At 34.5% G+C, this 288358-nt stretch overlaps 1 protein-coding gene and 3 non-coding genes across 5 annotated transcripts; 1 reads left to right on the top strand and 3 right to left on the bottom strand.

The window, feature by feature from the left end:
- Window positions 1-9589: 9589 nt before the first annotated feature.
- On the bottom strand, window positions 9590-9715 carry LOC125998490 (small nucleolar RNA SNORA51). The gene has a single exon (XR_007492049.1). It is a non-coding gene; the product is annotated as a small nucleolar RNA SNORA51 (small nucleolar RNA).
- A 49154-nt stretch (window positions 9716-58869) lies between these two features.
- On the bottom strand, window positions 58870-59003 carry LOC125998486 (small nucleolar RNA SNORA51). Its single transcript, XR_007492047.1, has one exon. It is a non-coding gene; the product is annotated as a small nucleolar RNA SNORA51 (small nucleolar RNA).
- A 23841-nt stretch (window positions 59004-82844) lies between these two features.
- On the bottom strand, window positions 82845-83000 carry LOC125998516 (U1 spliceosomal RNA). Its single transcript, XR_007492065.1, has one exon. It is a non-coding gene; the product is annotated as a U1 spliceosomal RNA (small nuclear RNA).
- A 7636-nt stretch (window positions 83001-90636) lies between these two features.
- On the top strand, window positions 90637-254711 carry ARPP21 (cAMP regulated phosphoprotein 21). 2 transcript variants are annotated; one of them, XM_049766394.1, is made up of 21 exons: window positions 90637-90734; window positions 144002-144175; window positions 145802-145968; window positions 147008-147049; window positions 147951-148040; window positions 151816-151954; window positions 153520-153598; window positions 154336-154395; window positions 155107-155247; window positions 169067-169175; window positions 171058-171159; window positions 177691-177728; window positions 179704-179763; window positions 183474-183703; window positions 190984-191217; window positions 199222-199400; window positions 200028-200132; window positions 201284-201544; window positions 205881-206007; window positions 252046-252194; window positions 253950-254711. In XM_049766394.1, the coding sequence occupies exons 3-21, from the start codon at window positions 145840-145842 to the stop codon at window positions 254205-254207; spliced, it is 2532 nt and encodes an 843-aa protein (XP_049622351.1). In that variant the 5' UTR covers window positions 90637-90734; window positions 144002-144175; window positions 145802-145839; the 3' UTR covers window positions 254208-254711. The 2 variants fall into 2 exon arrangements, with proteins under 2 accessions (XP_049622351.1, XP_049622350.1); XM_049766393.1 differs by lacking the exon at window positions 90637-90734 and adding an exon at window positions 93979-94086.
- Window positions 254712-288358: the final 33647 nt, after the last annotated feature.

Here is a 288358-nt window from a genome sequence, read left to right as displayed (position 1 = left end):
TCTATGGCCTTTAAAAATCCTGATTCTGGTTAGAAGAGGACCTAAAATCACTTACTGATTTAGCAACAGAAATCAAGGAGGCACTAGCTGATGCTATTAAGTAATCAATAGATGAACCATTCAACCAACTCAAAGAATAACTCTTTTAAAAAGAGAGATACAGGGGCCAGAGCAATGGAGCAGTGGTAGGGCATTTTCCTCACTCATGGCTGACCCAGGACAGACTTGGGTTAGATCTCTGTCATCTCATATGTTTCCCCAAACCATGAGCAATTTCTGAGTGCATAGCCAGGAGTAATCCCTGAGCATCACTGGGTGTAGCCAAACAAACAAACAAAATAGATGCAAATGAAATTAAAAGAACTAGAGAACATTTTAGCAAGCCATAGTAGCGAAATCACACAGAGGAAGAACATATAGGAGAACTTGAAGACAAATTACAAAGCAGCATTAATAAAGAGCCAGAAAAGAAAAGAGAAAGTGATAGAACAAAATGTAAGGGTCCAAAGCGATAGCACTACTATAGGGCATTTGCCTTGCATGTGGCCAATCTAGGACATACCTGTGCTCAATCCCCAGCATCCCATATGGTTCCCCAAGCCTGCAAGGAGCAATTTCTGAGCACAGAGTAAGGAGTAACCCCTGAGCGCCACCAGGTATTTCCTAAAACACAAAACAACAACAAAAAAGAATAAAATGTAAGGTTCTTAATGAACAAACTTTAAAGCTCTTAAGTTTTTTTTTCTTATAAGATTTTTTTCTTTTAAGGCTTATTGGGTGTGGCCAAAACAAAAACAACAAAAATACAAGGTTCTAAATAAAAAATAAATACTATTTGGGAATAGTGGTAACTAGCTGAGAGATAATAATAGAACCTCTGGAAAGAAGCCACTGCATAAATCCAAGAGGCCAAGAGAGTACCAAACAAAATTGACTCATACAAAATGACACCAAGACTTATTAGTAATCAAAATGGTAAGACTAAAGAGAGAGATAGAGATGTATTTCTTAAAGCAATAAGGGAGAACATCCAAAAACCCAAAGGAAAGATTTTAAGAATCATCCCTCATCTCTCATATGCAAGAAAAGAGTGGAATGACCTATTCAAACTATTGAATAAAAGAAATTTTCAACTTGCTTCGGCTACCCAGGAAACTCTCATTTATATGGGAGGGAGGAAAAAAATATTCTCAGACCAAAATAAAATGCAAAATTCTCCATAACTAAATGACTGTAAATGATGTACTGAATGATCATTTACATGAACCAAATAATAATTATATAATTATAATAGCAACAACCCTATAAAGGCACAACAGCCCTTTCTGTCAATAGTGTCGATGAATGTCATAGACTAAACTCTCCCATAAAAAAGCAATAGATCAGAGAAAGCATTTAACAAGATCAACAACACCTATTTATGCTTAAAATTCTACACAAAAAATGTAAAAGATGTGAATGGAACATTCATCAAGATTGTAACAGCTATCTAAATCCCATAGCTAATATTATTTTAATGATGAAAAACTGTAAGAGTGCCCACTGAGGTCAGGCACAGGGTAAGGATGTCCATTGTCTCGACTCTTCTTCAACATTACAGTAGAAGTCCTAGCAATAGCAATTAGGCAAGAGAAGGAAATAAAAGGGATCCCAATTAGAAAACAATAGTCAATCATTTATTTGCAGATGACATAATGATATATATATGAAATACCCTAAAGAGCCCACAAAAAAGCTCCTAGAAACAGTGAACCAATTCATCAAGGTGGCTGGCTGCAAAGTGGCCAGCTACATAGTCAGTACAATAAACTTGCTTGCACTCCTTTAGTAAAAATAAATAAATAAATAAATAAATAAATAAATAAATAAATAAATAATAAATCAGAAGAAAATAGATCAAAATGTTTATTCTATTTAAAATAGTGTCAAAAGCCATCAAGTACCTGGGAATCAACTTAAGAAAAGAGATGAGACACTTAAGAAATAATTGCTCATGTGTGGGAAAAATCAATCTTACCAAAATGACCATCTTATTTAAACTACTATATAAATACAATGAAAACCCTATTCAAATTGAGACAATGTTCTTAAGAACTTAGAACAGTCAATTATAAAGTTTGTGTAGAACCATAAAAGACCCAGGGTAGCTAAAATCATACTCGAGAGTCAACAACAATGAAATAATGAAACCAAAATTTTAACAACCAAATTTAAAATGATGCCAATTATTATGGCACTGGATGGGGGTCAGTGGCGTGGGATGGACTCTAGGAACATTGTTGAGCAAGATTAACACTGTTGGTGTGATTGGTCCTGAAACTTGTATGTCTAAATCCCATCTATGAGTAACTTTGTAAATCACAATGATTTAAATAAAAAAAATTAAAGGGAACTTTAAAAAATATTATTTAGTAAATCACTTTAAAACATGGAATAGTGTAGATAATCGAAGTAAAAAATTGGTGTCGCGTTATTAAATCATTATTCATGGTCATAGAATTTCCTCATCTATCTTTTACCTACTCATTTTTTTACAATTAAAAATACATAGGAAACATCTCAGGGCATATGAGAGTGAGGTGATAGTTAAGATATTTATGATAACATCCTCATATTGGTGCCTACAACTGAAAACTATAACTAGTTGACAGGATTATGCTTTTCAGGAAGTAGAAACTGATTTTTTATTTGAGTAACAAATGAATTATTCTGAATGGTCATGCCTTTAAAAAGTGCACAAGGTGAGTTGGGGCCAAATAATATTTGGGAAGGGGTTCAAGAAATACTGTTCTCAGGAGTGCTCAAGGCTTACACTTGATCTGAACCCAGGAATCATTCATTCTCTTGGCTTACAGAAATTTATGGGTACCCAGGATTGAACTTGGGTGGGTTACATAAAAAGCAAACATCTTCCCTGCTGTACTCTCTCTCCAGCAAAGAATAACTTTATACATTTTAGTAATTAATAGATTCCAAATATTTTCACTACAGTAGTGAGCACAGATATGCACAAAAAGTAACGTCTATATTTTATATATTATATATATATATTTTATATTTATATGAAGAACCTATTGGATATTTATATTTGTACTTTCTCATGGTGATTTTTGCAAAATAAAAACAGAATACTAATAAATCTCTCTGCTTTCTCTACTTTGAATGATTTGTGAATATATGAGTCCTTCTCACCTTCACACTCAAAAAAATAAAAAAGATTTGCTGTCTTGCAGTATGTTCAGTAGTTCAGTAATATTAATTCAAAAGGTGCAATAAAGTAAAAATTATAGATACTTCATTTTAAACAAGTCACATTGGGAAAATGTTTGTATTGTAGGGCATTAGAAATGTGGTATATGATGTTTCCTGCATCAGAAGCAGACACATATGTTTAGTTCATTCTTTATAAAACAAGACTCAAAAATATAGTCAAAGATATTTACATAACTATATGCTACTCACACACAACCCTCTTAGTTTGCAAGCTAAGTATTTTTTCTATAAACTTTCACATACTTCCACATTGCTATATTATTTTTAAATGTTTAAAACACATCACCTTTTGTCTGCATGATTAGAGTGTAGCTTTTTATTCAGTTGTCTGGGCCTAATACAGGGTGTATTTTGTGCTAAATGTTAACTCAAAAAAGTATGTCTGTGTCAGTTGACATATTTATTGAATCAAATTGTTGTAAAAGGTATAATTCCTCTGTATTCAAAAGATTTCCATACCAGGCAGAATTCTTAAAGACATTAGACATAAGGGAATACCCTAGAATCTGGAATTACAAGATGACAGACCACATGCCCCAAAATGGATACCAGCTAGAAGTAAACATTTAATTATCTAAAACTCTCTGCTCATATTTCTAAAATTTATTCAGTTATTTTAGGTTCTAGAGATGCTTCTTTTTATTTATTGGTTCCTTGTATCAAACCAAAAGCCCTATATATTCAAACTATATGTTCTACTAGAAGTGTACACCATGGACTCAAGGTGAATTATTTTTTTTAATTTTTTAAATATTTTTCTTTATTTAACATCTTGATTACAAATATGATTGTGATTAGGCTTCAGTCATCTAAAGAACACTCCCCTTCACCAGTGCAACATTCCCACCACCAATGTTCCAAATCTCCCTCCATCCCACTCCACCACCACTCTAGTCAGGCATTCCAGTTCCCTCATTCATTCACATGATTATGGTAGCTTTCAGTGTAGTTATGTCTATAACTTCACTCAGCACTCTTAGGAGTGAGCTTCATGAAGTGAGCTAGAAGTTCCAGCCCTCCTCTCATTGTCTCTGAGTATTGTTGCAAAAATGACTTTTATTTTTCTTAAAACCCATAGATGAGTGAGACTATTCTGCGTCTCTCTCTCTCCCTCTGACTTATTTCACTCAGCATAGTAGATTCCATGTGTTTCCATGTATAGGAAAATTTTATGACTTCATCTCTCCTGACAGGTGCATAATATTTCATTGTGTATATGTACCACATTTTTTTTTAGCCATTCGTCTGTTGAAGGGCATCTTGGTTGTTTCCAAAGCCTGGCTATTGTGGATAGTGCTGCAATAAATATAGGTGTGAGGAAGGAGTTTTTGTGTTGCATTCTTGTGTTATTAGGGTATATCCCTAGTAGTGGAATAGCTAAGTCAAATGGGAGCTCAATTTTCAGATTTTGGAGGAAACTTCATATCACTTTAAATAGAGGTTGGACTAGATGGCATCCCACCAACAGTGGATAAGAGTTCCTTTCTCTCCACATCCCTGCCAGCACTGATTTTTCTCATTTTTTGTGTTGTGTGCCAATCTCTGTGGTGTGAGATAGCATCTCATCATTGTTTTGATTTGCATCTCCCTGATGATTAGTGATGAGGAGCATTTTTTTATGTGCCTTGATACCAAAACCAGACATAGATGCTGCCATAAAAAAATTACAGACCAAAATCCCTGATGAATGCAGGTACAAAGATCTTCAACAAAATCCTGGCAAATAGGACCCAGTGCATCATCAAGAAGATCATACACTATGACCAAGTAGGTTTCATCCCAGGAATGCAAGGATGCTTTAACATCCATAAATCTATCATCATCATACACAACATCAACAACAACAAAAAATAAAAACCACATGGTCATATCAATAGATGCAGAGAAAGCATTTGATAAGGTCCAACACCCATTCTTGATCAAAACTCTCAGAAAGATGGGAATGGAAGGAACCTTTCTCAATCTAGTTAAAGCCATCTATCACAAGGCAATGACAAATATCATCCTCAATGGAGAAAAACTAAAAGCCTTTCCTCTAAATTCTGGTACAAGACAAGGCTGTCTGCTCTCAGCACTCCTCTTCAACATAGTACTGAAAGTGCTTGCTATAGCAATCAGGCAAGAAAAAGATATCAAGGGAATCCAGATAGAAAAGGAAGAAGTCAAGCTCTCACTGTTAGCAGACGACATGATACTCTACTTAGAAAACCCTAAAGACTCTACCAAAAAGCTTCTAGAAACAATAGATTCATATAGCAAGGTGGCAGGCTACAAAATTAACACACAGAAATCAATGGCCTTTTTATACATGAATAATGATAGGGAAGAGATGGACGTCAAGAAGGCAATCCCATTCACATTAGTGCCACACAAACTCAAATACATTGAAGTCAACTTGACCAAGACGTGACGGAAAACTATAAAGCCCTGCTCCAAGAAATAAGAGAGAACACACGGAAATGGAAACACATACCCTGCTCATGGATTGGCAAGATTAACATCATTAAAATGGCAATACTCCCCTAAGCATCATACAGATTTAATGCAATCCCTCTAGAAAATACCCATGACATTCTTCAAAGAAGTGGATCAAACACTTATGAAGTTTATCTGGAACAAAAAACACCCTCAAATAGCTAAAGCACTCCTAGAGAAAAGGAAAATGGGAGGCATTACTTTCCCCAACTTTAAGCTATACTACAAAGCAATAGTTATCAAAACATCATGGTATTGGAATAAAAACAGACCCTCAGACCAGTGGAATAGGCTTGAGTTCTCAGACAATGTTCCCCAGACATACAATCACCTTATTTTTGACAAAGAAGCAAGAAATCCTAAGTGGAGCAGGGAAAACCTCTTCAACAAGTGGTGTTGGCAGAACTGGTTAGCCACTTGCAAAAAAAGTGAACATAGACCCCAGTTAACATTATGTACAAAGGTAAAATCCAAATGGATTAAAGACCTTGATATCAGACTGAATACCATAAGGTATATAGAACAACACATCGGTAAAACACTCCATGACATTGAGACTAAAGGCAGCTTCAAGGAGGAAACTGCACTTTCCAAACAAGTGGAAGCAGAGATCAACAGATGGGAATACATTAAGCTGAGAAGCTTCTGCATCTCAAAAGAAATAGTGCCCAGGACACAAGAGCCACCACCGAGTGGGAGAAACTATTCACCCAACAGGCATCAGATAAGGGGCTAATATCCAAAATATACAGGGCACTGACAGAACTTTACAAGGAAAAAAACCTCTAATCCCATCAAAAAAATAAGGAGAAGAAATGAACACACATTTTAAGGTGATTTATTTTTTAATTTGACAAGAGGCATGTAAAAATATTAATCATAAAATAATGCAATAGATAATTTTCAAATTATCAAAGCACATTTGAACTTTCTTATCTGTAGAAGTTAGTAATTCACATAAACATACAAACACCATATTGTTTACTACAAATATAGCATAAGTATCATAAATATTTTGGATATTCTTTATAAAACATACATAAAATTGTATTGTAGGAACTGGAGTGCAAGCACAACAGTGCTTGCCTATAGGGAGTCAACCTGGGACAGACCTTCATTCCATTCCTGGCATCTCTTATGGTCTCCAGGTTAAATTACTGAGTGCAGAGCCAGGAGTAACCCCTGAGTGCTGCAGGGTGTGGCCTGAAAGCAGAAAAAAAAATTGTAGTACTTTAAAAAAATATTTCAGTTAAAAATCCATGATATTGCAATTAGTGATTCAACTCCACTGGCAAGGAACAATATCAAAATAAAAATTGTATTATATTGAAGTTATGATTTTTTGAAAGAAACTATCACTAAAATAAAAACACAACTTCCTGAATGTTAGAACATATGCACTTATCATCCCTTTGACAAAGGACTAAGACCTAAAATATTTTTTAACTCGCAAAAGTTATCAATATATAGTACTAGCATCCTCATAAAAAAAAAAAACTAAGGATAATAACTAAACAGACACTCCTTTAAGGAAGACACCAAACTGGCCAAGGTATTAAAATGCTCATTTTAATTTATTAATTAAAACAATGAGATATATTATTTCATGTGAACCAGTTAGAATGGCTTACATAAAGAAGACCACCAACAAAAAGTTCCAAAGAGAATGTGAAGAAAAAGAAACGCTCTTCAACTATTAGTTGGAATATAAACTGATTCAGTCTCTATGACAAATAATGGGCAAATGTCCCAATACATTAAAAGAAAACTGCTATAAGTTCTAGCCACTTCTCTTTAAGAATCAAAAACATTAATCTGCAAAAGCAGCTTCATTTCTATTTACATTAGCCAAGAATGGAAACGCCAATGTGCAAAAACAAATAAGTAAAAAATTAGTATTTGTGCACACAATGAAATATTACATCTGCTTGGGGAATTTATGAAGACTTGCTTAAAGTTTAAATATAAGCGATGTCACATTCAACAAAATAGGTCACAAAGAAAAGACTAAATACCCAATGATCTCACTCATTTGTGATATAGGTAAAAGTAGGAAGTAGTGGGGAATAGCAAGGAAATAGTGACTACCCATGAAAATAAATAAACTTCTGACTCTGGAAAGAAAATTGAGGATACCAAAGAAAGGGGACAGTGGAAGGAAATGGTCTAGGGGACAGTAGAGGGAAGGAGGCACTTTACTGAAAGACACAATGTGGCAACATTAAACCCCTAAAACAAGTACCTTGTCAATTAATGTTACTTCAAAAAATGAATATATTTTAAAATTTTTTATGTTAGGGGCTGGAGCAATAGCATAGTGATAAAGCATTTGCTTTGAACGCAGCCAACACAGAATGGACCCTGTTTTGAATCCAGACATCCCATATGGTCTCTCAAGCCTGTCAGGATTAACTTCTGAGTGCAGAACCAGGAGTGACCCCTCCCAAAATAATAAACAAATAACTATTTTAAGCTATATTTAATAAGTTTAAAAATCTAACATGTAACATGAGAGTGATGCTCTACTCTATTAAAACTTTGCAAATGTAATACAAGAACTTGCACCATAAAATTATAACTATGTGAAGACTATAAATGTGATGTTAGAAATGATTTTATTTTATACAAATATATACCAAATTATTATCAAAATGCTATATGAAAACATATGTTTCTATATACTTACATAAGAAGATAGGGAATATAATTAAGTAAATGAGGGTACATTTCTTATGTATGCAAAGCCCCAGTTTTATCCTTAGTACCAATTGGCTTCTTGATTGGATTATATCTGGAGATTCTGGTGAGGTACTGGATCAATAGAATCTTGAGCCTACTTAATGCTGTCAGAGTATTGAGCCTACTTAATGCTGTCAGAGTAATTAACTGTTCAGCCTTATTAAGAACCACAAGGGCAGCCCAAATTTCCTGAAGAAACCTTAGGAACCTTCCAAAATAGAAATATATAATAAAAAAATTAAAACATGGTTTTCATTAATGTTGGTAGAAAAGTATAGAAGTATAGAAGTTCTACATAGAAGTATAGAACAATAGTATGGAAGCTTACTCACAGGTGAAAATTATCATAGGTTTCCATAGTTTTAAACTTTTTAAAAGCAAATACATTTATTTAAAATATAAAAATATGAATTAATTTTAAAATACTTGGTGCAAAGCATCTACAACAATCAAGTTCACTGTTTTGTGGAGCTGAGGGGTGGAAGGGACTACTGCTAACAGTAGCAAGAAGCATTTTTTAATTTACTATATTATATTTATTTTCCAACTTTCCAGTAATATAAGTGTGTGTTGATTTATTATGTACTTAGGAGTAAAGGCTATTCAATTTTTTTTTTTTTTTGTAGTTTTTGGGTCACACCCGGCAATGCTCAGGGGTTTTTCCTGGCTCTGTGCTCAGAAATTGCTCCTGGCATGCACGGGGGGACCATATGGGACGCCGGGATTCGAACCGATGACCTTCTGCATGAAAGGTAAATGCCTTACCTCCATGCTATCTCTCCGGCCCCTATTCAATTTTTTACTACATATCCAGAATGATTTTCTAAAGAAATCTTTGTGATTCTGCCATAAATTATTCCAGATGCCTAAATGTCTTTTTAAGTTCATTCAATAAAAAAGATTTTTATTTTTAACATTCAGCTGTACATTCCTGACTTGTATAGTTAATGTTTTGATGGGTACTAGCACTCCAGAATTTTCTTTCTGAAACCTTAGGTGGATTTCATTGTTGACTCAGAAAGTATAAATAAATTTCCAATACACTGAAAATCCCTTTTCTTAGCTTGAATAATTCCATCAATTTCATTCTTTCCCTGCTTCCACATGTCTTCTCATTCACAATACAGGCCAGCCAAATGGCTGGGGATGAGATTTATGCGGGGTGGGTTGTCTCCTTTATCTATACAGTAGGTGTTAAGAGTTAGCCTGTGGTAAGAACTGGAAGGCCTCCTTGATTAGTTTTTTTTTTTCTTTTTAAGTCCACATCGCCAGATAAGACAATTTGAAAACCTTTTTCGTGTGCTTCTAGTCTTGTTGTTGCTTTACCTATTAATCCCATCAAAAGGGACATCATTGAATATTAAATGCAAGAAAAATATTTCTTCAAATTAGAGCTACAATGACATAAATACAATTTCAAGTAGGACTAGAGAAATTATTTGCAGCTCCTTGCTTCAGCCATTTTCATCTTCATATTATTGGCCGACTCATATCAAGTTGTACAACCACCATTTACCAGTGTATAACACTTGATTACCAAGATACTCTATTTTTCACTCAGTAATTTGTCTCTGGTAGTTTATGCTACTATGATCAAGTTATCACCCTTATGCTTTATAACTTTGGCAATGTCTCAAAAATAATAACTCTGTCTTTCTCTAACTTTCTTCAACTCCTTTGTCAAAAATTACAAGTTGTATGGGCCTGAGAGATAGTACAGCGGTAGGGCATTTGCCTTGCATGCAGCTGATTCAGGACGAATAGTGGTTGGAATCCTGGCATCCCATATAGTCCCTCATTCCCCTGTGCCTGCCTGGAGTGATTTCTGAGTGCAGAACCAGGAGATATCTCTTAGCGCCACCAGGTTGACCCCCTCAAAAAAATGAAAACAAACAAAAAATTACATGTTGTACATCATTTCTTTGGACTACACTTCTTTTATTCCTTGTTGATTATATAACCTTATATTTACCTTTATTATGACAAACTATATCTATATTTTATGTTATATGCCTTCAAATCTGAAATTTTTATACCAAAGACTAGCACCCCTACACCAAGGTTTAGTTCTTCTATTTTGCAAACCACAGTTTGTCACAACAGTGAAAGAAATATTGAAGATTAAACAATAATGGACTGATTAATAAACAGTATCAAAACTATGACTAAAATACTTAACTGTTTTTATGCCCCCATTATTTTCTTTGCCAAAAGAAATATGTTAGAAGAATCGTGGAGATACACTGAAGATACTCAGGGCTAAATTGACTCTGTATTTAGGTATTAATTTTGGTTATCTTGGGGAATTATTTGGTGCCAGCCATCAAATCCAGGTCTTTATGTGCAAGACAAGTACCTTATGCACTGTACTATTACAGCAAATAAATAAACAAATAAATATTTTATTGTGAATCATGAGAATACTGGTTTTTGTCAAAATAAAAAACATAGTTCTATATGTAACAAAAATTCCCATGATTTATCCCAGAAATTAACTGAACAATTATAATCTATTAACTTCCTTCCCACTTAGCTGCACATCAATTTAGAAAATATCAAATAAATTCCTATCTCTCTTCATAAAAATGTGAAAGATATCTACAGATATACAAATACACAGAGAGATTATTATAGAGATAAAATGGAGACTGGGGAACAAAGACAGAAGCAAGAAATAGAACAGGGGTGGGGGGATTTGAGATCTCAAACTTACATTTGCCTGGGTGAAAAGCCCCTCTGTGGATTCCTTCCACATTGTAAATATCATCTGGGTACTAGAAATCGATCCTAAAAAATCAGAATATTTCCCTTCCACTCTTTGTTTTAGGCAGATGGCCCTTTCATTTAGCTGAGCTGAAACAGATGCAAAATAAAATTGCTTGCTTTGCTGAAGAAGTAGAGGTCTCCAGTCCACCTTTCATAAAGTGTTTGCACCTGTTAAATTGCATTGCAGCATCCCCACATGCTTACATCTTAAGATTAAGTGATTCTGAAATATTTCACATAGTTCTTTAAATAATCTTAGCCTCAAGTTTTCACCAGAAACTTTCAATCTTAGTTAAAAAAAAAAAAGCCGAAATAAAGATAACAAAAGAAGGCTGTTTTTTTTTCTCTGATATTACTCCTCCTTCCTACCATCTTTCTGTCTTTAATAAACCCCTGTTATCAGACTTTTCACAAGTTTGCAAAAGCTGGAAACTTCACAACCTGTTTTTGACAATCTTCTGATATTCACTTCCAGTCATGATTCCTGATCATAGTAAGTGTAGTCCATGTGGTATTTGGATAAATTGCAATTTTTTAATCAATAGTATATTGGATTTTTTATCCTCTTCTATTTGGATCCAAAGAAGAAGTTAATACAAATTCTTGGATTTGTTTTCCATTACAAAGCATAACAACAGGAAAAGAGATGGTGAATAAAAGAGAGACCTATGATTTTTGGCATAGCTTGGTTAAGAGAAAATATAATCAGAACATAATTTTGAGTTGTCATATCCTCTGTTGCTGATAACATAGCATGGTATTTATGAGTTGAGATTGTTGAATAAATGTAAATACATTTTAGTATATCATTTAAAAGGAGCTAGGGAACTTGGCAAGTGAAATTTAACATATGTGATAAAATTCTTCAGAACAATCTAATTAATCCAAATTAAAGAGAGAGGAAGCATGAATTAGTATATCTTTATATTCCTTAAAATATAATAAAATAACAGTGCTTATGTGCTACGTAGGATAATTCAGATCTCCATTTAAATGTTTTACATCAGGAACTCATGGAGGAAATATAGAAATTTACAGGTTTTCTTGTTGATGATTTTAAAAACATATTTTAATTAAATTTTCATGATTTACAGTTATGCATAGTTGAGATTCAGATAAGCAATATTCCAGTCCCAGTCCCACCACCAATGTCTACTTTATTCCATTACTATATTCATGTTCCTTTCACCTTCTAGTCTGCTTCCTTGACAGAAACATTTTAAGTTTGATGTAGTTTGGAACTCCTGCTTTCAGCACCATTGGCTAGGTGGTTTATATATATGTATATAAAACACAACTCTACCCCATATATTAATTTCCATCCTATTCTTTACTTCTTGATATAATCCTTCTCTCTTATTTTGTTCTATACTTCGGTGTCAAGTATATCCCTCATTAATTGGGTTTTTCTCTTTAATACTTTGCATTACCTCATTCTATTATTGTTTATACTCAGATAATTGAGATCATCCTGTTTGTATGTCTTCTGACTTACTTTATTGAACATTATACTCCAGTTAATGTTAATATTACACTTAACATTGTATTCCAGTTAACAATATACTTAAATATAATATTATCATGTTACAGTCCAGTTATAACATTATAATAGAGTTAATATAACACTCTACTTCTAAGTTTCAGACACTTGAAGAAAGTTCACATTCACTTAACATTATACACCAATTAACTCAGTACTTCAGTTTTATCCAAGCTGCATAAAATTGAATGACTTGATTTCTCCTTGCAGCTGTATAGTATTCCATTGTGTAAATAAAGCAAAACTTATCTACTTTAAATTGACTTTTGTGTAAGGTGTGAAAAATTGATCGATTTTTTTAATGTGGTTATTCAGTATTTGTAACATCACTTGTTAGAGACACCACTTTATATTTTCAGCTCCTTTGTCAAAATGTAGTTGGCCATAGATCTGGAGATCTGTTTTGGGGGTACTTAATTTATAAAGCATTCATCAAACAATCCCTCTTTATCATAATACCTTGATTTTTTGATCATTAGAACATAGCAAAGTTTCAAGTTAAATAATAATATTCCCGCAAGTTTCTTATTATTCTATATGTCTTTGGCTCTCTTGGATGTTTTATAATTCCATACAAATTTTAGTATTAATCAATCTAACTCTTTGAGGATTGACTTTTGACAACTTTTAACAATTAATAAATTTGACACAAAGAAGTTAAATAATTTGTATATCTTTCATCTAGAAGTGGAAAGTAGGGTTTGGTTATTCTAGATTTCTGGCTGTAACTATTATTCTTAAGTACTAAGCTGCAATATATTTTGTAGACATGGTTTATTTTTCTATGCTCATTAAATTTACACAATGCACAAATGCCCAGTGTGTGGTATGAACTTAATAAATATTATCTTAATCTCAAGTTAATCAAAACTGTGATTATAAAGAAAATGTTTTGTCTCAATAAAATGGGAGAAAATAATGTGCATTCCAGCTTGTCCTCATAAATATCAGACGATTCTTGCTGTTTCAAGATGGTTTATAATCTCACATATTTTCCTAACAGAAGATTAGTATCCCAATATAGGTGATTTATAACAAATTTATTAAATTTAACTGTCAATATTTCTCTGCCATATTCATTTTAGAACTAGCATCAATAATAGAAGATAACAGTTTAAAATCAAATCTATACAAAGCTATCTCCTATATTAAAGATTATTTTGCTAATATGGACATGATTATAAATATGTTTTATTTCTTTTGGATTTGCTTATTTGGAGAAGCTCTAATTTTTATGCAAATAAGAAAGGTATTGAATTAAGGCTGTCAGTCCCTTGGTGTCAAATTTCAAAAATATTTTTTTTAATTAAGAGTCTAAATTTTAAATACAGAGTGATAAATTTCATTTGAGTTTATGTCAAAAATGGGCATTCCATATCAAAGAAACTTGAGATGGGGGTGGCTGAAATGATAGCACAGAAGTTAGGCATTTGTCTTTCATGTAGCAGACCTAGGTTTGATTTCAGTCATCCCATATGATTCTCCAAGCCTGCCAGGAATAAGTTCTCAGAGCAGAACCAGGAGTAATTCCTGAATGCTACCGGGTATGGCCCAAACACTTTCACCAAATACAAGAAACAGGGGACAAAACCTAAGAGATAATGTGGTACAGAGAGTAGTACAGTGGATTGCATTGCCTTGCATGCAATCAACCCAATCAAGGTTCAATCCTTGACATCCTATATGGTCATGCTATAATTGAATTCTAGGTATAGAGCTAGAAGAAGCCCCAAACCCCAGAGCACCATAAAGTGTGGTGAAAAACATAAGTATAATTTTTCTAAAATTTTGATTTTATATTGATCATAAATATAATATAAACGTTAACAAATTCAGAGCTGCAGGAGATAGGCTATCCCCAAATGGATTTGATTAAACATTGAGTATAGTAACTGGAAGAGTACCATATACCAAATATTACCTAGTGTATCCACTGGACCCCGGAGAACCTCCAGTCCAACCTAACAGCACCATCATACATGTACTTGACAGGGAGAGGTACCAGAAATTCAGCCCTTGAATATCAGCATCAATATTTCTAATACATTTGTAACAAGCAAGAGAAAGAGGTATTTTATAATATATTTATTCAAGCACTATGATTACAATATGTTTTAATCATAAAAACATGACAAACATGCTCGTAGTCATAAAAAGTTCCAGTCATAAAAAGAACACCCCCCTTCACCAATGCAACCTTCCTATTTCATTCCTCCCCTACCCCTTGCATGTCTTTGAGACAGGCATTCTATTTCTCTCACTCTCTACCATTGTCATGATAGTTGTCAGTGTAGTTATTTGTCTAACTGCACTTACCTCTCTTTGGGAAAAAAAAATATATATATAGCCCTTAGAAAATACTGACATATGATACATGATATTATACTGATCATGGTGAGATTTTTGTTTGTAGTCTTTCTGAGGTGACCATGCCAGATTTACCCTTGAGATTCTCACTGGACAATAAGTGTAAAAATTACGAGAGAAACATAGAGTGACTTTCATTTTTAGACTCTGGAGAGATTGTTTTCAACTGAAAAACTGCAATTCAGGCCCCCAACAGTGCTCATTGGAGGCGTGTGCCATATTCTGGATGAACTACTGTCCTGAGGCTCTGTCATCTAGCCACCTGTGTCTGTTTAATCCAGGAACTACACAAAGCTCTGCAGGAGGGAATTGGATGACCTAGCTACGCTCAGCTAGAAAGAGATTTTTTTTTTTTTGGCTTTGAGAATCAGACTGAGATTTTTTTTTTTTTTTTTGGTTTGGATAGAATCAAACAAACACAATTTGAGCTCCTGACCTTGAATGAATTCTATTCCGATCATGTTTTTCTGTGTACATTTTATTGCTCTCCATTTCTCTCCCTACATATTACTTTGATTTTCTCCCTTCCAGAGGGTTTTGACATAATGAGAAGATATTTATTCTTACAAACTCTTATTGGGGATATAAATATTTCAGAAAATGCGTGTGCCATGATAGCTTGCGTTACCCTACATTTTAGGCCTCACCACCCTAACTGCATACTTTTGTGTAACTGTGTTTCAACTAATTTAATACGGGCTTAGACAGATGCTATCTTAATTACTCTAAAACGGTTTTCTGCTATTTGAATATTTAGTGGAAATTACTATGCATCCTTAAGATGCTTTCCTTGGTGAAATGAATAAAGTAAAAAAATGTTTTCTTTTCTGATGACCCCAAGCTTATTTGTTTATATAGTTATGGGCTGTCTGTGTCATGGACTTGCGAACTCAAGCATCACTTTCTCTTTGGCATGAACATTTTATATATGAATAATAGAGTGTAGCTACATCAGAGATGTTCTAATGAGGCTAGCCAAAACATACTCTGTGACTGCTGACGAAGATGAATCGTCAAATAAGCTACCCATGGCTCTGACAAGCTACCTCAGTGTGCAAATCCAGTTTAATATCTTGATACATTATTCATTACTTTTCCCCACCACTAATCTTTGCAACACACTTCTGTTATATTACTGCCTGCATTTTCGGAGCTACAGGGACTGTTGTTTTATGATAAAGATAAAGCCTTTCATTAATTTGCTCTGCTTTGTAAGGAGAGCAAGGGAAAAAAAAAACAATGATCTCTCCTAGTTTGCTTTTCACACACAGGCTGCTTACTATAACTAGTAATTTCGACTGACTACAGAAAAATTAAATGTACGTGATAAGAAACAAGTGCAGGCAATAGACAAGGTCCCTGTCAAGAGTCCATGACAAAGTGGAATAAATTACAAGACTTCTTAATATATCTCTGATAACAGCCCGACCTGAATCCTCCATGTTAGCATAGTTGTTTATGAGGTCTAAGACACATAGGAGCATGTCTACACTGTAAGTATAGAATCTCGTTATATAAATTTAGAAGTAAGAGAGCTGTTACAAAAATGCACTTTAGACATCATAGTAAGCATTAAAATGGTCACAAAAAGGTTCCAGAAGCATCATAGAAAGTAACTAAGAAAACAAGTCTAAAAATCTTAATTTTACAAAGCAATTATTTCTTTATACTAAAATGTTAACATTTACTCAAAAGACAACAAATAAAAGAATAATAAACTGAAAGATGAATGTACACAAAAATGTTAAACATAAATAAGATTTTGTTAGTAAATGACTTTGTAGGGTCAGAAAGATAGTAAAGCTGATAGGATGCTTACAATATATGCAGCCAACGCAGTTTCAATCCCAAACAATTCCTGTGTTTCTCAGAGTCCCACCAAGTGATCATTGAGCTCAGAGACTGGAGGAAGGCCTGAGCACATTCAGCTGGGGCTCCAGAACAAAATAAAACAAAATAATTACTTTATATGTGACAAGATCAGAGAATAAAAAATCAGAAGTGTCCAGGCAGATTAAAAAAGTTTGAGCTACTTGACGTCTATAGAATGCTGCTATTTACTTCAAAGATACAAAACTGGTCAGAAGCAATGGAAGTAAAGTGTATATATTGAGCATAGAAAGCTGAAATGGCAATTTTGCTAACTCAATTTATTATTTCTAGCAGTGTCAGATTAACTCTCTATTGTTTCAAATATAAATAGTATGTAATTTACAAATATAGGTGACTTTATGTCTTGCTTTCTGATATAGAACACGAATTATTTGTTGCTATCTTTTCATTTTAGGGGATGTGAAGCAAGGACTTTTTATTTAAAATTATTTAGAAGCAAGTGAACATAAAAAAGAGAAAAATATATGTTAGAAAGATCTATTCTAGGAGCCGTTGAGGTAGCGCTAGAGGTAAGGTGTCTGCCTTGCAAGCGCTAGCCAAGGAAGTATCGCGGTTCGATCCCCCAGCGTCCCATATGGTGCCCCCAAGCCAGGGGCAATTTCTGAGCGCTTAGTCAGGAGTAACCCCTGAGTATCAAACGGGTGTGGCCCAAAAAACCAGAAAGATCTATTACCTCTTTAAGCCTCTATTCGGCTTCTTCTGACTTTAAAATGTATACATGTTTGAAGTAGAGCATGAGTTTGAAAAGTAAGCATATTTGGTATTTTCTTACATGGAATAAACTTCAGTTTTCTTTCAGAGGTCAAATGGAAGGCCCGTCCTATGTTTGGAAGCCTTTAAAGTTGGGGTTTTAGATAAATGGCCCAAAAGGAGAAGCTGGGAGTTAGGAATCCCTCACAAGTCTAAGGAATTATGCCAAGACTAGGCATAAAATGAAATTGCATTTCAGTCTTTTACCTATTTTTTGTTTGTTTTTTTGGGCCACACCTAGTGATGCTCAGGGGTTACTCCTGACTACGTGCTCAGAAATCTCTCCTGGCTTGGGGGACCATATGGGACATCGGGGGGGGGGGGGAATGGAACCGCAGTCTATTCTAGGCTAGTGCCAGCAAGGCAGACACCTTACCACTCCGCGCCACCACTCTGGTCCCTCTTTTACCTATTTTGAGGTGTTGTTTTTTTTTTCTTAGTTGCCTGATATCTTTAGTCAGTTTCTGAATTTTTCTCAAAAATAATTATTTTGTGGAAGGGAAATTCAAGAATCTCCTCCTATGCTATTATTGTAATATTGTTGTTTTAGATATATATGTTATTAAGAAGAATAAATATTGTCTACACAAACTAAAAAATGGAGTAAACAAACTTCTTAGATTATACTATGAGGACACTACTTCACTAATAGTAAGAACAAAAAATGACAAAAAAAAAGAAATCTAGTGATCAGTGTATCTTAAGAAAACAAACCAAATACTTTAAAAAAAAGACTAAAATTTCAAAATAAGCATCATATAAAGCAAATAATATATTAAAACCAGCTATGACTTTTCCAAACCTGAAATGTTAAAACTTCTGAACTCAATGGATGAAAAGAAACATATCAACCCTTATATACTGCTGATAAGAATGTGTTGTTGTTGTTGTTGTTTTTTAAAAAAAAGATTTTACAAAGCAGAACTAAAAAAAATCTTAAATGTAACCCAAAAATTTCATCTTAGGAGTATACTCATTAAAACATGTTAGTGTTCGCAACAAAGTTCTCCGTAATATAAAAAAAAGTACAAACAGATCAACTGTCATAAAGTTTAGATAAATAGAGCCTCTTAGTTTATACATTGGAAGAATAAAGAATGACTGCTAATGCATAATACAACATGGATAAATATTAAAACAGTGTTCTATATAATGAATAGTATTGTATGCTTTTATATATTATGTCCAAAATATCGAAATACATAGAAATAGAAAGTAAATTAATGATTGCTGATTGTAAGAGGCAGCAGCGAATTAATACTAATTGAATATATTTTTGAGGTGATATTCCCAAAGGTTAAAAATGTGTGATGGTTGGGAGCAAAAGCAATGTGCAGTCAGGGAGATTGTCTTGCAAATAGCCAACCTGGGCCTGTTCCCTAGCTCCACATGTGGTCCGAGAGCTCACCAGGAGTCATCTCTGAGGGAAAAGCCAGAAGTAAGACTTGATCACTATCTGGTGTGGCCCAAAATACACACACAAAATTGTAATTATTTGAGAACTATTGAGCATATTAAAAAACATTGAATTGGCAGCTTAGGGAAGTAAATGTTATATCAATAAATTATATCAACTAAATTAGAGTTCAATAATTTTTCTACGTTAAATATATCTGAAAAATGCAAAAATATGGGTCCAGAAAAATAGTGCAATAAGCATACTACTGTCCTTGTGCATAACTAGCCCACCTTCTATTTTTGGGACCCCTCTTGGTCCCCATAGTCTTAGCAGAAGCAATCCCTGAGGACAGAGAAAGGAATATACTCTGCCAGGTATGACCCAAAGCAAACAACCAAAACCAAGTTTATATAGAAACTCAAGAAACACTTTTTCCCAACACTAACATGGCAGAAATCATTTCTATTTGTGCTAAGATTTCAGTACATATATAAAATATAACCAGGAAAGAGATGAGTTAACTACAGGAAGAGAAGAGGCTTAGAGACCTATGAAAAAAATAAGATATTGGCCTTATATAAAAAGAGAGATACTTTATATATGTATATATAAATAAGTTATAGTAATATGTGTATTAGGGTGGCATTAAGATGTTGGAAGTCTGTTGAAGTCATCTTAACATTTCTATTTTCTCAAACAAGTAATATAAGACTAAAGAGATAATACCATGAGTAAGGCACTTGTCTTGTACATAGCCAAACCAGTATCAATTCTGGAAATGTGTATGGTCTGCCAGGAATGATCCCTGAGCATAAAGCAGGAGTAAGCCTTGAACAAACTTGGTGTGGCACCAATACAAACAAAAGCAAATTCTCAAATAAATGAATAGTGTAGTTGATCATAGGTAGTGAGTGAAATAGCAGTTTGAGGATTCTTTTGTTTCCCTTTGTACTAGGTATAATCTCCATGTTTTCATATATGCAAAACATGTATTTGATGTGATGGATCATCAGGCAAGAAGAAATGTATAAAATTATTTGCAATAGGGACCTGAGCAATAGCACAGTGGATAGGGCATTTTCCTTGCAAGACCCGATCTGAGTTTAATTCTCAGAATCCGTATGGTCCACCAACCCTGCCAGGAGTAAGTCCTGAGTTCAGAGCCAAGAGTAGTCCCTGAGTGCTGCCAAACGTCGCCCAAAAATTATATATATAAATTTTACAATAAACCCGAGTACTTTTTCAAATAATGGCTAAAACTTTCTTAACCCATTTTCCTGAGCACTTCTGTTCATTCTGAAAAATGAAGAAAACTTTCATTTTTATCTCTATCTTTAGTTTACAAAGCAAATAATTGAGAAATAGAAGAAAGAGCTCATACTAAGTAACCAAGAAATTAGTGAGAGACTCAGGATTCAATCTTGAGATTTTTTTTCCAGAATCAGAGCTCTCAGTCATCATAAACAATTAAGAAAAATGGAGACCGGATCCATAGCACAGTGGGTAGGGTTTCTGCCATGCATGTGGCTGACCAGGTTAGATCCCTAACATCTCATATTGTCCCCAGAGCCTGCCAGGAGTGATTTTTGAGAAGAGTCAGGATTAACCCCTGAGAGCTGGCGGGTGTGGACCCGAAACAAAACAAAATTTTTAATGAAATATATCTCAATAACAATCACTTTGTTAACTCCAATGATTAGCACTGTAAATAATATGCTGAGTTTTTTTTTAATTTTAATTACCTGCCAAGTTATGAATTGTTTTGGTATTTTTAGGTGAGATTAAGTTATGTTTACTTTATGTAGCAAATGACCTGGAAAAACTGGTGAAAAATGCAAAGATGTGTTATTTTACTTTTTTATTAACACTCTTTGATTAGGTGAAATTTTTATATCGTGCACATTATAATTTTATTGTATATACAATATAATTAGTCAAAACTTTTGAAAATCAGCATAAAAACATCAAATATTATGTACCAAATATCATGACCTCTTTATATTGCATATTATTATATGCAATATAAATATTGTATGTTTAATAAAGTACTAAACTTTGGGCATTTGAAAAAGAGCTGAAAGATATTAATATGTCTTTTCTCTCAAAAAGCATTTTGCTTAAAACTTGAAGCAGAAGGTCTTTTTCAAGACCTCTCAATCCTCTAGCTATATTTTAATATGTATAAGGATTACTAATCCCATAGAAAAATAAGTAAAATAATCAGAATTGGCTTTAACTAACGAACCATTCAAATAGTAAAATTAAAAACTAATAACAACCTAGCAAGCTAAGAAAAAAAATGTAACTAAATTTTAGCCAAAATGTTAATATACAAGTGAGATTTCGAACATCAGTCTTGATCTTGATAATTAGTTCTAATGGTCAGAACCTTAGTTGAAAAACCAGATGAGGTACTCCTATATTTCCCTAGTTATCATGATAAGGTTTTAAGGGAAGTAAATTCCAATTAGTTTCAACGGACCCAGGTGTCTTAGAGGAAATAAAAAATTAGAAAAAAAGAGTAAGGCCTCCATGCTATCTCTCCGGCCCCTTCTTTTCTTTCTTTATGTGCTCTGCCATGTTTCTTATCTCAAGACCATGGTGTTTTTTTGTTTTTTTTTTTCTTTGTTTGTTTTGCTTTGTTTTGTGGTGCTTAGCGTTATTGTTGGAGTCCTTAATGGATATTTGACACTTCTTTTTGTAGTGGTGGAGTGTTTCACCTTCTTTTTCTCCTTCGTCTCTCAAACCGATGACTAGAGCCTCTAGAAGAATTCTGCTTATTTTTGGCATATTAGACTTTTACCCCAGTTTATTAATTTTCTCTTCTTCAAACAAAACCACATAACTTGAACTACCTAGTCCTGCTTCCCAATTAGAGGGGGAAATAAGGGAGGCATCAGGACAAAACAGGTGCAAGACTACTAAGTAATAGGCTAGGTACAGAGGGGACCACATATTCTAGCAGCCCTGGGGGTGAGGGAAGAGGATATGGGAGGTAGGACAAAAATAGAGGAGTAGTGAGGACAAACCGGTGATGGGAATTCCCCCTGATTTTATGTAAATATGTACCTAAAATATTATTGTCAACAATATGTAAGCCACTATGATCAAAATAAAAATTATGTTAATAAAAAAAAGAGTGAGGCAAAAAGTTCACAGTGAGGAACAATTCCATTATGAAAGGCAAGAAGGTTTTGCTATACGTAGGTCCCAGATAGTCTAACTATAAATACAGCAAAACAAAAGCAGCCCATACAAAGTTAGTGGAAATATTTTTGCAGGTACGTGCATAGAACATTACACACAATAATTTAAAAAAGATAGTTTCAATTCTACAGATAAGATGGTGGCAGGTTCAACAGCATATACAACTTATCTGATGTCATAGAAAACCAGGTTATAGTGCACAAACTAACACTCAAAGGCTGACCTGTAGTGAGAAATGACAGAAGTCAAATGTTCATAAAAACCAGAGAAATTATGTAAGTAAGTGAGTGCTGTAAGTAGAGTGTGAGTCATTAGAAGTTATAGTGAAAAAAAAAAGCCTTATGTAAGTTCCTTAGGAAGACTTTATTTCTTTATTTTAACTTACTCTGTTTTCCTACATTTCACTTTTAACACCTTTGCTAGTCCAAAACAGATTTAGCACAATTTGCCAGTTGACAGCCTCCTGATGAGGGATGAAGTTCAAGGACATTGTGAAAAGTCAGGCCCAGACAATCAGTCTTTTAATTTTTTTGTTTCTTCTGAGAAATAAGAGGATCATTTCCAATTAACACCTGCATCAACTAAGAAAAAAAAAGAGTGGCTGATAAGGTCCATAAGAGCTTGGCCTTTTGCTCCATCTCCTGAACACTGTTTCTATTTCCAAATGCCTTCTAGAAACACATCAACAAAAAATGAAAAACCCATATTCATAGGTGGGATATTAGCTCTCTGAGCCTTAGGATCAGTGGAGTATTTTTGAAAATATCAAAATGACCCTTCTTCCTTTATTTTTACAAAACTCTAAAGTAACCTGCCCTTAATCAACCTCACTGATTACAAAATAGTCAGAAAGAAAGAAGCTCAAGGAATGTTTTCCCTTAGAAGTACAAAATAATAAGTTAAAATAATTTGTTTTTCCAAACCATGCCTTATACTTAGTTTCCTGTGTAACCTTGCATTCAAACTTGTACCTCCTTGGCATGTCTGTTTCTCTGGAAGCAGTAAAAACGGACTATCTCTAAATCTGTGTGTTGTACCAAACAAACCCACCTTTGATTTCTGACTAGTTTTTACAGGCTTCTTGTGAACAATTTATTTCAGCTATGAAAACAGTACTTCCTTAACAAAACAGAGTGACTGATAGCAGCTCTCTATTCAGGAGTGTGATACAAGTTGAAGGAGTTTATGGCTAGTACATTATAAGTTCTCAGTAAATGGTTTGTTATGGTTATTTCACTTTCAATCTGTTAAATCTTGTATAAGATGTGGGCAAACCGGTGCCTGAATTACAGAAATGAATGCCAAGGAATAGGGAGTTGCAGGGAGAAACAATAGAATGGAAGATTGGTAATAACATATGAGATGTTGAATCAAGACCTTGGACACATGGGTGAGGTAAAGAGAGGTAAGAACCATAAAAGTCAATGTGATACTTAAATATTTAGTTTCTAAAATAAAAAAGGAGTGTGTGTCTGAAGCTATAAGGGCATATGACTTGCACATGGCTGACCCAGGAAGAACTGGATTTGATTCCCAGAGTCCCATACGGTCCTATGAACCAGGAGTGATTTCTGAGCTCATAGCCAGGAGTAATCCCTGAGCATCACCAGGTGTGGCCCCAAAAGACCCCTCCCCCCAAAAAGGGGGGTTTTCTAAGATATTTCCAGGGTCAAGCTTCTTGTGAACAAGCTGAAGTAAGTTCTCCATGATGATTAAGAAAACTGGACACAAAGAGAAAAATGGGGGTGGGGGCCTCTTTTGAACTGAGTGACCAAGTATTCTCCATGTGCAATATACATTGCTTAGAATCCGTAATCGTGAGAATACTTAACCTTAGCCTTAATCTATCTGGGCTATATTTTTTCACACCCAAGAGTCTAAGTTTACTGGAATAAACATCATTGTAATGCATTTTTTTATAAGGAAGACTCTTCCATGAAAATAATATAGATAGAGCAGTTAAAGGACTCCCCACCAGGGCAGCATTCCACCTCCAGAATCAGAATTGTTGGTTACAATATCCCTTAAACTAATGATGCTGTCGAACCCCTTTATCTGCCTATCTAGATAGTACAGAAAGGAAAGTGCTTGCCTTGCATGCATACTGTCAATCCAGACTTCTTATGGTCCCCAGAACCTCCAGGAGTGATCCTTGACTACAGAACCAAGATTAATCCCTGAGCACTACCGGACATGTCCAAAATCAAAAATGACTTTTTAATGAACTTTATTAAGAAAGTAATTGAGGTAAGAAGACACAATTAGATTTGGTTGGAGAGGCACTGATAATGATGTTATGCTTGGTTTTGGAATATTCAATATGAATAATCTATTATAAATTATTTAAAGTAATTTTAAAAAGAAACAATACGCTCAATTTTAGACACTTAACTTTATTTTTACTTCCCCAATACATTTAATTTTTCCTTAAATAAATAACATATACCACTGAAATTATTATCTAATTGTTATGTCTTTCTAATTTTAATTACAATAAAAAGATAATCATTTTTACTGTTTCATCCATTAATATCTGGTGTATTTGACTTAATAATTTCAATACATACTAAAATGTTTTTTAATTAATTCAATATCAATTTGAAACTTTTGTTAAAGCCTAACTTAAAAATATTGATGTTGAGATCTGTATTTTGAATTGTTTTGTGCATGATATAAAATAGGGAGATTAAGAAAAACATTGACAGAACTCTTCGTGACACAATCTAGATACATCATTAATTATATATTGACCAAATTCAATGCTATCGGCCAACTAACTGGAAGCAAAAAAACACAAATAGAACTACATGAAATTAGGAAGCTTCTGCACCTTAAAAATAGTGACAAGAATAAACAATATATCTCACAGACTGGAATATAATATGTTCCAAGTTATCATCTTATAGAGTATTAATATTCAAGGTATCTAAATCAAATGTAAAATGTAAATCAAAAATGGGAGAAATTACATAAAAAGAAACTAGCTCAAAAACAATATACAGGTAGTTTAATAAGTATATACAGAATGATTTACATCAGTAATTATCAAGAAATTCAAATCAAGACAACCATGAGATGAATTAACATCAGTGAGACTGACACAAATTGCAGTGGACAAAAAGCAACCAGTATTGTTCTGGAGTTGCATATGAAAACCCAGGTTAGATTCTTGACACCCCACAATGTCCCCTGAAACCTAGCAGGAATGATGACCAACGCACAAAGTCAGGACTTATCTCTGAGAAAGAATACCGTATTTTCCGGTATATAAGACGACTTTTAAAACAAAAAAAAAAAGTCAACCGAAAATCGGGGGTCGTCTTATACGCTGAGTATATCCCGAAAAATGTTTCAATATGCCACTAAATGAAAATTGTCTGAATATTGCCACAAAATGAATTTTCCAACTCGATCCTGCACCAATCACTGCCAGGCTGCTCGGACCACCTCTCTAACTCAGCCAATCCAAGCAGGCTTTTGATGCATGCAAATTAGACAATGTTCTGGACCGAATCTACACTGTAAAAAGCCTGCTCAGATTGGCCAGAGTCAAGAGGAAGTCTATTACAGTAGAACCTTTGAACCTTTGCTTGTTGTGATTGACTCACTGTGGTACATACAGTTGTCTGGTACAGCGAATATAGGCCTAAACCTATGTTTTAACTGCAAAATTAGGGAGTCGTCTTATATGCCCAGTAGTCTTATACTCCAGAAAATACAGTAGATGTGGCCCAATCCTCCCCCACCCCAAATAAAAATAACTGTATTAAAATGTATGCGAAGAAAAAAGGAACTCTCAGATACTGCTAGTGGGAATATGAACTTAGTTCTTTGACTCTAAGAGAGATTATTGTCTTGAGATTTTGTGCCAATTTTATAGAAGTTTGGTGTTTTTGTGCAGTTTGTCTTGCCTGGGAGTAGACATTTAAATTTGGGGTTTAGTCTGTATAATTACTGAGCTATTATTTATCTGTGAAGTTATGTCTTTTACCTTCAAACCTGAATGAAAGTCTAGATGGGTGGAGTTTTCTTGGTTAAGTGTTCATATTATGGAGCATTTTCACTATCTCCCACCACTCTTTGGGCCTAGAGGACTGCTTGTGAGAAATCTGCTATAAATATTAAGGAAGCTTCTTTTTATGTAATTTATTGGGAAATATACCTATAACTATTAAAGACAGAAAAATAATTAATTTAACCTTATATACTTTTTAAAAAAATAAAATTTTATTTGAATTCCTGTGAGATACACAATTATAAGATAGCCTCTCCATTGATCTTCCCACTGCCTACATCTGTGACAGATGTTTTTCTTCTATCTTTTCTTTTATTTCCCTTTTAGACTATGATTTGAAATATAGTTACTAATGGGATATCAGCATATCACTTTCTCTCCTTTCAGCACCCAGTTTTTACCCAGTGATCAGTTTCAACTTTCATTGTCATAGTGAGTACTCCTCCACTATTTGTGGCAAGTTTCTTATGATGGACTAGTCTCCCTGGCCTTTGTCATTATTGCCTTTGAATATTATTAGCATACTAACCTATTTTTATATAGAGCAAATGAGAATGATCATTCTAATATCAATTCCTCTCCCCCTAAATTATTTCATTCATGGGGCTGGAGCAATGGTGCAAGCCATAAGGCGTCCGCCTTGCTGGTGCTAGCCTAGAATAGATCATGGTTCGATCCCCCAGCACCCCATATGGTTCCCCAAGCCAGGAGTGATTTCTGAGTGCATAGACAGGAGTAGCCCGTGAGCATCACCAGGTGTGGCTGAAAAACCAAAAAAATAATTAAGTTATTTCATTCAGCATAACACTTTACATATCTATCCATGTATAAACTTTTTTTCTAACTGCTGCATAGTAGCCCACTGTATAAACATACCACGATTTTTTTTTATGAGTACTTGGGTTGTTTCCAGATTCTGGCTATTGTAAGTAGTGATGCAAAGAAAATAGAAGAGCAAAAGATCTTTCTTCAGTGCCTTTATTTTATTTTTTTTGCACTTATGGCATATTCTATAAGTAGTCTTGCTTGATTATATGAGGGTTCAATATCTATTTTTAAGGAATGTCTATTTAAAAAAAAAGACTAAATAAATTTACATTCCCACCAGTAATAAATAAGAGTCCATTTCAGTATTCATGTCAATACTGATTGTTCTTGTTCTTTTTTATGTTTACTATTTTCTCTTGTGTGAGATTCTACCTCATTGTTATTCAGATTTCCATTTTCCTATAATCTGAGGGTGTGTCTCAGATTATTCAAGTTTATTCCATGAATCTGAGAGTCCGTCTCTATTGCAATATACTGCTGTTGTATTTACAACAATTTTACAGTTCAGTTTGAATCTGAGAAAAGTGATGCCTCCTATTTTCTTTTTCCCAAAGACCGATTTAGAAATTTGAGGAAGTTTATTCTTCCATTTTAAATTGCAATGTTTCATCTATTTTTTTTAATTTGTGTTTTTTCTTGTAAGGATTGCATTAACTCTGTACAATGCATTGCAAAGTATTGCTACTTTTATATCAGTCCTCTTAGTTCAGAGTAAGGGGTATATTTTTATTTCCTGTTCCCTTGTTTATTTCTGGAAGCTTTGATATTTTTAGTTTATATATATATATATATATATATATATATATATATATACATATATTTGTATATATGAGTATGTATATGTATATACAGGTCTTTCATCATTTTAAATTGATTTCATGGTACTTGACTTTGTTGGGTTTCAATCAATTTGTCATTGTGACTAGGATGTGTCTTGGCGTGCTTTTCTTTGGGTCTCTTTTAACTGGTACTCTTAGGGCATACAGGATTTGGTTACATGCAGTCATTGTCTCTGGGAGTTTATCTATAATGATGTTCTTGACTGTTTTTTTTTCCTGGAGATTCTCCTCCTGTGTTTCTGGGACTCCAATGACCAGAGACCAGTAAAATAGGCAACTGCACACCATAGATTTACGTTATTGGTCCCACTCATTGAGTATGTTTTTGGAAATTACTATTATTTCTTTCTCTTTCTTTTCCTTTGATTCTTTTCTCTTTTTTCTTCTTTTTTAATTCAAGCTATATTGCTATTATATTATAATGACAACATTGTCAATTTACTTTCAGGAAAGGACCCTTGATGCAAAAGACATGGTGGATGACACTACATAGGGTAGAATCCTCTTATAGTGCTCACTTCCACATTGATTAGTACTCTAGACATAAAAATAATGTATATCCTAAAATGTTCCATGCACAATCTAACCCAAAGGTTAGATTTATTTAGCAAAGTTCACCCTGTCGTTGATGGAGTGCCTAGAAATTGGAAAACCTAGTTCTTAATTTATCAAAGTTCTTTAAGTTAAGTGGATGAAGTCTATCAGAATATAAAACCATGTAATATAGGTGGAATTACAGACATTACAGAAATAACTGCACTACCAATTACCATGACAATGTTAATGAGTAAAAGAAGTAGAATGACACACTTGAATACAGGCAGGTATTGGGGGAGGAAGGATACAAGGGGCATTAGTGATGGGAATGTTGCATTGGTGAAGGGTTGCTCTTTTTATGACTGAAACCCAATTACAATCATGTTTGTAATCACAGTGTTTAAATAAAGATATTATTTTTTAAAAAAAAGAATGTCCAGAAACAAAACCTGTTATGGTTAAAAAGAAAAGAAATGGGAAAACCTTTCCCCTTCTTTTTTCTTCTTTTTAATCTATTTGTTATTTATTGTTTTCTTAATTCAATTATTTTTAAACACTTTGACCCACCCATAAGGGCCAGGCCTCCAATTACAACCTATGAATAGATCTCTTATGTCTATAAGTGGGCTTGAGTTTGTATGCTGAAGACTCCTTTATGTTTGTCTAATCTATATTGTAAACAATCCATGCCCATATTTTATATAGCCCTTGTTATACATTATTTGCCCCCCCCTCTTACTTCCCTCAATCTGAACTGTTATTTCTCCCTATTTAACCCTCTTTACCCTCAGTCTTAACTCCTTAGGAACAGAGACTGTCCCCCTGTCTCAGTAAAATTCCACTTGTCTCCTAAAGCAAAAGGACACCCTCGCAGCCCCACATATCTAGCCTTGGCAAGAAGCTTCAGCCACCACTCCTGCTGACTCATTCTATGTAGTCTTTTTTCTCCCACTCTCTCATCAATGAAGACTTATGCTTGCTACCAGACTGAGCTCCTAAGGGACCACCAGATTAAGGACTAGCTGATCCCTTACTGCTGCAAACCATTTCTCAGATTCAATAAGTCCACGATGTGGGATGAAATTGTGCCCCGGATCTTGTCCCCCACACAAGACTATCTCAAAAGACTTAATGGGGATAACTATATTTTCTTTGTATGTTTAATTTTTAATATACATTGTAGTGTGTTTATTTCCAAATACAAAGGTAACCTCCTCTATCCCTTTTTTAAATTTTATTTTTGCCTTTTTTTTTTTTTTTTTTTGCTTCTGCATAGTACAAAACTCTAGTAGAAAAGTCTTGCTTGGGATAAAAGTTCAGGTCAAAACCAGGGCACAGAGAATGTATAGCTTGTCATTTTTTAGCCCCAAATATAATATGGCATCATTCCTTTTTGTATAGACACAATAAAATGGGGAAATCTTATGTATGGAAACAAGTTCTTATCTCATAGGGATAAGAACCCATACATTTTATAATTCAGGGGAATTTTCAACTTAAATATATGTCATGGGGACTCGACAAAGACCTCATGTGATTGAACATCGACTGTCCAACCTGAATCCCAGATCCCAACCTTAGAACTGGCACAGTTCCCTGTAGAAGTACCAGGAAGTAAACTCTCCCTGGGGGAGACCCTAATATCTCTATGGTACCAACTTGCTCAGGGTAGGTACATATGACAACCTGTTAACAAGGAAACAACAACAACTTGATTTAAGGGCAGGTTTCTCTACCTCATCACCTAATGAGATCAAATCAGAAGACACTGTCCTTAGATCTGTGCAAAAAAACAGAAGACTGATTACAACTGTGACTGAGCAGAACATCTGAAATCATAATGAATATTATATCCTAGACTTCATTCTAAGATCTTTGTATAAACCCAGGACTGACTTTGAGAACCACAACTGAGCAGAACATTTCCTGGCACCATAAAAAAAATGCCTTGGGGTTTGACAATGAACATGCCCGGAGCTTGTATTTGGTCTCATGACAATATGCTTCAACAGTGGAGACACTCTGTTTCTCTTAGGCCAAGGGAATTTCCTTTCAAATTTTCCCCAATATTTACTGTGCCTATACAAACACACACACATTCACACACACACACAAGTGTATGCAAAGAACTTGCCACACCAATTTCCCATTTTTCTTTTTTTTTTAACATTTTTGTTCTTTTAAATTTATATTCAAGACGGGCTTCCATCCTCTTTCTTCTTCTTTTTTTAACAGAACTATAGAACATGAATCATCTTGTTGTGCCTCATCTTTTTATCTCCCTACAAATTGAAAAAAAAAAGATGGTACCGGGGCAAAGCTCATGAGCATTGATGGAAATTAAAAAATGATCATACCTTAACCTCAACCCAAAGTCAACGACAATAGAATCAAGAGAACCAAACTACAACAAGCTATACACAAAAGTAAGACCTGTTATACTTGCAGTCCAAGGGTCTATGGGTGGAAGTATGGAATGCATACTGGGAACAGTAGCGGAGGGAGGTTATCACTGGTGGTGGGAATTGCCCTAACTCACTGTGACTATGAACCTTAAATATAACTGTGAAAGACTTATAATTCACTTGGGTCTCAAGAAAAATTATATATATATATATATATATATATATATATATATAAAACCTTTCCTCTCTTTCATTATTTTTATATTAAAAAGCCATGCGTTTTTACATATTCATTTTGTAGCCTGATACTTATACTATACAAACTTATTGCTTTTAGAAACATTGTAGTAGGGTCTTTAGAATTTCTTTTTTTTTTTTTTGGGGGGGGGGGTTTGGGCCACACCCGGTAACCCTCAGGGGTTACTCCTAGCTATGCGCTCAGAAGTCGCTCCTGGCTTGGGGGACCATATGGGACGCCGGGGGATCGAACCGCGGTCCGTCTCCTAGGCTAGCGCAGGTAAGGCAGGCACCTTACCTCCAGCGCCACCGTCCAGCCCCAGAATTTCTTAGAGTGTCATGCCACCCCAACTAATGAATGTTGACTTCTTCCTTTCTTATCTGAATGCCCTTGATATATTTTTCTCTCGCCTAATTGTCCTGGCAAATAATTCCAACTATTGAATACAAGTGATGTGAATATATGTACAGCCTTGCCTTCTACTAGATTTTAGAAAAAGGCTTTTATTTTTTACCCCATTGAATATATTTACTGTGAACTTGTGTAAATGATTTTTACAATATTGATGTATTTTCCTTCAATTCTCATCTTATTGAGATATTTTTATCATTACTGGATATGGGTTCTTGTCAAATACTTTACATAAATCTATTAATATGATCATATTATTTTATCTTTTCTTTAATTATATGGTATAGTATATTGACAAAACATGTTATATGACCTTTTTGGATTGTTGGATCATATTTGCTAACATGATGTTGAGCATTTTTGCTCATTAACAGTATGTCTGTAGTTTTCTTTTTTGAGATATCTAAGTCTGTTTTTTTTATTTTTTTTTTATGAAGGTGAGGTTAGCTCATAGAAACCCTTTGGGACTTTTTATGATTATTAAATTTGCTGGAAGATCCTGAAAAAAATTGGCAAGAGGTACTCTTTAAAGATTTGAAAAAAATCGCTGATGAATTAATCTTGACACAGACTTTCATTTTTGGGAAGTCTTTGCTTCACATTTCAATTTTCTTAATAATGATAGTGTTGTTAAAATAACCCACATCATCTTGGTTCAAACTTTGGAAGATAAAAGAGTCCAAAAATATGTCAGTTTTTGTAATCGTATATCAACCTTTATTTTTTTCAAAGAAACGACTCTTGCTTTCATTGGCCATTTGAATAGTTTTTGGGGAGTGTCCAGCTCTTTAATTTTACTATGTTTTATTTCTTTTTGACTTCCTTGTATGATAATTTTGTTGGTCATTTTCACATTTTTATGCTATGTTATTTAGTTATTTTATTCTTCTTTTCTGATGAATGCTTGTAAAGTTATAAATTTTCCTCTTAATATTTCTTTTGCTGTGTCCCAAATTCTGATAATGTGTGTCCTCATTTCCATTTTTTTCCATAAATCTTTTAACTTCTTCTTTGAGATATTGATTGTTTAGTGTTGAGTTGTTCAATTTTTAGGTTTTAAAAGTATTTCGTTCCTTATTTTTTTAATTTATGTCTATTTAAGTGCATCATTGTCTGAGAAGATAGTTGATACTATTTATATTATCTTTATTTTATGGAGGTATATTTTGTGGCCTAACATGTGGTCAATTTGAAGAATATATCATGTGTACTGGAGCAGAATATGTATTCAGAATTTTTTGGCAAGAAAAGTTTTATATATATATATATGCATATATAGTATATATAGACTAACACTATATATACATATATAAACTATATACACTAATAGTCTCTCTTCTATTTTTTCTCTTGCCAATAGATGCTTGCTGAGCCGTACTGAACTATCAAGAGGCAGTGGTGTTGAAGTCTTTAGTTTTTGTTGTTGTTGTTGTTGTTTTGTTTTTTGGATTTGGAGCCATACCTGGTGACTCTTAGGGGTTACTCCTGGCTATGCATTCAGATATCACTCCTGGCTTAGGGGACCGTATGGAATGCCAGGCGATCGAATTGCAGTCCATCCTAGGCTAGCGTGGGCAAAGTAGATGCCCTACAGCTTGTGCCATGGCTCCAGCCTCCCACTGTTCAGGCCTGGAGTCTCCAGTTATTATTGTGTTGCTATTGATATGTTATTTCAGGACTATTGCAGTTGTTTAAGTATTTTCCTGACCCCTCACTGAGCACATATAAGTTTAGGAGTGTGATTTTTTCTTGATATACATATTTGTTGATTAATGAGAATTGACCCTCTATCTCTGATGATCTTTTAAGCCTAAGGTCTGTGTTGTATGATAGACAACCCAATATGTAGTCTATACACTCCAGCCTTTTTAAGGGAGTTGTTTTCTTGCAACATAGTGCAAGCAAACCTTAGACTGAGTGTATTTGCTCTGTTTATTTAAATGAGTTTCTTGAAAGAAGCATAACGTTGTATTTAATTTTCTGGTTTATCTTACCACTCTGATTCTCTTGATTGGTGCATTTAGTCCATAGACATGAGGGAGATAATTGTCATGCAAATTTGTGTCATCTTTTTATAAAAACATTATTGGAGTTTGTGGGGTTTGTCTTGTATACAAGTATCCCCTTATGTTCTTTTCAATTTGGTTTTGGTTCTATAGGCTATATTTTATTCATGAAGCTGTGCATTTCACCTACAAACTTGAAAGAGAATCTGGCTGGGGAAAGTATTCTTGGTGAGACTAATTTTGTTGAGTTCTTTATTATAGCCCACCACTGCCTTTTGGCCTAAAGAGTTTCTTGTGATAAATCTGCTGTAAATCTTAAGGATACCACTTTATATATCATTTTCCTTTTTGATCTTTTTTGCTTTCAGTATTCTATCTCTATTTTTTTTATTTTTATGATTAGGATGTGCCTTGGTGTGCTTTTATTTAGTTCTCTTTGGCTAGTTTTCATTCAGCATTCAAAATGGAGGTGCATTGATTCCAGCTCTGGAAACTTATCAGCAAGAATCTCTTTTGACAATTGCTTCTTTATCAAGGTTTTCTTTCTGGCATCTTGAACTCCAATGATTCTTACTTTGCTTTTATTTCATTTATTTCAATGTTCTATTGGAACGTGTTCTATTTCATGTATTTTGAGGATTTTTTCATCTTTATATTTTTATTGGATGACTCTTTTCCATCTTCTGCTGTTGTTTGGAGACATCATCCAACTTATCGTCATGCTCACTGAATTCCTCAGCAACAGTTACCCTGCTGGTGAGACATTTCATTGAGTTGTTCATTTTTCTACCACTATTTTCAATTCTGTCAATTTTTTGAAGTTTTCTTCTTTTTATTCTCATATTATCTTGAATTTTATTGGCTATCCTTTCCAAGTTTTTTTTTTTTTTTTTGAGTTCCTAAACAAGTTCAATGCTTCCTCTCTAATATCCTAACAAAAAAAGAGGGGACTGATACTAGTTGGGTCTTTTGAACTACCATATTTCTTCGCTAATAGTAATGGAGTAATGTTTTACTTTTCCGCTGTAACTGCTGTACTGTGGGGGCATTTGTGATGTGTTGCAGTGTGATATATTGATTGAAAGAAGAACACAGCCACAAAGAGAATCAGTTCTCCTGTGCTCTTCTCAGGGAACACTGATTTGGAGTGAATATAGCTTTCCTCAGTCACCATGAGAGCCATGGTGCTAATTAGTCTGTCTGCCTGTTTCTTGGGACTATGTCTGAATTTATACAACTCAACACTACTAATATTAAATAATAGATACTAGCAGATATTAGATATTCTAGAAGGAGAATCCTGTCAATTAACTTTATTACATTCTATGTTGTTGTTCATTATCTTAATGTTTAGCACCCTATAGTATTTTATTGTTTTTCTGTACTTTAAACTGTATATATAGATTTTTAAATACATATGCATAGACCATTTTATGTTTATGTTTTAATTTACTAATCAATAAATATATATCTCACTACATATCCCATGTAAATACTATGACTATGCAATATATAGTGATTGCATATCATTATAGCTAACATTTCAAGTGGCATAAAATTCTCTAACTATTCCATGATTAACTTCTCTAATATTTACAAATATGAACTTTTACTTATATTTGAGAATTTTTAAAACTCTCTTAAATAACCAATGTAAAATGAGTATATAAGAAATGCATATATTAATGTAAAATTCAAAGCTAATTTTATATATGGAAATAAAAATACTGAAATATAAGTCAATGTATTTAATATATATTTAGAATTTAGAAAAGAGTCAATTTAAAATAAGTTAAACAAATAAAAGTGTAAATACAAGTTTGGGTTATACTGAAATAGAAAGACACTACAGGGATATCAACAAAATCAAAGCATCAATTCATTTAAATGACTATCAAAACTGACAAGGTTTTGATAGTGATGTGTAGAAACTTGATTTTCGGTAGAGCAAAGTATATACATTTATCAAGATATGGATTTTGTTTACATGGTTTTCAACACTATTAAAATGTACATAGTGTTGAAGATCAGTGCTATCTAAATTTTAAAATGATTAAAAATTGGCCAGCTTTGGCAAGTATAACCAAGGAATAATAACAGAGAAGAATCTAAAAGACCTAAATGAGCACATTAGAAAATTCCATAAAATGAGAAAATTGTTAAAAATATAACAAAGACTGACACACAAAAATTGATAACTGAGGTCAGAGCAATTGAGCAAGCAATAAGTATCTGCCTTGAGCGTGCTAACCTGGGATAGACTGTGGTTCAATTCCCCAGTGTCCCTTATGGTCTCCCAAGCCAGGGGCTATTTCTGAGTGCATAGCCAGGAATAATCCCTGAGCATCACAAGGTTTGGCCAAGACAAAAATAAAAAATAATTAAAAATTGAATATTTTAACATCAAAATAAAATATTTACTGATGGATTAAAAAATCAAAATTTTTAAGTTTTTTTGTTTGAGTTTAAAAAGTTTTTACATGAGTTTTTTTTTTATTAAATACTTGCTATTTAGAAAGTTATAGCTGGGGCCAGTGAGGTGGCACTAGAGGTAAGGTGTCTGCCTTGCAAGCGCTAGCCAAGAAAGGACCACGGTTTGATCCCCCGGCGTCCCATATGGTCCCCCCAAGCCAGGGGCAATTTCTGAGCCCTTAGCCAGGAGTAACCCCTAAGCATCAAATGGGTGTGGCCCGAAAAACCAAAAAATAAATAAATAAAGTTATAGCTAAGTTTTAGACATGCAATGTTTCTGCACCAATCCCATCATCAAGTCAACCTCCCTCTACTAATGTCCTCAAAGTACATTCACCCATGCCACAGCCTACCATCATAATAGGCAAGTTTGGTTGTTTAATTTTGGGTCTCATGACCTCATTGTTTTTGACTCCATGGCTTGGATATTTAGTTCTGTTCTTTTTTTTTTTTTAATGTTCTTAGTTTAAGGAGCCTGCAGTATAATTGGCTGACAGCCACACTAATTTAAATAGACATAATAAAAAAGTCAATATTGTGTTTAAGTATATCTGACTAACCACATAGTATTTTGCAGACCAAAGTCAATGTTCTTTTTTTCATAATTGACTCATCAAAAATGTCAAAAGAACTGCAGTGGACAGATATTGTCACTTTGGCGAGGATAATAATATGGTAACATAATTCCTCTAAAAATAAATATGTATATTCTTGTAACCTATGTAAACTAAATAAAAATAAGCACACAAGTGGAAAGATTCTAAAATTAATAAATAGTAAGATGTTATCCATATCAAAGATAGGAAAATAATAACCACAAATGAGCAATTTATTGTTTTCTTTATGACATGTAACTGTACTAGAAATTTGAACCTTGCTTTTTACACTTTACCATGATTAAAATAAATTAATGTAATAACTCACACATGTGGGAAAAATAAGTTCAGAAATAGTCCCTTTCCCAAAAGCAAGGCATTATTAAAATAAAATTTAATTAGAGAATTGTAGGGAAAGTGATAAGAACCTGATTTCATATAGACCAAGTATGAGTTTGTTTTATTTTAACACACTTCAAGTTAAAACTCAAAGTACTTGAGCAAGTATAATTCTATGTAGGAAAAGATAAATTACAATACTATTTGATGATATTCCTTTAAATAATGTTACAGTTACAATGAGCATCTCATTACATAAGCAATCAACAAACAATGAAACAAGATATCATAGCAAGAACCAAGTCAGCAGTACATATAAACAAATATTCAGATACTGATTTAAATTCACATTTAATTTCTTTTATATATACATTTTAATAAGTAGTATAAGTGATAAATGTACCTGAAAGTGATGAGTCAACATGAAGTATTAGATGCTGTGTTATATGAGATTGTTCAGAAAAAAATACAATTCAGCTAGCAGAATGACATAAGTATCCTCAATAAAGCAGTATTTAAATTGGTCTAAGGTGATTTTTACATAGAATTATAATATTTAAAATGATTTTCAGATGGGACACATTCTCCTAACTAAAATCATGGGCACCTGAGAAGATTCAATATCATATAAAAGTGAAAACATCATTTTGAAAACAATATTTGAAAACTATAGTTGTGTATGTATGTATGTGTGTAGGTGGAGCAGTGCCACTGGCAGTGAGACTGGTGATGTAACTTAAATCTTAGAGTATTTAATAAGTAAATGGGCATTATTGTTTTGTCATTTTTCCACCAGAAACTTAATTACTTATCTGGCCTAAAACTAAATCAAACTTAACATCTCATGATGCTGTCCTAGTGGCTCTTAATTTAAGTATTCAAGTGACCAGAGGAAAGTCTGGGTGATAATCTTCCATAAACAAAAAAAAAAGTACAACTTAAATTACCATGTAAAAAATTCTTGCAAGTGTTATTTTTATACATCATGATATAATTTATTATAAATATAACATATATTAGAAAAATAATGATAGGTGATGAGAAAATATGTTAGTGATAAGAATTTTAAGTTATCCAGCATGATCATGCACTTATGCATAGGCCAGAGAACAAATCATCATTTAATGTTTGAGAAGATATTCTGGATTAACTTCCTGGATAAATCTATAAAATGTTCTAGCTCAAATACTCTTTCCGATATATGTAAATTCATGCAATTTCAATGTTATAGATGGGTAAATAAAAGTGAATCCATATTTAGAGTCAAACACTATGTCTTCTTAAAACAAAAGAATCAAAACAAAACTAAGAAAGGAGATAAAGCCTCTGGAATTGTCTACCTTGAAAATATAGATAAGTTTCTAGAAGACAAGTTAATAGAAATGAACCGAAGGGGCCAGAGAAATAGCATGGTGGTAAGACATTTGCCTTGCAAGCAGAAAGAAGGTGGTTTGAATCCCAGCATTCCATATGGTCCATATGGTCTCCTGAGCCTGCCAGGAGTGATTTCTGAGAGTAGAGCCAGGAATAACCCCTGAGTGCTATCAGGTGCGAGCCAAAACAAAACAAAACAAAAAAGGAAATGAGCTGAAGGAAATCTTTAATATATAAACAGTTAATAGTACCATTGGGAAATATCTGAAGATGAAAAGTAATATTCTTTGAACAGTAAAATTAACAAACTTGAAAAATTAAGGTTTTGATAGTGGAGAAAAGAAAAATCAAATATGCCTTTTAATGCTACTCATGAAACTAATATGCTCACATCCCTCTTTCTTTACCTCTTTTTATATTCATCATTACATCATTGTAATTCAGAAAGTACCTAAATTGATCATCTTTGAAGAAACAAGATAATATTTTGAGGGAAATTAGAAAGTCCTGTGTAAGTGTGAACAAATTTCTTTTTTTTTTTTTTTTGGTTTTTGGGCCACACCCAGCGGTGCTCAGGGGTTACTCCTGGCTGTCTGCTCAGAAATAGCTCCTGGCAGGCATGGGGGACCATATGGGACACCGGGATTCGAACCAACCACCTTTGGTCCTGGATCAGCTGCTTGCAAGGCAAACGCCGCTGTGCTATCTCTCCGGGCCCCATAAGTGTGGACAAATTTTTATAGAACAATGTCACTAAGTCATAGTGATTTAAAGTAGTACTTTGCTCTCTCTTATTGCCCTTGAGTCTACACATAGAAAATTAGGGCAAGGTTCAGCTAAGTGGTTCTCCAATTGTTTGACATCAGATTATTTCTATAACTGCACTCAAATAGCAATTTGGCTGAATGAGAATTTTTACTTTGCATGCCTATGCATTGACTCTTCTTTATGTGACATCCATTTATCTATCCATTGACTGTTATCAATAAATAGTATTCCTTGAATAGAGAACACTAAAAAAGGACAGAGATCAAGTGAGAAAATAATTGAATAAATATAACATAAAACACTCTATCCCTAAGAAAACCATGAGGTCTTAAACTACAAGGACCCCAAAATGACCAAAAATATAATAACCCAATCTAAATATATTCTTCTAGGATTTTAAAATTCATATTAAGAAACATTTTTTAGATGTTATTGAAATAAAATAGCTGTAGGAAGGAATATTTGAATAGTAGCTTCAAATTCATTAGGTGAAATTATTGATAACCTAACTCTCCATATGAAGAGAAACTAGAAGTAAACTATGAAAAATATTAAAGACATAATCGCATGTAAACTCAGAGATACAATTTCTATAAACGTCTTTGAAAAGAGAGTTAAGAAAATAAATACATAAAACAAATCAAAATAAGTGCTGCATCTCAGTAGTAGGGAGAAAGTCCTGTAGCAACAGTTCATCCATTTTTTTGTCATATACAGAGACCAGGGTCCCCAAGCTATTGAGACAAGCAGAAGGACCTTTCTTAGAGTCCAAGTATTTAATGAAAGCAATGATTTCCAAGTTTCTTGACATTGTGCCCTGTTTTCTGACACACTCAACACTTAAGGTGAATCTCTTCACAAGAAGACAATTTTGCACTAGTGGGGTCAAGTCATATTTAACCATTTTATGACCATGAAGGAAATTAATGCCATCGTTTGTTTTAAGGCTCAGTTCCAACTCTTTTTATTATATGATGTTATACATCTCAGAATGTTCACAATTGTAATAGGACAAAAGCAGTGAGGATCCCAGCTCAGGACCGAGGCAGCTGGACTCATGGAGAAAGAGACAGGTGACTTCTGTCCCTGCCAAAGGACAAAACTAGCAGAGAGGCTCAAACCCCGCCATAGCTGCTGGGGATGAGGCACTACTGGCCCAGAGACACAAAAGCAATGAGGAACCCCAGTTTGAGCCTTGACAGCCAGACACCCGAAGAAACAGAGAGATATGTAGCACCCTCATCCCAAAAGAACAAAGTTAGATGGAGAAAATCAAACCCCTATGTGGCTGTCAGAAAACAGGCACTTCCCACCCAGAAATACAAAAACTGTGAGGAACACACTGCTTTTAGCTCCAGGGTGGGGCACATCAACAAAACACATAGAAAACACACACACTCACTGTAAAGGACACTATGGAAAAGTATCACAGAATACCACTTTGCTTAGAGACTGAAGATGATGGATCTGAGACCTAACAAGTACTTGATACCTACATAGCCTCTCTGAGAAAGACTTCAGAGAGGAAATTTGGAAAATTTCAAGAAACTCAAAGAATCCATGAAATAAACCAAATGAACACAAATAAGAATCAAGGGGACATGAAACTAGAAATACAAAAACTCCAAATATATATCGGGGCTGAAAAATTTGGCAGAAGAAAACCTCACTGGAAAGCCTCATAAACAGAATAACAGCTGCTAAAGACAGAATCAATGAGCTGGAAGATGTGAAGAATAAGACCAGATAGCAAAAAAGTTGGAAAAGAGCCTTAAAACAAATCATCAAACAATGGAAAACATCTTCAAAATTGTAAGCAGATAAAAAAAAAAACTGCCTGCAATAAACTCAATACAATCGACATAAGAATTGTCAGTCCATGAAGCCCAGGAAGAAAACCTTCATAAAAAATCAACAGTAGGACATCACTGCAGAAAATTCCTAAAGCTAAAGAGTGCATGAAACCAAATACTACATATCTGAAGAAAATTGACTAAAAGAGATCCAATGAAAAACACTTCAAGTCACATCCTAGTCAAAATGACAAATACCACAGTTAGTGATGAAATACTAAAAGCAGCAGGATCAAAAAGGTAAATTACATACAAGGAGCATCCTTAAGGTTTAAGTACATATGTCAAAAGCTACTCTCCTGCCTGAAGGCATTTGTGGGATAGAGTGACAAAAATCAATAAAATGAATGCTCCTCAAAGCTAGAGTTATATCTATTTGAAGAAAGGATACATAGCTTCACATATAAGCAATAGCTGAGGAAATTTACAGACTGGAGGCCAACATTTAGATAAGAACTTAAAGGTCTACTTTAAGGCAAGGCAGATCCAAACAAAACACCAAACTCTTACAAAAAGATGACACTAAATCCCATGACAATCATAATTCTCAATTTCAATGGATTAAATGCACCAGTTAAGAGACAGAGTGGCAAAACAGATCAAAACCTGAATCCAATGTTTTACTGCCTCCAAGAAAGACATGAATAGCAAGAACAATATAAAGTCAAAGTTTGGAAAACAATCATTCAAGCAAATAGCTCCCTTAAAATAGCTGAAATGGCCATACTTATATCAGATGACAAAAACTTTAGTCTTAAAAAAGGCTATAGGAGACATAGATAATCAAAGATAATCAAACAGACTGAAATATCAAGAAAAAGGAAGACACAGCTAATATCCCTGATAATACAGATGAAAATATGAAAATATGAAAAACCCTATAAATTTTAATTTATCATCAAGTTGATAAATCATGACAAGTAGGATCCATTCTGGATATAAAACACTACATAAGTAAAAGAAAAACTGATAATTCTATGATCATATCAATATATAAGAAAGAAATTTGGCAAGATCCAACACTTATTCATGATAAAAACATAATCAAGATAGAAGTTGAATGAACTTCTTTTCTATATTTGCAAGATCATTTACTAAAAGCCCATGGAAACACAGTACTCAATGGTGAATAACAAATAGCCTATCCTCTAAGATCTGACACAAGAGAAAGATTCTTTTACCACTTCTATTCAATATGTTATTGAAGAATGTGCCATAGCAATTAGTCAAGAAAATGATATCAAGAACATCCAGATAGAAAAAAAAGGAAACCCATCTCTCAATGTTTACAGATGACATGCTATTTTTAGAAAACTCTAAGATTTTCTAGAAAAGCTTTTAAAAACAATAGATTTTGTAATTATGTAGAATCTATTTGTATATATTAGGTGTCAGGCTACAAAATTAATAATTAAAATAACTGTGGCTTTTTTATATACAAATAAAAGAAAATAAAAGATATAGAAAAAATTCCATTCACAATAAATCAAGTATCTTGGAATCTATTTAACCAATACTATTTAAGACCTATACAAAGAAAACTACAAAACACTACTTCAAGAAATAAAAAGGGACAGAATGACATGGATATAAATACCCAGCTCATGGATTAGGAGGATTAAAATCATTAAAATGGAAATACTTCACAAAGCATTGCACAGATTTAATGCAATCTCTGTAAAAATGCTCATGACTTGGGGCTGGAATGATAGTACAGCGATAGGGCTTTTGTCTAGCCTACAACTGACCCAGGACAGACTTGGGTTCAATCCTCCCTGGCCTCCCATATGGTCCCTTAAGCCAGGAGCGATTTCTGAGAGCATAGCCAGGAGTAACCCGTGAGCATCAGTGGGTGTGGCCCAAAAAGCAAAAAAAAAAATAGCCATGACAAAACAATATAGATGTCCCTCAAAAACTAGAAATTGAACTTCCATATTATCCAACAATATCATTCCTAGCAATAAACCCTAGGATTCCAAACACACCATGTAGAAAAGCCCTCTTTATGTCTATATTCATCACAGCATTATTTACAATAGTCAGAGTTTGGAAACTACTCAAGTGCCCCCCAGAAATGAAGTTATCAAAATTGCTTATACATGGTTAGATATGGAGAATAATATGCTGAAGGGAATGTGTCAGAAGGAGAGGAATTTAGAGAAATAATCTCACTCATTTGTGGGATATAATAAAAATATAGCATGATAATATTATCCAGAGACAATAGACATGAGTTCCAGAAGGACTATTATATACATGGTCAGAAGCTTACCACAAAGAGCAGTTAGATCAGATAAGGTAATGAATGGTTCATTATGATAATGATAGTAGGAAGTGATCATTGTGAACAAGAACTAGGTGATTAAAGGGAACATAGTAATGAGCATGGGACCCCTGTATTAACAATAGTTCAGGGCCCGGAGAGATAGCACAGCGGTGTTTGCCTTGCAAGTAGCCAATCCAGGACCAAAGGTGGTTGGTTCGAATCCCGGTGTCGAATCCCCGTGCCTGCCAGGAGCTATTTCTGAGCAGACAGCCAGGAGTAACCCCTGAGCACCGCCGGGTGTGGCCCAAAAACAAAAAAAAAAAAAAAACACAACAACAAACAAACAAAAAAACAATAATTCAAGCCAAAGTCTCAAACATTAAAAAAAAGGAGAAAGAGAAAGAAAAGAGTAAAATGTAAAATGTCTATTCCTTAAGTAGGAGGAGGGTGGGTAAAATAGAAATTGGGACCTATTGCAGGACATGTTTACTCATTAAAGGTCATGTACATTGTATGCCATGAACTCAATAATAAATAATTTTATAAGCACAGGGCTTAAATCAAATAATTATTAAAATAAAAATAAGCCATCAGGACAGATAAAGTCATGGAATTTTCCTATACATCTATACGTAGATGTACATGGATCCTATTACGCTGAGTGAAATAAGGCAGAGGGAGAGAGATAGACACAGAAAAGTCTCACTCATCTATGGGTTTTAAGAAAATAAAATACAGTATTGTAATAATACACAGGGACAAAAGAGATGAGGGCTGGAAGGACTGACCCATACTATGAAGCTCACCACAAAGAGTGGTGAGTGCAGTTAGAGAAATAACTACACTGACAACTATATTGACAATGTCAATGAGTAAGAGAAGTAGAATGCCTGTCTCAAATATAGGCAGGTGTGGGAGGAGGGAGATGAGGGACACTGGTGATGGGAATGTTGCACTGGTGAAGTGGGGTGCTTTTTTATGACTGAACCCCAACTACAATTATGTTTGTAATCAAGGTGCTTAAATAATGATATTATTAAAAAATAAAAATACAATAAAGATCATATTTGGCACAGGGAGTGAAATGCTTGTCTGCATAGGTTGTTCCATGTTTAATCCAAGCACTCAAACAATGTATGTATGAAAGTAAACCCATAGCATATGAAGACTCACACATACACAGGTGTCTTTCCAAATAAAGCGATAAATAGTTAATTAAATACAGTTAAATTTAAAAAGAAGAGAAAGGAGAAAAAGTACAGATTAAACTAGATACGGGTGTGAATTTTATGGCTGAACACCAATTATAAAAATGTTTTAAACCATGGTGCTTAAATAAACAAATTATATATTTATTTTATATTATATATATTATATATTAAATTATATATTTATTTTACAGTGATAGCAATAATAAATCACATTGTATATTTAAATGAAATAAATAAACTAGATCTACAATAGATCTAAACATAAGTGCAATACAAAAATAAAAGCCACAGTAGATCATGGTTTATGTCACAAAATGGTTGTTTTTCCTTAAAAAATATACACAGTGGCAATTTCTATTGGAAAAGAAAATAGGGCCTGAGAGATAGCACAGCACTTGGTCAGCCCAGGATGAATTGAGGTTTGATCCCTGGCATCCCTTATGTACCTCCAAGCCTGCCAGGAGTCATTACTGAGTATAGAGCCAGGAGTACCACCTGAGCACCACCAGGTATACCCCATCCCCAAAAAGGGGTAAAAAAAGAAAATAAAAATAAGAGGCAAACAAAGAAATGAGGAAGAAAAAGATAAAGGAAGGAATAGGAAAATGTGACGGCAGCATTTCTTTTACAAAACAAAGTAAAATTTCCAGCAGGGCAATTTTTTTTGTCATTATTACCTAATAAAATTTGATGGCACTCAACAAACTGAGGACCAAGAGAAAATTTATGGTATAGAATTGTGATACACACAGACAGCAAGTTTTAAATCACAATTTAAATACCACCTAGGTTTTGTTCTATTTATTACTCAAAACAAGTTTAAGGATTTGTTTTGGTAACTTACAAATTTAGCTAGAAATGTCTTGAAATGTTATAAACTAATCAAGCATAAAATTTAGTTTGTGTGTGTGTGTGTATGGATATTATGAGGGTAATATTGTCTTTTATAGTAAGGTTGACATTCTTTTAAAATAAGAATAAAAATGTGAGTTATATAATAAATTGTCTTTTGGAGGAAATAGGAAAAGTGTGACCATCTTACAACTGATGAAATTTTCCAATTTAATATTGAAGATTAAATTGAAAAAAATTCAAGTACACCCAAAATTTACCTCCCCTTGAAGATGTGGTTAGCTTAGCTGGAATTTGGCAAGGCAAACTAGTTCTGGAAGTGGACCAGTTATTGCCTGGAATAACCTGATGTTTTTGTCCCTCCTCCAGTTTAAACGTATGGTGACAGGGTAAATTTCTCAGAGAGCAGAAAGAAGCACTGAAATATTCAAAACCAGGGCTTGAAGTTGACGCTCTCTTGTTCCTAGAGTCTACCATTCAAAGGAAGTTGAGAAATCAAGAACTGCTTCTCTTGAAAGAACAGCAAAGTAGTATTTTTACAAGCAATCTATAATATTCACCTGACTAATTTTTTCTGAAACTTCCTTTATAGTGCCCTTCACCATTATATATAAAATCAAGGCAAGTCATAAATTAGCTTGATATATCAGTATTGCCCCCCAGAAAATAAAAAGAATGATTTAATGATTAAAGTTTAAATAAAAACCCACTTGACATATTCAGTGCATTGACAGAATAAGTTTAATATCTAATTAAAATTGTTTATATTTTAAATATGTTCTTTATTTTCTTCATAGCAATATTTACAACAATGTTAAGTGCTTTCTTACGTTCAATTAGATTGTAACAGAAATATTATGGATTAAATGCTGTTATTGTCACCTGCAGTTTATAGACAAGTGAACTGTGACTCAACATAGTAAGAAACTGTCCAGAGTCACACAGTGATTAACAGAACAGGGACTAAAATATTGTTTATAAATTAAATTTTTTGTTTTGTTTTTGGGCCACACCTGGCGGTGCTCAGGGGTTACTCCTGGCTGTCTGCTCAGAAATAGCTTCTGGCAGGCACGGGGGACCATCTGGGACACCGGGATTCGAACCAACCACCTTTGGTCCTGGATCGGCTGCTTGCAAGGCAAACGCTGCTGTGCTATCTCTCCGGGCCCATAAGGGGATGTTTTCTTTCTTTCTTTCTTTTCTTTCTTTCTTTCTTTCTTTCTTTCTTTCTTTCTTTCTTTCTTTCTTTCTTTCTTTCTTTCTTTCTTTCTTTCTTTCTTTCTTTCTTTCTTTCTTTTCTTTCTTTCTTTCTCTTTCTTTCTTTCTTTCTTTCTTTCTTTCTTTCTTTCTTTCTTCTTTCTTTCTTTCTTTCTTTCTTTCTTTCCTTTCTTTCCTTCCTTCCTTCCTTCCTTCCTTCCTTCCTTCCTTCCTTCCTTCCTTCCTTCCTTCCTTCCTTCCTTCCTTCCTTCCTTCCTTCTTTCTTTCTTTCTTTCTTTCTTTCTTTCTTTCTTTCTTTCTTTCTTTCTTTCTTTCTTTCTTTCTTTCTTTCTTTCTTTCTTTCTTTCTTTCTTTCTTTCTTTCTTTCTTTTTCGGGCCACACTCGTTTGATGCTCAGGGGTTACTCCTGGCTAAGCACTCAGAAATTGCCCTTGGCTTGGGGGAACCATATGGGACTCCGGGGGATCTAACCGCGGTCCTGATCCTTGGCTAGCACTTGCAAGCAGACACCTTACCTCTAGCGCCACCTCGCTGCCCCCTTAAAATTATTTTTAACATGAAAATACATTGTCACTTATTGTTGATGGACCATCAGAGGAAAGCATATAAAAACTTTCTCAAATCCCTTGTACTTACTCACAGTTTAGAATATTTAAGAAATAACTCAAGTTTGAAACAATAACTTCAGCAGCGAACATGAAGATCTATTCCGTAAATATGATTCAAAGTCCAAGTTATAAAACTGATAGCCTTTGATCCCATAACAACTCAGAGAATCGGTATAAAAAAAGGAAATAAATGTCAAAATATAGATTTGGTGTTTCAAATTTTAGAGAAGAAATTCTAGAGTGCATTCATGAAGCAGTTAGAAATTTTACTTACAGCTGGATGGGTGATTGCTTAGCACACAATCAACCTGGGTTTGATCCCTAGCATTCTCCATATGGTTCTTGAGCCTGCCAGAAGGAATTCCTGAATGTAGAGCCAGAATCCTTGAACTCTGCCAGCTGTGGCCCAAAAACTAAAAGAAAAACTTTTTGAAATCTCACCTCATTCCATCTCATTTTATTCAACTTGTACCTGCCAGATATTAAGAGAGCAAATTTGTATCTTTATTTGGAAAGGAAAGGAGTAGGTGATGAGGTAGTATGTCCATCATCCAGGTGTTATTCTGTGTCTTTTGTTTTATTAGAACACAGCCCCTCTAAATAACTTAATCAGGAATAGCATCTTTGATTTGGAATCAAGATTTTATAAGTGCTAGAATAATAAGAACACATTACTAAGAAAGCATTCCTGTTTGTTTATATATTCACCAACCAAAACAACTGCTAAATTCTGGACAGCTAATTCAGCTTGATGGTGCAGAAATATAGGTTAAAATGAAATTGATTATGTACCACATTATTATTTCATGAAACACGTTAATCCCCAAGATGAGAAAGACAGTTTAGCTGAGAAAAACATTTATATTTATTGTTGTCTCTCTTATTTACTAGCCACAATCAAGGCTAAAAAAATACAGGTTGGTGAATGATTCTTTCCTAGGAAGAGATGTACAGAATCTGAAGTTACTCTGGTGAGATGTCATTTGAGCAAAATCTTGGCACATACTCTTAAACTACCTCCCCTGAATATTAACTCTGGTTTAGATATTTCTATGTAACATTCACGGCTAGTGCTCCACGTTGTAGAACAGAGGCACAGCATGACAAATAAAGGGTCTCAATGATTAAGTCTAATCATGATTGCCAGACTTGTTTCCTTAGCTTAGGGAATCAGTTCTAATGGCTACAGAAATCAATGAGACACCATGTTTAGCTGTAAGACTTTCAGACTGAGTGGCTACTAATTGTTCCTTAACTGTGGGTCTGACTGTGTTATCAACCTTCCTTCTCAAGCCATCCTGTTTCATTGTAATTCTTCTGTAATGGCTATTTGTACAGCGCAGCGGAGTCAGTATGGCCAGCACTAGTGAATTTTTATTCAGACTTTTATTATTAGAACCTTTTCTTTGGACAAAATCCTAGTAGCATCATTAACAAATCAGAGAGAAGTATGGGGCTTAAATAGCATGGTGTGACCTGTTCTCTTGAGTCACTGCCCAAACTCACAGCTTCAATGATCCTAGAAGAAATTCTAAGGAAACCCTGATGAAAAATAATAACCATTACCTGATTGAAAACCGTATTCTAACCTAAGAAAATTGATACCCAGAAAAATCACTTTAGGTCAGTAAGCAAAGAATTGTTTATTTACCTAAAGTAATAATACTAATTTCTACTTTTCCATAGTTAACATCCTGGTCACTTTAAATAACAAATATGAGGCTTGGTCACAAAGACTGAAATATCATTGCAGACATTTGAAACAAAATCACTTAAATCTTTCCATCCTTTTATAGAAAATAATTTTTAAGGTAATGAATTTCAATCTCTAAAAGCTTGTTACCATGATGGTGTCTTCAGATACATTCCAGAATTAAGGAATTAAAAGATCCAAGGTCAGAAGAAGAGAGGTCATCCAAATGAATTTTATATAACTCCTCAGACAATAAGTTTATAATTTGCTAGGAGGATAATTTATCTGGGAAAAAATGTGACATATAACTTTGGGACTTAGAAGAATATGTGAGTAATATTAAATTGGTTACAAGTGCATATGACTTCATTCAGATAGAAAAGAATTACATATTGATACATTAACAAATTTGGTTTGAGTAAGAAGAGCCGTTCCAGTTTTACTATATAAATTTCTACAATCTGCATATATCTGCCTAGTAGTGGGTGGAAGAGGTAGGTGGTGGACTCTTTTGTGTGTCTAATCTGTATTATACACAATTCATACCTATATTGTGTATAGTCCCTATTATATATTATCCTTATTCCCTCCCCATCCCATTTTACCACCTTTCAAAATTCATTCTATTCTCTCACCTCTCAATTCTGATTCTTTATCTCTCCCTATTCTAATCCTTTTTACCTTTAGTTCTTTATTCCAGAGAAACTAGGCCCTTTCCTTGTTCACCGAGCTTCTACAGGTAAGAAGCTGAAGCCACTGCTCCTGCTTATTCATTTTATGCAGGCTCTTTTTTCTCTTATTTCCCCTCAACGTGGACAGTAGCTTGCTACCAGTTCCAGCTCTAGAAAGACACCTGAGCTTGAGGACACTACCTGATCCCTGACTGTTACAAACCATGTCTTAGACTCTATAAGACCACAGTGTGGGAGAAAAATGTGCCCTGGATCTTAATCCTGCTCAGACTATCTCAAAAGACTTAATGAGATTATCAATATTTTTATATGTTTCTATAGATGCATATCCTTAATAATTATAACATTTAGTGAATATTCTCATATTTAGAGGTATCCTCCCAATCAATCCCCCTTTTTTCTTGTTCTGGTTCTACTTGGTAGAAAATTATAGTAGAAAAGTCTTGCTTGGGATAAGACATCAGGTCAAAATCAGGGCATGGAGATTGGATAGCATGCTATTTTTTATTCAAAAATGACCCCCCTTTTTCTTTTCTTTTAATTGTATTTATAGCTTCTAGACAGGAGTTCCCACTTGTTTTTGTTTTTTTTTTTACAGAACCATAGACCATATATCATCTTTTTCTACCTTATATATTCTCCTACAAATTGAGAAGAAGAATAAAAGCTGAATGAGACAGAGGGGCCAAGAGGTCTCAGAGCATTGAGTGGGAAAAAAAAAAAAAACTGGTCGGATCTAAATACCCAAGCCAATTTTAATGACAATAGAAGCAGGAGACCAAACTATAACAAGCTATACAGAAAATGGACGTATTACAGTAATAGCCCAGGAGGATAAGGTTGGAGTTATGGGATGTATGCTGGGAACTGTGGTGGAGGTAAGAATACACTGGTAGTGGGAATGGCCCTAGCTCACTGTCAGTGCCTGAAATGGAAACATGAAAGACTTTAATTCACATTGATTTCAATAAAAAATTTAGAAAATATATGAAATATGCATGATATTGCCGCAAAAACAAAAAATACAATGACAAAAAAAGAAATTCTTAACCAAGGCTTTTTTAGTTCCTCTACATTTAAACACTATAAAATAAAAATATATTTAAGTAAGAATCAATCCCCTATATTTAAAACTACTAATAATATCATAAATTTTTTAATTTAAACAACTTTATTACATACATGATTGTGTTTGGGTTTCAGTCATGTAAAGAACACCACCCATCACCAGTGCAACATTCCCATAACCAATGTCCCAAATCTCACTCCTCCCCATAAAACTCCCGCCTGTACTCTAGACAGGCTTTCTTTTTTTTTTTTTTTTTTTGTAATGGTTTTTATTTTTTTTTCAAACAGAAAAAGCCATTTTAATCACACATATACATTCATAGGACTTTAAACAAAATGTAATATAAAATATAAAAAAAAAAACAAAACCCCACAACAAAAAAAAATTGCATTTACTTGTAAACTGCTTAACAGCTGGTGGGTTGGCTGACAGGGCTGCCCAAGAAAAGCAAAAGCAGATATAATGAGGTACATTTTCAATGAATAACCACCACAGATCATGTGAACTGCTCTAGCAGCCCAGTCACCTGTTCCCCAATCTCGCCTCCTTAGAGACAAACCAGGGCAGTCCTCCCATGAATTGAGGACTCCAGCTATATCGATAAGCACCTCAAAGAACAGACAAAACAAACAAACCAACAAAAAAACAAAAACAAAAACAAAAACAAAAACTAAAACAAACAAACAAAAATCACGCCATGGTCTTGAATTAAGAAACAGGCTTTCTATATCAACCAAACATTTTCTTTATTAGGATAGTTCAAAATGTAGTTATTTCTCTAACTAAACTCATCCCTGTTTGTGATGAGGCACTGAATCCTATTTGCCAGGATTTTGTTGAGGATCTTTGCATCTGCATTCATCAGCGATATTGGTCTGTAATTTTCTTTTTTCGTAGCATCTCTGTCTGGTTTAGGTATCAAGGTGATGTTGGCTTCATAAAAGCTATTTGAAAGTGTTTCCATTTGTTCAATTTCATGAAAGAGTTTTGCCAGGATAGGTAGTAGTTCCTCTTGGAAAGTTTGAAAGAATTCATTAGTGAATCCATCTGGGCCTGGGCTTTTGTTTTTGGGCAGACATTTGATTACTGTTTTAATTTCATCAATAGTGATGGGGGTGTTTCAATATGCTACATCCTCTTCCTTCAACCGTGGAAGATTATAAGAGACCAAGAATTTATCCATTTCTTCCAGGTTCTCATTTTTAATGGCATAGAGTTTCTCAAAGTAGTTTCTGATTACCCTTTGAATCTCTGCCATATCAGTGGTGATCTCTCCTTTTTCATTCCTAATACATGTTATCAAGTTTCTCTCTCTTTCTTTGTTAGTTTTGCCAGTGGTCTATCAATCTTGTTTATTTTTTCAAAGAACCAACTTCTGCTTTCGTTGATCTTTCGGATTTTTTTTTGGGGGGGGGGTTTCCACTTCATTGATTTCTGCTCTCAGTTTTGTTATTTCCTTCTGTTTCCCTATTTTTGGGTCTTTTGGTTGAGGACTTTCTAGTTCTATGAGCTGCATCATTAAGCTATTCAGGTATGCCCCTTCTTATTTCTTGATGTGTGCTTGCAAAGCTATAAATTTTCCTCTCAGTACTGATTTTGCAGTGTCCCATAAGTTCTGATAGTTTGTGTCTTTATTGTCATTTGTTTCCAGGAACCTTTTGATTTCCTCCTTGATTTCATCTCGGACCCACTGGTTATTCAGTATGAGGCTGTTTAACTTTCAGGTTTTAAAGTTTTTCTTCTGTGTCCCTTTGGAATTCAAAAATAATTTCAGAGCCTTGTGGTCAGCGAAGGTAGTCTGCAAAATTTCTATCCTCTTGATATTATGGAGGTATGTTTTATGTGCCAGCATGTAGTCTATCCTGGAGAATGTCCCATGTACATTGGAGAAGAATGTGTATCCAGGTTTCTGGGGATGGAGTGTCCTATATATATCCACTAGGCCTCTTTCTTCCATTTCTCTTTTCAGGTCTACTATATTCTTGTTGGGTTTCAGTCTGGTTGACCTATCCAGTGTTGACAAAACCGTGTTGATGTCCCCCACAATTATTGTGTTGTTATTGATATTATTTTTCAGATTTGTCAACAATTGTATTAAATATTTTGCTGGCCCTCATTCGGTGCATATATGATTAGGAGAGTGATTTCTTCCTGTTCTACATACCCCTTGATTAATATAAAATGTCCATCTTTGTCTGTTACAACCTTCCTGAGTATAAAGTATGCATTACCTGATATTAGTATGGCCACTCCAGCTTTTATGGGTGTTGTTTGCTTGGATAATTTTTCTCCAGCCTTTTATTTTGAGTCTATGTTTTTTCTGACTATTCAGGTGCGTTTCTTGTAGGCAGCAGAAGGTTGGATTGAGGTTTTTGATCCATTTAGCCACTCTGTGTTTCTTAACTGGTGCATTTAGTCCATCGACATTGAGAGAAAGAATTGTCCTGGGATTTAATGCCATCTTTATATCAAAATTTGGTGTGTATTTTGTGGGGTTTTTTTTTGTCTTAAATTAGGTCTTTCAGTTTTTCTCTGAAGACTAGTTTTCAGTCTGTAAAGTTGCTGGGCTGTTTTTTGTCTGTGAAACCATGTATTCTTCCTTCAAACCGGAAAGTAAGTTTTGCTGGGTACAGTATTCTAGGTGAAGCATTCATTTCATTCAGTCTTGTCACAATATCCCACCACTGCTTTCTGGCCTTGAGTGTTTCTGGTGACAGGTTTGCTGTAAATCTCAAGGATGCTCCCTTGAATGTAATTTCCCCTTTTGATCGTGCTGTTTTCTGAATTCTGTCTCTATTTGTGGGATTCGACATTGTGACTAGGATGTGTCTTGGGGTGGTTTTTCTGGGGTCTATTTTGGTTGGTACTCTTCGAGCATGCAGGATTTGATCACATATATTCTTTAGCTCTGGAAGTGTCTCTTTAATGATGTTCTTGACCATTGATTCTTCCTGGAAATTTTTTTCCTGGGTCTCTGGGACTTCAATGATTCTTAAGTTGTTTCTGTTGAGCTTATCATAGACTTCTATTTTCATCTGTTTCCATTCTTTGACTAATTTTCCCACTGTCTGTTCATTTGCTTTACATTTTATTTCCAATCTCTCCCGCTGTATGGAATTGTTATGTATCTCATCTTCCACAGCACCAAGTCTATTTTCAGCTTCTGTTACCCTGTTTCAGAGCTATCCATTTTGTCATTCACTTTGTTTACTGAGTTTTTCAGGCCTGTTAGTTGACATGTTATTTCAGTTTGGAGTTTTGTGATTTTTGTCTTCATATTTTCTTGGTTCTTGTTAGTGTTCTGTTCAACTCGATCAATGGTTTCTTTGAGTTCTTTGAGCATCTCAATATTGCTTTCCTAAAGTCCTTATCTGAGGGGTTCATTATTGGTTGGTCATTATCTGGTCATCAGAATTGTCATCTTCATTCTCTAAGTCTGATGCTGGCCTGCGTTGTTTCCCCATTGTCACACTTGTATTGTGCTTTTTTCTACGTGTTGTGGTGGTATTCATTCGCTAAATGATGTAGGCAGCCACACTCCTCTGGCTCCACCCTTTCTGGATGGGTCGACTTGTCTCCAAGGGAGGGGAGTTCTCCGTGTATGAAGCCTCACACAAGGATCAAATCTTAGGCCTGAGCACGCAGCAGAGAAGACTGTCTGGAGAGAAATGCTGGGCGTCAGTGATCCAGCACAGTTCGTAGTGTGATTTTTTCTTCTTTTTGCAATGGTGTTCTTTCCTTAGAAGGAGCGCATGGCCACGTAGCGAAGGGGAGTGGCCGAGCTCTTCTGGAGCTTCTTTTTGGCCCACTCCCAAGAGTTTCACAGACACACACAGGCAGCACTCACAATTTTTCACAGTCGGGCCCCACTGGGCAGGCTTAGCTTAGTTTCGTAGATTTTCCCAGCCTGACGTCACAAACAGGGATCTGGCTTCTGCCATCATAAAATTTTAATACAGAAATATGTACTAATTTTATTTCATTGAAATTGGAAAATCAAAGTATATCCAAAGTTGGTACAATAAGAGTCCTTTCTTTATAAAATAATGAGTTTCAAAGACTTCAGAGAGATCTTACAAATCAAGGAATTTATCTCCAAATTTTACAAAGACTAATTAGGAAAATGGAATAGCCTTACTCACTATCTGGGCTAACCCTGATTCAGAGACTAAGAAAATCACTAATTTTTGGCAACAAATAGTATTATTGAATAAAGCATTAAATTATATCAGAATATTCAAAATGCATTCCCTAGAGTTATATACAATATACATATATGATAAATTTAAAATAATAATAAGTAAGAATAAATAAAAGTAAGAATAAAAAATAAAATTAGCTAGGAATAAGCTAATTTAAGTTAAAAATCCTTAATGGAATCATCACTTATTTTCAAACACGTTTATATTAAACCAATTTGAACCCATTGTGACTAAAGAAGAACAAATCAATTTCTTCACTTCTTAGAAAAGGTGTAAAAGCAGTAAAACTAAGTTTAATTAATAAGATTTAAATTTCATTTCATTTTATTTTTTTAATTTTGGGGCCACAACCAGATGACGTTCAGTGGTTACTCCTGGCTATCCACTCAGAAATCGCTCCTGGCTTGAGGGACCATATGTGACATCGGGGGATCCAACCACAGTTCATCTTGGGTCAGCTGCGTGCAAGGCAAATGCCCTACCACTGCGCCATTGTTCTGGCCCGAAGATTTAGATTTTAGATATATTTTTAAGACAAGGCATACAAATTTAACATAGAAATTATAGAGATTTTATGAGCTATCCTTTTAAAATACTTAATCCTTTACATACCCATTCAGAATTTTTAAGCAAAAATTACATTTCTTAGAAAATTTATTTTGTACATTAAAATTTAGAATTTGACAACATGAATTAATCTGACTGCATGTGCCTTTGGTTGAAGTCTTTTCTTCAACCCTCTCCAGTTCATTAGCGTAAGATAAAATCATGAAGAGACAAACTCTATCCCTGATATGGAGAATGTGTTATTTATTTTCCCAGCTGCCTGCAACCTGTTTTTGCCTTTAAATTAGAGCACTGTGAGAGAATGAACCTAGAAAATTTATGTTTGTCTAAGGTAGTTTCATCTGAGAGCCAGCAGAAGTATGACTTAAGTATGTATTATCTGTGGATCAAAGTAAAGTTAAATTTGAAGCTGCCTTTGCCTCTGAAATTTTGTGCATATTTCCTCATTAGTGTGTTCTTGAGCTTCTTCTGAGTCCCAGTTTTTTCTTTCATAAAATTAGAATATTACATTAATTTCTGATTTTCTTGAGCTTATTCGTGTGCATGCCACAATTGTTCTCCTCAATTTCTCATCAGATATTTCAGTACCAGAGGCATGTCTTTGGGCATATGTTCTAGTTGTCTTGTATTGCAAGAATCACTCCAAAAAATTTGAGAAAAAATTAAGTTCTTAATTTCAGGGTTCTGAGATGGGAAATTTGGATTTCACCTACTTAGATAAATGGCATGTTACAGATTTGGCTTATTTGAACTGACTGGCTCATGCAACTTCATTTAGCTGGAAAGCCATTTAAGGATATGTGGAAAAAAATAGGACTTTTCCCAATATGGAAAGTCTGGATTATTCTCAGGAAATAATAATGGTAGCAAGAATGGAAGTCTGGAATCTATAAGGCCTCTGGAGACCCTGAATTGAAGCAAATGTACTTGTAACATTTAATTTTTTAACTAAATAAAATCATAAGCCCAGCTCATATGTAAAAGACATAGAAATAAATAGACTTCTGCTTAAGAAGTCAAAAAGAAAAATACAGAGTTTGAAATCTATTATGGCTGGTAATTTCTGTTGAAAGAAATACTAGGCTGTGTGGCAGGTTATTCAGCTCCTTATTTCATGGAGTTTTACCAACATCATCTACAAATCACTTGTACTAAAGCTTTGTTATTTTAAACGAAAGCTGGATTTCTATGTGATTCATCCCACAGTTAAAAAAAAAAAAAAAAACAAAGCAGAGATACCATGCATTTATTTAATTGGAAGTTGGTGGCTCCTTCTCCCTTTTCCCCCTTACTGACAGGTGTCCTGGGAAATCCTTCTGGAGAAGCAATCTGGCCCTTCTCATTTTGCCAATCCGATCACCATAGGGTAGGGAGATTTAACAGGAGTAATTAATCATTGTGTTTTCTGAAATTGGAAGCCAAGGCACATTAGCCTCATACTGGAGATCATGTATGCAAGTGAGGGGGTTATGAAGAAGTATGTGTAATGAGAGAGGTGAGAGTCTTATAATTAAGGAAGAGCATAAATAATAATGAAAGTCATTAGTGCCACTTGGTTGAAAGAATGTCATAAATGTAATTGGGGCATTAAAGTGAAATCCGTTATGACAAACATTAACACATACAAAGGAGGGGAAAATGTGGTTATCTTGAGTTTGACAGATAGTGTCAGCTTCCAGTGGGGCCCAGATGGCATTCAGGAAAATGTTATGAGCCGTTTTATTTTAATATTTTTGGCTATGTGATATTTGGGAATGAAATGATAATAAACACATGAGAAAGTACTACATGACTGGTCTGAGTGACTGACATAGAAGAGAGGTCAGTAAAGGAAGCTGGAAGTTGGAAGTCTTCCACGCATGACTCTTTTCTTAGGTTTCAGTAACTCAAGGCATATGATACAGTCTGGCATTTTTTTTCCTCTGTGAATTTTCATGTTTCACCAGACATTCAGTTTGGAGGCTTTCTTTAAAAAATAGCAAAGTGTGGGGAGAGTGACAGGGATTAGAATGAGGACATTTAAACAATTATGCAGGAAATTATATGATGCTAAAATTGAACATGGACAGACTGTTCAGTGGCAGGATTCCCACTCGTGCTGAGCTTTGCAAGGAAAAGGAAAAATTTCTCTGTCTCTCTGGGACTGTAATTTTGAGCATGAAATAATTCAGAATATGAAACAAAGGAGAAATTTAAATATATCTGGAGATGGAAGAAATGAAACCAAAAAAGGCAGCTGGGAAGGGGGAAAGAAAATTAAGATTGGTGTGTCTGTGCATGATTGCATGTGTGTGTGTGTGTGTGTGTGTGTGTGTGTGTGTGTGTGTGTATTCAAAGAGAAAGAGTGATAAATTATGGTTTGGTTTGGAAGAAAAACATTCTTCTGTGCAATTTCTTTTGTAAGCACAACTAACTCCAAGGAACCAGTCCCTGAGCCAGAGGTATCATGAGGACTCAATGAATCTATATATGTAGCAGGCTTACTTAGCACACTGACTGGAAAACAGTAAACCCTCAATAAAGAAAAACTATAATAACTATCATTAGAACTGTTATTGTATGTGAAGACTGGTAGAGCATCCCTATATTGGCGGGAGGATTGCCTAGATTGTTCATGTGTGACGGGGAAAGGGGAGGGACAAACTGACATCTGTGGCAAGCCCACTATATGCCAAGAGATTTAGATAATATGTTAGCTCATTTATTTCACATTGCAAAGCTTCTCAGCAGGTATTATTGCCCATAATTGAATAATACAAAGGATTTGATAGTTGAATGCATGTAGAACAGTTAATACAGCCACTGATACATAATAAATAAATGGTCAAAAATGCTAGTGTATATGTCACTAGCTAACCATTGAGAGAGTATGAATAAATTACTCTCCTCTTAATTCCAATATATTATTTTATGGTTTTTTTAAACTCCCCTGAAACAAAACTATGGCAATAACAAGAATGTTAGAAAAAAAGTCTTTGAAGCCTGAAACAGAGACATTAGTTTAAATCTCTGCTTACTCTCTCCCAGACAAATAGCTTTTCTGATATGCATGTAGATATGATCATCATAGTCCCTTTCAAGGAAACAGTGATGCCTAGGTTCATGGATTGATTTGTTAATAGGCAGATTTTGAGGACTTGTGTATTTGGTTTTGTGGCAGATAATCAACTCCTACAGGCCATGCTCCTTTAATTTTCTTTTAACTAATAATTTTAGGGTCTGCAGTGATAGCACAGCAGTGTTGCCTTTCACTAGGCCAACTGGGTGGTTTTTGTTTTCAGCATGTCATATTGTCTCCTGAGCCCACCAGGAATGATTCCTGAGTGCAGAACCAGGAGTATCCCCTGAATGCCAACAGGTGTATTCCCAAAACTTAAAAAATATTTTATTTTGATCATCATTTTTGTCCCCCAATTCACAATTTGGACCAGGCAAATGGCCTGGGTTGAGGTGTATATGGGGTGCATTTACTGTACCTCCTATTTCTATACAGTCAGTGTAAAAGACCACAGTGCAACATTCCCATGACCAAATAAATAGATAAAACTCCTCAGATTATGTTGTCTTTGGCCATATGTTATTGTTTTATATGATTCCATATGAGAAAGGTTATGGGGTATCTTCTAGTTTACTTCGATCACTGCATCCTTAGCAAAATGTCATGATTTCATATTTTATTAGAGTAATTTTATCTTATGTATATATAACCTAGCTTCCTTATTCAGCCATCTTTTCTTGGAGATGGTCATTTGCAAAATTTGAGTATCATAAGTAATGCTAAATGTACTAAAAAAAAAAACAAATTTTTTTCTAATTTTAGGTTGCTGTTTTTTATTTAATTTTTATTTAATTTCTTTTGTTACTTTATTGGGGTTTTCTTTTTCTTTTTAGTCTTTTTTCTTTTTTTATTTAAACATCTTGATTACAAATATGATTGTGATTAGGTTTCAGTCATGTAAAGAACACCCCCTTCACCAGTGCAACATTCCCACCACCATGTCCCAAATCTCCCTCCATCCCACCCCATCCCCACCTGTACTCTAGACAGGCTTTCCAGTTTCCTCTATTGGGGTTTTCTATTTGTTTTTTTAATCTTTTTTAGGCACCATGATTTATAGGATTGGTAATAAAATTTTTATATTCTAACACAATATCGTCCTTTGAACTGTGAAAAATAGAGCACCAACAACAGAAAACTGACTTTGACAACCGTGACTGAACAGAACCTACCTTGGGACTAATAAGGAAAATCCTACCCTAGGCTGTAGCCCAGGACACATAAAAAACAGCAACAACAACAACAACAACAACAAGATGTCTTATTGCAGAGGTCCAACTTGGACAACAGAGACTGAGCAGAACCTTTGGATCTATAATATCCTAGGCTTGGGCTAGGGGACTGAACGAAAACAGGGAGCAAGTGTTACAGAAGACTGAACACAACAACGATGGATAGAAACCTCCCTAGAGACTCTATCCTAGACCCTGACCTATAACCCGCCCAAATACCAAGACCGCTAGCTACAGTGGCTTGATTTTCTCACACACAACCGAGAGGAAACTTTCCTAGCATCACAAAAAAGCCTTTGGGATGGGGTGATGAGTATATATGGAACCAGGGGTTGAACCCATGATTGTATGCTTCAGGGATGGAGAAACCGTGAATCTCTTAGGCCACGGGAATTCCCTTTCTTCCCCAATATTTACTGTGCCTATGCAAAAAAAAAAAAAAAAAGTGGGGGAACGCCAAACCCTGCCAGTTCAGCACCCATACTTTTTCTTGCTTTGTTTTGATTTGTTAGTTTTTTACTTTTTTTTCCTTCTCTTTTTTCTTCCACTTTTCTCTATCTTTTTCACTCTTGTGGTTATTATTTAAAGATTTATTTTTATTTGCTGGGTCCATTATTTTCTTTTATCTTCCATTTTTCTTTTCTTTTTTTTTTCTTTCTCTCTCTTCTTTTTTTTTTTTTTTTTTTTTTGGTAGTTGTCACCAAATTTTTTTCTCCCTTTTTTCTTATCCTTTTTATCTCCAATGACGGTGGAATGGATCCTCAATCTACAACAAGCTGTAAAGTGGAGACCAGTTGCACTAGCATTCTGGGGGGTAAAGGAGGGAGATATCTGATACATACTGGGAACAGGGGCTGAGGGAGGACAGCACTGGTGGTGGGAATGCCCCTCATTCATTGTCACTATATACCATAAACGATGCAGTGAAAGATTGTGATGCACTTTGGTCACAATAAAAATTAAAAAAAAAAAGTTTCACTAAGTAACAACAAATGTTTAAAAAGGAGCATTTGAGTTATTAGTGTGGATACCAAGCATTTTAAAGTTTTATTCTTAGTTTATTTGTTTGTTTGATGAGTACCTATATTGTTTTTCATAAATCATTTGACATTTCCATCAGTGATGGAAGAGTTCATTTTTCCTATTATTTCTGCCAATACTGGTATCTTTATTCTTTTTGATTTGTGCCAGTCTCACTGGTATGAGAAAATTCATTGTGTTTTAATCTGCATTTCTTTTTTGGTAAATGATGCAGAATAATTTTGTATAGCTATTTTGAATCTGTATGCCTTCTTTGAGAATATCTCTGTTGGCCTCTCTTTTAAATTGATTTGCCTGTTTGATCTGGTTACATTTTACAAGTACTTTACATATCTTAGATATTAGTCTTTGCTTACATTTTATAAGTGCTTTAAATATCTCAGATATTAGCCTTTGTTTTGAAGATTCATAGTAGGAAAATATTGTCTCCCTCCCAGTCTGTGGGTTATCTTTTCTTCTGCTCATTTCTTTTGCAGTACATTAACCTCTTGACTTGATGTCCCATTTAAAAAAAAGTTGTCTCTATTTGCTTGAATCACTGAAGATGCCTCTAGATTCTGCCTCTGTTTTCTCAGTATAACATAGTGATTGAGCTCTCAGATGGAGGCCTTCAATCCATTTTGAATTGTCTTTTGTGCACAGCTTGAGATAGGGATCTGAGTTCATTTTTTTACCTGTGCCTAACTCATTTTTCCAAATACAAATTGTTGAAGATAATTTTCTCTCTCTATTTTATCATCTTAAAACCTTTGTAAAAGAAAAAACAATCATCTACTGGAGGTTCTGTCTTTGGGTTCTCAATCCTACTCCATCGCTCTGAGAATTGTCCTTGATAATAGTTTTGTAGAATAATTTATAGTTTGTAAAAGAAAAACATTCCATCTTTCTTTTTTATAAGCTTTCTTTGGCTCTTGAAGAACTAAGTGTATATTGCTTAATTTTTATCACACTTAATCTATGTCTTTTAAAAAACAATTGAATTTTTATTGCTTTGGGTAGGATTGTCATTTTGACAACACAAATTCTTCAACCCATAAACAGGGAATGTATTTCCATTTCCTCTCTATTCTTTTCTTTTAAGCAGTGAATTAAAAATTTGTTCTATAAGACTTTTCTCATTTTTGATTCTCATGTATTTTATCTTTAGGCACAATATAAATGAAATTCTTTTCATTCTATCTTTATTTTATATTTTTGTGTATAGGGTTGCTACAGAATTTTTTGTTCTAGTTTGGTACTTTGTCACTTCACTATATAAACTTACTATTTTTAGAATTTGTGATTGTTGAATATTAAAATTTTAGTGTTAGTATTTAGTTGTTAATATTTATGTTAAATTACTTTAATATTAATTCAATTTATATTTAAAATGTAAAAATAAGGACTAATATTTCTAATACTATATTGAATACTAATTGTGAATGTGGGAAATTTTACTTGTGCCTATCTGAAAGTGGAGGATATTGTTTTTCAGCACTGAATATTATGCCAATTGTAGGTTTGTGATCAATGACTTTAACATTGATTTTAATCTAACTTCTTTTCTCTAGTCCCATTTTGAGAGATTTTTTAATAATAAATGAACCTTGATCTTATAATATTCTTGATTTGCATCATTGATATAATTATGGTGTTCTTTTTTCCTTGAATTGGTATGGTATGTATCATATTTAATTGACATAAATATCAACCATTCTTGCATAATTGGGATAAATCCCACTTGGCCATGATATATATGACATTTTATGTATTGTTGGATTTAATCTACCAATAGTTTAAGATCTTTTCATCGATATTATCAGGGAGATAGGTCTATAGTTTTATTGTTTTTTAATAGTGTCTCTGTTTGCTTTGGTTATCAGGGTAATGAAACTTGCAGCATAGAATCAAATTAGGAATGTCAATATTTTTTAGACTTTCTAGAAGATCCTAAAAACAATTATAAATAGGCCATATTTTTAAAGATTTGGAGAACTTTGTAGTAAGATATCTTGGCCAAGATTTTGTTTGGGGGAGTCTTTTGATTATAATTTTAATTTCTTTGCTAGTAATATTTCTGCTCAAGTGCTCTGTTCTATCTTGGGTTTGCCTTGAAAGAGTGGGTACAAAAATGTATCCATTTCTTCTAGACTCTCTTTTTTGTGGAGAAGAGATGTTCCTAGTAATCTCTTCGAAAAATAGCTTGTATGTAATGACTGATTTTGTGAAAGTACACGGATATACTCACCCAAACTTATTAGAATAACTCAAAAGGATTATTATAATTCTAGAATTGCATATGAGTGTGGAGGTAGAGGTGGTGGATAAAGCATAGATTAAAGTTGTTGACAGGCCTGCAGGACAAACTTCTCCCTTCAATTCTGTGTCTTTACTATGCCTTTTGTAGAAAAGGTTTCCAAGTATCTTCAGACTAAATGTTCTGTCTATCAAGCTCTAGTTTAGAATCTGCTTTTGGGGAACCCAACTTTAAGTCTGCACAAGGATGCATATGCCATAGATGTGCAGGTTATCTAAGAAATTCCTATAAAGACATGAGGGGAAGTCAACAGACTGTTGGGCAATGAACAAAGTGCTGAACAAATAAATATATTGCAGAGAATATTGTTGAATCTTAAAGTGAAGTGGATTGAAGAAAAAATAATAATAACTAGTAATAATATAAAGTAATAATATAAAGTAATAATATAAAGGCTATATAGAATCATATATTGCAGAGAATATTGTTGAATCTTAAAGTGAAGTGGATTGAAGAAAAAATAATAATAACTAGTAATAATATAAAGGCTATATAGAATCATAGAGAGAAGGAATTTCATCTATGTGTCCCTCACATCCCAGGAAAATAGATTTCTTTCTTTTTTTAAAGTATCAAAATTTTTTTTCTAGTTAAACACCATGGTTTCAAGGTTGTTGATAATAAAGTTTTTTCAAGGATGATTTTGTTCATGATGGAGTTACAGTCATATACTGTAATATGTAACAATCTTAATTCCCTACTACCAATGTCAAAAGTTTCCCTCTCACCCTCCCTGATGCCCTCTTTCCTCCCAACTACCCTCTCCCTGAACCAAAGCAGACATTTTATCTCCACCCCCTTCTCTCTCATATTCCCTCTCTTGTTTTTTTTTGGCATTGTGGTTTGTACAACTACAAATAAAGGGGTGTCATAAATATTCTTTCCATATTAGACCTTCTCTAATATAACTGCACTCTGATCTTTGTGGAAAACTACTTACAATGGAATGGTTCTCTTGATTTTCATCTATATTGTCTCTGGATCTCATCCCCACATTGTCTTATATTTTCTTTATATCCTTGTAATGAGTGATTTTAATCTATATCTATCCCTCTCTCTCTCTCTGACTCATTTTGCTCAGCAAAATACTCTCCATTGTGCATCATTTATAAGCAAAATGAATGAAATTAATGTCTTCATTTTTTTTTAAGATGTAACACAGTTTCTTTAGCCACTCATCTCTTGTCAGGCACCTGATTTGTTTCCAGATTCTGGCTATTAAAATAGTGCTGTGATTAATATAGAAGTGCTGAGGTCATATTTGTATTGTGTTTTTGTGTTCCTATGATATATATACAATATTATATATATATATATATAGTCATTCTCAGAATATATATCTACTCCATTGGTCTTTCCTTGCTTAATCGTATATTTGTTGCCTCTTTATCAAAGGTTAATTAATTATATACCTGGGAGTCATTCTCAGACTATATGTCTACTCCATTGGTCTTCAAAATATATGTTTATTGCATATGGTCTTTATTCCAATATCATTCTGGTTTAATTTCTATTGGTTTATAGTACAATTTAAAGTTGGGAAAACTGATGCCTCCCATCTTTTCCTCCTAAGAATAGCTTTACCTATTCATAGACACTTAATGTTTCAAATAAATTTCAGGAATGTTTGATCCATTTATTTGAAGGATGTCATGGATGAGGAATTGCATTAAATCTATACACTTATTTGTGAACTATTGGTATTTTAATGATTTAATCTTCCTGATCCATAAGCAGGGTATATATTTCCATTTCCCTGTGTCCTTTTTTCATTTTTTTTTTACTTCTTAAAGCAGTATTTTATAATTTTCTTTGTATAAGTCTTTCACCTCTTTAGTTTTGTTGGCTCCAAGGTACTTTATTTTCTGAGGCACAATTTTGAATGGGTTTTAATGTTTTTTTTTTTTTATATTTCATTATTTGTTTATAAAAACATTAGATATTTGAGTGTTAACTTTTTAGCCTTACACTTTACTATACAAATCTATTGTTTCTAGAAGTTTTTTGGTAAAGTCTTTTAAGATTTTCTAAATATAGTATAATATCATCTGTAAACAGTAAGAGCTTGACATCTTCTTTTCCTATCTGGATGCCTTGATATATTTTCCATCCCTAATTGCTATGGCATGTTCTTACTATACTACGTTGAATAGAAGTGCTGAGAGTAATCATCCTTGTCTTGTGTCAGATTTAGAGGAAAGGCTTTTATTTTTTTTCCCCATTGAGTATAATATGCCCTGGGCTTGTAGGAAATGGCCTTGACTATCTTGAGAAAAGTTCCTTCAATTCTGATCTTGCTGAGAGATTTTATCATGAATGGGTGTTGGACCTTGCAAATGCTTTCTCGGCATCTATTTATATGATTATAAGGTTTTTATTTTTCTTTTCGTTGAGATGCTGTTTTACATTGATTAACTTGTATATGTTAAAACATCCTTGCATGTCGGGGTGAATCCTACTTGTTCCTGGTGTATGACTTCGTTGATGAGCATTGGATTCTACTTGCTAGGATTTGTGGGGGGATCTTTGCATTTGTGTTTATCAAGGATATTGGTCTGTAGTTCTTTCTTGTCATATCTCTGTCTACTTTTGGAATCAGGTGATGTTAGTTTGGGAAAAACTAATTTGGGGTGTTTCTGTTTCTTTAATATCCTGGGAGAGCCTGAAAAATATTGGCGGTAGGTCCTCTTGAAGGATTTGACAGAATTTACTAGTGAATCCATCTGTGCTCAGACTTTAGTTGTTGGGAAGGTTTTTGATAAACATTCTAATTTTCTTCATAGTTATCTGTCTGTTCAGATATGCCAGATCATCGTTGAGAGATCAAACTCGGAAGTTTATAGGGTCCAGGATTTATCCATTTCTTCCATTTTTTTCTTGTTTTGTAGCATAGAGTTTCTCAAAGTAATCTCTGATGGATGTTTAAATTTTGTAGTTTCTGTAGTAATCCCCCTTTTTTTATTTCTAATTTGGTTTATTGACTTTCCCTCTCTTTCTTTCTTCGTGAGTCTTGTTAGTTGTTTATGACTTGTTTATTGTTTCAAAGAACAAACTTTCTTTCATTGCTCTTTCAGATTGTTTTTTGGTTTTCCAGTTCATTAATTTCTGCACATCATTATTTAATTCTGTGGGGCTATTTTTGATTCATTTTGGTAATTCTTTTCTATTTTTAAGCTGTTTGATTAAGTTACTTAAGTAGGCTCTTTCTTTCTTCCTGATAAATTTTCTTTTTAATACCACCTTTGCTGTGTCCTGCAAATTCTGATAATTCATGTCTTCATTCTCATTTGTTCCTAGGAGCTTTTTGATTTCCTATATGATTTTGTCTAACCCACTCAATGTGCAGTAGTGAGCTGTTTAATTTCCAAGTGTTAAAGTTCTTTCTCTGTGTCTGTTTGTAATTCATTTCTAATTTCAGTGCATTTTGATTTCCTATATGATTTTGTCTAACCCACTCAATGTGCAGTAGTGAGCTGTTTAATTTCCAAGTGTTAAAGTTCTTTCTCTGTGTCTGTTTGTAATTCATTTCTAATTTCAGTGCATGGTGATCTGAGTAGGCAGTTGATATAATTTGTAACCTCTTGATTTTATGGAAGTATGTTTTATGGTCTATCATTGAAAATGTCCCATATACATTGGAGAAGAATGTGTATTCAGTTTTTGGGGGATGGGTAACCATGTATATAATCAAATCACTATTTTTCTTCCCATACACACACACACACACGCATGCACACACACACACACACACACACACACACACACATGCAACCCAAACCACTCTTGTCTACTCCTTCCTTCAGAGCCAGTGTATTCTTGTTGAGTTTTAGTCTGGTTGACTTACCAAGGGTGACATGGCAGTGTTTAAGTCTCCCATTATCATTGTGTTGTCATTGATATCTTTCTTCAAATATGTCAGCAATTGCCTTAAATATTTTCCTGACCCTTTATTGGGTACAAATGTGTTTAGGAGTGTGATCTTCCTATTGTACATATCCCTTGATTATTAGGAAATGTCCATCTCTATTATAACCTTTGAACGCTTAAATCTTTGTTGTCTTATATTAGTATGGCCACCCTGGCTTTTTGTTTTTTCTTTTTTTTTGTTTTTATTTATTTATTTATTTATTTATTTTTTGGGCCATGCTTGGTTACTTCTGGTTATGTGCTTAGAAATTGCTCCTGGCTTGGGGGACAATATGTGATGCCAGGGATCAAAACTAGTTCTGTCCTAAATCAGCCATGTGCAAGGCAAATGCCCTACCACTCTACTATTGCTTGGACCACAACACCCTGGCCTTTTTAAGGGAAGTGGTTTCTTGAATGATTGTTCTCCAATCTTTGAATTTGAGTTATGTTTGCTCTGACAATTTATATTTGATTCTTCTAGGCAGATAAATGTTGGATTCAACATTTTTATCTATCTGCCATTCTAGGTCTTTTAATTGGTGCATTTAGTCCATTGATGTTGAGAGAGATGATTGTTATGGGATTACGTTTCATCTTTTTGTAGGAGTTTTTGTGTCTATTGGGTCCACTTTGGTTTAAGAAGACCTGAAATACAACTATGAAAGACTTGTAATTCACAATGGCCTCAATAAAATTTTTTTTTAAGTAGACCTTTTTTTTTTTTTTTTTTTTTTTTTGGTTTTTGGGCCACACCCATTTGATGCTCAGGGGTTACTCCTGGCTATGCGCTCAGAAGTCGCTCCTGGCTTGGGGGACCATATGGGACGCCGGGGGATCGAACCGCGGTCCGTCCTAGGCTAGCGCAGGCAAGGCAGGTACCTTACCTCTAGCGCCACCGCCCGGCCCCTAAGTAGACCTTTTTATAATTAAAAGTAGACCTCTTTTAAGGTTGGATTTGAGTCTAAAATTTCTGAACTGTTGTTTATCCATAAAGCTCTATATCCTTCCTTTAAGCCTGAATGAAAGTCTGTCTGGGTGAGATATCCTTTTGGTAAAAGTTCCTCATGCTTAGAAAATATTGGTTTCACAGTTGACCTGGAAATCACAAGCTATTCAAGTAATCTCTCTTATCTCGTGGGTCTTTGCCAGACTTAGCTAATTGATCAAGATTTCTCTTCACAAGGATTCCAGATGTTACCTTGAAAGGTACTGCTTGAATAAGTTGTTACCAGGTAATCACAGTTTACCCTTCAGTTAAAACTTATTTATCTTCTTTATTTAAAACATTAGTCAAGATAAAAAATAAATTTTGACCAACATCTGCTAGTCAATACTTTAAAATTAATCTACATTTCTTTAGTCAAGCAATTTGCCAATACACTTAAAGAAAGATGCTCTTAAAATGCTAAACATCTATGAGATAATTTTTAAAGTCATTATTTGACAAAAAAGAAAAAGAGAAAAGAATCAAGTTGCATTTGAGAATCAATTAAATAAAACCCATTAAAATCCATCAAAACCCAAAATAGCCAGAGATGTGACTCCACAGTAAGGTATTCAATCCCAGCAAAATAAAATTATTGAATATTTAATTAAGCAAATAATTATAATTACAGAACAAGATGCATATTATTTAAACTTTAACAATGGAAAAATTAAAATCCTCTACCATAAGAAAAAATAATCAACTGATTCATAATCTATAGATCCTTAATTATTGGAAAGATTTTATTGATAAGGTAAAAAAGTCTTTTTCCTGTTTAATAATTCTTTACAGATTGATCATTTAACCCCTGGCAAATTTGATTTATTTTATATGATAGAAGAAGGGCACCTATATAGGGACAGTCTTAGGATTGTTATGATAGAAAAGATAAGAATAAAACTCATTTTGAAGCTTGATTACTAAAATATGTGCTACAAAGAATATTATAAACTAGAATATATGTAAAATATTTAATGACAAAATGTTTTTGTATGTGTAAAATTCAGGAAAATTTAAACTAGAGGCATAATAGATTACTCTGGTCCAAAGACTTTTGTCCTTTAAAGGAAGATGAGCCTGAGGAACTAGATCTAGTACTTGTTTTCCCTTTGCTTATACCTCTCAATGTTTGCATATTGAAATTACTAGCAGTGCGTGATATTAAAGAAGACCATTGATTTTTTTGATAATTCTTTAAATTATTGATAATTCTTTAAATTTGCTGAGTCCCAAATCTGAAAATATGCTTAGGCAAACTTGCAAAAATGCCTATTGATTTCTTCTTCTTGGCTTGAAGTCCAACATTGAAATATAGGGCTAATATAATATTTTAATTTTTAAAATTAATAAATTATATAAGATCTTGTATAATTGTGGAAATTTTAGGAAATACAATATCTCAATATGAAAAACATTCCATAATTTAGCATATTATATTTTGCTCCTATTCTTGCTATTTTATATCCAAGTAATTTATTATTAATTCTAAAAATAATATGTACAACAATGCCACTCTAGAAAAATTTCTGTTTCTATCCAGATATCTACTTACTTATATTTTGTTCAGTAACACACATAAAACATTTATGCAACATGTGTTTATTTATAATATACAATATGATGATTTTTATATGATAGTAGCATTTTGTTAAAAACTATTAGCTTTTTATGTAAAATGATCATGACTGTTTAAAGGAATTTTCTCTTTGTTGGCTATGTGAGATTCACCTTTGTTACTAAAAATCTCTTTAATAACCTAATGATGTAGATATAGAAAATATTGCCTAGGGTTTTTGAGAATAAACATGGTACCATAAAATAGTAATATTACAAAAGCTTTTCACATTCTGAATACCTCAAAGAGAGAGATAATAAAACATTTTATTTAGACTCACAAGACATTTAAAAGATTATTATTACTCGGGGCCGGGCGGTGGCGCTGGAGGTAAGGTGCCTGCCTTGCCTGCGCTAGCCTAGGACGGACCGCGGTTCGATCCCCCGGCGTCCCATATGGTCCCCCAAGAAGCCAGGAGCAACTTCTGAGCGCATAGCCAGGAGTAACCCCTGAGCGTCACAGGGTGTGGCCCAAAAACCAAAAAAAAAAATAAAATAAAATAAAAAAATAAAAGATTATTATTACTCATACTTAATCAACTTTTATTTGTGTTTTTTATTTCATAATTATATTTTAGGTTTTTGAGTAACGTCATGTTGTACTTAGGGTTCTTCACTATCACTCCAGCCCCTCAGAGATTTTATTACATAAAAATTTTCTTCAAAGAAACACAACAATAAATTTTAAACAAAATTTTCATTTACATTTTTTTATTTTCATCAATATTTTATTTGGTCTAGTGTTAATGTGTCTTTTCTTGTATTTATTAAAAATGTTGTAAGTCCAGTTATTTAAATCTCTTTTCCATATTAATCCTGCTTTCTAAAGTATTTGTCAAAATCATTTTCTTATGAATTAATTTCTCTGAACAAAAGCATCTGAGAAAATAATTTTTAACAAATGATAATTGATAACTAATTATAAACTAATCAACAAAGAAATTTTCTAGAGATGTGGCATATAATATTTTAAAATAGAATTGACAAATGTATCAAACTTAAAAAATTCACATATTATAATATTCATATTAAATTCCACATAAATAAATAATAAAAGTTCTTTTATTTGTCAAGCCTTACCATGAAGTCTCAATCTATCACCAGGCATAATTTTATTGATATCTTTTTATCAAAGAGAAAAACAATTATTATAAAATATCCAGGATTTTTTTACATCTTTCCCACAAAATTCCTTTAACGATAAAAACTTTATCTGGGCCAGCGTGATAATACCACAGGTAGGGATCTTACCATCATTCAGCCAATCTGACCTCAATTTTGGGCACCTCATATGCTCCCCGTGAAGCCCTGCAAGAAGTGTTTCTTGAGCACAGAAACAGGCTTAAAGCCATGAGCACCTCTGGATATGGCCAAAAAATACCAACAAATTGTTTATCTAATTTTAGAAATTCTATTCCAAGAAGATTTGCCCTAGTTATTAAAAAGTTTAAAGCATTCAGATTAAAGCAAAAAATAAAATGAGCTAGATGGCACGCCCCTCTGAATACAGGAGGGCCTGTTTTATTTTTTGGTTCTTTATTGTTACCCTCAGCACTGCCAGGTATAAACCAGCATTCACAGTAGAATAACAAAATATCACCAACCTGAATACCAGAAACTGTCGACTGCCCATTAAACTGAGTTTCATCCGGAGCAACCCTTAAGTCTCATAAGCATCACTGAGCAAGCCAACCCAAAACAAAAGGTCTGGGGACTAATATCAAAAAAAGCTTAATTAGACATCAAACCAAAATGACAAAGATTCCAAAAGTAAAAGAACTTCCATTGTTGAAAACAAAAATAATTCACTTAAAATAGAGAATATAGGTTTAAACTTAAAATAATTAAGAAGAGACCCAAAGATTCATGCAGCGACTTGGATAATATATAATGGTTTTTATTTTTATTCCAGTTAGGCTCTCTAAACAATGTATCATCTGTTATTAAAAACTGACCATAATTTTAAGACGGTATTAATACTTTCAGCAAATAAAAGAAATTAAAGTTCAGTTTCATATAAATATATTGTATTAAAGCTTGGTTTAAAACTACTTATAAAATAAGAAATTTCATCTTATCAAAATTGACCACTTTTAAACCAAGGAATTTTCATTTCCTAAGTTTTCTCTTTCACAAACCTAATATGCATTTCTTCAATTTTGCAAACTGTCTCATCTTTCTTTCATCTACTTCTAAATGTAAATTATTTGTTTTGTTTTGTTTTTTAGGGATGCGCATTTGAGCCACACCTGGCAAAGGTCAAGGGTTATATGCCTGGCTCTGCACTCAGAAATCGCTCCTTGCAGGATCGGGGGACCTTATGGGATGCCAGGGATCGATCTGACTACAGAAACTGATATTTCAAAAGAATAATTTAGATATTTAATGAATTATTATCATTAAACTTAACAAATTTTAACTTTTCAAAATTAACTTGGAAAATGGCCCAAAATCATGTTAAAATAAATAGACTGAAAAATGGTGGTAAAATGTAGTATTTCTAAACATCCATGTAGAACCCAATTGTATCTGAATAATTAGACTATAACTTTTAAAATGGAGTTATCATATTTTTGCATTTCAAAGAAAATTATCTCCTATGCCAGTTTGATTTTTAGAAGTTGAATAACTAAATAAGCAACAGCAAAACTAATGAAATATTAAAAAGTTTGATAGCCACATGTCAAAAGAGACTGAAAAATATACATGTAGGACTTCCAGTGGAGATGAAGAGCAAGTCAGTAGGGAAGGTATCCAGAACAAAAAGGAAGCAATGTACACTTAAGAAGTTTTAAGTTTTATCTAATTAGATAATTTTTGTCTTTCAGTGCTGTCAAGTTAGTGAGATTTATTTTACATGCATACGTCTTTTTCTAAAGTATCATACATGTTCAGGGACTCCTAGATGAAATTAATCTTTTGCCAAAAACGTATTTGGATGCCTTTGGAAATAAAATCAATCAAGACATTTCTATTGCCAGTGAAAGAAAACTTAACTTTAATGTGAAAGGTCCTAGGTTCAATTCCTGGCATCACTGAGAGTAAGTAATAAATAAAATAAATAATAAAAAATAAAATAATAAAATAAAGATCATGGCTTTTAAACTCATTGTTGTTTTACCAGATGATGCATTGTATATCAGAGAAAAGACTGAATGAAACACCTATTAATGCAGACAGATACGTTACAAGTGAGAGAAATGACACACCAGATATGGAGTTTCCATTTAGTTTAAAATTTTTGTTGCAGGTCATTTAATTCCTGGCTATTTTTCCCAAAAGTTGTAGGTGACTTGGAAGCAAGGGAGCATTGAAAAACACTGCTTTTATCTCTCCAATGGATGCACCAGAAGTAACTGAATTGGCTCTGGACTGGGTAGAGTAGCACCTAAGAAACACATATGTTTATGTTCCACGAGCCCTGCAAGGCAACTCTTAAACACAGCTCAAAGTTTATTTGTTCTGTACTGCACAGGAAAATGGTTCCCACCATTTGAGTTTTTCTGGAGCTGTGAACTCAGGCTGGAGAGAATTACTTTTTTTATTGGAAAAGTCAGATTTAGTCTCCATTTGTATTGGCTTTCTTTGTAGAAAGATATTCAAGAAGAGGTGAAAATTGAAGTAAAATAGTTTGGAAGAAATATAGAGAGATGAGGAGAAAGGAAGAGATACATAACTATGGCCCTCTCTAGAGAGAAAGTTATATATATATTTTTTGTCAGATTTTCTTGTGCACAAGATCTCTACCTAATTTTAATTTTGTCAGCAAGAGAATAAGGTTCTGGATGGTACATTCATACTCAAAAACTTTCCTTAGATTCTCCTATAGTTTCTACTTTTCTGACCATTCAATCCGCTATGGATGATGCCTTAATTTCTCTATTTGGGTGATGCCTCAGTTTTTCTGTTTCTAAAGAGCTCTGTAATTGTATCTCAAAAAAATTTGTTCTTCATACTTTTGGGCTATTTCAAGATTAGGCAATTTGTTCTTATCTTAGTTTTACTTCCCAAAATCTTATTACCCATTCCCCTTCCAGTATCTATATGCCTACAACACATGCCTAGAAGGAGTGATGTAGAAATATATATATATATATATATATATATATATATATATATATATGTAGAGAGAGAGAGCAATAGGTATAGATAGACAGACTGATAGATAAATAGATTGATAGACAGATGATAGATGAATGGATAGGTAGATGATTGATAGATATACAGACTATAGGGTATATGTTTGTACACAGTAACTGTACTTTGAGTATAGTTACTAGCACAAGCTATTTAATAAAATCAAACATAAGAATCATATAAATTTTTATAAGAGTTATTGCCGAAGAACCCCAGTTTTAGACTGAACATGTACTGTTGACTTTCTCAAATTTTATTAGTCAATGGTCAGGATAAATAAAGCTATTCAGTTCATTCTGGGAAGACATTTCAGGATAACAGAAAAAGTATAACATCTCAGGGTTACCTAAAACAGACTAAAGTAAACAAATTTAAATACCAAATATAATGACTTAAAGAGCAAAGTCCAGGTATCTTTTTTCCAAGAGTTGAGTTAAGACTTAAAAAAAATGTTTGCACTCAAAAGAAGGATATAATGTTTGGGAAAGAATTCAGAATTGATACTGATTTTTCATTTGTATAGAGACCTTCCATTTGTATAGCTTCACTTGTATATGAATTGCCATGGTGTCTGCTTTTGCCCAAGGCAAATCTGGCTGTTAAACTCTTTAAGTTTCAAAATCTGGGACTTCTTTGGAGGTCCTTAGTTGTGTTAAAGAAAATAATGCTCATCACAGAGATTCTTGCCTTTGTCACAAATATGTGAATTAGTAGTGTTCAGTAGAGTAGTGGTTATCAAGTTCACCTCACAAGTATGTTTATTACTTGACAATTAGAATTGTCTACAGTGTCAAAGAAGACAAAATTATATACTATAACTAGTAATATGGAAAGGGATGGACCTTTATAGCTTTACAATTTGAAAGACAAACTACTTTTAAGCCAATTGGATTTAATAATTACTCCCATCTAGATGTTAAAATAACACTAGATCAAAACATTTGTACAATTAATAATAAAAGGTCATTTTTTTAAATCTCTGGACATTCTATGAAATTTCCTTGCCATGTCTTCAGTTCTAGGAAAAGTAGAATTTTGTTCTAATATGAAGTCTGTCCAATTATTTATAATAATTATGTTGTTATTAATAGTGATTTTGTTATATATTCAATAATCATTTGAAGATTAAATAAAGTAAAAATATAAAGTGCAGATAATTTTCATATAAGGAAAATGTAAACAACCCATCATGCATGTGTATGTTATTCTATTATTTTTTGCATTAAGATTTAGAAAATAGGGGCCAGTGAGGTGGTGCTAGAGGTAAGGTGTCTGCCTTGCGAGCGCTAGCCAAGGAAGGACCGTGGTTCGATCCCCCGGCATGCCATATGGGCCCTCCAAGACAGGGGCAATTTCTGAGAGCTTAGCCAGGAGTAACCCCTGAGCATCAAACGGGTATGGCTGAAAAAAAAAAAAAACAAAAAAATATTTAGAAAATAACAAATTGGAACAAATTTTAATAGTCAATCTACATTTGTAGTTTTAACATATAAATCAAACTTGGTATTTCAGAAAACAGCCTGACATTCGTGAAGTCACGAGTTCAACCGAAGCATTATAAAGCTCTGTAAAATTTACAGCTCTTAATAGCTCTATAATACTTACTAATATAGCAATCTTGAGAAATGGTATAATAGGTTTATTCAGAAATATATTTCTAGAGATAAATGTATCACAGAAATAATTACACTGAGAACTATCATAACAAAATTTGACTGCATGAGGGAAGTAGAAAGCCTGTCTAGAGTACAGACCAGTGTGGGGTGGGGAGGAAGGACACTTGGGATATTGGTCATGGGAATATTGCACTGGTGAAGGATTTTATATATTTATATATACATATATATACATAAATATTAAAAAGAAAAAAGAAAAGAATAGAGATAAATATATAAAGTCAAAAATAAAAAGGGTGTTACCTCTGTGACCCGAGTAACTAAAGGAAAATTTTGTTAGAGAAGCATTACTAATATAATTGAGGAATAAATCCAAATTATTTCACTGGCAAGTGTTTACTTGAGTTAAGTATGCCTCTATAGGCAGCTCTTCAAAAAAAATCAATTTCTAAAAGACTGTGGGCTAAGATATGACAATAGCAAAGCACATGATCTGCAAGTGTAAGGACATGTGTATGATGCCCCAAATCAAGAAAAATTAGAATTGAAAAGAACATAACTCAAGGAAATTGAAAAATGGAAGAGAAAAATAAATGCCTTTCAAAGAGCATAGCCAGAAGGTTTATGAGCAATTGTCCATGGACTTTGATTGTTCAGAGCTTTTCCTATGATTAGACTCAGAACCATCATGTCTGTAATTGATTGTGTATTCTTACTAGAATAAAATTTGTCATTGATTAAACTCATTCCCATTGCCATAGCCTTACACTTTGCTCAATGCTCATTTTAGGTGCTCAATATTTAGCATTATCTAGCTTAACTGTGTGCTCTATAAACAATACAATATAATCTTTCAATAATTTGTATGCATGTGGAAAGGACTACTCATACTATGAAAGAAAAAGTTCATGACTTCATCTATCCTGATGGCTGCATAATATTGCATTGTACATATGTACCACAGTTTCTTTAGCTGTTCATCTGTTGAAGAGCATCTTGGTTGTTTCCAGAGTCTGGCTATTGTAAATAGTGCTGCGATAAATACAGGTATGAGGGGGATTTTGTATTTTTGTGTTTCTAGAGTATATCCCTAGGAGTGGTATAGCTGGATAATATTGGAGCTCAATTTCCAGTTTTTTGAGGAAGCTCCATATTATTTTATATAAAGGCTGGAGTTTATGGCATTCCCACGAGCTGTAAGAGTTCTCTCTTCGCATACCCACCAGGACTGATTGTTCTTTGTGATGTGTGCCTGCGGGTGTCCTGTAAGCCCCCCCCCCAAGGGGCCCAGCCAGCGGAGAGTGGACGAGAGGCTTACCAACAACCGCACCTTTATTTTGCAAAGCTCAGATCACAAAACCGCACCTTGAAAAAATCTAAGAGAGGTTAATAACAAGGCCCAAGACAGAATTTCCGATCAAAGGCAATTTAATGTGATCCTACATCCTCTTATATAGACAGGGTAAGAGGGGCAGGCAAAAGGCAATGCTAATCATGCTTAATTAGCAGTTTCCATGGCAACACCTTGTAACCTGGGGTAGGGGCTGCCTGACTACATTCCTAAACTCTTAACAGATTTATGGTGGGGCTAGTTCTCAGAAAATAACTTTATAAAAACAATGTTGCACAAAAACAATAATGAATGCCTTGTTAACTTGAGAATGTGGGCTAGGGGAGTATAACTTCATTCCTGGTACCAGGCCATGTTCCTCTCCTCTGGGCTACAAGGTTATTTATTACTTTTTGTGTCTGCATTTTTCCTGCTGGCTCAGAGGTCTTGTAGCAAGCAGCACGTAGGACTGGAAAATGGCAGAGAGGCTTCTGCAAAAATGGCCACTGTCAAGTCACGGTAGCCAACATGTGCCAGTCTCTGTGATGTGAGATGGTACCTCATTTCAATTTGCATCTCCTGACGATTAGTGATGTGAAGCATGTCTTTATGTGCCTTTTGGCCATTTGTATTTCTTCTTTGAAGAATTCTCTGTTCATTTCTTCCCCCCCATTTTTGATGGGGTTAGATATTTTTCTTGTTAAGTTCTATCAATGTCTTGTATATTTTGGATATTAGCCCCTTATCTGCAATAAAGTGAACTCAGACCTCCATCCAACACCACACACAAAGGTTAAATCCAAATGAATTACAGACCTTGATATAAGACCTTAAACCATAACGTATATAGAACAACACATAGGTAAAACATTCATGAGAAGCTTCTGCACCGCAAAGGAAATAGTGAGTAGGATACAAAAGCCAAGCACAGAATGGGAGAAACTATTCACCCAATACCCATCAGAAAACGGGCTAATCTCCAACATATACAAAACACTGACAGAATTTAACAAGAAAAAAAAGGTTGCACATCTATTGTGGCATTGAAGATCAGAGTAATAGTGCCACGATAGGCTTCCCCAGGAAAACATGGCGCAATGCTGAGACTGAGTGTAGAGGCACATTCTTATAAGGCAGCTGTCCAATCAACTGAGTCAAAACTTCACACTCGACTAGAATTTTTTTTTTTTTTTTGGTTTTTGGGCCACACCCGGCGGTGCTCAGGGGTTACTCCTGGCTGTCTGCTCAGAAATAGCTCCTGGCAGGCACGGGGGACCATATGGGACACCGGGATTCGAACCAACCACCTTTTGGTCCTGGATCGGCTGCTTGCAAGGCAAACACCGCCGTGCTATCTCTCCGGGCCCTCGACTAGAATTTTTTCAGTAGCTAATGAGCTGGGGGAAAAAAAGTGAGATAGTGCAGTGGACAGGGCACTTACTTTAGTTGCAACCAATCTAGGTTTGATCTCCAGCATTTCATATGATCTCTCAAGCACTTCTAAAAGTAAATTATGAGAGAAGAACCAGGAGTTTGCCCTGACCACCCTGTGTTCGGATCAAAATCCAACCAAACAAAAAAATAAAACTAGCTATGCAGCTCTCAAAGAAACCTGCTGAAATACTTTTCACATATGCTATTTATAATATAGTTTATGATACATTGACATACAATATATAAATTGTGTTATGTTAAATGTACAAATATATAACATATATAAGAAATCTTGTTATTTAGGCTGGTTACTATAAACCAAACAAACTAATTCACATAAAACCATAAATACAAGTCATATAAATAAGCCCACAAACAGTATATGTTTACTTATATATTAGTTGCAAGAAAGTTATCAATATGTACATGTACTTGCATGGCTTTGTCAATATTCAAAGGATGGTTTAAAATACACTAAAGGAAAAACATAAAAACAACTAAAGGAACAACAATATTGGATATAAGAAAATAGTATAGAAATCTGTGCAGATAAGGAAATTCTTTAGATAAAACTCATATGAAGAAATGAATCACAGAAAGAGTGAAAAGTTAGAAAATAATCAATCTGATAAGCTTCCAGAATAGAAAAAATTGATAAAGCATATTTTAAATAAAATACAGGGAGATTGTTCAAAGGAGTCAAGTATATTACTTGCATGAATAAGACAATTCTGTGCGTTATTTTGTTCTCTCACACCTCACCCCAACCATTCTAATCTGTATTCTCTGTTTAGCACCCTACAGATAGCTCTAGTAATCATTCCTCCTTGATAAGAAGCAGTGTTTCTGCTGCTTTTTATCTTGGAGGTCCCTAGAACTGCAGAGTTTAAGCAACAATTTACCTTTAGAAAAAGCACCAAACCAGCATACTAGCACTGAGATACCAATGGGCCAACTATTTTTAAAAGTGACTCCCTAACATGCAAGGAGTCTATAGTTATTCCCATGACAGTTTATTCAAAGGAAGTAGCTTTTAGGCCAAGGGAATTCCCTCTCTAATGTCCCCAATATTTTTTTGCCTATGCAGGAAAATAATCTTTTCTTATCTATTTATTTATATTTTTGATCTCTTTGTTTGGGTTTGGATATTGAAGTTGTTGTCTCCATTTTTTTTCCTTTTATCTTTTTGTGCTCTTTTATGTCTTCATTTCAGGACCATGGTTATTATGTGGTGCTTGTCTTTATTGCTGTAGTGCTCACTGGATTTTTTTAATGTGAGATCTCCTTTTGTATGGTTGTGGTGTTTCAATTCCTTTTTCCCTTTTCTCTCTCATATTGAGGTCGAGAGCCTCTAAAAGCACTCCACCCATTTTTGGCTTATTTGATTTTTAACCCATTTTATTGCTCTTCTTATCTTTAAACAAAACCACATAACTTGATCTATCTAGTACTGCCTCTCAAATAAAAGGGGAAAGAGTGGAGGTTATCAAGACCAAACAGTTGTATGATCACCAAGTAGTAAGCTAGACACAGAGGGGACCACCTATACTAGCAGCCCGATGGGTTGGGGGTAGGGGATATCGGATGCAAGATGGGAACAGGGGTTGAGGGAGGACAACTTTGGTGATGTGAATTCCCCTGGCACATTGTTAATATGTACCTAAAATATTACTGTGAAAGATATGTAAGCCACTTTGGTCAAAATAAAAATTCTATCAAAAAATAAAAAATAAAAGTGGCTCCCTAGAGGCTAGCAAGAGTTGGAAGTTTTTGGCCCCAAAAATGAAAACACAAATTTCTTAGTAAAATAAGTAAAATCAAAACGTTAAACACTTTATAATTCATCTATTAAATATTAGTATATTCTAGCAAAAGGCAAATAGTGATGTCTGTATTAATGGCATATAAAATAGGATGTACTTCAATATCATTGATAGATACAAAATGTGTGGTTAACTATTAAAAAGAACAATATACCGAACAAACTATTTGTTATATTATGTTTAACAAAATAATAAATTAATTAATAAAGCAACTTATTATGAATAAAAAATAAGTCTACAACAATAATAGAAGATGCTCTCATTTATTTCTCCTTATTTAAACCATTGTGATTTACAAAGTTGTTCATTGTTGGGTTGTAGACATACAATGGTCCAGGGCCAATTTGGCCACAAGCGTCAACCTCCCTCTACCAATGATCACAGAGTATCTCATTTCAGGAACAAAGTATTAAACAGAGAGAATTGAAAGATCAAAAATTTTTCAGTTTAATTTATCAAATTTAAATTTGTACCTTTATATGGGATGATCAATAAATAGAGAATATGTATTATGTTAAAGAATTCATGGATGAGTTTATATATATTTCTAGTACTTCAGATCAAAAAATAATTTCAGTATTTTAAAAATTATTAACTAAATGAAATGAAATCGAATACCAATAATAAAAAGTCAATGTTCAGTGAAAATAAAGTACATAAACAAAAATTAAAGAGAAAAATAAATTACATAATAGAACTGGAGTAAAAATTTCTTTTTAGAGGAATTTTAATGTGTAATCAAATAATGAAATTGTTGTGGCAATGCTCTTGTCATTCAACTAAAATGTCCAAAGATAAAATATATATATCATTATGTGTGTAAGATAGAAAATAAGAAAATTTTAATTTAATATATTTTGCATAGTCTTAGTCTATAATATACTTGAACAACCTTAAAAATTAGAAAATTAGATAAAATCATAAAACTTTTTTTAAATTATAGAACTTAATTAAATAGAACTTGAATACATTTAAGTTGTTTTCATTGAAGAATTAATGCAAAATTACTGAAAATACTAGTAAAAGTAGATAAAAGGTAGCATAATTAAATATCTTTAGTAATGAATGAGGTCACAATTAAAAATGATCTATGGCTATAGAACCAGAGATACTGTTCAAAGGGTAAGGTGCTTGCCTTGCATATGACCTACCTGGATTTGATCCACACATCCCATATAGTCCCCTGATAATATCCCCCTGAATAACACCTGAATTCAAAGCCAGGAGTAATATCTGACCAACTGAGAAGTGTGGTTCCAAAGTGAAAACCAAAAACCAATAAATGCAGATGTATTGAGGACCATTTAAATAACAATTGAAAAAAAAGAAGAGATTCATTCTATTTATACTTAAGAAAGAAAATGAAGATACAAGTGTACTTGTCTAGTCAGTCTATAAACTCAACACAATGCCAATTTTAAAAATACCCAATAATAATGTTATTAAAATTTCTAGTCTAATTAGATTTCAAATGAAATATTATCATCATCCACTTTTAGAGGAAATGTATAAATTGTTGGGAAAAAATCATCCCCCAAAGAGTCTCAACTTAAAATGCAAAACTTTTTTTCTTGATTTTTGGGGCTGCAACAGGTGGCAAACAAGGGATAAAATTGGTTCTTTGCTAGCCATCTTTCGGGCACCTATGTAAGGTGAAGTGGTATAAATTTATGATATGATGTGTTATTATTTGCCACAGAGGACATAAAAATGTAGGTCTATTTCCCATTCTCAACAATGTTTTTGAGTTAATGTAGACAATGCGCCTAAGTATAAGACAAAACTCATGCTTTCCTATTCCCAAAATGGGACTTGCTTTTTGTAGTTCATATTACTCTCTCATACACTTTTAAAGGAAATGTATAAATTGTGGAACAAGTCATTCTCCAGAGTCTCAGCTAAAAATTTAAGTTTTTTCTTGATTTGGGGGGTCACAACAGGTGGCAAATGGGGGTTATAACTGGTTCTAAACTTGGGGATCACTCCTAGCAACTTTTAGTGGACCAAATATAATGCAAGGTTCAAACCCTGGCCAGCTGTCTGTGAGATGAGTGCCTTCCCTGTTATACTATCACTCCTACCCAGAAACAATAATTTTTTTCTCATTGCATTTTCATTTTTTGAGTGTGTTGATGTTAAAGTTAGGTTCACATGGTCACATAGATGGTGCAGGGAGGAAGGCTCTATTATCATGGACTGTCTCGATATTTGATTCTATGTATGAGATCAAAGTGAAACTGAACATTTCAGAGACTTTTTATAGCTTCAAATTCAAAATGGCATCTCATTCATATTTCCTGGTGAAACTTGTATCACAGCTGGGCCTGGCCACAAAATAGGCTCCTTTAGGTCTAGAAAAAAAAAGGTGGGCTATAAGCATGACTTCCAATTACATGGAGAACAGGTAAATTTTTAGGCTGATATTCATATCTAGGGACTGTCTCTCTCCTCAAGATTTTCTTCTGCTGTTATCTTTCCTGAATAAATATATCTATATCTAGGTTTAAGAAATTCAAGCTGATATGATTCTTAGTATGAAATGATGATATGATATATATGATATGATAAATAAAATCAGTGAATTTTGGCTTTATGTGGTTAAATTGGTTATAATGATTAATAAAAGAGAATAAAAGTCAACCACGGATCCTGCTTTATTTATAGAATGAGAAAACAAACCCAAGTCCCACAAAATTATAATTTCTGACTTGAAATGATTCGTAAATTTCTTCAAATATTTACCTTTAATAAAAAAGAGCCTGCCTTCTAGATTAAATGAATAGTCTAAAATATATATGTAATTAGTAAAGCTATAGAATTTTTATTTAATTCTTGTCTTATAACAAGTGTTTTGTCTTAATTTAATGCAAGTCAAATATATATATATATGCTTTATACATGTTTTAATAGAGTAGCTCATGAACACTATCACAAATTATGTAGAGTTTTCCATATTTGGGGAAATTGCAGGAGTCAGCACATCCCTAGTACAATGAATAAGCCTCACCCTGGAAAAATCACTTTTGTTATCATGGTGTCTTCATTACCTGTAAGTGAAGACACCATGATAACAAAAGTGATATGTATGTATGTATGTATGTATGTATGTATGTATGTATGTATGTATGTATGTATGTATATATGTATATATATTTGCTTTGGGTTTTTTTTTTTTTTTTTGCTCTTTATAGTTTTAAGCCTAATTCTTTTAGGTCTTATAGAAGGTAATGCTAGACCTAAAGAAACATTAGAGGGATTAAAATGTTAACCTTCCAAACATATTTTGGTCCTAGCATCACATATAGTCACCTCACATTTCCAGCACTGCCAGGAGTGAGCCTTGAGAATAAGTCAAGAATAAGACCGGAAACTGCTAGGTATGACCCAGAAAGCAGAATCAAAAAATAGCAAGACCAAATATATGCACATTATAATTTATACCAGGAACTCAAACCAATGAATACTTGAATAAAGATTAGTCATCAAAACGAATGTTATTCTGAAACTGATCCAATCACCTTAAACTGAATATTATGGCAAAACTTGAGGTATACTTTGTAAAAAAAATTCAAAATTTAATTATTTATTCTAAAGGAATGATTGCTCAATTTGTAAACCATACCAACTTTTACTTATGTATTCACTTATTTTGTTTTTAATAGGATCCTGTACTGTCATCATTATATCAATACAGTCAATATTATGAAAAGAAGCCCTCAGTTCAAGATTTATGCTAAATTAAAAATCAAGAGAACTATTTAACATAACATGTATTTTACATAAAATTGCTAAATAAATATAAATATTTATGGATCTATTTAAACATTGGCAAAGCACAAGTAATGGCTATTTGAGTAATGGTACGTAGAGATAGCATTTAATTCCTTTCTAATTTGCTTTTTCTTCTTTTTATTTTGTTTATAATAAATGTTTGTAGACTTTACAATGTACATTTGTTTACAGACCAAATTTTTCCTTAAAAAGTAGTATTGGGTTACTAGAGACATAGTATGAAGCTTAAGGGGCTAATCTTGCTTGCTGCTCTCCAATGTAATCCCTGGCATGCTATGGCACTAGCAATGAAGCTGGAGAAATACTAAGGAGTAATCCCTGAGCACTGCTGGGTATGGCCTAAGAAAAGACACAGGCACACATGTGTGTAAATACACACACACACACACACACCAGGAAGAATAAGTGTGTGTACATAGAATTTCAAGAGTGCATATTGCTTTTTATTGAAAATGCTGGCTGTTGGAACAATTAGGCTTCAATAAAATCTTAGCATTGTTTTGAAATGCTAAATCCATAAATAAACTATCTTTGAACCATATCTATATATATAAATATATATATAAATATATATATAAATATATATATAAATATATATATATAAATATAAATAAATAAAATAAATAAATGCTAAATCCATAAATAAACTATCTTTGAACCATATCTATATATATAAATATATATATAAATATATATATAAATATATATATAAATATATATATATAAATATATATATATAAATATATATATAAATATATATATAAATATATATATAAATATATATATGTATATATATATACACTAGCATCCATGCTAGTGTACCCATATGCATCATTTGGAGTTACAAAGGATAGCATTAAATTGCAAATGTTTTAAGTTTCATTAGTGCTAGATTGTTGCTTTTTTATTCTAAACCTTTTAGTTGAGGTCTTTTAATATCATTTCATTGTCCAACAGCCAAATAGATTGCTCCAAATTCTGAATAACTTAGTGACCTTTATCTGTCTTTTGTCTGGAAAAGGGAGCAGTGGGCATTATGGAGGAAAATGCTGATTTTTAGTAATAGGAGTGTAAATGAGAGGCAGAATCCTATAGAAATGTTGGCAAATGTCAGGTCATGCTCCATAGTGGTTCTGGAGTTTCAGGAGGATAAAATTTATCCCCCCACTCCATATATGCTTGTAATGCTTCTGCTTTGTTTCTGGGCTAAGCTTTACAAATCAAAAATATCATTGGTCGGTTCCATTGATCACTGAAAACTCTTCATGATCTTGATGACACTGTCCTGGTGGGGCCATTGGCAGGCCTGCAGCATACGGCTGCTCTGTTTCTGCTTCTGCCTCTGTGTGCTGTGCTGCTTGCTATATAGGCTTCAGCTCACTCACTCTCAGAGAGCAAATAGAGAAAAGAAAGAACTACAGATCCATAGGAGGGTCAGAGGGACAGACATTTTAAATCCTTAAGAAATATCTATATATTGAGATTTTTAATCTCACAAAATATTGGCCACACACCTGCAGTTTAGTCCATCACCTTTTTTGCTTTGGATGCTCAGTTCTTTTAAGTTTCTTAAAGCTTTCTCAGGTCATTTCCTTTCTTTTCTTCTCATGGTGCCTCCTCTAAATTAGTGGCAGGAAAAGACAATATACATTCCTATTTAAGGGAATATGTCTGGGTTTGCTTTCTCAGCAGAGTGTCACTGTGTGTGTGTGTGTGTGTGTGTGTGTGTGTGTGTGTGTGTGTGTGTGTGTGTGTATTTGTGTGTGCAGGCCATTTTATGGTCTCCCTTTGAGAATGCAGAAGGCTCATGGAGACATTTTTTTTATATTGTGCACTGCAGAATACTGGGGAAACATGGCTTCCTGTCAAGGGATCTGCGCCATCAGAACATTTGGCTTCTAGTCTCCCAAGTCCTCTTTGTTTCTGATCGTGACATTTCTTCACACTCAGATGCATACATGATGTAACATTTTCTGCTGATGTTCCGAAATGTGTTTTAGAGTTATTTTGGCTGAGCACAAAATAAGAATGGGAAGCTAAACTTTTCTGGTTAAAATTTAACCCCCCCCCCCCTTTCTTCTTCTTTATTTTTTTTCCCTGCCTTTCTGTACCACACATATTTGCAGAGCTTTAAACCCAAGTCTGATGTTTAATAGACCCTACACGATTTTGTTGGAAACAGGGCAAATGGGAAGTCTCTCTCGGGGATTCATGGGCCTTTATTGAGATGGGGGAGAATGCCCTAAAGGGGTGCTCCTTGCAACCTAATTGTTGAGGAATGATGGAAGTTCAACAGCATGAAAATTGTACTTCTCGCTTCAGCTAAAAAGGTGCTTATAAAGGTAGCTATTTTAGCAATTCGCCTTATTTTGAAAATCCAATTTGGAAGCTTCATTATAGGGTACTAATTTAGTGTCTTAGGGGAATACGTGTTTAAAGGAGCTTATCAACAATCTTCATGTTTGCCAGTGTGTAGGTGAGTTCAACTCCACTAGCTGGCATTCCTTGGTTACATAGATGCTCTTTCATTTTAAACAGGAGGCCAAGTACATTCAAGAATACTCAAGAAAAGAGTAAAAAAAAAAAAAAACACCTTTACCTTCTTTAGGCCCATCCTGCTTCATCATTACAATCAAGATATTTTAAGTGAATAAACACTTCCGTAACCAGTCTTTAGATCTGGGTTAAAACAAGGAAGAAACAGTCTTACTGAGTTTAGGGTAGTGAGTAGATGCCAGTTCAGCCACCTAAAGAAGGTAGCAAGTTCAAAGTGCTTAAGCATTTCGAAAGTTTCTGAATGCCTAGATGAAACACTTATTCCTCACTGCCTGCCTAGTATTCCCTCAAGAATATTTAAATCCCACCTGAGGAGACAAATTTTTAAGTTGCAGTGCTGAATGCTAATTAACTTTCCCAACTCAACAAAAAAGCATTGAAATTTCTACACAGGTCCTGATTTGTTGGTGAAACAATGGAAGGAAAATGTAATCAAAGCAAATCAATGTTATATCTCTTCAAGACACTTTCGTTAGTAGATAAAGGTTAAAATCCTTGAAGACTGCAGTACCTGCTGTCGCCAAGTTTGTCTGTGCACTTAAGATGGGGAAGCATTGTGTTTGTTCCTTTTTTTATTTTTTATTCTTTTTTGTTTTTTTTTGGGGGGGGGGGTCACACCTGGCAGCGCTCAGGAGTTACTCCTGGCTCTATGCTCAGAAATCGCTCCTGGCAGGCTCAGGGGACCATATGGGATGCTGGGATTCGAACCACCATCCTTCTACATGAAAGGCAAATGCCTTACCTCCATGCTATCTCTCTGGCCCCCTTCTTTGTTCATTTTTGTAATTACTGAACTTTGTATTTGCTAATTAACTTCTCTCATTTATTTATTTCTGGTTTGGGGGCTTCTGGTTTTGACTCAGCAATAACTCCTGGTTTGTCCTGGATGACCTATTTGGAATGGGATGCAAAGAGCCAAGCCCTGGTTGGTTATGTGCAAGGCATGGGCCTTGCTATTGTTCTGGGCCCCTCCCCTCATTTAATGACTATAATTATTTTTTGGTGGTGACATACCTGACAATGCTCAAGTGTTACTTCTGGTTCTACATTGGAAATTACTTCTAGAAATTCTGGGGAACCATATGGAATGCTAGGGACTGAACCCAGGTTGGCCATATGCAAGGTGGTCTTACCCATTGTACTATCTCTTCAGTCCTTATAACTTATTGAATTTAGAAAGCAATTTATAGAAGCCAATTTGTAGAATCTAATTTTTCTTTTTTCTCTCTCTTTATCTTTTCTCTCTTTTTCCTTCTTTCTCACTTTTCTTTCTTTTGTTCTTTCTTCCTTTTTGAGTTCTTCAATTTTAGTGACATCTGATAATTTGATGCTGGAATTCTTTACAGTGTTTAATTTTGTTCAGAGTCTTGGCTAGTAAGGATTTCTGTTTGCAAATTAGTCTTTCATCCATTCAGGAGACATTTCAGTGTAGGGTTACAGAGAAGAAAGTCTACTGGACCCCTGCAGCCTTAAGTGTGTGAATTTATTATGCAGCAGAATGCATCAATGATTTTCAAAAAAGAAAGATAGGGTTTTTTATTATTTTTTTTAGGAACACAGTTTGAAGGAAAGAAAATATAGTTAGCAATACATTTGTATTGCTTGACCCTTGAATTTTATATGATTGAATCCAGGGGGGAAATTCCTGTCAAAATGCTTTCAGAGAAGGTTGCATATAATGTTCAGGCTTCTATTTTACTGAAATATCATCATGCAGATTCATTTTTATTCCAGTGAGAGTTGATCCCCCAGGGAGACACATTGTAATATTTGGAAAAATAATTACTATTCACAAAGGACTGATAAAACCCAATTCTACTTTTTATGAATTTCCAGAACTATGCCTACCATGTTTTCGATTTTTAATCATTTCCTTAGCATATATTGATAAGGCTACAATAATTAAAATTGCGTTCCTATAAAAAGTGAAAAAGTCCAACCCTTCATAAATCTATTTAAAAAAATCATTTTAGCCGGTAGAATTGGATGCCAATAAGTGAAAGCAGAAATTCTCATTAGAACATTTCAAATCATGTTGTCTGCTTCTTATTTATTTGTTGTCTGTGGAAGAGGAGTCACTAATTGCAGCTGGTAAAGTTGATTTTTCTCCTTTCAGTTTATTGTGGAATGGGGTGTTTGGTGCCCCAGATCCATAGTTATCCAGCAACTACATTTCTGAAGCTGAATTGCTGGATACTGTCAAAATGAGCTTTGGCAATTCCAGGCAGGCTTTGCACAACTATAATTTCCCTTCACATTAATAACAACCTAGCAAAGAAGCCCAGAATCAAATGCCTTGCTCTCAGCTGGGGGGCAGAAAGCCAGAGGAGCTATCTTGGCTGCTGACCTATAATGTAGGGAGAAAAAAAAAAAAGTGGATTCCAAGTTCTCTCCAGAGGGGTGGGCGGCAATCCGGAAGTGTATTCCCTCTTCTCCAGGATTTATTAATTTATTATTTTTTTATTTTTTGTAGTATGTGACCTGAGAGACAATGGGAAGAGAGAGAAAGAGAAAAATTACAGCTAATAAAAATAGCACATCCCCAGAACAAACAGTCAATGCAAGAAGCGCTTTGATTTCTTCGGATGTCAACTCTTCCAGCCCTAGACTGGGTGTCTAATTTTGCCCCGGACAATTGCAAAAAGGTCTTGGCTGGGGTGGGTGGAGTGGAGGGTTGGGGGTGACTCGTTTCCAGGGGGGTGTGCTGGCTGTGGGAGCTGTGCGCCAGGATTTGGGGGGCTCTGCTCGCTGCTGCTCTTTGCCCAAGAGCTAGAGAGCTGGGCGGGGTGCGGTGGTGCCAGGATTGTGGGGTGATCTCCACGGAGTTTGGGCTGGAGTGTGAGCAGTGCTGGAAGCAGGGAGCCGGCCCAGCTGCGCCAAGGGTCCACAGGACCGGTAGGAGGGGTTCTGGGGTGCACCTTGGAGGGGTCACTGGAGGCGGGACCAGGGTGGGCGTGCGGGTCCCCACTGCGCTTTGTCTCCACGCGCGCGCTGGCTGGCACCGCGCGCCCCGACATCCTCCCTGTGCCCACTCTGGCCTGGCCCTGCAGCCACCTAGAGACCCCCTGGAGCATCCCAGCCAGGGCAGCCTGGGGACCAAGGACCACACTCGCGTGTTGCTGTAACCAGGGCGGGGACCGACGCGACCCAGGCTGCGGGGTGGAGCGGGGTGCCACCTGCAGAGACTGTGCCAGCCGCGTGGGAGGGCAGCGACAGGGTGGGTGGGCAGGAGGGGGACCGGCTGACTGTGTAGGACAGAAGCTCGGACAGGTAGGAGCCACCAGCTCCTGGAGACAGCTGGGGACAAGGAGATTAGGACGCAGAAAGTGAATGAGAGAGAGAGAGAGAGAGAGAGAGAGAGAGAGAGAGAGAGAGAGAGAGAGAGAGAGAGAGAGAGAGAGAGTAGAAAGACAGAAAGGAGGGAGGGAGAGAAAGGGAGAAGAGAGAGCACAAGAGAGAGAGGGGAGAGACGGAGAGAAGAGAGAAGAGACGAGAAGATAGAGGAGAAAGAGGAGAAAGGAGAGAGAAGAGAAAGGAGAGGAGAGAAGAGAAAGAAGAGAGCACAAGAAAGGTGAGAGAAAGAGAGGAGGGAGAGAGTGATTGAGGAGAGGAGACAGTGAAAGAGAGAGAGAGAAAGAGAAAGGAGAGAGAGAGAGAGAGAGAGAGAGAGAGAGAGAGAGAAGAGAGAGAGAGAGAGAGAGAGAGAGAGAGAGAAGGGAGAGAGAGAGAGATTCTCTGGCTCACTCCCCTCCGCACTCCTTCCCTGTCCCAAGAGACGCAGCAGCGCAGGGCGCAGGAGAAGGAGCTCAAAGAGAAGGGCGCAGAGCACCCCAAGGGACCTTATCTTGTCTCCTCTTCCCGGGGCAGGAGCGAAGCAGAGGGGAGGACCAATTCGGACCCCGGTTCGAACTGCTAGCGAGTGAGGGGGAGGCAGCAACTGGTACCGACTCCAGAAGAAAAGGACCCCGGAGAGGAGCAGCGGGGCCAAGACAGACAGGCAGACAGACAGACTGGCAGACTGGCAAGGCGCACCCACTCCCCAGTGCCGGCCAGGGACTTGGGGTGGGACCCCCCGGAGCAGCCCATCTCCGACGCTGCAGCCAGACTGTGGTGGCAGATCCCGGATCCCAGCCAACGCTGCAGAGAGAGAGAGAGAGAGAGAAAGAGAGAGAGAGAAAGAAATCCTTTGTATTAGCAGTTCAATAAATCGACCACCAAACCCAACAAGCCAAAACTAAAAGCAAAAAAGCCAAGCCAAAGCCAAAAAACAATTGAGCCAAATCAATCATTGATTGAGAACCAGTGATTTTACTAAAAGCAATATATATATAGATATATATACATATATATATATATATATATATATATATATATATTTTTTACTAAACTAAAAATCAATCAAGAGATCAAGACGCTGGGGCCACATCCACAGTTTCAGTCAAGGTAATAATGAAGGTCTTAAGAAGTGAACATGATGGGTCTTTCGTAATTTGTATTTTATTTTGTGTCTATCTGTTCCTGCCATGTGCTTTTCTGTCTGACATGCCTGTTTTTCTCTTTCTGATCGTTTCTACTTTTCCTGTCTCCTTTGTGTTTGTGGAAACCTGTCGTTACAGATGTATTGTGATCTTAAGTGCAAGGGGAGATGTTTCCCCTTTTTTAAAATGGGGGGGGGGCAGACATAGAGAACTGGAAATGAATGGAAAGGGACATTCGTTTTCATCCGAGATTTATGTGGGGTCTAAGGTGGAAAGTTTGAAGGGCTTTTATTTCATTTGAAGGAGACCTGTACAAAAGGCAGAAAGTTGTAATCTGTTGGTGCTGGCTGGATGGGAAAGATTCAGGTTTCCTAGCAGTTCGGTGGGAGGAGGGAGATTGCTCCTCCTTTATATTTTAGTTTTTGTAAGTTTGAAATCTGCTTCGTGAAAATCTCTAATTGAATGTCTCCAGTCTCAGGTTGTAGGTATGGTAAGAGAAGTAAGTGGAATTGGGCAGTTGTATAAAAAGTTTATTTTTTTTAGAAAGAGATATTGACTCACTGGATAATTAAATTTAGAAATAGAACTGGAATGCATGTGATTGCCGTAAGGTTTTCAGGTGCTGTACTTGTCCACCTTCTTTAATTACAAGGCCAGATTAGTCAGAAAGTAAAACAAAGGGTGGACTGAATGTTGAAGGGATGAGAAGCTTGGGGTAAAATGAAAGTCTGAGAAAAATCACCGTCAGGGATTATGAGTACTTATTTGTAGTTACTATTTATTTTTATTTCAGATTTTTTAAGATTATAGGTATGACATTTCAGTCTCTCCAAAAAAAGAATGATGTTCCCCCAAATTGAAACGTGTATCAGCTTTTGCTCAAATGTTGAATACATCTGAATGATCTTTATCCTCTTCCTCATTGCCTTTGGGGATCAAAATTGCCATGATTGTCTTAAGAAACCAGAAAGGAAAATGACAGGGCATCGTTTTTTATTTGATGAAAAGTTAAGAAATCCTTGACACACGCTTTAACATAATTGTAGCTACTTCTTTGATCCTTGCATTTGTTACCAACTGGTTTGGATGTATTGGTGGGGATTTAGTTAAGACATTTTCACAAAAACAGTCCTTTGGAAGCTTGGAGTTCTAGCTATGTTTTGTTCGAATAGCTCATTGATCTAGTATTGTATCAGTAACTGCTTCTGTTGCACTCCTAATGTGGATCATATGTGAGAAATTATGTATGTCCTCTTTCAAATGATATGAGTTTTAAGGTATACATGTGTGCTTGATCCTGTATTTCTTTTCTGGTCACATTATTTTACCTTGTACTATTTCAAGCAGCATTTCAGATTTCCGACAGAATGAGTTTAATGCATTCTTTAAGTAATATGCTGCATTAGCATAGGAGCTATTAGTAGCTAATCCATCATTATCTTTATTATCAGGTACTATTCCTTGTTTTAAAAGTATATTAAAGATGTTATTTCATGTGCCTTAATTTACCCTCTATGAACATGTCCTTAAAAAAAAAGATTTGTAGATGTTTCATAGTGCCCGTTTAACAGGGTGCTTTATTTAGTGAAGCACATTTAAAGAAATCAATGAAACTTCAAAAATGGACTTTCACCTTCTCAGTGACTTAGTTTTACGACATGCCAATGATTTCTCTGTTACAGAATTCATCTCAGACTGGGATAGATTTGGGAACATGATTAGGTGTGCAAATTGCTGCTCTCCCTGTGACTTTCCCTCTTAAATCCCAACTTAGAATGGTTACCTTGAGAACTCTAGCATTAGCCCTGTTAGAGCATGCTCCACTAGGGAGTTCAGTGCAGTCTATTTTTAATGATATTTAATGAAGGAGCTAGCGCCTCACTCAGCAATAAAAGAAGCATGATGGAAGACAGAGCAGTGCGGGGTTATAGATACTGGAGAAGTATATTTGGAAATCTACAGACTGGCTGCTGGATATGGTAAAAGTCCCATTTTGTACTAAAAGTAATCAATTGATTTGACTGAATTACATATGAATGATTCGGTATGTGTTTTCATAAACCTCTTCAGTAATTCTTAGAAAGACTTGATAATTTGAATGCCTTAAAACTCAAGGGAGATGTTAACTAGGGAGTTTCTGCATGATTCCTATTTTTAATACAAGCTGTCAGTTTCTTGGGAGATGAGAAGTACAGAAATAATTTCAGAGTCTTAAAAATATTACTTACGTGAAGAGAAAGGAGCTCGTGAAATGCCCTGCACTTACAATAATTTGCATCCTTCTAAAATAGTATGGTAACTTGAAGTTCTACCTTGTGAATCTTTTTAGCTTCTTTTATAAACTAGGAGGCAGTGTCCAAAATTTGTGAAAATTGAGTGAGACAAAAAGTTTTGTAGAACTTGTTTTCTCTCCTTACTTTGATATAAGCACAGCAGATTCTCTTACTAAAGTTTGATATTTTTAATATGTAATTAGTAAAGACTACGTGCATAATCTTTGGAATGTTATAAAGAAGAGGGAAATATCTTAAAATCATAGTGAGTAAAGCATAAAAAAGCCATCTGTCTGAGACATTTGCATATATGCAGAACACCTGTCTTGAGGTAGAAAGGGAGAGTTTTCAATTAGAAAAGTCTCTGCTTCTTTTCTTATTAACAGCATACTATATTCAGACTTCTTCTTTGTTCAAAATGAAGGTAATTAGTTGAATGCTTACATAGTCACAAGATTAGTAAATATAGAGTGAATATTTAAGCGGAGAAGTAAATCAGCTCATTTTTAAAAGAATGTGTTGGAATAATGTAAAATTATTTTGATTTTTGCCAATTTTTTTATGAATTGGTAAATGCATTACAAATATTTACTGTAGTTTGTTGATGTGGTTGTATTTGTTATTGCTTTTACCTGGTAATTCTAGACATATGAAATAATTTATATTGGCTAGGATTTAGCCCTTTGTGGTTATTCGTGTTCGTTCTTTTTGGGTCACAATGCTGAGACTTTTCTCAAGATTCAAGCCAGTCAGCATACTCTTCTGGATTCATTGTGCATTTTGTCTGTGGACAAGATAATGATAAGGTACAGAATTAGAGGGGGATGAGTCAGCCATGAAAGAAATAATATGCAACTGAGTTAGGAGTAAATGTGATTGAGAATTCTCATTTGTATGGAGAGCCAGTTTGGAGTTCATAAGGTTGGAAATGACAAAGAAACCATGAGAGTATGTTAGTTTAATTCAGATCTGTTTGGTGACAAGGTTTGGAAAGAATATGTTACTTAAAAGGGATGTCGACACTGAAAGGCATTACTTCAAATGGTAAGTACTGGCATCATTCTAGCTGGTACCACAGGGTGGTAGCCTGTATAGAAATTTGTGAGTCTCTAATCAGAAAAGAACTGGCGTCCTTAAAATACATTATGCCACTTGAAATCGTTCTGAGCATATTTTAACTCAGTGATGATAAATTTTAAAATGTAATCTTCCTTATTTTAGACAAAGGACTTCTGTATTTTAAAGGAAATTTCGAGTTCCAAAGGTTCAACATTTCTGCTGACTTTGCACTCTTAATTGTTTCTAACATTTAAAATTAAATATGCTAGGTGGTTTCAAGCAATCATTCAACTCAATGATAAATGAGATTTTTAAGGTAAAATATTATTAGCAAAATATATCTGGAAGTGAATTTCATTTTCTTGTACTATCTTTACTTCTGGTGTTAGTTTCCTTTCAGGTGTATTTATGCCGAGTTCTAATGAATCAATTTTTTTCAGTGCATTAGAGTCTTAAAGTTTAAATTAATTGTGTTTGTTGAGGATTGGACCTGAATGCTCAGAATGTTTATCACTTGTATTTGCTTTATTTCCAAGAGAGATTAAATATGAGATATGACACAACGGAGCTAAATGTATACATTGATATCTTATGCTTGACAAACAACAAATTGTTCGAGATATCGTATCACATTGATTCAGCAGTTTTAACTTTCTTTTAATGTCTTCTAATTTTATATCGAGGCCTAATATCCTCTGCAGTGTGAAAATTCCTCTAGGTAAAATATGTCATATAATATATTGATGGTACCTTTTTTAAAAATCACTGAGACTTATCTGTGTTCTGGGAAATACAGGACAGGTAAAAGAATAAAAATAACTTTGTCAGACAATTGAAGAGATATTAAAAAAAGCAATTGAGTTAATTTGAATATAAAATTGTCTCTTTTTTAGAACTGAATCTCCACATTATACAATACTCTTCTATTTCTAATACAGTACTAGTATAATCAATATTAGATATAGTTTTAATCAATGTCTGTCAATATTTTCAATTACTCACATAACTTTCCCAAGGACATTTATTCTGACAGTTTCTTTAACTCCCTACTCAATATCCATGTCAGAATCAAAAGTTATATAAGATTTTGAAAGTTTTATAACCGACTTCTATTTGTTAGGATAGAATTATAATTGACTGTTTACGATGTCAAACAATTAATTCCAAATTACCTCACTTCAGTATATACATAGACTTAATTGTCAAGTCACACATTATTATAAAAGATGCTTAAAGTAATATACTTTGCAGTTGTTACTTTCACCTAGCAATAGGAAATAATTAACTTTATCCAAGTAAAATAGAGAGATGCCCAATAATATGTGTCTCTTTTAAAAACAGGCCCTTAACTACATTATTGCATTTACACTACTTCAAAATGATATCACAGTTCTCTTACATTTGGAATCGATTGTGACTAATACACAAAAAATATTAAGGTTCTTTTAGACAAATAGTGTCCGAATAACTGATAATATAAAAAAATAAGAATTATTTTAAAAGATTTAAGATTTTAAAGAATAGATGTGGCGTCACTTTTTTATTTCAAGTATTTTGGCTGAATTTTAGAGATTCATCTGGTAAATTTTGGTTAATGTGATTCCGCAGTATTGCATAATACAATATACATACTGCGGTTTGTTTCATTCAGATATATTCATAAAGTCTATCTACCTGGTTAAGCCCAATAAATTCTCCCTGATTGATACTTACATAATATAATATTTGTAATAGACACATTCAAATGAAGAACTAAGTGACTTCTCAACCAGATTTTGTGATGGAATCATGAACGGATGCGCATTCTCTTACATTTGTGTTGCCATTGGTAGTTTCATTACATACTAAATACCGAGATAATAATGAAGACTATCTCTAGGGGAGCAAAAATAAAAAGAATGACATTTATACTTAATGCATCTTCATCTACTTTCAGAGACATAATACATGCCTTAGCATATTTTAAGAGAACAATTATGCATATTAGCATTTTGATCTGAACTGAACCTGAGAATTAATACCAGTACTTGAGGTAAAGTGTTTCAAAGTATTTAGAATTGGAACTTATCTTTCTAAAATTGATATAGTCTTACAAGTATAACTATAATATCCCTATGTGTGAAAAAGATGACCTAACTCCCATTTAAGTTTGCAGTTATCTGAGTTGTTTTATTTTGTGCTTTCATCATTACATAAATCTGTAAGAGGAAAGCCAAAGGTTATCAGAAAGTGAAGGAAGAATATATAAAGTCACAGAAAATTCATGGACTACAAATAAGAGTTTAACTTTTATTTTCTCATAAGTGCAATCGGAAAATACAAAGCTATTGAATTTTGTTTGTAGTAATGTCTATGTTTTTAAACCCAAGCTAAAATTCTTACTTAAAACTCTAATATTGATAAGTATCTAAATTTTGCTCTGACATGGTATTTTGTTTTTTGTTTTTTGTATTTGTTTACTAACATGTGTATATATTTATGACATGTCTGGCATCTAGCTCAATTCAATTACTAAAAAACTGTTGGACAAAAAACAATAAGTTTCAAATGAGAGTCTCAGAGTTAAGAATTTGGTATTTTCAAGCTTTAACTCCTCCTTGATTTCTGAAAACATTTTAAAAATCCTTTGCTTTTGAAAACCATACAACAAATCATACAACCATACAAAAAATCTTGGTTGTAAATGAGGCTATTTTTATAGCTAAAGAATGATTCTTTTGGCCCAAAATATGCCACATATTTGTCTTAAAATTGCTATTGAATTCTGCTAGTTAACTAATCGTCAGAAATTTTTAGCAATATTTATGACGCTACTGATTTTACCTGGCTTATGGAAATGGTTAAATGATAGTGCTTTTAAATTACATACATTTACATTTGCTTTAAATTTGCTTGGGTATGTTGGTAGTGTATAATTTTAGGGAATTATCCATCAGATTGCATATGCTCCACCACTAAAGTTCACAAATTTCCCTACAATTAGTTGGTAATAATTATTCTTCATTTATTAATACCACTTTTGATTTCATTTTGGCCATGACATATTTATTTTATAAAGATTCAAATTAATTTCTTCAATGCCAAAATGTGCACATAATCACTAACAGAACTTTAGTCACATCAAATAAAAGAGTGGTATCATATGATATATGTATGCTATAGATATTTGTTTCAAACAATCACTGCTTTAACAACTAAATTTCATATACTTCAATTTGTTGCCATTGTTATCTTAATTAGTACTATGAATCATTTAATTCTCGCATCTTTCACAGCTTTAGAAGGTGAGAAAATATATATGGTTAAATTTAAAGTATCTATACATTTTTACAGTACGCATATGATTTTACAAGAATGTTAAGTGTTTCTCCAAGAGGGGAATTTTATTTGGTTACTGAAATGATTATAGAGTATGCAATATTTTTCCAATACACTGTCAAGAGTTATAAACAGAGATGTGTTTATTAAAATACATATTAGACTTTGTAGAAGGGTTGTGTATGGCACCAAGTTTGCTCAAACTTCAAAGCTTGTTCTTTCAAAGAGATCTGTTGGCTTCCATCTAGTTCAGCACAGTGAGGAAATATGTAAGTTTAATTAAAATAAAAGACCCAGAGAATCAAGACTTAAGTATGGTAGCCTATCGATACCTCACTTCTCCATAAACTTATTTTTATAATAAAGTATTTCAGTACCTGAATATAAGTCCTGGTATTTGTCTTCTGGATATCTTATAGTATGACTGTGACGTATGTATGATGTTAAATCTTTTTTCTGCTTTATAGTCATTCAGGTCAAATTAAGTGGAAATACTAGTGTAATTTAAACAAAGTACTAATTAATGATGTTAGTAATATAGTTAATTTCTCATTACTTAACTTTCTCATTTATAAAACATAGACATAAAACTAACTTAATTATTTACTCTTGTGCATGCAATCAAATTAGAGACCAAGGAAAGATGGTAAATATCTAGAATATCTATTTTCTAGAAGGATCCAAATACCAACTAAGGTCATTATGTTCTGTTAGTCTCTCAGGAAAAGTTGGCTTCTCAGTGTTATCTAAAGAGTAAACATTAAAGTATTTTTCTCCACACATAAATATATTAAATATACTTCAATAGTATATTTATGTCACTGGGGTTATCAGGGGTAAAAATTTAATATCTGAATAGGAAGGTGCTGGAATACATGTGTATATGACTGAATAATTTAATACCCTACACTAATATATGAGAACCTATAAGAGACAGATTTGGTATGTCCCAAGAGATGACTACATTTTTTAAAGACTTAAAGATGTTAATTAAAGGAAGTAGAGTTTGGGGTGGGCTGTTAAATTCTGGCACTCCTGTTTTGGCTAGTTTTGATAACTAGTCTCAGAGTGACAAGAGTGAGCAGTTTGAGAGGGCAAATGATATGGGACAGGTACAGGGCCTCTGGCCCTTAAGTAGTTGCACTTAACCTTATTGAAAGGAACTGTTGTCTCATCTTGTATTGTATTGTCTATACCTGTGTTAAAGTGACCAGAGAGAACAGATTTATCTCAAAAAAGTTTTTTTTAACATGTTGGTTTCTCTGTTAACAAATGGAAAAGCAGGAGTAGTGTTCAGCAAAGCAGGAAACCTAAACAAGGCCTCAATTAGTAAAATTAAAAAATTATTTGCATATCAACCACTCTTCTAAGGAATACCATTACCCAAAAGTTATATAATAAACTTTGCAGCATCTACCAATAACTTTATAATCTTTGTTATTCCAATATTTGTTGGAAAAATCAAAGAAAGAGTAAATAATGTATTATATACATTTTACATAGATATAGTTAAGTATAATGAGTATCTTTAGATACAATATAAAGTAAGTTATGTGAATATATATTTTCTTTTTTTTTTTTTTTTTAATTTTTTTTTTATTTAAACACCTTGATTACATACATGATTGTGTTTGGGTTTCAGTCATAAAAGGAACACCACCCATCACCAGTGCAACATTCCCATCACCCAAGTCCCAAATCACCCTCCTCCCCACCCAACCCCCGCCTGTACCCTAAACAGGCTCTACATTTCCCTCATACATTCTCAATATTAGGACAGTTCAAAATGTAGTTATTTCTCTAACTAAACTCATCACTCTTTGTGGTGAGCTTCCTGAGGTGAGCTGGAACTTCCAGCTCTTTTCTCTTTTGTGTCTGAAAATTATTATTACAAGGGTGTCTTTCATTTTTCTTAAAACCCATAGATGAGTGAGACCATTCAGCGTTTTTCTCTCTCTCTCTGACTTATTTCACTCAGCATAATAGATTCCATGTACATCCATGTATAGGAAAATTTCATGACTTCATCTCTCCTGACAGCTGCATAATATTCCATTGTGTATATGTACCACAGTTTCTTTAGCCATTCATCTGTTGAAGGGCATCTTGGTTGTTTCCAGAGTCTTGCTATGGTAAATAGAGCTGCAATGAATATAGGTGTAAGGAAGGGGTTTTTGTATTGTATTTTTGTGTTCCTAGGGTATATTCCTAGGAGTGGTATAGCTGGATCGTATGGGAGCTCGATTTCCAGTTTTTGGAGGAATCTCCATATCGCTTTCCATAAAGGTTGAACTAGACAGCATTCCCACCAGCAGTGGATAAGAGTTCCTTTCTCTCCACATCCCCGCCAACACTGTTTATTCTCATTCTTTGTGATGTGTGCCATTCTCTGGGGTGTGAGGTGGTATCTCATCGTTGTTTTGATTTGCATCTCCCTGATGATTAGTGATGTGGAACATTTTTTCATGTGTCTTTTGGCCATGCGTATTTCTTCTTTGTCAAAGTGTCTGTTCATTTCTTCTCCCCATTTTTTGATGGGGTTAGATGTTTTTTTCTTGTAAAGTTCTGTCAGTGCCTTGTATATTTTGGAGATTAGCCCCTTATCTGATGGGTATTGGGTGAATAGTTTCTCCCACTCAGTGGGTGGCTCTTGTATCCTGGGCACTATTTCCTTTGAGGTGCAGAAGCTTCTCAGCTTAATATATTCCCATCTGTTAATCTCTGCTTTCACTTGCTTGGAGAGTGCAGTTTCCTCCTTGAAGATGCCTGTAATGTCCTGTAGTGTTTTGCCTATGTGCTGTTCTATATATCTTATGGTTTTGGGGCTGATATCGAGGTCTTTAATCCATTTGGATTTTACCTTTGTACATGATGTTAGCTGGGGGTCTAAGTTTAATTTTTTGCAAGTGGCTATCCAATTGTGCCAACACCACTTGTTGAAGAGGCTTTCCCTGCTCCATTTAGGATTTCCTGCTCCTTTATCAAAAATTAGATGGTTGTATCTCTGGGGAACATTTTCTGAGTATTCAAGCCTATTCCACTGATCTGAGGACCTATCCTTATTCCAATACCATGCTGTTTTGATAACTGTTGCTTTGTAGTACAGTTTAAAGTTGGGAAAAGTAATTCCTCCCATATTCTTTTTCCCAATGATTGCTTTAGCTATTCGAGGGTGTTTATTGTTCCAAATGAATTTCAAAAGTGTCTGATCCACTTCTTTGAAGAATGTCATGGGTATCTTTAGAGGGATGGCATTAAATCTGTATAATGCCTTGGGGAGTATTGACATTTTGATGATGTTAATCCTGCCAATCCATGAGCAGGGTATGTGTTTCCATTTCCGTGTGTCCTCTCTTATTTCTTGGAGCAGAGTTTTATAGTTTTCTTTGTATAGGTCCTTCACATATTTAGTCAAGTTGATTCCAAGATATTTGAGTTTGTGTGGTACTATTGTGAATGGGGTTGTTTTCTTAATGTCCATTTCTTCTTTATTACTGTTGGTGTATAGAAAGGCCATTGATTTTTGTGTGTTAATTTTGTAGCCTGCCACCTTGCTATATGAGTCTATTTTTTCTAGAAGCTTTTTGATAGAGTCTTTAGGGTTTTCTAAGTAGAGTATCATGTCATCTGCAAACAGTGAGAGCTTGACTTCTTCCTTTCCTATCTGGATTCCCTTGATATCCTTTTCTTGCCTAATCGCTATAGCAAGTACTTCCAGTGCTATGTTGAATAGGAGTGGTGAGAGAGGACAGCCTTGTCTTGTGCCAGAATTTAGAGGGAAGGCTTTCAGTTTTTCTCCATTGAGGATAATATTTGCCACTGGCTTGTGGTAGATGGCCTTCACTATATTGGGAAAGGTTCCCTCCATTCCCATCTTGCTGAGAGTTTTGATCAAGAATGGGTGTTGGACCTTATCAAATGCTTTCTCTGCATCTATTGATATGATCATGTGGTTTTTATTTTTCTTGTTATTGATGTTGTGTATTATGTTGATAGATTTACGGATGTTAAACCAGCCTTGCATTCCTGGGATGAAACCTACTTGATTGTAGTGGATGATCTTCTTAATGAGGCATTGAATCCTATTTGCCAGGATTTTGTTGAGGATCTTTGCATCTGCATTCATCAGTGATATTGGTCTGTAATTTTCTTTTTTGGTAGCGTCTCTGTCTGGTTTAGGTATCAAGGTGATGTTGGCTTCATAAAAGCTATTTGGAAGTGTTTCTGTTTGTTCAATTTCATGAAAGAGTCTTGCCAAGATTGGCAGTAGTTCCTCTTGGAAAGTTTGATAGAATTCATTAGTGAATCCATCTGGACCTGGGCTTTTGTTTTTCGGCAGACATTTGATTACTGTTTTAATTTCATCAATGGTGATGGGGGTGTTTAGATATGCTACATCCTCTTCCTTCAACCGTGGAAGATTATAAGAGTCCAAGAATTTATCCATTTCTTCCAGGTTCTCATTTTTAGTGGCGTAGAGTTTTTCAAAGTAGTTTCTGATTACCCTTTGAATCTCTGTCATATCAGTAGTGATCTCTCCTTTTTCATTCCTGATACGAGTTATCAAGTTTCTCTCTCTCTCTTTCTTTGTTAGGTTTGCCAGTGGTCTATCAATCTTGTTTATTTTTTCAAAGAACCAACTTCTGCTTTCGTTGATCTTTCGGATTGTTTTTTGAGTTTCCACTTCGTTGATTTCTGCTCTCAGCTTTGTTATTTCCTTCTGTCTTCCTGTTCTTGGGTCCTTTTGTTGAGCATTTTCTAGTTCTATTAGCTGTGTCATTAAGCTACTCAGGTAAGCTCCTTCTTCCTTCCTGATGTGTGCTTGCAAAGCTATAAATTTTCCTCTCAGTACTGCTTTTGCTGTGTCCCATAAGTTCTGAGAGTTTGTGTCTTTATTGTCATTTGTTTCCAGGAACCTTTTTATTTCCTCCTTGATTTCATCTCGGACCCACTGGTTATTGAGCATGAGGCTGTTTAACTTCCAGGTGTTAAAGTGTTTCTTCTGAGTCCCTTTGGAGTTCACAAATAATTTCAGAGCCTTGTGGTCAGCGAAGGTAGTCTGCAAAATTTCTATCCTCTTGATCTTATGGAGGTATGTTTTATGTGCCAGCATGTAGTCTATCCTGGAGAATGTCCCATGTACATTGGAGAAGAATGTGTATCCAGGTTTCTGGGGATGGAGTGTCCTATATATATCCACTAGGCCTCTTTCTTCCATTTCTCTCCTCAGGTCTAGTATATTCTTGTTGGGTTTCAGTCTGGTTGACCTGTCCAGTGTTGACAAAGCCGTGTTTAGGTCCCCCACAATTATTGTGTTGTTGTTGATATTATTTTTCAGATTTGTCAGCAGTTGTATTAAATATTTTGCTGGCCCCTCATTCGGTGCATATATGTTTAGGAGAGTGAATTCTTCCTGCTCTACGTACCCCTTGATTAATATAAAATGTCCGTCTTTGTCCCTTACAACCTTCCTGAGTATAAAGTTTGCATTATCTGATATTAGTATGGCCACTCCAGCTTTTTTATGGGTGTTGTTTGCTTGGATAACTTTTCTCCAGCCTTTTATTTTGAGTCTATGTTTGTTCTGACTATTCAGGTGCGTTTCTTGTAGGCAGCAGAAGGTTGGATTGAGTTTTTTGATCCATTTAGCCACTCTGTGTCTCTTAACTGGTGCATTTAGTCCATTGACGTTGAGAGAAAGAATTGTCCTGGGATTTAACGCCATCTTTATTTCAAAATTTGGTGTGTCTTTTGGGTAGTCTTGTCTTAGATTAGGTCTTTCAGTTTTTCTCTTAAGACTGGTTTTGTGTCTGTGAAGTTTCTGAGCTGTTTTTTGTCTGTGAAACCATGTATTCTTCCATCAAACCGGAAAGTGAGTTTTGCTGGGTATAGTATTCTGGGTGAAGCATTCATTTCATTCAGTCTTGTCACAATATCCCACCACTGCTTTCTGGCATTGAGCGTTTCTGGTGACAGGTCTGCTGTAAATCTCAGGGAAGCTTGCTTGAACATGATTTCCCCTTTTGATCTTGCTGTTTTCAGAATTCTGTCTCTATCTGTGGGATTTGTCATTGTGACTAGGATGTGTCTTGGGGTGGTTTTTCTGGGGTCTCTTTTGGTTGGTACTCTTCGGGCATGCAGGATTTGATCACATATATTCTTTAGCTCTGGGAGTTTCTCTTTAATGATGTTCTTGACCATTGATTCTTCCTGGAAATTTTCTTCCTGGGTCTCTGGGACTCCAATGATTCTTAAGTTGTTTCTGTTGATCTTATCATAGACTTCTATTTTCGTCTGTTCCCATTCTTTGACTAATTTTTCCATTGTCTGCTCATTTGCTTTAAGTTTTTTGTCCAATCTCTCCTGCTGTATGGAATTGTTATGTATCTCATCTTCCACAGCACCAAGTCTATTCTCAGCTTCTGATACCCTGTCCCAGAGCTTATCCATTTTGTCATTCACTTCGTTTACTGAGTTTTTCAGGCCTGTTAGTTGACATGTTATTTCAGTTTGGAGTTTTGTCATTTCTGCCTTCATATTTTCTTGGTTCTTATTAGTGTTCTGTTCAACTCGATCCATGGTTTCTTGGAGTCTGTTGAGCACCTTCCATATTGCTAGTCTAAAGTCCTTATCTGAGAGGTTGATTAGTTGTTCAGTCATTATCTGGTCCTCAGAATTGTCATCTTCATTCTCTATGTCTGATGCTGGCCTGCGCTGTTTCCCCATTGTCACATTTGTATTGTGGGTTTTTCTACGTGTTGTAGTGGTATTCATTGTCTATATGATGTAGGCAGCACACTCCTCTGGCTCCTCCCTTTCTGGATGGGCTGACTTGCCTCTAAGGGAGGGGAGTCCTCCGTGGATGAAGCCTCACACTGGGTCAAATCTTAGGCCCGAGCATGTAACAGAGAAGACAGTCCAGAGAGAAATGTTTGCTTCTGTGATATAGCGCCGTTCTTAGTGTGATTTTTCCTTCTTGTTGCAATGGAGTTCTTTCCTTAGAAAGAGTGCACGGCCGCGTAGCGAAGCGGAGCGGCCGTGCTCCTCTGAGCCTCTTTTTGCCCCACTCGCAAGAGTTTCACGCAAGAGGACAGTAGACAGACATAGACAGGTCACACTCACAGTCTTTCACAGCTGAGCCCCACTGGGCCGGTGTACTTTCGCGGATTTTCCCCGCCTGGTGTCACACACAGGGAGCCAGCTTTTGCAAAGGATAGCCGGCTTTTATGCTCTGAAGTCCCTCCCTGAAAATGGCGTCTGGGCGAGCGAGGTTTCTGGAGGCTCTTTTTGCCCCACTCGCAAGAGTTTCACGCAAGAGGACAGTAGACAGACATAGACAGGTCACACTCACAGTCTTTCACAGCTGAGCCCCACTGGGCCGGTGTACTTTCGCGGATTTTCCCCGCCTGGTGTCACACACAGGGAGCCAGCTTTTGCAAAGGATAGCCGGTTTTTATGCTCTGAAGTCCCTCCCTGAAAATGGCGTCTGGGCGAGCGAGGTTTCTGGAGGCTCTTTTTGCCCCACTCGCAAGAGTTTCACGCAAGAGGACAGTAGACAGACATAGACAGGTCACACTCACAGTCTTTCACAGCTGAGCCCCACTGGGCCGGTGTACTTTCGCGGATTTTCCCCGCCTGGTGTCACACACAGGGAGCCAGCTTTTGCAAAGGATAGCCGGCTTTTATGCTCTGAAGTCCCTCCCTGAAAATGGCGTCTGGGCGAGCGAGGTTTCTGGAGGCTCTTTTTGCCCCACTCGCAAGAGTTTCACGCAAGAGGACAGTAGACAGACATAGACAGGTCACACTCACAGTCTTTCACAGCTGAGCCCCACTGGGCCGGTGTACTTTCGCGGATTTTCCCCGCCTGGTGTCACACACAGGGAGCCAGCTTTTGCAAAGGATAGCCGGCTTTTATGCTCTGAAGTCCCTCCCTCGTGAATATATATTTTCATTGTCCTCAGATATTTAATTTAAGCTTGTGGAATTAAAGATGAACTTTTTATATTTTTGAATGAATCTAATATTCAAGGTTTAAAAAATTAAATTGTACTTTCCCCTGAAGTTTCAGTATAAGTAAATTTGATTCAACCTTTGGAGAATTTGTAGAATTAAAACTGCACTAAAGACTATTTGGCTCTTTCAAATAACTTTCTTCAAATTTTGGCCAATGAATCAGCTTCTATAGAAATAGTAGGACCCTTAAAACTCCAGTTGGCCTCAAATGAATATGACTTTTTAAAATCTAAGTGGAATAAAATTACAGTTTAATAAAATGGCCATGGGAAAAGAGATGAGCCAAAAGCACGTTCAGAAAAAATTGCAAATTAGTGACATAATTTTCAACCAGAGATAACTCATGTTTAATGGATTCATGCCTTTAAACTATTTACCATTCTGAAGGTCATCCAGGAAGTGAAGAAAGTATTCACTCCTCTAACTACTGGAATCAAAAGATTATAGCATTAGAAAGAAGAGGTGAAAGAGGGAAAGAGAACAAGAACAAACATGAGACTTCCAGACCACACTAGGGCTGAACTCTTATTCGCCCAACTACTTTCAAAAGAGAATCCAAATTAGGTATTTTAGCAAAATGTCCTTTTCTTCTCCAAGACTGTAGCTGGCTCTAGGAATAAGATAGGCAGGAAACAATAGATTTGGACACAACTGGTATTCTCATAATAAAAGCAGAAATCAAGTTTCTCATAACACATATTAAAGTAAATTAATCCCCTGCAAACTGTTTTTGTGTGTTAGTCAGTAAGTCTTCTCTTTGCTTTTATCATACTTACCAATTTTTAATTTGTTTATTTTTCAAATATTTGATGTTTTAGGTGCCTAACTCATGCTAACTATTTGGAAAACAAGTTTATATTAGTTTGGAAGATCCAAATATCTTTAAAGAGTTTTAACAGTGAATTTAGAATTTTTAAAGGGTAACTACAAATGGAATAGTAACTTGGGTGATAAAAATATATTTTTAAAAATTGTTGTTACCATAAAGTCCATGAGGATAATTAAAAATATCCCTCAGGGTGGAAAATGCATTTTTCCCAGAAAACAGAATAATAAGCATTACTAGTAAATCATTGGGGAATGGTTTTGTTAGTAGTAGTAAGCCACAAACTAAAGGTAGTACTGGTTGAAAACTTTATAACAAGACAAAGATATCAACTTATTAAGAAAATTGAACATGAAATTGGAACAAGCATTAAACAATACATTGTATTGCCCAGTATTAAACATTTCACTAAAAAGGGATTCAGGTTCCCAGAATTAGGCTCAGGCCTCATTCTCCTTTCTTAACTTTCTAAATTTTATATCTTGCCCTTCTAAAATAAACTTGTAAGAACTGGAGATAAAATATTTTATCTCACTGTTAATATTATGGTTTTACAAGGTGCTAATATTTTCAGTTTGTTCTGAACTTCTTGCTGCCTTTGCTTAATTCTGTAGGCATTCTCAAAAATAATCACCTAGACACACCAAGGGTTTAGAATACGTGATGTGCTTATTGTTTTGAATATTTTGTTCTTGGATAATTGGGGTCATTTTACACACAGTTGTAACAATACTTCTATCTATGGTTCAGAAAAGAAGAGCCATCTTTCTGAACTTCAGATAAATTTCTAGAGGCTATAGAGAGTAAGACATCATGCTTAATATGTTTACATAAAAATAGAGCCCTTTAAAGGAAATATGGTAAGGGTTATTTAGAATTTTATGGTGCACTGAATTCTACACATAAATCTACTACTTATCACTGACAACTTTCAGGGCTTGATCATGTGGTTCTACTACTTACAAAAACAATTACAAGTGTCTTAGTACACTTCTAAGAGAGACTGGGACTTTAAAAACAAGAAATTATTTCTGATAAAATTGGGGTGTTTTGAAGATAAAGTCAGTTTAAATATCCAGCAGAAGACTGTATAATGCTAGAGTTGCCAACACATTTAGAAAGAGGAAAATGCTCTAAAAACCACTTTTTCATAAAATCACTCAAAAATATTACCTTGTTATTTTGACATGGCAGCAAAAATTGGGTTATTTTTAATGTTTTAGTAAAGAGATGAGGGAATATCACTTCTTTCATTATTATGGATTAAATCTTTAGGCTAGGCAGGGATCAAACCATTTACACTGTCAAGGAATTTACAGAGATGAGAGAAATTCATACCTGCAAACTTGAAAGTAGCTGATAAACCTCACTGCAAGTCTTGATGAACTCATCTAATGCATTAAATTGGTGGAATTCCAACTTTGGGGTGTTCCTGAGGAAATAGATCAATATATAATGAGAAAAAAAATCTAAATGAAAGAGATGTGTTCTTTTTCTGAACTTTTTAAGGAAAGTTACTGACTGGCCATTTGCAGAGGAAATCTATACTTAGTTCTGTATTGATTGGGTCATTGGGGCCATTTGTTTTGCTTTGCAGGAATTACTTCACTTGGTTTTCTCCTCCTGCAATCTCAATTTACTTATATCTCCAGGCAAAATTTTTGTCAAAGTAGATATACAAGATACCTGTAGTCTTGCCTGTATTAACTGGTACCACAGGACAGCGATGCTATTCCTTTACAATGCTGAATCTACCTCTGTATCATTTCTGATCAAATGCCTGTTATATTGAAAAAGAAATTATGTGTGTTGGATATTTTTGCAGCGTGAATGTTCACTAATACTTACCCACTGCCTCTCCCATGATAGAGACTTGTTATCTGTGTGATGCCATACTCATCTACTTTTGGCTGTGGTCCCAGTCGTAGCCAAAGTTAGGTTGCAGTTTGTGTGAAGATTCTTGTCCTAAAATTTAAAAAAAAGGCATATTTCATTCTTTTGGTTTTGTAACATAATTTTCTCTATAATATGGAATAGTCACATGAAGCAGAGAAAGTTGATGTCAGCTAAAGAACTTGAAGTAGCAATTGTTCTTGTGTGATAGAAATGCTCTGAGTTTATCTACCACATCTTGATAAATCCCAATACCTGGACCAAACATGAGTACATATAGAGATCAAAATCAAGAATCAGTGGCAATTTAGGATATGCAGTGAGACCATGACAGAGAAGACCATGAAACTGTTACAATGTGTGTTAAAATTGTCAGCAGAATATCATAAATCTAGATTTGTGACTGCTATCGAGACATGGATAGATTGTGTGTTCCAGATTTCTTTTTGTGTCATGAAAAAAGCAACAGGTTTGGGATCAAAATTAGAATTCCATCTCTACCGCTCTGTCTGTTGGAGATCATTAAGCATAATGAACTTCACTGTCCTTTTTACAACCTGTGGACAGGAAATCACCCTTCACAAATAACCATAGTAGAATTATGGTTACATAATATAAATGAGACCCCCTTCCTGCTTCTTCTACAAGACCTACGTATTTATTAAAACACTGAAACTTCCAGAACATGTGCTATAAAATATGTAACAATTGTTCTTTTAGAAAATACTATAAAGTTTAGTTTCAGTTACAGGTGCTTTTATGTCTATAGGTTACTGAAAAAAGAGAGTGTGGATTGATCATGAACTAGTTTATATTTTTCTATGAAGTATTAATAATATAGCTTCCACCATAATGATGGAAAAAAATTCCTTCTAATGGATCTGTGAGTTCTGGACATTGGATGATACTTCTTTGCTATATTAAAAAAATTAGGCTCTATTTGTGAAACTTTTTGAAAAGTTTGAAAATCTGCCAAGCATGGGAGGAAGTGTTCCACTATTCATATTCTTATTCCTACCCTTCCTACACCCTGAGTAAGAATTAAAGTTAGGTATTTAGCATCGAAGTCAGCCAACCTGTCAACTCAAATTTAGGCACTCTACTACATGGGAGATAACAGTTTTCTATTTTTGTTCAAATGTGACTTTGATGTCAGCTAAAGAACTTGAAGTAGCAATTCTTCTTGTGTGATAGAAACGCTCTGAGTTTATCTAACACATCTTGATAAATCGCAATACCTGGACCAAACATGCGTACATATACACTATTCCTTTCTCATACATTCTCATGTGCACACACAAACTCCCACACTCATATACTTACGCACTATGACACACATATATTCTCACACAGACATATTCAGACTTTCTTTTTCTCTCCCTTTCTCTTCTCTGTCTCTTTCCTGCATTCCCCACAAACACACCCATTCTTTTTTTTGGGGGGGGTTAATCTTTTTTTATTATAAATATATTATTTATTTAAGTAACATGATTATAGTTGGGTTACAGTCACAAACAGAACACCCCCTTCACCAGTGTAACATTTCCCCCCTCCCAATGCGCCCCCCCCCCCTTTGCCCAAGTTTTCTGTGTTTGTTTGGCAGAGAGTGACAAGTGACAGTTGCTTTGGGCAGATGTGCAAGATCAAAGTGCCCTTGTTTTTTCTTTTCTGCCCCCTCAGGAGTAAGTTTCTTAAATAAAGGAAGTGGTGAAGTTAACAGAAGTTCCAGCCCTCTACCAAACTAAAAGTTAAGCGTCTTCGGTTTGATGAACTTATTTAGTAATTATTTGTCAATGATTGTGGCTTTATTCCAATATTTGAACAGAGAAATGGAGGGGGTCTCTTGAGTAGCTAAAAGGTGATATCTTACTTTTTTTAACTGAAGTAAACTACACTTTTTTTTCTAGTTAGCTAAGCAAAAGAAAAGGACAATTTTAGAAAGGATTTATAAGGATAAGGTTTTTTTTATATCAATAGATTTTACATCATATATGAAGAATGTATTTTATTTCTACTTCTTTAACTAATATAATTCATTGCATGTGAGAGCTAAGTTTACTTAAGTACAAATTAACCAATGGAATTAAATCATTGGGAATATTTTTGTAAAGAAAAAATTAAAACAATAAAAATAAATCTCTGCACCATCTTTGATACCTAAATATGCACATAGGTGTGTATGGATACATACAAATATGCAGACACATTTTATAAGATATACATATTAATTTTATATGCTTATATTTAAGAATACTATTACCTATTATTTTGAGATTAATAATGAGGTAGCCGTATTAAGGACTTTTTTCCATTTAGTTTCTTCTGAATTTAATTTCTTCTAAAATAGTTTTTATGTCAACAATCTCATTAAGGACAATTATAAAGAGTCAATGAAGAAAAGAAAGTTAGATTTACCCCTGTCTTTACCTATCAGCTTTGATCTGGTACAAGGCAAATAGGAAAGGATGATAAATGTATTAGTTCAAATGTGCAGTTGGCTATTTTCTTGCATTTTAGGTTTTCATTTCATAGTTCTGCCCCTGTGACCAAAATCAATGATACAATCTGTCTTGTAATTCAGTTAGTGCCTGATAGCTCATATTTTAAACAAATGAGCTTCCCTAATCTTTTAGTGAATCCTATTATAGATGGAATTCATTGTAAATGAATAAATATGTCAATTCCAGAAGATGTCACATACTATGACTGTCTTTTTTTTTTGGTTTTTGGGTCACACCCAGCAGTGCTCAGGGGTTACTCCTGGCTCTGTGCTGAGAAATCGCTCCTGGAAGGAATGGGGGACCCTATGGGATGCCCAGATTCAAACCACATTCTGTTCTGGATTGGCTGCATGCAAAGCAAATGCCCTCCTGCTGTGCTATCTCTCCGCCCCTATGACGTTCTTTTTTTTTTTTTTTTTGTACCACATGGGGTTTTCTTTTAGCCAGTAATTCTCAAATCTGAGCAGACATACAAATCATCTGGGTGATTGGTTCAAATATATGTTATAGACCTCCATTACCAAAATTTCTGATTTAGTAGATGAGTTTGTAGTTCTAGCAAGTTTTCAACTGATAATAATTTTTCGATTCAAAAGGCCACATACCAGTTGAGAAAAATACTCTAACACATAAAACGTATCCAAATGTAGAATTTGCATGATTAATGTTGTACAAAATGAATATATACAGGAATGTTACAAAGTTTTAAGACAAACCTCAATTCATTTTAATTTTCTGTAATTTAAAATGTATTTTCCAAACACAAAAAGCACACTAGAAAATGTCACTAGTCAGAAAACTATGCATCTGTTTTTTTTTTTTTTTTTTTTTTTTTTCTGTGAAAGTGTTTTAACACTTTCGTCTATCTGGTTCTGAAATCTCTGGAAACAATTAGATCTAATAAAGAGGATTGGATATTTTCACAATTAAAACAAGTTGTGTAAATTAATATTGATATATACCAGAAATTATTAACATGTAGACAAAATTTTGGGTCAATTTTATTTATTGTTAGTTTAAGCTAGAGAATCCCAAATATTTTAGAGCATGACTGTCAAAGAAAATACTGATGCTTTTATATAAAATAATATTACTCAACAACAAAATATAGAAAAATATACAAATATAATTTGGACATATAGATTATATATCATAAATATATTATATTTAGTGAAACAACATAATCTCCAAAAGGCACAGACTGCGTCATCTCTTTTACCTAATCTTCCAGAGCCTGCAAATAAGTTAATGATTCTTTTTTGGGGATTACATCTGGCAGCGCTCAGGGGTTCCTCCAGGCTCTAGGGCTCAGAAATCGCTCCTGGCAGGCTCAGGGACCATATGGGATGCAGGAATTAGAACCACCATCCTTCTGCATGCAAGGCAAACACCCTACCACTGTGCTATCTCTCCGGCCTCAAAAGTTAATGATTCTAAGGAGATAAATATAAAGCAAGTATGAATGGCCTGAGGACATGTTTTGGGATAATGGAACAAATACAAAGTCTGATGGTGATTACACAAATTTATATATATTTAATTTATATGTATTTAAACTAGGTTTTCTGACCCAAATAAGTCAAATTTATTATATGATTTTCAAAAACATTCCTTTTTATACAACTAGCTTTGCACAATTATTTAAGTTAATATTATCAATTATTTAAGTTAATATTATCATTTTTTTTTTTTTGGTTTTTGGGCCACACCCGGTAACGCTCAGGGGTTACTCCTGGCTATGCGCTCAGAAGTTGCTCCTGGCTTGGGGGACCATATGGGACACCGGGGGATCGAACCGTGTTCCGTCCAACGCTAGCGCAGGCAAGGCAGGCACCTTACCTTTAGCGCCACCGCCCGGCCCAATTTATTTAAAATTAAAATTGCTCAAGAGAGAAACTCTTCATCAACATTCCTAAGGTCACTTGCTATAGGTAAGAATCCTAAGAAAATATTGGAAATTGTCAAAATTGGAACTAAGTAATCTTTGTAACATACATAGTCTTTATTCTTATATACCTAGCACTCTCCTCCTCTTTCCTCATCTGTCCTCTCCTAGAAATTTTTTCCTGTAAGCATGGTCACTTTTAATGATAGAGTTGTTCTTATCATTTATATTCAATGAACAAAGCTGATAAGCATAGAAATACCTCCCAAATACATTCTACATATAAAGACAACCCCTCAGAAATTGCCTTCCATCCTCTCACAACTTGAAGACTCCAGTGATAACTACCTGGGAGTATTGGGAAAAGCAATTTTTTTGAAATCAGTATAATTTCTAAACACTTACTTATCTAGGTGAACGTTTCTAAAAGTTTTAGTAGTTATATTCCAACAAGAGCTCTGGAAAAAATAGAGCAGATGAACTAAATTCTATTATAAATTTTATACATCTGTCAACATTGCATTTCCTTTTATACCAACCATGAGATAATTTGTAAACTTTTGTATAGTACTGGCCGTGTTGCACCAACTCTAGGGAAATACAGATTTAAGTATTTAAACATCGTCTCACAGGATGCTGTTGTACTCCTGAACTGCCCGTTTGAATAGATTTGCAGCTCTAGGAAAAGGCAAAAGAAAATTGAAATGCTTGGTGATATTCAGTACACAGCATTGCTTTTGTGAATTTATGCATGTTTTTTTTCCTGTTTTATATATGCTCAGATCTCAGAACTTCTGGGAGTTTAGAAATTTTAGAAGGTGAAGTTTGGGATCATCCTGGTCATCTCAGAGCAAGTCCAAAAATTTGTTAATAAACTTGCTAATGAGTTTGCTCTTTTGGGGTGATGCAAAATAATTTGCCTTGACTGAGAATTCTTAAGAAGATGGCATTTACTCACAATTTATCTGAATTCCCTTAAGAAATAGACAAGTATCTGTACCAAATATTAGAAAGGTTTTCACTAGTGCTGACTGGCTGCTATTACTTGAATTGTGATGTGAGCATAAACATTCTCTTGACAAAAATAGTCATCTCATGTCTCAGATGGCATCCAGTGGCTATGTATTGCTTAGTGTACATTCCCTTATCAACTTAGGCTATGTACTGCTCCATAAAGAAATCTCTAAAAAGTATAACAACTTCCAGTGTGATGGTCAAAATTATACCTTCAAACCTCAGAATCAAGTTTTTCCCAAGAAAGGATAACATCATGGCGTCAATCAGATGATGCATAATAATTTTATGATGATTTTATGATAATGGTGTCTTTTGTAGTTTCTTCATTTCTCTATTTTAGAATAGTACAGAATTAATTATTGAGCATGTATATGTTTTTGTATATTAGTAGGATGTCCAAAGCAACTTCACTGATAGAAATAAAATGCATGTGGGGCCGGAGAGTTGGCTCAAGCAGTAAGGCATCTGCCTTGAACGCGCTAGCCTAGGACGGACCACGGTTTGATCCCTCGGGGTCCCATATGGTCCCCCAAGCCAGGAGCGATTTCTGAGTGCATGGCCAGGAGTAACCCGTTAGTGTAACCTGGTGTGGCCCAAAAAGACAAAAATAAAGGGCATTTTCTGGGAAAGGTTAGCAGAGATGATACTCATTATAAAAGTAAATGTAAGTGCTCTGTCATTTGGCTTCTTCGTTGACAAAGTAACCAGGATTATGCATATATATATATACATATATATATCAGATATATACATCATATATACCATATAAACATTACAAATATTTATTCATGAATACATACCAAATATGGATTCACCCTCCTTTTCTCTATCCCTCCGTTTTTCCTTCCATCATTCCTTTTTTCCTCCCTCCCTCCCTTTAATCTTTCCTTCCTTTTCTCTCTCTTTGTTACATCCATCCTCCTTCCATTGCTCTCTCCCTCTATTCCTTCTTCCTCCCTCCCTTCCTTTCTTTCATCCTTCTTTCATCCCTTCATTATTCCTTTCTCCCTTTCTTATTTTCTTCATTGTTTCCTTTCTCCCTTCCTTTCTTTCTTTCCTTCTAGACTTATGTCTTTCCTTTGTAAAATATGCATGTATGAAATTAATGATTGTGTGAAGTGTAGGGAAGGTATAAGGTAACTTTAATATGTATTTTGGCCCTGCACAACATCGTGATAAATATACATTTATAAAATTAGGCAATTAATGCTTGTAAGCAGTTGCTTTCTGAAATTACCCTTCCTTGGCCCCCAACCTTTGGTGTAATGGGCTGCACTTGTGCTGGGAGGAATTTCAAGCATGAGGACACAAATGTTGCACACATGGCCAGAGATAGACTACATGCCAATCTGCTGCAGCTGGAAAGAAGCAATTAGCAACTTGATGAATTAGAGTCTTGTTTATACTGTTGTCCAAGATAATCAATTGTTTGTTTTAATGAAGATGCTCTAACCAAATCAGAGACAACAGTCCTCATATTTAAATAATAAAGCCTTTGAAACTCACAAATAATGTTTGTATTTTACTGCAGAAATCCAATCACAGTCCTCCTTTACTTGCCAGAATTTAGTATTTAAGATGTGAGTTCCATATATCCAGTTCAGTCTATTGACAGATATGAAAACATTGTGTCTGGAGCCAGAGAATGGAAGAGTTAGTAGGGTGTTTGCCTTGCTGACTGATTTTCACCCCTGGCATCCCATATGTTTTCCTGAATCTGCCAGGAGTAACTTGTCTCCAAACCTGCTAGAAGTAAATTCTGAGCACAAAGTCAGGAGTAACCCTTGAGCACAGTCGTGTGTTGCCCCCCCAAAAGAAAATAAAACAAACAATAAAACAGCCAAACAAAATAAACCTTTCAATAACAACAAACAAACAAACATTGTGTGAAATATCCCAGATATATAGTAATATTTGTTTTTGGGGGCCACACCTGGTGATGTTCAGGAGTTACTCCTGGCTATGTGCTCAGAAATTACTCTTGGCTTGGGGAACCATCTAGGACTTTGAAGGATTGAACCACCTCCCATCCTAGGTTAATGCATATAAGGCAAACGTCCAACGGCTTGTGCCACTGCTCCAGCCCCTCCCAGTTATATTTTTGACAAACATACTTAAAATAAAATATTTTGTGTGAAGTCCCAGTAAATACACTTAAGAATACCTCTATAAACACCTGAACACAAGTGTAATATAGCATTTTACAAAACAACTTACAATGTTACCAAGAATGAAATATATAATTTGATCTTATTTTCTGGTGCTGGGGATTAAATTTAAGATTTCATACAGGCAAGAAATCTACCTCTGAGCTCTGTTCTCTTCATTAGAAACACAGTACTCTTAACTTCAGGTATAGAAATAAAATACCGGGGCCGGTGAGGTGGCACTAGAGGAAAGATGTCTGCCTTGCAAGCGCTAGTCAAAGAAGGACCGAGGTTCCATCCCCCGGCTTCCCATATGGTCTCCCCAACCCAGGGGCAATTTCTGAGCGCTTAGCCAGGAGTAAACACTGAGCATCAAATGAGTGTGGCCCGAAAAAACAAACAAAAAAAATACCACTCAGCCAAGCTCTTTATTAATAAATTTGGTATTTTCTCATAAACTTTATGAGTATAATATTGCATATTATAATCTCATAATAATTATAATGTCATATAATTATAATAATTATATAATAATATATAATAATAATATAATTATAATCTCATATAATAATTCATAATTCACTATTAAATGAAAACATTTTATCTAGAAAAATTATTTTTAAATAGAGTGGTCAGGGACTGACCTGTGGCTGATCTAAGTTGTGTATTTAATTTAATTAGATGCTATAAGATCAAATATTTTAAAAAGCACAATCTTTAAAAATAGGTTCTTAAATGTGAGTCAATATAATACACTTAACAATTCAGTTAATTGAATAATAATAAAAAAAGCTTTTTGGTTAAGATAACCAGAGGCATTTTTAGGAGACACATTTGTAGAAACATTATTTATTGCTTTTTATGATACAGCATATTTGGTATTTACTGGAGTCCCACAGGGTAAGCCCAGCATAGTTTTTGTATTTAGCAAACTGGTAGCATGACTCTCAGAAACTTCTGGGCCTTATGAAAAGTGCTAAAATAGATATATATAACCTAATAGATGTCAAAGTTAATTGAGGAGGAACAGATAATACAGCAGGAAGATAGGAAAGTATAATAACAGATGCCTCTAAATCTCATTATTGTTTATCTACTATATAGGTTTGGGACAGGGTTCCTAAACATTCTGGGAAAGGAATTTTTTTTGAAAGGGGAATTCTTTGGATTTTGATTAAGGGTATAAGGCCTTCTTGCTTTATACTAAAAAGTACTATTTGGGACAACTCAATCACGAACCATGTGAGTTTATGAAAATGCCTCAATGCCTGAAGATTTCTGTAGCTTCTTATAATAAAAATATCAGAGAGCTATTTTATGACAAGTGCCACAGGTTTGGATTGCACCATCTGCTGGCATAGGAGAGATGAGAAGCATAGCCAAGGACTGAAATATGTTCTCACCAGACTTACTTAGCATCTTTCTCAGGAATTCTAAGGTTATGTTAATTCTACATGTTACTTTTAAACATTTTGTCTTTCACGATTGGGTACAATGCAGGGGTTTAAATTCAAATGCGACCCATAAGGTGTCACTTCAAAATCATGGGTGGCACTTTTGATAGTTATATTTAAAGTTATTTTTCCCCATACTGGATGATTCAAGAACTTCATTTATTTTCATGATAAAGAATAAATGCCATGACACTTAGAATGTATGCACACCCATTTGCTTTCCCAATCCAGATGTGCTCTTGACTTCAGAATATGATCTTTCCAGATGTGGATTCCAGCTTTTCCCCAGCTTCATGCATACACACACTAATCCACATCCTCACTTTTACCTTATCCTTTGCTTCTTCAGGCCATACGTTGTTACAAACTGTGGCCCAAGTGAATTCCTGAAGAATATATAGAAAGAAAGAATTTGCTTCTATCTCTTCATTTCATAAGAACACTTAAATTTAACCAAGGGTTAAGCTATTAGCACACTTTGTTCTTAAAATTAGAAACTCTTGAAAGTGTTGAACAAATGTTCCTTTTTTTTAAATAGAATACTCCTTTTTTCATTTGTTGAATAAGAGGGTGCTTTCTTTAAATCCTGAATGAGTCTAGCATGACTTTTTTCTTTAACTATCAGTGATTTGCCCAACTAGGATTAATTCATTAGTGTTTCTTACAGAAAAACAGAGCCAATAATTTCTATTTAGTTAAATTGAGTTAACTATTTTCATGGAATTTTAAATTTCTTGATGGCAGGTGTTGGATGGACCATATGTGTTTTTATAGGCTTCATACATTATTAGCCAAATGTCTTGCACCATGTAAGAGATTAATAAATCATTGTTTATTGAGTCTACTGATATTAACTGTGTCTGATTACACACATGATCACACACATATATTGTCTCAAAAATTAATCCTAGATATTTCAAGGAACTAAATGTTTGATTTTGGAAAAGAAATAATCTCAGTCTTGTGAAATGTCAAAGACTATGCAATTTAATATTCTTTTATTGATTCAATGTCATAATATGAAAATCAGTTATTGAGTTGTGGTCATGTGAATAATAATTCACACTGCTACTTGACCTCACCCAGGCCTACTCACAAAGAAATAGTGAAACACAGAACAATAGATAAATAATAGAGTTCAATTGCTTCAGTAGACTTATACTGATAAGTCCCTGGGGGTATTACTCAATATAGAGAAACACAATGTAGGTATTAAATTATAGAAACATTGAAAAGAAGCTGAATTAGAGTTGGTGAAGGAATAAACTAGATGATTTGTATATGGTGTTTAACATTTTAGGAACTTCTTTAAGCAAATAAACAATTTAGCTAACTAAATGATTTAACTAATAAGGGTATCTTGAATGCATATTATGTGTTGGGGATGGTATTAGAAGTTAGTGGTTTTGAAGTCACACTCAGTAATATAATCCACAGAGGAACATGGAATATTAAGTAACCTAAATCTTTCAGAAGGTTAAATAGAGCCCTGCATTTTATGTATAGGCAAAAATTCAAAATTTTGGAAGGCATCATGTTTTTTTAAATGGGTTTTAAAAAATATGTGGTCATATTACTAGTAACTCAGAAGTGCACATAAGAACCAGGTTCTAGACAAAAACATGCCTAGAATGCTCAAGGGTCTGTTAATGTCCACAGCACCAAATCATTTCCTGAACTCTGTCATATTTAGTATTAATTAACTCTGATCATTGAACTTTCAAGGAGCATTTTGAACACCATTAGGTATGGCTCCAAAAATCTTTAAGTAAAAATTTTAGGTGTGTTTGGGCCGGAACTATAGCACAGAGGTAGGGTGTTTGCTTTGCATGCAGCTGACCAAGTCGGACTGGATTCAATCCCTGGTTTCCCATATGGTTCCCCAAGCCAGAGAGATTTCTGAGTGCATAGCCAGAGTAATCCCTGAGAGTCACCGGATGTGAGATAACACAAAGTGGCATAAAAGTGTATATTGTATAGACAGGGGGGTTGTTTGTTTTCGGGCCACACCCGGTGACATTCAGGGGTTACTCCTGGCTCTGCACTCAGAAATCACCCCTGGCAGGCTTGAGAGACCATATGAGATGCCAGGGATAAAACCCAGGTCCGTCCCAGTTTGGCAGAGTGCAAAGCAAATAACACTCCACTGTGCTATTGCTCTAGTCCCTATATAGCCAGATTTTAATAACTTTATATATATTTTAGTATTTGTATCAGCAGTGTGGTATCAGGAATTAGAAAGTGTATTTAAAAAAAATTGAAATTGTTATGCGTTGAAGCCATGCAGTGAATTTTTTTTTTGGCCTGAAATTTATTACCACTACAAGGCATTTTCAACCTTCACAGGATGTCTTAAAGGCTGAGGCTGGATTCTAAGCCAACCCTGATACAGTGCTTAGTGCCTAGGCTATTCATAAAAGAGAGTTATAGGGAACAGCATTGTGGAGAAAGTGGATGGGGAGGGACTGGAGCTGGAATGACAGAAAAGAAGGCCAATTATAGCTCAGATCAAAGGATGTAGAGAGCCTCTATGGTTAGAACTCTTCCAGGGTTGAGATGGTCAGTTCTACACTTTCACCTTCAGCAGTTATTGAAATTGGACTAGCCTAGTTGAAATGTAGTCTGGGTGATTCAACATTCTTCTGTAGGAATAGGAGAAGACATAAAATGTCCTTTGATGACGCTCTGAGAGAGTAAGACCATGGCTAGCCCAGTGTTGAACAAAAATTAGTTGTCATAATTGTTAGAGGAAAAGTCTTAACTTGAATGATCACACTTTCCAAAGAATCTATGATCTATAAGAGGTTTCACATTTTAAAGTTCTTTCTGAAATAATAATCATGAAAGATGTTTCTCTCCTATAAGAACTAAAGATAGCTCAGTTGGTATGTTTAGTGGTTATAGTTCAAGATTAGTGAACAACAACAACACACACACACACACACACACACACACACAGAAAGAAAGCTGTTATCCAGAGTTAGAGAGAAAGTACAGCAGGGAGGGAGAGCTCTTGCCTTATGAGAGCCACCTGAGTTTGATACTTGGCAACCCATATGGTCCCCCAAAATCCATAAGACTGATTCCTGAGTTCAGAGCCAGGAGTAAGCCCATCACACTGTCAGAAACACCCAAAAAGCAAAAATAAAACCAAAGAGTGTTATCTCGGATATTTTTTATTATGAATATATTAGGAACTTGCACAAAGGAGAGAGATTTGAGTATTACACTCCCAAGTGGACATCATGGAAAGTTACTGCTCTGTTCTTATTCCAGGGAAATATTCAATAGTGTAACATACAGACTCCCAAGTTGATCTGAGGGAGACTTGATCAGGAGGAGTGTTCACTGAGAGAGATTTCACAACGTCATGGATGTCTTTTAGTAGTGCTGGTGTTAAGTGCTGCTAAAATCATCAAAACTATAGTACTGAGATTTGCCCTTTCTACCTAGTGATTGCATCCAGTTTTCCCTTATCCCAGAGCAGTAGTTTAGACAGAAAATAAATGTATTTGAACTAGGAAGTGTGTTGACTCTTTGGGCTGTCTCAGTATGTCATATCACTCAGGAACGCCATGTTGACTTGACAAGTCAAGAAGGTAGAGCTGCTCTTTATGTTCTTTTTTTCACTATTAGGTTGTATTGAGGGGCTTCTTGGAAATTGGTGAATATGCAAGTGACCTTCCAGGTACTCCAAAATTTTTTCGTTCTATATACAACCCAGATTAAAAAATATTCTGCTTAGAAAAGGGCAATCAGAAAAATTCTAGCTTCTAGAAATGATAGTTGGGATCTCATTGGGACCTGAACAGTAGGACATGAACATCTAAACCATTTTATTCTTTTACTGTTATTGGCATAATACAGTTTGAAATCATTAATATTTGGGTTCCCCTGCAAGGTTGAGTCCCCAGGTGGAACGATGAAACATTCGGCAGAATGGCCCCAGCCTGCTATGCCATGCCTCTGCTCAGCCCTATTCTAAGCAGAAGAGCATGCCTAGGAGAGAATCAAGCAGGAATTTGTTGGTTATTTGGCCCCTGAGCAGGTGGCTGCAGGGGTTGTGGCGGTTGTGTTTCCTCTTTGAGGTGGGGGCTCAGCTGTTTCCTTGGTCACAGGCCCCTCTTAAGTGCTTGGAGGAGGCAGGAAGCCAAGAATACAGCTGAGACTTGAGTTGCAGCCAACTCAACAGCAGCTGCTACTCTGCTCTCTGGGCTGGAACTAACTCCAGGCTGCAATGTGGCCTGAGCTGGCATTTGGGGAGGGGTTGGAGGAGTGCTATTTGCACATTTGGAGTGACTTAACCCTCCTGCTATTTGTGTGTGTGTGTGTGTGTGTGTGTGTGTGTGTGTGTGTGTGTGTGTGTGTATGTGTGTGTGGTGGGGTGCAGTCTAATTTAAGTGCCATTTTTCTGATATTCCAATTGCATGACATATTTTTTAGATCATGGATATTAAAAAAATATTTCCTTCTTTAGGGATAAATTGCATTTGCAGATTTTACTGGAAAAGGTTTCTAAGATAACGCTGAAGTTAACTCACTCAGAACATATGTAGTCAAGCATAGTTTTCTGTATATTTATGTGGTACATCAATATAAAAGCATTGTAACAAGGATATCAGGTCCTCAGCAAGATGTACTGAGTCCTGGCAATGTAGCCTTTACAAAGTGAATAATATGATTTTGGATATTATCATCATTGTCCTTGTCTAAGCTTTGAGTTTATCTGTTTGTTTAGTATGCCAACTGAAGACAATAAACCTCAGGTCAGATTCTAAAAGATTATTATTTTTTATTTGAGAAGTGGAGCTAAAGTAAGGGGAGTGCTTTGGGCAAAATGATCTCTATAAATGGTACAAAATAATGTGAGAAAAAGATGCACACACTTAAATAACACACACTTCTATATATCTACTTCTATATAAAATAGCAAAGCTTTCAAAAATATAAATGTTATTTGATAAAATTTAAACATGTTTATTTGGAAATAAGATATCTCAAACAATTAGGGCAATTATTCTTCATACTTGATAAATAGATACATTTTATGAGTAAAATCTTAAGGGTTCATGGAAAAAATTCCTCCTATTTAAAAGTGATATATTAGTCACTGATTTCTGCTTAACTTTTTAAACAATTAATACACGTTTCCTTTCAACTCTGAGTACTCTTGCCTTGCAGGATTATATTCTGGCTTTCATCATATCTCTTTATTTGCCAAGGTACAAATTGAGACATCTACAGAAAATGTATTCAATTTATCCTTCTGATTATTATTTTGGAAGAAAAACTTATGATGCATTTGTTGTAGTCCCTGCATCAAGACCTAAAGAGATAGGGCTGGAGCAATAGCAAAGTGCATAGGTCATTTACTTTCCATTCAGCTGACTCAGGTTTGATCCCTTGCATCCTATATGGTCCCCTGAGCCTGACAGGAGTAATTTCTGATTGTAGTGATGGGAGTAACCCTTCAGTGTCACCAGGTGTGGCCTAAAACCAAAAAAAAAAAAAAAAAAGAATGGATAGAGCATTTGCCTTGCATGTGGCAAAAGACAAAATTTTATTCAATTAGAAATAAAAATATATAAAATAAAAATGCTTGCATTGGTAATCCTCTGACATTGGCCATCTTGCATCTTCACCTCTTACTGTGTCTCTGGAAAAAATAGTTGCATGCAGACCTATTTCAAAGTGATAAACATATTTGGTGGTGCTCAATAAAGGTGCACAATATCAATATATATTTTTTTTTATTTTTTTTCTTTTGGCTTTGGTACCATACCTGGCAGGGTTCCGAAGTTACACCTGTCTCTGCACTCATAAAGCATTCCTGGCAGGCTATGGGGACCATATGGGATGTCGAGGATTAAACATGGGTCTATCTGCATTCAAAACAAACACCCTAAAGCTGTGTTATACCTCTGGTCCCAAATGTTTTTTTTTATTATTATTATTATTTTAACCATACCCAGTGCTGCTTGGGGCTTATACTGGCTCTGTGTTCAGGGATCATTCCGAGCTGGGCTCCAGAGATTGAATCCAGGGCAACAGCATGCAAAACAAGTGCCACCAACTCTTATTCTATACTTATAGTATAATAAAGGGAAATCTTCAATTGATTATTACCTCTCCCAAGCATCCTTCCTTGAATCTAAATGTATAAGACAGAAAGTAATCACATTTCACTTAATGAAATAAAGAAGCTCTCCAAAAGCTCTTAATTATCTTTAAAACTTTGAGTTGGTTTTTTATAGAAGGAAATGAGCTTATAACACAATATTTAAACCATTGTCTTCAAATATAAATCTTGAGCACTTAAGTTATATTAGCCCAGTTTGATTACAAGTCATTTTTGAATTTATCTTGCAATGCATTTGAGTCGTTTTGGCTTTGAGATTTCTTGCATGCATCAAATATATTTTATAAACTTCTGTGCACCTATTCTTAAAATATATTTGGCATTATTAATATAGTTTTTAAAATTGTGTGTAGGTTGTGTTGCTTCAGTTTTATCGGTGACATTTATTGAAAACATGCCTTTTCAAAAACTTAATTCCTTTTATTACACATTTGATTAAAAGGATTTATTCTTTACTTTGGGTCTTATTAACAATTCTTTTTGTTGCATTTACTTTCCTGTTTATCTGATTAAATGGGTAATTACATTACTAGCACAAAGATGCAGCACACTTCAATTAACAGCCTAGATAGGCGATTTGAATTCATTCTTTGTTTTTGGTCTCCTTTCTGTCTTTATGTTTACTTTTTGGTTTATAAACACAAAAGAGATTTATTTGATAATGTTTAGAAAGCTTAGAGTGAGTATGGTGTCTTCCCTTACAATGACATCTTATAAATCCTTGCTGGCCTCAGTTGGACTTGTTTTTATTACTATTGCCAACTGTGTGGTATTTGTGACCTTGGTATTTTCAAAGTAATATGCTTAGGTGTTGGAGAGATAGCACATGGATTAAGACACTTTATTGTACATGGCCCAACCTAGTTTTATCTCCCATAGTGGCACCAGATTCCTCAAATACTACCAGGAGTGGGCCCCTGTGTACAAAACCTTGAGTAGACCAGGACTGCCACTGGGTGTGACCACTTTCCCATAAACAAAAAAAGCATTGTTGCTAAAGTTTAAGTCTTCATATTAGTGTGCAGAATTCAAATTCTGGTCAATTTTTTTCCTACAATAAAAAATTTTAAAGACATTTTTTGGCAGGGTTGAGGTATACCTAGCAATAGTTAAGGCTTATTCCTGTCTCTGCATAGGAATCCATTTTATTGGTGTCTCAAAAACTATATTTGATGCAGGTAATCTAAATGTGGTTAAGAAAGTGCCTTAATTCCTGTGCCATTTTTCTGGCTTATAGAATGAAAACTGAGCAAAAATAGCAAGTGGGTCTAACAGTCAGTTTATTCCTCTCCTTAATGCGATATATTTTTGCTATGTTTTAATTAAAATAATGTCAGAATATTCAGTAAGTATATTCAAATTGCTTAAACCTTTCCCTGTTTACATTAACATCTATTCCATTTTATGCAAAATACCAAATTGTTTCATAATTAAAATATTCTTGTTGGTCCGGAAAGATAGCGTGGAGGTAGGCCATTAACCTTTCATGCAGGACAGTGATTAGAATCCCGGCATCCCATATGGTCCCCCGAACCTGTCAGGAGCGATTTCTGAACATAGAGCCAGGAGTAACCACTAAGCACTGCCGGTTGTGACCCAAATATATATACATGTTGATTGGTGTGGTTTATGGCAGTATTACTTATTATTATTATTATTATTATTACATAAGTATTACTTATGCAAATAATATTTAGTTTGAAAGTTAGCCATGGAAGATGCTTTGCTTTATAACTTGGAAACATCATCTTGTGATGTGTTTAATATAATATTATTTATTTATTTGCTTCTAGATCATACCCATTGGTACTCAGGTTTCATTTTTGTATCAAGACTCAGGGGTCACTCCTGGCAGTGCTTGGGGGACCATATGTGGTACCTACAGTAGAGTCCAGGTCACTGCTCTACTGACTTTACTGTCATTCTGGCTTAAAAACCTTTGAAAAAGCATTTCTTCCATCCATTAGCAAACATTGTGTGTTCCAGCATGATAAAAATAAGGCTAGATGCTGTTTTTGCCTTTATTTGTTTTATTTTAGGAATGCAACCTTGTCAGGAATCACTCCAGGCGGGAACTATATGTGATGTCAAGATTAAAAGTAGATCAGCAGCATGCAATACAAGCACCAGATCTCTGAGTTATTTTTCCTTTTATTTTTTAAAAGAAGTGTCATGAGAGAGAGAAGAAAGTTTTCTAATTCATCTTGAGCATACAACTGTCATTTTGGACAGGTGCTGAATTAAAAAGACAAAGAAAATGCAACATTAACATTAATTAACATTAATTCGAGAAAAAGGAAGACTAGTCTAAAATGGGAAGGTTTCAGGCACAAAAGTATTTTTTAATGAAAAATTAAATGATACTGGTATAGCAGCACTCCAAAATGAAACACATTATTCGTTGGTGATGGAGCAAGCATCTTGATGATGTAGGCTTCCATAAATAGACACTGATTTTACAGAGGCAAATCTTTCCATGTTGGGACTATCACAGGTGGATACCATTAATAATAACGACAGAATGCCTACCGATATGAACCTCATGTGGAACATTTTCTTTCCAAAACGTGAAGTCAAGTAAGATTTCTTTTTTTTCCTTTTTTTTAATCTTTATTTAAACACTGTGATTACAAACATGATTATAGTTGTATGATTACAGTCATGTAAAGAACACCCCCCTTCACCAGTGTAACATTCCCACCACCAATTTCCCAGATCTCCCTCCTCCCCACCCCCCTACACCTGTACTTGAGACAGGCTTTCTACTTCCCTCATTCATTCACATTGTTATGATAGTTTTCAGTGTAGTCATCTCTCCAACTCTATGTGATGAGCTTCATGTCATGAGCTGCACCTACCAGCCCTCATCTCTCTTGTCTCTGAGATACAGTTAAAAGTCTTTCATTTTTCTTAAAGCTCATAGATGAGTGAAACCATTCTGCGTCTTTCTCCCTCTGACTTACTTCACTCAGCATAATAGATTCCATGTACATCCATGTATAGAATAATTTCATGACTTCATCTCTCCTGATGGCTGCATAGTATTCCATTGTGTATATGTACCACAGTTTCTTCAGCCACTCATCTGTTGAAGGGCATCTTGGTTGTTTCCAGAGTCTGGCTATTGTAAATAGCACTGCAATGAATATAGGAGTAAGGAAGGGATTTTTGTATTGTATTTTTGTGTTCCTCGGGTATATTCCTAGGAGTGGTATAGCTGGATCGTATGGAAGCTCAATTTCCAGTTTGTGAAGGAATCTCCATATTGCTTTCCATAAAGGTTGTACTAGACGGCATTCCCACCAGCAGTGAAAAAGAGTTCCTTTCTCTCCACATCCCCGCCAGCACTGCTTGTTTTCCTTTCTTGTGATGTGTGCCAATCTCAGTGGCGTGAGGCAGAGTTGTGGATAAGAGACTGCTGGGCCCCTTAAGCTCGGCAGACATTTTGGGGCCTCCCCCAGCTTGCATCAGTAAGATTTCTAACCAACCATTCAGAAGATCAATATGATCCCTTCAAAAATTTCTTGCTACTTATCATTGTTAATTATCTCTGAACTTTTATTTAATTCATTTAGGATAAAACTATACTTATACAAAAGTGTTTATTTTTGCAGGAGCATGTTTCTTCTAAATGAAAAAGAAAAGACAATGGAATAAAAAGAAAAAAAATAAAGGGACCCTAAATATTTTGGGATTTAAAACATATATATAGTATTTATAATAAAATTGGCTTATTGCATCTTTCATACTACGTGAATATATTAGACACACGTGCACGCGACCAGTGAGTGTATCTATTAGAAGTTTAATCTTTTATTATTATTATTTTTAATTTTATTGAGACTATTGTGAACTGTAAGTCTTTCACAGTTGTATTTTGGGCTTATAGTAACCGTGAATTAGAGCCACTCCCACCACCAGTGTTGACCTGCCTACATCAGAATTTTCAGCATGCATTCAATACCTCCACCCTTCACCCCTAGACTACTAGAGTATCAGGACCATTTGTGGAGATCTTGTTATAGTTAGGATCTCTTGATTCTATTGTTGTTGACTCTGGCTTGAGTATTTAGATCTGATTTTTTATTTTAACACAATTATCCTGAGACCACTAGGCCCCTTGATCTCATCCACTTTTTTTTTACTTTCTCAATTCATAGAAAGAAATAGAAATATGAGGCAGAAAAAATGATTCAAGTTCTAAGGTTCTATCAAAAAGACTGGAGTCCCTATTTAGAAAATATAAATACAAAGAAGGGCAGGTCCTCTTGGGTAGAACCCAGGGCCTTGCCATTGCAATACAAGTGCTCTAACACTAGACTAGAACACTTATATTAAAGAGATTGGAGAATACACTTTAGAGAGGTCTTGATAAGTATCATTTTGACAGTTTTGCTACCCAGAATACTAACTTTTGTTTCATTTCTTTATTTTAATTAATCTCTTAATACTGCTTTGCTCAAGTGTAGAGGTACAGTGCTCAGGAACCATAAGACCAAACTCTGGAGGGGCATAGAGTACATAGTGCCAAATAGCAGACTTGAGACCCTACTAGATATACCAGTCAAGACATCTCCAATCCTGATCTAGTTTATAATTCAAGAAAATTCTTTGATCAGTTTTAGTATACAGTTCAAAAACAACTTTTAATTGACTTTCAAAATCCCCCATAAATCCTGGCCATGATACTAGGTTACAGTGGTGTTTGTTGTTGTTGTTTATTGTTGTTATTTTTATTTGTTTAATTTTTATTCTTGCCAAAGTGGATTACAGTATTCTTAAGATAAACACCAAACAATAAATAGACACCTAATTCACATGATACTTTTTGGAATAAAATAAACTATGTGAAGTTGCATAATGCTCTTCAATTTAAGGGCATGTAACTGAAGTGAGGGAGTAAGATGTGGACTGGATGTAATGGACATGAAGCAGGGACCTCAGGCAAAGAACATCTCTGTAAGCAGCATATCCAAACGACAGACAACAAACTTAAAAATATGGCTGCCAAAGAGACAGTCTTACAGGATTGGGAAGGAACCTGGGACAATGACGGAGGGAAGTAAATACTGATAGTGAGAAAAGTGTTGGAAAACTGTATGCCTGCAACTTAAGTGTGAATAACTTTTTAAATCTCGGTGCCTCGATACAAAATTAAAATAAACACATTCATAAATTCAAAAAAATAAAGGGTTGAGGTTAAAGGACTATGGTTTACATACAGGAGAAACCCAGTTAATCCCAAGGGCAAAAAATATCAAAAATGAAAAGATGGGCTTAAGTATCTAGTCAAGCCTCAGGGATGCACTGGGACCTTATTTCCAAGGCCTGTGCCTTTTGACACCCAGAATTTTTGCAAGTATATCTCTGAAAGCCCTGAACCCAACTTTGTGGTACTAACAGTCCTACCTGCTCAGCCATGACTTTTAACCATCCAGTCTGAAAAGCTGAGTCTCTCTGGCTCTGGTTCCTGGGTCTCCACAGCTTTTCTTGGAAGTGCATCCCTCATAAAATGAAATGAAATGCCTCTAAATTTTCAAACTAATCAAATGTTGCCAAGGCACAAGGCCAGAGGTCTAGGCATCTGATCAGGTTGTAAAACTGATTTTGTTTTATAACCACAGTACTTTTATTTTTATGCAAAAATGGTTCAGTGTTGAAGTTACAGTCCAGTAGGTAGGGTCCTAACTTTGTCCTCAGCCAAGCCTGGTTTGATCCCTGCATCCCATATGATTCCTCTAACCCCATCAGTTGACCTAATTTTCTTTCTGCCTCCTTCCCCACTCCCATCCCCTCTCTATTCCTCTTTTACTTACTTACTTCATTATGGTTTAGAACTAAGAATATTTATTCTCCCAGCATTTTAATGTTCCATTTTTAGGCCTGGCATTTTAGTAAGGAGACAATAGTCAGCACAGAATATTCCATTTGAGCATGCCTTACTATATATTATAAATTCAACCATCAACTTCTTTTTTATGCACGTTTGAAATATTGAAGGCATCACACAAAAGCCTGTATCTAAAATGTTTTATTTTCCATTTATTTTATTTTATTTTTGGTTTTTGGATTACACCCGGCAGCGCTCAGGAATTACTTATTCCTGGCTCTACACTCAGAAATTTCTCCTTGCAGGCTTGTGGGACCACATGGGATGCCGGGATTCAAACCACCGACCTTCTTAACGTAAGGCAAATGCCTTACGTTTACGCTATCTCTCTTTCCCCTAAAATGTTTTCTATTATAAATTGAATGAAATTCACTCATATTTTATTTTATAAAATTTTGTTATAAATTCATTTTATTTTCACACATATTAAATCATAAATTTAATTTTCCAGATAATTTTACCCTAATCATATCACCTGACATGCCTGGAAAAATACTCTTGCAAATTTCTATTTTCTATTTTCTATTTTCAAACTTTGTGTTAATAACAGATTTATAGCTCCTTATATTACTTTGTAATAATAATATTACAACCCTTTTTTTAAGTGTGTACAAATTAGAATCAAAGTAGTGAGTTAAGTTCACAATTTCCAAATGTCATTTTTCACTGATCCATTGGTAGTATAATCCTTCCTTCCCTCCCTTCTTTCTTCCTTCTTTCCTTCCTTCCTCCATCCTTCCTTCCCTTTCTTCCCTCTCTCCCTCCCTCCCTCCCTTCCCTCCCTCCATTCTTTCTTTCCTTCCTTCCTTCCTTCCTTCCTTCCTTCCTTCCTTCCTTCCTTCCTTCCTTCCTTCCTTCCTTCCTTCCTTCCTTCCTTCCTTCCTTCCTTCCTTCCTCCCTTCCTGTCTTCCTACTCAAATGATTTTTAGGACTCTTGTTCTATTCAGGACACACATGTTCAAAACTAATAGTTCTATCACCTCCTTGATTTAAACATTATATAATCCATGAATAAAATAATCCCAAATTTTAATTTTATTAACATTATTACAGGAAAATATTATACACAATTTAATCATTTTCCTTAAACAATTCATAACCATTCTACACTGGTTCTACATGCCAATATCCTGTCAACTATGTTGAGACAACCACATGTCTTCTGAAATTAATTAATATTTTCTGGCATTTGAGGGTATAGAATGGTTTTAGTTCCTATTTCACCCTTTTGTCAATGGCAAATTTTGTAGATTTTGAGCTCACAAATATTTCTCCAGGTGATAAGGTTATCAAAATGCATTAAGTATTTCTATGAAAATACTTATTTTTCCCAGGTAAGAAAAAAATTTTTTCAGGAATATGAAAGTAGGGAGGTCCATCAAAGCGGGTGAATGTTTGCAATCACTGTTTAATTGTCCCTTTTAGAAAAATAAAATGTTAAAATTTAGAGCTTATGTAGGTAGGACTGAGGCAAAGAGAAAGATACATCAGATTTGGCAAACTTTTTACCATAGAGTGTTCAGGTGATTAACTTCTAAAATGAACTGTGGAAGGCAGGCCAACTTTACACTGCAGCTTCTTCCAAATGACTATAGGTTTCCTTTTTTTTTTTTTTTTTTTTAAGGTTACGTTCCTAGTATGGTAACTAGGACCTAATCATTATTACTCTGTGTAATTGAACTCTGTGTCAAAGTAGTAAGTTATCAACACAGTCACACACAGACTAAGATAGTTATTAGGTAAGAAGTTATTATAGTTATTAGGTAAGAAATTATTATCTGGAAGGATGTTCAAAGTTACCCTAGGCAAAATTACATACAGATCACGTTCTACTAATACATTGTACATTCCTTGGAAAGTTTTTCCTCCTGGAATATTTCAATTTCTGCTTTCAGCAAACTGGTATGGATGTGTTTCTATTGTATATTAAGCACTATCAACAGTACTGTCTGAGAGTACTTTCTCCATGGATTTTAGAGCCTCAGGCCCATGTTTGTCACCCTGAATATTTCTATAAAATAATTCTACTTTATGTAGACCACCAAAAACCTCTATGAACTAGAAATAAAAGTTTTGACAGTCTCTTGCATATTTGATTATATTAATATCTATGTTCAACCCAAGCCTCTGTATTGCTTCTAACTCTTCCTTGTCTTCCAGGATAAAACTATCACTTGAAGTGCTTTTAGCCACACTCTAATTTCCTAATCAAGCCCTTTTCTTGTAGTATTTCTATGCATTCTGAACTGGTTTTGCTGTTATATATTCTCTTCTACTTACTATTTAAATTGCTTCATAGAGCTATCTGGCAGTGAGGAAAATTCCAATAGAATTCTGGCCACCCTCAGAACAAAGCTTTGCTTATTCATCCTTCAGACATGTCTTCTTACATGAAATCTGAGTGTAGACATTAGTTAGAACACTTATTGCATTACTTATTTGCTCTTCATGCTTGTCTTATAAATATGGTAATCTCAGCCCAATGGCTTTTTCTGTTTCATGATTTTTGTCAGCAGGGCTGTCATGTTTACCTTTGTATGGCACAATATTAGGCAGCATATATAAAGAGGATGGATGAAAGTAAACATAAAAGGTTCTCAGATTCAAAAAGAGTAAAAGCAGTTCAATAGTAGAGAAACATTATCTCTTTGTTTGGGGGAGAGCACAGGGACCTTGAAAATAGTGTGCCTTCACCGTGAGAAGTGAGGGACTCTTACTTGAGGGTTGTTGGAAAAAGCACTGGGGAAGAACTGAAAGGAGAAAAGGCATCACCTCTCTACATCTACTCATTTTATTTTATTTGGCCTCAAAACATAAGCAAGAACTAGAGTTCTGGCTAGTTTAATTGTAATGAATCACACTTTATATTGATGACATTATTTTCTCAGTTAATCATTCAAAATCTAACAACAGCCTAGATCAACCCTCATGTATATGCATGCCTTCAATTAAGGGGCTCAGCATTCTCCTTTAACTTAATGAATAAATTTTCCTCAATATCAATTTTATATTGTTTTAGTTACTAGTCCCTTTAGGTTTGTTTTTAAAACTAATCTTTGAGAATAGAAGATGATGAGAAAAACATTAAGTTTAAGGTGAGGATGAAAGATATTGTGTTGTGTATGTATTCGGCTTTTATGGTCTAAAATTATTTGCTTCCAAATAATCTAGAATTCTCAAGATATGTTGCTCCTTTGGGAGAAGCACTGTTTCTTTTCTTTTTCAAGTGTCCAGCCTATGTGTGTCACACCATAAGTTATTAAAAGTCATTTTGAGAGACTGGAGTTTTAACACAGCAGGAATGGTGTTGGTCTTGCACTCAGCCTACCCAGGTATTACCCAAGTTTGATCAATGGCATTCCATATGGTTTCCTGAGACTGTCAAGAGTGATTTCTGATTGCAGAGACAGGAGTAACCCGAGCATTACCAGGTGTGGCCCATCCCCCCAATAAAAGAAAACTCATCTTGAGTCTCTTAAAGAATAAATCTACTATCACTGAGCTCAATCTGATCTATACTTCCTTAAAATGCATACATAAAAAACTAGGTCATGATTTTGATCTGTAGAACCTTCCAGATGTTGTTTGTTTCGTCTTAAGTTTTGTCATGCTGAAAACTAGGTCAATAAAGAAGCAAACATTTCAGCTCTTAAGAAGAAAAATAGAAATACAATAAATTTATCCAAACATTAATAATTAGACATCAGGGGCCTGAGCAGTGGCACAGAGGTAGGGAGTTTGCCTTGCAAATGTACCATGGTTCGATTCCCTGCATCCCATAGGGTACCCCAAGCCAGGAGTAATTTCTGAGCGCATAGCCAAGAGTAACCCCTGAGGGTCACCGGGTGTGGCCCAAAAGCAAAAAAAATAGACATCATGTGACTTAGGAGTTGCTTTTTATTCACAAAATCAACAGATCCTACTTATGTATTGGGTAACGTTCCACATGCCCTACTTGGCATGGCAGCATAATCCTCTGCTGAATCTTTCTCTTTTTCCCTCTTCATTTCTTTCTCTCATTATTCTTGCTTTACCTTTGTCGCGTGGAATCTTGCTCATGCAATTATAAATTCTTTAGATGCACATTTGGACCTTTTATTCTAGAAAACTCCTTATTATTTCATCGTTCCATAGAAAACCTTTTAATACTTCTGCTGTTGGTGACGGGGGAGGCAGCTGTGGTCACGGGTGGGTAGTTTAAACTTCTGTTGATTCCTTTTGATTAGGTTTGATGATGATGTTTGCTAATAATAATTTCAAGAGGCAACATGATGGTATAAAATATTCATGTGCTATGCCAGCAAATACTAAGCATTGACATAGGGGAAAACAAAGACTTCCTAGCAATAGAGGAGAGCCTATTTCCCTATTTTACATATGTAAAAACGTGACTCTTGCTGCCATTTCAAAATTCCTACAAAATAACAGTTTATTTTTTTAATAATTTTATACAGATGTCTCTTTATTTCCTTCCTGTCAGAGAGATTTTTAATAACTCAAATCTTTAGCTCCCACACTGGCACCTATAATACAGCACACTTGCTAATTTTCATTGTTTTTAAATGACAGATGCTCCTTTTACATTTTGTGAGAATAAAAGAGGAAAAAGTAATGTTTATCTATAGAATACAATTAATATTTATCCTCTCTTTTATTTGAAAATATCCTTATTCTATGACACAATATTGCTGATGTAAATAACTAAATATAAATTATGAATTATCTTCTTGAAGCTTAAAGTTAAAGGACTTTTATAAAATTCTTTTTTAAAAATAATCTTTATTTTGACCAAAGTGGATTACAAATCTTTCACAGTAATATTTTAGGTACATAGTGACATTGAATCAGGGACATTCACACCACCAGTATTGTCCTCCCTCCACCCCTGTTCCCAGCATTTATCCCATATGCCCTTCTTCCCCCCCCCACCCCCTTGGCTGCTAGTAAAAGTGATCCCCTCTGTGTCTAGCTTGTTGTAGAATGGGTATCTATTCTGTTGTCATTGGCTTCTGATTTGGTGTTTAAGTCTGATCATTTTTTATTTCTACTCAATCAATGTTCATATGACTATTTGGTCTTGGTACCCTCCATTATTTCCCCCTCAATTTATGAGGAAGAACAAGATGAGGACTTTTATAAAATTCTATGTTGAGCCAAAGAGAACTGAGTTGAGAATACAGAACTTCTAGTATCTATGCAGAAAACTCAAGTAAAAGTTTTATTTGTATATAACTTACCTCCTTCTTTGAAAGTATGCTTATTGTAAGAAAGCATGGAGACAGAGAATTTAATATAAATGTTTGATGCAATGGGATTTCTAGAAAAAACTCACTTAGGAATATTTTTGTTTTAGCATAGTTATATGGTATAATTATCAACATGGTCCAAGCAGTATTAGTTAAATTTCTGGAAAAATTGTTTTAGTTATGCAGAAATATGAGAAGGAAATTCTCTAATTCTGATACCCTGGCTGTTTGCTAAAGGCTTAACAACACACTTATATCTGAATGTTACATATGTCTTACACAAGAAAATGTTCTAATAATTTTTTACATTAAAAAGTTAAAATGCCTTTCTGAAAATTCTAAGAAGATATTATGAGAATAAGACAAGCATGTCATTTCCTGCCTGACCTCTAAAAACATGGATGCAGTGAATGGAAGAATGAATCTGGACAGACTGCAAGCAGATAACATGAGGTTATTCTGATCATTACGACTTATAATTTTGTAGTTTCAAGATTTTAAAAGAAAATGATTGAGCATAATATCTAAAAACCCAAATGTGCTCATCTGACTTTAGTATTGAGATCTGTAAATAATCCCCTATATTATCATCAGGTATGTGTTTGTTTTTGTTTTGGTGCCACACTCAGCTATGCTTATTCCTGATTCAGGGATCATATATGGGGATCATGACCAAACTCTAGTTGTCCACATCTGCAAGGCAAGCACCTTATTTGCTATACAATCTCTCCAACTCAGAAAATGGATTCTAATTAACTTCCTATCTAGTATTTCTCTAGCTCATATGAGAAGAAAAATAGTGGTTTAGTTCAAAGCAATGACTGAGCCCCTATTTTTATATTTTAGGAATAAAATCATTAGGTTAAATGAGTTTAATCTCAGTTTCTAATAGAGTTGTCTCTGGGGTAACATGAGCTATAGAGAGAGTTGTGAGTCTACCTTAAATGACAAGGTTTTTATCTATATTCCACGTTATTGGAATATTAATTCACGGTTCTTTTAGGACTTTAGTCTCTAAAAACTTACACATTTGTGAGGGGCATATCTAGCAGGGCTTATGGTCTATTCTTCTTATCACTGTGTTCAGGACTGATACGTTCAGAGATCTATAAGCATGTTCAGCAACAAAATGGGGTCAACTGATGAAATGCAAGCGCTTTATTTCTGGACTATCTCTTTGTCGCATTGAAAAATTAAATATTATTGTTACAGTAATATGTTTACAATAGTAATATTTGTGGTTTTGAAATATAGTTGCCACACAGTACCACTTTCAATTATTCTTTTTAGTTCCTACCCTATTGGGATGGATATCAATGTATTTACTGTGTACAAATCTTATATAAAACCTTAATAGAGCACCTTAAACTGTGTTTGGTTTTCATACATTATGAAATTTCTTTAAAACCTCTGGAATTTCTTAAAAAATTATTTATTTATTTATTTTGTTGTTTTTGGTTTTGGGGCCAAACCCGGCAAACTCAGTCATTATTCCTGGCTCTGTACTCACAAATCACTCTAGGAACCATATGGATGCCAGAGATCAAACCCGGGTCTGTCCTGGGTGGTCCACGTGCTATCACTCCGAATCCTTAAAAAATATTTAAATAAGGGCAGGAGCTGTGGCACAGCAGTAGGGCATTTGCCTTGCATGTGGCTCACCTAGGATGGACCATGGTGCAATCCTCCGGCGTCTCTTATGGTCCCCCAAGCCAGGAATGATCTCTAAGATCATAGTCAGGATTAACCCCTGAGTGTCATCGGGTGTAGCCCCCAAATATTTAAATAATAAATACTTATTGAAAAATTCTGACACTAGGTGCGGTGGTCACACATTTAAACTCAAACGATCCTCAATGCATTCTTAGAGTTGTGGATTGCTTTCTAACATGGTAGCAGGGCCATTGGCCTTTCCATATATAACAATGATCTTGTTTTAAATTTCTCTTCCTCTTCATTAAATATATGTGTAAAGTGATGATATAATGCCACTTGAAAGCTATCTTGTTACTGCAATGTATCTTGTCAATATCATTGACAGTTTCATGCACTAAGATTTTGCCCAATATAAGCTTTGGCCACTAAGTAACATAGATTTATCTTTTTCCATTAGACGCAGTGTCTGTTATCTTCACTGTGTGAAAACAGGTTTTCCACATGAACTTTCTGGTAAAAATGGAGTGAATGTTTTCTGAGCATAATATACAAACCTCTGGCAGATATATACATGGCAGAGAATGTTAACATAACTTGTCCCTCCCAAGACAAGATTATTAAAATAGGAATAAGATAATCCCACTTAATGGGACCATGGTAGTTAAGTGCAAATATTGGAAAATTATAGCTATAGAACTTTTCTCATGCATATATTATCACTACATCAGAAAAAATTGATAAAGTGGGATAATTTCTCCTCTTCTACTCATATATTGTGGTTATCTCTTGTCAAATATATGTAGTTATTTTATTTTTAATCAATTCAGAAAATAATCATTTTCAACTTTGCTATGATAAAATATATAATATTTACTCACTTTAGTCCCTTGTAAGTATATTTTTAGTGTAACTATAATCACTTTCATATCTACAACATTCTTATTATTTCCTCCAAAAATAAACCCTTTATACTGGAATGGCTCTCTTACTTTCTATTTATTGTCTGGTAACTTTATTTTACTTCCTGTTTCCATGACTTTCCTCCTTGGTGCTTTATACAAAAGGTACCATGCGTTTCTTCTCTGGGTTCTGATGTATTTTACTAAGCATGTCTTGAAAGCCCAAATAAGTTTGACATGCATTAGGTCCTCCTCTTATTATTAAGATTAAATAATGTTACATTGCACATATACATTATTTTTCTCTTGTGGACTTTGGGTCATGTATTGGAGTGCTTCAGGTTCTGAGCTCAGGGATTACTCCTACATGAGTGAATTTGCTAGGGTAGCAATCAAAGCAAATACCTTCACCACTCTCTTTGGGCACATATAATTTTCTTTATGCATGCATCAGTAGATGAATACTTAGATCGTATTTACCTATGGGTGATTTTGAGTGATTTTGTTTTGAACAAGTTGCACAATTACCATTTCAGCATTTTCTTTTTTTTTTGTTTTGTTTGTTTTGGGGTCATACCCTGTGACTCTCAGGGGATACTCATGGCTATCTGCTCAGAAATTGCTCCTGTCTTGGGGGACCATATGGGATGCTGGGTATCGAACCCACATCTATCCTGGGTCAGCTCTGTGCAACGCAAACACCGTACCATTGTGCTATTGTTTCGGCCCCAGCGCTCTTAAAATTTTTACTTTGAGCTGAGCTGTAATTGGCCTTTTTTTCTGTCATTCCAGCTCCATTCCCTCCCCATCCACTTTTCCACAGTGCTGTTCCCAATAACGCTCTTTTATGGATAGCATGGACACTAAAAATGATATTAGGTTTGGCTTAGAATATCTGCCTCAACCTTTAGGACATCCCATGAAGGTTAAAAATGTAGTAGTAATAGAATTTAGGCCAAAAAAATCACTGCATGGTTTCAAACCATAATAATTTCAATTACTTTCAATCTCTCTTTCTAATGTCTGATACCATATTGCTAATACAAATATTAAAATATATATAAAAAGTTATTAAAACCTGGCTATACAGGGACGAAAGCAAAAGCACAGTGGTAGGTCATTTGCCTTGCATGCTGCTGAACCAGGATGAACCTGAGTTTGATTCCTGGCATCTCACATGGTCCCCCGAACCTGCCAGGGGCAATTTCTGATTGCAGAGCCAAAATTAACCCTGGAATGCCACCAGGTATGACCCCAAAACAAAACAAAACAAAACAAAACAAAACCTGGCTATACGATACACACTTTTATGCCACTTTGTATTATTAGATTGGGTGGGGGGCACACCTGGTGAAACTCAAGGCTATGTGCTCAGAAATCACTCCTAGCTCGGGGGAACATATGGGACGCTGGGGTTTGAACCTAGGTCTGTCCAGAGTCAGCTGCATGCCAAAGCAAACGCCCTACCGCTGTGCTACCACTTCAGCCCCTCTTTACTTTTTACTGGTGTTTTGTTTTGGTTTTTGGGTCAAATCTGGCATTGTTCTGGGGTACTCCTGGCTTTATGCTCTAGGGTAATTTCTAGTGGTGATGGGGGGACAATATGAAATACTTGGGATGAAACTCAGGTCTACTGTGTGCAAGGCAAATGCTTTATCCACTGTGATATTGCTCCAGCCCAATTTTTCTTGCTTTTGTTTTAAATTTCTCTTTTCTTGGTGCTACAGAAACCAAACTCAGATTCCCTGCACATTAGGCAAGTACAGTGCTGATGAATCACCTCTGAAGTCTTGCAGTAAGAGGCCTAACTGCACTGACAACTACCATGGCAATGATAGAGAGAGGGGTAGAATGCCTGTCCCCAAGACAGCTGTGTATATATGCAGGGGTAATGGTGAATATTGGTGGTGGGAAGTTTGCACTGGTGAAGGATGACTAAAACTCAACTATGAATATTTCTATAATTATGTTGCTTAAATAAAGAAATTATTAATTTTTTTAAAAAAGGAGGGGGCAGTAATGGAGGCACCAAGACCAAACAGTTATAAAACCACTAAGTAATAAACTAGACACAGCAGGGACCACGCATTCTAGCAACCCCTGGGGGGGGAGAGTGGAGGATATGGGAGGCAGGATGGGAGCGGTTGTGGGAGGACAATTAAGTGGTGGGAATTGCCCTGATTCAATGTAAATATGTACCTGAAATATTACTGTGAACGATATGTAAGCCACTATAATTAAAACAAAAATTATATTTAAAAAGTATATTCTTGTGTGACTTTTGGAGCCACGCAAATTAAAAGTAAGTCTACTTTCTCTTTATGAGTTAAGTATTAGCAACAGTTATATTGGCTTCATTGAGTCATCTCTGAAATTAAAATTCCAAAAGATGATCTAGGTATCTTCTTCTGTTCAGTGATGCAATCATTGAAATCCTTGTATGTTCCACTTTATTTCTTTCCTCAATTATTTCACCTCTGTGAAGATATCCAACTAAGTACCTGGTGTATTGGACATCTCTCCCAATTTCAAGTCCTTTTATCTTTGAAATATGCTGAGAAACATTTAAGAAATAATAAAAGCAGAATTTATTTAAATTTTAGGGCTCCTGAACAATCAGAAAATAAATTTGAAGATAAAATTACATAATCCTTTCTTAAAGTTTCTCATCTGCATTCATTTGTAATGTTTAACTTTTATATTATAATTTTGAGACTGTCTTAGATGACTCAATTATTATGTCGTTCATTATATAGCCATCAACACAGATTCCAAGAAGACTTACTATATAAGAAGGAAGTATTCACATATTGGCCATTATTCTTTCTTGTTTTGTTGAGTTTTGACAGCTCAAAAGTTTCAAATTTATGAATCTTGTGAAGTAACTCTTAACTCTAAATTTTTACCATTCACCTGGGCTTTTATTAAATATTTACTTATGAGTATTTGTATCCAGTTTACTGTAATAAGGAATAAAATGTGCTCTATAGATAAAATATGTTTAGAAACTACAAAACCCAAAACTTGAGGTAAGAATGTTTAAATAAAATATGCCTGTTCTCTGAAGAACTGGAATATAAATTCATTTTATTATAAAGTATCCTTCTTGGTTCATTTCCCCAAATTTTTTCTAATATTTTAATATTTGACCAGGTAGCTCAAGAATCTTGCAGAATCTCTCCCTGAGTTTTATGCTAGTCAAAAAGAGTTGAAATAAAGACTGGATTTTCTTGTCTGACTTTTCTGTATATTATAAGAAAAAGTTGGGAGGTGGTTTAATTTATGTTTTAGTTCCTCTCAATAACTTTTTTTAACACCACAGAAAAGCTTCACTCACTGAAGATATTAACCTTTATTTTCCTGTATCTTTTTTAGTTAAAAATATTTATTTTAGGGGCCGGTGAGGTGGCGCTAGAGGTAAGGTGTCTGCCTTGCAAGCGCCAGCTAAGGAAGGATCGCGGTTCGATCCCCCAGCGTCCCATATGGTCCCCCCAAGCCAGGGGCTATTTCTGAGTGCGTAGCAGGAGTAACTCCTGAGCATCAAACGGGTGTGGCCCAAAAACCAAAAAAAAATATTTATTTTATAAGGGCTGGAGCAATAGCGAAGCTGGAGGGCATTTGCCTTGCATGTTGATGACCCAGGTCAGACTTGGGTTCAATCCCCAGCCTCCCATATGGCCCCCCAAAGCCAGGAGTGATTTCTGAGCATATAACCAGGAGTAACCCTTGAGCATTACAGGGTGTGGCCCAAAAAACAAAAACATTATTTTATAGTTTACTTAACATGATTATTACAGTTTCAATTTTTTAGTTCTATGTAGTTATTTTATAGTACTCTTCTCTTTCATGGCTAAATTTATTTTGTCATTTATGGATTAATTTTTTTCAATCACATTTTAAAAATTATTTAAAGAAAATTTTATGAGTTAAAAATATTTTAAAGTACAATGGTGCCCAAGGAATGATATTTTGGGGGACTTAAGTAAGTGAAATATACTTCATTTATGACATGTTAAAATAATTAAACATCTTGTGAAGCAAGATTTTAATCTTGCTGATATCACCAGAAGTTTTGCAACACTTGGAAAATTTATAGAGATTTTAAAAAATGAGCAGTGCTCAAGAAAGCATTATTTGTATTGTTTAAAGAAGTGACCCTTTACTGTGCTGTCTGGTCAAAAATGCATATATTATTTGTTAAGAATAATTTTCTTAGATTTCATTTTAGTAAAAGAACTATGAGATTAATAACAATGAAGTGAACTTCCCCACTTATTAAAATAATTCAGTTTTTTTTGTTTTGTTTTTGTTTTTGTTTTTTGTTTTTGTTTTTTTTGTATTTTGGGTCAAACCCAGCAGTGCTCAGGGGTTACTCCCAGATCTATGCTCAGAAATTGCTCCTGGCAGGCTCAGGGGACCATATGGGATGCTGGGATTCAAACCACTGACCTTCTGCATGCAAGGCAAGCGCCTTGCCTCCACGCTATTTCTCCGGCCCCATCAAATAATTCAGTTTTAATATCCTATCTTGTATATTCCTGAAGAACTAAGATGCTCCTAAATTTTAACTATATTCTAACTTTTTCTGCTATGATTTCTTGTGATTATAGTATGCTGTGTGCACACAAATAATTTTTTTTATTGATGTCAAGGAATGATGGAATAATTTGGCATTTGACAAATCTTGACCCTCTCTTCTTTTGACAACATGTACTATTAGTTTCAACACTGCCATAAGTTAAAAGCAAACATATGAGCATATTATTAGTGTGAAATAGTGTCTGTTTGACTTGTTTCTCTCATCATAAATATTTGAGAGCAATGTTATTTAATCTATTACTGATTTTAAAAACCATGACCTTTTTTGCTATACTACAACTAAAACTATGGCTAAAATGATATTTTCACTAAGAAACACAAAGCCTTTATTTTGTACATTGCTGCCAGTAGCGCAACCAGTTAAACAGCCAGAAATGTGATAAAAGATATTTAAAAAAATAGTTTCACTTATTTTCAAAAGTGAAGAGAGGGAATTTTAGAGTAAACTATGATTAATGGCAGTGAAATAGTTGAGATAGTTTGGTGAAAAGAAAGCTGGAGTAGAGTGGATTTCTGGCACTGCTTTCTTAGCAAAGAGAACAATTTTAATCAGTTACAAAAATATTTGTGATCCATATGTTCCTCTATGCTCATTCCATATGTCCATATTCTTTTTTATTTTAGTAGATTGTGACTTTATGATTCAAGCATGCAAGAATAATACCTCGCTGACTTGAGAGCTCAATACTGTTTCGAAAAGAGTTTTGATGATTACGCACAATCATATTTCTAGCTTGTTCATGCTTTGACTTGGTTACGTGAATATCAGTTTGTTCTTTTTTTCTTGTGACAAGAAATATCTTGCATCCACCTACTGGTGCCGGTATAATGCAACTAAAATTCAGACTTAAGGACTACATTGCCATTCATCTGCTATATTAAATGCCACTGTACAAATACTAGGATCAGAGAAAGGTTGTGGTTATTATAAACTTCATTTTCTTTAGGAAAATAAAATGTGCATTTGAGAAGCTTTTGCTCATTCCATTTATTCCTGGTACTTATTCTGAGACATGCCAGGTGATGGGATAGTTGCCTGAAAATTGATCATTTTAAGATAGGTTGAGTGTACTCAGTATATTTTAGTGAAAGTAGATATGGGGTGATCAAAATTTAAAAACTTAGATTATGGTTTCATTTTTCTCCAGTTGTATGTTTGCTGTTTTTCTATAGCTGTATAATTGATAGCAGTACAAAATCATTTAAGGCATAATTGTTCATTTTAATAAAACATGAATACAGCTAGAAATTATTGACGATGTGATTGCACTTTCAACAGTCATTTTCCTCTTGCACAACAAACGGTGCTGTAATCCAATATGTTGTTAATATAGCTGCAGTAAAATCCACCGAAGAACCAGCTGTGCTTTTTTTCAAAGTGTTAGAGGGACAGAAGGGGAAGGTAAAGAATGCTTCTAATGCTCAGACTAAATAATGGTGATACAGTTAGTTCTTTCAAAGATTGAAATACATTAGAAGAGGTGTGTGTTTGTGTGTGATTTTGTTTTGGGCACGTGCAAACCCAAGTAGAATTGGAGAGAAAGAAGATGATATAATTTGGTTTTGGAAAATGTTATTAGGAATCTGTGTCTGTGTTTGCATTCAAACTCTCCTTTGCCATTGCTCTTGTAGGAGTTGTGAGAAAAAGAAAGTGCACGTTACAACATGGATTGTTTTCACCAGGCTCAAAGTTTGCAAATCTGTTGAATCCTTCTGACAGAGTCTCTTTGCTGTCAAACAGACTGACTGCCCAGCTGGTGGTGGCAAATTTTATGGGGAAATAGGGTAAAGATAGACTGTATTCATCACATAACTAAAATATTATAAATTCTTTCCAAATTATAATGGAGCGAAAAGAAATGCTATTATGGAAGTTTTCTCTTCTTCTTTTTGTAAGCTTTTCAAAATAATGCCTCATTCATCCAAATCTTTAAATAAATTTCATTGGAGAGGACTTTCCTAAAAAAGGAATCACAAAGAGAGCATCAAAGTACATGTATCTTAAAGATATTGACCTATTATTATTACAAAGACTAGTTCAGAGAGGAAGCAAGTCTTCTCCTCATAGGTGCTCTGGATTCTTATGGAGGCAAACACACAAGCTTAGGGTTTTTTTTTATTATAAAGTGCGAGATTTCACTAAAAAAGGTTAAAATTGAAGTGAGTAATCTTCGGTGCATAATGCAATTGTTAATTTTAGCTCCTTGCGTGGGTGCCGCTGTGATTTGAACAGCCGGCTCTAGCCTTCATTAGAGAAGAAGCAGGCAGCCTGAGACAGGTGCAGCGGGATCAAGCTGTGAACGTGATTTGCTGGAAGCTGGTCATTAGTGTTAGAAACTCAGCCTGACTTATTCCATCCTTCTCTCTATCATGATCATTGCCATCATTGTTATTATTGACTTTTCCTCTTTTTTCAGGTTGACTATGTGGCAAGCCGTGTAGGGGAACGGCAAAGAGATGGGCATTCCGATCTGTTAATGAGGACATGGGACTCCAGTTGTCTCTGATCACTTGTGTGGATTTTCCTGGTGTAGAACGACAGAAGCCGCCAGTAAGTCATCGAGAACTACAGCAGGAATTCAGCGCCAAAGGTAAAGGCCTCCTTGTATGCTTTGTGTATTTTTTAAATCATGAGGTAAATGTGTCATGGTACATACCGTAGTTTGTTGAAGTGTAACGGCAACAGAGAATGGACAGGCTTAAAGTTTGTAGAACCAGACTTAGTTTGTCCATTCCTTTTTTTTTCATCTGGTTGTGATCTGTTTTGATTGAAACAACCAAAAGAAAGAGGAACAGAACTCCCCTCTTTCTCCTTTCTTAAAATGTTCAGAAATAAGTTGTTTGTCATTGCTACAAGAACTTTTTCTTTTTTCACTGCATCAGTGTTGATGCAGTCTTCAAATCTGTTAGGCCATCCTCTCCAAACTTTAAAACTGTTGCCCACTTGTCACTCACAACCATTCTCTAGAAAACTTTCCCTTTACTTTCCCACAGTTTTATGCCAAATTAGTCTGCCTTTGTTTTGTTAACTGTATACTTACATATTAGCTGCACCGTCATGTTTAGATCTTAGCAAATTTTCCATAGATATTATAGAGTTCTAATGTATCTTATGCTTCCTATATCCAGTTGCAAATAAAGTTACTTGAATTTGTGAAAAGAAATTAAACATCCCCAGCAAGCACTTGCCCAACAGTGATAAGCTGGAATGATTGAGGACTGAGGATAAGATAGTTGTTCTGTGAAAGAACTAACTTTCTAGGCTATCATACCTTCTTTTTCAGTCTTTTCCCCTTTTTTGCCTCTCTTCTTTCTTTCCTTCATTTTCTTACATTAAATATAAGCATGGGAGATATAAATCCAAAGTTATTCATGAACCTCACTTGACAGCAACTCAAAAGGGGACTTGTGGGGGTTTTCAGGAGGTAGGGAGAGAAAATAAAAACAGTCTTAAACTTTAAAAATTCATTTCCAGTGTCTGTATGGTAGTCTGTGGTGAGTCTAAAGTGGAGCGGTCTATTGGTGATATCTTCTTTAGAGCCCCCTGCCAAAGGCTTGCTCAAGATCTGTGCAGCTCAAGCAGGTGACAGGAGCTTGATAGAGGGCTTTTGCTTTTAATAATGTAGCTGTCAGTTTGAAGCCTGAAAATGTGACCCTTGAATGGTTTATTGCCAAATTTAAATCTCCTGTTTATATTGAACTACTATATTTCAGTTAATTTTTTGGACCTTGTAAGGTGTATCATTTTTGTTAGACCAAGAAAAAGGTGAGTATGGTTGAATTTTATCAATAATTTTTCAGAGACAGCATAAAGATTCTAAAGAACTTCAAGCCCACATATTCACCTAAAAATGAGCTTTATCTGTTTGATGGTTTTAAAAAAACCCTCTTTGCTCTTTTTCTTCTATTTTTTCCGTGGGGCACAGGACTGGTAGATTCATGAGATGCTTAATATTTGTTCATCCATATGTAAGGAAAATGACATTAATAAGTTTGTATGGAAGGGCATGGGGATGACTACTAAATCAGCCTTTTTGGTTTTCCCAGAAAAAAACTTGGCTAGCTTATACTCATTTTGTATAAAATTGCTTCAAGTTTTCAAGGATGCCTAAGTTACTCTTCTGAATTTGAATAAAATGGAGAATGGAATTAGCTCGGAATAGTAGTTAATAGTTCACTCTCTACTAACATCATATCTTCATCTCTGCACCTTTTAGGGAGACAAACCTCACTGTTTTAATTTGTGTCTGGGATAATGTCTGAGCCAGGGGACCTGAACCAGACCATAGTGGAGGAAACTGGAACGGAGCAAGAAACAGCCATGCCTGAGAATGGCATCGTTAAATCAGAAAGTCTAGATGAAGAAGAGAAGCTGGAACTACAGGTAAGCCTGAAAAAGCATGTATTTCTCAGAACATATGGTTCACTTCCATTCTTTCAGTTTCATAATACTTTCAGTTTTTTTCTTAAAAATGTAAATTGAATAAGATGAATGAGAAATCCAAAAAGAAAAAACAACCTAACTTTTTTCCTATTATTGTTACTCCCCCCCCAGCCCTCTTTCACAAATACTCTTTAAGATGAAAAATTTCACAGAATGTATTTGATAAATTTAGTTACACACAGCATCTGCAGATTCATGTTTAACTCTCTTCCAGGTGTGTGTTTGGGAGATAGGGGTGATGTTCCTTCCAAAGTAGTGTTAGGCTTGCTGAGTTTGAAATATAGGACTTCTGCTTCATGAAATGATGAAGACCCAGTTCGCAAGAATAAAAAAAAATAAACGACATCAAAGTTCTGTTGAGCTTCATGGACTGGCTAAATTTCCCTTCCTGTTAGCAAGCAAACATCAGAATGCTGACATCAGGGGAATGTATGTGGTGTGTCTGTGTGTATGCATGCCTGTGCATATCTGTGTGTATGTATGTGTTTGCGTGTGAGAGAGATAGGAAGACAAAGACAAACCTGGAAGACAGAGAGACTGAAAGAACTGTGAAGACGTGAGAGAAAAATGGAAACAATTGATAGGACTAAAAATGTATATGGTTAAATCACAATGCTTTATGAGAAAAAGAAATTTGGTAGAGGGGAAACAAACTGTTCTTGCAAAAAGCCTATATTGATTTTCTTTGAACGAAGCTATAAAAGTGTTAAGTCCTTTTATATAATAGTGAGGAAAAGCAGAGAACCACATAATGGCCCACAGTCTTCAAGGTCAGCTTTTTTCCCCTCCAAAACTGCTTTCAGGAGAGAGAAATAAAAGTTAAAAGGTCAAAAGTTTATGGTAGGACTGAGGAGGAGTGTTTTCAAGTGCTCTAGAGTTTAATATCTGTGCTGTTACTGATGATTTCTACTGTGACATGTCTCTCTTTATTTGTTTGCTATTTATTTTATTTTTCTTTATTTTTGTCTCTGACATATAGAGACAACTGGCAGCTCAAAACCAAGAAAGAAGAAAATCCAAGGTACGTTTCTGGAGACCAAATACCAAATTATCAATGGCATAGTTTACATCTGAATCAAAGAATTTTGGTCAATACTTTAGATGGTTTTGTGGAGATTTTGCAACGTATTTGAAAATAACAGTGCTGTTTGCGTGACAGTTTTTCACTGATGGAGCATTGAAGGTTTGCAAAGCCGCAGTTGTATACATTTTATCCTGGATCCCTATTTGCAATGCTTTACAAAATAGTCCCTTGCCTAGTTTTTATTTTTAAATAAAATCAGGAATGAACATTATATTCCTACTACCTAACTTCTGAACTGAAATATATATTTTGGTGAAAAAAGAATCATAAATTCTTCTTTAGAACCTCTTCTTAATCACATTCTTTTAAAAATATTTTTGAATGTTTTTCTTAGACATTGATACTGGGTTTTTTTTTCTGCTCCAATTTTCATGACATGACAGTAATCCCATTACTGTGCATTTCTTGTGTGATGGGCACAGCTGTTGCATGTGCTCCTTACTTGAATCTGCACCTTATCAATAGTGGGATGTAAGGCTCTGAGCCAAGACAGACATCTCTTAGCAACCAGCTAAAAGCTCAGTTTTTTTTGTTTTGTTTTGCTTTTTGATTTTTGGGCCACACCCATTTGATGCTCAGGGGTTACTCCTGGCTAAGCACTCAGAAGTTGCCCCTGGCTTGGGGGAACCATATGGGACTCCGGGGATCGAACCGAGGTTCTTCCTTGGCTAGTGCTTGCAAGGCAGACATCTTGCCTCTAGCGCCACCTCGCCAGCCCCTAAAAGCTCAGTTTTAACATTTAATTTGGAATTAAAGATAGAGATGATTTGACTGTCTGAGAATGTTTTCTTTTCTTTTCTTTTTTTTCTTTTCTTCCCCTTTCCTTTGTCCTTTGCAGTCAGGAGCAGGGAAAGGAAAACTGACTCGAAGCCTTGCTGTCTGTGAGGAATCCTCCTCAAGAGCTGGAGGTGAAAGTCTTCAAGATCAGGTATATTCCCTGGCATTATCCTTAATTGCATGAAAGGGATCCACCTTTGTGTGCATGTACATTAATTTGGCATTATACAATATTGGGGGGGAGAACTGAATAAAGTCATCATTTTCTGTTATCATCCCCTGTCTATGGAACATCCTGAACTAGTTTGATGGTTTATCACAGAGTATTACATTTGTTTTTATTTTTCAGACCCTCTGAAAACTGCCAATGGAAAGGAATTCAAAAGAATTTAGATTAAAACTTAAAAAGTAAGCACAGTAGTGCTGAATTTTCTCAAAGGCTCTCTTGATAAGACAACCAAATATAGTCTATCCCATCTCCTTCCTTTTTGGAGATTCTTACCTCTCACGTCCCCAAAATGCACTTGACTATAAGAAAAACAACTCTTGGCTCTTATGAAACTAGAAATACTGAATAAAGTGCATTGAGCTTTGGAGACCTACTTTTATAGCCTTTGGTAAAGATTTATCAATACTGGAAACAATGTTCAATGAGTCTGAGTTGATGGTGAACTTAAGTTAACATCATTAATATATCACTGCATCTCCATACACTTATTTTAACTCATTACCACAAGATGATTAGCCCTAAAATTTCAAACTGCAACCAAACCACTCCATGACAAAAAATGGAAAACTTCACATATTATTTTTGTGTTCTTTTTAGGTATCACATTAGCTTTTATAAAACGAATCTTGCAACAAAAATTTCCCTTATTTTACCAGAAACTAAGCACAAGCAAGTTAGAAGCCAATGATTTATTTGAGACCAAGGAAAGAAAATGATTAAGATATTATTTTTATTTGGTTTTGTTTTGCTTTCCTTTAATTAAAATAGTATAAATTCTTCCCATATAAACAGAGAGCATTTTCTTTAAAGGGACCAAAAAGAAATTTCTAATGGATTTCGTTCAATAGTATTTTTTCCCAAGTCTTGTTTTCTTAACATGTCCCCATGCCATTAAGCACGGACATGCTACATTTCAGTAGCCATCATTATGTTCATATACAAGCTTTATTTTACTTGGGCTCTGAGAAACGTGTGGCTTTTCTTCAGCATTTTATTTGTGCTTCAATTTGGAATGGAGATCCAAAGGGGGAATATTGTGAATATACTGACTTGTACTATTAAGTGCTTGTAACACACTGCACAAAATATATGTCAACTTTGCAGAATGAATGACTCTGGGAGGAGTCATGCTCCACTCTTCCCCACTTCCAATGCCAGGAGGACAGTCTTTCTAGACAATCTGATTTGTAACCAATTTGATAAGGTACCAGGAGGACATTTTTAAAGAGATCATCTGTATCTTAGTGGCCATACTGGCCTGTGTTAGTGAATTCAATTGATGCAGAGAAAAATAAGATGCAGAAATGGTGCTTTGTTCCTGCTGGTACCTAGTTCCGAGACCAAAACTAGCTTAACAACAGAGAATTAGAACAACAAGCTTCTCCTTAACCTGGCTGAGGAGTGGTGAGAGCAGGGTATTTGTAGAAAATATTTAGACACAGAGATAAGCAAGTGGCCGTGCTACTTCTTTAGTGAATAAAGAAGGAGACTTTGAGTTTATGCAATGCCTTCTTTAGGCACCACTGGCACTTATAACATTTGGGAAATGAATCCCAGAGAAACCTGCCAAAAGTGTACAGTGTATGGATTGTATTGCTTTCCCAATGTTTGTATATTCCTAGTATTTGGAAAACTGCCTTCATTTTCCTGCGTGGGAAAAACTCTTGCTACCTGTATTACTTGATCTCAGTCAGACCCATAGTTGATTGTTCAGCCTGTCTCAATTTAAGTAGTTTGGCTTTTCTAATGTTATACTATTCATCTATCAGTGTATTACTGCAACTTGAATAATTATTTTACTGTTGTTGGATACAAAATTATCCTGTACCAATGTATTTATTAACACCTGTATTTTATTATTGGTTACATCAATAAAAATATAAAAAAGAACAGATTGCTTTTTACCAACTCTATAGCACTTTTTGTGTGTTCTTTCAACACCATAATGCATAACTATTTATAGGAAAGAGCTACTTTTCTGAATATAGTACTTGTTCACACATGGCATGAGTTTATGTCTTTTTTTGTATCTTATGTCTTTTAGCCTCTAGTCTTGCATTTATATTACCAAGCCTCTTCAATTTTTGAGTCAAGCTTACAGAGGCTGAATGGTTCAAGTTATTTTTGAAGAACCAGTAATATCAAAATAATATCAGAATATCAACCATGGCTTGATATTCTCATCTTCCCATTCTCATCAATTGCTAAATTAATTCTCTCTTCTCCCAGCCATGTCTTCTGACACAGAAATAATACAACTACCTCCTTAGCAATAGAAAATAATGGTCTAAACTTTGTAGACTAAAACATTTGTCCCAAATCATGTGTTCTACCTGTCATAAGATTAACACTCAGTAACATATTTCATGTATTTTCATCACTCAGACTAAGATTTAGGTATTATAAAATTCAGCTAAGATAAATATTTATCAAGAAAACCAGTCATTTTTATTCCAGCCGGATTATGTACTGGAACGTTGCCCCAATACAAGTTGATGTTAATGGACTATTTTTAAATGCATGTTAGATTAGCTAGATTTACCAAGAACCACTAATAATCCCAGATTGATTTTAATTTGAGAATCTATAGGAATCAATACTGTCACATGTAGAGAACATCAATCTAATTTTCAGTGAGAAACAATATTAGTCATTTGGAATATTTTTTTGCCCTACATCATGAATTTTAATGTCACTGAGTGGAAGAAAGCTTTCTAATCAAATGATCTCTTACATAAGAACTAGTAGGCTGAATGTTGACTAATTTGTCAAAGTTAATCATAGCAGTTTTTTTTATAAAGTTAAAATAATTTGGCTCATTTGCCTTCAGAACAGTGAACATGCTACTAATGACATGGTGCTATATGGATTAATAAAATATGATGTTTTCAGTGAAAAAATGATTACAGCCCAATACTGAATTTTTTTTATCATATATCATCATCATTCAGAAAAATCTCACAATTTGGGGGAGTGTCAATTGATTCTAAAATTAAAAAAGCATTTGATATTTACAGTTGAAGGAACATAGTATTGTTTTATACCTTTACAAAAGACAGTATTTATAATAATTGTACATTATTATGACTTATCAGTCATATGCTCCTTAAGTATAGCTAACAATATAGTTGGGACTTTTTCAATCATATAGTGTAGTTTTCCCTAGTGTTAGAAATCACTGTTAAAATCATTATAAAAGAGACTTTTATTATAAATTGACTACTAGAGTCCTTATGTCTGTTTTGTCTGTAGTTTTGATACGTAATCTCTGTCTGTTTTTGTGCCCATTTCTCCTTATAAGGTGCAATTGAAAAGAACTGCAGAAGCTTTCTTTCTCCTTTTGAGACATGACAGTGACTATGATGCAAAACAATGAGAAAGTCATTTTCGATGTGTTTAAAAATAAACCTGTAGAAAGAAATAAAAGATGTGATCTGTAGAAATTTAACTTGTATATGGTTAATATTCATGAGGCAAAGTTTTAGTACTAGATATTTCTCATGACCTCACATTGACTTCTTAAGTTTAATTCACCTTAAAGAGCAATTATTTTTATGACAGGTTTAATTTCTTACCATTTAAGAAAAAACCCGCAGCTGGCTTTCATTTTCTTCTACTTAATAACTCTGTGCAAAATGGAAACCAGACAGAAATTATTAAATCTGGCCCTAAATTATTATATTTTTCCCCCCAACAGGAATCAATTCATTTACAGCTTTCCAGTTTTCCCAGCATTCAAGAGGAAGAAAAATCTAGGAAAGATGACACTGAAAGAGAAAAGGATAAAAACAAAGATAAAATCTCTGAAAAACCCAAGATAAGAATGTTATCAAAAGGTGAATGTGAAAATATTTTTTTTCAATTTGAGCACATAGTCACAACTAACTTCTAGATTTTATAGATATATTACCTCCCATAAAACTATTCATATAAGTGTGTGTGTATGTGTAAAAGCTGTGAACAAATTTTCTTTTGTGTTCTGATGTCATTATTTGTGTAGCCAACAAGTTTATTTTAAGGATACCACAGTTTCTTGGATTTTTATTTGGATCTCCTACTTTCAATGATAACCTTTTACAAAGAAATAAATATAGTGGAGTCAAGGTGATAGTACTGTGGGTTGGGAACATATCTTGTACACAGCTAACTAGGTTTCCATGCCTGGCATCTGAATGGTCCATGAAGCCCATCAGGAGTAACCCCTTCATGTACTAGGACCTAGAAGAAAGCCCTGAGCACTTCCGGTTGAGTCCCCCACCAAGAAAATTAAAAAAAAACAACAACAAAGAAGTAAATGTAAATACGCTTTGGAGTCCAGGTTTATTAGTAAAGCTATGTAGACTAACAATAGTGATACTAAATTGTGTATCTTAACTTCACGTTTATTTTCAAATAGAAATAGTGGATTAGAAATTCTCAATTCATGTGTAATTGTCATCTCCAAAGAACAGACATCAATGAAAAACCTGGTGAACATTTCATCTGGCACAGATGCATTTAGTTTGGTCACTACAATCTGAGTACAGTAATATTAATGCCTCATTTAAAATATGCACACTTAAACTTCAATAAAAGTTTTCCCAAAGACTCATTATTTCTAAAACTCAAACGTCTCAAAACTGTTGTTCATTCAGATGCTGTACAAAATTTGGTTTAAATGAAGCATGCCACAAAGAAATACTTTTGAGTCATCTATATAAAGAAACAGTAAGACAGGTAGATGAAAAGCTGAAGAATGATAACTGCTAATATTATGCACCTCTCTTCTTAAAATGATTGTCTTTGTGATTATCTAAAACTATGGTGTCAAAAGAGTAAAGATTTACAGAATTCTATAAGCAGTTATTGGAATAAACATCGGCCACTGTTATAAGATTTGAAGGATTTTGACGTGTTGTGTACTCACCTGTTTTTACTTAGTAATATATAGTCTTAGACTTTGTTTTTTTGTTTTGATATATATTGCCCTCATAGGCTTTAGAGAGAGTTGATTGTGTGGTGTCAACAGCTCTTGAGTGATCTCTCTGTGAACTGGGAGAAGGAACACAAGTCACATGGCAGCTGTGTCTTTTTAGAATTTTAGAATTTGTAGATTTGTAGAACAGAAGGAATGTGTGACATTCTTCTCTTTTCTCCTTCCCCTTCTAAACCCTCCTCCCCAGATTTACCTAATTTCCTTGCTATGTCAATAGGGTCTTTCTACACTCAACAACTGGGGGATTTTCAGTGTTTGAAACATATTCACCCATATGGCTGCTTCTTGGGAAACGTGTAATCTTTAACACCCAAAACTCCATCTTAAAATGACATGAACAAGAGCAAAACAGAAAAGAATGGGTGCACATTCCTCCCAAAACTGCTGCTATCATACCTGACAATTCTATCCTGCCATTTATTTCAGATTGCAGCCAAGAATATACGGATTCTACAGGCATAGATTTACACGAGTTTCTGATTAACACATTAAAGAATAATTCCAGGTAAATTATTAAATCAATCTCTCATTTTTAGAGGACTCCAGTAGATTTTTCCACTAATAATCCAAACACTTCTAATAAGGGAACTGTAAAATGCTGACATTTTTGCTACTGTATTAAATACCTTTTTATATTATCTTTTTTCTGTCAGTAGTTTGTTTAATATCAATAGAGGGTCTTGATTCTTGGATAGTTACCCAATGAATAAATTACAGTTTCTGGGTTCTGCTTTACTTGCCACAAAAAGATACTGATTAAGTGGGAAAGTAGATCATGAGAATCAAAGTCATATAAACCAATCAGACTTTGGTGCAGTTATATACTCATCTTCTTGGGTTTTATTTTGTTTCATTTTCTTAATAAATTAAAATATATGATTCATGCAATGTGCTTTCTGAAACATTTTAGTAATTAACATTAGAGCTCCAAAAATTCTGGTGTTACAACATATTTAACAGATATATGAAAACTAATGCTAAATAGAATGAAATAATTCATAAATGAACAGCACACTGGTTCAGCAATTTTTTCAATACTTCCAATAAGAAATATAGAAAAAAAATATAAAGCCAGGTTCAAAGAGATTCAGCAGACAGGTTTTTTGTCTTGCAAATAGCCAACTCAGGTTCAATATCAGACCTCCCATATTTTCCCCTAGCCACTGACAAAAATAATGTTTGAGTATAGAGTTGGGAGTAACCCCTAAAAAAAGACATTTCCAATTTATATTTATTTTTCAGGGACAGAATGATACTCTTGAAAATGGAGCAGGAAATTATCGATTTCATTGGTGACAGCAAGTATGTTATATTACAAGGCTGGTGAATTTATATGATGCATCTTGGGTTCACTTGTTAATTTTGAAAAATGTGAATATAGCAAATACTTTGAATGTGTTGTTTGATTTGTTGAATGGAGATTCTTTGGGGCTTAAAGGCTCCAGGCCAATGGAACCTTTGATTGGATTATGTGAGCTGCTTGTTACATTTATGATAAAATGGCTATAAAAAAAAAAGCCAATGATCAGCATAGAATAAAAACAACAAGAAGCTACCCTTTTCATGTTTATTATAGTTTTTTCCCTCCCCCTGTTTATTATAGTTTTTAAATGAGATCCAAATGGAGTCAGTCAGTTATGCCTGAAAGTAACTGCATTACTTTCAGTATAAACCATGTAATGACACATATCCTCATAGTCATCTTCAGTTACGTATTAAGTCATTTTATTTTGTCCTGTACCTTGCTTCCTGAATGGACAAAACCAGGGTGCTTTTCAAAGTGGAATTCATTTCCTTTTGGTGAGAGAACTGTGCAATTCTCAAACAAAGATATTAATTCTAGCTTAATTAATATAGAAAGTGGAATTTTTTTTTCTGAAAATGAGAACATGAGTGAGAGCCGAGATGAAAAAACATTTGGATGAAAGAGAAATGGTTTTGTCTGAGGACCTGTAAAATGTGATCCAGGCTAGGAACAAAATTGTTGACTGCACTTCTGGTATTTCTTTTCAGTAATCATTATAAGAAATTCCCTCAGATGTCGTCATACCAGAGGATGCTTGTACATCGAGTGGCCGCATATTTTGGGTTAGATCATAACGTGGATCAGACGGGGAAATCCGTTATCATCAACAAGACGGGCAGTACAAGAATGTAAGCCTCTTACTATATGTATTTAGCATTTTCTTAGTCTCTGATGAATTCATTTATAAAAGCAGAGTATAAAAGTTAAGGCACATGGAATTTAAAATGTAAATGTTATTTATCTTTTGCTCTGATAGCAAGCATGTGGCATTTATCTGTAGAAGATTATCTGAGGACTGTGAAAGTTTATAAAATTTAGGCAATAAAACGGATTTATTACTTTGTCTTTTACGTCGATCTTGAAGCATAATTTAAATTCTTTCTTCCTTCAGTACTCCACGTGATTACAGACATAACCATAAATATTTCGTGTCATATCATACATAGCTCATATTGAAAGTTGTAGACATTTTAAAGCAATGACATGAAGTATAATTGTCTTTTTCTTTATCAGTTTGAAGGCCTGTCTTACTGTGACTTCTAGAATGAATTTGAAGATAGATATCATGTCTCTAAGACCAAATATTTTAGCCCATCGCTGTAAATGTGGAACAAGCCATTTGAATGCTGCCATCTTAGTTTTTTATTCTATAAAATGAGAAGTTTGAACTCATCCTAAAAGAATAGCTGTGATTTTTATTTATTTTTTTTTTGCCTTTTAAAATCATTATTTACTTCCATTTTTAATATCTTTTCATGTCCTCACTGAGTTTCCCATGAAATGCTTAATATTTTGCATTTGGGAACCTGGAGCCTTTTCTTTTGAACCCATGCAAGCCAGTTTTATGCTAAAATATGCTTTAATTGGATGGCAAAGTCCCTCTGTAAATTAGTCTCTTAAAATATGTGCATACTATAATTTTGTTTTTTTTATAGTGCACTTGGTAAATTTTCTAAATTACATGGTATTTAGGAATTAATGTGTTTGCAAAGAGTAGCATAGCGGTATAGTTAACTATTTTATGGTCAAAAAGAGGTTGGGAAAGACAAACAAAGAAGCTCTTTTTCTACCAAGGCTCTGTCTTTGTTCAGCAGGAGTGCAGGGGACAGTGGAGAAAAAGCAGGCTTGAAACTCTGAGACTGCGCCTGGCCATTATCTCAGGGACACTAAGCACTTCACTTTTCTAGGCTTCAAATTACCTATCTGCAGGAGGGTTTGAAGTGGATAGTTTTGAAGAGCCCTTAAAGCTTCAAAATTATTGGATCCTGTGGTTGCTTTCTATTATACTGGCAAAATACATTTAAAATTTTATCAGCTTTCTGCTTTATCTTATTGTTGGGACATCCACCCCCTATTTTGAACAGAAGTATGAAAGAGTACCATGCTTAATAGTCCTCAAAGTTACTAGATATTATTTTTTATCCTCATTCTTGCTTGTATTGCAATTAGCAACATGCTTCTTGCAAAGTAATCCAACAGTTGAATTTTATTGTATTTTAATTTATTATTCTTTATGTCCAGAAGTTCATGACTGACATAGCAAAGTCATAAAGATTGGTTTGTTCACTATCAACCAGTAAAGGTACACTGACTTAATGCACACTAAAATTTTCTAACATAAGTATTGGTAAATATCTCTAAACTCTCCGCATAGAATAATTTTGAGAAAAATATACACTTACTATGAATATTGATAACTTTGGTTGAATGTTCTAAACATTCAACCTGTCCAATATGGTAATCATGAGTTATAGATGACCACTTACTACTTTATATAAAATAATTTAATTTAAACAGAGTTGAACTTAAATTTTAGTTCATCAGGCAAGCCAGTCATTTTTTCAAAGGATCTATCTCATCATGAATAGAGTATATTTTAATTATTTTCATGATTTCAGAAAGTTCTATTTCTTGTCTCTAAATTTTGGGGATTATTGTTTGTTCCCAAATGTCACTAGAGGGTACAATTTTGCCCTTTTATTTGCTAGCTAATAGGCTAGAAAATATCAAATTGCCACATTAGTAGACTTCACTTATTGGACAATATCTATTGCATTTTGTTTTATAGAGGCCAATTTTAAGTAGATCCCACATTTTTATGCCTTCAGGAAGACTAAGAAATTTTGTGCAGAGAACACCTTCAGGTAGAGAGTAAGTGGGGTCAGTTTCTGCCTAGTTTCTACTCTTCTACTCTGTCTTATACCCCAATAATAACAAGACATAAGCTGAATATCTATATTTCATGGATATCAATATATTGCCTGATTGGTTGGCCATAACTTTCAAGTCTTTATTTGATAATAGCCAAATAAATTTCTATCTATTTTTCTATCTCGGTCAATTTTTGACCACCCTTAGTTTGAATAGCTATTTTGTTGATTGGGACAGAGGGGATTGTATCTTTTAGGAGAAGATGAATTATTAAATATCCCTTTCTAAATAGTACAAGTCTTTTAGGTTACTTTGGTAAAGGAGAAATGTTGTTTGAGAAATTAAATATATTTGATTTTAAATATCTTGTCCTGTTCTTTTTCAGTCGAAGTTTGAAACAAAATATTCTGTTCAAAATTTTTGATCAAGTTGTACATGTCTTAATTTCTTTAGTACTCTTAAAAATTTAAGGATTGAATTGTTAAGGATATTGGCATGTGATGTTTGTAGACATTATTAAATGGAAATGACTCAGTAAATTAGGGAGATGGGACTGAGATTTCTCATATAAAGCCTATGATTTTTGGGTTTTCAGAATGCCTGACCAATATAAACTATATTGTGATACTCCAATAAATAAGTAAAAACTAATATTTTATATGCAACAGCAGCTAGAAAAAAATACATTCAATGTGGGTTCAAAATACGAAAGTGAACTAAAAACATGAGGGAGAAATCTCAAATATTTGCTCTTAATTTTTCTTCTTGAATGCAATTGTTTTAGCATTTTAGATGCTCCTCTGACAGGAAAGCAAATCACCAACATATTGGCTGGATTTATTTATTTACCAGAATCTGTGTTTCTAAACTACAGTATTTTAAAATTAGTAAAGTTTTTATTTGTTGTTGTTGTTGTTATTTGAGCATACCCAGGTGTTCTCAGTGTGCCTCTGTTTCTTTTTTCAGGAGTCATTCCTGATTTTATCAATAGATCATCTAGGGTGCTAAGGTTTAAACATGGATCAGGTCATGGAGGCATTACTCACTATACTCTATCTTGCCTAAGAAAATATTGTTTGTGTGAAGGAAAAGTAGTTTTTTTGTTTTGGGGAGTTTTTTGTTGGGGTGTCACACTCAGCTTTGTTCAGTGGTTACTCGTGGGTCTGTGCTCAGAAATCACTCCTGCCAGGCTTGGGGAACCATATGGGATCCTAGGTATCGAACCCAGGTCAGATGTATGCAAGGCAAATGTCCTACCCACTCTGCTATCACTCCAGCTCCGAAAAATAGTTTTATTTGTAGCTCAAAATAGCTTAATGATGGGAGCATACTAGAAGGATTCTAAATATATGTATTATTGAAGTTATCTCTATCGATTTTTCTAATATTCATTATATTTATGAAAAGAATGTTTTAATGATAGAAAATTTTTCTTAGGACAGGTTCAGCTCAGCGATATAAGCTATTACTCATAATACCTTTACCTATTTATTTATCACCTTTCATTACATATATGTTATTTTATTTAATACTTAAAAGCACAATAAGACACAAATAGGTTCAAACTGACTGACAGAGAATCAGTGGTTAGCATGAGTGAGATTTTAAATCAGTGTATCAAATGTAAAACACTATTTTCTTATGTAAATTCTCTTAAAGCAAGATAAATTTTCAAGAAAATCTCAGTGGACTAGAGAGATAGTACAGTAGGTAGAGCATTTGCCTTGCTCGTGACTGACTTGATTCAATTCCAGGCATTCCATACAATTCTCCAAGCACTGTCAGGAGTAATTGCTGACTATGGAACCATGTAACTCCTGAGCACCACAGGGTGTGGTCTAAAAACAAAAAAAGAGCAAAACTTCTCATAACTGTTTAGGAATCCCAAATATCTGAAGCCATTTGTTGTCTAGTAGACAGTTAATTGTGGAGAAAATATACTTGACAAAACTTAACTAAATTTATAACAAATACTTTCTACAATTTGATATTGTCTGCTACATTTTCTGAATTGGGTACTGGTAAGACATATGATACTTGGAAGGGAATGATATTAATTTCATTAAATGCATTGTTTTACTCTGTTTGATCTTTTGTTTTTTCCTAAGAATGACTTGAAAATGTCAGTGTTAGCAATGAACTTACCTATTACGTTATTGCAAAATCACTGCTATGAATAACTGATAGTCCAGTTCTACTAAGTACCATCTAAGTATCATAGAAAGACTCCTATGCACATAGGAACGTCTTTGCTCATGTCAGATAACTGTTTAACTAGTTCCAGACAATTTTTATGTTAAAAGGTTGTCATTTCTTGAATATTTTTCTTCTGTCTTTCATATCCACCCACTGTCATTGCCTCAAATGCCCTACTGTAAAAGTATAGAGCAAAGAATATAAGTGAGAAATCCAATAAAGATTAGGTTAGAGGACTCCAAAATCATAAAGCAAGAAGAGGGGACTAAATATATTAATTTGGGGCAATGACTGAGTCTCACTGCCAAGAATAAAATGATTACTGAGAAGGTCTGGAATTTTTATATACTATTCAGTGCTTTATACAATGATGCTGCTTATTGATTATCAAAGAAAGAGAATTATTCAATATGATTGTTTAATAAAATTTTAAAAAAAACATAAAACTAGCTGAGTACTAAAAAAGTTTTCATTCCAAAAAAGTTCTTCATTAAGAGCTTTGAAGAGCAAGATAATGAATGGAACTTCCCACATTCTCAGTGGGCAAAAGCTGAAAAGAGTGTGAAGGGTAAATTTGAATTAACCTGTAGTTATTGGCTTCCTGAGGAATTTAGGGTTTGTCATAAATTTTATCACTTTTTTTTTTTACTATTCTGAACTTTTCTCCTGCAGGGGATTCAATATTTTTATGAACAATCAAAAAGCCAACTTATCAAACAAAATATACATGCTTTTAGTTTCAGATTTTTTGTATTTTACCCTTTGTGAATATAAGTGAAACCCTGAATAAACTAGTGATGTCCAGATGTGAATACTTGCTTTAAAAATCCTGTGCAGTGGATTTACTTAAGTGTCTCTTGGAAATCCAAATAGTGATTGGTTGGCATCCTGATACTTTGAAGCCAAAAATCAGATACCTAATAAAGAATTTCTTTGCTCTCGGAAAGTCAAAAGTTCCTTAATCAACACAGTCAATAGGCTTACAGAAAGATTTATCTGTTAGTATTGGTCAAATTTCATATCTTCACTCTCACTACTGTATATTCAAACACTTTAAAAAATGTAAAATTCTTTAGATATAAGTAAGTGGCAGAAATAAATTTGGAGAAAAGAAATTATGGTTGTTTTGGTTGCTTTCATCACTTGAATGATTTATGAACCTTTAAGCGCTGTGTGTTAAAAATGGCTAATTTTATACATGAAATCTTCAGGCACCTTTTATAGCATAAACACTTTTAACATAACTTAAAAAAAACTATTTTATTGGGCCGAGAAATAGCACAGAAAGGACGTTTGCAATTTACATGGCTGACCCAGAAAGACCAGTATTCAATTCCTAACATCCCATATAGTACGGAAGCCTGCCAGAAGCAATTTCTGAGCACAGAGCAAGGAGTAATCTCTGAGCGCCACCAGCTGTGGCTCAAAAACATGAAACAAAGACAATAACAAAAAAGAACTTTTATATTAAATAATACTTTGAAATATTTATTTTTCTTACAAATTCTACGTAGAGAAAGCTAAATCATGTCATAAGAGGAAAAAATTGAACTTCATTTTTTGATCTTAGTCGATTTATAAATAATCAAGACAAAAATTCAGTTCGTGCCATTTAACCATTCCCTTTCTCTAAGGTTAAGGAAAGAGGAACCAACAAAAGTGGAATCAATTATTTCAAATGATAATCGAAGTAGGAAGGAAATAAAACACTGTTCTTTCACTGGGATCCATCTAGGCACTTACAGAATCCTAATTGTCACATTATGACTTTAAAAATGAAACAAAAAACCTAGAAATATGAAAATAATGTGCAGATGAATGTTGAAACAATAATACCATTAACATTCTAGGTCGAAACCTATTTTAAACTGAAAATTGTACTGCCTACTTAGTAGCATAAAACATTGTTCAAATTCTTAAACAGTGTTAAACAAAAAGTTTATCTCAAATTTTTAGTGCCACATTTGAACAAAATTAGTAAATCAGTCATAAAATACAATCCATCATATAGTCATAGTTTATTTAAAAAAGAAAATAATTTTATCAAATATATATATGTTTACATATATATCTTAGTACATATATGTAGTTTAACACTGTGTTTATATGTAAACATAGATTATTACCTATTGTTCCACCCTAAATATATTTTAATAGGGCATTAAAATTAATGTAGTTTAATTCCCTCTTTTAAATAGTTGTGGTTAGACAATAAATATTGTCTCAGGAAGCCAAAGTAGGTGTGATTTCTGAATGTCAGGCATATCTTTGCGTTCAAAATATCAGCAGCTAATCAAGCAGTGGTAAATCCAAGAAAAGTTTTATAGCATATTTAAAGGTTAAAGTCTGGTGTGACAAATGAATAACCACTCTTCCTGTCTTGATGTTTCCCCTTTTTATACCAAGGATCTAACCCAGTGTCTCACACATTAGAGCTAATGCTCTTTCCACAAAACTTCTTCCTCCTTCCTTCTGTTGTTATTATATCTTTTAATTAAAGTATTTCTGCTAATAGTGAGAACATTTGGTTTGCCAAGCGCTAGGAAAAATAAAATAGAAGAGAAAAGAAAGGAATAGTGAAAGGTGATTGGTTTTCACTAAATTATACACTTAAAAGTGAAGTATAAATTTTCTACTATGAAATTATCTAGATACTTAATCATGTCAGTCATTCCAGACTTATTCTGGAAGAAAATTCTATTTTTGCCTAGAAGGTTACATGTAATTCTTTGATAGAAATCATTATCACATATGAGCAAAAATTAATCTATCCCAAGAAATGATGCTCACATTCATGAATATCTAAAGAAAACATTATCTCAGAAAAATTGTGACAACCTCAATATGAACTTGTGAATCAATTATTTGAATATTACAGTACACATTGGATCTTGTAAAATAAAATCTTATATTAATGACAGTGTTAGTTTAATATTAAATGATATAATTTCAGATTTCTCTGTTCAAAATATGAGTGATGATATTTTCTATCCCATACCAACTGGCATATTAGTACCTAGAGTTGGGCTTTCAACTTTATGGACATAAATTTGCAAATAAGTTTTTATTTCATTTATCAACCAAAAAATATTATTACTTTCTATTTTTTATGGCAGCAAAATCAACACCTCTGTCTTAGAGGTGTTGAGTAAAGTGCAAAATCAAGTGTTCTATTTCAAGAGTGCATGTTAAGAGATTTGTTAGACATGCTTAACAGCATTCGGTATAAACTGTTTAAAATGTAGTTTAATTTTAGGACTACTGTTTAGATTATGGGATGGTAGAGCTTCAAATCATTGGACACAATGAAAAAGTTTGGACACTTAATTTCATATAATACTGAAATGGAAGAAGATAAAGCTTAAAGGAAGGAAAAAGTACAAATAACCAATCTCTTTTTAATTTTGAATTTCTAAAGTTCTCAATTTATCAGCATACTATAGAAACATGCCTGTTATAGTAAGCTAAATAAATTTGATATCTATGACTCTTATTGCTTAAACTATATTATTACAATTCAGAAATAGTTGAACATATAAAATATAATATTCCAGTTATTTTTGCATAAAATTTATTATCTTATTTCATATTTATGTTTCTTTTATTATTTTAATTTATAGATCATTATATAATCATCAATAATAAATCATTATTATTCCTATTTAAGTTTTACATTGAAAAAATTTAGGGGCAAGAGAGATAGCATAGAGGTAGGGCATTTGCCTTTCATGCAGAAGGACGGTGGTTTGAATCCTGGAATCCCATATGGTCTCCCAGTCCTTCTAAGAGCAATTTATCAACATAGAGCAAGGAGTAGCCCATGATCGCTGCTGAATTTGACCCCAAAATCAATTTAAAAAATTAAAAAATTAGGGTCTTGGTTCAATCCCATGTTTCTACACCTATAGATCAAGGACATCAAAACAAAATTAAAGGTAACCTTTCTTTTTTCATATATAATGATTGGTTTTAATGTGATAAACCAGGACTAGAAGCAGGAAGCAAAATTAATTGTTACTCTTAATGCATGGACCAACAATATAGTATAGGTGTTTAAGTTTTTCTTAGGTTCTTGCCTTGAATACAGCTAACGGCAACACCATGAATGATCCCTGAACACAGAACCAGGAGTAATCTCTAACCATCGCCTGTTATGATCAAACTCACCTTCACATCTCCCCCAGCAAATAAAAAAAAAATAGTAGCAGTGCAACAACAAGAATCAAGACTTGATTTGACAAAAAATCAGATGATTAATAATAAAAAATTCTGCTAGAAAATTTAGAAAAATATTAAGGTTTGCAGGTTATAGCAACAGCTAATGCATTTGCTTGCCTATGGAGGGGCTGGATTCACTTCTGGGCACCCCAGGATGTTCCCAGATCCCTTGAGCACAGCTGGTTATGGCAGAAAAAAACGAGAAAGAAAAATGCAAGGTAAAGAGAAAAGAGAAAGAGAAAAGTAAAAGAAAGAAGATAGGAAAAGAGAGAGGGAGAAAAGAAGAGAAAGTTGCTGTTTTGAATTGTTCATATCCAAAAGTATTTTATGTAAGATTTTAAATGTCTTCTTAAATTTTTAAACTATAGGTCCTAATATTTGATGATAAAATATCACTACTGAAAATAAGTACAAATATATAAAAGTTTAAAGTCATAATTAGTCACTATAACTACTATACAGAGTATTGCTTTGATTCATCATATATTATAGTTTCAACAGAGCTATGATCTGGAGTATTTTATCCTTTTTAAATTGATTTTCCATTAGCAAACTGTTTGGTTACTGTTTATAAAACTTCAGTTAGATATGAAAATAATTTATTTATTTACTTTATCTGGGTTTGGTAACAGACTCAGTTTAGCTCAGGACTCAGTCCTGGTTCTGTGTTCAAGGGGTGCTCCTGGCAATGCTGGGGGACACATGTTGTGCCAGGGATCAAATCAATCTAAACTGCATGTAAATCAAACAGCCTCTCTGCTGTTCTATCTTGTTGGCCACATATATAAAATTATTTTAAATTGCTCAAGCTGTCTGCCCTAGATTGCCATTATTTTGCAGTCATGAACTCTGAAACTATTTTGTTATTTATTTACTCTTTGCTTCGGATGCATTCTTAGAAATTCAATCTCATTGTCGAGGAGAATTGACATTTTTAATAATCATAATATGATATAACCAATTTACCAGAGTGGCAAAACCTGCAAGTTCTTGTTGTTTTTCTAATATACTGTTCAATTTTGTTGTTGTTCATGTGTGACCTTGCATTAAATAAAAGTCAAAGTCTTTCCTATATTAGTTTTTTATATTTTTGCATATACAGACCACAGAAGAAAATAAAAAAAAATGTATTTTAAAGATGTAGAGTTTAAAAATATGAAACTAATAAAGGAAGCTGAATACTTAGTCCTGCATAGGTATTATGTAAGAAGTGTACACGAGTCTCAATAAAAAAATAAAGCTATTAAATTACAAAAATTGTCATGGAAATCTTGAACATTTTTTTCAGGGTCATTGAGGGACCCTAAAATATTGGTCTATAAAAGGCAAGTGCTGTTCAATACATATAGACAGTGAATTCACAGTAATACAAACTGTGAATTATGAAAAACATTGTCATACTCTTAGAAAACATTTTTGTTTGTTTATTTTGTTTTGGGCAATGGCAAAACTCAGGGGTTACTCCTGATTATGAGCTCAAAAATTACTCCTGACTGACTCAAGGGACTATATGGGATCCTGGGGATTGAACCTGAGTCAGCTACATGCAAGGCAAATGTCCTACCTGCTGTGCTATCACTCTGATCCCTCAAAAACATTTTTAACTAAAAACAATAGGACATTTTTTTTTTACTTTTTCATGACTTAGTAGAGGAAATGTGAAAAAATATCTATGATTGAAAACTTCTAGGAACAATACCTATATGTTTATGATGTATGGTCATGAGACCATACATATTTTAAATTCATATCAAAATTCATTTTTATTAAATTATAATGTAATGATGAATTATCAATACGTTTTAGATTAATATCATGCAATATTTCAAAGTTTAACTTGCCTGCGTTTTAAATGCACAAGACTCATAGATAGTATTCAAAAAGTCAACCAGAAAAAATATTAGCAATTTAGACTATTAGATTAATATTTGAAGTAAATTTAAACAAGGCATTTTGAAAGGCGTTATATTAAATACACTTGTATAGTTTATATCAAAGCAAGAATTATTGTCTTAAATAGTGTTTACTTTATTGACTAGAATAGGCCCTTTTGTATACTCTTTCTGTTTTGATAGATATGTTTACCTTAAACATGTTTTGCTGAAACTAGTACAGTTAAGAAATGCAAGTTAATTTAAAAATGACATTTAAATAGCTCTTTCATTATTACAGTATTTTAAACTGATAAAATCCAAAACTAGCTAGAGAAGTTGTGCTTTCTAATTCCCACCTCTTTTGAAGGGATCTATAAATTTGAAAAGTTTTCTTATTTACATTTATACCAACTTGAAATTAAATGCAAGTATGATTTTAAAATATTTTCCTGTTCTAAATTTATAAATAAGTTTATGTCCTGCTAACCAAACTTCCCTGTTTTATTATTATTTGCAACTGTAAAATTTGTAACTCTAATCTCTCCTCAAGTTCTAGTAATTGTAGACTTCTGTGCATTGTTTTATTTCATTTATATGATGACTTGTGTATTCACTCAATCAAAATAAGTGAAGAATGATTCTAGGCAAAAGGAACTCAGATTCTAACTTTGGTTAGAAATCTTACTCTAAATGGAAAGGCAATTTTATATGTGAAAAAATAACATAGCAGGAATCAACAAATATTCAAAGGAAACAAACTGGAAACTGGTCTTTAGAAAGAAGCATATCAATGTAGGGGAATGGGGCCAAGGGAATAGAACATAGGAAGTGGATGGAGGCATGAAGCAGTAGGGGGGGAATATTGGGACAATGGTGGAGGATAGCTGTCATTCTAGTGGTAGATATGGTGTTGTGATGTTTCATGCATGTAACCTTGTCATAAAGTCAGATGCCTAAAATAAAATGTAAAAAAGAAAAAAAAATGAAGTTGTCTTTTTAACTAAATGCATAAATGTGTATATATATATATATATATATATTAAAAAACTGGGAAAAACAATTTAGTTTAAATCATTTTTTAACACTGCTTTGTGGAATATTACAGGTTAGTAGGTATGAAAAGGCTGAAAAGTATTGCTCAAATTAAATTCAGTTTAGATTCACAAATTCAAAAGTTTGCAATCTCAGACCATTTGATTTCTAAGAGAACAGTTTGCTACTATTAGCAGTAATTACAAGAAATATATCTAGAACTCTAAGAGTAAACATAACTACTTACTAATGATTATAATAGGACTACAGAGCTTGGTGACTTAGAGGAGATTTAATCATCATTGACAGAATCAGCAATTATATTAAGTTATTATCATCCTTTTTTGACTATATGCAAATGATATAGCAACATGTTTTTTTTAAAACATTAAAATTCTCTAAAATATTTTTGGGAAAATTTTTATTATTTACAATTACAACTATAACAAGAAAATAAAATATAACAAATCATGGATATGGTTCTGGTATATGCTAGTATATGCTAACTTATGCTTATGAGGCTCTAAGTACAAGTGATACTGATACATACAATGCATAATATATGTATAGCTATATATAGTTATAGCATATATCTATACAGTGACTATTCTATATCAAAATATGCTTATTTTAATATTTATTACTTTCTCATTGCACATATAGAGCAATTTATTTTTTTCTGGAGTGTCCCAGGGATAAAAAGCACATTATTTGTTTGTGTAGATTATTTAAATATTTTACATTTTAATCTAGATAGGAAAGGTTTACTTTTGTTGTTGTTGTTCACATCTGGCAATGGTCAAGGGTTACTCCAGGCTTTGCTATCAGGATTCAGTTCTGTAGGTGTTCTGTGGATCATATGGAATGTCAAGGGTTGAACATAGGTTGTCAGATGCGGGAAAGAGCCTACTCACTATACTACTGTTCTGGCCCCAGGAATAAGTTTTTGAGATAATGTGATATAGGGCTTTGCTTTGTGTTTTGATGACCTCTTGTCCATGTGTAATATAAGCAAAGAGAAAAAGGGGGAGTCTCTACAAGGATGTGACTAGTTTATTTGATGTCTCTAGTTTAATGGGAAGATCTACTAACTTGGTGTCAAAAAGATCACTTGAGATGTTCTTTTTAATTTGTAAAAGAGATAAAAAAAAACATTTTGCTCCTCTAACATTAGTTTTATTGCAGTACTGAGTAGAATAATAATATTACAAGAATTATAGAGTTCTAGAAACTATAACTGGTATTATTCTAGTTGTCTGTTATTGTACGCACATCAATATCATTATAATTTATGTAAATGTATTTAGGAAAGAATGCTTCTCATCAAGAATTCAATGATACACTTAAACTAGTCCTTCGTTATTCAGTGCGATTTGCTTACTTTGGAACTATAACGAGATTCCCTTAATAATTGGTCAGCCACTTAAACAAAAGACTCTGAAAAGTGGTTTCCTAGTGACTAAATGCAAAATAAACTCAGTATGTAGAGAAAACCTACCGAGTTTCAGAAGGGAGATATCAAACATTACAATGTCACTTTAATGAGAATCAGAAACTACAACTACTTCTATACCCCGGACAAATATTTTAGCATTTTCCCTAGGGAAGAGCTCAAAGCCAAGTAATCCATTGAGGTCTGCCATGTCCAGAGACAATTGTAGGAAAAAGTAAAAAGGAAAGGGAGCCCTTTCCTGTAATACAAAATGATTAAGAGGCTTTAAAAATAAATTGATTAATCAATGGCTTGTAACTGCTGGCAGCATTTTCCCTGCTAATCAGTCATTAGATTGTTTCATCTAAATATCTTCAGTTTCCTCAATTACTTAACCTTTTTTTAATGATATGGCGGAGAATGTCAGAGTCTAGTAGAACCAGGTTCCAGAGCATTGATAAAATGATAAAATAAAAATAGAATTATTTAGAGATAATGATATTCTCTTTGTACAACCAGTAGGCTCTTGACAAGCAGCATATGCTGGGAAGTATTTCAGCTTCCTGAAAAGAACTTGTGAATTAAAATTGTAGTCCCAAATTGTAAACATGTATAGTTCTCTGAGAATATGATGAGTTGATTTAATTTAGGAGCTTGATGTAATCCAGTTAAAGTAACTAGTGAAAGAATGTAGTATGAGGTCCTGTGTTGATTCACCCAAAAAAAGTATGAAAAAAAGTCTTTATACTATATATGTACAGGCATTTCCTGATTTTTTTAACTTTAGTATGTGGAGTGGCAGGACTCTAAATTCAAAACAACCAATGATATTCTAACAAGACCTTAAGGAAGGACAGATAACTACCAATTTCTTGTCATTTCCGTAGTGCCAGCAATTCAAGGCTCAAAACGACTACATATAATTTTTTCTTTAAAAGTTGAACACTCAATGTGGGGGTGGAAAGGGGGAACAACACTAACAAATAACTTCAAACCAGGGGGGAAAGAAAACATTTTTATTGATATGTTTTACTTTGCTGGCAGACCAGAGCAAAGGTTTTGTGAACATTTAAAAGATGAAAAAGGTGAAGAATTCCAGAAGCGGTTTATCTTGAAGAGAGATAACTCTAGTATTGATAAAGAAGACAATCAGGTTGGTTCTAAGTTTAAGTGGCTGAAGTTGTTGTTTTGAAGGTGGGCTGACTGATGTTCTTGTCGTTCTTCTGTTGTTCCCTTTCCCACCCACCTCTCCTCTTCTCTGATACTACTGTCCTCTCTCCTGCTTCCTTGCCCCCTGACTTCCCCCTCTTGGCATTCAGTGGGTACCAAAAGTAAACATGTGCTGGTCGCTTTAGCAATGGCTTCTGTTGGGGTTGCATGGGTGGTGCTTGGCGCAGTTCCTGCTGCATGTCTTGGAGGGTGGGGGTGCCCCAGACTCCGAGCTTTGGGGGAAAGCTTTGTCAGTTGCATTTCCAGATGTCTGTGTAACTATGGCAGTCGTTCCACTCCCTACAGCTTTGTCCTTCAGTTGTGCACAAATTGAGCTGGATTTTCAATACGGACCGATGATCACCTGGTGTAGCTGTAAAGAACAAACCTTGTTATGGTGAGGACAGGTGGATTTTGCAACTATCCTAAAAAATAAGTCTTCACAGAAAGAAATCAAGTTCATGTTTTAGCCTCCCCCCCACCCGTACTCCTCCCCATGTTTTATTGTCCATGTAAATTGTCTGCTTGTTTTGCATGAAATGTAGCAGAACTTTATCCTTATGTGTACCTTGCTTGTAACCAAACATTATATTGTTCTAGAATAGCCTTCTCTTCATGGTAATTCCACAGGGTAGAGAGACCTGACTCTATCACATTGACTCAATGCCCGGGAGGGGAGTGTGGGATATGGGATGATTAGGAAGTAAGTGAAGTAAAGGGCAGAAGACAACAAAGTTGAAATGATAAGAATAGCTGAAAGCCATATAAATGCCATCACCAATTACACTTTGTGTCTCTGACAATCAAAATAGATATTTTTGAAAAGGACTGTGCTTTTCAATGCTTAAAGGTAAGACAATACCATCTCACTCAAGTTAGTATTTTAATTACTTCAGTGAGTCATGGAATGTCAGGATGCGCCTCTCTGACGCACTAGTTTTTAAATTTGTTCATCATTTGTATCTCATTTCCTCCCACGACCCATGCCACCATCACAGAGCTAACATGGTGGCTTGAGTTGACTCTGAAACACGTGCCTGTGTCCTGTTCTTTGTGGGTGTTTGTTGAATGGATGGATCTATGCGGCTAGTGCAAAGCATTTTATTAGGGCTAGTAAGTATAAATTGGGAATGAAATCCAGAGACAGGCAGTAAATCGGAGGAAGGTAGAACAAGAGCAGTCCTCATGCTGGGTTCTTTGAATTGTTACGTTAGATTTCTTCTATTGACTTTATGAATAAAGAAATAGGTCTTTCCAATGGAGTCCTACTTGCCATGTCAGTTGCCCTCCCAGGATCACTGAATATAAGAAAAGCGTATAGGAGAAGACAGGGAAAAGTGAACCATTATATTGTTTGGTTTCTTTTCCTGTTTCACCAGTTTTCCAGCATTATTAGTCACTTCTTTCTTTGAATCGGCCACCTTAAAACAAGCCACTTTTAAAATTTTCACTCACGTTCTACTTTCTGTTCAGAAGTCAAATCACACATGTTAGCAAAGAGATGGAACCCTTTCTAGTGAAGATGTAGATGAAATGGGTTCTTACCTAAGGCCCATCCAGGTGCTTTCATTTCCAGAAACACATGTGCTGCTTACTGCCAACAAGAAAGCAGACAGGGCAGCAACTATCTCCTGCTGCTTCATGTCCTGCATACACATCACATATGAACCCCAGCAAGGCTTTCCCTGGGACTAGAAGGAGTGAGATTTTTTTTCATGCCCCATTTGTTTAAGTGAACATTTATTATTCTCAGCTGACAGTTACTTAACTGCAGATTTCTAACAACTCAATGTGGATAACACTCCTGATTTCTTTTTTCTGTTCAGCAAAACAGAATGCATCCATTTAGAGATGACAGACGAAGTAAATCAATTGAAGAGAGAGAAGAGGAGTATCAGAGAGTGAGGGAGAGAATATTTGCACATGATGTGAGTAGTTGTTTTAATTGCCTCTTTAGTGTGGTCCTTCCATCAGCAGTTAGGCAGTCTCATTTCCCAGACAGTGAGCTGGCAGGGTCCAAGGAAGCTGGAGCCAAGGAACAAATCAAATTGTAGTGATTGGAGGTGTTTCTGGAAGAGGACTTGATTCAGGGAAGTGATGAAATAGAAGCCAAGCATTTGTGTGTGTTCCCAGGACATAACCAATGGGGGAATTGAGTTATGATGGTTTTATCAGTAGAATAGACTTTAATCTATAGAGATATCACCATAAAATGGGGATATCTTCTGATTTATAGAGAATTTAAGATTTGTTTCTTTTTCTTATGCCAACATTATGGAGGGAAAACAATTAAACACAGAAAAAACCATCACAGAACTTTCTGCATTTTTAGCAGATGTGGACACTTTCTTATATCAGAGTTAAGTAATATTCATTTCCTCTTCATATATTCATATTCTAAGTAAGTCAGATTTATGAGCAAGGCATTTAGTCATAAAATAATAAAGTTCATTCAAATCATAAGCAAAACTGTGGCTTGGAACTTTTGTGAAACCTTTATTAATGTCATCGAAATAAAATGCAATTAAGTAAAATAAAGCAAGGACTTATATGTAACTCAGTGATAGAACATATGAAGTATATATTCAAGGTCATGGATTTGGTCCTTAATATGGCTGAGAAAAAATTTTAATAGAAATAAAGAATAAAAAGCACAAAGTATATATACTGTACTAAATTCTCTAAATGACTGAAACAATAGGAACAAGCTGTCAGTTTCCATTACATGAAATAATTTGATAACCTCTTAAAATGTGGGGTTTTTCCCACTGCAAAAATGGAAAGGTGCATTAATTTGCATATACTCTCTAAGACAAGCACACTATTCTTTGCTAAATGGTGGAGACCTGACCCACCAATTATGCCTTGCTTTTGATGGTCAAAATGAAGTCAAATTAGAGATGCTGACTTCCCTGTTTATTTTGGATATCGATCACTGTTCTTACAGTTTTCAAATACAAATTTGTTCCATGATCTCTTCCACATGAAGCTACAGAGAAAGTTCAAACTCCTCAAACATTACACTTCTTGCATATTGATAGAGGTTTCTAGTTTTCATTCTCTCTCCACTTCCTGTCCTTCTGGATACAATGACAAAAAAAAATTGATGGCTGAATAATTTGGCTCAGGACTCTAATCAGGCATGTGTGAGAGAAGTAGATGAGGTAGAAACAGTAGGCTACTTAGATTACTGTTGTAGTTAGATTTATTGATGGTGCAACTGAGAAGAGTAGTAGTGTATGAGTGCCTAAAGGGGTCTGTTCTAATGACATGGAGTTTAATTTTTCATTTATACCATTTTTACTGCCCTCCAACACACACACACACACACACACACACACACACACACACACGTTTTCCTTATATTCTGTTTCTAGTGAGTCATAGAATTTTTTTTTTAATGCATAATTTTTTTTTTATTTAAACACCTTGATTACATACATGATTGTGTTTGGGTTTCAGTCATAAAAGGAACACCACCCATCACCAGTGCAACATTCCCATCACCCAAGTCCCAAATCCCAAATTTTTGAATGAATTATTTTGAAACACAAGTCAGTAACCCAAATAATGTAGCAGCCAAATTAGTCCACTCCTATATAAGAGGTCATTGCCTTACAATCAAGAGCAAGGTTAGAAGAAGAAGCAGTACCTGTGATGAAGGTGACACCAGTGGTAAGGACCTCATTTGCAAATGCTCTTTTTCACAAAGCAATCCTGATGAGAAGAGGCCAGTATTTGCTTCCTTCTGACAGTGCATTTTTCTAAGTTCTTAGAAAAGAAATGAATAGGAGAAGACCTGAGTTCTAGATGTAAATGTGGAAATTTTCTGTTTATGCTCTCTATGCCCACAACCTGAGTTAATATTAAAAAATATTTATTTGTGGCACTGTGATTTACAATAATATTAATGTAATATGATGCTCCAGCACTATCACTACACACACCATACACACACACACACACACACACACACACACATACAAACACAGATATACACACACATGGGAGTATCTATTTCCCTCCACTATTATCTCAGGGTACCCCAATCACTTCCTATCTTAGTACCTTAGTAAGCAGTTCTGTAGACAATTTCTTACATTCTATCACTTTGGGCCATTTTTTAAATTTCTTTACTATGTTTCTCTGTATCCCACGTATGAGAAAGGTCTTTCTTAACAAGTAAATCTTGATTAAAGGTGAAAAGGCTTTTGTTCAGTTTTTCTTAGCAATCCTGCGTCATGACATATTTTGTAGCTTTCTTTAAAGATGTAATGGCTTCTCACATTGCAGGAGGAGCAGTATGAATTTCTTTGATAGGTCGATTGTGGTCAAGATTTATGGCTTAACTAATTCAAATAGGGGTCTGGACTGTTTGTCTCCCAAGGCTTTGTACTGAGAAGATATGCAGTCTCAAAACTTGGTGTTTTAGCTATTTATTTATAGAAAGCAAACTACCCCCAACTTTGACAGTTTAAAAGCCAAAGCACTTATCTCACTGTGTAGGTTAGGAATTCAGGGTTTTCTTATAAAGGATGAATTTAGATCTTTCATGAGATTCTAGTCAGACTTTTACTTAGGGCTGCAGTCACCTGAGGCAGGCCCTCAGCTGATTCTAGACTGTTGATCTCACTGCCCAACTTCTTGTCTCCCCAAAAGCTTTAGTGTCTTGGTGATATTGCAAGTAGACATGGATGTGAAACACTTTCCATAATTTGTATTCCTACTGGATACAAGTCCTAGTACAAAGTGAGAGATATTAAAATCCTACATATCAAGACATGAGATTTGTGAAGATGACCGTGCTTCAGCAGAAAATGAAGATAGCCACAAATGTATTAATGACTATTAATATGAATTCAAAATAGTGACATTTAATATGGACTTGTAAGATATATAATAACTAGTATTCCTTATAACTTCCATAGTCAATAGTATACTTCAGAAATATCTTCATCTATGAATGCAGCTCAACATTCACAAAGATATGACCACCACCCAAGTATTGAAGTAGATACACAAAATAAATGTAAAAATTATAATATATCAATAATATAACAAATACAAAGAATCCAGCATAAGAAAGCTGTTCTATTCCTCTTCTCTTAGCTTATCTTTAATTCAATTTTTAATGCTTTTTTCAGTAATGAGGTGATAAAAACCTTCTTTGTCAATTATTTCTCAATTATTATTTAATTAGTGCAGTTTTATAGGAAGGTTTAATTATTTATATACTGAAGTAGAATTGCTTTATACTTGAACTAGAGTAGAAACAATAGAACATGAAGACACTGGTATTTAAGATTAGCTAAGTTTAAATTTATTTTGAGACTCAAGAAATGTTCTTGAATATTTTATAAATGTATCCTATTGTCTAGGTCTTAGACGCTAGGGTATGTATGTTTATGTATGTATGCTTTGAATGTTGGAGCACCATCTAATTATGCATATTACTTGTGAATTTTCTAGAAAAAATCTAAATATGGGTTGGAAATATTGGTATATTGAGAGTAGATTCATTCATTATTACAAAACTAAATTATATATGATATAATGCAAAATATTTCTCAAATACTAAGTTTTTATTGTCAGACACATTAGAAATATAATTTCTTTTTGGGCATGAATTTTGCTTACTTTGTGATTAACTCTATGCATTGTTGCTAGTTTGGAGGAACTTAAGTTAAAAAATATACTTAAAAAAGACATTGTCTGGAAGGAGATTTCAGAATTATATTTATGTGTAAGTAGAGATTCATTACAGATATTTTCTTTGGTCTTCTTAGAATGTACTGAGATTTCTTCTTCAGTGTCTGATAAAGGCACATGAGGTCCTCTAGTTTGGGATTAATTTGGGAAGAATTCAGTAAGCCATTAGGCAAATTTACTTTTTTCAATTTTAAAAGAAAAGTGAGCCATTTATATCTGGAATACATACACATGACAGCTTAAAAAGTTGCTCTTAACTACTGTGATAATTTTATCATTCTCTCCCATTTAATTTTGCAAGTTATTAATACTACTTTTTAAAAATTTTATTTTCATCATCTACTGACTCATAGCCCACTAATGTTTTATTTATAAAGTGGCAGGGTGATGTTTTTTTTATTTTTATTATTTTTTTTTTTTTTTGGACCACACCCGGTGGTGTTCAGGGGATATTCTGGCTCTGCCAGGAATTGCTCCTGACAAAATCAGGAGACCATTATGGAATACTAGGAATCGAACCCGGGTCAGTCCAGGTCAACTGTACAAATGCTCTACCTGCTGTGCTGATTTTTTTTTGGGGGGGGGGGTTTGAGCCACACCCAGTAACGCTCAGGGGTTACTCCTGGCTATGTGCTCAGAAGTTGCTCCTGGCTTGGGGGACCATATGGGACACCTGGGGATCGAAACGCGGTCCGTCCAAGGCTAGTGCAGGAAATGCTGTGCTGATTTTTAAGACCTATCTACAACACTGGAAAAATACTGCAAAGATATATTTCAGGGAATGTATCTTTGCCTCACAGGTGACTTCTTTTTTTTTTTTTTTTTTTTTTTGGTTTTTGGGCCACACCCATTGTTGCTCAGGGGTTCCTCCTGGCTGTCTGCTCAGAAATAGCTCCTGGCAGGCACAGGGGACCATATGGGACACCGGGATTCGAACCAACCACCTTTGGTCCTGGATCAGCTGCTTGCAGGGCAAACACCGCTGTGCTATCTCTCCGGGCCCTTCTTCTTTTTAATTGAAAGATTTTGAATTGCCTCATTGAAATGCTATTTTATATGTCTTTGATCAATTCCTTCAAAGAAATAGATTCTTAGTAATTCAAACATCCAGTCAGAACATGAAAAACTTAATTGACCTTTTTCCACCAAAGGAGTTGACAAGTAGCAAAATTTTAAATTAATAATGCATATGTAAAGTAATCTCACTTTATTCTATGTCCCACTACTTGAATTAAGTCAGATGTAAAGCCAAATTAAAAGAAAGAAAGATGATGAGATATCAGCTCACCAGAAAGAGATATTTGTGATAATTTAGTGGCACATAACTTGTTATTTGTTTCATTTATAAATATGAATGTCAAACTAAAACTCATATTTCATAAAAATTATGTTTATAAAAATTAAACTTCATATTAAGTAATGTTTTGTACACTTGAAACTTAAGATGTATGCTCAAGACAAAGAAGATAAACAATCATGGTTCTAAGACCATTAAAAATATGTCTATATCTAGCCTTTTAGCTTCATGAAAGGATATGATTTATGCAACAAAATATAAAAGAATCTAATCTACTGTTTAATTTCTGAGCAGAGATTCATATTAACATTTTCTTTATTCAATAGTATTTATCAAAAGCTCATTATTGTTCTTTTAGTTGCATTTATCTTAAAATTGACCTGCTATAGTCTGGGGAGACTATTATATTTAAAGATCAGGGCCACACATAACCTAATCTCTGGAGGTCTCGAATTCATGCAGAGAGTATCATTAGGAGAATTTCTGGGACCTTTGAACACTGCTCGAGAAGCCTCTTCCTATACAAATAAAGCAAAGGATCTACTTCTCCCTTTAGATGCTTTTCTTTTAGAATATTAACATCCAGTACTCAAAAAATTTATGTTTAGATATTTAGTATTTGAAAATGATTTATTCTTCAATTTAGCCGCTTCATTTTAGAACTATTGAATTTTAGACTTCTCCTTTTCCCTTAATCGATTTTAATTTATCCACTTTTCCTCAGTACCTATTGTTAAAAAAATATTTTCTTTTATGCATTATGGATAAAGCACAAAATTCTAAAGAAATGAATGTTAGAGAAGTGGAAACTAAAGATACAGTCATTAGTTTTCACATGGAAATTTAAAAAAGCTCAATAAGATTATTTAAAAGAACTTGAACTTTATTTGTTTTATTTTATTCTTGCCTATCTTCTCTCCCTCCCCAACCTTACCACCACTTAAAATTCACAACTGATGGCATGCCTTCAATTCTGGAAGTCTTGCATATCTCATGAAAGTCGATCACTGCCAAGTAGTACTTGTGACTATGGTTTCATGGCTCTCCATTCACAGGTTCATCATGCCATGTTTGCCTGGTCCACATTATTTTGAACTTGTCTTGTAGCTGTACAGCCACAGAGGAAACTGCTAGCTCAGAAATGATAATCACATGTTTCTCTAGCACTTTTATTTGCAACCTTTCTCTCCTGACCTTGAAGCTGAATGAGCTGAATTGCTTTGAAACCTGGAGATTTTTCCGATGGAAAAGTACCATGTGCTGCATGAGAATGGTTTACACCGCTAACTCTAACTTGCTCTTTTCTCCTTTATTATTCCCATTAAAAATTAGTATATTTTTTTCTTAATCCTTTTCCTCTTGGAGGAGAAAAGTAGTATTAAAATAAGACAAGCATTCGGAAACCCTCAATACATCTAGAACGTCTGATCCAATGCTTTCTTTTATCTTTCAGTCAGTTTGCTCCCAGGAAAGCCTTTTTGTGGAAAACAGGTAAAATAAAATTTGCTTCTCCAAGTTTTTGGAGGAACAAAGTATGTCTTGTATGTCTATATATTCATGGATATATCTATATATCTATATATTTATATATCCTTCATATATGTGTGTGCTTGAATATATATACATAACTACATATATCAACCCATATATGCATATATTTTTGCTACATAGTATCTAAAAATTATTCAATTTGGAAAAATTATTCTCAGTTTCTTTCAACTATAATTGAAACATTCTCCTCATTTGAAGACTGGGCTACTTAATGGACCTTTCAAAGGTATAATTGCTCTAACCATGACCAGAATTTAAAAAGAATAAATGTTGATAACACAATAACTTGCAGTTTCATTGGTTTTTTAATTAGGTTTTTAAAAGTATTTGTATATTTGAAATTATTAGCCACTTTCTGTGCCCCATAATTATATGTAGTTCAACAAGTGATAATTTGGATAATATTGTTTTTAGTTTCTCATTCTATACAATCTATTGATTTTCATAAAAGACTATTTAAAAATATCAACTTCTAGTCTAAATTAAACCTGACAAAAGACTCCATAGGCTGCTGTTATAAAATGTATAAGTTACAAAATCTTGTGTATATGAGCAGGAAATTCTCAAATTTAAGATATTCCTTTATAAAAATAGTTCTAAGGTGATATGGATATTAAAATGCTCTATTGACTTAATTGCAAATCTTCAAGCAGAAATGTGGAATTCTACATTAGTTGTACTAATCACATTTAAGATGCAGGAAAATGGGCAAGTTAGATTAGAAATATGGCATTCATTAAAAAAAAGTGATGATTGATTTTATTTTGGATGTTGCTTTAATGAATACCCCTATAAAATTGATTAAAATGGAAGCTGTTTGATTAAATTCTCTTACTTAGAGAAAATTTAAACTGAACTTTAGAGATGATGGTTTGAAAAATGTCATTATTTATATTAGCAGTTAAAAAAAGTTTCAGGGAACTAAACCTCTCAACTGAATAAGTTCTTTTAAGAGAGATGTAATTAGACCAAAAGCTGCAATACAGTGGGTGAGACCTTGCATATGGCTCATCTGAGTTTTTGAGTTCCAGCACACAAAATTCTGAAGTTCAGTAATCTTTGAACACATAACCAGGAATAAGTCTTGTGCATAGCTGATTGTGGCCCAAAATCCAAAAAGTAATTTTAAAAGAGGAAGAGCGTTGAAAATGTATCCACTTGTGATGTTAGAAACTCTGTCTAGATTTAAGTAAATATTCTCTATTTATAGTAAAAAGGAATCCAAGAGTGTTAACATTTCCAACACGATTCTATACTCTATATACTATATTCTATAGATTATAGAAATTTCTATAGTCTCACAGGATAGACTAAATATATATTATTCAGTTTAGTAGAAGTTTGATATTCTGTTATTTTCTGTAACTAACACAATACATTTTTATTCATTTCTTGATATTTTAATAAAAAGGCTGATAAAGTGTTTGTGTCCCTGGTATTGATGGATTTATCATCAATGAAATAATTGCTTACATGTTGACACTACGTATGTAAGCAAATATTATATGGATGCCATATAAAATACATCTCTGCTTTTGTAAAAGCATAGTGAAAATACAACTTTTCACTATGTCCCAGAATTAAGCTATAAAAAATAATTTAACATTGTCTACAGAAAAAATATTATAAATACTTTGAAAATTATTTCTATCTATTTTTATTCTCTTTTCCTTTCTAGTTTCTCTTCTTTCTCTTCTTTCTTCTCTAGCTTTAGTCCTTTAAACTTTGGGTTTAAAAGGCTGTCATCATTGTATTATGATAAAATTTGGCATCACACAAAATGTAGTGTATGGACCTGATTTGCAAACAGGTATGCTAGAAAGTACATGTTTTTTTAGTAGACTACACATCCATATGGCATAGACATATCCTACGCAGATTTTCATATCATAAAAACCATGTTTTTCATTTCCAGTAGGCACTTGGAAGACAGTAACATATGCAATGAAACCTATAAGAAAAGACTGCTCTTTCGGTTGGTATGGTTTACTTTTTTTAAAAATGTGTTTTCAGATTATGTGGCAAAATTAATGTTAAATTTAAGTATGTTAGTGTAAAATGTATCTGTTTATGAAATAAGATGTTCGGTATTTTTTTTTGTAACGCTTGATACAGAACTAGTGTTGGAGCCATATTGAATAATGTGAGATGTGGGACCAGAAGCACATTGCTAAGTATATAATCCTTAGGGCTTTTCCTTTGATTTTTCTGTGTTTTGCTGTTGTTGTTTCCTCTAGGGCTAGCTTTGGCAGAACACTGAGTGAGCATTCCCAAATCAACTTTGGTGAATTACTCCGAGTTAAAATTTCTCTGCCAGTTTTTCAATTTGTATATACATATTTCTAGCTCTATTAAACAAAACAATAACTCCATCAGAGTAGTTTATTTTAGCTAATTCCATCCATCAGAATATTTTAACAGTATTTTAAGCACAAATTTTAATTTAAAGGAAAAAATGGAATTGCTTCCAATTACAAAGAGTTAAGTAAATAAGGATCTATATAAAATAATGACGATATATATATACATATACATATATATATATTTTAGTTGCTTGTGCATTTAGCATTATAATTGTGTAGGAAAGAGAAAACTTTTTTCAGAAAATACAAAAGAAAAGTTACAAATGAATAATCTGCTTATAAGAAATCTTTCTGCAGTAAATCTGCAGTAAATCATTTTATCATTACAAACACTTCTTCAACATTTATTTTTATTTTATTGAAACCATTGTGATCTACAAAGTTCCTCATAGTTGAATTTCAGATATACAGTGAATCAGAGCCACTCCCACCACTGTGCCGACCTCTCTCCATCAATAATCCCAGAATGCATCCTATACCACCATCATTTGCCCCCAAATCTACTAGTATAATAGACTCATTTAAGTTTAGATTGTTAAAGTTTAGGTCCCTTGATTCTATTGTTGTTGACTTTGGCTTGGAAAGTTGGTTTATTTTTTTTCTCCACCAAGCATCCAAGATCACTTGGGCCTAGCCCCCAGTCTTTCTTTTTTATTTTCTCTTAATATTATGGAAAAGTGCAGAAATATGATATAAAACAAAGTATTATAAAAAGGTACTATAAAAAAAGGTGGGAGCCCCAATTTAAAAGATAAGAGATTAAAAATCCAATTAAAAAGTGGGGAACAGTTTTTTTTGTTTACTTGTTTTTTTTGCATTGGCACAACAAAAGTTGGGGAAATAGAAAAGAAAAAACTTTGACCTAAAAACAAGTAGACTCTACTCATGAAGCATCTTGTCATTGGACCAACTCTGGGTATACATAGTTGTATTACCCCAAACTATTTCTTCATGGTCCCAGTAAAGTTCTACTCAACCACAGATGTCAAAGTCAGGCTTCTGTAATTAGATATTCCTTAACATTTTGATGAGGAAAAATAGTAGTTTGTTCACTTTTCTGTGAAATTATATAGTCTAATTCCTTCCTTTGTGCAACAGTAGAAAATAATTTTTTTATAGTTGAATGAAACCACCTTGCAATTTTCTCTTGATAGTCCAAAAAAGAGCTATAATTTAACAGTATGTCTGCATTTGCATACGAGGGCCTCATTTATCAACAAAATAAGAGATGGGCACCATTGAGGCCATTTATTTTGCATAGCCCCAAATCTGTTTTATAGCCAGAGTCACAATCTTCTCATGCCAACCATCTGAAATATGTATATTTTTGCCTTCCATTAGCACCAATCACAGAAATTTAGAAAGATAATTTAACTTAAAGACATGTACACAATAATAAAAGCAATCTAAACTATATTTACCACCTATCTAACTTGAAAAAAACAAAATATATTATTTTCTGGATATGAATGACAATAAATATTGTAAGCAATATAAATATTGTAAGCAATATAAATAAATGCAGGGATAAGACTTAAAGTATATTATTACCACTATCCTAAAATTAAAATTTAGTTATTTGCAAGTGTTATATATGTTATATAACTTATGTTATATAAGTGTGTATATATAATACCATTAGCATAGTCTTTCTGGTTTTCACTATAAGATGATCAAGGTTGGTTTTAGAAAGACTGAATGTAGATATGCTTTTTTATTATGTGTATGTATGATTTCCACCCAAATAGAAATGGGGCTCAGTGAAAATAAGTACATGCTTTGCAGGTAACAGGCCTAGTTTTGACTCTAAACATTGCAGTCTTCCCAATAACCGTAAAGATAAAACATGGAACTTTGAATCTGGAGTAGCACTCCTAAATGTAAATATGAAATTCATTCTGGATATCAACTTGTCTGTTAGTATGAATAATCAATACATAGGTTAAGAATAAGTTCACAGAGAAATATTTTAAACCTAAAATCTACTATATTACCAATATGTTAATGTATGAGATCCTAAATTAGAAATTGGCATATTATTTTGAATTTTACTAAAGCTAAAGCACTAATCTGCAATTTAAACCCAATATATTTTAAATGCACTAATCTTAACCTGTGACTATAATGTAGATTGGCCAAATATCTAATTTAAGTTAGGAAATCTTAAATTTACTGGTCAAGGGAGACGATGCAAATTTAGAGAATGTACTCAATGAGTTTCTAGTCTCTCAGCAGTAGATAATTCACATTAAAAGATTATTTATTAAAAACTCTATTACATCCATGAAAATTGAGTTAAGACCTAAGTCATATTGCATAGGGTTATGTATTTCGGGGTTATTTCTAATATTCACAATTTATGGTCCCTTGATTTATTTAACTTTCGTGATAATGATGCATCATTTCCAACTGCAGAAAAAAATTGAGCAGATTGGAACCCAATGAAAATGCAAATATTTATCAACGTCCTCAATATTACATACTGTTAAATGAAATTTTCAATACATTTTTCACTTCCAATACTTCCACTATTTTTCTATTTGAATTTTAACAAAGGCATTGACTCATCTATGAAACTTTTATGTTGTTGTTATTTTCATTAATATCTTTGGAAGATTTCATGTCACTGTAACATTTACACTGTTAATATTTTCACAAGTGTTTCTATGTGCAAAGGATAAAGGGATCTTTTCCTCTGCCCATGAGGGTTAAATTCACCGGACAAAATTCTTACTATAAGTTGGCAGAGTAATTTTGGGCCATCTGCCAAAGCCTTAAAAAATTTCAGTTTATTTTCATCATAATATGTGAAAAGAAGCTAATAAATAACTTATCTTCATCCTTCCACATTTTTCCCACAGATTATTTAATGCAAAAGAAAGTAAAATTATTTTTCTTTGATGAAAGTTGCTTTTAAAAATCATTCAAAATTAGGACAGGGAAAAAATAAGTTAAAATATTCAGATAATAACTATTTCTGGTCTATTTCAGTATTAACTTGAGTAAGAAGAATTTTCTCTTTCTCGCCACAATCATATTGAACATATCATTGTCTTAGTTATTTTTCCTTCAAAGGCAGAGGAATTGTGTGACATTTCTAGGTTGGGTTTCCCTGTTTGTAGCATGAATGTCATGTGTGTTGTTACCCGTCTGTACAATCACAAGATATCTGTGGCACTAATCATGAGGTCACAAGTTTAAAGGAAAAGGTGGTCAGAGGGTCTTGTATAGACCACCCTTTCAAAACTGTCCCTTTCTGTGCCCAGGTTGCTTCTGGAATGTAACCCTGTCCCTATGCTTCTTTCTGATGGCCATACCCCAGGGGCAACAGAGATGGCTCAGGGAGAACATCGGGTAGTCGACAAAGCAGCTCAGAGAATGAACTAAAATGGATGGATCACCAAAGGGCCTGGAGCAGCACAGATTCTGATAGCTCCAACCGCAACCTCCGGCCCACTATGACAAAGACAGCAAGTTTTGGGAGCATTACGGTGCTGACCAGGGGTGATAGCACATCCAGTACCAGAAGTACCGGGAAACTGTCTAAAGCAGGTAGTTATTACTGAGTGGTTTGATGTCCTATGGTATTTTCTAGATTCTACCCCAAGCTGCAACTTCCTCATTCCTTCAGACTTTCAGATAATTAATGATAATGTTATCAATTACTCAGGAAGCTGGAATATCAAAAATGCAAGAAACATGCCAGTATTGCCTCTTGCTATCTGTATGCCAAAGTCACACTATTAACTTTTGAATCATTTCCAGTTTGAATAAAATTGAACTCCATTCCACACCAGTAAATATTACTTTTTAAGTGATTATCTTAAAATGTTAATCGTGTTACCTACACATGACAGATATTTAATCATTTGACAGTGGTTATTTTTAATTAAAAATGATGATCTATTTGTAAAACTCTTATTACAAGGTAATTAGAATATTCATATCAGTGGTATTTGCTTTAACTTGTTCGGGTGAGAAATGGGAAATAAAAATAATGAAACCTATCTTTGGAAATTATTTTGAAGATAAAGAATTAATGATGAGACTGGAGAAATAGTATAGGGATTAAAGTATTTTTTTTGCTTGTTTTTTTTTTTTTACCTCCTGCATGAAAGGCAAACGCCTTACCTCCATGCTATCTCTCCGGCCCCTCAAATAAATTCTTTTTTTTATTTAAATTTAAATAATTTTAAAATATTTTTAATATAATTTTTATTTTGATCATAGTGGCTTACATATTGCTGACAATAATATTTTAGGTACATAATTACATAAAATCAGGGGGATTCCCATCTCCGATTTGTCCTCCCTACACCTCCGTTCCCGTCCTACCTCCCATATCTTCCTCCCTCACCCCCGGGACTGCTTGCACTTGACCCCAAACCAATCTCCAGTACCACAGAACTCTGAGTACTGCCAGGAGTGACTCATGAACACAAAACCAGGAGTAAGCTTTGGGAACATATGAGTCTGATCTTAAACCAGTCCTCAAATGCAGAATTTTTTTAATAATGCCTGGAAAAGCATAATTCCTCAATCAACAGTTTACATTTTCTTTTTGCTATTACCTTTTTTAATATTTTATCCCTACTTTGTAGATAAGCAACAAAGAGGTTTAAAATTCCTAAATAATTGTAAACATGGATTTGCAGGGCTATATCATTCAGTGGGTAGGGCACTTGAATTGCAAAATGGCAGACCCAAATTTAGATATCTGGCATTCCATGTGGTCCCTCAAGCACTGCCAGAAGTAATTCCTGAGTGCAGAGCTAGGAGTAATCCCCCTGGTATGGCCCCAAACCAAAACAACATAACAATAACAAAAAAATACTCAAAAGCAAAAGACCCACAAAAGTATGGATTTTTTTAAAAATTAGTTTCTTCTGTTTCTCTTTTTTCTTTGCCCACTCTAATCACTTTCAACTAGTAAAGAGAATCTGTAAAATATATGTTCATTATGCTATATTTTTTCCACAGAATTCTATTCTTGACAAATGTCTCCTAAAAACAACAAACAAACATTATCATTGGAGCCAAAGAATTTGTATAGCAGGTAGGGCATTTGCTTTGCATATGGCCAACAGGGTTTGATCCCCAGCAACCAATATGATCACCTGAGCCCACTAGGAGTGATTCTTAAGCTGGCCAGTAGTAAACTCTGATCATCTCAGGTGTAGCACAAAATTTTTTAAAAAGTATCACATAATTGGCTATAGAGGCAGAGAATCAATCATCAATAGAGTCAATCACAGTAATTACTATTGTGTATTTTTGTATGGTTAGGTAGACTGATACACAGCATACATACTATAGATCATACATACATACATAGATCAATCTTACTTCTTAGAAAGTTTCAGGTACGCTCAACTTTCACATTCATTTTAAATTCACTAATTGGTGAATTCCTGATTTCTTCCTCTAATTGATTGCTCTTCTAGCCTCCCACTATTGAAGCAACTGAATTTCCACTGTGGTATACTGGAGCAGTTGTAAATAAATATAAAAAAAGGTTAAATAGTTTTAAATCTCCTTAAAATGCAGAAACCAAGCACCTTAAACGCTGCACTTAAAAATTTCAACACACCAAAAGAGCTCTTAAGATTTTAAAATTAATCATCCTTTTCCATGTACCAACCTTCAATCACTTCCAAAGCAAAGCTCTTTGGAAATATTTAAAACACTTCAGAATGCTAAAATGCCATTTTCATTGAAGAATGATTTGAAGTTTAAGTGTATTAGACATTTTCCCTTTAAATCTAAGTATTGCCATTTCAAGGTTCAAGAAAAAAAAAAGAAAGGAAAAAAATCAAGATTGTCAAAACAAACTTACAATTTCCTTAAATGGTTCTATGAAGCAAAGTTGTCAGTTTAGTTGTCATGGAATTCAGAACAGCACAACTGCCTGATTTTTTTTTAACATCCTTGTTCACAGGAAAATCGCAAACTTTTTTTTTTCTTTGACCTTTCAGAAACCAAGACTGGAGTATATGACATTTAAGTAATTCTGCTCATCTTCTAATTACATTGGTTCAGGCTTGAAGTAGATAATAATTTGACTTTTTCCAGGTAGATAACATGCTTTCCTACATTTTGGGAAAAGCTTATAATGGAAGTCTGAAGGAACAAGTTGTGTTCCCTTGTGGCCTGACAACCTTTACTGTTTTTTTTTCCCTGTTCAGCAAAGTCACAGCCACCTAGCAGATACCAAGTGCATCTTTGTAGGCACTTCCCCTCTGGGTGAAGAGATATTTTAGTGGGTCTACCTTTACAACCTTGGTTGTTTCTCCATAGTAGCATCATGGTTGAGAATGGATTTGTCATCTCTCACTTCATATTAAGGGAGCCGCAAGTTTTGACTCACATGACTACCTCTTGATCTCCACAGCATGGCTTCTCAACATTAGCTATATCTAAATTATTTTCTCAAATAACCACTTACTTGTTCTCAAAACACATTTCTAATAATTCTCTTTCAACAATTCTACATGGCTTCTTTCCAGCCCTCTTTCTTCAAGGGTATTCTTGTCACCTTGCTTGTATAGAGAATTTTGAAAGCCAATGCAAAACAACTCACAATATTTTCTTCTGTGGGTGTTTATTTACACTAAACTAATGAGTTTGAGTTATTCTCTTTCCCCTCATGAATCCAAAATATTGTGTTAGTTCTTTGCACTCTAGAAACAATTTCTTGAATTAATAAATCAAGTAAAATATAACTCAGGTACTTATCAAAGTATATATAATTGCCCTGAGTGAGTCAAGAAAGCAAAGAAAACTTTGTAAATATTGCCATAGAGTTCAAGATATTGTAATAGTGAGATTGAACACAACCCTGATGGATAAAAAAACGAAGTGTTTCTAAGTGCTAGTCCAAATGACTGAAGATGTAAAAGAGATTAGTCAGTCAACTTGGCTCTTCTAGCAAGCAAGATTATTTTGATAATATTTCAAAGGCACAGTTCCTAAATTCTAAAACATAAATAGGTGTTAAAACTGCTTCAAGAGGTGCACAAGTAGTAGCATATCAGGGACAGTGTTTTGTTTTGTTTTTATTTTTTTGTTTTGTTTTGTTTTTTGCACTGGGCAGACCAAGTTCAGTCCCCAGCATCCCATAGGGCCACAAGTACCTGCCAGGAATAATTTCTCAGTACAGTGCCACAATTAACCCCAGATCACAGGTAGGTGTAGCCCAAAATCAAACACAAAACAAAAGTGCTAAGAGAATGGGAGAAACTTTACATCTTACAGAGACAAAATGCTCTTATAAAGGGGGCATGAATGAATAACTGTTTCAAAGAACCTGTGAAGAAGTGCTCCTTTATATTATGAGAAGTTTCTATGACCCTGTCTTAGTTTTTCACTTTTCCTTATTTTGTAATTACTTTGAAATTTTTTTTCATTTTCACTTTTCTCCTTTCTGAGTTCTCATCCTAGCCACCCTGCTGTCATATTTTTCTTTATAGATAGGTAGATAGATAGATGATAGATACGGATATAGATAGATAGATAGATAGATAGATAGATAGATAGATAGATAGATAGATAGATAGATAGATAGATAGATAGATAGATAGATAGATAGATAGATAGATAGATAGATAGATAGATAGATAGATAGATAGATAGATAGATAGATAGATAGATAGATAGATAGATAGATAGATCTATATAAATAAATAAATCTAAAGAGAGAGCCATGACTCATAAACCATTCTCTCAGCCTGCAGGTCACAGTGTCTTAGAATCATTTAAGGCAAAACCTGATGGTCTGGATCCTGACAGATCTTTGTCAGATTTTGGGAGATAACTGTCCATAAATTCTGTGTTATTTATGATGGGACTCTCAGAAATTGCAACTAGAACCTAAAGATTTGTTTGATCTATAGATAGATAGATAGATAGATAGATAGATAGATAGATAGATAGATAGATAGATAGATAGATAGATAGGTAGGTAGGTAGGTAGATGATAGATAGATAGATAGATAGATAGATAGATAGATAGATAGATAGATAGATAGATAGATAGATAGATAGATAGATAGATAGATAGATAGATAGTTCTGTTTTCCTTTTTCCAAAGATTTAATTATAGCAATGGGAAATATGTAAACTATATGTCTATATGACAAGTGTTGTGCTAATCACTCTATATGAATTTTCTAAACCAATTTTACAGCATTCTCATTTTGAAATGCAAACTGATCCTCAGAGACATAATATGGATTTTCCAAGCAGTCCTAGGGTAGAGTAAAGCCTGATTTCAAATCCTGGCAACATATATATCTGTATCTATATCTATCTATAGATTTATCTATTTATATCTATATATATATCTATATCACATCTTCAAAATGAAAATGCTGTAAAATTAGTTTAGAAAATTCATATAGAGTGATTAGAATGATGCTTGTCATATAGTCATACAGTTTACATATTTCCCATTGGTATCATTACATCTTTAAAAAATAGTAAAACAGAAGAACTAAGTCTCTGTTCCTTCAATAATAAACTTCTCAAATATAAATTTCATTTTACAAAAATAATTCTTTTGAATGATTCCCGTGCCTTTCATAATCACAGCTCAGTTTTTGTTTGTTTTAATCAAAAATTTTTCATGGGGCTGGAGAGATAGTTCAGGGATAAAGATGAAAGCTGTTAAGATTGTAGATCTAGTTTATTCCCAGCACCAAATGGTTCCTTGAGTATTTCCAGAGTGGCCAGAATAATTACTTGTGCCACAGGACCTCAAAATTACTACATTCTCTGACCTCACCTTGTATGCTAGCCCACATGGCAGAGAATTAGAGGGTGATGATCCAGGCTTCAGAACATCGCTTCAGAGATTCCTCCAAGTTCTTTCCCCACAAAGATTTTTGGTCATGCCTCCTATGTGTAGGACAATGTTCTAAAAATCCTCATTCTAGTCGATTGATTTTCACATGCTGCTTAAAACTGGTTATAAGCAAATAGACTAGCAGTGTACCATACCTTACTTCCTATTGATTTCTGAGTTGGCTCCAAGGAAGTTTGACTTTATTTCCATCTTTGTAGTTCTTAGTAATTTAGGTCAAATTTTGCCTTCCTCCATTCATTTTGTTAACTGTTGAGTCAAAATTTTACATGGCATGTCTATTGTCTTCTCATTTCTCCTGTTATTGCTTTACACACCTATAAGAAGAAAATGCTATAGCTAATCATGGGCATAATGAATCATGGGCATAACCCAAAGTCAAAATCAAGTATTTTTGGATTTGTTTGTGACAAGTTAGTCTATAGTCATCAGTTCTAACCCCTCAGCCAGCACTAATTCACACATGAACTAGGCATGACTTATTGGTCCTGCTTTTTCTTACAGTGTAATTCTCAGCTTGTAGAAGAACTTAATGAATTTCACATGAATCTATCAGAGATGCAATTGGAGCTATTTAGGGACTTGTGGTTTGTTGTAATATTACAATGTTGTTATTATTATTGTTTCTGCACCAGTTTCAAATTCAGACCATAGCATTCAAAATGCATATTGCAAGTTCACAAGCAATGCTCATTTCACTGAGGCTATGATTTAAGGTCATAAGATCAGTAATTCAGTTTCAAAACTACTACAAACATTTTCCAATTTTCTTTTAGGTTCTTTTATCCCTACCCATACATTATTCAGAACCTCAGCAGCATTTTAAACCAGTTAAATAGAACACCCAGAATTAACCTGAAACTTGACTATTATTAATAAGCCAAGTCAGAGGAATTGTGCAAATTCCCAGCCAAGAGCACAGTTGCAGCCCATGTGAATGCTCATTTTCGGGAGACATTATTGAGTCATAGATCAATCGATCTCGATTAAAGCTCAGGTCTGTTACTATCTTGTACTATATTTGTGTCGCCCAACTTCTGTATGCTTTAAAATCCTGCCAAGGCAGTTATTGATAGTATTTCTTCTATCACCCATGATTTCTTCTATCATTTGAATTAACTTCTCTAACCCTCTCATTAGTATTCAGTGTACAACATAAATGTGGTTACATGTGCTGGTTATTGTGAACAACAGATAGTGACTATTAGAGGATGTGGACATATTTATTTAATTATGGTGGAGGAAGTGGGGCCAAATCATCAATATTCTCCTTTCTAAGCCTTGCACACTTATATAGTTACTTTTTTATTTTTAGAAATTCACTCACTGTCTACAACAGCCTCCATGATTTGGCTTTTCTGTGCCAAACTCTCTTTAGTCCACTTCTTACCTACATTGATAATACTTTTGAAAATATAAAAAATGCAGACCTTAAGCTTTCTTCAAAACACCTCTGGGATAAAAATTAATTCTGGCCATGATCTCTCAAAATACAATATACAAAGTATTAGGAAATCAGTGACTTCAAATAATTTTTAAGATCAGCACATAAGATAACTCTGTTAAGTTGCATCCCATTTTATTATTTCAATAAGGCATGACTTATTGCATCTCAATCATTTTTATGGATTCCATTACTTAGGGTTATTGGGAGTTCTCAAGCATAGAATCCAAAGCTTTAGGTATCACTTAATGATGTTACACTCTAGAACTCTATGAGAAGGCAGATAGAGTGCTCATTTTTAATATCTCATTTCCAACAAAATGGATACATCTAAAATACATGCAGCAAATATTTTAATAACATATAAGCCCCCGAAGTGAGAGATTATGCTATTAAACTTTTCCTATAGCACTTACTCAAAATATTTAATGATGGATAAAATACCTTCACTGAGCATTGTCATACTCAAAGCTATGGGTTTTCTCCTGTTTCTATGTTGAATGACGTTTATCTGTCTCTATGTTGCAGGTTCGGAATCTTCCAGTAGTGCAGGCTCCTCAGGATCGCTCTCCCGCCCCCATCCAACTCTGCAGAGCACAACTTTGGTCTCTAGTGTGGCAGCCAGCTCCCCTGGCTGCATGCCCTATCCAGATAATGGGATGGGGGGACAGATTGCATCAAGTAGCACCAGTTACATCCTTCTTCCACTTGAAGCTGCGACGGGCATTCCACCTGGAAGTATCCTGCTTAATCCACACACAGGTTAGTGTATTTTCTCTGCTTTGAAAGGAACTCGGAATCAGAGAGTTCTTCTTGTATTATTTTATTAACTAACTAGTAAATTTTATGAAAAATTATTGAGTAAGACTGCCCTGTGGATGAACCGCTATTGATGGTCTATTAGCTACAATTGTATTCCCATATTTCTATAAATATTGATATAGATATTTAAACATAGATACTTCCCAGAATTTGCACTCTTTTCACTGATTACATTATGTCTCATATATTGACGGGGATATACTAACGAAAAGTGTGTTTTACAAGCTAAATCATCACCTATTATTATATGCAAAGTGCTTTGGCGCATGCTAGCTATTTCAGAACTTTGGGCTTAAAATTAGGACAATGTGAAATCTTAATTCTAGATACTACTCTCTTGCCTTATATCTTATTTTGCTTCAAAATGAGAGTAACACTTGCCAGCATAGTTTAGAGAATGTAATATGACGTCTTTGTTTTATTTTTGGGCTATACTCAGTGGTAACCAGGAGTTATTCTTGACCTTACACTCATAAATAATCACTTCTGGCAGTGTTCAGGGGACCATATGGGATGGTTGATGGGGATCAAAACAGACTGGCCACATGAAAGGCAAACACTCTATCTGCTGTGCATTCCCTTCAGCTTCACACTCTGATGTTTTACATACTTTCAAACTATGTTCATTTTAGTAGGGGTTTGAGGATGGACAATTTATGACTAGGATTATGTACATCACAAATTATTATTGTCATTGTTATTGATTTATTATTTTCTATTTGCTTTGTGATCAATTAATTTCCAAAATGATTTTATAGGATTAGAATATTGAGATCTTAATTTCATCAAATAGATTAAGAACATCTATTTAAACAGGTCGCTTCTCACCTTAGATGATTTTTCCCAGACCTCCAAAGTCATTTGATAATAAAAGAAGACATTTTGGTGATCATGATTTAGAAAGGAGGAGACTGCTTCTTCCCGATTTCTAAAGTGATAGAGGTCAGAAGTTGTGATAAACTCTTTATAGTAAACAGTCCATAACCCCAAATAAGATCATCTAGCTCAAAATATCAGTTACGTAGTTAATGGAAAAACTTGATTTAGAACTTGACTAGGTAATGTGTGAACAAGCCTTTATTAGTAGTGGAAAAAGTAACTTCCTCAAAATACATCTGTATTTAGTTTATTCCATAGTATTTTTTTGGTTAGCAAGCTTGAAAACACAAACTTTTAAGAATCTCAAGAATGTGATTTGGCAGAAACTTCACAAATATGTAAGATGCCTAGTAATTAAAAATTCAGATTTTTGTATTGTATTTTTATGTTCCTAGGGTATATCCCTAGGAGTGGTATAGCTGGATCATATGGGAGCTCAATTTCCAGTTTTGGGACAAATCTCCATATCTTCATAGCTCCATATCTAGTCCATAAAGGTTGGACTAAACGGCATTCCCACCAGCAGTGAATAAGAGTTCCTTACTCTCCACATACCCACCAGTACTGTTATTGCCATTCTTACAATACAAAAATTCCTTCCTCACACCTATATTCATTGCAGAGCTATTTACAATACCTAGAATCTGTAAACAACTCAGACGCCTGACAACAGATGAATGGCTAAAGAAACTGTGGTACATATACACAATGGCATATTATGCAGCCATTGGGAGAGATGAAGTCATGAAAATTTCCTAAAAATGGATTTACATGGAATCCATTATGCTGAGTGAACTAAGTCAGAGGGAGAGAGAAAAATGAAGAATAGTCTCACTCATCTACGAGTTTAAAGAAAAATAATAGACATTTATGCAGTAATTCTCAGAGACAAAAGAGAGGAGGGCTGGAAGATCCAGCTCATTACATGAAGCTCACCATAAAGAGTGATGATTGTTGTTAGAGAAATAACTACATTGAGAACTATCATAACAATGTGAATGAACGAGGAAATAGAAAGCCTCTCTAGAGTACAGGCAGCGGTGGGGTGGGGACGAGGGAGATTTCAGACATTGGTGATGGTAATGTTACACTGGTGAAGGAGAATGTTCTTTGCTTGACTGAAACCCAACTACAAGCTGTTTAAATACAAATATATTTTTTAAAAAGAAAATTCAGAGAAACATGAGAATTATAGTAAAATAGCTGAATAATTGCCACATATCTCTGAAAGAATATGGCACATTGCAACAGCAGGAGTTTAATTGAGACATTTTGAAAATGTCAGAAAAGAGAGAGATAAGAAGAAATAATAATTTTATTGAAAAGTATTTGGAAGCTTTCAGATTGTTATTTTGAAGGATAATGTTATAATAATTTTATTCTAGTCGGATTATTGTAAGCAGAATAAAGGAAATTAAAAGAAAAACTGGAATACATTCATTATTCTTGGCACTAATAAAAGTCTGATATGGCTCTGTTGACTTCAATTTTTTCACTTTAATTTGAGATGCAGAGCTTATAGACAAGAGCACACACAAGAAGTATTATATTTGAATAGCTTGTTTCAAATAAATTAGTCTAGGTAAAGTAATTTTAGAATATATAATGCTAGAATGCTATTTGTAATATAAACTAGTAATAAACATATAACATATGAATATATTATTGTACATATCCTTGTTTATAGGAAAAATAACAAAATGATCTAGTGACAGTCCCAACCCTTAGTCAACATATCCAATAATTTATTATTTTCAAATAGTCTCCTTTATGGGGTCAAAATGATAATAAAGTAGTAGGATATTTGCCTTTCATGCATTCAACTCAGGATGGACCCTGGTTTGATTCCTGGCATCCCATATGGTCCCTGAACCTGCCAGGAGCAATTTCTGAGCACAGAGCCAGAAGTAACCCTGAGCACCACCAGATGCGACCCAAAAACAAAACCAAAAAATTATCTCCTTTGAAAACTAAGGATAAGGCTGTGATAAGGCTATTTCTCTATATACTTGTCTGATCTAGCAAATGTTAGGCAAAATGTTAGGCATTTTTGTAAACAAAAATGCACAAATGCATATATATATATTTGCATATCATGTGTCCTATCTATAGGTTTTGTTATATGAGTATCTGCTATGTGAATATAAACATGTCTCTTTATCTAATACCATATATCACTATAATTTTTTTTATTATTATTATTTTTTTTGGTTTTTGGGCCATACCCTGTGACTCTCAGGGGTTACTCCTGGCTATGCGCTCAGAAGTTGCTCCTGGCTTCCTGGGGGACCATATGGGACGCTGGGGGATCGAACCGCAGTCCGTCCTAGGCTAGTGCAGGCAAGGCAGGCACCTTACCTCCAGCGCCACCACCCGGCCCCCATATCACTATAAAATTTAAGTGGGAAATTGCCTTTTTTTGGGAAAAAAAAGGGCAATTTTAATTTTTAAAGTTTTCCCCAAAACGGTCAGAAATCATTGGCTACAGTAAATTAGATAGCTCCACATTATGAATCAAAAATGAATGACCATACCCCAATTTCTGCAAAATAAAGAGAGATAAGAAAAATAAAAATCTAAAACTCTGTGACAGAAAGCATTTTCCAATGCTAGGCCCTAGGCCTAGATTCTCACAGGCTTCTTCGCTGTACTCACTCTGAATTTTGTGGGTGTGGGGGCGCCTTTCTGACCTCTACAACCAACTGAACACCCGGAAATTCCAAATGTCCTGGAAAGTGGGAAGTCCCTTCCGCAGGACAGTTGTAGTTTGTTTTTATCATAGTGGCTTACATATCTTTCATATTAGTATTTTAGGTACATATTAACATTGAATCAGGGGAATACCCACCACCAAATTTGTCCTCCCCCCTTCCCCGTTCCCTTTCTGGAACCCATATTCCCCACCATCACCCCCCCCCAGGCTGCTAGAGTAGGTGGTCCCCTCTTTGTCTAGCTTACCATCAGTGATCCTACATCTGTTTGGTCCTGATGCCCTCCCTTGTTTCTCCCTCTATTTGAGAGGCTAACCTAGATAAATTGAGTTATGTGGTTTTGCTTGAGGGAAAGAAAGGCAATAGAATGGGGTAAAGATTAAGCAAAAAAAAAAAAAATTAAAAAAATAAATAAATTTAAAAAAATATGCTGAAAATGGGTGGAGTCCTTCTAGTGACTATCAGCCTCAGTTTGAGAGAGGACATAAAAAGGTAACTGAAACACCATAACATTACAAAAATAAATGTCAAATTAAATATCCAGTGAGCCCTAGAGCAATAAAGAGAAGCACCACAAAATAGTCTTGGTTCTGAATTCAAATCATGCCGGAGTGCAAAAAGAAAGAGAAAGATAAGATAAAATAATATAAAATATAAAAGGAGACATCAACTTCAATATCTATACCAAAATAAAGACGTCAAAAAGAAATCAATCAATCAATAAATATATATGTGAAAAAATGATTATTTTGTGTGCTCCCTCCCCCTTTCTTTTCTTTTCGCCCCTGCATAGGCACAGTAATTATTGGGGATATTATAGAGGGAATTCCCTTGGCCTAGGAGATACAGGGTTTCTCCATCCCTGAAGTATACTGTCATGGGATTAACTATAGACTCCTTGCATGATCATTTACTCTTCCTTCGGTGCTTTTGTGGTGTATGGAAGACTTCTGCTTCGTCATGGATGGTAAACTCAGTCCTCTGTATCTAGAGATCTTGGTGACTGTGCAGCTCAAGGAATAGAGCTTTTAATGAAGGCTTCTTTGTGGGTCTAGCAGTTCTGCTTCTTCAGTGTTGTTTTAATTCATCTTCTATAGTTGGTGTTCTTGGTCATTATGTTGCTCCTAGGATGGAGCCTGGGACAGAGTCTTTCATTATGTTTCTGGAAGACCCGTTCACTTGCAGTTGTCTCAGTCAGACCTTTGGAATTGGAGATCTTGTTTTTTGAACAGATTGTAGACCAAAAGCTAGGTTAGAGCTTTTTGTTGCTGTTGTTGTTGTTGGTCCTGGGCTGCATACTGTATAGTCCTGATTGTAACAAACAGTCATCTGTATATAGCAATCTTGGTTTTTGCACAGATCAAAGGGTGACATGTCTTCTGATTTTGTCTTATCATTGTCTTATCATTGGCTGGTGAGGAAGGATAACTTGCTCTTAGATCTAGTTGTTTCCATTTCCTCGTTGTCAGGTTATCAATTTAGAACTGGCGTGTGTTGGCATCAGAGCAGTATTATGAATGCCCTGGAGGGGACTTGGCTCCTGGAGCTGTTGTGGACAACTCTGTCATTTCAATGTCTGGGATCCAGGAGTCAAGGCTGGACGATTGGTGCCTATTTCCCTGGAGTCTAGGTTGGTTCCCTATGACATACATTCAGGGTGGGAGATGTCCCTGTGTTGTAAAAAAGTATAAATTCTTATTCCTAGTAGATTTTTTACAGGTAAAATTTCCCCTATTTTTAATATGCCTTTGCAGGAAGAAATGGTGCTACATTATATTGCTGGTGGATTTGGGGTTGAAGAGAGAAGAAAACAGACCCATGACAAAAAATAAAAAAATATATGCTCAGACATATCTAAAGAAAAGAGTTTCTTAAAAGAAAAAAAAGGATTATATAAAAGACATAATTAAAGTAATAAAGTGGGGCTGGGAGAGATAGCATGGAGTCAAGGCGTCTGTCCTTCCTGCAGAAGGACGGTGGCTCACATCCCGGCATCCCACATGGTCCCCCATGCCCACCAGTGGCAACTTCCGAGCACAGAGCCAGGAACACCCTCCGGGCGCCGCCAGCTGTGACCCAAAAGAAGCACAAAACAAATCAAATCAAAAAACAGAAAGTAGAACAAAACAAAACAAGAAAGGAAAAAAAAAAGAAATAGGGAGAAAGTGATACAGGAGATTACTTTACATTTGGGGAGAAACAGTATAAGTGTTATATAGGTCTATACTTATGATGATAGTATAGGCTTCCCCATTGTCTTTTGAGATTTTCTTGTGAGGTGTGGGCTCCACGCAGGGAGGTCTTGGGTAGAGTTCTTGCAATGGGAGTCCTTTTGGAGCTAATCAGGTATTAAACCACAGTCCACAATAGGGAGAGGTGATTAGGAGGGCCACACTTCATGAGTCAGTAGGGGTTGTGAGTCTGAGTGGGTGTCTCTTCACTTGGGAACTGGGTGCTTCATTGGTGTAGGAGGTTGGTCTTGATGCCTAATAGGTTAAGAATTGAGGGTGAAGAGTTAAAACATGGTGAGGATATCAGGGATTAGATTAAGGGATGAAGGGATAGTCAGGTTTTTGAGGGGGGAGAGGGGATAGTACATGGGAGGAGTTATATAGGGTATAGGTATGGATTGTTTGTGGTTTAGGTTTGTCTCTTAAGGAGGATTCCTATCTCTGTTTGCTCCTGCCCTCATATAAACATATAGAAGTTAGCTTAGGTATATATTAATGTAGAGAGGTGAGGAGGACAAGAGATACGCTGAGTACAGAAAGCTAGGTAGGTATAGTACTTGTAAGGAAAGGAAACTAATAGGTCAACTTTTGGATATGTATAGGTTTCGTGTCTCGAGTACTAACCATTGTGTTAGTGAGGTCTATCTATCTAGGTGTTTACCCTTTGCAGTATTATCACAGCACCCTTTATATCAGCTTTCTTTCCTTTCCAATAGAGGAGGTAACCGTGTGGTTTTTATTTGACATAAATTGAATTGATGGTAATGAGGAGAAGAAGGTGGAAGAGGGAGACAAGAAGGGAGAAAAGGGAAAACAAAACAGAACAAAACAAACCAACAATTAAACAACAAGAACAACAAAAATCTGAAGCAATGAGAAGAGAGGGTAAAAGAGCAAGGGCATGTTAGTTTGCTTGAACGTGTTCGATGCTTAGGCCCTGTCATAAAAATCTGTAGGTCACAGTTGTTGCTTCGGTGGTCTGGCTGGTCAGGCACTTCAGGTCCTAAAAGAAGGCATAAGCTAGAGATAAAGGGTATGTCAAAGAGTTATTCATTCAGTTTTTCATTTTTTATTCTTCTGTTTATTTTGCCTGACAATTCTGTATGAGATTCTATCCTGAAATATGACCCTGCCCCTCTTGACTTTTGTATAATGATGAATGATTTTCAATTATGCTTAGTTTTTTTCACTGACTTGTATCTATGACTCATTTTATCAAGAATAACTTATTTGGCATAATAAAAAAGTGTGTGGACTTTGGAGTCATACTGACCAGACTCATTCACTCATTTACTGTTGTCTTTATTTTCCTGAATAAGTTGCTTGGTCTCCTTGTGCCCTGATTTTTTGTCCTCAAAAGTGTAATGTGATTGTTTATATCATTAGAAGAGCTAAGGTCATAGCATATCTAATGTCTGTCACTGTGCCTGCCACATAAGGAGCCAGCTTATTCTATTTATTACCTTCCTTTTTTTCCTCTTTACTTCTTATTTGCTCCCCTTTATTATTTTTTTCAAATCTTTACTTCTCCAAACTTCCTGGTGGACCCAATTTTCTCTTCTGAAACCTGGAAGATTTTTCCTCCCATTTTTCTTCACAAAGTCACACTGAAATCCAATGCTGCTGCTTTGTAAATAATACACTGCTCTAATGAGAGTAATAATAATAATAATAATAATAATAATAATAATAATAATAATAATAAACTATGCCGTCACTTCTACAGAAAAAAAATTACCCATATCCAAATGCAGCTAGAGTCAATGGAAAGCAACCATAAGCTCTGAGGAAATGTTATTGCCTCGTTTCTATCAGATGTGGGTTGAACTATACATGGATTCAGGAAAATTGTTTCTCTGCAGGCTTTTTCTATTGAATGCACTTTGGCAGATCACACTGGAGGAGGTGGATTTATTTTCTAATTTGTAAGTGGCTCTGGCTTATACATGATTTTCCTTGTTTAGATAAGTCAAAAAAATAGAAAGTGAAGAAGGACCCATATTCAGGACTCATACAACCCTACCCCTACACATCGGGTTATCTTTTGAATATTAATCAGAATGCAAAAAAGATATATATACATATTCCTTGCATACAAGGAATGTATTATGTTTCTGGTGCAGGTCAGCCCTTTGTTAATCCTGATGGAACCCCTGCAATATACAACCCCCCCAACAGTCAGCAGTCTCTGCGAGGTGTGATGGTGGGGCAGACACAGCAGCAATCTCCGCAGCAGTCTTCACAGCCACAGCAGCCAGTTCAGCCTCCCCAGCCACAACTGACTGGGTCACTGGTCACTCAGGTAAGGAGCAGATTGAAAAGCAGTAGAGAAATGTTCTGTAGTTTAGAGCTAGGTGGATGCCCCAATGCAAGGAAAGTGCATGCAAAGCTTCTTTTCTTTGGATTTTGAAGCTCTTTTTATTTATCAAGGGGCTATTCTTGGAGATTAAGTTAATCTTATCCAGGTTTTGCATCACTTGCTTCTATGTTCCCAAATCAAATCATTACTACTGCCAAGTATTAGTGATCAATTCATTCTTGATTGTTTGCTCAAACCTTAGCGAAATGTTGAGTTGTCCTCTTTTCTAGAAAATATCCTCAGAAACCAGTTAGGTAACCAAGCTGAAATGTATTTAATTATTTTACCCTCATTTCTCAACCCTAGGTAATATTTTAAGACTCAGTGGATATAACCCCCTATGAAAATCATAATATATGAATAATTCAATATGGATTTATGCTGAGAAAACAAGTGTCACTCAAAGTGGGCTGGGTCTTGGTGTCTATAACTTCGCTGTGCATGCGTAGATGATCCATTCATCTCAGAAGCACACTGAACCTTTGGAATTCCTGAGATGAGACAGCCATCTTTGGAATTTCCATCTCTTAATGTTGCCCTGTAACCTGATTGACTTTTTCTTTCCCCCAGTCTGTCCAGGGGCTGCAGGCTTCTTCCCCATCAGTGCAATATCCTGCCGTCTCTTTTCCTCCCCAGAACCTCCTGCCTCTGTCTCCAACGCAGCAGTTCCCCATGGTACTGTACCCAATGTTTAGGACATTTTTTCTAGAAGAGTGTATGCCCCTATCCATTTCACTGCTTGTCTATGCTTGGTTGACAGATTCTGGGTTAAAGCCTTGGGTTAACTGTGAAGTTTTTTTTGTTGTTGTTGTTGTTTTGTGTGTGTGTGTGTGTGTGTGTGTTTGGGGGGGTCACACCCGGCAGTGCTCAGGGGTTATTCCTGGCTCCAGGCTCAGAAATTGCTCCTGGCAGGCACGGGGGACCATATGGGGCACAGGGATTCAAACCGATGACCTCCTGCATGAAAGGCAAACGGCTTACCTCCATGCTATCTCTCCGGCCCCAACTTTGAAGTTTTATGTGAGTGTTTCATTCCAGAATATTTCAACCTATCTCCAAAATATGACTTGTCTTCCATCATGTCCTGCATTTAATGCAATCTGGCTGCATAGCATTTTATGAGTTTTACTACCATGCAGGAATTGACTACCCTCAGGGTTTAAAAACAAGAACAGAAAGGTATTTGAATTTGATATGAGCGTTTGGGAAGTATCATAATATTGTCAAAGATAGTATCTATACTTCTTTTATAGAAGTTACCCTGGCACTAGTCCCCTAGCTTCTGGGAAGCAAATTAATTTTGGGGGAAAATGCTAAGTAAGCATTGTCCTTAAGTCTTAATGAATAAATACTCCCCCAAATATGAGCAAACTCTGACCCATCCTGTTGCTGAGACCAGTCCTGGCTGTTTCCTCTTTACAGCTTCCATGGGGGATAATAAATACCACTTTTTTGACCTGTCTTTCTCCAGAAGGGAGATTATGTGGTTACTGTTGACAGACGAGCTGCCACTTCTGGATAGAATCCCAAGGCTCAGAGACACTTTGAATAACCCAACTCTATAGTTGGAGGTAAAAGCAACCAGCTGTGTCCTTTTAACAATGAAAATGTCAGACAGTTTACAATTTCTGAGCCTCAGGTCCAATCCGTTTGTTCTTCTTATGTTCTCTTGTTCTGGAGGGAAAATTGATTTCTTTTATTTTTTCACACTGGACTTCTTCCCTCCAAAGATGCCATGCATGTGCCCGGGGTGGTCTGCTTCTGTGTGCCTCTCTGCTTACTAAGCAGCTCCTGCTCGTTTTCTTATTTCTTTCTGTGGTTTGCAGAGAGATGATGTGGCTACACAGTTTGGCCAGATGAGCCTCAGCCGGCAGTCTTCAGGAGAGACACCCGAACCCCCATCGGCAACCATCTTTCAGTCCTCCCTCGTGCCACAACCAACCCAACAGCCAAGTTATGTCATCACCTCTGCAGGCCAGCAACTTCCTGCAGGGGCCTTCTCTGGCTCTGGGCCTCCCATTTCCCAACAAGTGCTGCAGCCCCCTCCCTCACCACAAGGATTTGTCCAACAGCCACCACCTGCACAGGTCAGCATGCTTGTTCTCACATGTGTAACCTATAAACGATTTGCATTATATTTTAAACAACAGCACTCCACATAGAATATTCCCAAGTCAAGTTCTATTGCTCTTTTAAAAAGTGATCTCCTGTATCACTGCTTAGTCTCAAGGTTCAGAAAATATGTTTTATGATACTGATGCAAATGCCTCATTTTCTAGACTGCAGGTATAGGAACCACAGTTCCTTGCTGGATGATGCTTTGCTCACTGATTGGCTGCGAAAGGAAATGCCTTGGGGGGAAGAAGATCATCTCCTGGGGCACTCTTTTTACTGTTATAAAAATGAGTTCTTTCCTTTCTATCAATTCCTAAGCATTTTCTAGAGCTAATCTGGTGCTCCAGGCAGGTGTTTCTCTATGAATATAAAGGAAGGCGTGAAGCCCCCTATCTACTGTCCTTTTCTTTCCTTGGGGGGAAAGAGAGCTCATAGACGCTCTCAAAGGTAGCCATTAATCATATTTAATTGACTTGAGCATGTAAGACACTGTAGATCACTGATTTTTACTGTCTTCTGAAAGACTGATGATGTGTTACTGTTCACCACCAAACATCTCTGAGGCTCTCCTGGGCATCCCCAGCAGAATAATGCAAGTGATTACTGTCAAGATATAAAATGCACAGAGAGCTTTCTGGTCCACTGTCAAGCGCACATATCCCAAGCAAATTCCATCCTAATTATGAAATATTATATTGGATGAGCTGTTTAAAATACAGTGTCACCTTTGTATCATTTGTTTCACCGCTTTAACATCTTGAATAAATTATTTTCTTTTCAACCCATGCAAAACCCTCTGCCATGAAATGACTTTCACTCAGTAGTTCATTTTACTTTGAGTGATGAATTAACAGTTCATCTTCATTTGCCATCACTGTAATGGCTCCTTCCTAGTAAGATTTAAGGAAATGTAAAAAGAAATTCTAAATTTTCATTAATATATTGATTATCTTACTATAAATTTTTTTATTTTTCAAGTTTAATTATTTGGAAAAATCAGATTTATTTCTGATATCCTGTAGAGGATTAAGAGGATTAAGGAATTTTATTTTCAATAGCCTTTTGTTGTAGTTGGAGTGGATTGCAGGAACAAAGGCAACTCAGAAACCTCTGTGCATCTGTAAAGTAAAATACCCTAAATATTGATAATAGAAAGAAGGAGGGGAAAAAACAATAGATCTTAATGTTTCAGGACCCTGCTGAACATCTGAGAATTTCTCAAAAGAATTATGACACTAGTATAGGATATATCATTCCTGACTTTTAATTTAGTAAATATTTTTTAAAGTTAATTGATGATCAGACAATGAAAAATATTAGTTAAAGTAGTCTATATGATAGTTGGCATGTTGCACATAAGAACTAGCCTATTTCACAATCTAGAAGGTCAGTTTTGTTTAAATCATCATGAGTACTTTCTAAATGCTGAGACAAGACAGATCGATCTAGATAGTCACATGGACAGAGGACTTTGAAGAAAAAATTAGAAAAAAGTTATTTTTTCTAGCGTTTTCATTCTCCTTTATTTTCACTTTAATTTGACCATAATTTTATTCTCTATAATTCAGCACTTATTCTTACTACTCCTTCCACCTGTACTCACTCTTTTCAAATATTCATGCCAATCATATAATTCCTCCTGGCCCAACTCAACTCTCTTCTTCTATGAGGAAGGATGAGGATCAATTCATTTATCTTCATTTCATATATCTGAAACTATAATTTCTAAGAATGGGCTGAACTAAATGCTGAGCAGAAGTGACCAAAGACAGCATGTCAGAGAATCAAAAAAGTAAAATCACTATGAAGAATAAAAAATGTAAAATAAGAATGACTATTAGAAATGAGGCCCTTCTGCCTATCATCCCTGAAGGTGTTTTCATGTTTCACGTGGAATATAAGGAAAACTTCAAACATTTGTGAGTTTTTATTTATATAAGACACAATGGTTTCTAGAGAAACAAGATAGTTCTTTAAATAATATATGGTGATAAAATTAATGAATAAAATTAGATACTAGTTGTTTCTCTACTTCTTAGAAAGTGTCCTTTAATAGCATCACAATTTACTAATGTATAACTAACACACTTTATATCTTTAGAATTATTGGAAATTTTGTTCGTATATGTTACCTTAAAAAGAAGGAATTGCTGGGCCCACAGAGATAGCACAGCAGTGTTTGCCTTGCAAGCAGCTGATCCAGGACCAAAGGTAGTTAGTTCGAATCCCAGTGTTCCATATGGTCCCCTGTGCCTGCCAGGAGCTATTTCTGAGCAGACAGCCAGGAGTAACCCCTGAGCAGCGCTGGGTGTGGCCCAAAAACCAAAAACCAAAAAAGAATTGCTGGTTGTCCAAATTCTGTGTTATCTTTGCTGTAGAGCCTGACTCATGAATATTCATATTGTTAGATCTTCTGGATTGTAGCTCCTAATGATTCCACAGGCTAACAGTCACATCTACACAGATCATTACCTACTATGCCAATGTTATCGCATGCTACTTGCTACTTGTGTTTCAACAGAAGGATTTTAATAGAAAAGAGTTTCTTATTTGACAAGAGCAAATCTAATCAGGAAATAAGATAGCCATGAAAATCAGTTCTTAGACAGGCTTCATACAATTTTATCTTGACTATATAACTGCTACAAGTCACAATTAATACTGGTCCAACTCTCAAACTTAAGAAAGATGTTAGAAGAAAAGTCAGAACCTGAAAATGAAATAATAATATTATTAGTCAGAAAATAGTCTTAATCTAGAGGATCTGAGGTAGATAAGGATGTTGTTACAATCACGTAATGTCTGACTTGATTTTTATTGAAAACAATATCTTCAGCCATTTTCAGTCATTATAAAGGGACAGAAGGTGACATAAACAATATATTTTAAAAAGTTTGCATTTAAATTTAAATTTAAAAAAAGATTACATTTAAATATTTTATATTCACTTTGTGTCATTTACTATGCAGTCTTTCATAGATATAACCCTATTTCATCATTTCACTCTTGCTTCCTTCGACTGCAGGTCAGCCCATTGTGTTTCCATAAAAAAAAATATGTTAGGGCCGGGCAGTGGCGCTGGAGGTAAGGTGCCTGCCTTGCCTGCGCTAGCCTAGGACGGACCGCGGATCGATCCCCCGGCGTCCCATATGGTCCCCCAAGAAGCCAGGAGCAACTTCTGAGCGCATAGCCAGGAGTAACCCCTGAGCGTCACAGGGTGTGGCCCAAAAACCAAAAAAAAAAAAATATGTTAAAGATATTTGAAAATGTAAACAAAGACTTTTGTTATAGGTAACTTTCATTTTTTCAACATATACTTTGAAGAGGTGTGAAATTAAGCCTCTAAAACATGTTAGTCATGGGACTTTTGTTCTTTCATCAATAAGCAAAATTTAGTGTTTTAAGACAATTATTTTATTGCTCATCGGGGGCTAGGAGTTTGAGCAGAATGGTCAGGGTTAGTTCAGCTCTGCTCTAACCAATACTGATTCTGGTGGTTGGAATGGTGTTGGGAAACCTCCAGTGGGCTGCCTCACAGCTCTAGCAAAAAACAGCGACTGTTCTCTAAATGACTCTGGTAGAACAATCTGAACTTCTTTCCCAAGTGACTTGGTTTCCCTTTTACAAGAGTAAAAATCTGCATTTCTTATTATCAGGCTTGCAAATCTCAGAAATCATAATTTCAGCTTTAGAGCATTTGTCCAGGCAAGTCCCCAGGCTAGTTCAGATACAAAGGTTTGGGGAATGGTTTAACATCTCATGACCTGTACATGCATGCACATATACATATGAACAGATGCACACACAAACATGAATATTTTTTTAATTCTTCAATTATTGAAACAATTTTGATCTACAAAGTATTTCATAATTAAATTTCAGTTATAACATGAGTCAGGGCCTTTCCTACCACTAGAGTCAACCTCCTCATCTAATAGACCCAGATTGTATCCTATACCACCACCCTCGGCCCTCTGGCCTGCCAGTGTAACAGGCCCTTTTGGGTTTAGATTGTTTACAGTTAGGTCTCTTGATTCTATTATCTTTGACTTTGGCTTGGATATTTAGTTCTATTCTTATTTATTTCCCCGCTAATATATATGAGAATACTTGGTCCCTGGCACTCAGCCTTTCTTTATTCCTTTCTTAATAATTTTATAGAAAACTGGGACAAATGGGAATGTTTTGGTGAGTATCTTTGCAAATCTAGGACAATTTAAGATTCCTCTTAAGGTGACATTTTGTATTTTAGAAAATGTTGCTGATTGTACTGTTTTCAGTTCTGCCATTTCTTCCTCTGGTTCACAGATGCCCATGTACTACTATCCAGCCGGTCAGTACCCTACCTCAGCCACACAGCCGTACCGGCCCTTAGCCTCCGTCCAATTCAGTGCACAGAGGGCTCAGCAGATGCCGCAGGCAGCACAGCAAGCAGGTACTTGGAATCCATTTGTCTTTTTTCTCTGCTAACCCAATTATTTTTTGCATGTAAATCTCTCAGCTGTCTTCTTTTGGATCAGTATCCAAGTTTAGCAATTTAAATGGGATCATTTCCCAGAGATTATAATGGAGCTTTTGATTAACACTGTGTGGAAAAAAAAGAAAAGGTACAAGAAGGGAACAAACAGGCCACGCCAGCAAGCATGATAAACAGTTTCCATCCAGTAGTTCGATATTCTCTTAGTTTATTTGAAAGCAGACACTCAACCACATCCTTGTACACCTAGATCTTCCTTTTTTACCCCCTGCCAAGCTTTTCATCTTAAAGATTATTCTTCCCATGTTCCAAAGACTTAGGAAACAAATCAGGTTGTTTCTAGAGCATGCCAAAGAGAAATGTCTGTAGAAGAAGGTCATGCCACTGCAGCCTGTGTCCCGGTGGAAGTCACTCCATGGTCCCAGTCTTCATTGCCACAAGGCCACCTAGAGCTCAGCAGCCACTGTGCAGTGGGAAGGGGGGCCGATGCACTGTACGAGAGTGAGTAGCAGGTCTCACAGTGAACCGGTCTCTTTCCCTACTGTGTCACACTCCCAAGGAATGGGATTGCTGTTAGCCCAGGAGCAGCAGGACGCCAGCAGGGCTGAGCGGCCTGTGCCAGGGAAAGGTTGGTGTCCTTCCTGCTGACCACCCTGCAGTGAAAACTGTTAACTGTCATGCTGACGAACACCTGACTGGGGGAATCTGCCTTTCTTCTGTAAGTAGGTCATGTTCAAGAGCACGTCTGCTACCTCATCTGTTTTCTGCACTGGCTACACATATGCGCACATAGAAGGCGTAGAGATCTAAGTGTATAATTTGCACCGGAGTTGGACCACTGCAGTAAGCTGCTGTGTCAAAAAAAAAAATCAAAAGCACAATCCTTGCCGAGGTTTAATATCGATAACAGACTCCCTCGGAATACTAATGTGAGTACTGCTAGCATGATGTCAGAATGCAGGAATAATTAACTTCTTCTGTATTGCAGATGTCTGCTTGATCTTGAGTTTCTCTCAGTACTGATTGAAAGTCTCTCGAAGAATTAGAGTAACCATGTAGCTACTCAGACCTGGTCTTGTTTCAATAATGTATTCATTCAAATCTATTTTGCCTTCTAAATGGACTATACTTTTTATAGTACTAAGAACACAAAAGAGCTTCAAATTATCTTAAGAAAAAAAATTGCAATATTTTCTCTGAGGGTTGAAAACTGGTATAATCCACTTGATGGTAATTGTGATTTCAGTTCAGGTATAATCTCTGTAAAGTGCTGTTTGTATTTTGAACTTTTATTTTCTTCTACTAATGTTTATCAAATAGATAATGTATCATCTCATACCAGTGACTTAGGGGCTAAAATAAAATTTCCCTTTGGTTGCCAGTTCTTCTAGAAGTAGAAGTACAGGCAGGATTTTTTTTGTTGTTTGTTTGTTTTGTTCTTTTTTTAGTTTTTGCCATTGTATAAGGTGTAACATCTTCTTAAAGTATAGTTCCTATATGTGAATGTAGTTGCTGAAGTTTTGGAGCATGAACCTATATTATTTGAGCCTGTGAGGAAGACAGAATAAAACTCAGTGGATTGTTAATAGAACATCAAAATTAGAAACAAGATTTAAAATAATACGTGGGTGCACACGGTCTCTTTTCTCTCTTTTCCACTAACTTCATTCATAAATTCCCAATCAAGAGGGTGAAGGGTGATAATGCCTATTCATTTGAAAAGTACTGAGTACTGTGAAAAAAAATTGAGCTGCAGAAGACCCTCCCCGTTTCTCAGAGACTGAACTGCAGGGCCTCAGCTTCCATCCCATGGCATCCTGGTGGCTTTAGCTTGTCCCAGACCCCAGATTTCCCAAGAAATGTGACCCCCAAGGTGGAAGGTTATGCTGTGGGGAGAAGGATGGATTCTAAATCAGTAAACAAGTTAAAAAGAGAAGCAAGGGTTTCAGGTAAGTAGGAGAAAATGTGCTTAGTGTGGAGATGGAGAAATGAGGAAATAGACACTATGTCTTTACAGGCTCTTCACAGAGAATACCAGTGGTATCCAAGGACATACTAAACCTTGTAGCATTGAGGACCAGAAGACCAAATATTAAATTCCAATGTGGTTTTCACAGCAGTGCAACATTGAGTGATTTTTTGGAAAGGTCAGTGGTGTACCAGACCTTACAGAGAGTTCAATTCAGCTAACAAAATTCAGGAATCTCAGATCAGAACACTCTGGGCAGTGCTAGGAGACTCTGGGGGTCTACAGATGGCAATCTTTTTTTTAAGACTTCCATAGGGATAGTTATTTGGCAATAACATAATATTGATTGAATATTTCATAGAGAAAATAAACTCCTTGAATAACTAGAAATGCATTATTTTTAATATAATTTTTATTTTGATCATAGTGGCTTACATACTGTTGACAATAATATTTTAGGTACATATTTACATAAAATCAGGGGGGATTCCCATCTCCAAATTGTCCTCCCTACCAAAATATTAAAGACGCACCTTTCTGTACCTTCAATTTTAAAAAGTCTTGAAGATGCATCTATAAATTTGCATCTAGACCAGTATCACTGGGTACCATCCCATAGCAATTTTTTTATTGACTCATTTATCTCCATCTCCTGTAGTCTTGAGTAGTGAGATATGATCTCTCCCAACTTCCTTTGGTAATGAAATTAGATTGTTTTGTAGTATACTCAACTATCAAGGGGTGAAGCATATGGAAATTTATGTCCATTATATCCAATTGGTAGAACAAGGTTACATGAAATTATTATCTTGCTTCTTGGTATTTTTTTTAGTTTTTTAAATTAAAGTGAAAATTATCTCTTCTTTCTCCTACATTCTTGTCAACATACACATCTGCATTAGCTTGCCTTCTTCTGTAGGTCTTGAATCTATACACTTTTATGTGTGTATAACTATATTATAAAGTATACACTTTTGGAATGGAACTGGAGAATCTACAACTTATAACATTGAGTTATACTGTGGTTATTTTTATTCTTTCAAATGACAGTAGTGTTAGTTACTAAGCATTCAATTTTTTCTCAACCTTACAATTTTGGTTTCTTCTTGTGGATCCCTGTTCTACCAATGGCTCTCTAGTCTCACACACTGTCCATATTTATATGATTTTTAGCTTTGTTTGCCTGAAATATCACAAGGATACATGGGATGGGAAGGAGTATGACCCCTGATTGAGGGCTATTAATTTATTCCACCAATGGATCATTAAGTTATTTTGCAGGTAGAAGCAATATCCTATATTAGAGTGATTAGAATGATTATTATGTTAAGAAATGTTACAGAAGTTGAATGGCAACTTTTTATATTGACATTTGCATTTATATTGACAATTTGAATTTAGTAGCTATATATATATATATATATATATAAAGACTTTTACAAGAGATGACTTTTAATAGGAAAATTCTGAGTGAATTTTGACATCAGGCATTCATAACAGGGGCAAGAGAACAATTTTTCTTATGATACTTCTATCGATTATCCAAGATTGCATAGTATATGCAGTGTATGATGAAACGGTTTATAGAAAAATCATTCTCACTTTTACAAATTATGAATTGGAGTATCTGATGTTTGAACATATTTTCTCAGTGGTGAAACATATAGTATCAGGGTTTCATGGTGCTGAAGAATATTATCTTTTATTGCTTTATGCTGTTAGTTAATACTTAAGTATTTAGAACTTCAACTTGTTTAAAATATTCTTAATCTAGGACTTTATTATTCATTATACCCACTGTGTTTAAAAACATCCTCAGGATTACAAAATTTTTAGTAGCCATTGTATGTGAAATTGCATCCGGCTGTCTCTTGGTAGAGTCTCTATGCTCGGTGATTACATGCATGATATTGATTAATTACCACAATGAATTTACAAAGAAAATGTTAGCTGTTAGCCCCTTTTATATATTCTATTGAAATCATTGTGATTTACAAAGTTCTTTATAGTTGGATTTCAGACATACAACATATCAGGACTAATCCTACAACATTGTCAACCTCCCTCCAACAATATTCCCAAGATGCATTCCAAACCACAGATTTCTGCATCCCATTTTAAGTTTTGATTGATTGTTCAAGTTTGGGTCTCTTGATTTCATTGTTGTTGACTTTGGCTTGGGTATTATCCTTGTCTACAGGTCAGCTCAATAGCAGAACACAACGGGATTCTGACCTTGATGAAAACCTCCCAAAATACCATAAGGTTCTAAATAATGTTGCAAAGCTATTCAGTAATAGAACAACTGAGTCGTTTTTATAAATTAATCACTGGAATGGGTGAAATTATTCTCTTAGATCAGGTCGCCAACTCTAAATTTCTTCTCCATGTTGATTTAAAAAGATTGGCATAAATTTTATTCTAGATGTTCCAAAATCTTAGGCATGTTTTAAAAGCTCAACAAAAATAAGCTTGTAAACTTCAATATATTTCCATTACTGGGTATTTAAGGATAAATAAATTCTCCACTGGTAATTAGTATAAGAATCTAAACAATCTTCCCCCAGAGTGAATTAGATAGTATACTCTCCTTGTCTATTTAATTCGAATTTTTTGTGTAAAATTGCTGCTAAATAAATGACTCTTCCTGTGAAATCATCTAGGCCAGAAGATCACTTAGAAGTGTATGATTTTAGATATCATTTGAAGATAATTCTGGGGCTTTTGAATAATGTATTTAGTTAATTATTATTAAAGAATTATTTTGATTATCTCTTTTACTCCTCAAAGTGGGATGGGTTATTACCATAGAGGAAATGACCACTTAAAATATTTGAATTTATAAGAGCAAAATTGTTAGTAATATTCTTTTATTACCCTTTCAGTGATTATAGGTTATGCTTAAATGATGTTATTTTTATATTGGTGGTTTTAATTATTATTCCTTTTTGTCAATATTGGTTGATTATTTTATTCATCTTTTCAAAAAGCAGGTTGCTGGTTTTCTTAATTGCTTTGTTAATAATTTTGTTATCACTTGTCTCTGATCTTTCCCTTGCTATTTCCTTCCCTTTGCTCATTTTAGGTTTATTTTTTACTTTACTCTTTGTAGTGTGTTGAGGACAAAATTAAGAGTTTTTATTTGAGACTTTTATTCAGTGTCATATGTTATTTTCCAAGCCTTGAGTCAGCTATTTCATATATGTTTTAATAAGCTTCTGTTCCATTTTACAATCAACTATAATTTTGGGGAGGGACTTCTTCTCTGACCAATGAATTTTGTACTTTTGTGTGTGTGTGTGTTGGTGATGTTATTGTCATTGGTAGTACCTGGACTAGAAGTCTAATAGAAGGCTTCATATATGCAATGCTTTTTTTTATCTTCTTGTATTTGAGCTAGATCTCTGGCTCTAAGAAGTGTACTGTCTAGTGTCAAAGTATTTGGAGATTTTTGTATCATTTTTGTAGAAACTTGACATATTTATTCCACTATAGCTAAAAATAATAGGTAAAATTTTAAATAATTAAATTGTTGAAATTGCTTTTATTGACCAGAATATGCTCTCCTTGATAAATGGGTCATTAACACTAGAAAGAAAAAAAAATCTTTGGATATTCTTTTGTTATCAAATGGAATGTCCTAGACATCTTAATTAAATCCTATTTTGTTTTGTTTTGTTGTTATTCCAATATTCTATATTTTTACTAACTTTCTGTTTGCTGGTGTTTTTAGTTGCTGAGATATTCATGAGGTCAACTATAAAACTTCCTACAGTTCAGAAGTGAATCTTGAGGTAGAGATTGCTCCCAGAATTCCCAAAGTACAAAGATGAAAGGGAGGCTGAAGTTATCACCTTGTTCCTTTCCAAAGTAAATAAAAAATATTGCATTCTCTGAAATAAGATAGGAACATTTCATTTAAGGTAAGGCTCTAAACCCAGTGGGCATCGAAGAAGCTATTACTATAAGCTGATGCCTGCACCTCTTACATAATATGTTTTTGGCACTGCCAAATACTAATACTAATACTAATGATATTATTTTTGGTTTGGAACAGTAGATTATTACAGGTAAATGATTATATTTGTCTATATTAGGTCCAATATTTATGCATTTTGAGTATACTAGGAGACTGTAATATTGGATATCAAGAAAATAAACTTGGAAGATACATGGCTGTATATACCTAAGCAAGGAGTGGGGGTGAGGGCAACGGGGACAAAAACAAAAATTGAGAGATCTTTAGGTTGGGTTAAAGTTTAAGTCAATCATTCAGTGTGGATATTTATAACTGTTGAGATGTCTCTTATATTTGATCTTCTTATTATGATTTTGTTGTTGTTGTTATTTTTTAATTCTGATCACAAGGGCCCAAGCTACTTTGAGCTTGATGCTCAGAGATCACTTATGAAGGTGTCAGAAGTGTAGACCACAGATCAATCTCAGATAGCCTGCATAAAAAGCCTGTACTCCAGAACTTTGAGCCATCTTTCTGGCCCCCTCTCTTTGTCTTTGAAAGTTCTCTTCCACTAGAACCATCCTCATCAGCAGGGCCTACTGATTGAGTCATTTGAAAATATTTATTTTACTTGGCCTCATTCAGAAGAAAACCATGAAAAAGAAATGTTAAGGATGCTTTGTGTGGAAAAATCTCACAGAGTTTTGGTGCATCTTCCTTAAGCAGTTTTTATTTTCTTCTAAGTCCTTATATGTCCCCTCCTATATCTGCATTGAATAAATGACATTTCATTATGTGTTGATGTCTTTGATAGGAGACAATAGTGGAGATTTGGTTTGAGAGGTTTGAGAGTTTTTTCTCCTTTTTCTTTTATTTAATATAAGCCTTGTTTGGACTTTCTGTTACATCCTGGTCAATAGTTGTAATTCCACATGATTATTAGAAATAGCACTGGAGTTTAAGTACTCAATTTGGCTTCAAACTTGTGGAAGTGTCATTATTCTCCTATCTTGGAATCTCCCTTTCTAGAGCCAGAAAAGCAGTTTCTTCTAGTTACAGATTTCAGAAACTTTCTCTCTGATGAAATATCACTTGTGATATTCCTCTTTGGTATTTTAACTTGCTGCTCTTTACACTGTAAAGATATACACCCACACAAAGTAAAAATAACATTCAAGCAAACTATAAAACATGTTATCTTTCCACCAGCTCCAATCTTAAGGCTTTCCTTCCTTTCTAGTGGGCATCCCTACCACTCTTAGTATTTTAGCTGTTCTGAAATTATGTAAATAAACTTTGTAATGGGCCTCCTGCTATCCAGTTCATTGGGAGAAGAAAGTGGGCATCAGCTAATGTAGGTTCCAATGAATTTTAAATACATGTATAAATAAATAAAGTGTTGCATTGAACCAAACCTCTACTCTTACTATGGAGAAATCCATAGGGATTTGGGGTTGGGGAAGAGTTCCCTAGTTAGTAAGTCATAAGGCTGTAGCGAGTCAACTTGTCTAACATACAAACTTTAAAAGAGGTCCTTAGAGTTATCTGTTTCTCTGTAACACAAGGTGCAATTTTCTTCTATTTATTTAGATAGAGCAATTAAACTTCATCAAACTCAGCCAAATACAAATTAAGTCTATGCCTCAGAAGACACTTAAATGTAAATAAGTGTCATACCCACTTTCCCACCTTCACACTTTTTACTGATATGTAGGGAAGGATAATAAAACCAGTGCTCTTCAAACTTTGGTTCATATAAAAAAATCTTTGATTTATATTCAAAATCATATTTGGATACAGCAGGACTGAAGTGAGTACATCTAGACAGTCAACCAATATTATGCTTGTCTTTTGCTGTTGCTGATGCTATTGGTTTACTGTCAAGATGGAATATCATAGTACATTTTATACAACTAACTATCTGATAAAATTATAGCAAGTATAAGAAGCCCATTCATATTTACCATTTCATTCAACATTATATGCATTTTAGACACAAAGCTAATTTTTATAGTCAGCATTATATATTTACATATCATGTATATGTAATAAATAGTAATTCTAAAGAATTAATAAGTTAATCAGTCTTTACAAATTCAATTTTAAAAGAGATGTAATAACATTAGCATGATTCTATCACTGAGCAGACAATGGTAAGCATTGAACAAAGAGGGGCCAGAGAGATAAGTTGCTTATCTTTCTTGTGGTCTACATGGATTCAAATTTAGCACCACATATGACCCAAAAAACCTGAACAGGAAAATATCCCTGAGTCCCACCACCAATTATATGTCCAAACAAAACAAAAATAAAACAGAAGTAAGAATAATATATGTATTTATTATTATGGCAGTTTGAACAGGAGATATGTGTGTGAAAGAGATAGTGGGGAGAAGGTGTCAGAAGACAGAGATAATAACTTAAATGTTTAAATAGAGACCTCTTAGCTGTTTAATTAAAATAAAATGTGATCAAAACCGTTGTTGCACATGATTGAATAAAATAGAAAGTCACCTCACATTGGCCAGTCATATGCATATTCATGGAATATGTCACAAACCCTTTGAGATACTTTTATGGAATACAATTTGTTTGGGTTTTGGAACCTTAGCAATCGAAGCATTTCTATAATTTTATGTACTAATGCTCCCTTAAAACTCTTTGCATTAGTTTTCAAAGAATTCAGATGTAGGGAAATAATCATCCTAAAAAAATTCTCAGTCATCTATTGTTCGTAAAAGCTCTTTCCTGTCATCATTTATTTCCTGATGTGTAATAATATAATGCATTTTGTGGTATCTCTGACAAGAAGCTACAATAAAATGTGGCATGCATATTTGAAAATATCCCAAATCTACTTTCTTTGCTGCTCGAGCTTCACAGAGATCCAATAAGGAGAAAAGTTTGTAGTCTTTTTTTGGCGTTTGGGTATTACTTCTGTTGTTATATCTTATTGCTAACATTAACTGTTCTTGGTCTAAAACACAGTTGAGATGGTATAAAATTTACCTTAATGGACTCTATTTAACAAGAGCAGTAGAGTAAAATTGACAGTAAATTTTATATTTTTAGCTATACTTAGTAATCAATCTTAGTCATTATAATTGAGAAGGGTATTATTTTTAAAGATCCATATATTTTTCTTAGCATATATTTCACTTTGAATTTCCAGTGTTTGAGATTGGTTTGAGAAAGGGAGAGAAAGTATCAGAGCTCAAGAATTTAGAATTCCAGTGGACCAACAAAATATATAATTTATGGACAATAGTATTTTGTTCTTTTGTCTTAAAATGTCTTCCCCAAAGTTGATGATTTAAAAATATATTCTTGTCAGGTATTGTATTTATAATTTCATGAATATTAATATGTAAAATCCAAATGAGGTGCATTTTAATTAAAAATAAGATGATCATAGTCCCACAAATAAGCAATTTAAAAATTATTGTATTTGACAGCTCTGAGGAAGATATTTATACATTGGATATCTGCATTACTATGTTCTTAAAAGCAGAGAGGTAAATCATCAGCATTCCATGAAGATTTCATTGTCTGACTTTTTTACTTTATTGAAGTCACATGGATAAATCCTTGTGGAACAAGCTGTTCTGAAAATATTATTCTGGAAAAGGTTTCCATGGAAATGTTCATGTTTTTCTTTCATTAATGTGCCTAATTATTGCATTTACAGAAATGAAATTCAAAAAGTATTAAACTGGGATTATGAGTGAGATTAACATTACTAGGAGCAATATGAGGTATCATGGTATTTTTATACACAAACAATAGAGATATACAGGAATTCTTGTCTCCTAGGGCTTTTTACTACCAAAAGAAATTTTTCAATATCTTATCAGTGCTTAGTCCATAGCATTTTATATGTATTTTGATGCCTACATATTAATTAGTTATGCACTTCTGCACAAGGGTCGAGTTTGTAATTTTGCTTTTTTTTTTGTAAAGCTAAGAAGACAGATCATAGCATTATCAGTTTTCTTCGTATTATACAACAAAAATTATTGCTTAGGAAGGAAGAAAAAGATGAATTCGAGATTATAAGAGAAATGCTATAAGGAAAACATTCCTGTTTCTTAGAATGACTAATATACTGTGAAGTTTTTCTGATAAGTTTTTCTCTAAGGAACCAAAACTACTTATTCCAAGTTGTCAGACGTACCTATTTGATAAAACTAAATAAAGTTAAGAGAAGTTAGACGTTTTTGATGCCTATGTAGCCTTTCCTTTTTATTTATTTCTTGTGAATTTGATGCCAACAGTTTAAGCTGTTAGCTGTCTACTGACTAGTTCTCCTTTCTAGTGACAGTTCCACTTTGGGGGGAAGCATCCTTAAGTCTTATTTTACTTATTTTTATTTTGTAACTAATTCATGACTACACAAAATTTCTGGTTATACCATTATTCTATTAAAGAAACAAGCACAAACCCTGGTGCTTTTTATGTGGTGACTTTATGGGTAGGCACCCCCTAATCCATCTCATTTCTTTTCCATTCTACACATTTCCTCTACTGGATGATAAGATTTTTCCTTCTCCCAGAGAAAGAAAAAAAATTTAACACTAAAATTAGTAAGGAATGCATGCTGAATTTTCTTCACCTCTGGACATAGACCACGAAGTGATTTATACAAGTTCTTGTTCATCTCCATATTCCTCGTGTCAGCATAAAGTTGACCCTTCTGTTTATAACTTAACAGAGATATTTATAGTGACTAAAAATTTAAGAACATCTTAAATAATGTAGTGTTTGTGGGGTTTTGTTTTTGCTTCCCAAATTTAAATATATATTTCTTCCCACAAGAAAATTGTTTTGGGGACTTAGGGTCCCCTTTAAATTTTTACTTGTCATTGAATTTTTTATTGCTTAAAAAATAAGTGTTATTGCAAGTTTAAAGAGAAAACAGTGTGAAAATCACTGAAATTATAGGAACAACTGAGGAAGATACAGATTAGTATGTGCCGAGTTGACTGAGGACAATTCTAAAAGAAATTTTGTAACCCACATGCCCTCTTTCGGGTTGATTATGTTCATATGCTTCCAAATAGGGTCACTGATGATTCATTCAGTTGTCACACCATGATGCAGTGACAGAAGCAAGTTTGTCCATCTGTTAGTTGGAGGGGCCTGTGAGTGATATCTAACAGCCTTCATACTTCAAACAGTGCTTATCTGGATCTCACCACAAATCTCCTTCTGTGGTTTCATCCAGGTGCTAGTCACAGTTGTCAGCAGTTCTTCTGTGGTGCAGGGATGTTTTTGATGCCCGTCAAGGACTGCCACCAGTGCCCAATTGCTTGCTGCATCTTCTCCCTGATTCCCACACCATTTCCTTCTAGGCACCTAGAGACTCATTAAATTTGCATTTTTAACAGTCTCCCAGATGTTCTTACATGGTTGTTTTTGTTTTAGTTTTGCAATAGGTCCAGGACCATTGCACTTTTTATGAGCCATTATACATTGAACTATTTCAGGGGAAAAAATTAACAGAATAATGGGGCCAAGGTAGCCTATAATGGAATATAATGTTGAGATATTGTAAAAACATGCAATTTTCTATGATACTTATTATTGGTTCCCATATTAGCTCCAAAATGTATTCAACAATTTTCACAAAGAAAAAAATTATAAACAAATATTGCTAATTACTCAATCGAGGATAATGTTAACCGAAGCATATGGTAGGTTCTCTGTAGTGAACCTTGATGGAATACTTGAATTTCTCCAATAGAGAACCAACTAGATCTACTTGTCAATTTATAAGGCTCTACTCCTACAACCTTTATTTAACCTAGTAAAGGACATTCAACATACTATTTATAACAATACATGGCACAACTTCAATAGAAATAGTCACCCACCCTCCCGTTATTTTTTTTAATTTAGTCACTGTGAAATTACATTTATTTATGACTGGGTATCAGACATACAATGTTTTATCACCAATTCCTTTATTGGTGTCTACTTTCTTCTATCAATGCCCCCTCCACTCCCATTTGCCTCCCACTTAACAATTATATTCTATAAAGGCATTATAAAAATATATATGTACATATATTTTTGCACTGTGGTTTATATTACTGTTGTTAATAGATTTTCTTATGTAATACTTTGCCACCTTTCAGCTCCACTTTCTTGACCATTTTCCTCTAGCAGAGACAGAGCCCCTTTCTGTTCTATCTCTCAGTTTCCTCAAGTGGCATGTTTCCTGCTGAATACCAGTTCTCATGATCTTTATTGTTCATTGGTTTGGAGTATTTGTTATTCCATCAGTATGGTTTGTTATATTACTCATATGAAAGATATAATTTTGTTGTCATTCTCCCTTTGACTAACTTCATTCATCATGAACTCTCTTGGTCCTTCCATGTAGCATCAAATTTTATGACTATTTTTTCTTATGTATGAGTAATATTCCATTGGGTATATACACCATAGTTTCTTATCCAGCTAACTATTCTTAGACAACCTATTTTTTTAAATTATGGACACATCCTTTAAACTCATTGGATCAAACTGATAATCCTGCAAGGACCTTGTGGTACCTGGCATGGAAATCAGCACCTTGCACATGCCTATCATGTGCTCCACCACTTGTTCTGTCTCCCTGGACGCTAGATCCTAACTTTGTAGGTCCAGAGCAGATTGTCTCAACCATATGAGATGACCTCACAATAATGTAGACAAGCAATTGTAACACAAGTTATCCCCATTAGTATCATTCTGGTGCCAGTTTGTTCAACACTAGAGCAGAATTTGTAGTAGAGTCGAAGGCTTTCAAATCTCACCTTTTCTCTCCTCTTTAATTTCCATAATCAATAAACATTTACTCTTACACTGTCTTTTGTCCTCAAACAGAAACTACATCACTGAGATTGCAGGCTATTTTTCCACTTTTTTTTTTTAACATTTCCCTTTGTTAACTCAACACAAATCAAAGCACTCCACACTCTTTGAGTTGGAGTCGATTTCAAGTGCATCTGTGAAAGTACAACACAACGGAGAGTTTCCTTAGCAACAGAAACATGACAATCCTCACATATACACACACATAAACACACATCATGCACAATACATAGAAATGTTGGCTTTCAACCTCCTTCAATTGCCCATCTGCACCACTATATGCCAGGCTTAGAAATTTCACTTGCAACAAGAGTTTCTGTCCCCATGGATTTAAACATTGGTGGCAAGGTGCCAACACCAAGTACTGACTCTTACCTGTAAAGGTAGATTTGAAATGTACCATTTCTGTATTCTAGATATTTCAATAGGAAAGAAAATTGGGTTTTAAAAGTTTGTATGTATCTGTGTGTCTTTGTATGTATGTGAGTGAATATAATTGCCCAGATGGACTGAATTAACAGCACTAGGAGAATATAATTTTACTTTGTTTTCAGTCAGTCTCTGAAATTTGAATACCAAGTGTTTATTTAACCGCAGGATCTAATGGTCTGTTTGGTGACTGTTGTGAAACTTAATGTACTCAATTAGCAGTATTTATGACATTTAGTGAGATTCAAAATAAGCTCTCTTGAGCCCAAAAATGCATTTCTCTTATAAGATACAGGAAGTAAAATATAGAGATATGAAGAGGCAAACGAATCATGCTTCTAGTTTCAAAGACAATGTTCAGCAAGGATGTGGATCGGCTGACATTATTTTCAGTCCTAACTTTCTACTATGATCTCAATAAATAAATAATTCCCTCTCTGTCATACTATAGAATGCAAACTGTTCCCTGTTAAGTCTTCTTTTTTTACGGGGAGGACACATCTGGTGATGCTCAGGGATTACTCCTGAGTATGCATTCAGAAATCACTCCTGGCTAGGGAGACCATATGGTACACAGGGAGATCAAACCGTGGTCTGTCCTAGGTTAGTGCATGCAAGGAAAATGTCCTACAGCTTGCGCCACTGCTCCACACATCCCCATTCAGTCTTTTTCTCTTAACTGTATTAGTTTTTACTTTGGAACCACATTTCTAGTTGTTGGTTTCTAAATTATTCTGCCTCTGAGCTTGTCAGTTATTGAAAGATAGTGTGCTCTAGGCTTCCTTTTCCTTTTCTGGGTAATTGAACCACCTGTTCAGCATGTAACTTTCAAGATTTTGGTGTTTATTACTAGATTTATTGCTTCATTCCAGAACACAAGTCTTCAATACAAGTAAAAAAGAGAATTAGTGCTTGGCAAGCCCCCTTTTTTGATAACAAATGATTGGAATTTTTATCTCATTATTCTCGAGGCTGTAAGTTCAAGGAGTTAACAGAGGTCATTTCTTCCGATGCCTTTCATACAGGCTTGCAAAAAAATCCATGAGTTAATTGAAGCAAGATATGAAGTATGGGAAACCAGAATGCTTTGCCAAAGCATTCTTATAATGTCATCAAACACAATTTCATATCAAGTAGTTTTTACTGCCAGCTGAAATTATCCATAGAACAGTATAACAGTTTGCCTGTGTTCTTTCCCATTTTAAATTATTCTAGTGTTGTTGGAATTATATTTCACCATCACGTACAAAAGAGTCTATCTTAAGCAGCACATTGTATCTACATGAGAGTCGATGGTGGAGACTAAAAGCCTTTTAAAGGCATGCGTGGATTTTGCTCATAAGACAGTGAAAAACAGAGTCAAATGACAGTACAAGCTATTTTCACTCCTCGCCCCATTACTGTGGTTCTTGTTAGTATGTGGTGACAGTAAGTAATCATAAATCTTGTGAATCCATAATTCCAGTTTTTTGCCTCCCAGGAACTCTCTCTCTTTATTCTTATTCCAGCTCACATCAGGGTCTGTGGTATTATTGCAAAGACTGGCTACTTGAATTCTGCACATTTGCCTAGCAGTGACAGCCAGTACTGTAGAACGACAACTGCCATCTGGCTCTTTCTCTTAGATATGTAGCAGTTGCCTCTATAGAGTTTGGGGAATGTAGGAGTCTCCGGGGAAGCCAGAACCTCTGTGAAATCACCACAGATGACTTTATTTTGGGAGCTAACAGGAATGGAAGGAGCAAAATTAATGAACAGGGAGTTCAATGTCTGTATTACAGGTCTTGATGGAACTTTAGATAAACTTCATGGATTTATTAGGACTGTGTGACATACCTGAAAGAATATGGAGATGAAAACAAATAGAAAGTTGAAAAAACTCCTAATCCTGGCTCTGTCGACAGAAGCCCCTTTATTGGGAAAAATGGGGGAGAAGATAGAATTACCCATGGCTAAAAAGGCACTTTCATGATTTGCAAACCAAACCAGCAGATATCATGATTGCTTTTAGGTAGGAGTGAATTTATAAGAACTTATAAGAATATAGATAGCTAGATTATCCTCTATTTCTGAGCAACGTCTCTTCCCAAGGAATATTCAACATAGTCTGAGCAATAAAGCTGTTTACGCTATAAGTTATAGTTTTACTTATTTTTCCAACTTCAAGCATAACCTGTTTTGTAGCCAGGCATATATTAGTTCAGCAACATTTCTTTAGCCCTAGTCACAGAAACAGAGAGAAAATTTAGTGATATCTAAAGGCACAAATGTGGGGCTCTTTCTATATTGAAGCTACTGGTACAAGTCATCATAAATTCACTCACTCGATGGTGTTTTTACAAAATATTTCAGTAACAAATTCATTTTTAAATACAATACATGTTATATTAACTTGGAAAATTGTTAATAATTTAATTTAATAATATTAATAAATAAAATAATGAAATAATTATTTTAATAATATTCTTATATCTTTACATACTCATAGCTGTGCATAGATATGACATGTTTAATCAAGAATATGAAATATATATCACCATTATTAAAATTATTTTTCAAAATATTTATTTTTGTATATTTTTATTTTTGACTTTTAAAGTCAAATTTTAATAAAAAGACTCATATTTTGTTGTTTAAAAAGAGATTATACCTAGAACCATGTACACTAGATATATCTGATGCCACTAGAGAAATGTTGATATTGCTCATATTTTACTTTTTTTCTCTTCTGACATGCAATCAATAATGTTGACAGGTGAAATAACATTCAAGTCATTAAGTTACCCGAACCTTAATTAAAATTTTTAGGTGTTCCTATAAACCAGATAGTGTAAGTAAAGTAAGTCAAAAACCGGTATATCATGGCTGACGTTTACTCAATTCTATGGGTGTAAGGGTTCCACTTCACTATTTTCTAAGACTTCTTATATATACTAATTGAATATCTCTGAATTTTAACTTGAACAAAATTTTATGAGTTTATATTGTATTGAAATAACTACAAAAGAACTGAATCAGAGGCCTCAATATAGTGCACAAGTATAGTACATAGCTATAAGCCACATAGTAGACGTAAAGTTCTAAATACAAAGATTAGTCATAAAATGAGTCTAAGAAAACTATTACCCGACACATAAGAAAAATTATGACTACACAATAATGGAGAAAAATAATGCTCTGATATAATTAAATGACTTTTGGGGGTGCATGCATTAAGACTCCGGAAATTAGGATCAATAATTGTCCCAGAAACTTCATTTCTGCCTCTTACTTTTCCGAGTCAGCACATATGTGGATTAAAATTCTGTTTGCATAAAGTTAGAGTTTGTGCATCTGGTAAAAGTGCTTTGATACTACCCATCTTTTTCCAATGATATGCCTTCTGAAAAATGTGCTGAGCAAAGGCTGTCTCTTACAATGTTTTTCTCTGAACAGTCTTACCTATAAGAATAAACTTTTTCTAAATCCCATGGAACCAGATGGAGCTTTTGAAATCACCCAAATTGTAACCAAACAATTCTATTTTGGATACTCACAGGCCCTTTGGGAGACCATTATAAAATCTATTCCATTTTCTCAGAAATGAATCTTATGCATTGAGCTTGGTTTTGAAATTACAATAGTTCAGAAAGCACATGATAAGTAGGATTATTTCCAAAGGAATTAACCTCCCAGAACAGAATATGCCTAACTCTAGATTATAGAAATACATTGTTTTCTTGTGTATATTATTGCTGATGAAAGAAAAATTCCATTTTGGTGACTGATATTTTTTAAATGAAAGTAATCCTTTAAAGCAACTAAAATTTTAGAAATGTAGCAGAAGGTATTTAACTTCCTTGCCTTACTAAGAGAATATATGCACTGAATATAATATTATTTGTTTGTACTCCAAATACAGCAAGATGATACATTTTTAATTGGTCTGTGTCTACCAAAATGCCAAAGTTCAACCAAGTCAATCTTGAAAGTCCCATTCATCCCCTTCTATTGTGAGTTTAATTGATAACAGGGCTTTAGAAACCAATTTGAGATTCATTATGAATAAAGAGTTAAGTTTAGTTGAAAATAAAAAGCATGGCATTTAGTACAGATATGGAAATGTCCAAAAGGTCATGGTATAAGTGAACCATCAGTATGCTGAAAATCAACCAGAAAACAAACTGTATTTGTTATGTATTTTGGGATACCATTTTGCATGCTTTCCTCATAAGGAAAAAAAGGCTCAACTGTAGCCAGAAACAAAGAGGTTACATGAAAATGCAAATGAGAGTAGAATGCTTTTCATACTTATATTAATTGAAAGTAAGTGGTTTCCTCCTACTGAGATAAAAAATGAGAAAGATGGAAAAGATAAAAATATGTGCTTTTAAATAGAACAGCTTCAATAATCATTATATATAACTTATCCCTATCTAATGGAATAGTTATGAATTAGAACTAAGAATTAGGTTACCTGACATTAACTCTGTCATTTATACTTGAATGTTCTTGAACAAATTAGCCACTCTGTACTTCAGTATTTTCACCTGTTAAACAAAGATGATCCTGAGCAAAAGTCACAAGAATTAAATGCTGCAATAATAGCATATTGTTTCGATGATTAAAGTTCAGAAAGTTCATAATATATAGAAAGCAGTCATCCACATGGAACCTATAAATGAAGAAGCATTAATACCAAAAATTTCTTTTTTTTTATTTAAACACCTTGATTACATACATGATTGTGTTTGGGTTTCAGTCATAAAAGGAACACCACCCATCACCAGTGCAACATTCCCATCACCCAAGTCCCAAATCTCCCTCCTCCCCACCCAACCCCCGCCTGTACCCTAAACAGGCTCTACATTTCCCTCATACATTCTCAATATTAGGACAGTTCAAAATGTAGTTATTTCTCTACCTAAACTCATCACTCTTTGTGGTGAGCTTCCTGAGGTGAGCTGGAACTTCCAGCTCTTTTCTCTTTTGTGTCTGAAATTTATTATTGCAAGAATGTCTTTCATTTTTCTTAAAACCCATAGATGAGTGAGACCATTCTGCGTTTTTCTCTCTCTCTCTCTCTCTGACTTATTTCACTCAGCATAATAGATTCTGTGTACATCCATGTATAGGAAAATTTCATGACTTCATCCCTCCTGACAGCTGCATAATATTCCATTGTGTATATGTACCACAGTTTCTTTAGCCATTCGTCTGTTGAAGGGCATCTTGGTTGTTTCCAGAGTCTTGCTATGGTAAATAGTGCTGCAATGAATATAGGTGTAAGGAAGGGATTTTTGTATTGTATTTTTGTGTTCTTAGGGTATATTCCTAGGAGTGGTATAGCTGGATCGTATGGGAGCTCGATTTCCAGTTTTTGGAGGAATCTCCATATTGCTTTCCATAAAGGTTGAACTAGACGGCATTTCTAAAGTTCTTGTTGTCTACTTAGGAAACAATTCTCATAGCCAACAGGATGAAATAGTTCGCTCATTGCTCTTTGGCGATAAATTCAACTTTCTTGATTTTAAAACACTTATAACACAGCCAGAGTCATGTTTTAGTTATTTGTTTGTTTATTTATTTATTGTTTTGGGGTCAGACCTGGCTGTGCTCAGAGGTTACTTCTAGCTCCGCACTCAGAACTCAATCTTGGAAGGCTCAGGAAACCATCTGTGATGCCAGGAATTGAACCCAGGTTAGCCACATGCAAGGCAAATGTCCTACCCCATTGTGCTATCATTCCAGCCTGTGTTTTTATTTTTTAAAGGAAGAAGTGGACATTTGCATTTTGATAAAATATAGACATACAGCTCTACCAAGTTTGTATATTTGTTTTACCATTAGTAAATGTTGACTGCTTGTAGTTTTTATGACATACATAGATGCAGGAATATGGAGTTCAGTGTAGGGGTGCTCCCCAATTGATGGTAGCGAGCTTTGTTATTAAAAAAGAAAAGAAAAAGAAAAACTCTATTACAAAAATAAAACAATAATGCACTAATTTGTTTCTTTGCCTACTCTAGATGCCACTATATGAGGGATTATCATAGAAAGCACATTCTTACTATAATTTGGAGCTTTAAGGCATTTGATGTGCCAATTGTCTTCACTTGAATCTGGTCTGTAATTTATCATAGGAGTGTCCTACCCTGCTCAAATGCGCCCTTTGTGGGCAGAGGCAAAGCTAATATACTTTCCAAGTGTATTTGAATTGCTTCAATAAATCACAGCTGCCATTGTAAGCAGTTTTATCATTTGCCACAACAATAAGTTATCTTCATGCTTTATAGATGCAATGTTCTTCGAGACTTTTATTTGTGTAAATTGTAATGCATAATAACCCATTTCCTAAAATTAAGTTTGGAAGCTCATACATTTTATATATGTATATACACACATACATATATTTAAGATGCAAAAGAGTATTTCAAAGGAATTGTGTAAGTTTGATGAGACATGAGGCCATTTTTATCCTGCTTATTTTATAGTAGCAATTTATTTCTTTATTATCACCATAATGATGTGAGCATTAAATGCTTGCAAATGGGGTTAAACTTCATTTGCTTTTTACTGCTCAGTGAAACAAGGGTCATAGTAAAACCATTCCGCAAAGAAATAGCACTTAAGCACAAATAGTTCTAGTAGATCTTCTGTGGGTGAAAAAGAGAAACTTAAATTTTAACAAATACGTGTCACCACAGTTAACTCATTTATTCCAATACATCAGCTGCAGAATCATACTTTTTCTCATAGTGTTCTCTGGAACTTACTTCCAATTTTTCTCTATTTCACAATGGACAAACTTGATTAAAACCCTATTTGAGTCTTTTAGGAACCTTAGAATAGGGGAATAAATGACATAAACCTATGTCAGAATATGTACAAGATTAGAATATAATATAATTGTAATATTACTTCGGATTCTATTCAGCATAATGAAGAATATAATGTTATTTTTATTGGCTTGATTGAAAAATAATTGAGTATTTATAAACTAGCTTGCCATCACTGGCTATGTGATCATAAAACAATTTTGGTTGTAATGGTTTCAATAGATTGCCCTAAGAAAAATAATGTCTATCATGAAATCACAATTTATAATAAATTAAAAACTATTTTGTATCAGAGAGATAGCACAGTGGGAAGGACAGAAGATGATTCCAATCCTGGTATCCCATATGGTCCCCTAAGCCTGCCAGGAGAGATTTCTGAGTGCAGAGCAGGAGCAGCCCCTAAGTTACATACCACTGTGTGTGACCCTAAAACCAAAAAAAAAAAAAAAAAACCCTATGTCTGACATAGGTTTAGTCAAGTGTTTTGCCATGCATAATGTTATATTTGAATTAATTTTCACTTTGCATTATTTTAAGCATATGACTTATCTGTCCTGAATTTTAAAGTTTCCACCTACTTCTGGAAGTATGATATTTATTTATTTGTTTATATCTTATTCTATGATATTTATTTTTATATTAACTACCCCATAGATGTTATTAAAAACCTCATAAACATTTTTTATGTCTAAAAGTGGGATCTCTAAGGCAATGTTTTCAACTTCTACTAGTGGTCCCATCTACTCTGAAATAAAATGTCATGCCAACTTATATGTTAAATCATAATTTTTCCATCTCTCTGAGGTTTACCTGTATGGATCCCTTGGTTTCCTACTCATTACTCAATCTCCTTATACACGTTATGATTCTCTACCAGCCACTTTCTTATTTCTCTAATATTTACCATATTTTTCATATTGGAAGACGCTCGTTTTTCCCTCAGAAGATGGGTGAAAGTGGTTTGGACTAAATCTTCACAAAGTTTACCCTTACCTACAAAATTAAATAGCATAAAACTCTATGGAATTATTTATGGGTGGAATGGGTAGTGTGTAACTCACTAAGCAGAAGTTTGAAAATCTATGTGATTCACGACTTATTTTAGCTGTGCAAACATTATGAAAAGCACCTGTTAGCTGAGTAAAAATCTGAAAACAACTCAAAATATCTCGAATATATCACTTATTGGCTGCAAAATACTTTTTTAAAGTACAGATTTTTTTCTCTTTCACTCTGGGATTAAAGCCAAAACCATATTTTGATATTGGCATAGTAGTCAAATTCGACTTCCAAATTCTTTTACACAAAGAATAATTTTAGAATTTCAGGTAGCTACAATGATCTTTTTCTCATTTTTTCAGCTATTTGCCTAGGAATAAAATATATATATTTTACCAATAGTAAAGGTATGTATTAAAAATATTATCAAAAATTGTTCAGTATTCTAAATCTTGGGAACCCTGGATTCTTTTATATGCCAGGGGATCTATTCTGGAATTCTAGCTTTTTATATCAATGATTGGATGAAACAGCATCCTGAAATAGTGTATAGTTCTTTTTATCCTCCTATTGCATTGACTTTTAGTGGTCAAAGAGTTGCTGCCATGTGTTCAGAAGACTTGAAGAATGCTGGGCCATATCATATGCAGTTTTTAAGAGTGTGAACATATCTGATTTTGAATTTTACTGGTGAGCAGTGTGACTTCAGTCACTTGTGTTGATGCCACAAAATGACAAAGAAATGTTTTTGAGCATTGAAGGGTAGCATGCCAGAAAAATGTAATATAAATTTATTAAAATAGTAAATAGTAGCCTGATGACTGTATCTCTCATGCCAGATTTCTTTATGCCCTAATAGATCATTTGTGTCATAGAATATAAGCTGTATTAGAGACTATTTCTATTTTTGCCAATGAATGGATATTTGGTATAACTACCAGAATTCTTAATCATTAGAATCCTTAAAATCAGTAGAATCTGTGGTATTTCATGTAGAGTAGAAAGAAAGCAGTGGATATTACCAAAACAATGTTTTAGATACATGACTGTGAATTGTTCAAACTCATGGAATCATTTGGTACCACTCTCATTTCAACCTAAGAAACTGAAATATAATGGATTTTATGATTTACCTCAAATGGATTTGTGTGTACCTTGAACATTCATCAGAAGAGAATTTCTTTTCTCTTGCTTTTGTCTTTGACTAGAAGGGAAGTGAAGCAGTTGAGGATCCTGGTTCTCTCTAGGATCTTTATATCTTCATTTCAGCCTGACTTTAGACAGTTTGCTAAACACATTGCATACACTCTGCTTGTTGCCTTCTAGATTTTACTTCTTAGGAACAAGACATTTGGTGACACATTACACAACAGATAGTATTTCTGTTCTGTTAGCTTGGGAAAGTGTCAGAGCTCGAACCTAGGTCCTCATAAATACAGAGCACAAGATGTACTTTAGAGCCATGCCCAAAACCAATTAATGGCATTTTAACTCTCAGCATTAATTTATCAATAAATTAATTAATTTTTCTCTATGCAAGCTTTGTGCTACAAGTAGGGTATAAAATAATAAAAGAGGGAATAAAATGAGGCAAAACTAAATCACGCAAAAGTTGTCTTTTAAAAGAATTATAGTTTTAAAGAAGAAAACTGACCTTTAAAATTATTGCATGGTCACAGACAGTAGAAAGCTATTTTTAAAGTGATATTTTATGTATTCTGTTACATCAAGAGGTCTCTTTGGTTTAGAGTTCTTTGGCAAAAGATATAGATAACTTCCTTTAATATTGACTGAAAATTCAGTTACTGTCACACAGACAGTAGAAAGCTATTTTTAAAGTAATACTTTATGTATTCTGTTACATCAAGAGGTCTCTTTGGTTTAGAGTTTTCTTGCAAAAGATATAGATAACTTCCTTTAATATTGACTGAAAATTCAGTTACTATTAGGCAAAATGTTTTTAAAAACAAACTTCATAGCATTAAGAGATAAAACAGTAGTTAAGGTGCTTATCTTGCATCAGCTGATTTGGATTAAGCTCCAATATCACATAAGATCCCCCGTTTTTCAGGAGGTACCCCTAATCATTGCAGGTAGTGACCAAACAAAGCATCAAATTTCCAACAGGCTCAATATTTTTTTTCAGTAGCAAATATATCTGTCCTTTAAGCCACTGACCTTCTAAATTGGCTGCAGCTAGATATTGCACTCAGACATGTAACTACTGATAAAATTGACAAATTTAATCTAAAGCATTTGGGGCATCTGTGGAAGTCCCTATATCAATATCAGCTATTTTTAGAAAAATGGAATGTCTTTCAGAGCTTAAAATCAGGGAAAAATTAGTCACTCATTTGTCCCTAATCAAACATTCCTGTTTAAATTTAAATACAGAAGTCTTCTTAAAACACATACGATTTAACTCCTTTTACAGTCAGATTAATGGTAGTGAAACCTAAGCAAGTGCAGTCAGGACTGTGGCTTTGGTGACTGAGGCCAAATTGTATGACTCACAGAACGCTATACTACTAAGTCAAATGAGATTGTGTTCCCTGTGACAAATAAATGTCAGTGGCACATTTCCAAAATCTTCTACCACATTTTTAACTGTGCCTTTTTCAAAGCCAACCTATTTTCTGCCCAGTCCAGGAAATTTACCTCCTCTCATTCTTTATTTCTCTTTATTTATTCTTTACTTACTTTTGGCAATAAATCATTTCAGTGGTGCTGGCAGTTTTTGTAATTTCAGCTGAATCTCCAGTCTTTGGATTCCTACAAACAGCTGCATTGGCTTTTCAAGGGTTGATCCAGGCAGGCCTTACATGTGGGGTATGTGTGAAGAAAGCCTGGCTCAGCTGCTCTTCTAGAATTGCACTTCTGTAACAGAGCTTGGCATTATTAGATTGCAATTATTTTTTGCCTACAGCAGGTTGTTCTTCATAGATATATTACTTTTTATTGAAGTACCGATAAAAATGATTTTTTGTATGTGTGTGCTTTAGAAAATGGCTTTCTTAGCCATATCTTTCTCACTTCTTATTATTCATTGGACTCAAAACGGTGTCTTGAAAAATGAGCCAAAAGTGCATCGTTTCAAGGATTATGCTTATTTTCAAGGCATTTTGCCTTTTGGGCCAAACCCGGGGGTGGTATACTCCTAGCAGCCCATGAATTTCTAACTTCAAATCAATATTTTAAATTATAAGTCAACTCAACCTAAAAGCTTCCTATACTAGGGTGTGCTCATGGGCTCTGTGTTACTTAATCTTTACTCAGTCCTAGGAGACTGATATATCAATGTTATCACCTTCCCCATTTTAAAGATGATAGAAATAGGTTTGGCAAGAGGAATGAACTGTTCTAGGATACACATGAGGCTATCTCTAAAGACTGGGTTTTATTTTTAATACAATGCTTTCATCACTTGTCATTTTGTACCTAAGAAATGAACAGTTGCCATATTTGCTGTCTCCCAAAGAAGCATTTTTATCCATCTTAGGTTGCAATGTTTGGGTCCACAGAGACCTCATTAGATGTGTAGTCATGGATATTAGATAAAAGATAGTAGCTCTTTCACATCTAGGTAAAGCAGTTTGACCATCTATTTTTAAATTACACATTTGCATCCTTCATCATGATCTTGTTAATAATGCCAGGCCACTCTGGAGCTATTGGCCATAAAAAAAATTCACCATAGATGCTTTCCATGGGCCCTCACCTGCTGAAATAACAAATTTTCTTAATTAAATTTTTATTCTAAAAAGAAAAATAACCTCCATATGTTTTAGTAAGTTAATAATAAAACTAATTACTGGGAGGTGCACTGCAGTCTTGGTTATGGACACGGGTTTCCCTGTTTTCCCCTGAAAGCATCCTGAAGCTACAGTGTCAGCGAAGCTGATGTTTTTATCAGGAGGTTCTGCTGACTCCACTTTAATCAAATGCTTTTTCTGTCTGTGCCCTGTTTCTGCTGTTAGACAATCATATTGATAGCTAGGTAAGAAAAAAAAAAAAAGCCTAACAGCTCAGTTAAATGTTCCTTGTGAAAATAGCTAGGAGAAGATGAAGAACATGCCCCCAAATGTGTTCGCCAGTTTTAGAGCAGATTAAAATGGATTTCCCACATGACAAGCAATAAAAGAAAAATCATGGCTGAAAAGATCACTTAAATGAGAATTTTAAAGTGAGATGCATTAGATGTCCATATCTGGGATGCCCATATCTGTATATATCTCCTTCTACCCTGTTCCAAACACCTCTCAGAGGGCCATCATATTTCTAATAATGGGCTCCTTTGGAATCATCACAAATGTCTGTTCTAGCCTAAATGGCATTAAAATTCTCTTCATCAATGCAAATTTATTCAAGCCCTCTCTCTCCTCCATGTCTTTTACTCCATTTTAAGACAAACTTTTCCAAAAAGAAAGTATTGAAAAGTGTGTTAGATTCAAGTATAGTGACAATTGATCATTTCACCCATTAAAAAAGAATTTTTGTTTTGTTTTGTTTGGTGGCCACACCTAGCAGTGCTCAGGGGTTGTGCCTAGCTCTGGGCTCAGAAATAGCTCCTGGCAAGCTTTGGGGACCATTTGGGATGCCAGGGATTAAACTCAGGCAGTATGTGTGCGATCCAAAATGCAAAACAGGCTAAATAAAAGGAAGAGGAGATATTTATATTTTAAAAATAACTCAGAATACAATTCACCCATATATCTGTCACCTTCCCCAATCCTCCCTGAGTGACTTGGGTTCCTCTGTGGCTTTGGACTGTTATCTTTACTGTTATCTTTACCACACTACCCAGCATCCACTCAATCTCCCAGTTTCAGAGCCAACATCTCCTAAAATAAGGTGTTGGGAGTGATGGAAATTTAGTGAGTTTATTATTATTATTATCATCATTATTTTGGACCATACCCATTGGTGCTCTGGGGTTTTTCCTGGCTTTGTCCTCAGGAATTACTCCTGATGGGCTTGAAGGAACATATGGGATATCAGAGATTGAATTCAGATTGATTGTATTCAAGGCAAGTGCCCTATTCTCAATACTATCTTTCTGGCCCTGTGATGGAACTGTGGAATCCCATCTTGCTTAAGAGTTGTTGGTAGTGCCAGCTGCCATGTGTTGCCAAATCCATATGTATAATAAATCATTGTCTAAAAGCCAGGAGATAAATTACAAACATTTCAATTCAATTGATAATACAGAGAGTGTAATATTTCTATAAATTTGTTTCAATAAGATATTTGCTCTAACTGTGGTAGGGCACTTTGTTGGTTGGGAAAATCCAGTGACTTTGTATCTCAAAGCTAAAAATATTAACACCAAGGCCAGAACGGTGGCACAAGTGGTAGGGCATTTGACTTGCACAGACTAACCTAGGACAGACCACTCTTCAATCGCCCATATGGTCTCCCAAGCCAGGAGCAATTTCTGAGCACATAGCCAGGAGTAACCCCTGAGCATTACTGGTGTCGACCCCAAAAAATATTAACATTATTGCAACCATCTTACTTAGACATCTATAAATTTTAATCAAACTTATATGTATGCATACATACACAAAAATGTTTACAGCTATAACGATGAACATGTATATTACTCTGTACAGATTTTCAGACATATATAAATATATATAAAAGCACACACATGCTGTAATTATATATGTTATCATGTGAACCCAATATATATGAAAGTAAACAGGAAGACTAATGTTAATAACTCAATAGCAACAATCATTAATGCATATATTCACCCTAAATATGGGCAAAATTTGCCTCTTTTCAAGACAATTAAAAGTGAGTAATGTGGGGCCAGAGTGATAGCACAGTGGTAGGGCGTTTACCTTGCACATGGCCAACCTAGGACTGACCCGGTTAGATCCCTAACATTCCATATGGTTTCCCAAACCTGTCAGGAGTGATTTCTGAGTCCAGAACAGGAGTAAGCCCTGAGTGCTGCCAGGTGAGGTTCCCCCACCAAAAAGTGAGTGATGTTAGTTGATTTATATTAATTTTTTCCTCCTTGAGTAGGATATATTAAATTAAAATATGTGATAAAATACATGCATTACAAAGTTTCAAATTAAAATCGTGGCATTTATGTTTAAGTTATATTTAATTTTGATTTATGTAATATTTAATTTAACTCAGTTTAGAAGAAAGAATGGCTATATCATCTGCAAAGTCTTCTGTATGAATGTGCGTTGCAGTACACAGTGTGGCTTTTTTTTTGTCTTGACCTCTAGAAACAAAAAACACAGATGTCACCTATCACACCTCTACACAAGTTAAAAAAAAATTGTAGAGGCTGGAGAGATAGCACAGTGCAAAGAGTAAAATGCTGTTTGCCTTGCACACGGCTGACCCAGTTTATCACAAGTGTCCTACACAGTCCCCTAAATCTGCCAGGAATAATTTCTGAGCACAGAGCCAAGAAGAACCCCTAGTACCATGCTAGGTGTGCCCCTAAAAGAATCTTTAAATATATTTGATGCCTTTAATTTGCTTTGAATATTAATTATGTTATTAATTTGGTTCTCAAGCCCAACACTTCAAAATATGTTCATAAATCATATTTTATATATACATGTAATTTTGTTCTGGGTGACATCTGGTGATGCTTATGGTTTATTCCTGGTTTATTCCTGGCTCTGCACTCCTGAGATTACTTCTTGAGAGACCATAAGGGGTTCATGGATAAAATGCTGATCAGTCGAATGCAAGGCAAACATCTTACCTAATCTGTTTTATCTCTCCAGCCCTAGATTGCCATATTTTCCAATAGAAATAAATGTTATCTATTATTTCTTATTAAATGGAAAAATTAAAATTGGTCTCTCCCCATAACTATTAATAGTGTATTTGAAAAACATAGATTAAAATACATAATTAAAATGTACCCTTTTCTTTAATATTGCTACCTAATGATCAAGTGCAAAGAATAACACAATTTTTAGGCTAGAGATATGCAAATAGAGGAAATAGCTATTATCCTATGCAGGTTGATCATAATAGATCTAGGTGCCTGGTTGCATCATAATAGAAGTAATAGGAGTTGGACAACATTCAGCCTGAAGAAGCAAGAGGTCGGTAGGTGAGGTGCTTTTTATCTAATTTTTGATGTGATGACACGGGGGTCCTATTATCATGTCATCAGAAAAAAAAAGATTAAAAGGCACCTCCCTGAACCCCAAGTGCACTTAGCATCATTTTGCTCTAAGACAGTTTTTGATGAATGCCAGCTCTTCTTTTCCTGATCTGGAGGAAATAGCATACCTTATGGGAGAAGTGCATATTATGTCTTTGATTAGGAGATGAGACTGGGTATGTTTCCAATAGGGAAGAAAAAGAGGCTTCATAGTTCTTGATTTTTCTAATAAACATGTGGCAGAGCTCTAACTAAAGAACACAGTGGCTACCTACAGGTAACACCTAGGAAATGGTGTTCCTTCTTGTTTTTCATCTAAGTAGTCCTTCCTAGACATTTCTACTCCACAGGTATTAAGTCATAAATTTTGCTGATAAAATTATGTGGAGTTGTGCAATATCCACTTGACCTTCATAACCCCTGGGATGTTTGAAATTATTGGGTCTAGATAATAAGCAAGCAAAGGAGCATGTTCAAAGGTATATACAACCCTGACCCATAACCCAGATATAAAGCAAGTGAGTATGAGAACTAATAACAAGCTGTAGTCTAATTAGAGTATCTGATATTTTTTCCATTAGGAAACAGACCCCTTAGTTTTAACACTAGAATTCTAATTTAAAGTATCATTTTAACATTCCTTCCACTTATTCCATCCTGCTTATTGTTGCTTTAAATATTTAAAATACATCCGGCTAAATTAACTAGTCTTTATACACTGTTATAGCTAAGCATTTGTACAAGAGAAATGTTAGGATCAATTAGGGTAATTGCATAAATAAACTACATTCTCTTTTTATTTCTCCCAAATATTTTTACTCTGTATTAGTCACTTGAACTCTGTCATCTGGTTCTGCAGCCAAGAAAAGAAAATGTCAAATTTAACCAAATAAGTTGCATTGCTTGAATGGATTTATAATTAGGTATTTTTGACCCTATAGAATATTTAAGCAGTAACATTACTTAATATTATTTACAAAGTTATTATCAATTTTCTACAAATGTGACTATCTTCTTAAAATGGAAAGTAAATATTAGGGCAAAAGAATTATGCATTCTGGGGGCTGGAGCAGTGGTGCCTTAGCCTAGGATGGACCGGTGTTTGATCCCCCCACCCCATCCCATAAGCTCTCCAAGCCAGGAGAGATTTCTGAGTGCATAGCCAGGAGTACCCCTGAGCATCATGGAGTGGGGCACCCAAACAATAAAAAATTGAAAAGAGTTATGTATTCTGCCTTAATATCTAATGACACATAAATTTAGATTTAACATTTATGTAATTGTGAAGAAGACACTAACATATCAGGTTTTAACAAGAATAATTTCTGAAAGAAAAAAAATCTATAAAACCAAAATATAATACTTTGTTAAAATAATTATCCAACCTCTTCAAAATCTTCATTTCACCAGTGACATAGAATTGGAATATTTTAGTAAAATTGCTGAAACGAAAGGGTGTACTCATTTTTTCTATTTATCTTTTTGTTTGTTTCTTTAACTTTTCTTCTACACCTACCGATTGCTTCTTTCGGTCTCTAATGTCTTGGGGCTTCCAAATCAATTTAAGTAATGAAAGGCTTCAGCAATGGAAATATGAAAGGTCAGAGAACCAGAGACACAAAAGAGGCATAGAGTCAGAAACAAAGACAGAAAGATAGAGATATCTTTCCTTAAAAAATATCTACATCTGGCTATGCTCAGGGGACTATATGATACGAAGATTCACCCACTCTCACTTGCTTTATTCAATCCTCTCCAGCCCTACAGGGAGAGATTCAGACTCATAGCTTTTTGTTCAGCCTTGAGATACCACTAACCCTCCAGATGGTCCTTTCTCTCAGTTCTTATTGACTTGGGTAGCAAAATTCTTCCTCGAAGACAACCTATTTAAATTGTTGTGTTTCATTTTCATCCTTAGTAATGTGCCTGCTCCCAAAATGTTTGGTTCAATATGGCATATGTTGTAAATGTTTCTTCTAGGCTAGCACTTCAAGCCTGTCTTATCCCTTGAAAATATAGCTTTGCTTTTTCCCACTCTGGAAAAGGCCATATTCTTTGAAGAATGCATATTTCTCCCTCTTTCTTCCCCTTCTCATATTTCTAAGCATTTCACTTAAGTAAATTCTATCTCACATCACTAAATAAATACCTATATACTCGAGTATAGGCCAAGGGTTTGGGCACACAATTTGTGCCTAAAAACCAGAACTTGGCTTATTCTCGGGTCATAGAGGTTATTTGATTTGGTGTGAGCAAACTGAATTCAATGCACATAGTCTCCAGTCGTCTTCTGCCTCCAGTCTGCTAGAAGGGGGGCCCAGCCTGTGCTTCAGCTCAGTCCACAGGTTGGGATGAAGTGAAGAGGTAGATACTGAACTGAACAGGATGTCACTGAACTATTTACCCTCAATATTCTGCACTTTGTATGAGACCAACAGCAGTGATGATGATATCTGTCAATTCAGTGATTATGACAATGTCTACAGTGGTACCTTCCCATCAGATACAGCTGAAACTCTGTTTGGACATACAGATGATGAGGAGGAAGAATCCAGTTTTGAAGGATTTTAACCTTTGTGATTTAGCTTGATGACCTGTTAAACTACTGTTTTCTGCATTTATTTAAAGTTTTTGTTGCTAATTTACAGTTTTCCTTTAGCAATAAATATTTAACCTACTGATTCCTCAATTATTGTAATGTTTTGGGTATATATTTTTAATCTTGAAATTTACCAGTGGCTGCTGCATTTTCTACCTCAGTGTCACTACCTCGAGTCACTAAATTTTCCCAGTTTTTAGGGTAAAATTAGGGGGTGGTTGGCTTATATTCAAGTCGACTTATACTCGAGTGTATACAGTAAGTTTCCATTTGCTTGGATGAAGAAATAAAATGACTTTTTTTTCTGTTTTGGAGTTAGTGCCAATGTGATTTACATTAATTCTTTATATTTGTGGTTTTCAATCACTGGTCCAAGGACAGATGCCAGTCCATAATATAGAAAAGTTGAAGATCACTGTACTGTCTTAGTTATGACTGCTGGTTTGAATTATGTATGCACTGCAGGTGCCATTCCATACTTGTAAAATGTGTGGAAGAAGACAACAGCATTATAACTCCCCCCAAAAAGATTAGAGTTAGACTATACATTTTGACGGAGAACTTCATTTCTTTCTAAAATTTGTGATAAGTTCTTAATTTTCCAACTTTTTTTTGAATGCCTTTTGTTTATTATCTTAGAAAAATCTTTCAGGGCTGAAGAAATAGTACAGGGGTTAAGGCATTTTCTTTGCATGCAGCTGGCCCGAGTTTGATTCCCAGCATTGCATATGTACCCTAAGAACCACCAGTGGTGATCTTTGAGTATAGATCTTTGAGTTCAGCTGATTGTAATCCTGTCCCCCCACCAAGAAAGGAAAATAACTTGTTGGTAGTTTCTGTCATATACTAGATGAGTCTCAGGGTTATTAGTATGGGTATTTAAAAAAATATTCCTTGCAGCTCACTTTGTTCAATTTGGAGGAAGCTCTATATCATATTTGCTAGTGAAATGGCTAATAGGAAGATAAAATTTAGTCCTCAGATTATAAGAATTCCTGTGAATATCATCTGCAAGTACCTAAAGAACTCATTAAATTTCTGCTCTACTTGTGTGGATGCAGCTAATACACTGTTCACTTTTAGGCTAATGAATGCAGGATTAAATGGTGGTCATGAAAAGATTACAAAAAGCAAAGGACTATCAGCTGCATGCTCTATAAGGAAAGGTAGGGAAAGTTCAACTATATTCTTTGCTTTGCTTTTCTATCAATAATAGTCAAGCTAAAATCTCATACAAACAAAACTACATGTCTCAAGGAACATGAAGTGAAAAGAATAGTTTTAATGTTATATATGCTTCGCAAGTTGCTCATAATGAAATTTGAAAGTACAAAGCATAGGGCCGGAGTAGTGGCACAGCAGAAAGGCTTTTGCCTTGCATGAGGCTGACCTAGGATGGACCACAGTTCAATCCCACAGCATTCCATATGGTCCCCCAGCAAGGAGCATTTTCTGAACACATAGCCAGGGTAACCCCTGAGCATCATCGTGTGTGGCCAAAAAAAAAAAAAGGAAAAAGAAAAAAGAAAAAAATAATAACATAAAAAAATACAAATCATAATCTATTACTGATACCTCCTTGAGCTTCTTCCCTTATTTCTTATTCTATTATTTCATGAACCAACCTATCATTGTCCATCCCAATAGACTAAGAGGGGTGTTCTTTACATGACAGAAACCCCCCCAAAAGAATTATATTAATTTCATGTGTATACCTGATTTAATTTTGTATTGTAAAAAAATCTCTATGAATGTAAAAATTGATAAGGCACAAAACAATCAATAAATATGTGTTAATAAAAAAACTGCCCTACATATATCCTTTTGATTTGCTGATAGAGAGAACTTCTTTATTCAGTGTTGAGAACATAAGAGATAATAGTCAACATCTGGTCAGCTTTTTCTTTATTGTTTGTTTTGTATTGTTTTGTTTTGAGGCCATACCCGGCAGTACTCAGGAATTACTTCTGGCTCTGAGATCAGCTATCACTCCTGGCAGGCTCAGGGAACTATCTGGGGTGCCAGAGATTGAACCCGTGTCAGCTATATACAAGACAAATGTCCTACCTATCATATTATCTCTACAGCCTAGTTTTCCTTTATTCTGCTGTGGTCAGAAATTATTTCCCTTTTGCTATGCTTCTATAAGAATTATTATTTGTTCTTCAATTTTATTTTCACCAAATTGTGAAATAGTATTTCTATTTTGAATACATTGCATCTTTTTCCAAAATATTTTGTGTGTTTATTTTTCCATTATGGAAAGTTTCTTTAGCAACATTATCAACAAATGTTCTGAAGGTACTAAATATATTAAAGTGAGCTAGGCAAAAATAGTTCCTTTCCCAAGGTATTATAATATACCAAAGAAGCAGAACCTGAATAAAAAATAAGATATAATAATTCAAGCCCTTACAGGTAGAGTGTGAAAAGATCCAAGGAGAAACAGTTACTCATATAAGCCATATTTGGATCATTAGGGTATATCATTTTTACCTTTAACATTCCTTGAGAAAAATAAAAAAGATTGATTTTTATATAGATTAATTACTTCTATAGAAAGGGGATGTAATTTGCTAAATTTCTTCACTTATGCTAAGGGTTGGGGGAAGGGAGTGGATTAAATAATAGAGTAGGCAATCAAAATAGGTGAACTGGTGTAATAATATAGAGGGTATGGTGTTTACCATGCACATGGACAATCTGGATCCTATATGGTCACCAAAGCTCACTAGGAATAATTCCTGAGTGTAGAGTCAGGAGTAAACCTGAGCATTTTCAGGCATGATCCAAATGCCCAAAAATGTATTTATTGAGATTCTCTGACCCCAAGCATGCAGCATCAATTTTAATATTAGTGTCACTAGGAACTGGTTGTAATTGCACATTCTCAGGCCCCAAAGAAATTTACTGAATAAATCTTTAAGGGTTGAAGCCCATAATATTATGACTAATATTAATTAGTCATCCATTCAATCATAAGTTGATTAATACCGAGAAACATCTACCTGGGCAAGAGATTTGGCACTGTGTGTGGGGAAACAGAAGTAGCAGCAATCAGACTTGGAGATCAAATAATGGAGCTCGTTTTAGTGAAATCCTACAAAAATCTAAAGTTTTGAGACCCTATCATGCAAATATCACTAAGGGAAAAAATGATCCAACTAGAACACACTTTCAGAAAGGTTTGTTCTGCTATGAATAGAATTTGAGACTACTGCAGGGTCTCTTAGACATGGAACAGTAATGGTGTATTTGGTCCAGAGGGCAATTTCTGCCTAAAGGTTTTCAGAACTGACTCTTTATTGGGGTATTTCCTATGAGACTATGGAAGAGCTCTCTGCCAACAAAGATTGCGATTATCTCGAAATGCTCATGTTCCATTTTGATGTTTATAAAGCAGTTAACCATGATAAAATGTGTGCATTAACCTCAAATGCCTTGGGTTGAAAGGAAAAGTTAACAAGTCAGTAATCTCAATCATTTCTCTTCCTGCCCAGGAGTAGGCCATTAAAAAAAAAATAAAACAGCTCTGTCAAGGTGGAGACAGCCTGCCCTAGAGAATTGACTGAAAAAGGTCTTTAAGACAGATCATTTTTCTTCAATTTCATTTTCAACTTAATTATTGTGAAATGGGATTTAAGTGTTAAGTCCAATTCTAGCCAGCTGAAAAGAAAGACATTTGTACTTGTGTGTACAAGCCTGATGATTTCTGATTACTATATAAGTTCAAATAAAAAAATGACATTTTTATGTAACCATTCCCTAGACCATGAGATCAAAGAAATTTCTTATTTTTTAGTAAGTATAATCACAAGTTTGTTATGTAAAGGAACAGAAAGTCGCCTTGTACCTAATGCTTCATTTTGGTGTCATATGCTTGAACATAGATGAAGACATAACAGAAGTTATGTTCATCAAATTCTAGCATGAGAAATTGAAACATTTATCTCTAAATTATCCTTGCTAAAATTTTGCTGTACCTTGGTTGAATATATTTATAACAAGTTCAGTTTTAAAGTCTTTGTTTTGGGTTTGTGTTATCTGTTACATAAAACTACTCAATAACTCTTTGGTTATAATCTTAAATGTATTATATAATAAAATATAAACAACTTGATCTGAGGTCGTAGTGGTAACACAGTGGTAGGGTACTTGCCTTGCACGAGGCTGACGCAGAAGAGATGTGGGTTTGATTCCCAGCATCCAATATAGTCCCCCGAGCCAGGAGTGATTTCTGAGCATAGAGCCAGGTGTAATCCCTGAGTGACAGTGGGTGTGTCCCCACCCAAGAAACAACAACAATAACAACAAAAGAAAAAAACCAACTTGATCTCATTACATTCTATAATTCAAAACTCATTTATTAAAACTACATGAACATTTAGAAAAAGAAAATAAAAGGTCCTGAAAACATTCATATGTGATGTTTTGTGAATATATTTTATATGTCTATATATAGAGAGAATATATGTCTACGTTATTACAGAAAACAACTTCTGATTTTGTCTCCTAATAAAAATTGCATTTTATTTTTATTAAAATAAAATAAAAATTTTTATTTTTATTAATTTCATTTCATTTTTATAATAGAAAGCATGTCTTCTTATCAAAGAATCCTCTTGATTAAGCTGAATAGAGAAACCATGGGTTTCTCATTTATCTTTTATTAAAACTCTTTTAGGTATTCCAATTTCATGTGTATTAAGGAACATAACCAATATCATGAATAAGCAAAGATTTATTTTTACATTGTTAGAAGTTATCTTGAATGTCTTCAGTTACCTTTTCAAAATTAAATCGCAGTGTTTGGTTTCTTTCTTCTAAAGAGTAGTCTGAGCACTCATGTGTCTTTAACTATACTGACGGAGAGAGAGATCTCAAACACTTCACTGCTAAACTTTTTAACAGAAGTATTTTAATAGAAGTTTTTAACACTAACAGCTAACATGACAATGTTAATGAGTGAGAGAAGTAGAATGTCTGTCTCAAATACAGGCAGGGAGTAGAGTGAGGAGAGAAATGGGGAGCATTGGTGGTGAGAATGTTGCACTGGTGAAGGGGGGTATTCTTTTATGACTGAAACCCAACTACAATCATGCTTGTTATCACGGTGTTTAAATAAAGATATTATTGTTAAAAAGTTTGATAGTAAAGAGTTGATGGGGCTGGAGTATAGCAAGTAGAATGCTTTCCTTTCATGTGGCTGACTCACTTTTGATCCTCTATATCCCACATGGTCCCCTAAACACACTCAGAAGTGATTTCTAAGTTCAAGAAAAGGAGCAACCTCCAAGTATTTCCAGTGTGGCCTTCAATTTTTTTTTTAAAAAGGGGGAGAGATAGCAAAGAGAACAGTGGGTAGGACATTTACCTTCTACACAGCCAGTTCGAATCCCCAGCATTCCATATGGTCCCCTGAGCATTGGTAGGAGTGATTCCTGAGTGTAGAGCCAGAAGTAATCCCTGAGTATTTCTGGGTGTAAACCCCCCTCAAAAATATAGTCAGGAGCTGACTTTGAAAACTATCAGATGATCCAAAAAAATAAATGTAGGTTTTCTTCACTCAATTCTCAAACTTCTAGGTTTAAGATATTCTGTGATTTTAATACGCTATTAAACAGGTTAAATTGATAGATTTTTATACTTTCTCCCAGATAAAACTTCCCTTTTTGTTTTCCAAACTAAAATTCTCATATTTATCTCATATTAAACAGCATCGAAACTATACAAAATTATGTTAATCCTGGTATGTTCCCATCTGGCTCTCTACTTAGTTTTTTGCTTATTTGGTCTTGCCCTTTGAAAGGATTTCTGTACTTGTTATATGGCTCTTTATTTTTGTAAGTCTCATCGGGAGATTTTGAACTTAAGATATCCTTTTTTCTCTGTAGATTGAGTCATTGCCATGTTTTTCTTTCTTGAAATACTCTCCTCCTTTTCTTCTTGGCTCTAATTTTCTTGTTTTTCTCCAAATATATTTTTCTTTCTTCCTTCTCTTTTCTAGATTAATATCCACAGACGAATGCATGGATATTTTGTGCCTTAGGCTCCTTTTTATTCATTTCCATCTGTATTGTCTCATAAATATACTACTTCTAAGAACAACGACATCCTGACAACTTCCAAGTTGCTACTTCTAAGACAGGCAGTGTGTAGAACAAAGCTCCAGGACTCTTTAACTCTTTTAGATTCAGTGGCTGAGACATCACAGTTGACTTCTTTATCCAAACTCCAAACTTGGCATTTCATAATGGGAGTTTTTTTCCTGTCAACCATTCCCAGTAACTCCAAGATGCTAGTCTGACAATTTACATATCTGTGATGTGTCCCTTCTCTCCATGATTGATATCTTCATTGGCCTAGATTATTGAGACACTTCACAGTAGATATTCTACCTCTAATTATACAACCCTTGAAATGATTTCTGGAGAATCTCTATGATATGTTTGTCCATCACTTTATGATTCTGTTTATATAAATTTCATATGATATCTTATATGTTGCTCTTAGATTTTCAACATAAGTCCCAGTTATATATGAATTTTAAGTCCTAGAAACTGTGTCTTTGCTCCTTTCTATTATCTTGGCCTGCCTGTCTGCATTTCTAAACTCTACTTCCTTTAAGTACTTAAATTTATTGTTCAAATTATTTGATTCATCTTATATTTATACTAACTTTATCTTGATTATTTTTCCTTTACCCCACCCAAATATTAATTGCCTACCTAACTCTTATTTCTAGGTTGAAATGATATTTCTAGGTTGAAATAAATATCTCTTAAGTTTGAGACATACCCTAACTTAAGGTCACCCTATATATTATATTCATGTCTATGAATGATTCATGTCATGAATTTTACCCCAACTATTAAAGAAAAATAGTATAACTTGAAGTGAAATAATAAAAGGAAAAAAAGTTAATTTAAATTAAAATGAAAGTGAAAAATTGATTCTTGACATTGGAATGTAGAACAATTTTGAGTCAAAGAATTTCGTTCTTTTTTTTAATATAATTTTTATTTTGATCACAGTGTCTTGCATCATTCTTTTTTTACTTGCTTTTTTATTTTTTTATTAATAATTTTTATTTTGACCCAAGTAGATTACAAATCATTTACAGTAGTATTTTAGGTACATAGTGACATTGAATCAGGGGAATTCCCACCACCAATGTTGTCTTCCCTCCACCCCTGTTTTCAGCATGCATCCCATATCACCCCTCTTTTGTCCCCGGCTGCTAGTATAAGTGGTCTCTTCTCTGTCTAGCTTATTGTAGATTGGATATCGATTCTGTCTTAGTTGTATTTGGATTTGGTGTTTAAGTCTTATTACTTCTTTCTACTTGATGTTCATATGCCTGTTTGGTCTTGGTGCCCTCCATTATTTTCCCCTCAATTTGTGAGGCAGAACAAGATGATTTAAGTTGTGTAGTTCTGTTTGAAGGTAAGAAGGAAAAAAGTAAAAAAGGGGGCAAAAATTGAAGCAAGCAAAAAAAAGAAAGGAGTCCTTCTGACTCAGAAGAATGACTTAAAATATCAGCAATTTTACCAGTTTGACAATAGTCATAGTAGAACTCTTTACACCAGGGAAAGTACAAAGAACCACAATTTTTGTTTATCAGAATCTGTTTACTAATGGATGACTGAATTTATGATACTGATATGGTTACTAGTCCTAAATATATCCATCAAATATAAAACCACTAAAACTCCTAGTTTCTAAATCTTCCCATCCTACTTATTTCACCCTACAGTAATCCTTTCTTCATTACCTCTGTCCTAAGATTAGTGTTTTACCTCCCCGTATAATCTCTCATAAATATTTTGAATAAATCTGTAATTTGAAAATATTTGGGTAAAGAATCCTGTCAACCCTGAAGAAAAGAATGTATCTCTGAATACTTGAGGACAAGAACACTTAATGATATTTCACATAAAAAATTTATTTTATTCATCCTTATTTTTCTATGACATACTTTTTCCTATTGAAATGATAGATTTATACAGATGGAATTTATGCCCATAACATTTATATTCAAAGTTGACCAGGTTCTACCTGGTTCTACATTATAGCTATATAACAGTAAATGTTATTTGACCACATCTATGTTGACCTCCTAATGTTTGGTTTCTTGATGGACCTATTCTAACAAGTTGATCTACATCAATTTCTCAATGAAAATATTCACCAAGAAGAATATTATTGTGGGGACAATGATTAGTCTCATCAACTATCTTGATGCTCCCCTGACTTAGTCTGGAGAATAGCTTCTGCAATAAAGTGGTGCCAGGCTGGCTTTGAGTAACTCTAAAATTAATACTAGTAGAGGGACAAGAATGCCAGAATGCCATGTTTTTTTCTAAGGCACACAACCTCATTAAGAAAGTAAAACGTTTGCAAGTCTTTCATGCAGCTTTTCTCCCTCCGTTTTGTTGAAGCTCTCTGGCTGTCAGCACAGCACTCTGGGCCAGGAAAGTTCAGAGAATTACTTCAATAATATGACAGCCTCTTCCATTTCAAATGGAATTCAATGCTGGCTTCCCTCAGAGGCATTCATTGAAATTCTGTGCATGATCCATTCCTCTAGTCATTTAACAATGTCTCTCATGTTTGCCCTGATTTAAAAAAAAAAAAAAAGAAAGAAAGAGAAAGAAAACCTGCTTTGTAGTTGTGATAACATGGATCAGGATAGTATAATTGCAATGAAGAAGCCCCGAGCTTGCAATAATAGGATGGTTCATCTGATGCATACTGCCATTAGAAAATGACCCATGCGTGTATATTCTCGGGAGACAGTAAAGAGGCTTTTAAGAATTACACTCTGTGCAATATGAAAGCTAATGAGCAAAAGAGCAAGTTCGAAGAAAAACTACTGCTTCCCACAAACTCATTAGGATGGCCTGGTCTTCACAAGGACATGGAATGCATAACCTCCTTAGCCACACAGGCTCCCCATTGGTCATCCTGTAGCATGTTTCTCAATAGCAACATGAATAGTAATAGTGATGAAAATAAAGAACATAAATATAGAGGCTGCCAATAACTAAGGTAAAGGCAATATTTACACAGAGATGAGTGTCATAATGGGCTTCCACAGCAAAAAGAAAAAAGTGAAAAAGGTGATTTTTTTCATACAATTTTTCATTACTTTTTTAGACTATTTTTTATCATGTCATGCTAGTTTAATTTATCTAAGGACAGAACTCTCTGGTTATGCTTTCCAAACTAGATCAGGTTTTGCATGTATTTATATTTTTAAAAGCCTGATAATTAATTTGATACTGTTTTGTTGTTGTTTCTAGGTATCTTACATTTCTCCTAACATAACTGAAAAAGTGCATCATCTTTGGGTCTCAAGCCTAAAAGCATTGACTTCACCCCTTTGACCTATTCTCCTCCTGGTCCACTTGTTTACTGGTCACACTTTATTTTAAGAGTTTTTTAAAAATAGTTTTTTAAAGACCGACTTTAGGTTAGAAAGATGGTATAATGGGCATAGATTTGCTTTGCATGTGGCTGATCTCTGTTTACTCACTGGTCCCCCAAGACTGTCCCCAATCCCCACCTAGAGTAGTTTCTGAGTGGAGAGTCAAAAGTAACAGCTGAACATCATGAATATAGCCTAATTAAATAAGCAAAAAAATAAATAATAAAAGATCTACTTAGTGTATTAAACCAAAGAAATGGGGAATATGGCAGAAAGTCAGAATCCATGCAAAGATTTTCACACTACTTTTCACAATTGGCCCTAATTGGCCTTCATCGTCATACCTGGAATTTCTCACTTGGGTGCTATTTTATAGAAAATGAGTATCTATACAACTACAAAAATCATATGCCTTCCTTTTTTGCCTTAGACCTGGTTCTGTGTGTCCTCTATGCCTGTGGGACTATTGATGCTATTTTCTACTTTACACCCAAGCACAGGGAATCCATTACCCATATCCATCCCCCTAAAGTTGAACACATAGATTTGTTTCAGGAAACCTTCACAGATGTAATAAAATAATGCCATTTATTTGTAACTCCTACTTCCAATCCTGCCCAAAATTCCCTTGGTATTAAGGCACTGTAGGTAGGTGAAACACTAAAGAATTCTTGTTTTAGAAATAGGAGCCAGTGAGACAGCACAGCAGGTAGGGCATTTGCATTGCATGCAGCTGACCCTGGCATCCCATTTGGTCCCCTGAGCCTGCCAGGAGTGATTTCTGAGCGAAGAGACAGGTAACACCTGAGTGTCACTGAGTATATTCCCCTCCCCCTCCTAAAAAAAAAAAGCAATACTCTGGTAAGGAAGTAAAATGAGATAATAAATTTATATTTACTGAGTCCAAAATCATAATCAAGCATTTTACCAACTCCAGAAGTAGAAATCTACTGGCCTGGAAATGAAGGAGGTTCTTGATTTCTCCAGATCCATTTGAGATTTTTGCAGAGTCCCCACATATCTTCTTGCATTCTGTTTTTCTCTTTCAAATACTACATGTTTTATTTTTGTTTCTAAAGCCCAAGTAACTTTTGGGGGCCAATAGGTTTTGGAACAGCCAAATGACAGAATAGACTTCATCTCAGATGTTGAAATTATGTATATTTTTACCTATTATCTTAATATTAACTATTGAAATCCATGAAGTAACTATAAACTATGGTGTGAGCTGATTAGAAAATAAGGAAATCAATGAATAGCTAGCTCAGAGTCTATTTGACTAATTCCACCTCCCTTCAGCCTGTCTGTGGTCCTACTATCTTAGCAACAAATATTTTAAACTGTTACTGACTAAGATGATTGATCTTTTTTTTTTTTTTTTTTTGGTTTTTCGGGCCACACCCGTTAGATGCTCAGGGGTTACTCCTGGCTACGCGCTCAGAAATTGTCCCTGGCTTGGGGGGACCATATGGGACGCCGGGGGATCGAACCGTGGTCCTTTCCTTGGCTAGCGCTTGCAAGGCAGACACCTTACCTCTAGTGCCACCTCAAAAAAAAAAAAGATGATTGATCGACATGGAAATTATGTTTTTCCTTTGATTTTCTTTTTTTTTTTTGATACTAGCAAGATTTTGTTCAACAAATGGTGAACCATAACTCTTGTCTTTACCATGCAACTGTTTTAACTTAATAGTTAAATAGTTCTTAATAGAAAATAATTAATGCAATAAAATGGCTATTGTCTATCTGACACATTAAAGGGATTTTTGTTAAGGTGTTAAAGTTGGAAGAATATATTATAAATAGAACTCCGATTTAATGAACAAAAACCAAGATGCTGAAATAAAAAAAAAATTACAATTTAAATCCAAACCTTCCCTCCTATTTATCAGTATGACCTTGAAGTGACAATTATTCCTTTGTAAAATTAATCTATTTATAATTAATAAAGTATTTATTGTTAATCATTATTAACAAATGATGAGATGTTAATTCTTGAGTTATTTATTAATAACTGCCTCCAAAGTTTGTGGTGACAATATGGTAAAGCATTTAATTTACTGTTCAGATTAAAAATCTTAGCAAATAGAGTGACTTAGTTACTTTACACTGGACAATTTTTTAAGAAGATGAATGTATAAAATAAATCAATAAGCTAAGGTCAAAAATTTGACAGATACTGGCATAGTGCTTGAACCATTAATATTCAGAAAAGGGATAAGTCATGCCAAGATAACCATCTTTTTTCTTTCTGTCTTCATGCCATAAACTATTGTAATTCCATCACAAAATTGTACAAAGAGTAAATGTAGTAATATCATCAAATGACTAAATTGTTTCTTAGAAACTTGGAGGTATATGTATATATTATCAAAAATAAATGGTTTTATATCTAAGTGTTAGTTTTGATCCTAAAATTAATTTTCCATAATAAAAATACTTTTGCTTTACAAATATAATAAGATAACTGTAATATGTAACTATAATATATAAATATAATAAGATAAATATAATAAGAGAATGGACGGCAGGTTAGGCAATTGCCTGGCATGTGAAAGAAGTTACAACCCTTGTTCAAATTTGAACCCTTGTTCAAATCTCTGGCAACACATAAATTCTCCTGAGCATCCTCAGGGATCATTCAAAATCAGAGAACCAGAAATAGGCTCCTGAGCACTTTTGAATGGGCCCCTTCCCAATAACTTTAATATGTAAGTTGCTCTACTTAGGTGGATTGGATGACAGTAAAAATGGCTAGAATTATTCTACCTCATAATCATCAATAACAGTAAGGAAAGAAAAACCCTGAAAATAAAGGTATTGATCTCATTTCATTCATTTTCAAACTGTCATATCTGTAACAAGATATTCAAATAAAAATTAAAGTAATGTGAGTCGCAAACATGCCAACTTATAAGCTGTAATCAAGTTAAAATTCTGATGTTTTATAGTTGTGCTATATTGATAACTATTTTACCCTCACAGGCTCTAAATGAAAAAAATCTTGAAACTACAAACAGTATTCTGTAATTGTTATATTTGAATAGAAACATATTGAATATTTCACATTTAAAATCTATCTCCTTATTCCTATCAGAATTCATTCTTTTTTGATAAAAAGAAGCATTTGTCTATTCCTAACCTTTTTACCTTTAGAAAATAAATAACATATTTGACTTGAAAAGTGAATTAATTCTGAATAAAAAATAGCTAATATCTTTATGCTCTCACTAGCAATAATACAGGGCAGATACTGTGGCCATTCTTATTTTGTAAAATTCATTACATTTTATTAATCCTCAATAAATATGAAAAATTAAAATTTCACAGTTATGCATTGACAATCTGGAACAGATTTCTCATTTGAGTAGATGAGATAAGCCAAGCCAACTGCCCCAGTATTTTTGTTTCTGACTTTGGATATGTTGTGTCCCAGGAAAATACTGCCAATTAATTCTGAGGGCAGAGTGATCACATTTATATTAGTCCCTTCCTGGACCAGAGCTCAGGCCACCTTATATATACACTCCTGTCTTAGGGACCAATCTTTTGTCTTAGGGACCATTACCTATGTTTGGTAATATTAAAAAAAAAAAGTGGCACTCCAATTAAGCCATTCACAGTGTAAATATCTTGCCTGGAGAAAGAATTAAAATGTGAGGGGAATTCATGAATATAAATTGAATTCCTCACCCTTAAGTTTTTGTTTGGAAAATATAGAGCAGAATTTGCTCTCCGTATAAATCTTTATTCACCTGAATGAGCTTTCTATGGGAACTTCAGTGCAAAGCTAGTAACCTATTGTTCAGAATAACTGAATATTAAAGTTCACAAATAAAGAAAGCCAAGGAGGGGAAACACTTGGTTGTGGCTGCCTCTATGCACAAGAAAAACATTCTCATAGATTCTGCATCCAACCTCCCCATTTCTTTTCTCTCCTTGAATATTGTTTGTTTCCAAGAAATTCAGGTTGTTGTGTGTTTCAACAGCTCTATTATCCTAAGACTTACTTTGCCTTCACCCCAATTTTGATTAGGAGCTGGAAAATAAATGAGTCTCTCAGAGGCCACTTCAATCTATTTTTGAAGAGACTCAGTGAATCAGAGTCATTTTGAGATGACTCCATGAAGGAATAAAAGGATTCAATAAGCAACTACATGAATAATGATCGAAAGCAAGGCCACTCATCACACTCTCCATCCCTCTTTTCTTTAGCTCCTCCTTTGTTATAAGTAGATTTCTGTGTTCTGCAGGATGTCCAATGAAGCCTTTTAGGCCTCTCATCATTTGATAAAATATGTATTTTAATATATTTCTCTCATGTTCATCTTGTGCTTTTGAAAGTGCATTCTCATTGTCTGTTTCTTGTTATAGAATTACATGGAAAGACTTTTGGCTTCTCTGCCTAGCAATTTCTTGCCACCATGAATTTGAGTATCAATATGATAAGAGTAAATTAGTAACAAATATTTAGGAAGATCTACAGCATATATAAAATAGAAGGGCAGATTCACAGAGTGGAAAATTATAGATGTTTACATTTTGCAATTAATGTAAAATAAGTTTAGCCAAATTGTCTGTGCATATGAGGCATTCTGGAAAGATAGTGAATTGGCTTGAGCAGCTTTGCTTGTCACCAAAACTGATGGTATTTTTCCAATTGTACAAATTGTAAATACTATAGCCATTTGGGTTGATAATAATAATATTAAAATACACTCATGCAGCATATAAAAGAAAGGCTTTCACTGTGTACTGAGACAGAATCTATATAAAGGGAACACAATTATTACCTTTAATTATGTTTTAATTGAAGTCTCTTTTTAGCAGTTTAAAATAGCACAAATTAAGTTCACTATGAAAGTGAAGTAAGATGAGTTGTATCAATGACTTTACAATAAGGCCAAAGGTTAACTTTCTATGTTACAAATGTCCACCAGCTGCTGATCTCATCTATTCCCTATTCCCCAAACTTCTCTCACAGATGTTTAACACAAGTCTCTTCTTTGAAACTTATGTGATAAACTAAGAAAACTATCATTGATTCTTATTTTATGGATTAGTGTGTCTAATTTTATAAGATGACTGAAGATGTTTTGTAAGCAAAGAATAACCATTCTCAATAAATACTATAAAATAATGTTATCTTTAATAAAAATGACAACCATCATATATGCTCAAACCTTATTTATAAACAATGTACATAGATTTAATACCACTATGTCATTTGATCGATGTCATAATTTTTTCTCAATATGTATAAGAATTGTTCACAGCCTTCTTTTAACAATGCATGTTAATACTTGCTGGTATAAAGGGAATTAAAATAATAAAAATAAACAAATTCTGCCCCACATATAAAAAAAGAAATATAACCCACTGACTTGTCCAGAAAGGCACACCCATGCATTTTTAAATCATTGTATTCTGTCTTATGTATTTTGTCACTTAGTTGTTTTTGTTTTTGTTTTTTTACCATTTCTTTTCTTGGACAGTAGAAAAAATAAAAAAAATTGGGGGGGGGGGGCAAATCAATAGCAAAATTGGTCAGACACTTGCTTGCTACTGACCTGAATTCAATCCACAGCACCCCATATGATTCCCCAAGCCTGCCAACAGTGATCTAAGAATGCAGAGCCAGGAGTGATCCCTGAACACTAGCGGGTGTAATTCCAAGACAAAAACAAATAAACAAAACATTTCTTTCTTGTGAAAATATCTGCTGCTTCTTATGTTAGATTGTGTTATTTCTGACAACCAGTATAAAAGTTGTTTTTTCTTCACAGGTTACCAGTCGGTCTTATCTGGTCAACAGGGATTCCAAGGTTTGATTGGAGTACAGCAGTCTCCCCAGAATCAGAATGTGATGAGCAACCAACAAGGAAGCCCAATCCAAAGTGTGATGGTCTCCTACCCAACAATGTCTTCTTATCAGGTCAACAGCAGCAACATCTGGGTGATAAAATAGTTAAAGTAGAGGCTGAGGGATTGTCCACAAGTTAGATGCATAACTAGATGTTGGATACGTGGGATAGCTCCTGCTCGTGATAGAATTTAATAAAGTTCTTGGCTTTAAATTAGTTTTACATTCCTAACAGAAAAGAAAAGGAAAAAACACCTCCATTTCTATAACTTTAGAGGCTTTTAAATAGCCTGCTAATTTCATATGCATATAATTTTCTTTGTTGGAAGAAAACCCTTTAAAATTATTTCCTGAAATACCTTTGAATAGTCCAATGAATGTAGCTTATTGGAAAAAGCTAGACAAAAAAAAGTATTTATCCTGGTACACAACCAAAGACATTTCATTTAACCTTAATTTTAACTTGAAAGATATGTTTAAAGGCCATTTCAAATCGTTAAAAAGGAAATTATTGACTCAAGTAGTATTTTTCAGACAAAGTGTTATGTGCTTTTTACATAATTTATAAGAATTTACATTTTTGAAATAGCCAGAAAGTAAAAATTTAGGGTTTATGAAGGATAATTATTAAATTTAACTATACAAGGTGTACAAGTATATTCTGACCATAAAAATCTTCTCATTTCTCTTCCTTTAGGTAACCTCCTTAACACTGCATAAATTTCTGCCATTAGCTCATTAGATGTCTCTAAAGAAACATATTGAGAGTCAGCTAGGTTTCTGAGACTAAATCCCTTTTATTTCAAATAGCTTGAGATCAGTTGGCATAAAACCAACTGTCAAGCATAGACTGTCAGACTGCACTTCATCACTTGGGGAAGATTAAGTCTGAAATCTCTGAACCTCAAGAGAGAAAAAGGAAGGAAACACAGAACTCATATCTTCTAAGAATCAATTTCTTACCAAACGTACCAGGCACTCACTGCACAATCATTCTTTCCATCCTTTCTAGGACATGACTCAAATATTCTAGAATATCAGATAGGCTTAACAGTCTCCTCCATTGTCCTGATCTATGTAAGGGCTGTTCTTTGTAACCTTAAGAAGAAATCAAATTCTTGCATGTTTTTTATGACTGGATTCATTAAATACCCAAAATAAACCCTTTTTATATTAATATCTTTATTTAAACACCTTGATTACAAACATGATTGTGGTTGGGTTTCAGTCATGTAAAGAACAGCCCCCTTCTCCAGTGCAACATTTCCACCATCAATGTCCCAAATTTCCCTCCTCCTCACCCTACACACACCTGTACTCTAGACAGGCTTTCTATTTCCCTCATTCATTCACACTGTTAGTATAGTTCTCAGTGTAGTTATTTCTCTAACTGCACTCACCACTCTTTGTGGTGAGCATCATGTCATGAACTGGAATTTCCAGCCTTCCCCTTTTTTGTCTCTGAAAATTATTGCAAGATTGTTTCTTATTTTTCTTAAAACCTATAGATGAGTGAGACCATTTTGTGTCTCTCCCTCTGACTCATTTTACTCAGCATAATAGATTCCATGTACATCCATGTATAGGAAAATTTCATGACTTAATCTTTCCTGATGGTTGCATAATATCCCATTGTGTATATGTACCACAGTTTCTTTAGCCATTCGTCTGTTGAAGGGCATCTTGGTTGTTTGCAGAGTCTGGCTATGGTAAATAGCGCAGCAATGAATATAGGTGCGAGGAAGGGATTTTTGTATTGTATTTTTGTGTTCCTACGGTCTATCCCTAAAACAAACTCTTAATGCAGAGTTCTCTCTCTTCTTACAGGTGCCAATGACCCAGGGTTCTCAAGGTCTGCCCCAGCAGTCCTACCAACAGCCAATCATGCTACCTAACCAGGCAGGACAAGGATCACTTCCAGCTACTGGAATGCCTGTTTACTGTAATGTCACACCACCAACCCCTCAGAACAACCTGAGGCTGATTGGTCAACCCTGTCCCTCCAGCACAGTTCCAGTGATGTCGGCTAGCTGCAGGACAAACTGTTCGAGTATGAGCAATGCAGGGTGGCAGGTCAAATTCTGAGAGCTCTGACTATAGTACATGTCTTCACATTTTACATATGGCCTTTAAGGGAAGGGGATCAACTGGTTGAGAATTCAAGTATTCAATTCAATGCTCAAATGTATGCTGCTGGTATTCTGTACAAAGCAAAGACAAATACATGTTAGCTGGTTAATGGTGCATATTTCTGCCATGTCTGCTAGGTATGCCTTTATAGCTTAGCTAGTGACATGATTTCATCAAGGTAAGATTTTCTCCTACCACTGAATACCACTGTGTAGATTATAATATCCCTAATTTGAATTATTAGTTTTGTACTTTGTGTTGAGTTTGTGATGCTAAAATTATTTAAAAAATTATATACTGAAATCACATTGTACCAAAGCTGTAATGGAAAAGAATTGATGAATGGAAGGAATAATTTATATACATTATAGAGTTTTCTTTTTTTAATGGATATATACTGTATTGTAGTGTTTAATCAAAATAAAATATTTGACCTTATGGAGGAAGGTCATGTTTTTATCACCAGCTTGCTCAAATCTCTTTTCCAATATACGTGCGTATATGTTTGTGTGTGTTTTCACACCCATTGGATACAAAATTTCATAAAGAATGCACAGAAAACTTTGTCCTAATTATTTTAGCACATATATCACTGACCTGCCATCATTTGGGGAGATAAGGTATACAAATATTTAACCCACTGTTGTTATTGTTAATATGTTATGTTATGTTATATTAGTTGTTCTGTTAGTTATTAGTTGTTGCTAATATACTAAAGGGAGGAGCTAGATTGATAATAAAGTGGGTAGGGTATTTGCCTTGGAGATGACTGGTTTGGATTCAATCCCTGAAAGCCCATATGGCCCCAATTGTTATAAGAAGAAAACCCTGAAAACAAAACCAGAGATAAGCCATAGCACCACTATGTGAAGGCTAAAATTAAGCAAATAAAATAAAATACATAAGGGATCCCGAAATATAATGACATCCCACTTCATTTATTCTTTGAACTCAAATAATTGATATGTATAAATTGCATTTACTTTTAGGGATTTAAGTGTATGTCACTCTGAAGTACTTTTGATAGCAGTGGACCTATATCATACTTTTTCCACCTTCACCTATGTTTTATTATGTTTTATTATTTTTCCTTTTTAGAAACCAAATATGTGTCAAGTTCTAACTCGAACTTTATATTGGATCATATGATGTAAATTCCCATTCTATTGAATATAAATTAGCAACTCAGTTGTGAACTACAGTACTAGTAACTTAAAGGAAGGTAAAATACAGCAATAAATTAGTTATGACTTAAAACATAGGCAAAATCTTCCAGAATAAAAATTTTTCCATCTAGCCTCTACACACTTAATAGCTTGCAGATTTATCAGGTAACACTAGTTTATGACTAGTTTATAAAACTTTAGTTTATGAAACTACAAAGTTTATGAACTTTGAAAAATTATATCAGGACAGAGAATATCAGCTTTGGCTCTTCTGAGATATATGTAATGGAAATATAAAATTCCAGTCTTGACTGTGCTATCATAGTCCAAGGAATAATAGTCTTGTATTTTATACATTCTACTTATTTTTATATCATTACATACTCTTAATTAGATATTTCCATTCTTTTTGTTTGTTTGTTTGGTTGGTTGGTTGATTTTTGGGTCACATCTGGCGGTGCTCAGAGGTTACTCCTGGCTGTCTGCTCAGAAATAGCTCCTGGCAGGCACGGGGGACCATATGGGACACCGGGATTTGAACCAACCACCTTTGGTCCTGGATTGGCTGCTTGCAAGGCAAACGCCACTGTGCTATCTCTCCGGGGCCCAATATTTCCATTCTTATGAGAATAAAGACAATTAAACACTAGTTGAAAGCTAAACTTACAGATTAACATGGTTTAATTTAGGTTAGCAGTATTTTTCTTTCAAAAGGAAACATTACATATATACACATTTGCATCTTTTCTTATGAAGTGTGTCCCATTTTTTCTCAAATTTGCCTGGTTTCTTGAATATAAATGAGCATCTATACCTATGAAATATAAAGAGGATATTCCCTGAGCTTTCCAGGAGATAAGTGAATTTATTTTGTTTTGTTTTGGGGCCACACCCGATGGCACTCAGGGGTTACTCCTGCCTCTGTGCTCAGAAATCGCTCCTGGCAGGTGTGGGGGACCATATGTAAATCCAGGAATAGAATCGAGGTCTGTCCTTCATTGGCAGAATGCAAGGCAAATGCCATACTGCTATCTCTCCAGCCCCCAGGAGTGATTCTTGAGTGCAGATCTCTTGAACTCTGCCAGGTGTGCCCTCCCAAACAAAGATGATGTGACTTTTGTTTACCATATCATTAAACCAGCATATTGAATATCTAACTATAAGGATCAAAATATTTGTCTAGTGATATCTTTTCATAATGAAAGAATTGACTAATATAAATTTATTTTAAAATAATATTCAACACTTAGACTTCTGATGCTAAATATAATTCCAAAATCAGAAGGCCAATATTAGTTAATATTTATCTTTTCAGGTAAGTTTGGAAGTTATATATATATATTTTTTTTTAATATTATTAGACTTTTTTGCAAGAAATGAAAATATATATCAGGCTAGAGGTAAAGACAAGCCTTCTTTTCAGCCAATCTTCCCTTTAATGTGTTGTATGTTCTTATATTTAGTCATTGGATTTTGGTTACACAAGTCCCATTTTCACTGTTTCAAAATCAATCTTCTCATCCACTTTAAAAATATCTATATCTAGCATCTTGTTCTTTTAAGTCTTATGTTATGCTTACCATTTTTAATAAGAATATTAGGGAAGCAATTCTAGACCCTAAATTGTCGAGATTACATTAGATTTTTTTTCATTTCAACTAATTATTTTATGGCAAACACATTTTACAATCATATTATTCCATTTATAAGCTTATAAACTATATGAATACTTATAGATGCAAATATATAGTTATAGTCATTCCTAATTGTCCTCTATTTCTATGAGAGTGCAAAAAATGAGAGTGACTTATGTATTCATTTATTCAGCAAAATTTTATTGCATACTTGATTATATCCTAATGTGTAGTGCCACTCAAAATAGAGTACAGATACTTTTAAAGCACTTAAATTTATTCTGTAAGTTTTATCATACATTAGTTATTCTGTGAAAGTAGAAATTAAATGTTCTTGAATGAATGAATTTCCACAATAATTACTTTATTGTTTTAATATAGTTAAACAGGATGTGGGGTGGGAGCAGAGATTTGTTACAGAACATTATGAAAATGGAATTATATAAGTAATTAAAGTATGGTAAGGGGATTTCTAATAAAGAGATAAATTGTCATCCTAAAATAAGTAGGTACAGTGTTTCAGAGTGGCTTAGTGAGAGATTTGAAGGACAAAACAAGCACAAAAGAAGAAAAAATACTGTATAAAATTTTCTTTTTTGACAACTAGAAAACTCATATTTAGACTTGACTTTCACTTTTTCTAGCAGTTAGGTTTTGCTGGGATGTTTCTATACTCCCATCCTCTTGTAATCTGTATACATAGATGCATATAATAGACAAAATATAGTCGCATCTCTCCTCAACTATTTCATGGAAGGCAAGCTGGTTATTTACATAACATAAATCAGATATTGTAAATAGCTTATCACATGGGTAAAATTGAAATATCTTTTTTTTTAATTTTTAAATTAAGTTCTTAAATTCAAATAGTAGATACTAAATTATTTTTCATGAGAGATTCTTTATATGAAAAAGACTTCTGAGAACAATTATACTGGGATACATGAACAATAAAGATTAAGCAATACTTAAAAGCTACTGATCTTAAAGACCTTTTAAATATTGCTTCCTATTATGTATTTCCAAAGGAGGAATAATTTGCATAGCTTATAAGTTTATTTTATATGCTTTACATATATATCAAAATACTCTGAAGAACACAAACATAAAAATTATATCAAATTACTAAAATCAGAGTAGAGTATAAATTATAATTATTTCATTTTTATAGAAAATTTATTATATAAATATGTACTATTTTACTCCCTTGATGATATATTTTGGTAACTTTCTCTATTGTGCATTCTATGAATGATAGCCTAGAAGTTAAAACCATAGATAATATATTCAAAATTTTTGGTTCTTTAAAAAATTAATGTCAAAGGATTTGGTGTTTATTCTTATTTTAAAATTATAGTAAAAGCCAAGCATATGTTTCTAATTATACTCTATAAAAGAGAACAATGGTGATTTATGCTTTTGTTTATTCAACAAGATTTTATTGAATACATGGTCATTTCTAAACCCTGAACCCTATATACAAAGTTCCTTTCTTAGGTATCTGAGTCTTCAGGATAAATTAGACTAGTCAGTCTATCAACCACAGCTTTACCAAATAACCTTTAAAAATAAAATTTCTCATTGATCTCAATTTCTATTACACATAAGATTTTAGATAAGAAATTAGTGACTTCTGATTATGTTTTTGATCTAAGATGTGCTGGGTATATGAGAGTAGATGATAGTGAACCTGGGCCTGAAATTAAGATAAGGAAATCCTATAAGCCAGGAGAAGGATAAATACAGGATAATATCACTTATCTGCAGTATTTAGAATGACTATCATAGAATGCAATGATTTATAAGGGTTTGCCTAAATTACCAAAGTAAAGAAAGGAGTAGGAAAAAATAGTGGAAGGAAAGAAACAGATTAGAAATAATGGAGAGACAGGGTTACAAAAATTCAGGAACATCAGTGGTGTTAGGAAGGAGAGAGTGAAATATCCAAACAGAATCAACAACTTTGAAATCATGAGACTCAAACTAACAACCAAATTTAAAAAGTTACTAGTCAAAATGGCAGACTGAGAGGGGGGGGTATGAACATTGGTGGATTTTATGTGAAACATGGTATGTCTTAACTATGAGTAACTATAAATCACCATGATTAATTTAAAAAAGATAAGGAGTAAAATAATAAAAACAAGCAATAATTTAGGTAATTTGGAGTATGAGGTAATGAAATATAAGGAAGAAAAGTGAGGAAAGCCCCAAAGGACTTAATTGCCATGATCAAGGTTGTTGAGCAGTAAATTGGATACAGGAGGCTGCTATAATTTTTGAGTGAAAGTAATGTGATCACAGCCAGGGTGCATAAAGTCTCACAAAAAATCAAAATTAATTTTTAAAAGTTTATTCAGAAATCAGAAAGGATCACATTGATAGAGCTTGTTTGATTCGAATCAACAATGACCATCAGCAATGTTGGGGTATGTCAGAACCAATTCTAACACTCAACACTCAACTCAAATACTCTTGCCTTTACAACAAAGCATCAGAGTGTGTGTTATAGTTACCTTCACAACAATGAAAAATATATAGAATTTTCCTACTTGGACATAAAGATTTATATCTCCGTGCCCTCTCTTAAGCAGCACCACAAATCAGTGGAGTTTATTAGGGTAAAACAATTGGACCCTGAATTGAAATTGGAGACAGCATGAGAGTCTTATAATAAGTCTGTACTCATGACAGTCACTCAATACATGATACAGTGAAATCTAATTAAACTTTCTAGAACCCTTTGTTTTAAAATGGTAAGAGTATTTATTTATATTGGTTCAGAAAAAAAAACACACAGGGGCTGGAGCAGTGGTGCAGAGGTAGGGCTTTTGCCTTGTGCGTGGCTGACCTAGGACAGACCACGGTTTGATCCCCCAGCGTCCCGTATGGTCCCCCAACCCAGGAGCGATTTCTGAGAGCAGAACTAGGAGGAAGCCCTGAGTGTCACTGGATGTGGCTTCCTAAAACAAACAAACACACACACACACACACATACACACACACAAGATTTTTTGTCCTTATAGTTGACACTTTGCACAAGACCAAAAATCTTTGCTACCATTATACTGCTTTTCCAAAACCCTCTTTTAGTATGAAATTTATTATCCTTAGTTTCCTGGCATGATTTTCTAATGGTTCTATGCGTTAAATGTTATTTCAAGTTAAAATCTTTGTCACTTTAGTTCAGTGAAGATTTTTCAGCTGTCAATATTTTTCTAAAGAAAAAATATGACACTGTTATGTGTCATCAGTGGCAAATTCTTTAGGCTCAGTACTTGCTTCTATGTTATGTGTCATCAGTGGCAAATTCTTTAGGCTCAGTACTTGCTTCTATGTTATGTGTCATCAGTGGCAAAATCTTTAGGCTCTGTACTTGCTTCTATGTTGCACTTGACATTGCATGCACAGTGGAAGTGAGAAGCAGCTTAAAGTATTCTACAGAGAAAAATAAATTCCTGATTGATCGTCTAGCAGAAATAGATTATTCTACTGAACACAAGAAGGCTTAAAAAAAAAAGGTGTGATTAAAACTCTAGAAACTCGGGAAATGATTTGATATTCATGTTCATATGGGTTGTTTTATTCTACTGCTTTGTTCCATTTGACTCTCTTAGTTGGCATAGAAAGAGAGAAAAGAGAAAAGGGATCATACATTGAGCCACCAAAGAGGCAAAAATATGAAGAGGGGTACATTTCAAAAACCTCAGGATCCAATGAACCATCAAAAACCCACAAACATTATTGATGACACATGTGCACCAGTTATGTAATTTAGCAGGATAGCATTATATTGGAGAAGAGTGCCTTTTGTTCCACATCTTTTCATTTTAATCAATGTGATTTACAAAGTTATTCATAGTTAAGTTTTAGACATGCAATATTTCAGTGCCAAACCCACCACAGTCAATCTCCCTCCAGTAATGTTCCCAAAATCCATCCATACTACCACTGCTCCACCCCAGCATGCCATCATAATGAGTACCTTTTAAAGTTTGGTGTTAAAGGTTGGGTCTTATGATATCAGTATTGACTTCATGGCTTGGATATTTCATTCTGTCCTTTCATAAAACCACCAATGTATCTGAATCCCCTTGGTTTTTGGCCTCTCATTTTACATCTTGCTCCTTTCTTTCTCCTCCTGCATGCCATGAGTTGTTTTGGGGTTTTGTTTGGTTGGTTTTGGGGGAGGTTTTGTGTATTTGTGTGTTTTGCTTTGGGGATTTGGGGGCATATCCAGTGGCACTCAGGGGTTACTCCTGGTTCTGCACTCAGAAATCTCTGCTTATGCTCCGGGGACCATATGGGATGCCAAGGATTGCCCCAGTTTGGGCATATGCAAGGCAAAAGCCCTGTGCCATCACTCTATCCCCAAGAGTTGTTTTTAATAATCAAAGTCCTAGATCCTTAGTCTGGTGTACACAGGAAGTCTGAAAGCATGTGTTTTGTCTTTGCCTGTGTGTGTGTGTGTGTCTGTGTGTCTGTGTGTGTGTGCAGAATAGCCTACTATTTAGTTTTGAATTTTTTTGCTATTTTTTACAGAATCACTCACCCCCTAAGAGTGGCCAAAAGAAACATATTGAATACTTAAAAAGGTGGGAAATTTAGGATCTTATTGTTCTTTTTCTCACAAGATTTTTCTGTGAATAGTTTTTATAATGTCGTTATATTTCTATCACAGTGCCACCCACTTTCTTGTAGACTTCTTTTGCAAACAGAATTTATGCTGATTCTCCTGTTTTCCTGAGGAACTTGCTCAATAGGCACCTTTATCTGTGCAAAACACCTCATCTAATAAGGGAGCTGCCATTTGAAGAAATATTGCGTGCTTGTCTTTGTCTCTCCATGACAAGGCTCAGAGAAGAAACACCGGTTAGGCAGTATAGTCTGCATTAGTCCCCTGAACCATTTCTGAGCTAATAAAACTCACAAGCTAGAAAAATCAGTTTTTTTTTTAAGAAACAGGAATGTCACCTATCATTTTCAAGGGTTGAAATATTTTTGGTCTCTAAGAATGAGGCCACATTTTTTAAAATTAAATTCACAAGTCAATTTCATCCTTTCCAAAAGAGAGAGGAGTTACTTAAGGTGCTTAATAGCAATGTAATAGGGAGCAATGGCTTGAGACTGAAAAAAGAAGCAATTTAAATTAGACATTAAGAAAATTTCACTGGAAGCAGAGGCAATTATACAATGAAATAATTCCCTGAGGGAGAAACAGTGAGATGCCATTAAAAGGGTTGTTTAAAAGAGAGTGAAAAAAAAAAAACTTGCAACTGAGTTGGCTGAAATATCATTTGTATTTTATTGCTTTTCTATAGCCATATGTCATCATCTTCACTGAGATGCATCAGGTCCCTTAGTAGCATCAATACCTATCCTGCACCTAGAGGATTGTGATGTCTGTACTGTTTCTTGATATAAAAATATAGGGCTAGGAATAGAAAGATGGTGAATGAGGCAAAAATATGCAGGGGATTTTAGTCATTGTAAATATACTCTATGTGAAACTGCAATCCTAGGATATTTTTAGATGTCCATACATACATATATAAGTAGATAGTTTCAATTGTATCTCAACATATCTCTAATTCTTTTTTTTATCATCATCCTTTGGTTATAATTTTCTTTTTTTTAATTTAATTTTTATTTTGATCATAGTGGCTTACATATTGTTGACAATAATATTTTAGGTACATATTTACATAAAATCAGGGGGGATTTCCATCACCAATTTGTCCTCCCTACACCTCCATTTTTCTCCTACCTCCCATATGCTCTTCCCTCACCCCCAGGGCTGCCAGAATATGTTGTCCCCTCTGTATCTAGCCTACTACTTAGTAGTCTTGCACCTGTTTGGTCCTGGTGCCTCCCTTATTTCCCCCTCTAACTGGGGGGTGGGGGGGCAGGACTAGCTAGTTCAAGTTACGTGGTTTTGTTTGAAGAAGATAAAAGTAGTAAACTGGGGTAAAAGTTTAATACACAGAAAATAAGCGAAATTCTTCTAGAGGTTCTCATCATCAGTTTGAGAGACGAAGGAGAAAAAGGTGAAACTCTCCACCAGTACAAAAAGAAGTGTCAAATATCCAGTGAGGACTCCAACAATAACGCTAAGCACCACAAAAAAAAAAAAAAAAAAACGCCACAGTCTTGAGATAAGAAACATGGCAGGGCACATAAAGAAAAGAAAAGAAAAGAAAAGAAAAGAAAAGAAAAGAAAAGAAAAGAAAAGAAAAGAAAAGAAAAGAAAAGAAAAGAAAAGAAAAGAAAAGTGTACATATCTCTAATTCTATCTCAACATATATTTTTATAAATTTTGGGGGGGTTGGACCACACCCAGTGACAATCAGAGGTTACTCCTGGCTCTGTGATCAGAAATCACTCTTGGCTTGGGGGACCATATGGGACGCCAGGGATCGAACCCACGTCCATCCTGGTTCAACTGCATTCAAGGCAAAGACCTTACTGCTGTGCTATCACTCCAACCCCTCTATGTATCTTTTATCATCTGTCTAAGTATACTCAGACTTTAAACCAATTGATGGAAATAAATGAGTGGCTACTAATGGTCAGTAAAGGTATAAAGAATGAGGAGGGATAATAATTCCTTCCTATTAACATGTCTCTATGCCTGAAGTGTGGGATATAAAATCCATTCTGTCAGGATCGTGAATATGAATCTCTGTAAAATTTATACATACACACACACAAATAGACATTCACACACAGATTTCCAAAAAAACTTTATCTCTCACAGTTGCACAGAAAATTTTAGTAGAAATATGAACTGCCATATAGGTGAAACAAAATACGATGCTTATTTTTAGCAAATGTGTTATATAATTCTGGGGATTTTGTTTTGTTTGGGGGGAGCACATCTAGTGATGCTCAGGGGTTATCCTCTGGGTTATGCGTTCAGAAATCGTTCCTGTCTTGGGGTACCATATGGGACGCCAGGGGATCGAACCGCAGTCCGTCCTAGGCTAGAACAGGCAAGACAGACATCCTACCATTTGTGTTACCTCTCTGGCCCCTTTATATAATTCTAAATGTGTGACAATAACCTGAAAATCTCCCTCAAATCATCACAATTAAGGAACTTTCTGAAGAACTGTGTATTTTTAGAGTGCTTTTCTTTTGTGGTAAAGGTGTTTTCCTGGAAGAATTCATCTCTGCTGTCTCTTTAACTGGCCCTGCTCTCCTCTAAGTCTTTTCCAGTTTAAAAGGGTCAAGTTATGCCCTCATTAGGCTTCATCAGTCTTCATTGGCCATGCCTCATAGAGAATTACATCTTGAAAAATTTGAGTATGCAATTTTTACATTCACCTTTTTTGAAGGTTTGTTTGTCAAACACCTTACAACCAATAGGAATGGCTTCAGCTGCTGATTGTGGACTCATTTTTATATGGACCAATCTAGTTAGACACATAGAAGACCTGGGAATGTTTCTAAACATTCTAAAAACACACAGTAACATTTTCCCTCTTGTCTTCAAAACCTGTACTAGCTTCAATGGCTACTGTAATAAAGTAACAATTATGTTATAAATTTGAATTTATAATTGAATTATATTTGAATTCATAAATTTGAATAAAAAGTTATGTTCAAAAGAGAAAGCAGGCTTTTTGGTCATTAAAATAAAAGTTATGTTCAAAAGAGAAAGTAGGCTTTTTTAGAGGAGAAAAAGTTGGAACCTCTTAAAAGGGTTTCACTTCCAGAGAAGAGTGATAATACAGCAGACAGAGAATTTGTATTGCATGCTTCTGACGAGGGTACTATCGCCAGTATCCCCTAAGATCTTTTTTTTTCCCCCTAAGGTCTTTTTTATTTTATATTATTTTACTTCTATTAAATATTTATTTAAGCACCAAGATTACAAACATGTTTATATTTGGGTTTCAGTCATAAAAAGTACACTACCCTTCACTAGTGCAACCTTCCCAATAGCAATGCCCCCCCCCCCAATCTTCCTCCTACCCCATCCCCTGCCTGTATTTGAGACAGGCATTCTATTCCTCTCACTCACTACCATTGTCATAATAGTTATAGGTGTAGTTATTTCTCTAACTGAGCTCACCAATCTTTGTGGTAAGCTTCATATCATGGGCTGATCCTTTCAAACCTCATCTCTATTGTCTCTGGGTATTATTACCATGTTGTCTTTTATTTTTCTTAAATCTCACAGATGAGTGAGACTATTCTGTGTCTATCCCTATCCCTCTGACTCATTTAACTCAGCATAATAGTTTCCATGCCCATTTTGCAGCAATATAGATGGAACTAGAAACTACTATGTTAAAAAAGTAAGCCAGAAGGATAAATACAGAATGATAGCACTTATCTAAGGTATTTACAAAATAAACCATATATATATATATATATAATACTCCATAAAGAAAAACAACAGTCTAAAATGATAAAACTTCTGAAAACTGTAGATGCTAGGATATAGAGAGGAGAAGCAATCAAATCAAGCAAAAAAGCCTCTTTTATACCATAAAGATATCAGCGACAACAGAAACAGCAGTTTAAAATGAACAGGTGTCCAAAAACCTCCCACAATGGTCTATGATAATGTTCTAATATATTTATCCACAGATCTAGGAGTATAATGTGACTGGAAGCCACAGACCCCTGCTGCATATGTGCTAATGCTTTCAATTTACTAGGTAGAAAACAACTCTTCAAATTCTTTGTCCACAGAGATTCCTTGAACACCCTAATTTTTCGATTTGGCCCCCTATCTTACCCATTTCCCTTTGATTAAGTCTTCTATTAGGACCTAAAGCATATGACCATCAATACCTCTGAAACAGACAAGTTATGATACAAGCCCAAAACATCAATTAAATTTTTGCAAATTATTATTATTTTCCATTTTTTCTCTTTTCTCCACTTTTTATTTTCTCTTCTTCTTCCATCCTCTTCTTTCTTCTTCACTGAAAACTATGTTATTCTGATATTATAAAGCCCATGCTATCAGTTTCTTTTAGGAAAAGAACCTCGATGCACAAGACACAGCAAATGACACTACATAGGGTAGACAACTCTTAGAGTGCTATCATATTGTTTAGTAAACTAGACCTGAAAATTATGTTTATACTAAAATGCTCCAGTCACAATCTAACCCTGAATGCTTCATTTAGTAGTTTAACCACTCTGAGGTCAACCTAAATTTTTTCTTTATTTTTTTTACTCTCCTCTCTTTTTTTCTTTCTTCTTTTTTTCATCTTTTATATCTTTTTTTCCTCCTAATCTATATTTTAGCTATTTATCTTTACTTTTTTTTTGAGGGGGCACACCCGGTGATACTCAGGGATTACTCTTGGCTATGTGTTCAGAAATTGCTCCTCGCTTGGGGGGCCATATGGGACACTGGAGGATCAAACTGCATACCGTCCTAGGCTAGCGCTGACAAGGTAGACGCCTTACCACTCTGCACCACTGCTCCGGCCCCTACTTATCTTTTCTTAACATGATCATTTCTTAAGCGCCCAAATTCATCCTATGGGGGTCAGGCCCCTAACACCAACTTATGAAAAGATCGCTAATGTCGGTCTATAAGTGGACATGAGTTTGTATATAGTGGACTCCTCTTTGTCTGCCCAACCTATACTGTAAATAATTCATGCCTATACTGTATATAGACTCTTATATATTATACTCCTTCCCCCCTTCAGAACTACTTATATCCTTTTGTCCCAAATACCTGATCATTATCCTTCCTTATTTAACTCTCATTACCCTCAGTTCTTATCTCATTAGGTACAAGACCGACTGTCAGCCCCAATAAGCCAAAACCCAGCTCCCAAAACAAAAGGACACCCTCTCAGTCCCACATCTCAGGCCCAGGCAAGAAGCTGCACTCACCACTCCTGCTGACTCCTTCTCTGTGGCACTTTTCACACACACACACACACACACACACACACACACACACACACACTTCCATGTGATTGGACAGCGACCCTCCAAACACAAAACCCAGATCCCAACCATAGAACCAACGTAGCACCAGGAATCAAACACCCTCCAGGGTGTGCCTAATACCACCCTGACATCAATTTGCACCAGGTTGATATAACATCCTGATGATGAGGAAACAGCAACAACTAGATCTAAGATCAGGTAGCACTATCTCATCATCTAATGGTAAGATGAAATCAGAAGACACTAAGTCCTTGATATGCACAAAAAATCAAGACCACTAATTACAGAAGACTAACTTTGAAAACCGCAACTGGGCAGAACTTTACCTGGGTCTAATAAGAAAGACCCTAGCCTAGGCTTCATTCTAGGATTTGAACAAAAACCAAGATCTCAAATTCTAGAGGTCTCACTTTGACAACTCTACTGAGAAGAACTTCTGGAGCAATAAGGAAAGGCTATATCCTAGGCTTCACCCTCAAATCTGTGCAATAACCAACATCCCTAATTATAGTAAACTGACTACAACAACTTTGATGGAGCAGAACTTCAGAACTGTAAAGACTCTATCCTAGACTTCTTCATCCTATGACCTATGCAAATACCAATATCTCTAATTACAGAGGACTGATTTTGTCAGCCACAGTGAGAAGAACATTTTCTGGCACCATAAAAAGACTTTGGGGTTCAATAATGAGCATATCTAGAGGTTGTAGTTTTTTCCATGACAGTATGCTTCAAGGGTGGAGAACCCCTGTATCTCTTAGGCCAAAGGAATTCCCTTTCAAATTTCCCCAATACTTACTGTGCCTATGCAAAAAATAAAAAATAAAAAAAGATACAAAACCTCACCAATAGCAGCTCTCCTTCCTTTTTTTTTCTTTTTTGGTGTTGTTGTTTAGTAGTTGTTTATTGTGGCTGGTGGGTATTTTGTCATTGCTTCTTATTTGTCCTTTTTCTCTTTTTTCTCCCGTTTCCTTATTTTAAATTGATAATACTAGCTCCTAGATGGATTCCTTCCAGGGTTTCTTTTTTTCACAACAGGACCACAGAACTTGAATCATCTTTTTCTGCCTCAGAAGTTAAGGGGAAAATAAGTGGTTTATACCTGGATCAAACAGTCACATGAACATTGAGTAGAACTAAATAATGATCAGACATAAATACCAAACTCTAAGTTAATGACAACAGAATCAAGATCTACAACAATTCATATAAAAAGGGAACCAGTTACACTAGCAGTACAGGGGACAAAAAGGAGCAGTCTGGGATGCATGTTGGGTACAGGGGTGAAGGGTTGTCAACACTGGTTTGGGAATTGCCCTAATTCACTATCATTAAGTACCTTAAATATAACTGTAAACGACTTGTAATTCACCTGGGGATTAATGGAAATCATTATAATAATTGTTTTCATGTCCATCCATATATAGGAACATTTCATGACTCTGACAGCTGCCTAGTATTCCATTGTATATATGTACTACAGTTTCTTTAGCCATTCATCTGTTGTCAGGCATCTGGGTTGTTTACAGATTCTAGGTATTGTAAATAGTGCTGCAATCGGGGCCAGCGAGGTGGCTAGAGGTAAGGTGTCTGCCTTGCAAGCGCTAGCCAAGGAAGGATCGTGGTTCGAACTCCCGGCATCCCATATGGTCCCCCCAAGCCAGGGGCAATTTCTGAGTGCTTAGCCAAGAGTAACCCCTGAGCATCAAACTGGTGTGGCCTGGAAAAAAAAAAGTGCTGCAATGAACATAGGCATGCAAAGAAAATTTTTATATTGTGTTTTTGTGTTCTTAAATTATATTCATAGGAGTGGTATAGCTGGATCATATAGGACCTCAATTTACAATTTTTGGAGGAATATCCATATTGTTTTCCAGAAAGGTTGGACTAGGTGTCATTTCCACCAGCAGTGAATGAGAGTTCCTTTCTCCCACATTCCCACCAGCACTGATTGTTCTTGTTCTTTGTGATGTGTGCCAGTTTCTGTGATGTGAGATGGTACCTCACTGTTGTTTTGACTTACATCTTTCTGATGATTAGTGATGTGGAGAAGTTCTTCATGTGCCTTTTGGTCATCTGTATTTCTTCTTTGAGGAAGTGTTTGTTCATTTTTTCTACCCATTTATTGATGGAGTTAGATGCTTTTCCTTGTTAAGCTCCATCATTACCTTGTATATCTTCGATATTAGCCCCTTTATCTGATGGGTATTGGGTGAATAGTTTCTCTCACTCTGTGGGTGGCCTTTGTGTCTTAGTCACTATTGCCTTTGAGGTGCAGAAGCTTCTCAGCTTAATATAGTCACATTTGTTTATATCTGCTTCCACCTATTTAGACAGTTATGTTTCTTTCTTGACAATGTCTTTAGTCACAATGTCAGAGTGTTTTATGTGTGTGTTCTTCAATATATCTTATAGTTTTGGGTCGGATATCAAGGTGTAATTTTTGGGTACAGAGCAAAAGTAGCCCTGAGAGCTATCAGTGTGGCCCAAAATCAAAAATAAAACAAAAAAGGGATTCACTTAGGACACAAAGGCCACAACAAGGAAAAGACACCCAAATACTTGTCTTAGAATTCAAGCTTATATATAAATTTCTCCAAAGGTACTTTTAAAGACTACTCTAAAAAACAGTGATTATTCTATTAAAAGCATAAAATTGAAGCAATAACAAGCAGAAGTAAAACAATCAAATTATCAAACTCACTTGTAATATAGATAAAATAATGAATGCATAGATAAATGAGTAGATAAATAAAATGAATAAAAATAAATACAATTAATAAATAGGTAAATAATAAAGTTTATGAAATATAAGTTTGTATCAGTAGAAACTACATTTGTCACACTCTAAAACTTGGACTTAAGAAAAATTTGAATATGTAAATGTCTGTAGTTATGTCACTTAATATGTGATATTTTATTATAGTATTCCTAAAAATGAATATATTTATCTACAGAGGTTAAACTATGAGTTGAAATCAAACTTAATCCAAGTCTGAACATATTTGTTCAACTTCAAAACTGTACTAAAATCCATATGCCATGACAAATAAGTAAGAAAATCAAATAAATTTTTGAGGAATAAGAAGAGGGTACTTTCCTATAAAATATCACATTTTATGAAAGCATACTGTTAGGATTGTATGATGTAAAAACTAACAAATTAACATATCCAAAGTGATAAAACCATTGATACAAAATTACATACATTTATATTAAATATTTCAAACCATAGAAAGCAATTATTAATTCTCAGTATTAGAAATGAGACTGTATGTAATCTAGACACAAAATTAAAAGCAGATATTTTAATCTTGCATTGACATAAAATTAATATCTTGAGTGGGCTAAATTCTTGAAGTTATGAGTGCTAATTACTCATAAAGAAGGACTCTTCTCATCAGATTTAATATTTTAATATACTTTTGTTTTGCCTATTACACCTTAGTAAATTTAAAGAAATGAAGATTGGGGAACAGGTGACTGGGCTGCTAGAGCAGTTCACATGATCTGTGGTGGTTATTCATTGAAAATGTACCTCATTATATCTGCTTTTGCTTTTCTTGGGCAGCTCTGTCAGCCAACCCACCAGCTGTTAAGCAGTTTACAAGTAAATGCAATTTTTTTTTGTTGTGGGGTTTTGGTTTTTTTTATATTTTATATTACATTTTGTTTAAAGTCCTATGAATGTTTATGTGTGATTAAAATGGCTTTTTCTATTTGAAAAAAAATTAAATAAAAACCATTACAAAAATAAAAATAAAAAAAAGAAATGAAGTCCTAAATATAAATTGCAATGCCACTAAATTTTGTTAAACTTAAAGAACATCTTCATAACCCTATGTTACGTATTGAATTTTATCAACTATCACAATAAAGTAAATTATTAATACAATTTGTATCCCAAGATGTAGAATTAACTTAATATGAAAATAAAAATTATTGGCAAGAATATATTATATGTTAAAATGTATAAAAGAACAATTAACTCAGTAAGAAAGCTGTACACGTTTCAATAGAACAATAGCAAAATTGTATAATCAATTCACAGCAGGAAAAAACAAATAACTGCTAAATGTATTCAAATAAAACAATATAATGACCAACTTGGAATTGACATATTTAAAATTTCAAATAACATTTTACTATCAAACACATTTGGCAAAAAAGTAAATCTAGCAAAAAAAAGTAAATTTAGCAAAAAAATATATAGGAAGATATGAAACATGAGGAGTTTTTATCCATAATAGTATAGAGTCGTACAACTGTCTCTGGGATAAAGAATAACATTTTCAGGGCTGAGAAATTGTACAATGAATAGGGCCTTTGTCTTGCATAAAGCTTACTCAGGTTCCATGTCAGATGCCAGATAGGTCATGCAATCACACCAGGAGACATCCCTGAACACAGATCAGGAATAAGCACTCTCAGGTTTAGTGCAAATAAAGAAAACAGAGAGAGAAAAAAAGTAGCATTCTGTGTAAAAGCAAACATATCTAGCACCCATAAACTTAACTTATAATAAAATGTCCTATAATATATACTCTTGTATAGGTAAGTAAGAATATGCTTTAGTGATCCCTCTGGATGGGGTCCCAAGCTTTCCCCGCCCTTCCCCCAGCTCTAGGTGAGAAATGCACAGGGTGGAGGGCAGGCAGATCCTGGCTTCTGGCTCTCTACCTGATCCTTTCTTGATCCGGAGGCTAGCCCTACCCGACATGGGTTTGGGGAGACCCCATGTCAAAGGCCTTCTCCCTAACTTGGGTTGCTGAGGACCTTGATAGGCCCCCAGCCATCCCCTCTTCTGCCTCTGGCCTCCAGGCCTTCCTTTTCTAGGTGCCAGCCCAGGCGGCCAGACAAGGTGGGTGTTGGATGGTCCCTCCTGGATGGTGGGTCCTAACTTGGGGTGTGCTGAGATTTGCTCAGTTGCACTAAGGTTGTCACTGGCAATTTCTTACCAGTCTACATGTTCAAAACCATGTGGGGGCTAGTGCTCCTGCGCGCATATATATATATATATATATAGAGAGAGAGAGAGAGAGAGAGAGAGAGAGAGAGAGTATTCTCTATCCTTAAATTATGTTTTGCGTATGCAGAATGTCCATTTTGTATTTTGCCCTTTTGCACACCCCTACAAAGCTCATTTTTACTCCTTAACTCTCTCACCACCCTACCATCAGTAACCAACATTACTCTTTTTAACTTCAGTGCCGCAAAATCCTAATCACAGACCAAAGCCGTGCATTGGAACTAACAAACCCCAACTATTTCAAAAGACATAAAATGAACACGTATGTCTTTTGAATATTTTATGTGTTTTTTCTCTGAAAGCTATAAGTCTTACTAAATATTCTCTTATACAGTGACTACTCTAACAAATTTTTATCTTTTCTTCTCTTTGTGAGCTGTTAAATAAGGAATTTTGGTGAGAGTCCCCCAGTTTATGCTTATGATTGAACCATGTCATGGGATTGTTGGACTTTTTCTTATGGCCCCCATATGCGCCGATAACGTCATGTGGCATAGTTCCTTGTTTGCATAGGCATATTAAAATAGGAAAATACTATATATACAAATAAGATCTTATCTAATAGAGATTGGAACACACAAATCTTGTAGTGCAACGGGACCTTACACCCTGAACATTGACATAATGACCTGGCACATGCCTCAGAAGAATGGGCATTCTCCATTCACCCCTGAACCAGGGAAGCCATCCACGAAACATCCAAGTTTGTCTATAACATCACCTGGAAGCAATCCTCTACCAGGGAAGACCATACTGCTGCTCTGACTTCGACCAGCTCAAAAGAGACTTCCCTTAACACTGAGAAGACTTAACAACAACGACCTTACATGACAGTGCTCTCTGCATTGCCCTTTAATTGTGAGGTGAAACTAAAGGACGCTCCACATCCTGACTTCAATGTAGGATATGCAGATTCCAGTATCTTGAATACAGAAACATGATACCAACAACAGAGACTGTGTGAAAAATAAAAGTGTGTTGGCACTATAGACAGTGTCTTGGATTGGACAAACTAGCTTGCCTGGAGCCTAGAGTTGGTCTTATGCCAGGAAACTTCAGGGATAGGGTCTCCTTGTATTTAGGCCAAGGCTTTTCCTTTCCATTTCCCTCAGATTTTGGTGGGCCTGTGCAAACAATAATTGCCACTCTAACACCGTTTTTACTGTGCTCCTTTGACTCTAATCCTTAAAAAAAAAAACCACTTAAACTTTTTAGGTTAATTTAAACTAATATTCATGTGCATGGAAATGTAAAAAAAATACTATGCCTTTAATGTTTAAGGAGTTGCATAAGTTTTATGGATTTAGATTGCTTTGTGTGCTGCTAAGAAATATTATAATGTACTACAATCTGGAGACTTGAGGTAAAAAGTAATTGTACATGGGTTCTGTTTTATTTATCTTAATATTCTTTGGCTGAAAGTTCAAAGTTAAGATTTCAGCAAGGGGACTTCTTCTGAGAATTCTGTGTATGTGTGATTATCCTTCCACTGTAACTTTACCTTATCCTCTTTCTTTGCATCTTTGTTCTCATAATTAAAAATAAAATATTAAAAAAAGAATATGCTTTAAAATATGTTACATGATCACATTGGTCACAATAAAAATTATTAGAAAGAAAAACAGAACAAAACAATAAAAAGACACATGGTGTTATTTTTGTAAAGGAAAAATGGATTATATCAAATTGCTATAAATAGAACAGATACATTGATCCAATTAAATATGATACAACAGTAACAATAAATGAACTAGAAATAGATATACCAGCATGAAAAAATTTTAGTAGCAAATTATGGCAAGCATACATATAGAAAAATATTTAAATATAACATACATTTTAAAACATCCAAAATAACATTATGTGTGATTTATGATACTGAAAAGTGTTATATAAATGCACAATCATATTAATAAAGTATAAATTTTAATTTAAATAAAATATCCAGACAATAAACATTAAATTCTAGTTCATGGTTATTTACGGTGAGGAGACCTTAAAAACTAGAATTGGGGGCCAGAGTGGTGGCGCAGCAGTAGGGTGTTAGCCTTTCACGCGCTGACCCAGGACAGACTGTAGTTCAATCCCCTGGCATCCTATATGGTCCCCCAAGCCATGAGCGTTTTCTGAGCACATAGCCAGGTGTAACTCCTAAGAGTCACTGGTCTGGCCCCAAAACAAAAACAAACAAAAAACCTAGAATGGGTGTGTTTATGTATGTTTCAAATTAGTAATGTGAAATAAAATGAATAAAATCCAATAAATTATAAAATGAATGAACTAATGTTGATTGCTTTTATATTTTTATGAAACTATGACATTTTAAATTATTCATTATTTTAACAGAAAATTTACTTGTTTTGATCTTTATACTTTACTTCTGAGTCTTGAGAATGATTTAAATGAAAAACATTTGACATAAGAAAGATGTCAAATTCCTTTTTTTTTTCTTTGAATTACAAGTCTTTCACAGATATATTTAGGGTACAAAGTGACAATGAATTAGGGCCATTCCCACCACCAGTGTTGTCCTCCCTTCAGCCCTGTTCCCAGCATGCATCCCATACCTCCCCCCCTTTACTCTCTAGATTGCAGGTGTTATTGATCCCTTTTGTATATATCTTGATGTGTCTTGGGTATCTTGATTCTGTTGTTGATGACTTTGGGTTTGCTCCTGGTACCATCCACAGTTTTCTTCTTTCCCCTCCATTGATTAGGCGACATAAAGAATACATTTTATAGTGTTGTTAGTTATTTTATCAGAATTTAATTTTGTTTGTTTGTATGTGGCTACACTCTGTTGTGCTTAGAGTTTATTTCTTACTTATGTGGTCAGGAATCATTTTCAGGGAGCTTGAATTTATATAGGATGCTGGAATTGAACCTGGATTAGAGGTATGCAAAACAGACACCCCATCTGTTGTACTAGAGCTCTGGTCCTAAAATTTAAATTATTTGCTTGGCTTAGGAAAAATATTACTTCAAAGACTCTTCTTAGCACCTGTATCTAGTTGAAATATAATTTATCATAAGCAACAACTAATTATGTTCCTGGAAGAAGAGAAGAGAGCATTATATGCTTAGATGTATATATCTGTTTTTTTCCCACTCCCCCGAAATGTATGTATCTTATCAGAATTCCATTTGTGGACCATTTGTTTCATGAATAAATTGAATTTCTCAGAACTTTGAGGGCATTTTGTTACTGTTGGCACTTTGGTGGTTACTTGAATTTATATAACATTTCATCTATATTTTTATGACTTCTGAACAATATTTATTAGACATTCAATGAATGTCTAAAATAATGTCACCACAGGTTAATTGAACTGAATTGGCTGTATTAAAGAATAATTTTAAAACAAATATTTGTCATGAAGGCTCTAATTTCTTTCTTGGTATATTCTTAAATGTCCAGTGGTGAAGTTTATTTGTAAATCATGAGTAATTTCTTCCACTCAAAGCAAATTAATAAATGTTTTGAGCTTGAGTTTCATTATCTCAGAAAGATTTACACATTATTTTTCTTCTTTTTCATGGACATTATATATTTCCTTGTAGTACTAAAAAAATTATTGAATTGTAAACTTTTAGGCATAATAAGACTACTGAAAGCATTTACTTTTAACAGATTCCTTAGGATAAAATCTGATGGCTTACTTTGAATGTCAGGAAAAATAATTTAGATATTCTAGTTTAGTTCTAAGATGTATTTATTCATTTTATAATTATCTTGTGAAGAAACAGTATCAGTAATTTTTTCTTTAAACTTTTTAATTCACAATTTAATATAAGTTCAACTTTAATATAAAAAGCTAAAGACATGCAATGTGAGTAAAACAAAAGGGATATTCAAATAATAAAAGTAAAGTCATAGACTACAGGGGTCTTCAATCTATGGCCCCTGGGCCACTATTGTTCACAAGATTTCTTTTAAACTATATATAGTCCAGCCCTCAACTGTCTGAGGGACAGTGAATTGTCCCCTGTTTAAAAAGTTTGAGGTCCCTTGGAGGAGTTAGTGAAGTTAAAATTCAGTATAAATACAATATAGAACATTTATCTTTAATATAAATTAAAGTTATCGGTTTACAATATTGAAATTACTAAAATTTAAAAAGTATTGTTTTACACCTCTTCTCCCATTCACCACGAAAGTTCTGGGGCCATCATTAAATCCAAATGACCGTCTCTAATCCATTCTCTCCTTTCTTTTTCCCTTTAGTAACCATCATACTTTTACAGTTTAATAGTGATTTTTATTGTTTTTCCAGTTTGGTTGGCTATCAAAAAAGAAAATTTAAATTAGTTTGACTAACTGAAAAAAAATAATAAATTTCAACTGAGATACAAAATATAAAGCATAATTCAAATCAATGTTCTATAACTAAATATATATAATATATCATATAATGAATCTGAAAATATATAATACTTAGACCGATTGGAATGGTAGAAAGAAATAGCAAGATACACAATTATTAAGCTCAAGGACATAAGAAATAATATATTAAAATAAAAGAAAAAGCACAAATATGTTGGAAAGAGCAGAATAGCATTAAAGATATGGTAGATGCATGTAAATGTAGTCTTGGAATTTTTTAAAATTACAGAAAGATATAATAATTAAAAATGAATAATGAATATGCTATATAGCATGCTGACCTAAAACTCGCGTTCATCAAAATCTATGTAATTTTAATACAAGGAGAACTGGACAATGTTTTGGTTTAAATGCTCTATGCTAATGGCCTGTACTAATGATCAGCAGCTGTGTCAGGGGTTAGAGGCTAAATGGGGCAATATGATTCTATTTCAGATATATATCTTTTTCATATTTTCCCTAAAAGAGTAGGATATCTGATTCATTGTTATGATACTCGAAAAAAAAAGTACAAGAAAAATGTCACGTTCAAAATTCACTGATATGTCCACTAAATTCTCTCCGTCAAAACAAAATATAGGTACATATATATTCATATACGTATATATACATATATATTCAAGGGATAGAAAACCGTCAAAACAAAATATAGGTACATATATATTCATATACGTATATATACATATATATTCAAGGGATAGAAAACCGTTTTTGCATCTTGATTGCTTGAGCATCAAAGTCACATAGATGGAGTGTAGATACAGTTAAGGACTGTGCTGTCAGCCAACCACATATGTATCTATTAATACTACTAATTATGGCTGAAATTGCAAAGAGGGCAGAGCAACATGCTCTTCCACATCTACCAATGCAATTAATCATCACAAACAATATTTTAACAATTGACTTATGCTTAGATAAGATATCCAGAGCCCTTTGCACAGACACAATTTCATTTAATTTATGAGCAGTGTTCTGATTAGATTTTATGAAACAAGAAATATTAACAATAACGTTACATGGTCTATTTAAGATGACAAGAAAAAAGGGCCAGAGCAATAACATAACATATCTGTCTTGCACATGGCTGACCCAGATTTATCCACAAAACCACATCTGGCCCCATGTGTCCCACCAGATGTTATTCCTGGCAAAGCCAGAAATAAGCCATGAGCACCACCAGGTGTGACCTAAAAAATTTATAAAGACAAAAATTAATGGCAGTGACTTCACTCTCACAATATGATGCTTCCCATAGGGCTTGTTCAAATTATTTATTACAAAAATTATTTATTAAATGTATAACATTTTATTACATTTATTACAAAAAGGTATTGGTATTCAAACCATCAATAAATATGTCTTTAAGGTGATTTATTAAGTGTTTTAAAGTTCTGAACATTTTTCTTACAATATCAAGTAAACTCCAAATTTCATCCTTACCTTGAAAGTCAGAAAACTCATTGCCTAGAAGATATATGGGACTTTATGCCAGAGCCATGTAAGGCAATATTTCTCCAATTATATCTTAGGGCCATTCTACCTAACTCCTTACTTTCTAATTGGTTCTCAAACTTCAGGCAGCTTTCTCATTTTAAAAATATTTATATTTTCAACTTTCTAATGTACAACAGAGTTCATTTGTATTGTTAACTAACTACACATAAAGTAAGAATGATACTCTAATTTGTATATTTATTATAGTGTATACATATGAAATTCAAGAATTATTGTTTCCTTTACTCTATCCTCTAGTCCAAAAAGAATTCAGTAATTCTTTAATTCTTAGAATTGGGGATTTTATTTTTAAAAATGCTGCTTTGATTCCCTAGTAGTTGTTGGTACATAAGAGTCTTTATTTTTTATGAGTTATTAGGTGAAATTTGTTAGACCTATCTCTCTAAGCCACAGTAATCTAGAGAATTACAACCTTTGTGGATTCCAAGTCAAAATTTTCATCTCTGAATTATCTAAGATAAAAGAGATTAAGGGTTTACAGAGGATGGAAAAGAGTAAAAGTGATCCAAAATAGATGTTAGTTGGTTAAGTTTCCATTAGCCAAGACCTGATCCCATGGAACACATATCAATTTAAAACTAGAATAACCTAATTGTGACAAGAGGAGCAAGTGTGTTTAATGTAAGAAATAGTATAACTAGTGTTGGCACTTTTTTTAAAACAATAGTATAATCATGAAAAATCTAGAAATTTATCTTCTGTATGATTCAGCAATACCACTCCTAGGGATCTACCCTAGAAACCTAAAAAGATCATGCAGAATGTACTCCCAGTATTATTTACAATAGCCAAAATCTGGAAACAATCCAAGTGTCCCAGAATAGATGAGTGGCTAAAGAAACTGTGGTATATTTACATAATGAAATTATATGCAGTTGTTAAGAAAGATGAAATCATTAAATTTGCTTATACTTGGATGGATATAAAGATTATTATGCTGATAGAAATGAGTCAAATGGAGAGGGACAGACAGAAAAATATCACTCAGTTGTGGGGTATAAAAAAAAGATAGTATGGTAAAAATATCCAAAAACAATAGGATGAGGATCATGGTAGGAAGCTTGTCACAAATAGTAGAGCCATGCTGTTAGGGTAGAGAAGGTGCCACGAGATCAATAATAGTTGGAATTGACCACTATAGACAAAAAAGAGATACGAAAAGAGGATAAAGTTGTATGTATGATACATATCCCTTCATTAACAATAGTTTAAACCACAGTATCAAAAAGGGAAAAAAAGAAGACAGACATAAAGAGAAGTAAAATATCTGCTAACACAGGAGGAAGAGGAAGAGAAGCAGGGGACAGTGGTGGCTGGAAACATGAACTGGTGAAGGTTGGTATCCATTGTCTAACTGAAAATAATGAAAAATTTTGGAATAGTGCTGAAATAAAGTATTTAATATAATCATCCTTCAGGTTTCATGAGCATGAAAATGTGCATGAGCACCGGGCCATGTAATAGAGGGGCCTGATCTTGGTCGATAACCCTGTAATCATCACCTTGAAGTAAACAGTATATTTAAACTATGACCTATAAATTAGTTTTTTTTAGAGAATAGCAATGAGAATCACCTCAAAAGATTTTTTTGACAAGAAGCAAGGATAACCTTTCAGAGAATTACAGAATATAGATAAGGAACACGTACAAAATATTCATAATAAATTTCTAAGTCCATACACTTTTGTGTCTCCATCTTGGTTTAAATTTATGTATGACCCCAAATATTGGTCATTTCTAAAAACGAAGACAACTTCAAACATTCCTGAGCTGAAAATTCTCATCATCCAAGGAAGAGAGGCTCGGAATAAAATGTAATTTGATTTAAGTAAGTAATTAGAAATCTTTTCAATGTTGTCTAGTGGGGAAAAATAAAAGGAACCTAACTGCACATGTTTAGAAAAACAGATCAATCTGATTAAGAATGTTGCAGGCAGACAGAAACATATCTAAGTATATAAACACCTAGCCAAAAGGACATCGCGTCGGCTAAATTGATTGACTGTTAAATGGAGGCTAGCTTGTGATTACATCTGTTCAGACAGACTCTTGTTATATCCACCTCATCAAAGCAGTGTTAGTGCGGGCCATGAGCCAAGAAGGAGAGAGAGCGCATTACAGAGACCAAGAGCTCTAGTGGAGTTCATTAAAATTGGATGCTGTCAAGCATCTTGAGTGATGAACTGAACCAGGAAGCAATTGACATTTGTTCAGATCTTTCAAAAGAAGTTGGACGTGGGAACAAGAGTCTGAAGAAGAACTTCATTAGTGATGAAGTGATGCATCAAAGCTTGCTGGGGAGACATGGATGCCCAGAGGCCCAAGAAAATACATGTGTCAAAAATCAGAAGTGAAGTCCATGTTGATTTTTTTTTTCCTCCTTTGACATCAATTGCACATGGAAAATTAATCTCAAAGGATCCATCTATCTTGTATGGCTAGAAATTAAGACACAACTTAGAATATATGTATAATCTAATGGAAATGAACCATGAGTAATGGGAGGGTTTTATTTGTTTTATTCTTTACCAATTAGGCAGGTAATTGAATTAATAACTGTTATGGAATTAACCTTGGCTTTGTACAGAGAGTACAAAAAAAAACACAGATGAATTAGTCCTGGGTACAGCAATAAACTGTACAGTTTTCAATGACAGATAAGATATGGACAAAATGAGGTTAAAAGCCAAACATTTGAAGGATAGTGTGAAAAATGCATAGAATTGTTGTGGATTCAAGAGTATTACTCCTACTTGGGAATATTAAATGGAAAGTTTAAAGACAAGTAAATGAAAGATAACAAAGCCTTTCTTGTTAGTTTTTGTAGATGTTGGTAAAATTTGAATTATAAGATGGCCATTCTGAAAAAAAAATAAACAAAGTGAGAAGCATGGACCTTGGTTCAATCCTTCGATGCCTCATATGATCACTTGAGCCAAATAAATAAAACCAAAAAAAAAAAAAAAAGGTGGAAGATATGGTGGTAGCAAATTGCCCAACATAAACAGGCTTAGGAAAGTTGGCAACAAGAATACTAAAATGTGTAATTAATTCTCAAAGCTCACTCAAAGAAGAATCTTCACTGATTCTAATTCTTCGATATATTTTAATGCTTTCTATTTTTTTGAATATTTACTTTCAAAACTTAAAAACTCTCTATATTCTGCTATTTATGTCAATTTCCAAAGGAAATATAGCATAATATTCTTCTTAAATAAAATAAATATATAAAATAAATATAAAATATATTTACATTTACATAAATTTATTTATATAAATATAAAGTATAAATAAAAATAATATCTCTTGTGATTGAGCCCCGAGATGCAATCTTAGTTTGTCCACCCTTTGTATCCAAGAACTCCTGTGGACAAAAAAGCTGAAAGGTTATTTTAAGTATAGAAAGATTAAGGCATTAAAACATATTTTTATGGAATGCTTCCGTTGGAGTCAGTGGTTTCCCATGGTATCCTTTACCTGTAATCCTGTATAAGATCCCTAAAGGCTTATTATGGGCCTTTGTAGTAGAAGGCTGATTACTTACCTGGTCTTTCTATGCTGCTGTTTCTGCTGTTGCTGGTTTTTTTGTGGTACAGTGTGCAGTCAAGAGTTTGTGTTTTTCTCTTTCGTGTGTTTTGGGCACTGCTCTCCGGTATATGTTGACTGTTACAGTGTTTGGGGTTTCTACCCTGTTAAACCCTGTTATTTGTTTGTTGATTATTATTTGTCTATAAGGTGTATAACTGTTTCAGAATAGTGATATCATTCTGTGTTTATCTTTCATCTTCTGGCTTCTTCATTTAACATATGTTCTAGGTCCATCCACGTTGCTGCAAAGTCTGTGATTGTATCATTTCTGACTGCCATGTAGTATTCCATTGGGTATAGATACCACATCTTAATAATAATTTTGGGGCGGCCACACCCAGTGAAACTCAGGAGTTACTCCTGCTTATGCACTCAAAAATAGCTCCTTACTTGGAGCATTATATGGGACGCCAGGGGATCGTACCTCGGTCCATCTGAGGTCAGCCATGTGCAAGGCAAATGCCCGACCACTGCGCCACTACTCTGGCCCCCAAACTTTTATTTTTGACCACTTTCAACTTATGAACATAGTGTAATAAAAATAATGGTATTTCTATTTATCATGCTCAGAGTCTTCTGTTGATCATGTCTTGCAAGACTATCTGCACGTTTTCCTATTAATAAAATCATTTAGATATAACCCGATTAAAAGGGCCATAATTTATTTGACTGTCATTAGTTTTTACCTATACATTTTCTTTTCTTGGATCTTACCAAGAATAGAGATAATATTTAATAAATAGTCTCCTATCTGAATTCTTCTTAGGTATGACTGTCTCTTAGTTATGTCTTACTTATTTTTATTAATCAGATCATTAAAAATGGATTCTCAGAATTGTATAGAATGTACATAAATGATACATGCTTAATAGTTTTCCTGATGAATATAACAGAAAATGCGAGTTGAGAAAATCATAAGTTTAAATATTTTTCATTATATTATATCAAATGTTTCATTTTGGGGTGGTGTGCCACATCCAGTGGCGCTCAGGGCTTCCTCCTGGCTCTGCACTCAGAAATTGCTCCTGGCAGACTCAGGGGACCATATGAAATGCTAGGAATAGAATTGGGGTCCATCCAGGGTTGGCCACGTTCAAGGCAAATGCCCTACCACTGTGCTGTTGCTCCAGCCCCTCAAATGTTTCTTTGTATTAGTAAGATAACTTATTACTATTGATGCTAAATAAAGTCACCTTACTAAGATAGTTGTCCTCATAGGACATACAATTTTCATTGTGCTTACATAATTTGGGAAGAAAATTGATATGTTCACTTCACATGTAAACTGAATGTAAAGAGAATAACTATAGTTGATGCAGCATGAGCATGGGCTTGAGATTCTGTTATTAATATATTTACTTATTCAATCAATAATATTTTCTTTAATAACAGCAGTCATAATATTTTGTAGTATCAAACATATATTTTTCTTAATTTTTAAGAAATTAGTTTTTAATTTTAATTTTTAATGCTTAATTTTGAAAGCTTTGGGAAGGTCTTTTGTTGTCTTATTAACTCATATAATTAATTATTATGTACAAAATAATTTACTAGAATTTTGAGTAGATAGATAATATTGAGTCTGTAGGTCAAGTTTGGGAGAATAAACATTTTAGCATTCCAAAATATTCCAATTCATTACTACTATTTCTCCTTATTTAGACTTACCTTTTCTGTTTTTAACAGTGGTTTAGTAATTTATGGATTTTATATGTACATGTAAATCAATATTCAGCTATTTAATTTTTGTAATATATTAAGAAGATTTTGTAAATTACAGGTTATCATTAATATTATAAAGTAAAACAATTAAATATCATATATTAACATGCATACTTACCATGCTATGCCAATTATTAAATATTATTAATAAATTAGATAACATATTGATATAAATATATGGTATAAAGCATAAAATCATGTTATGCAAATGTGATTTTATTTATTAATCATACACATAAAATCATTTTATCTATGAATAAAATGATCATTGTTTCTTCATTTCCGATCTATGTATTATTCCTTTTTTGTTCTGGTTTACTTCGATAGAAAGGATTTTTCTACAGAATATTGATTAAGTAGTGAAAAATGGTAATTTTTCTTGGTCCTTATCTTAGGGTGGGGAAATGTACATTTTTTTCCTTCACTAATTATAATAATAATTGCAGCTTTTTATAGAATATAAAATGTTATAGAATATAGAATATTTTCTTTTCTAATATCTTATTAGTAGATATAGTCATTGAATAAAAAAGAATATGAGTTTTATCAAAGACAAGAAAATAGACCCTCAATAAAAATATTGTAGAGTAAAATTCTCAGAGAAAGAGTCAGTTTGCTCCATTTCAGTAACACCTCTAAGTGAGTTTGGGGAGAGTTTTAAGTGATGAAGAGGAAAGTAATTAGTCATTAATTATGCAATAGAACATACTTTGGTTAAAAAATATAGTTTAAAAGGAAGTCACATCAGTGTAAAGTGTTGGAGTTAGAGTAGTAGCACAGCGTTTGGGTGTTTGCCTTGCACTTGGCCAACATAGGTGCAGCCCCTGGCATCACATATGATCTCCAGAGTACCACCAGGAGTGATTTCTGAATGCAGAGCTAGGAGTAACCCTAAGAGATGCCTGGTGTGGGCATCATTTTCTCCGAGTTTCTGCAGACTCTGTAATACTTGAATAATACTTAATTTTCACATGTAAAAAATAACTGTATTGTATCCAGATGCCTCTTCCATTTTTATAACATGAAAGTAAATAATTGACATAATTTCATGCTTTTAAACATGGATTACATACTTTCCAATAACCATTAATAACTGTGTAATTTGTAGAAGAAATATTAAAAAATAGAGCAATGAATGTTCATGTGAATATTTGAGTTTGCTTTGCGACCTTGAATGTGTTTGTCTTGAGTCTTCATTCTTGTCACTTATTTTTATCTTATTTTTTAATTTATTTTTTCTTAGTCACTATTTTTATCACTGCCCTACCATCTGTCACTCTAGCTTTTAGTTCATTCTCTGCCTTTAACTTAGTTTCCTACATCTATGAAAGCTACATCAGAAATCCAGCTCTTCTACTGGAAAGAACACAGGAAGAGGTGTCAAGACTACAATAAAAGGCATCTACCTAGCTAGCATCTATATATCTTATAATGGTAAATAAAGCTAGTAACTTTGCACCATTAGCTTGCACAGAGAGACTTCATCCTTGTCTTCATTATCGAGCTGTTTACCATGTTATTTACATTAAGACTTCCCTATAGAAATTCTAGCAATCCTATCAGAGTCATTTCAACTGCTATTTCTCTATAAATCTTTCTGAGAGTCTCTATGAAAAAGTAATAGAGATTACCTTTGTCTTGGGAATTGATGCCTCTCAGTTTAGCTTTAGAGAAATTGCACTGACATCTGCATGTAGAATAACTGCAAGCTCAAAAAGAAAAAAGGAAAAGTTTAGGCTAGTAAGCTTCAAAGCCTGTTATTTTTGAAAGCCTTTGAATAATTTCCCGCCATCTCTTTGTAGCTTTGCACCTTTCCCTTAGTTATATGTGTCAGTGGCACAGGTGGTCAATAATTTTCTTTCTTAATGAGAACAAATGAACCCCGGATGTCTGATGAAGGCTGGCTGAGTCTCCATGTTGATGACAAAACTACTACCTTGGTCTCTGGAGTTAGAAGAATACTATGTAAACATGGCTGTGAGTCACACAAATTCAATTTAGGCAATTACATTTGGACATGTGATGATTCTATCTGAAAATAGGATCAGTCAGGGAGAAAAATGGACTTTGTGAGGCTGAACAAACAAGTCACTCACTGAAAATTGAAATTTCCATTTTACTCCCTGAATTCTGTGATGAAGCTGTCCATGCCTCTAAAGTTCCAGAGAATATTTTTCTCCCTTCTATAATGTATTGTGTGTGTTTGTGTGTGAGAGAGAGAGAGGAGAGAGAGAGAGAGAGAGAGAGAGAGAGAGAGAGAGAAGATTCCAACACTAATTCTACTTCATTGGCTACAGAGAGGGATATGAATATCTATAATCACTTCCTTTATTTGTAAATCTGTACCCCACATGACACTGAGTCTGACAAGTAGTTGGTCTGTTTTTTTCCCATTGTCTGTTCTTTCTAATTCTTTTTCTTTCTTCCCATTTTGTCTATTTAAATTTTAAAAAGAAAGATAATAAAATTGCCCTTGAACAATAATTTCATTTCCTGAATCAATCAAGATAACTCTAGAGCTCTTTGGAAATGCAAATCAGATAACATTATAACTTTATGTTTGTAAAACTATGATTTTCCCCATCCCTCAATAAAAAATAATATGAAATGTATATTGTCCTTATTTGATTCTAAGATTCCATAAACCCCGGCTCTAGAGTCAGTTCATTCCCTAATGTACTTTCACTTACTTAGGCAGAAATTGCAAATCACTTGTCAGAATTTTATTCAGTAGTTTGTTGTTATAGTACCGGTGGTGGAGATTTTACTATCAGTAATGGTGTTGGCTGTAGTAAAAATAATAACATACATCATTTATTAGATAATTATTATGGATCAGTAATGGACTAAGCACTTGAGATATAGGACTATCTAAATTGGACCTTCTAGTTATCCTCTGCAATAATAAATCTTACCCTCATTTTGGCAATGAGGTAATTTTAGCTCAGAGAGCATAGAGGAAAAATCACCCAAAAATACTTAGAGCTACTATTCAATTCTAAGCCCATCAATATTTTCAGCTTATCTCCCATGTTGCCAAATAGTCATATAGAATTTTTATAAGCAAACATTCTATGACTAGAAAAAGTAGTTTTTCAGATAATAAAATAAAAATTAGGATTGTTTTAGAATTTAACAATAAAATGGTCTACACTAAATAAAGAACCATGACTATTTAATATATGGAATGGGATAACCACACTGAAGTTTTTAATGGAATTCAATGAATATTCATACATTATTTTCTAATACGTGTAATATAAACAAAAGATGATACATAAATTCAATATTTCAACTGAATGACAGTTGGAAAAATAGGCTTACATAAATATATTTTGAGGTCAAGTACTTTAAAAATATTGTAATGGGGTCCAAGAGATAAACCATAGATTTATACACAAGAAGTTGAAGGTTTTGATATCAGATACCACCTTTTAACATGCTGAGTACAATATATGCAACACGGTTATTTATGATCCCCTCTTACAAGAAAGCATAAGTCTACAATAAACAGCAATCAAGTGTGTTGATTTTGAGTACCAAAGTATCAGTACCAAAAGTGTTGTATAGGACATCCAAGCTATCACTGCAACACACTATATTCGTGTATTATCATAGCAAGCATGTACAAGCCTAAGTCATTTCAAGAACAATGAAATGAAGGAAAAATACTACAAAACAATACAAAAATTACAGAGTTTAATCACATTAATCCACACAATATGTCAGTGTAGAAATGATACCTATGATATATTTTGGAAACTAAATTTTAAACAATAATTTTCTAGGAAATGTCTTAATATTTGACAAAGCAGGAAGCAGACATCATAAACAATTACATTTGCTACTGTTGTTAGCACCCTGGTTCTATTTCTCTTGCTCATGTGTTGTGTTCTTTTTCCCCCAAATATGTTGAACATCAAGGATCCAGAACATGACCCCTATTTGAAACAGGGCTTTTGTAAATGTATTCAACTAAGGAAAAAGTCTTGAATACAGACTTTTATCTCAGAAGGAAGAGGAAATCTGGACAGATTTAGAAATAGTGACATCTGGAGAGAGGCAGAAATCAAACCAATTAATTTCCAAGCCAAGGGCTGCTAAGATTTGTAAGCACTAGAATCCAGTAGAAAGAATGGGATACAATCTCCTCCGAAGGAAACTATCCTACCAAAAACTTTGATTTTTGATTGCTCTCTTCCAAAATAGTCAAAGAATAATACCTAATAATGCATATAAAACTACCCAATTGGCAGTGCGTATGACACCAGGGAAACTAATAATATAAATATAAAAATAAACTTTGACACTGTCTGAGATAAGTGTTTAATTTGTTTGGAAGCATGTCATTTGTGACCCATAAAGTGTCATATAATTAGTTTGTTGGAATGTCTCTGTGTAATTGTCAACAGTTCTTCCCCTCATATCTATATATATATTTGAATCTATAGTTGTATTTCTTTTATAAGGCAAGATAATATTTTATCAGGGAAGATAGTATTCTTTTACAAGGGAAGTAATTTGGAGGGGGCGTGGTTGGTGTCACACCTGACAGTTTTCAGGCTAAACGTCTGGCTCTGCCCTCAGGAATCAGTCCTGGAGAGATTGGGGGCCCTATGGAATACCAGATATTGAATTTCAGGTGGTCATGTGTAAGGAAAATGCCCTACCTGCTCTATTATTGCTCTGGTCTAGTACAGTGGAAGTAATATTTTGAAATTTCCAAACTCCGAATTTATAGAGGTCTTTCCTTATGTTTCTTTTTGTTTTGAGACAAGCATTCAAGTGATCAGAATGCTGAACTGACATGATTAGAAAACACCTGCAAGAAAACTAGAGTTCACCTGTGATCCTATAATCAGAAATTCCCAATTTCTCAATTCCCTTTGAGCTCTTATAACTGACGTGTGCAGTTATGTGATCCCAAATAATTTCACAGAAAACAACATTACTGCCAACATTATTCCTGAGATAAATAAAAAGTTTTATGTTTTTTCATTCTGATTCCTTTATGAGATGACAATATAAAGCTGATACAATGTTGGCTGCATATCTAGAGAGACAGATGGCTAGATTACAATAGATTAAAACAAAAGCAAGTGTGGAAAAGTGTGGAAAAGAAAAGGAGTGCT

This window comes from Suncus etruscus, chromosome 20, assembly GCF_024139225.1.
Source record: "Suncus etruscus isolate mSunEtr1 chromosome 20, mSunEtr1.pri.cur, whole genome shotgun sequence".
In the NCBI taxonomy this organism is placed as follows: domain Eukaryota; kingdom Metazoa; phylum Chordata; class Mammalia; order Eulipotyphla; family Soricidae; genus Suncus; species Suncus etruscus.
The sequence above is the reverse complement of the archived record's forward strand: the minus strand, read 5'-3'. Positions and strand labels throughout refer to the sequence as shown.

Bases quoted from the DNA above. Each gene is read 5' to 3' on its own strand.
- ARPP21 (XM_049766394.1), top strand. From the start codon at position 145,840: ATGTCTGAGCCAGGGGACCTGAACCAGACCATAGTGGAGGAAACTGGA. The intron at 145,969-147,007 runs GTAAGCCTGAAA...TCTGACATATAG, and splicing joins AAGAGAAGCTGGAACTACAG to AGACAACTGGCAGCTCAAAA. The intron at 147,050-147,950 runs GTACGTTTCTGG...TGTCCTTTGCAG, and splicing joins AAGAAAGAAGAAAATCCAAG to TCAGGAGCAGGGAAAGGAAA.